Source organism: Hemitrygon akajei, chromosome 13 (genome assembly GCF_048418815.1).
Source record: "Hemitrygon akajei chromosome 13, sHemAka1.3, whole genome shotgun sequence".
Taxonomy (NCBI): domain Eukaryota; kingdom Metazoa; phylum Chordata; class Chondrichthyes; order Myliobatiformes; family Dasyatidae; genus Hemitrygon; species Hemitrygon akajei.
The window spans coordinates 59418731-59707088 of record NC_133136.1 but is presented as its reverse complement, the minus strand read 5'-3'; the positions used below and the strand labels follow the sequence as shown (position 1 = coordinate 59707088).

General features: G+C 40.5%; 1 protein-coding gene across 5 annotated transcripts; it reads right to left on the bottom strand.

Moving 5' to 3' along the window:
- Window positions 1–113544: 113544 nt before the first annotated feature.
- Window positions 113545–288145, bottom strand: gabra2a (gamma-aminobutyric acid type A receptor subunit alpha2a). 5 transcript variants are annotated; one of them, XM_073064724.1, is made up of 10 exons: window positions 288076–288145; window positions 286339–286428; window positions 218871–218986; window positions 193480–193547; window positions 171310–171530; window positions 167689–167771; window positions 156794–156937; window positions 152265–152417; window positions 118037–118239; window positions 113545–114935 (listed from the first exon to the last, which is right to left on the bottom strand). In XM_073064724.1, exons 2-10 carry the CDS (start codon window positions 286416–286418, stop codon window positions 114624–114626), a joined length of 1380 nt encoding a protein of 459 aa, XP_072920825.1. In that variant the 5' UTR covers window positions 286419–286428; window positions 288076–288145; the 3' UTR covers window positions 113545–114623. The 5 variants fall into 5 exon arrangements, with proteins under 5 accessions (XP_072920825.1, XP_072920822.1, XP_072920823.1 ...); XM_073064721.1 differs by lacking the exon at window positions 288076–288145 and adding an exon at window positions 287675–287723; XM_073064722.1 differs by lacking the exon at window positions 288076–288145 and adding an exon at window positions 287078–287306.
- Between the last annotated feature and the right edge of the window lie 213 nt (window positions 288146–288358).

Here is a 288358-nt window from a genome sequence, read left to right as displayed (position 1 = left end):
GACATAACAAATAACTCACTGGTTTTTAATGTTAAAAGTCCATTGTGTCGCTTTTTCCAAGCTCTGTGCATGAAGATTGCGAAGATCCCGGGTCTTCGGGCACACAGCGGATATCCTGAATTCCCCCGATCCGTGACACCGACCCTCGGTCCACCTGTCTCCAGCGCCCCGTGATCTTAGACTTCCAACTTTGAGCTGGACTCTCAGGCTGAATCCTTGGCATGCTGAACAACGGCCAGTTATGGAACCCCGAGAATGGGTCCCATTCCCACAAAGAACCGAAGTCAGCGTGTAACTCCAGGTCAGGGTCATCAAAAGAACCATGAAAGGGGATAGTAAAGATATTAGAGATGGAGATAGAGCTGTTCCCGAAGTTGCAAGCAAAGGAGTCGATGTTTAGCACCATCTTAACCTCGCCCCACCTCCAGACATATATATGTACATTGATAATAAATTTACTTTAACCTTATATGATGCTATATGCCTGCGACACCGCTGCAAGGAAGTTCTTCATTGCACCTGTGTATGGATGTACTCGTGCACATGATAATCAACTCAAATTTGACTTGATCAACAAGCATGTAGAGGGCAGTGTACCACAGAGATTAATCCAGGTTTTCCTAAATTGGCAACTGTGGATGAACTGGGAGATCACTCCCTACTAAAATCCAGTACTGTGGCATTCAAAGTGGACAACTCTGACCTTTATAGGAAGTCGATTTACAACCTAAGCAAAACTATCAGAGATGTTAGGAAACAATACTAGTCCAAAGCAGAGTGACAGATCAGCTGTCAGCTATGGAGAGGCTTACATGCTATAACGGTAACAAAACAAATTCAGGCAGCATACCCGTCATCAATGCATCCTTCCCCAGAGAACTGAATGCTTTCTATGCACACGTTGAAGAGAAGGAGATCAGAATGTCAGCACTCACTCTGGCTATCCCCACAGCCACCACTGCAGACATCAGATCAATCTTCCAGTGCATCAGGCCATGGGAAGCATCCGGCCAGGATGGAATCCCTAGCTATATCTTTAGACCTTTCATCTCCCCTCTCCCATTCAGAGAAAATATAAAAGTCTGAAAGCACATTCCATTAAGTTCAAAGACAATTTCCATCACACTGTTATAAGGCAATTGAATGGTTCCGCAGTATGAGAAGATACTCTTAACCACACAGTCTACCTCGCACCTAATTGTCTGCCTGCACTGCACTTTCTCTGTAACTGTAACACTTTATTCTGCATTGTCGTTGTTTCCCTTGTACTATATCAATGTATTGATGTGATGAAATTATCGTTATGGATGGTATCCAAAATATAGCGTTCACTGTGCCTTGGTACATGTGAAATAATAATAATAAGTCATCTAATCAAATACTGGATTTAGAAAGGGCTTTGAGGTATTTACTTCGAAAATGTAACTTTAAGGACTGGATGGGTGATTTAAATTTAGTACATTTTTGTACTGGATACTGCCATTTGAGAGATGATGCCTCTAGTAAAGGATGTTCCAGTGATGGATTTAGCTGTGTTGCCTGCCTTTGAAGTCGCAGCACAAATAAGCTTACAGTAACCTCTCCAGTGGGATGAACAGCACATTGCTGCTTGAGGGATTGGCAGGACAAGGATCCAGAGCAAGTTTCTCAGAGTAGAGTAGTGATGTCGGCAGGCAAAGATGTTAGAGAGCTTGAAAGTTACAGATGGACCCAACAGTTTTCCTCTATGCTTCCTGACGCTGAACAGTAATTAGCATCCAATGAGAGGGCACAGAGCTGAGAAACACTGAGACATGTAAGAAGAAGAAGACAAAATTGTTGCTGGTAGTGGCACAAGAAAGGCAGAAGAGTTATGTTAGTTCACAAGCAGCACAAACTATAGACAAGAGCAAAATGAAAAAAAAATCAATGTGATAACTGATTCTGATACCTGCTGTTCAAGAGTTACGGGCTTGGCACATGCAAGTGGAGGCCAGAGGAGAAGAGTGGTGAAGAGGTAGAGCATAAAAGCTACAATTTACACACCTGCTTAGATTGGGCAAATGGGCACATATGTGGATAGAACTCAATGAGATGTGAACTGCTCGGAAGCCATGAAAGGTGGCTGGCTTTGGAGCCAGGTGAAATAGCAATCATAAAGGAGTCATTTAGCATAGAAATAGGTCTTCTACTGCACTATGTCCACACTGGCCATCAAGTACCTATCTACACCCATGCCATTTGCAAGCACTTGGTCCTCAGCCTTATATGCTTGTACTTGTTTAGCAAATTTTTTAAATTTTTGAGAGCCCATGCACTTGTCACCCCCATCAGCTACTGCTTTTCAAATTTGATCTGCTCTCTGGGTGAAAAAAAATTTCTTCAGATCCCCTCTAAACCCACTACCCACTATGTCCTTTAGTTTTATATGCTTCTGCCACGGGGAAAAATGTTTCTTATCATCTACCTCACTTGTGCCCCTCATCATTTGTACACTTCAATCAGTCCCCTCTCAGCATTCTCCACTTCAAAGAAAACAAAAACCAGCCTTGCCAATCTCTCCCCATAATGACATGCTTCAATCCAGGCAACATTCTGGTGAATGTCCTCTGCACCCTCTCCAGTGCAGGCACATTGTTTCTTTAGTGTGGCAGCCAGGAGTTCTCCAGCTGTGGCTCTTCCATTCTATGCACCAACTAATGAATGCAAGTATCCTGCATGCCTTCTACCTGTGCTACCACCTTCAGGAATACTTAGACTTGTACACCAATGTTGCTCCACTCCTCAGTCCTCCCTAGGGTCCCACATTCATTGTAAAGTCATAGGTTTGTTAGTCCTTCCAAAATATATCACCTCACATCTAGGTTCCATCTGCTGTAGATCAGTTCATTAATATCATGAACTATAGAGGTGTAGTGGTTGGCACAACACTACTACAGCTCTCGGTGTTCCAGAGTTTGGAGTTCAGTTCCATAACCATCTGCAAGGAGTCTGTACGTTTCCTCATGACCACATGGGTTTCCTCTGAGTGCTCCCATTTCCTCCCAGAGTCCAAAGCCGTACCAGTTAGCAAGTTAATTAGTCATTGGAAATTGTCTTATGATGAGGCTAATGTTGAATGGGTGGGTTGCTGGAGAGTGCAGCTCTTTGTGCCGGAAGGGCCTGTTCTAAACCATATCACAAAATAAAATATAATTAATAAAGTGTAACCCCTGGGTTGCCTCAGGCATCGCTCAAACTCGTTCTAGTCTAGGGGGAGCAGCCTTCGGCCCCGCCAAACTGGGTAATCAGCTGGTGTGGATGCTGTGTGATGTCCCCGTCTCACCCAAAAACAGACAGTACACCTTATGCGATTAAATGAGTACAATTTATAAAGATTACTATAACTAAGCGATTACTAACGATACAGTATATATGAATAAGAGAAAAAAAAGAAAAGGCGCCAAACTTATCAAAGTCCAAACCACTTCGTGCACAACCGTTGGAGCTCAATTACTGAAGTCTTCTGGCATTCAATCCCCTCCGAACTCCTCGACCCGCCTCCTGGGACCACCCACGGTGGTCGACCAGACGCTCCACACTCCTCTGTCTCCGTCTCCTCTCCTCACCGAAAACCTTGGGCCGGGGACCCCCGCTCGGGGTCCGTTCTGTCGCCCAGCTTCCAGCATCCCGTCCTCTCTCTCTCACTCCATCGCGCCGACTCCCCAAAATCCCCTCCAACAATCAGTTTACAGTCCCAAACAAGCTTCCAGCACTTATCATAACAAAGACGCCAGCATTCCTACTTTTAACACAGGCACCAGCATTCCTACTTTTAACAAAACAAAGACGCCATTTTGATTACATACACAGTAACAAAGGAAAAGAAGAAACCCCCTTTACACTCTCCCCCCACCAAATAAAAGTCATGTCCTCATGACTATTAGATAACTCGTCACCTTTCCTGCCAACACACTGTAACCCAAACACCAGCAGTGACATCTCCGCCCCACACAGTAAACCTCACGCCCTGTTCCTTAGGCGCTATATAGGCCAACTATCTGGGCGTTCCCTAACCCTTCTGAGACCTCCGTACCCCCCTCACCTAAACCCTTAGACTAGGACATAGCTGGAGATACCTTGGGTCCACTACCAACTCCTCTTTCAACCTCTCACTCATGCCCCACAATGCACACAGCTAACCCTCCCCACTACACCTGACTCAGTGGAAGAAGGGCCAAAGGTCTCTTCCTCAATCGAGGGAAAGTCAGCAAAAGGCAGCATGTACCACACATCCAGCACATCAGCCTTTGAATCCGTATTCTTCCTCATTTCTGTGACCAGTAGCTGCTGTTTGATCTTCTCCAAATGGAAACACGTGGCCTGCACTGTTCCTGCAATCTCTTCAGCCTCCTGCAATTGAGATTATCATCTTCTCCGGCCGCTGGCTCAGCAGTTCTGACTCACGCATCCTGGCCATCTCAATCTGGAATGCAGTTATTCCAACAGCTTCTTCCACCCCGACCTGAAAAGCAGCAGTTAAAGATTGGTCAGCTTCCAGTTCAGTATTCACTGCACTTCTCTCCAGCTTTTTTCTCCTCATAACTTCTTCCAGATCAACCTTCAGGTTTTGCACTTCATTTGAACTGTCGATGGTCATCTTCAGGTTCCCTTCAAGCTACCGCTTCCCCCTTCCGAGATTTGTCCGCAATTTCTTCACCTCCGCAAACTCCCTTCTCCAGGCTCTCAGTTTGCTGTGGCCCTCAGTCAAACAACTTTCTTCGTTCTCTCCAACTTGACTTTCAAATGGTTCCAGATCACTCTCTCCGGTCTCTCAGTCTTCATTTCAAACTTGATTCCGTAGAGACAGACACTCACGAGCTGCGACCTTCGCCAGCCCTGGCACGAGTCCAGAAAACACTTTAACTCTGTAGTTCTCAGCCGCTCCTGCAACGCCCTCACTTCATATTCTCCTGAGGCAAATCCAAATACCAAGAGATCATCCACATACGTCAAAATTCCAAACGCCTCCACACCCCCATGGTCTTCCACATGCCCTGCAGGAAGGTTGCAAGGGCTCCGGAGATACCCTGTGGTATCTTTTCGGACCGGAAGACTCCTAGGGAACTTATAACCGCCGTCTTCTCCTTGTCGGCCTCACTCATCGGGATCTGGCAACATCCACTCCTCAGATCCAGCACCTTAAACCTCTTCGCACCACTCAGATAGGCCATCGCCTCTACGGCCCAATATAATCCACACACAAGCTGCTTACGTCTGCCACGGCTGTAGGGGCCAGTCGCCGCAACCTCTGCCTCACCGAGGTGTCTTCAGCAGTCAACTCCCCTCCCTGGTGGTATTTCGCAGTGTCCACTAAGAGGGTCTCACCCTCAGATACTCCTCCAGGCCATACCACCACCGGCTCTTGTTTGAATTCGGTATTGGCCCAATGCTGCTACACACGTCCGCACAAGCAGCTCGAAACTCTGGGTGCATCGATAATGCCTCCAAAGAGCGCTCACCCGCCTCCTCCGGGCAGGCCCCCAAGCGCACCAACAGGATATTGGTTCTCTCCATAACCGAAACGCTGCCCGTCTCAACAGTGTCCGGACACATCAGCATTAATGATTCACGAACCTCAGTCACCTCCACATTTGCCTCTAAGAACTCCATTTTCACTGACCAACAACCGTCGTCTTTATAATCACCGGCACTGGTACCCCAAATCTCCAGTGCCGTCAATGTCGTCAAGGGTAAAGGCTTCCAAAAACGGTTATAACACAAACTGTACAGCAACTTAACCGGTGCCCCGGTGCCGAGGATGGCTTTAACTTGACTTCCATCCATCCGTAACAACACCTGAGTGCGTGGTCCTTCTAAGCCTTCAGGAATAGGATCTGTTCCTTGCGGGAGTTCCTTGGTACATTGCTGGGAACGTGCTCCCCCAGAGACCCCAAGCCATTCCCCCACTGGGCCTCCTCTAAGTTTCCTGACACCTCTCGGATCAACGGAACAACTGATCCCCTTGACAGATCCCCCTGGCTCCGCAAGCAATTTATCTGCCCACCTAACCAAAAGGGATACCCTAAAAACTTCCCACCAATCTCCTGCCACGGATATGATAAGCCCCCCAGCTGCGGCATTTGACTTCCAGTCGAACCACACGCATTTTCCCACACTTTCCCAGAACTGGCAGCTGTCACTTCGAGATAATTGCGCCCGACAGTTCTAACAACGCTACCAGCCCGCCTACTCAAACTTTCAACCAATCCCTGTCGCTTTCCCTCAGCCAAGCGCTGCCACTCACCCAACAGCTGAGAGGTCTGCCCTGCCCACGTCTCCGCCCCTTTAGGGCTGGACATCATTCCAACAACTGGGCGGAGCCTACCACTGCTGAATCATTCCAACCAGACCTTCCTCGCTCTCTTAACAGCATGGACAGCCCATGGCCCCACCACCTTTTCGTCAGCGCTAGTCGGAACTCGAACAACGACCTCCGGGCTACCAACAGCAGCCACCCCACCCAACACACATGCAGAGATAACCAGCAATCGCACACCCACAAAGGCACACCAGCTCTTCGCCGCAGACATAATTTAAAGAGGGCGATCACACAGCTTCCACAGAAATCAATCCCGGACCAGCACCCCACAATGTAACCCCTGGGTCACCTCAGGCATCGCTCAAACTCGTTCTAGTCTAGGGGGAGCAGCCTTCGGCCCCGCCAAACTGGGTAATCAGCTGGTGTGGATGCTGTGTGATGTCCCCGCCTCGCCCAAAAAAACAGACAGTACACCTTATGCGATTAAATGAGTACAATTTATAAAGATTACTATAACTAAGCGATTACTAACGATACAGTATATATGAATAAGAGAAAAAAAAAGAAAAGGCGCCAAACTTATCAAAGTCCAAACCACTTCGTGCACAACCGTTGGAGCTCAATTACTGAAGCCTTCTGGCATTCGATCCCCTCCGAACTCCTCGACCCGCCTCCTGGGACCACCCACAGTGGTCGACCAGACGCTCCACACTCCTCTGTCTCCGTCTCCTCTCCTCACCGAAAACCTTGGGCCGGGGACCCCCGCTCGGGGTCCGTTCTGTCGCCCAGCTTCCAGCATCCCGTCCTCTCTCTCTCACTCCATCGCGCCGACTCCCCAAAATCCCCTCCAACAATCAGTTTACAGTCCCAAACAAGCTTCCAGCACTTATCATAACAAAGATGCCAGCATTCCTACTTTTAACAAAACAAAGACGCCATTTTGATTACATACACAGTAACAAAGGAAAAGAAGAAACCCCCTTTACAAAAGTAAATTAAGTTACCTTCCTAAATGTCTACAATATCACCAACCAAGGCTTGTGTGGATGAACTGGATCTTTGTATTAGGCCATTGGAAGGATCATAATGTTGAACAGAAAAGATGTAGTGGAGCCACTCGTTGATCAAGGAGGCTCTGCCCATGAGCACTGATCAGGTGAGTTTGAGAAACCACAAGCAGCGCCCATCTGCAGACCTTCTATACCAGGCTTACAGACCAAAGTTCCAACACAATAGTTATTGAAAACAATAAATTCAATGGCTAGAAAATATTACAGAAAGTAACTTAAATTTCTTACCAGCGTAATTGAATCACTCCCATTGCCAATTTGACACTGTTCATGTCGACTACATTCTTACCGTTATAGTGTACCAGCCCCTGCTGGCTTACTTTCACTTCTGACCACTGGGAAACGAAGGGACAAAAAAAATTCAGGATGAGAGTGCAGCTCTCTCCAAAATGAACACTTGTAATGGTCAACTTTGGGGAATGACACTCTGGCACCATCTCCAACAGATGTAGACAACAATCCAACTGGTGAAGAAGATGAAGATTTTAAAAAGAGTTAAGCAGTTAAACAAAAGAATTTCCTGAGAAGGATAAGATAGTGTTTATCCAAAGCATGAAGATGGCGCCCACTAAGGAAACTGAAGGAAGGTCATTTAATATAGAGCCGGCAGATATGATGAAAAAGGCAGAACACTGAATGAGATTTTGGTACCACCAGCAGCCCCACCCCCAGTGCGTAATAAGAATGAGTAACTTTCAGGGCCCAACAGGCACCACAATAGTATAGCAGTTAGGGCAACACTATTATAGCTCCAGGCAATGGAGTTCAGAGTTCAGCTCTAATGCTGTATGTAAGGAGTTTGTATATTCTCTCCACAACTGCGTGGTCTTTTCTCTAGATGCTTCATTTTCCTTCAACAGTCCAAAGACATTCCAGTTAGTAAGTTAATTGGTCATTGGAAATTGCCTAGTGATTAAGCTAGGGTTAAATAAGTAGCTTGGTGGGCTGTGTTAGGCCAGAAGACCCTGTTTCATGCTTTATCGCTAAATAAAATAAATAAATAAATTACAGAAGTATCCTTTGAGGGTCATGGATTCACAGTGGTGACCACCTGTCAGACTGCAAGGGCTGGATATTCTGTCGTTCAGGAGAGGTGAATAAAGCACCAGTTGATATATTTTGACTGCAGTCAGATACCAAGTGGAAAGGGTTGAATATGGAAACATTTGCAGAGGCCACCTTCAGGCTGAGAAGCAAATGGGCAAAAGTAAGTAACAAATTGGCCAAAGAATTAGACCAAAGTGAGGTATCCTAGAGGGAAAGGCATTCAGAAGGTGAAAGCATGAGCAACCAAGTGAAAGATACAACATGGGTTGTGGATTGGCACTCTTGTAACAAAGAGACCATTCGCACATAGAGAACAGTTCTGAGAAAGCACCTGTAGCTTGTTTGAAAGCATGAATGAGCCAGTTTACAGGAGTTTCAGGCCAACAACTGGGCTGTTGTAGGACTGTATAAACAAAGTGGGAAACAAAAGACTAAACAAGCTGGTGTAGAGAAGTAATGTTGATTGAGTCTGACACACACAATTGATCATTCTCAATAGCTTTGTATTTTGCTTTCTTTTCAAGCATTTAGCCAATTTCCTTTCAAAAGCGATTATTGCATCTGAGTTCCACCACCACTTTAGTCTTTGGGAATAAGGCAATTCTGTATAAATAAGTATTTACACATTTCATCACTGATTGTACATCAATCATAATTTTATAGTTTAATTTCTACACCCTAGTGTCTTATGAAAAAACCTTTCATCTACTGAACCATCTATGTTATTATAATTGAAAAGCCTTTAAGTTGTCAGAAAGTGCCTTACTCCCCATGACGTGCATCAGATACACTCAATAGTGGATTGTCTACTTGGTGTGAACTTGTGGTTGTGGATAGGAAACAGGAAACAGGGACAAGGAATAAATTAATTTTTTTGTGGTGTTTGGACAGAAACTGGAGGGATCAGTGTATGAGTGCCAGCTATTAAAGATCTGGATGAGAGAGACAAATATTCCAGATTTGTCAACAATGCTAGATTGTGTGGGATTATGAATTGTGAGGAGGATGAACGTACTGTAAATACTGACAGATGGATTATTAATATGGATAGATTCAAAGTACAAAAAATGTACTTTGGTAGGTAAAACAGGAAAGGTCAGTATACTATTAAGTTGTTATTGTGGAAATAATGAGGTACTGTGTGCACAAACTGACTTTTGCTGTGTAAACTGAAGCCTTGAAGGTGCAGGACAGTTGTAGCATGGCATGTAGGGGCTGAATCGAGGTGACAGGGCCTGGGCCCAAAAACGGATTTGGAGGTGATTCAAAGCAGTGGACTGAGGTGAGGCAAAGTTGAAGCAGTAGGGTCCAGGCTCAAGAGTGAGGAACAACTCAAGGTTTGACTGATTTAAGCACTGTTCTGAATTGCAAAGCTTGGACCAACTTGAGGCGACGGGTCCCAGGCCTGAGAGCATATCAAAGCGGCAGGGCCCGGGTCCAAAATTGAGGAACGTCATGCTGTTTGGCCAGTTTAAGCATTAGCCAGATTAAAATTGTCAGTTAGTCAGGGACAGAGGCAAGGGACTGCCCAGTGTTCGCTCACTGATCCTCAAGGTTTACTCATCTATGCACTGAACTGAGGCTGTGGCCTGCAGCTAATGAGGTCCGGATCGGCAGCAGTTATGACTGCCCTTGTGGCTGTAGACTTACTTTCATGAACTGCAGTTCTGAATGTTATTTGCTTACTTTTATTGTTTGCACGGTTTCTTTCATTTGTACATTGAGTATTTGATGATCTTTTTTTAATGGGTTCTATTGGGTTTCTGTAAGGGGACAAATCTCAAGGTTGGATATAGTATATATACTTTGATAATAAATGTTTGTTCTTGGACACCAGTCACTGAATGAAATCTATAGTTGCAGCAAACATTTACTAAGGTTTATGGAATGCTGGCTATGATTGCAAGAGGATTTGTGTACAGAAACATCTTGCTAAAGCTTTATAGAAGCTTGGTGAGCCCAAACCTGGAAAATACTGTGCAATCTTGGTCTCCAAACCCAAGACAGGATGCACCTGCCATTGAGGGATTACAATGAAATCTCACCAGAGAGATTCTTGGAATGGCATATGAGGCGAGATTATGTTGAGGCAAGACTAAATGAGTACTCATTAGACCTGAGAAGAACAAGAGGATTTGAATTGAAATTTACAGAAATCTCTTTTGAGTAGACAAACTGGATGTAGGATGGATGTTTTCTCTGGCCATTGTGTCTAGAATGAGCACCATAGGATTAATTACAGACAAAGAGATTTAGGACCATGAGGCCATCCATCTTGTAGAATTCATGACCACACAGAACTGTAGAAGCCAAGTTATTAAATATTTTTAAGAAGAAGGGGTATGGGGAGTATATAGTATTGAGATAAAAGATCAGCCATGATCATATTGAATAGCAAGTTACTAAAAATTTATAAGAAGAAGGGGTATGGGGAGTATATGGTATTGAAATAAAAGATCAGCTATGATCATGTTGAATGGCTGATCAGTCCCAAAGAACAAAATAGCCCGCTCTTGCTCCTATTTCCCATGCTTATATATATCCCCAAATTTTTTACACTGAAGATAATTCTATAGTTTCAGGACAATGAGTTCAGGTAAATAAATGATAGAATATGATAATTATTGTCAAAAGCTTCCCTCTTGTCTTGATTATACATATTTTATAAATGGTAAATCTAACTCTCTTGGAAGTATAGTGAAAAATGTATTTAAATAATAAAAACAATCTTCTCACAAAATGCTGGTGGAATGCAGCAGGCCAGGCAGCATCTATAGGAAGAAGCACTGCCACCGTTTCGGGCTGAGACCCTTCGTCAGTACTAACTGAAGGAAAAGATAGTAAGAGATTTGAAAGTAGGACAGGGAGGGGTAAATCCGAAATGATAGGTCTTCTCCTTCTGCCTGGCCTGTTGCGTTCCACCAGCATTTTGTGTGTGTTGCTTGAATTTCCAGCATCTGCAGATTTCCTCCTGTTTGCTTTTTAAAAACAATCTTCCAACTCTTTTATCTCTTTGTCTTACTCCAATCTGTGTTTCAGTTCATCATTTAAATACAATTCCTGTTTCTTGTTTTATATTTACTAGTTTGCAACCTGCAAGTCTCAATGAATATTTTACAGTTTGAAAGGTTGCAGAGCCTTGCTGTTTCTTGAACTGCTCATAATGGTCCCTGATTCCCTGCGGAGGATATTACATGGGAAAATAGCCACAGTCAGGAAAATCATCATGAAAAGGCATTGAAAGTTCATAGGCATTGTCAGTAGGGTGAATAATAATTGTCTTTACTGCAGCACACATTTAAAAATCAGGGCCAGTGTTTCTCACAATATTTCACCTTCATTTCTGAGGGTTTTCAATAATCGGCCTGACAAAAACAATGATTGACTCTATTTAGTGCTGATGAATATTTTTTTCTCTATAATAGTTACCCTTGCATGGATTCTATCGTGTTTAAATCCTTCTTTTTTTATTATCATTATATTAACGTCAACAAGAACTGCCTCTTCAAGGATGAATTAATTGTTTTGCATCTTATTATCAGTTAGTCAGAGCAATAAAATTATCCTTTCATTGAGACTTTTCTTAACAAGACATTCCATTAATATGGGACTAGCTGCTCATCTCTCTATAGTTCATAACATTTTACCTCATCTCTGCCTCAAGGAAAGTTGCAAGCTTAATTTCTGAGTGACACTTCCTGTCATGTGTGCAACACTTATATTACCTTAGTCCACATGAGGATAAACTCATGTTTATATACAAAAGAAACAAGTGGAAAGGGTCTAATGTGAGAATACGTTAAGCTGATTTTGTTCATTACCTAATATTTCTCCAGTCATTTAGAGCAACCCTTTCTTAATGTTGGCTTTGGAATTATACCTTGTACTCAATCAATTTTCAATTAATTACTTCCTCTTTTTTCTTCTCATTTTTCATATTCTAATGCCTAGAAGTTGGTAGGATTACCTAAAGGCACGTTGCTGTCTGTCCAAAGTTTTATCTGAATGCCAGCTAAAGATCGCAAGGCTCAAGTCTTGGTCAGCCGTTGAGCAGCACTTACACCCTGTGCACAAAGGAAGTCCAAGGCTGGGACTAACTCTGACAGCTCACGAAGGACACAGGCTCAGAGGTAGGTGGCTGGGCTTTTAGAATGGATCAACAAGAGGGAAGGTTGTACTTTCCTGGTAAGAGTGTAGCACACCCACAAGGGGTGCTGCCAAAAGAAAGTAGGATCCATCATCAACACCTTAAAATCCATTTGGGTAGCCTCTAACCTGACCAAGTTTTCCTTCCATACACTAATTCCACCCCAACCCCCATTTTCCCACTCTGACCTTTAACCTTTTATCTCTGGTCTATTACTTCCCCTGGGCCCCCTCCTTCCCTTTCTCCCATGGTCCACTCTCCCCTCCTATCAGATTCCTTCTTCTCCAGCCTTGATTTTTCCCACCCACCTGGCTTCACCTATCACCTTCCAGCTAGCCTCCTTCCCCTCCCCTCACCTTTTTTATTCTGGCGTCTTCCCTTTTTCTTCTCAGCTCTGAAGAAGAGTCTCAGCCTGAAACGTCAATTCTATATTAATTTCTATAGATGCTGCTTGACATGCTGATCTCCTCCAGCATTTTGTGCGTGTTGCTAACCATCTTCAAGGACCCCCACCATCCAGGCCATGCTCTCTTCTCGCTGCTGGCATTGGGAAGGAGGTACAAGAGCTGTAGGTCCCACAACATTGGGTTCAAGAACTGTTATTGTCCTTCAAACAACAGGCTCCTGAACCAGTGTGGAGAACTGAAGAAGTTGGAGCAAAGTTAAGATGGCGCTAAACGACAACTCCTTTGCTTGCATCTTCGGAAACAGCTCTATTTCTATCTTTAATATCTCTAGCTTCCCTTTCAGGGTTCTTTTGAAGACCCTGACCTGGAGTTACACACTGACTTCAGTTCTTTGCTGGAATGGGACCCATTCTCAGGTTTTCAGGACTGGCCATTGTTCGGCACGCCAAGTGTTCGGCCTGGGTTCGAAGTTGGAAGCCTAAGATCTCCGGTCTCTAGAGACTGGCGGATCAAGGGTTGGTGTCACGGCAAGAGACCTGTGTGTCATCGGGGGAGTCAGAATATCTGCTGTGGGCCCAAAGACCCAGGATCTTTGCAATCTTCAGGCACAGAGCTCAAAAAAGTGATGTAACAGACTTTGAACATCATAAACCAGGAAGCTGATTCCACAACCTATGGAATCACTCATGTTCTCAATACTATTTGTTATTTTTTTGTATTTGTACTGTTTGTCTTCTTTTGCACATTGGTTGTTTGTTATCTTTGAATACAGTTTTTTATTGATTCCATAGTATCTCTTCATATCTACAGTGAATGTCTACAAGAAAATGAACCTTACAGTCATATATGGTGACATATACATTGATAATAAATTTACATTGAACTTCAAAGTCAGAGAAATTATTAAAAAAAACAACAAATGGCAGATGTTGGAAATCTAAAATAAAAAGGTCAGGCAGCATCTGTTTTTATCAAGACCTACAAACAAGCTGGATGAACTCAGCAGGTCGGGTAGCATCCATTGAAATGGCTCATTTCAACGGATGCTGCCCAACCTGCTGAGTTCATCCAGCTTGTTTGTACGTCTTACTTTGACCACAGCATCTGCAGTGTACTTTGTGTTTACTATCTGTTTTTATCGCTGCTGATTTTTCTAAACCTGCTGGGTATCTTCAGCATTTTCTGTTTTAAATCTGAGTGGTGGATAGGTGTATACAGTCTCTGACGAATATAGTTAGACACTAACCTAGCAGGGCACCCTCAGTAGTAGGAGCTGGTGGGATGTAACTTGGTAGTTGCTGAGGTAGCCATGCTAGTTAGTGTTACTATATTCATCAGAGACTGTACGTATAGACTTGGCAGTGAGAGGCTTGCTTGTCACTAGTCAATGAATAGGACAACGACTCAGAGTGTGTAATTAATAACCAGTAAAGATGAGGTGTTGGCTAGGCTAGCACAGAGCAGGCTAGATGCGGTTTACAACTTGGTGGTGCATGATGTCAGTCCATAAATGGATGGTTAGGGTGTGACACCCAAAAGGAAAAGGCAGAGTACTAAGCTAAAAGGCACTCGGAAGTAGGCTTCACAGGTGCAGTGTGTCTGCTTCTGCATCAGAACCGCATATGCACATTGCCAAGTTATGGAAGTGGCTTCTAGACGTATGTTGCCTGCCATCAGGTGCTACCATATGCATCCAAGTCCTCCAGGAATTAATGCACCAGAAGAATCCCAAGTTAGATCTCGTCTGTGTGCAACTCACAGAGACTTGATCATCCATTGTGTTTCTTTTTTTTTATTGAGACAGGAAAGTTTGGAGTTACATGGTCCAGTTTCTAAGTCCAATCTCTTAATGGCAATCAACAATCGAGACCATTGAGACAAGCTGCTCCCCATCAACATTCCCTATTTTTTTACAGGGGCATAGACCATCTATTGCTATAAACAAGATATCATTACACAGCCTGAAAACTGTGTGGCAATTTCAATGTGTTTTGTAATATGCATAATATGAATATTTAAAATGAAAATCGAAAAATCACATACTTTTGATTTATTTATTAATTGAAGGATATAAGGGAATGCAGTAAAACAAAGAAAATTTTTCATGTTTCGTAAACATTTTCTCATCAGTCTTTATCACAAATTCATTGTCTATAAACACTGTCCAGATTAATTTTGCATCCAGATGAAATATGCATCTTAATCCTCTAAACATTGCACTTCTAGTCTGTTTCTGGATTTATATTTAATTGAATTCATAATACTGATTCCATGTGCACAATCAGCACTAGAAGCTTGAAATGTTCCAACAATGTCAACAAGAATTGACGGTTGTTCAAGTTCTTCATTTCCTAGCATGTGTAATGCTCTGGGTAAGATTTTTACTGCTGTGCTGTAGGTATTTCATTTTAGCAGTTCTGTAAGAGTGATCCGTTCTGCTTTCAGCCTGTTTGGGTTTGAGCTGAGATAAGCGGCTTCGTTGTTCAACTTTGGAATGTGGTATCAGCCCATCAGGATGGTGGAATTGGGAGAAGGTTTAGTGAGGGACGCTGGCGTGGGTCGAGATTTCTTTTTTGGGGCAGGATCTGGGAGAAGACAAGAGGGAAGATGGCTGTGAATGCCATCCCTGTTGCACAAGGTGCTTTGTGCTGATGAATGGCTTCAAGGAGGAAGGACCAATCCTCCCGTGGGAGACCCGTTTGTTCAAGATGGATTTTGAGCGACATTCAGAAGGTGGTGTGTGCTTTCACTCAGAACGAGGGTCCAACACATAAGTTACAGACAAGTTCAAGATGAACTCCAACTTATGTGCATATTTGAGTTTAATAATAATGGCCTCCTTTTGGTTTTTTTTCTTTCTTTCCTTTAATAACTCTTTGCTGAAGTTTACATTCTTAAATATATTTCTTTATAATTGTATGCAGTGGACAATTTGTTATTTCTTGTTGATGGGTGATTGTCAGGGGCAGCAGATGACACAGCATTCACACTAACTGGGATTTGGCTGGGCAAGATATCCTGATCTCATGGATCTGGGAGGACCAAAGTCGTATACACTCTAGATGTATGAAGCCTGAGAAAGGTGGGGGTTTCTCGCCAGGGAGTCTAGTGGCTGTTAGTGAGGGGCTATCAAGCTTAATTTCCAGAGACACCCAATAAAAAGGGGTTTCACATGCAGTTCAACATATCAGTGAATGTCTTATTGAACTACTCTTAACCTTCTCAGAAATGACAAATTTGATATCAGAGTGTTGCTGTGATATTTTTGAGACAATGCTTTTGTCATAGTTTTTAATAGTAGCAGTGTATTTTTGTTGACAATCATACAACATTCTCTTTCCAAATTCAAAATTGGCTGTGTTTGAAAAAGCAACAGGGTCAAAAGCTTGCCATTCTCTTAACTCGTCGTCAGGAAATCTATTATCCCAAGCGATTACATGCATGTTGTATGAATCAAATAACTGCTGTAGTATCAATGTCAGGACTCATAAATACAAACAGATCTTTCAGTTTGTCACTCTAATAAGTGGTATTGCCAAGACACTGTGACCGTAACTTGTTAATTTTTGCTTTTGTATACAGCAGTGCTTCAATTGTATTCAACACAAAATGCTGGTGGAACGCAGCAGGCCAGGCAGCATCTATAGGGAGAAGCACTGTCGACGTTACAGGCCGAGACCAGAAGGGTCCACCAGCATTTTATGTGTGTTGCTTGAATTTCCAGCATCTGCAGATTTCCTCATGTTTGTCAATTGTATTCAAACAGGTTTCCTGAAGGAATTTACAAAGAGTTTCCAGATCTTCTAAAACATCATTAAGGACAATTAATGCTACTCAATATTGTGGATTGGTCAAAATCTTCAGGCTGTAGCCAGAAGAAATTTCAGCTGCATGGCAACAATGGCTATGTGTGTGGGAGTATTTCAGTTACTATGCCGCCGTACAGTTTAAAGGGAGCAGTGTTTGTGATCACAGGTGTGAGGTACTCTCATCAAGTTTTCCATCTGATCCACCGGGAGCGGCTAACTCATTAACAACAGCCGTAGCATAATTTAGTTTAATAAAATTATACAAAGAAGCTTGAAAATGTTGACAATAAAATTGCTCATTCAGGGAGGATCTAATTGCAGTAATTAAACAAGGGAACTAGCACAAGCTGATGGAGAAAGAAGATTGCAAATGAATCTAATCTGCTCATGGCTGTGGTAGTTCAGGTATAAACATTAAAAGGAAAGTGCAGATCATCCAAAACTCATGTTTATGTCTACTTGAGGACAAAGGGCATAAATGTTATAATAAAGCTGAAAATAGAGCTTTCTAATAAATAGCAAGAACAAGTTTACAGATTTCCTATTGTACTTCCTATAACCTCAAAGATTACAGGAAGTACAGAAGGAAACAGAGAGTTAATACCATCAGTCAACATTTCACTGTGTTTCAAAACTCTGTGTAAAATAATAGCTAGGGTAAAGATTTGGGGCTGATTCAATATTATGATCAAACAAATCTTCATAAAGAGGCAAATAACATGGATAAAGTAATAAAGTGTATATTGCATGTTTTTGCAAAGAACTACTGGGAATTTTACAATAATTATGGTAAATTATGAACAATAGTGTTTTGAAAGGCTTTCAGCTCCTACCTGAATGGCATCTTGGATCTGTCTCTAATTTGCCTACTGGAGCAATAGATCCACAGCAGATTCCATCTCATTGGTTCTTCACTCGATCCTGGAACATCTACACTGGATCCTCTTTATTAATTACAGCTTCGCTCTTCAAATCTATTCAATAAGCTTCAAGACCTTGGCCTTAATACCTCCTTGTACAATTGGATCCTGGATTTCCTGACTTGTAGACCCCCATCAGTTCAAATTGGCAGCAACATCTCCTCGATGATCTCCATCAACACAGGGCTGTGTGCTTAGCCCTTCTCTACTCACTTTACAACTATGATTGTGTGGCCAGGCTCAGCTTCAGTGGTATGTTGAAATTTGCTGATGACACCACTGTTGTGGGCTGAATCAAAGGTTGTGATGAATTAGGACACAGGGGGGAGATTAAAAATTTGGCTCAGTGGTGTCATAACAACAACCTCTCACTCAAAGGCAGCAAGACTAAGGAACTGATTGTAGACTTCAGGAGATGGAAACCAGAGATCCATGTACCAGTCCTCACCTGAGGTGGAAAGAATTAGGAACCTGAAATTCCTGGATGTTATTATTTCAGAGGACCTGACCTGGACCTAGCACGTAAATGCATTAGCAACGAGACACCTCTACTTCCTTAGGAGTCTGCAGAGACTGGACATGACATCTAAAACTTTGACAAACTTCTCTAGGTGTGTAGTGGAGACTGTATTGAGTGGCTGCATCATAGCCTGGTATGGAAAAACCAATGCCCTTGAATGGAAAATCCTACAAAGGCAGTAGATTCAGTCCAGTATATCACAGCTAAAGGCCTCCCAACCACTGGGCACATCTACACGAAACATCTGTCATAGGAAAGCAGCATCCGTCATCAGAGATCCACACCACCCAGGTCATGCTCTCTTCTCGCTGGGAGAAGGTACAAGAGCCTCAGGATTCACACCATCAGGTTCAAGAACAATTACCGCCCCTCAACCATAACGGTCTTGAATAAAAGGGAATAGCCGCATTCATCGATTGAGATGTTCCCTCTACCAATGAACTCACTTAAAGGACTCTTTATCTCATTATCTCATGTTCTCATTATTTATTTATATGTACTTATATTTGTATTTGCATAGTTTGTTGTCTTCTGCACTCTGGTTGATCTTTCTATAGATCAGGCTGTGACCCTGCTCCGGGCTTTGGATCTATGGATTCACTTCTGCTCTGAATGCTGTTGCTTGTTTTTATTATTTGCAATGTTTGTGTTTTATTTTTTTTAATGGGTTCTTTCGGATTTCTTTTTCCATGGCTGTCTATAAGGAGATGAATCTCAAGGTTGTATAATTTATACATTCTTTGATAATAAATGTACAAACATTTGTACGTTGAAATTTGAACTTTGAGATTTGCTGAGTATGCCCACAAGAAAATAAATCTCAATGTTGTACATGTGTCACAACCACGGATTTGGCAGCACAGTAGATACAGCAATTGCGCTTGTGAATTTGTACAATCAGCTAATTATTATTATTTAACTGTGATAGTATTTAACTCCATACTTGTCATCATAGTGCTTGTCGAGACTTGGACAGAGCATAGCAACGCTTCGATGCTGTTTTGCATTCTCTGAAGACTAGCGGTATTTGTTTAATGTTTAGATGTTCTTTACAGCTGCAGTGTAGGCTTCATTTTCCTTTTCAGAGTTTTAGTTAACGTCCCTGTTTGGCCTAGCGTTTATTGTTTTATTTTCCCTTTAACACTGTTTGTATTAAAGTCTGTGAACTATCGACCTGCTTCAGTGTCTCTCACTCCACACTTGGGCCATCTCCGAAACTAGCAACAATATGGTGACATATATGTACTTCGATAATAAAATTTACTTTGAATTTTTAACAGGTGCATTTTGGGAAATGAAACCATGGTGGGACACACTCTGAACGACAGGATCCTGGGGAGTGTTGCTGTGCAATCAGATCTTGGGATAAAAGTACATTAGCAACACAGATAACTAGGGTGATGAAGAAGACATATGGCATGCTTGCCTTCACCAGGTGAGGTATGAGGCTGGAAGGTTAAGTTACAGCTGTACAAAATGTCAGCCTGGCTGCATTAATAATATTGAGTGCAGTTCTAGTTTCTAGAGCACAGAGAAGATGTGATCATGTTAGTGAGGATGCAGGAAATAGTCACAAGGGTGTTACCTGCATTGGTTATAAGCAGGTATTAGATAGATTGGGTCAATAAACAAGGTTGAGAACTGACATGATGAAGATATTTATAATTATGAGAGACAGAGATAGAATAGTCAACATTTGTTTCCCGTGGTAGGGGTGGCTATTACTGGTGACATAGGTTTAACGTGTGAGAGAGGAGGTTTGAAGGGGATCTGAAGGGTCAATTTTTTTAACATAAATTGTGGTGGATTTCTAGAATGAGCTTCCAGTGGAAGTGATGGAGACTGGAATAGTAACATCACATCAGATGCATCTGGACAGCTACTTGTAAGGCATAGAGCGACTGAGAGTTAATGCAGGCAGTTGGGGATGGTATGGATAGGCATGACTGTTTGCTTTGTAACTTAACATTAAACTAATTCAAAGGAAGACATCCGAGTCCGAAATGTGAGTCTAACTTCATGCTTCACTTTAAGCAAGGTGTGCACGAATCACGTGGTAATGTCATGACGTATACAATTCACTTAGCTTTTACATACAATGAATTATTTAAATGAACAAGAATGCTTAATCATCAACATATTTACAGTATTACTCAAGTGTTATTGAAATATTAAATAATCAACATTCCTCCCTGCTTAGCTATAAACTCCAACTCAATAGAGAATGCATCTCAACTATATACACACTGTATACATTATAATACAATTACTATATACAGACATGCATAGCATAGTAAATATTAAATTGTCCCATTCAGGCCTAGAGATTTAATCACTGTGGAAGATTCCTTACTGTTGTAAGAAATGTTGATAACATTTTTCCTGACAAAGGGAAAAGGGGATCATTCTGCTTGGCAGGAGAAACCTGTGGCTATGAAACAATCTCAGGTTCTGGGGAGATTGTAGGAGTTGACTCTGAAACTGCATGAAGTTGTTCTGACAGCTCTGGACACCTTTCTTTTCATTTTCTTACCTTCTAGTTTGTGCATCTTAATCTTGGGAATGTGCATTTTGTTCACTGGCATATTCTCTTATTAATCCGTCAATTGCTCCCTCTACGACCAGTTCTCTCCTCTTGGTTTCCACATCCACACAATCATCTGAAGAAACTGTTGTTTTCGTATCTCCATTGACTCCTTTCTTTTTGGCCTTTCCTTCGTCCAGCTGGGTTTTCATCTTTGCATCTACTTTTAAAAGCAGCTTTTTGTCTCCCGCTTGAAGTTCATGCAATAACGTTAATGCACGCAGAGTAGATTCTGCTTCTTTACACTCACAAAAGCAGAAAGCTTGCAACTTTCCTGAAGCTCCTTGAACTCTCTTCTAGCTTAAAACTAAGCCACATTTTGCAAGTAACTACCTGATCAACTAGACAGAAGCTTTCACAGATATGTTGCCTACAAAATCTGTTTTAAAAATGATTTCATCATTTCATGATTCCTCTGAGCAATGTGGTCCTTCCTTGGTCCAATATGCTTTCCAACCAGCAGCACCGAGGTTGGCAAAACTGCCTGTTTGCCCGCTGTTGGAGAATGGTTCATGGTGTACTGCATAGAGACAGATGTGGCATCATCCAGTACCTTTCCTAATTCACTTTCAGTTGACTCTATTGCAGAGAATGTGGCACACAAATGATGACTGGATCTCCAATGAAGTTGTAGATGTCTCAGCCAATCATGTCTCCACAATGCTGGCCCTCCTTTTTGTTAACCACATACAGGATCAAAGTGGCTTGTTGGTTGTTGTATTTCGCTGTCACAAAAGTCATTCCTACGGGAGATCTCTTTTCTCCGGTATAAATTCGTAGTTTGAAATCTGCAGGCTTCAGTTTAGGATCTTTGAAATCCATTCAAACTCTTTTTGTGGAATGATTGAAACAGCTGAGCCAGTGCCCAATTCCATTTTAAATAATTTGTCATTCACTTCTTGTGAAAGCCATATTGCTTGTCTATTGTTAGCTTTCACTTTGTAAATCTTAAGGCTAACTAGCCCTGTGTCACTCTTATCAGATTTTTCATCAATAGCATGCAGATTTTTGAAACTGCAACTTGACTTTTTAATCTCTTCTCTGTGTGATCCATTTATCTTTGTCTGCCCGACAAATTCTTTGTTTGCCTCCTACTTTATTGCATTTTCTACAAGTTTTGCCTTTGAATCTGCATTGATTTGCTGTACATGAGCCCCTGCCACATGGTAACGTAATTTACTTGGCCAGGCCAGTTACTGCTCAGACATTGTAATTTTGTTCACACTCACTTTCATTCCTGACTGCAACTCATTTGCACCTCTGTCTGGTGTTTCCTTTAATACAGCAATTTCAACTGCCCTTTTAAAAGTAAGTTGTGCTTCAGTTAAGAGCTGTTTTTGAATGCTTTCTTGTAAGACTCCACAAACTAAACAGCGACCAATCAGCAGAGAGGGAGTGCGTTAAAAAGAGCTACATTTTCAATTAGGTCTGCGATCAAGACTTGAAAGGCAGAGCTTCACGGCAGCTTCTCTAAGTCAATAGACAATAGGTGCAGAAGTAGACCATTCCGCCCTTCGAGCCTGCGCTGCCATTTTGAGATCATGGCTGATCATCTACTATCAATACCCGGTTCCTGCCTTGTCCCCATATCCCTTGATTCTGCTATCCATGAGATACCTATCTAGCTCCTTCTTGAAAGCATCCAGAGAATTGGCCTCCATTACCTTCCGAGGCAGTGCATTCCAGACCCCCACAACTCTCTGGGAGAAGGTTTTTCCTTAACTCTGTCCTAAATGACCTACCCCTTATTCTCAAACTATGCCCTCTGGTACTGGACTCTCCCAGCATCTGGAACATATTTCCTGCCTCTATCTTGTCCAATCCCTTAATAATCTTATATGTTTCAATCAGATCCCCTCTCAATCTCCTTAATTCCAGCACGTACAAGCCCAGTCTCTCTAACCTCTCTGCGTAAGACAGTCCGGACATCCCAGGAATTAACCTCGTGAATCTACGCTGCACTTCATCTACAGCCAGGATGTCCTTCCTTAACCCTGGAGAACAAAACTGTACACAGTACTCCAGGTGTGGTCTCACCAGGGCTCTGTACAAATGCAAGAGGATTTCCTTGCTCTTGTACTCAATTCCCTTTGTAATAAAGGCCAACATTCCATTAGCCTTCTTCACTGCCTGCTGCACTTGCTCATTCACCTTCAGTGACTGATGAACAAGGACTCCTAGATCTCTTTGTATTTCTCCCTTACCTAACTCTACACCATTCAGATAATAATCTGCCTTCCTGTTCTCACTCCCAAAATGGATAACCTCACATTTATTCACATTAAACGTCATCTGCCAAGTATCTGCCCACTCACCCAGCCTATCCAAGTCACCCTGAATTCTCCTAACATCCTCATCACATGTCACACTGCCACCCAGCTTAGTATCATCAGCAAATTTGCTGATGTTATTCTCAATGCCTTCATCTAAATCGTTGACATAAATTGTAAACAGCTGTGGTCCCAATACCGAGCCCTGTGGCACCTCACTAGTCACCACCTGCCATTCTGAGAAACACCCATTCACCGCTACCCTTTGCTTTCTATCTGCCAACCAGTTTTCTATCCATGTCAATGTCTTCCCCCCGATGCCCTGAGCTTTGATTTTACCCACCAGTATCCTATGTGGGACCTTATCAAATGCCTTCTGAAAATCGAAGTACACTACATCCACTGGATCTCCCCCGTCTAACTTCCTGGTTACATCCTCGAAAAACTCCAACAGATTAGTCAAGCATGATTTACCCTTGGTAAATCCATGCTGGCTCGGCCCAATCCTATCACTGCTATCTAAATATCCCACTATTTCATCCTTAATAATGGACTCTAGCATCTTCCCCACCACCGATGTCAGGCTGACAGGTCGATAGTTCTCTGTTTTCTCCCTCCCTCCTTTCTTAAAAAGTGGGATAACATTAACCATTCTCCAATCCTCAGGAACTAATCCTGAATCTAAGGAACATTGGAAAATGATTACCAATGCATCCGCAATTTCCAGGGCCACTTCCTTTAGTACCCTAGGATGCAGACCATCTGGACCTGGGGATTTGTCAGCCTTCAGTCCCATCAGTATACTCATCACCGTTTCCTTCCTAATGTCAATCTGTTTCATTTCCTCTGTTACACTATGTCCTTGGCCCATCCATACATCTGGGAGATTGCTTGTGTCTTCCTTAGTGAAAACAGATCTAATGTACTCATTAAATTCTTCTGCCATTTCTCTGTTTCCCATAACAATTTAACCCAATTCATTCTTCAAGGGCCCAACATTGTTCTTAACTATCTTCTTTCTCTTCACATACCTAAAAAAGCTTTTGCTATCTTCCTTTACATTCCTGGCTAGCTTGTGTTCGTACCTCATTTTTTCTCCCTGTATTGCCTTTTTAGTTAAGTTCTGTTGTTCCTTAAAAACTTCCCAATCATCTGTCCTCCCACTCACCTTAGCTCTGTCATACTTCCTTTTTTATAATGCTATGCAATCTCTGACTTCCTTTGTCAACCACTGTGGCCCCTTTCCCCCCTTTGAATCCTTCCTTCTCTGGGGGATGAACTGATTTTGCACCTTGTGCATTATTCCCAAGAATACCTGCCATTGCTGTTCGACTGTCTTTTCTGCTAGGCTATCCATCCAGTCAACTTTGGCCAGCTCCTCCCTCATGGCTCCATAGTTTCCCCTGTTCAACTGCAACACTGACACCTCTGAGCTGCCCTTATCCTTCTCAAATTGCAGATAAAAACTTATCATATTATGATCACTACTTCCTAATGGCTCCTTTACTGCAAGATCGCTTATCAAATCCTGTTCATTACATAACACTAAATCCAGAAAAGTCTTGTCCCTGGTCGGCTCTCGTACAAGCTGTTCCAAGAATGCATCCCATAGGCACTCTACAAACTCCCTATCCTGTGGTCCAGCACCAACCTGATTCTCCCAGTTCACCTGCATGTTGAAATCCCCCATAACTACTGTGACATTACCTTTGTCACATGCCAATGTTAACTCCCTATTCAACTTGCACCCAATATCCATGCTACTGTTTGGTGGCCTGTAGACAACACCCATTTGGGTCCTTTTGCCCTTACTATTCCTCAGTTCTATCCACACAGACTCTACTTCTCTGGACCCTATGTCCCCCCTTGCAAAGGACTGAATCTCATTCCTCACCAACAGGGCTACCCCACATTTCTGTCCCTACGATAGCACGTATACCCTTGTACATTAATTTCCCAGGTCTGATCTCCCTGCAGCCATGTCTCCGTTATCCCAACAACATCATAGTTACCCATTCACACCTGAGCTTCAAGCTCATCTGCCTTATTTCTGACATTTCATGCATTCAGATATAGAATTTTTAGCCCATTTCTCCTCTCTCTGTTTGAATCGCTGCCTATAGTGCTTAACCCAGCTCCCCGAACTCCCATCAGGCTATACGCCCCTAGAATTTTGTTGTCCTTCCTAAATTTACTTATTCTTTCAACACATTTAACTCCATGTTCTGTCAGACCATCCCTCTGTACATGTGTCCTCCTTATCACTTGTTTTGCCTCACCTTTCTCTACTACACACTTAATATTCCGGAACTGTGTAGTCCCCACCTGTCCTTTATTCTTCATCTCGCTATCCTCTCTCACATTCTGGATCCCTGCCCCCTGCAAATTTAGTTTAACCCCCCCCCCCCCTCCCCTGAGCAGCATTAGCAAACTTTCCTGCAAGAATGTTAGTACCGCTCCAGTTCAGGTGTAAACCGTCCCTTCGGAACAGATCCCACCTTCCCTGGAACAAAGCCCAATTATCTACAAACCTGAAGCCCTCCCTCCTGCACCATCCTCTCAGCCACATATTAAACTTTATAATCTTTCTGTTCCTTGCCTCACTCGCACGTGGAACAGGTAGCAATCCTGAGATTGCTACCCTGGAGGTCCTGCTCTTCAGCTTCACACCTATCTCCCTGAACTCCCTACGCAGGACCCCCTCACTCATCCTACCCATGTCATTGGTCCCTACATGGACCACAACATCTGGATTCTTGCCCTCCCTCTTGAGAATAACCTGCACCCGATCTGAGATGTCTCGGACCACGGCACCAGGGAAGCAACATACCATCCGAGACTCCCAATCTTCCCCACAAAATCTCCTATCCGCCCCCCTGACTATAGAATCCCCTATCAATACCGCTCTCTTCTCTTCCCTCCTCCCCTTCCTAGTTGAGGGTCCAACCTCAGTGCCAGAGACAGGACCACTGCAGCTTGTTCCTGGTAGGTCATCCCCACCAACAGTATCCAAAACGGTATACTTATTTTTGATGGGAACGGCCACAGGGGTGCTCTTCTCTCTCTGTCTGCTCCCCCTGCCTCTCTTGACTGTCACCCATTTGCCTACCTCCTGTCTTTTCGGTGTGACTACCTCCCGATAACTCTTATCTATCTCTGCCTCTGCCACCCGAATGATCCGTAGTTCATCCAGCTCCTGCTCCAATTCCCTAACTCGGTCTGATAGGAGCTGCAGCTAGATGCACCTTTTGCAGGTGTGGTCATCAGGGAAAACTGTGTTGACCCTGACCTCCCACATACTGCATACGGAGCACACCACTGCTCTAACTGTCTCTCCCATTACCTGATCCCAGATTAGTCAGAATAAATGAAAAGCAGGCTTCTTGCTGAAGTCCTCTTGCGCCGAAGCCCGCTGAGCCAAAGCCCAGCACTCTGCTCCTGCGCACTCCGCTGCCCGCTCCTGAAAGTGGGCCGCTTTTTAAAGCCCGCGCTCGCCGCTGACATCACCCGCACTTATGCAGCTTTACCTTCCTCCTCAGGTACTCTCCAGGTAGGTCCGAGAGTCTCGGCCTACCTACAACGGCTGATCCTCCGATCCTCCGATCTCCAGTCGTCTGTCGATCAGTTGTGCAGCAACCATTCACAAAGAGGGTTTCATTAGGAAGGGCAAATGAAAGTAACACAGGTGCAAGCAGCCAGTCTTTAGAGTAGCTTTGACTCATCAGGCGAGGGTAAGGTAAAGTATCTGGCAACTTTCTATTTTTGTTCTTATTTCTTCATTTCTGTCTGCTCGGGCATAGCAGTGTAGTGAGAATGGCTCCGGGGCAGTATTTTATACTCTGTGTGGGATGTGGGAAGTCTGAGAGACTTCCAGTCTCCTGAATAAACACATTCCTGAGGAAACCTATTAAGAAAATGTCACTGCAGCTTAATGTCCTTCAACTCATACGAGGAGGAGATAGAGAGAAGCTGCAGGGAGGTGGGGGGTCACCTTTACATTGCAGGAGACAGGTAACTGGGTGACTGTCAGGAGAAGGAGGGGAAATGCACACCCAGTGCGGAGTTCACCTGTGGCCATTCCCCTTACTAATAAATATATATCTTCAGATAGTGTAGAGGGGGGACAACCTACCAGGGCAGAGCCACAGTAATCGAGTCTCTGTCGCTGACTCTGGTGCTGTGGCTCAGAAGAGCAGAGAGATGAAGAGGACTGCAGTGTTGATAGGAGATTCCATAGTCAGAGGAACAGAGACGAGAATCTGTGGGTGTAATAGACACCCGGATGGTATGTTGCCTCCCTGGTGCTAGGTTCGGGAATGTCTCAGATTGGCTCCATGGCATTCTCAGGGGCTCGGTGAGGGCCCGAAGCCTTAGTACATATTGGCACCAAAGACATAAATAAACAAGGTGAGGAGGTCCTGAAGAGAGATTTTAGGGAGTTAGATAGAAAGCTGAAAAACAGGACCTCCAGTGTAGACAGCTTTGGATTGCTGCCTGTGCCACATACAATAGAGGGTAAGAATAGAATGATTTGGCAGGAGACAGTGTGACTGAGGAACTGATGCAGGAGGCAAGGGTGCAAATTTATGGATCATTGGGATCTCTTCTGGAGAAGGTATGACCTGTACAAATGGAACTGGTTGCACCTAAACCAGATGGGGTCCAATATCCTTGTGAGCAAGGGGATGGGAGATGGAGTGACAGGGCTGAGGATGAGGAAGTTGGTTTACAAAAAAAGGCAATCTGTAATGAGACTCCTAGCAAGGAGAGGCTGATGATGGGGCAAAATTGCAGTCAACAGGATGAGTTGCAATTAAAGGGCAGACAAAATCAAGAAGGGTGAAAATAGGACTGAAGGTGTTATATTTGAATGTGTGCTGCGTATGGAGTGAAATAGATGAAGATAGCACAGTTGAAGATTGGCATGTATGATATTGAAGGCACACTGAATCATGGGTGAATGAAGATTATCGCTAGGAGCTTAACGTCCAATGATACACAGTGTATTGAAAGGATAGGCAGGTAGGCAGAAGGGGGGTCATGACTCTTGGTAAAAAGTGAAATCACATCATTAGAATGAGGTCGGAAGGTGTTGAATCATTGTGGGTAGAGCTAAGGTACAGCAAGGGTAAAAAGTCACTGATGGGAGTTACTGTATATCCAGCCCCACAAACAGTAGTAAGGATGTGTCTACAAATTAAAATGAGAAATAGAAAATGCATGCCAAAAGGGCAGTGTTGCAATTGTCATGGGAGATTTTAATATGCAGGTAAGTTGGGAAATTCAGATTGGTGCTGGATCACAAGAGGAAGAATTTCTAGAATGCCTATGAGATGGCTTTTTAGAGCAGCCCGTGGTTGAACCCATGAGGGGACCAGTTATTCTGGATTGGGTGTTTTGCACTGAAACCGTATTGATTGAAGAGCTTAAGGTAAAAGAATCATTATGGGAAAGTGATCTTAATATGATCACATTCACCCTGAAATTTGAGAAAGATAAGCTAATGTCAGATGGATCAGTATTACATGGAGTAAAGGGAATTACAGAGGAATGAGAGAGCTTTGCCAAAATTGTTTGGGAAAGAACACTGACAGGGATGATGGCAAAGCAGGAATGGCTGGAATTTCTGGAAGCAATTCGGAAAGCACAGGATTTATAAATCATAATAAGGAAGAAGTATTTTAAAAGCAAGATGACATAACCGTGGCTAACAAGTGAAGTCAAAGCCAACATAAAAGCCAAAGAGAGGGCATATAGCAGAGCAAAAGTTGGTGGGAAGTTAGAGGATTGGGAATCCTTCCAAAACCAACAGAAGACAACTGAAACAGACATTAGGAAGGTAAAGATGGAATATGAAAGTAAGCTGGGCAAGAATATTAAAGATTATACCAAAAGTTTCTTCAGATACATAAAGTGTATGTGAGAGGTGAGAATGGATATATGACCTTTGGAAGACAATTCTGGAGAGTTAGTAATGGGGGCAAGGAAATGAAGGACAAACTGAATAAGTATTTTGCATCAGTCTTCACTGTGGATGACACTGGCAGTATGATGGATTTCCAGAGTGTCAGTGTTCAGAAGTGTGTGAAGTTGCCATTATTAGGGAGAAAGTTCTTGAGAAACTGAAAGGTCTGCAGGTAGATACCGGAAGTCACCAGGATCAGATGGTATACACCCCAAGGTTCCAAAAGAGATGGTTGAAGAGATTCTGGAAGCATTAGTTATGATCTTTCAATAATCAATAGATTCCAGAATGGTTCCAGAAGACTGGAAAATTGAAAATATCACTCCATTCTTCAAAAAGGGAGAAAGACAAGAAATTATAGACCAGTAGTCTGACCTCAGTCTTTGGGAAGATTTTGGAATCAGTTGTTAAGGATGTGGTTTCAGAGAATTTGGAGGCAAATGATAATAGGCCATGGTTTCCTCAAGGAAAATCTTGCCTGACAAATTTGTTGAAACTCTTTGAAGAAATAACAACCAGGATAGATAAACGAGATTCGGTTTATGTTGTGTACTTGAATTTTAAGTAGGCCTCTGACAAGGTGCCACACATGAAGCTGCTTAGCACGTTAAGGACCCAGGGTATTACCAGAAAGATTCTAGCATGGATAGAGCATTGGCTGATTGGCAGGAGGCCAAGAGTGGGAATAAAGGGACACTTTTCAGATTGGCTGCTGATGACTACTGGTGTTCCACAGGGGTTTATGTTGGCACCACTTATTTTACGTTGATTGTCAATGATTTGGATGATGAAGTTGATGGCTTTAAGGCCAAGTTTGTGGATGAATCAAAGATAGGTGCAGGGGCAGGTGGTGTTGAGGAAGCAGAAAGGCTGCAGAAAGACTTAGCCTGATTAGGAGAATGGACAAAGAATTGGCAGATGGAATACAGTGTCGGGAAGTGTATGGTCATGCACTTCGGTAGAAGAAATGAAAGGGCAGATTATTTCCTAAGTGGAAAAAAAATTCAAAAATCTGAGGCGCAAAGGGACTTGGGAGTACTTGTGCAAGATTCCCTAAAGGTTAATTTGCAGGTTCAGTCTGTTGCAAGAAAGGCAAATACGATGTTAGCATTCATTTCAAGAAGCCAAGAATATAACAGCAAAGATGTAATGTTGTGGCATTATAAAGCACTGGAGAGACATCACTTGGCATATTGTGAGCAGTTTTGAGGTCTTTATCTTAGAAAGGATGTGCTGAATCTGGAGAGGGTTTAAAGATTGCTCACAAAAATGATTCTAGGATTGAATGGCATGTCATATGAGGAGCTTTTCATGGCTCTGGGTTTGTATTCACTGGAATTTAGAAGAATGAGGGGTAACCTAATTGAAACCTATCAATCGGTGAAAGGGCTCAATAGAGTGGATGTGAAGAGGATGATTCTTATGGTGGGAGAGTCTAAGACCAGAGGATACTGCCTTAGAATAGAGGGACATCCTTTTAGAATGGAGATGAGGAGGAATTTCTTTAGCTGAGAGTGGTGAATCTGTGGAATTCATTGCCACAGGCGGCCGTGGAGCCCACGCCTTAACGAATACTTAAGGAAGAGGTTGATAGATTCTCGTTTGGTCAAGGCATGATGGGATATGGGGGAGAAGCCAGGAGACTAGGACAGAGAAGAATAATGGATCAGCCATGATGAAATGGCAGGGCAGACTCAATGGGCAAAATGGCCTAATTCGGTTCCTATATCTTATGGTCAAATGATCTCTGTGCATCATTAAGCCCATCATTGAACTGACAATGCTCAGACAATCTCTTCAACTCAGCCACGTAAGCTGAAATGGACTCCCCTTCCTTTTGATTCCGCTTATGAAACCTAAACAGTTTTGCAATCAACAATGGCTTCAATTCTAAATGCTCATTGTGGCTGGTTTGGTTGGACCATTCAACCCTCAAAGCAAACTGTATGTCTTTAAACCCAAAACATTCAGCAAAACTGGTACCCTATTGTGTCTTCCCTTCCAAACAACATGTGCTGTACTGCTTTCTCTTCAAACTCAACTGTCTCTGCTCATGCTGGGCTGCACTTTTTACTCACCATTCCTTGCTGCATTTTTAGTTTGAACATCTTGCTGCACTTCAACAGGTCAATAGCCATCCTGGGTACATTTAAAAATACCTCTTCACCATTCTAATGTTTTGTAACTTCAAAACATTAAACTATTTCAAAGGAAGAAACAGGAGACCGAAATGTGAGCCTAAGTTTGTGATTTTCTTTATGTGTATCGCTTGGTAGCATCGCGATGTATGCAATTGTCTTATTTTTACATATAACCTGGAACAAAGTAATAAATGAATAAGATTGCTTAATAAATAATATATTTATAATATTACTTAAACACTACTGAAACATTAAATACACAACAATGACAGTCGGCATGGACATGGTGAGTCCAAGCTCCCACTTCTATGCTAAAACTGTGTGCAAAGATTAGTAAATGAATCATCAATTGATGTTGGATACAAAATTAGAAATATCCACAGCATTGATTACCAATTTTAGTCATTGTTGGTATGTAAAACTGTTGTTTGGAGAGTTTACAAAAATTATACAAAAAGAGGAGAAGTAATTGGACATAATCTTTCAAAACAAAAGATACTCAGTTGGACAGGCAACATGCATAGAGATCGAAACAGAGTTAATGTTTCAGATCAATAATCTTTCATCAGGCGTGGACTATAGATAGTCTGGTCATGAATTGCTTCAATTCAGCCTTCCCACCTCACTGGACCCCTATCAATTTGCATATTGCCCAGAAAGGTCCACTGACGGTGCCATAACTTCCACTCTTTAACTTCTTTAACTTCTATTTCAGAATGCTGTTCATTGGCTTCACTTCTGCTTTCAATATAATCATCCCTCTGAGGCTGGTGGGAAAGCTGTCCTTGTTGAGTCTCAAACCCTCCCTCTGTAACTGTGTCTTGCATTTCCTGATGAAAAGACCACAGACAGTCCATATTGGCAGTGACATCTCTAGCTTCATCACGCTGAAGACTAGCACACTCCCGGGCTGCGTGCTCAGCCTGCTCCTATTCACAATTCTAGTGCACGACTGTACTGCCAAATCCACTTCAAACCACATCATTAACCCTTACATACAGTTCGGGTCAAATTTGACCCATCTTGACATTTGACAGCCGTAAAAATACCCTAAAGGCATTTTTTTTAGCTGAAATTTGATGAGTTTTCCTAAAGTGACCCAAAATGCACAAAAATGAAAATATTTAAAAATTTTATACTTCTGTACAGGCGCTACAAATTTTTCTACATTGAGGCTGTTCCGGGTCAAATTTGACCCATATCTATTCAAATAGATTTTAGATCTCTGAAACATTAATTAAAGATTAATCACCCATTTATTAATGTCAGATAGGCTATTTATACATTCTAAACAGATCTGCAGTTCAAAATTTGGTATAGACACTTGTTATGAGTGGATTCTTGGGCCGGGTCAAAATTACCCCGGGCCATACTGAGAAGGTATAAAATATGAACAGGTTGCCTGGGTTAAGTTTGCTGATGACACACCAGTGGTTGATCCCATCAAAAACATATGATGAATCCCACCCACACTCACATAGACTATTGGTCCCACTCCCATCAAGGAGGAGGCTACGTAGCATCCATGCCAGAACCACCAGACTCAAAAACAGTTACAGTACTTTTCCCAAGCAGTAAGACTGATCAACACCACCCATTTACCCCCAGCACCACAACATTCTGCACCACTACTTTATTGTTTCCTGTCAGAATCACCTTATGTACAGATACTCCTGTGCCTAGCATCACTTTATGTACAGTACACATAATCAAAATATGTATATAAGCTATTTTATGTATTTATTTTTTGTATTATTTTGTCTATTTGTTAGTGTATTTTATTTGCTGCATTAGATCTATTTCGTTCTCCTTTACGTTGTGTAGTGGAAATTACATTAAACAATCTTGAATCTTGAAACAGCATACTGTTCCTTGTGCTGCAAACGTAAAAGCCAGAATCTTAACGTGGACAAAACTAAAAAGATGATGTGGACTTCAGAAAGGTGCTGGCACACATTTCCCCACTGCACATCAATGGCATCTCCATGGAGAGTGTCAGGAGCACCAAATTTCTTGGCGTGGATAATTCTGACAATCTCACCTAGTCCCTCACACCATCACTTCAGCCAAGGGAACACAGCAGCACCTCCATTTCCTGAGGAGACTGAGGTAAGCAAGGCACCCCCTTCCCTTTGTCAACACGTTCTACCAGAGCATCATCACGAGTGCCCTGACCAGCTGCATCACCGAATACAATGGTAACTACAGCTCGGCACACAATTCTATCATCGCCTCAGAACCAACCAATAAGCTTCAAGACCTTGGTCTCAATACCTCCTTATGCAGTTGGATCCTTGGTTTTATCACTTGCAGACCCCTGTAAGTTCAGACTGGTAGCAACATCTCTTCCACAATCTCCGTCAGCACAGGTTCACCACAAGGCTGTGTGCTTAGACCCCTGCTCTGCTCACTTTATACTTATGACGCCAATAGCATATTCAAGTTTCCTGAATAAGCTTCAAGACTTTGTCTAGGTCTGTCTAGGCCCAATCAATGGTGGTGACGAATCAGCATATCGTAGGAAGATTGAAAATCTAACCGAGTGGTGTCACAACAACGTCAGCAAGACCAACAAGCTGACTTCAGGAGCAGGAACCCAGAGATCCATGAGCCAGTCCTCATTGGAGGATCAAAGGTAGAGAGAGTCAGCAACTTAAAATTCCTTGGTGGTATCATTTCCGACGACCTGTCCTGGACACAGCAAGGTAGTGCATTTATGAGGAAAGCACAGCAGCGCCAGTACTCCTTTAGGAGTTGGTGAAGATTTGGCATGACATTTAAAACTTTGACAAACTTCTATAGTTGTGTGGTGAAGAGTATATTAATTGGTTGCATCACAGCCTGGTATGGAAACACCATTGCCCTTGAATGGAAAATCCTACAAGTATTGGATACGGCCCAGTCCACACAGGTAAAGCCCTCCCCACCATTGAGCACATCTACATTGAGTGTTGTTGCAAGAAAGTTGCATTGAACATCAACGACCTACATCACCCAGGTCATGCTCTCTTCTCACTGCTGCCATCAGGAACAAGCTACAGGATCCTCAGGTCTCACACAACCAGGTTGAGGAACAGTTATTGCGTCTGTTATCCAGCTAACAGTTGTGGCAGCAGTTTCTTCTCACAAGACGTTAGACTTCTAACACCTTGCTGCCATCCAGCACACATATCCCCCTGCCCTCCCCCCTCCCCAGCTTACAGATGCACTCTCATCCTGGACTGGTCACTTCTCATCTTTTACTGCTGCTGTTTCACATATTTACACTACTGCTAGCTGCATTATAATAGTGGCAGGGACTTTATCCTGTCTTACATAGAGATGTACTTTGCACTTCTTGTCAACCTGTCAATCTTCAGGCTATGCCACTCAGGGACTTGAGCTAATATTATTTTGTGAGTATGTGTGCTGTATCGTAACTAAATGTGCAGTGTGTGACTATATATACTGTGTTTTGTACCTAGGCCCCAGAGACATAGAGAAGTATAGCACAGAAGAATGCCCTTCAGCCCATCTAGTCCATCTTGAAATCATTTAAACTGCCTACTCCCATCGACCTGCACCAGGAATATAGCTCTCCATACACCTGCCATTCATGTACCTATCCAAGCTTGTCCTAAATGTTGAAATCAAGCTCGCATGCACCAATTGTACTGGCAGCTCAATCTACACTCCCATGATCCTTGGAGTGATGAAGATTCCTCCCATGTTTCTCTTAAAATTCTTACCTTTCACTCTCAGCCCATGACCTCTGGTTGTAGTCCCACCCAACCTCAGTGGATAAAGCCTACTTGCATTTACCCTATCTATACGCCTCATAATTTTGTATACACCTATCAGATCTCCTCTCAATCTTCTACATTCCAAGGAATGAACATAGAACATAGATAATCTACAGCACATTATAGGTCCTTCAGCCCACAATGTTGCGTTGACCATGAAATCTGCTCTAGAAGATACATAGAAATCTCCTACCGCATAGCCCTCTATTTGTCTAAGCTCCATGTACCTATCTAAGAGTCTCTGAAAAGACCCTATTGTATTTGCCTCTACCACCTTCTCTGGCAGTGCATTCCACACACCCACCACTCTCTGTGTGAAAAACTGAACTCTGACATCCCCTTTATACCTACCAATCACCTTAAAACTATGCCCCCTCATGTTAGCCATTTCAGCCTTGGGAAAAAGCCTCTGACTATCCACATGATCAATGCCTCTTATCATCTATACACCTCTATCAGGTCACCTCTCATCCTGTGTCGCTCCAAGGAGAAAAGGCCAAGTTCACTCAACCCATTCTCATAAAGCATGATCTACAATCGGGGCAACATCTTTGTAAATCTCCTCTGCACTCTTTCTATAGCATGCACATTCCTTCCTGTAATGAGGTGCCCAGAACTGAACACAATACTCCAAATGGGATCTAACTAAGGTCTTATATATCTGTAACATTACCTCTCAGCTCTTGAACTCGATTCCATGATTGATGAAGGCCAACACACCATATGCCTTCTTAACAACACTATCAACCTGCGCAGTACCTTTGAGTGTCCCATGGACATGGACCCCAAGATCTCACTGATCCTTCACAATACCAAGAGTCTTGCCAGTAATATGACTTTCTGTCTTCCCATATACACTACATTCACTGCTCTACCTTCATCAATATCTTTTGTTACATCCTCAAAGAATTCAATCAGGTTTGTAAGGCATGTCCTGCCCTTGACAAAGCCATGCTGACTATCCCTAATCAGATTAGATAGATAGAGATAGATAGATAGATACTTTATTCATCCCCATGGGGAAATTCAACATTTTTTCCAATGTCCCATACACTTATTGTAGCAAAACTAATTACATACAATACTTAACTCAGTATAAATATGATATGCATCTAAAATCACCCTCTCAAAAAGCATTAATAAATAGCTTTTAAAAAGTTCTTAAATAGTTTACTAAAATACATTGAATGGTAACTTAAGCTCAGTCCTAACCCTGGCACTTTAACATATCTTACCCCTGGCAGTTGAATTGTAAAGCCGAATGGCATTGGGGAGTATTGATCTCTTCATCCTGTCTGAGGAGCATTGCATCGATAGCAACCTGTCACTGAAGCTGCTTCTCTGTCTCTGGATGGTGCTATGCAGAGGATGTTCAGGGTTTTCCATGATTGACCGTAGCCTACTCAGCGCCCTTTGCTCTGCTACCGATGTCATACTCTCCAGTTCTGTGCCCACGACAGAGCCCGCCTTCCTTACCAGCTTATTAAGACGTGAGGCATCCCTCTTCTTAATGCTGCCTCCCCAACACGCCACCACAAAGAAGAGGGCGCTCTCCACAACTGACCTATAGAACATCTCAGCATCTCACTACAAACATTGAATGACGCCAACCTTCTAAGGAAGTACAGTCGACTCTGTGCCTTCCTGCACAAGGCATCTGTGTTGGCAGTCCAGTCTAGCTTCTCGTCTAACTGCACTCCCAGATACTTGTAGGTCTTAACCTGCTCCACACATTCTCCATTAATGATCTCTTATGATTAATTCATAATTCATTATGATCCATTATGTCTCTCCAAATGCTCAAAATCCTGCCTCTCAAGATCTTCTCCAACAACTTGCCTACCACTGGTCTATAATTTCCTGGGTTATCTCTACTCCCTTTCTTGAACAAGCAAACAATGTTTGCAACCTTCCAGTCTTCCAGTTCTTCTCCTGTCCCTATTGATGATGCAAAGATCATCGCCAGAGGCTCAGCAATCTCCTCCCTCACTTTCCACAGTAGCCTGGGGTATATCTTTTCCAGTACTGGTGACTTTAGACCTTTCAAAAGCTCCATATAGACTCTATAGACTCAAGCATTTCAGTGCGCTTTAAGACATCCCACAACTGCCAATGTCTTTTCATTCATTAATTATCTCCACTACCTCCTCCCAATACCAGATCAAGTACAGCCGCTCCACTAGTTGACTTATCTACATATTGCATCAGGAAACCATCCTGAACACACCTAACAAACTCCATCCCATCTAAACCTCTTGCTCTAAGGAGATGCCAGTCAATATTAGGAAAGTTAAAATCACCCATCACAGCAACCCTATTATTATTGCACTGTTCCAGAATCTGCCTCTCTATCTGCTCCTCAATGTCTCTGTTACTATTGTGGGGTCTACAAAAAAACATCCAGTAGAATTATTGCCCCCTTCCTGTTTCTGATTTCCACCCACAATGACTCAGTAGCATATCCCTCCATGACTTCTTTCTGCAGCCATGATACTACCCCTGATTAGCAGTGCCACTCCCCAACCTCTTTTGCCTCCCTCCCTGTCCTTTTTGAAACATCTAAAACCTGGCCCATTCAGCAGCCATTCCTGACTCTGAGTCATTCAAGTCTCTGTAATGGCCACAACATCATAGTCCACGTATTGATCTACGCTCTAAGTTCATCCACCTTGCTCATGATACTCTTTGTATTAATGAATACTAACCTATTCAATCCTTCCATATGACTCGGGTCCTCCAGACCCATCAAATTCCTTGTAAATTTTTTTCAGGTACCCTTTCAACCTAATTTACCTCTTTCCTATAGGTAGGTGACCAAAAGGGGTATGGGGCCTATCAGCAGTGTCAACAGAGCTCTACGAAGAGGTGTTTTCACACAGGGCGGTTGCAATTATTTAATAAGAGAGCTTCGCAGATGTTTGTCCATTGTACGGGACCTATCAGTAGCATTGACAGAGCTCTATGAAGAGGTGTTTTTTGCAGGTTGGTGACAATTATTTAAAAAGAGATTTGCAGACATTTACACAAGGAAATCTGCAGATGCTGGAAATTCGAACAACAACACACACAAAATGCTAGTGGAACACAGCAGGCCAGGCAGCATCTATAGGGAGAAGCACTGTCGACGTTTCAGGCCGAGACCCTTCATCAGGACTAACTGAAAGGAAAGATAGTAAGAGATTTGAAAGTAGTGGGGGGAGGGGGAAATGCGAAATGATAGGAGAAGACCGGAGGGGGTGGGATGAAACTAAGAGCTGAAAAGGTGATTGGCAAAAGGGATACAGAGCTGGAGAAGGGAAAAGGATCATGGGACGGGAGGCCTCGGGAGAAAGAAAAGTGGGGGGGGGGAAGCACCAGAGGGAGATGGAGATGCCCCTCCTCCTCTTCTTATCCCATCCCTGACATATTTAGTTGTTTGCCTATGCTCCATCTCCCTCTGGTGCTTCCCCCCGCCTTTTCTTTCTCCCGAGGCCTCCCGTCCCATGATCCTTATTGATGCTGCCTGGCCTGCTGTGTTCCACCAGCATTTTGTGTTTGCAGACGTTTGTCCATTGTACGGGGCCTATCGGGGCTGAACTAAATAAAAGTACAGAAGGGATAAGCAGAGTGGCCATTGTCGCGAATAGGCTAGTGGCAAGAGTAGAAGCGACCAGTTTGGCTCAAAAGAGGCTTCTGCTTGGAATAGGCATCAGCTCTGTGTAATGTGTCTGTTAAGGTTTCCTTTTTGATTTCTTTATTCTCTCTTACTCACCATTTAAATGGCTGTAGTGTGTACTTTGTGCCAGCTGTTGGAGAACTGGGAGATCCAGAGTATCCCGGGGAAATACATCTGCATGAAGTGCATCCGGCTGCAGCTCCTTGAAGATTGTGTTAGGGATCTGGAGCAGCAACTGGATGATCTTCGGTTTGTACAGGAGACTGAGAAGATAATTGATCAAAGTTACAGGGAAGTAGTCACCCTGAAGTTGCAGCAAGCAGATAGCTGGGTGACTGTCAGGATAAACGGAAATAGGCAGTTAGAGCAGAGTACACCTGCGGCCATTCCCCTCAAAAATAAGTACATTGTTTTGTATACTTTTGTGGGGGATGACCTCCCGGGAGAATGCCACAGCGACAGGGTTACAGGCACTGAGCACGGGTCCGTGGTACAGAAGGGAAAGAGAGAGAAGAAAGGAGCATTAGTGATAGGGGACTGGATAGTGAGGGGAACAGACAGGAGATTCTGTGGACATGAACGGGACACCTGGATGTTATGTTGCCTCCCAGGATCAGGAACATCTCAGATTCCGTCCACAACATTTTGGAGAGGGAGGGAGAGCAGCCCGATGTCTTGGGACATATTGGTACCAATGACATAGGAAGAAAAGCAAAGAGGCCCTGAAAAGAGAATTTAGAGAGCTAGATAGAAAGCTGAGAAGCAAGACCTCCAGGGTAGTAATATCTGGATTGCTGCCTGTGCCATGTGCCAGTGAGGGTAGAAACAGGATGATGTGGCAGATAAATACATGGGTGAGAAGTGGGTGCAGGAGTCAGGGCTTCAGCTTCTTGGATCATTGGGAGATCTTCTGGGGGAAATATGACCTGTTCAAAAGAGACGGGTTGCACCTGAACCCGAGGGAGACCAATATTCTCGCAGGTAGGTTTGTTAGAGTTGTTGGGAGGATTTAGACTAATTTGGCAGGGAGGTGGGAACCGGAGTGAAGAGGCTCAGGATAGGATGGATGGTAAAAAAATAAAGGTAGTGTGCAGTCAGACTGTCAGGAAGGGCAGGCAGGTGATGGGACTTAGTTGTAGCCAACAGGCTGAATATCAAAACATTAGGAATTAGAATGAGAAAGGATAGCAAATATGGTGCTCAAAGTGTTGTATCTGAATGCATGGAGTATAAGAAATAAGATGGATGATCTTGATGCAATATTACAGATTGCCAGGTATGATGTTGTGGCCATCACTGAATCATGGCTGAAGGATGGTTGTAGTTGGGAGCTGAATGTCCAAGGTTACATGCTGTATCAGAGGGAGAGGAAGGTAGGCTGAGGGGGTGGTGTGGCTCTACTGGTAAAGAATGAAATCAAATCAGTAGAAAGATATGACATAGGATCGGAAGTTGTTCCATGGGGACTGAGTTAAGAAACTGCAAGGGTAAAAGGATATTGATGGCAGTTATATACAGGCCTCCCAACAGTGGCTGGGAGGTGGACCACAAGTTACAACAGGAAATAGAAAAGGCGAGTCAAAAGAGCAATGTTATGGCAGTCATGGGAGACTTTAACATGCAGGCTGATTGGGAAAATCAGGTTGGTAATGGATCTCAAGTTTGTTGAATGCCAAAGGGATGGGTTTTTAGATCAGTTTGTCATCAAACCTACTAGGGGATCAGTTGTACTGGATTCAGTGTTATGTAATCGACTGGAGGCAATTAGGGAACTTAAGGTAAAAGAACCCTTAGGAACCAGTGATCACAATATGATTGAGTGCAACTTGAAATTTGATAGGGAGAAAGTAAAGTCTGATATAGCAGTATTTCAGTGGAGTAAGGGAAATTACAGTGGTATGAGAGGGGAGTTGGCCAAAGTAAATTGGAAGGATCTGCTGGCAGGAATATCAGCAGAGCTGCAATGGCGTGCATTTCTGGGAAAAATGAGGAAGGTGCAGGACACATGTATTTCAAAAATGAAGAATTACTCAAATGGTAAAATAGTACAACCATGGCTGACAAGGGAAGTCAAAGCTATTGTAAATGCAAAAGAAAGGGCATACAACAATACAAAAATTAGTCGGAAGGTAAAGGACTGGGAAGTTTTTAAAAACCTACCGAGAACAACTAAAAAAATCATTAGAAGGGAAATGAAATATGAAAGCAAACTAGCAAATAGTATTAAAGTGGATAATAAAAGTTTTTTCAAGAATGCTAAAAATAAAAGAAAAATAAGAGTGGATATAGGACTGCTAAAAAATGAAGCAGGAGAAATAAAAATGCGGCACAAGGAGATGGCTGATGAACTAATTGGGTATTTTGCATCAGTCTTCCCTGTGGAAGACACTAGCAGTATGCCTGATGTTGTAGTGTGTGAAGGAAGAGAAGTGGGTGCAGTTACTGTTACAAGAGAGAAGGTGCTCAAAAAGCTGAAAGACCTCAAGGTACATAAGTCACCCGGACCAAATGAACTGCACCCTAGGGTTCTGAACGAGGTAGCGTTAGAGACAGTGGTGGCATTAGAAATGATCTTTCAAAAATCATTGGACTCTGGCATGGTGCCAGAGGATGGGAAAATTGCAAATGTCACTCCACTTTAAGAAAGGAGGAATGCAGTAGAAAGGAAATTATAGACGAGTTAGCCTGACCTCAGTGGTTGGAAAGATGTTAGAATCAGTTTTTAAAGATGAGATGATGGAGTACTTGGTGACACAAGACAAGATAGTACAAAGTCAGCATGGTTTCCTTCAGGGAAAATCCTGCCTGTTGGAATTCTTTGAGGAGATTACAAGTAGGATAGATAAGGCGGATGCAGTGGATATTGTATATTTGGACTTTCAGAAGGCCTAGACAAGGTGCCACACAAGAGGCTGCTTACCAAGTTAAGAGCCCATGATATTACAGGAAAGTTATTAACATGGTTAGAGCATTGGCTGATTGGTAGGAGGCAGTGAATGGGAATAAAAGGATCCTTTTCTGGTTATCTGACAGTGACTAGTGGCGTTCCACAGGGATCAGTGTTGGGACCACTTTTTTTATGTTGTATATACATGATCTAGATGATGAAATAGATGGCTTTGTTTCCAGGTTTGCAGATGATTCAAAGATTAGTGGAGGGGCAGGTAGTGTTTAGGAAACAGGTAGGATGCAGAAGGACTTAGATTAGGAGAATGGGCAAGAGAGTGGCAAATGAAATACAATGTTGGAATATGCATGGATATGCACTTTGATAGTAGAAATAAATGTGCAGACTATTTTCTAAATGGGGAGAAAATCCAAAAATCTGAGATGCAAAGGGACTTGGGAGTACTTGTGCAGAACACCCTAAAGTTTAACTTTCAGGTTAAGTCGGTGGTGAGGAAGGCAAATGCCATGTTAGCATTCTTTTCAAGAGGTCTAGAATACAAGAGCAAGGATGTGATGCTAAGGCTTTATAAGGCACTGGTGAGGCCTCACCTTGAGTATTGTGAACAGCTTTGGGCCCCTCATCTTAGAAAAGATGTGCTGGCATTGGAGAGGGTCCAGAGGAGGTTCACAAGGATGTTTCCAGGAACGAAAGGGTTATCATAAGAGGAATGTTTGATGGCTCTGGGTCTGTACTCACTGGAATTCAGAAGGATGAGGGGGGATTTCATTGAAACCTTTAGAATGTTGCAAGGCCTAGACAGAGTAGATGTGGAAAGGATATTTCCCATGGTGGGGGAGTCTAGGATGAGGGGGCACAGCCTCAGGATGGAGGGGTGCCCTTTCAAAACAGAGATGCAGAGAAATTTCTTTAGCCAAAGTGTCTTGAATTTGTGGAAATTGTTGCCACATGCAGCTGTGGAAGCCAGGTTGTTGGGTGTATTTAAGGCAGAGATTGTTAGGTTCTTGTTTGGACATGGCATCAAAGGTTATGGGGAGAAGGCTGGGAACTGGGATTGAGGAGTTAAAATAAAAAGGATTAGCCATGATTGAATGGCGGATCAGACTCGAAGGGCCAGATGGCCTAATTCTGCTCCTTTGTCTTATGGTCCATGGTATTTCGCAATGGTTCCTTAACCCCTTTCCCCTTCCTGACTGTTACCCAGTTTCCTGTGTCCTGCACCTTGGGTGTAGCTACCTCTCTGTATGATCTATTTATCAGAGGAACAATGTTTTTAGTTGTATACATGTGTATGTTTGAATGACAATGAACATGAGCTTGAACCTATTTTAAGAACATAGAATACTATCCCTGCAACCCAAACTGCTCTAGTGACATTTTAACCTGCTCTAAGATCAATCTGCCCCTTCCCTCCCACTAAGACCTCCATCTTTATATCATCCATGTGCGTAACTATGAGTCTCTTAAAACTCCCTAATGTATCTGCCTCTACCACCACCCTGGTAACATGCCCCATGCACTCACCACCCCGTCTAAAACAATCTACCTCTGACATCCCCCTAGATTTTCCTCCAATCACCAGAAAATTATGTCACCCCATTTTCATTTTCAACGGCTAATAGGAATGCTATTACTTTAATAACATTGTCAACATTTTGCTTGATCCAGTGTGCCAAGTAACAAATAATCTCTACCATATGGATTCAAGCAGTCAAGAAGCCAAATCAGCACCACTTTCTGGAGGCACAATTACAGCTGAGAATAAATGCAGTGCCTGCCAAAAATGTCGATATCTCATGAATGATGAAAGAAGACATTGGAAATGTTAATGGTGTTAGGCTGGATTCCCATCTGAAGATAAATTATTCCACTACATGAAAACAGGATAGTAATAAATTAAAAATAGTACTGAGGCACATTTACACAATACCCTGCATAGCACAGACTTGTTTAAGTTCCCTACCTGGATGGCAAGAGTGTTGACCAGATGAATGTTGAATGCTTCTTGTAATATGCAAGTTGGGGATACACAAAACCCAGACCACAGCTCTGAGATACAAATAAGTGGATGTACGCTGGCTGAGTTGTAGCATGTACAGTACCTCAGAATGAAGCAAGGAAAAGTTTGAAAAGTCTGCACATGTTCCCACCAGCTGATCTGGACAAGGCTGGGGCCACCATCTGAGCCAAAGGCTTTCTGCGGGGTGAGGCCTCCAATTATTTACAACCTTAATGAATGATTTGGATGAAGGGACGGAGTGCAATGAAGCCAAATTTGTCAATCTTACACAAGTAATAAGCAAGCAAGCCCTGAGAAAGACATGCACTCAGCGGCCACCTTTATTAGGTACACCTGTACACCTGCTCGCTAATGCAAATATCTAATTTGCCAATCGTGTGGCAGTAACTCAATGCATAAAAGCATGCAGATATGGTCTAGACATTCAGTTGTTATTCAGATGAAACATCAGAATGGGGAAGAAATGTGATCTGAGTGACTGTGACTGTGGAATGATTGTTGGTGTCAAAGTGAGTGGTTTGAGTATCTCAGTGATGGTTTACCTCCTTGGGTTTTCATGCACAACAGTGTCTAGAGTTTACAGAGAATGGTGAGGAAAGCAATAAAACGCCCAGTAAGTGGTAGTTCTATTGGTAAAATTGTTTTATTAATGAGAGAGGTCAGAGGAGAATGGCAGCAACTCAGATAACCATGCGTTACAACTCTAATGTATAGAAGAACATCTCTGAATGCAAAACACCTCAAACCTTGAAATAGATAGGCTACAGCAGGAGAAGACCACAGTTGCCTCTTTACTGGGTACGGGAGGTATCTAATAAAGAGGTTACAGGTGGTACAAGAGCCCACAGAAGGATTTTGTTGTATCAGGTGAGTGGTCAATAATTTGACAGATAGAGCATAATGTAGGAAAAAGTGCAGTTTTAACTGCTTTGGAAGAATAATTTAAAAAGAACAAATTATTATTAAAATACACTTATGCCCTCCCACCTACACCAACTCTTTAGCCATGTGTTAACCTCCATAATCTTCCTATTTCTGGCCTCATTAATACATGACACAGGTAGCAATCCTGAGGTCATAACCCTGGAGAACCTGCCTTTAACTTGGCACCAAACTCCTTGAACTCCCTATGCAAAACCTTGTCGCTCATCCTACCCATGTCGTTGGTACCTGCATAGACTACAATCTCTGGCTGTTCACCTTCCCATTTAAGAATGCTGAGAACACAATCTGAGATGTCCTGGACCCTGGCATCCAGGAAGCAACATACCATCTAGCAAATCTCATTCTCGCCCACAAAACCCATTTTTGGTTCCCCTAACTAATGCATCACTGAATGGACAACACGTTGAACCTTGAAATGGATAGGCTATATCTGGAAAAGACCACAAGCTGGTACCTAATAGAGAGGTTACTGACTGTAAAACAGTCCTCAGGAGGTTTTTGATGTGTCCGTTGAGGAGTCAATAACTTGACAGATGGCGCACAATGTTGGAAAATGTACAAGTTTATCTATTTTGGAAGAAGAATTTAAAAGGAACAAATTATTATTAAAAATCCACTAAAAATGCTGTATCATAGGGTCCCAGAGGTGAAAACAATAAAAAAACAAACAGGCTCAGCAACCAAATAGAAAGGTAGATGGAACATTGATCTCGATTGCAAGGAGCATGGAGATTAATATGAGGAAGCTTTTACTGCTTCTCTGCAGGGCACTGGGAAGACTATACCTAGAATACTGCATATTATTTGGTCTCCATATTTGCATGTGAAGCAGTGCAGAGGAGGTTCACCAGGTTGACTTTTAGTATGGCAGGATTCGCATATAAGGAAAGACTGAGCAGGGTAGATCTGAACATTCTGAAGTTTAGAAGAATTAGAGCTGATCATGTTGAAACATAATCCTGAGAGGTGGATTCACAGTATAAATTTTTTCCTTAGTGGAAATATCTGAAACTAGAAGGTCCTTCCATTGGACAAAAGATTATCATGTCTAAACACACACCATGAGGCTGAAGGACAATTTCTATCCCACTGTTATAAGAGTTTTTAATGATTAAGATAAATTCTTCTTCATCACGGCTCTTGCATCTTATTGACTACCTGCAATGCAGCTTCTCTCTTACACTATATTCTGCATTTGTTATCTCTTTTCCCTTTGTTACACTTGATGCACTGATCATTTATAATTATTTGTATGGACGGCATGCCAAGCAAAGCGTTTCACTGTATCTTGGTACATATGACAACAATAAACCAATTAACAAATTAGTTTCTGAAGAAGAAGTCACCCATTTAAGTTTGAACATAAAGGGGATTTTTTCTCTTCAGAATTTTCTACCTCACAGAGCTGTGGAGACAGAAACAATAAATATACGCAAAGTGGAGATTAACAGATGTTTATGAAACCCCCTTTTTTGCTGAGCTTCTCTAGAGAGGTGCTCATTAACCCCTCGCAAATAGTCGCCAGACTCAGCATTGAAAAACCACCTTTCTCAGACTTTGTATATTTAAGGTTGATATGACTTGGGTCCCGTCAAATCTGTGAGGCTGGGATGACTCGCCCACCTGAACCCCGATCTGTGTGAATACTGTGTAATTTCCTGCCCCCATGCACTCGCCCATCAGCAAAAATTAACAGTCCATGCACTGCCTACAATTACAAAGAAGGTATATTTATGAATGTTAACTTATGCAAACAGATAGTAAAGAAAAGAAAAACAAAAGGGCCCATCATAATTAAACAGTCAAATATGCACAAAACTTTATGCTCATCTTGAAGTTGTCTTTAACTCACGTGCTGGACCCTTGGTCTGAGTGAAAGCACACACCACCTTCTGAATGTCACTCAAAATCCATCTCAAACTAACAAGCTCTCCCACAGGAGCATTGGTCCTTCCTCCTTGAAGTCATTTTTCTTCACAAAGCACCTTGTGCTATAGGGATGGCATGCTCAATCATCTTCCTTTCTGACTTCTCCCAGCTCCCACCGTAAAGACCTTGACCCACACCAGTGTCCATCACAAAAACCTCTCCACCCAGCATTCTCTGGAAACTTCTCCTAATTCCACCATCCTGATTGGCTGACACTACATTCCTAAATTGAACAACAAAGCCCCTTATTTTAGCTCAAACCCAACAGGCCGAAAACAGAACAGACTTCTCTTACAGAACTGCTAAAATGTAATTACTACAGCATAACAGTGAAAATCTTAACCAGGGCATTACATTTAAATGATAGAAAAAGTCCAGGGGATGAGAAGCTTTCAGTTCACATAAAAGAGCTTTCACCTACAGCTTTAACTTTGTTTCTCTTTCTATGGATGCTGCCTGACCTGGTAAGTGTTTCCAGCATTTTCTGGTGTTATTTCAAATTTCAGGATCTACAGGCATTTTGTTTTATTTTCTGACATTAGGGATTTATGAGGATAGAATTTGCACACACATGAAGCATATGATGCATAGTAAGAGAGAAAAATACCACTCACCCATTGCACAACCTCTACAAAAAATGAGGATAATGGCCATAACCTATGGGACTAGTCAACTGCTGTCATCTACACGTTACAAATTGTTTATGGAATCTGATCAAGGGAGAAAACAGGGCAGAAGATGACCTTTGTTGCATCCGTCTACCTATCATTTGTCAGCTCCACCCTGATCCCTCTCCCTCACTCCTTTATACTATCTATCTCCCTCTGAACCTTCAGTCCACATGAAGGATCTCAATCCAAAATGTCTCCTGTCCATTTCCTTCTACAATTGTTGCCTACTTGCTGAACTGTTTCAGCAGTTCAATTCTTTTGTTCCAGGTTCCAACATCTTCAGTCCCCTGTACCTCCAGAAGTAGTACAAGTGTGCTGTTCCATCAGTAGGACATAAATACTGCAGGGTACTAAATTTATAATTGTCCCAAACCCCTCTCTTTTCAAGTCTCTTCTATTTGATTTCTAGCACAGCTACTTACTGTTTTGACTATGTATAATCATAGTATTTTCAAGTTAAAATTAATCCTTCTATATATACATTATGGATTGTTGGATCAACAGAGTAGAATGATTCAAAAGCCCAATTCACCACCAAGCATGGTTGCAAATAGCATTTTTTGGACATAGCTTCTCAGTTTCTAGTAAAGTTAGCGAACTGGTACAGTATTTTATCAGCCTCACTGAATGGTCCAACTAGACTGTATAAAATTGTGGTAGAATGTTATATTATTATGCATTTTGGTATTCACAGAATGAAAAGGCTATTCGCTGGGCTTGGGTTAATTCAGTTCAGAAGATGAATGCTGCTGCTTCTATGTGATTACCTTTTATGAGATACAAGGAACCTTGGGACAACTTACACAGTGTAGGGAGGAAATGAAGTAATGTAATCATGGGCCAATTTACAATGAACAATTAACCTACCTGGTACATCTTTGGACTGCGGGAGGAAACTGAAGGACCTGAGGAAACCCTCACATTCTACAGGGAGGATGTACAGAGACGCCTTACAGAGGATGCTGGGATTGAACTCTGAACTCCGATGGCCTGAGCATTATTAACGCTATGATAACCACTACACTACCATGGTGCCCAGTATGATAAACCTTTCTATAACTTTGTGCTTGAGCCTCCACACTTGCATCAAGCCTATCACATTACAACCTTTCATTTTGTATTTGATGGCTAATGGATATCGAGTGGAGGTGCTATAGATGTAACTTTCAGCAACTTTTCTCCTAGAGAAAGCATATCAAGTGAAGTTGTATTGGCTTTGGAAAATTCATTTTGGGCCATTAAATGCCAGCTCAAAACATGTTCAAAATACAAAATAAATTTATTATCAAAGTATAGATCTGTCAGCATATACTGCCTTGAGATTCATTTTCTTGCAGTATTCACAGTAGAACAGAGAAATATAATAAAATATTTTAACAATCTTTCAGATAATGTTGTGCCAAATCAAAGCAAAGGCTTACTGTGCAAATAATTAAATGTTTGAAGTCTCAAAATAAGATTTAACTTCATGAGTAGATACTAAAGTCTTGTATTTCGTAAATGAGGATGTACTGTGAAGGCAAGTCCCAAATGGGTGGATTCTGTCACATGGAAGATAAGGAAAGCAGGTGTATGGGAACACTGGAAAGCAATGTGACACAGCCAGTCATGCTCCAGTGATCCCTGCTCAATTCTCTCTTCCAGTGCTGTTTGGGTGGCGTTTGCATATTCCACGTGACTACATGGCTTTCCTTTGAGCCCTCAGTTTCTTCCCGTATCCCTTTAATGTGTGGATCAGCAGGTTAAAAGCAGCTGTAAATTGCCAAGAGTGTGTACGTGAGTGGTAGAACTTGTGGAGGGCTGGGGCACTGATGGGAATAGATAATACTGGGTTAGGATAGGATTGCAGTAAAAATAAATGCTTGATGGTCATTGAAAATTCATGAGTATCTGGGCTGGTTTCCTTGCCGTATCACTCAATGACTATTACAATTGGCCACTATCTGTAGCTTCCCTTCCAAGTTATAAATCATTAGGTTTAAATCTGGAACTCCCTGCTCAAGTACACTGTGGGAATACCACAGCAGAAGGACAGCAGCAATTCAAGAAAGCAGCTTAGTATCTCCTTTTTAAGGACAGTTGATAATTGGCAATAAATGCTGATGTGGCCAGTCACATCCCATTGATAACTTGCTATCTGAGTACTTCACACCTTGATATAGCAATTGATTTGCTCAAAACTGCAAGAAATTGCAGAGAGTTGAGGACTCAGCCCAGTCTATCATGAAAACTGGCCTCCGTCCAAAAAACTGTCTACACCTCCCACTGCTCTGGAAAGCAGCCGATATAACCAAATACACAGCCACCCTGCACATTCTCTCTTCTCTCCACTTGCATTGGGCAAAAGTACAAAAGGTTCAAAGCATGCATCATTAGAAATATCTTCTAAGCTTATATCTGCCATTATAAGACTATAATATTTACATATAGGATAAAGAAGAACTCTTGATCTCACAACCTACTTGCACCTTACTGACTGGCTGCATTGAACTCTCTCTGTAAACATAAGATAATATTTTGCATTCTGTTATTGTTTTACCTCAATACACTTGTGTCTTGAAATGATCTGTATGGGTAAAATGCAAAACTAAGTTTTTCACTGTAAATCACTACTTCCACCTGTCCATCTTTCTCATTACCTCTGAGAGAATAGACAATTACTTCATATAAGGCACCACTTTCAGGTGATTACTTGTACTATTCAATTAGAGTTGGATTTTTACACATTAGTAAATTCATTGACTAAAAAAAAATTTAAAAAAACACATTTGGCCGTAAAGAATGACATTTAGTGAAGAATGTGATATCATTGCATTCTTATTTTGGAATATGCTTCAAATTCAAAAATTTAGACTTAAGGTGCCCTAAAACTGAAAGGTAATTGATACCAGTGTAGGTCTGTAGTGCGACCTAAGACTGCATCATCCCAGAGTATCTTCTGAGGCCCACATTCACAAAGACATATTTCCAAAAGGCTCAGGAATCTGCACCTTTTCATCAAAGGGTGTTGTGCATTTTGACCCACTTTGTGCATTAAAATATTGCAAAGAAATGATAGCATCAATAGTTGTGATCTTTAACCTGCACTAGTTACTTCAGTTTCTTTCTAAACTGACGTAGTGCAAACTGCTCTGTTCTCAGGGTTTTCTGGTTTTCGTTTAACGAACACCACTGAAGACACATTCTATCAGCAAAACTTTGAAAAGGCAATAGTAACTTTCATTTTTGCTTTGTAAATATACGCACCAGAAAACATTGTCAAGCATAAATGAAGTATCAATGTAGGCCCAACAGCTCTAACAACATGAAGGCAGCAAAAGTAGTAAAACAGATGATTTACAATGTTGTGTTCCTTACTTCAATTATGGAAAATGCAAACAGCCGTTCTGTTTAAAAACTGGTTTATTCTTGCAGTTGTAGAATAGTGTCATAAAGTCATTGAGAAATACAGCACAGAAACTGGCCCTTCGGTCCATCCAGTCCTTGCCAAACCATTTAAACTGCCTACTCCCTGCATTGGGGGCATACTCCCTCCATACCACTACCATCCATGTACCTCTTCAACCTTCTTCTAAATGGTAAAGTTGAGCTTGCATGCACCACTTGTGCTGGCAGCTTGTTCCACTATCAGTGAAGAAGATCCTGCTCCTCATGTTCCCCTTAAAATTCTTGCCTTCCACACTTCACGCCCGACCAAAGCTTAATGGAAAAAGCCTACTTGCATTTACCCTATCTATACACCTTATAATATTGTACACCTCTATTAAATTGTGTTTCAATCGTCTATGTTCCAAAAAAAAAAGTTCTAACCTATTCAATCTTTCCTTATAACTCAGGTCCTCCAGACCCAGCAACATCCTTGTAGATTTTCTCTCTATTCTTTCAACCTTACTTGCATCTTTACTGTAGGTAGGTCACCAAAACTGTACACAATACTCCAAATTAGGCCTCACCGATGTCTTATACAATTTCAACAGAACATCGCATCTTCTGGACTCAAACACGAGGAGATCTGCAGATGCTGGAAATTCAAGCGACACACACAAAATGCTGGTGGAATGCAGCAGGCCAGGCAGCATTTATAGGAAGAAGTACAGTCAATGTTTCGGGTCGAGACCCTTCATCAGGACTAATGGAAAACAGAGATAGTAAGAGATTTGAAATTGGGAGGGGGAGGGGGAGACCCAAAATGAAGGATGATGCTAAGAACTGGGAAGTTGATTGGCAAAAGGGATACAAGGCTAGAGAAGGGGGAGTATCATAGGATGAAAGGCCTTGGAAGAAAGAAAGGGGGAGGGGAGCACCAGAGGAAGATGAAGAACAGGCAAGGAGTTATTGTGAGAGGGAAACAGAGAGAAAAAAAGGGAAAAAAAAGGAAAAAAGGAAAAAAATGTACATATATTTTAAAAGTAAGTAAATAAATAAATAGATAGATAGATAAATAGGGATGGGTTAAGAAGAGGAAGAGGGGCATTGATGGAAGTTAGAGAAATCTCCCCCTCCCACTTTCAAATCTCTTACTATCTCTTTTTTCCGTTAGTCCTGATGAAGGGTCTTGACCTGAAACATCGACTGTACTTCTTCCTATAGATGCTGCCTGGCCTGCTGCGTTCCACCAGCATTCTGTGCATGTTATCTTCTGTACTCAGTACTTTGATTCATGAAGGCCAATGTGCCAAAGGCTTTCTTTATGACCCTATCTAACTGTAATGCAACTTTCAAAGAATTATGCAGCTGTATTCCCAGATCCCTTTTGTTCTACCACACTCTTCAGTGCTCTGCTGTTCATTGCGTAAGACCTACCCTGGTTGGTCCTATCAAAGTGCAACAACTAGTACTTCTCTGCATTAAACTCCATCCGCGATTTTTTAAGATAGTCCAGATCCCACTGAAAGACAGGATAGCCTTCCTCTCTGTCAATTACACCTCCAATCTTGGTGCCACCTGCAAATTTGCTGACGCAGTTAACCACATTATCATCCAGGTCACTGATATAGATGACAAACAGCAACAGACCCAGCACCGATTCTTCTGGCACTCCATTAGTCACTGGCCTCCAGTCAGAGAGGCAACCATCTACCACCACACTCTGGCTTCTCCCACCCAGTCAATATCTAATCCAATCTACTACTTCATTTTGAATTCCAAGCTTCTGAACCTTTTTGACCAACCTCCCATGCAGAACCTTGTTAAATACCTTACTGAAATCTAGGTAGACAACATACAATGCTTTGGCTTCATCCACTTTTCTAGTAACTTCCTTGAAAAGCTCTACAGATTGGTTAGATATGACCTACCACACACAAAACCATGCTGACTATATTTAAACGGTCCATGTCTATTCAAATACATAAATATATGGACCTTCAGAATATCTTCCAGTAACTTTCCCACAGCTGACGTCAGGCTCACTGGCCTATAATTTCTCGGTTTATTTTTAGAGCCTTTCTTGAACAGCGGAACAGCGCTGGTTATCTTCCGATCCTCTGGTACCTCACCTGTCACTAAAGATGATTTAAATATCTCTGCTGGAGCCCCAGCAGTTTCTGCACTTGCTTCCTGCAGTGTCCGAGGAAACACCTTGTCAGGCCCTGGGTATTTATCCACCCTAATTTGCCCCAGAACCACCTCCTCTGTAATCTGTAAAGGGTCCATGAAGTTCATGCTGCTTTGCCTCACTTCTATAGACTGTGTCCATCCCCTGAGTAAATACAGCTGCAAAAATAATATTTTTAGATCTCCCCCATCTCTTTTGGCTCCACACATGGATTAGCATTCTGATCTTCCAGAGGACCTATTTTGTCCCTTGCAGTCCTTTTCTTTAAAGATACATTAGGATTCTCTTTTACCTTGACTGCTAAAGCAACCTCATGCCTTCTTTTAGCCCTCCTGATTTCCTTCTTAAGGGTTCTCTTGTATTTCTCATACTCCATAAGCACTTCATTTGTTCCCACCTGCCTAAACCCGCTATGTGCCTCCTTTTGTTTCTTAGCCAGGGCCTTAATATCTCTTGAATGCCAAGATTCCCTACACCTGTTATCTTTACCTATTATTCTGACAGACACATAAAAGCTTTGTACACTCAAAATTTCACTTGTGAAGGTCTCCCACTTACCAAATTCACCTTTGCCAGAAAACAGCCCGTCCCAGTCCACAGTTGCCAGATCATTTCTGATACAATCAAAATTGGCTTTTCTCCAATTAAGAATCTCAACCCATGAACCAGATCTATCTTCTTCCATACTTACTTTGAAATAATGGCACTGTGGTCATTGGATGCAAAGCATTACCCAATACAAACATCTGTCTCCTGTTCTGTCTCAGTCATTAATATCAGATCAAGTATTGCATATTCTGTCATTGCGACTTCTATGTACTGATTAAGGAAACCATACTGAACATATTTGACAAACTCTATCCAGTATGGGAGTCCCAGTCAATATGTGAATGTTGAAGTCATCTACTACAACAACTTTTATGTTTCTTCCAGCAGTCAGTAATCTCACAGCAAATTTGTTCCTCTAAATCCCTGGGACTGATAGGTGGTCTGTAATATTGCCCCATTAGTGTGGTCATACCTTTCTTATTTATCACTTCCTCCCATAATGCCTCACTAGACATGTTCTCTAGTCTGTCCGGACTGAGCACTGCCGTAACATTTTCCCTGACTAGTCAAGACACACCTCCCCCTTTAATCCCTCCTGCTCAGTCACATCCAAAACGACAGAACCCAAAAATACTGAGCTGCCAGTCCTACCCTTCTGCAACCGTCACACTAATGGCTGCATTCATGGCTACAAGGAGCGTCAACAGAGCTCTACGAAGAGATGTTTCTTACAGGTTGACAGCAGTTATTTAAAAAGGGAGCTTCAAGGGAGTTTGTCCATTGTATGTGGCCTACCGATGGCGTCAACAGAGCTCTACAAACTAAAAAAAAGTACAGAAGAGATAAGCGGAGTTGCCATTTCTGGGAGTAGGCCAGTAGCAAGAGTGGAAGCAACAGGCTTTGGCTCAAAAGAGGCTTCGGCTAGGAAGAGGCGTCAGCTCTGTGTAAAGCGTCTGTTAAAGCTTCCCTTTTATCTTTTTTTCTCTCTTACTGTGCCATTTAAATGGCTGTGGTATGTACTTTGTGCTGGATGTTGAGGTCTTGGGAGAAAAAGCAATGAAGTCCTGAAAAGAGAATTTAGACAGCTAGGTAGAAAGCTGAGAAGCAGGACTTCCAGGGTAGTAATCTCTGGATTGGTGTATGTGCCACATGCCAGTGGGAGTAGAAGCAGGAATGATTTGGCAGATAAATGCGGGACAGGGAAGCTGGTACAGGGGCAAATACAGTACTCAAAGTGTAGTTAAATGCGTGTAGTATAAGAAATAAGGTGGATCTTGTTGCAATATTACAGATTGCCACATATGGTGTTGTGGCCATCACTGAATCATTCTGAAGGATGGTTGTAGTTGGGAGCTGAATGTCCAAGGTTACACGTTATATTGGAGGGATAGGAAGGTAGGCTGAGGTGGTGGTGAGGCTCTACTGGTAAAGAATGGCATTAAATCAGTAGAGAGATGTGACGCAGGATGTTGAATCCTTGTGAGTTGAGTTTAGAAATTGTAAGGGTAAAAGGATGCTGATGGCAGTTATATACAGGCCTTCCAACAGGTTACAACAGTAAATACAAAAGGCGAATCAAAAGGGCGATGTTATGATAGTCATGGGAGATTTTAACATGCAGGTTGATGGGAAAATCAGGTTTGTAATGGATCTCAAGAGAGTGAGTTGTAGAATGCCAAAGAGATAGCTTTTTAGAGCAGTTTGAGCCTACTAGAGAATCAACTAGACTGGATTGGGTATTATGTAATGAACCAGAGACAATTAGGGAGCTTAAGTTAAAAGAACCCTGAGGAACCAGTGATCACAGTATGATTGAGTTCAACTTGAAATCTGATAGGGAGAAAGTAAAATTTGATGTAGCAGTATTTCAGTGGAGTAAGGGAAAGTACAGTGGTATGAGAGAGAAGTTGGTCAGAGTAAATTGGAAGGAGATGCTGGCAGGGTGTTAGCAGAGCAGCAATGGCATGCATTTCTGGGAAAAATGAGGAATGTGCAGGACATGTGTATTCCAAAAATGAAGATATACTCAAATGGTAAAATAGTATTACCTTAGCTGACAAGGGAAGTCAAAGCAATTGTAAAAGCAAAAGGAAGGGCATACAACAAAGTAAAAACTAGTGGGAAGATAGGGGATTGAGAAGATTTAAAAACCTACCGAGAGCAACTAAAAAAAATCTTTCTTTTCAAATCTTTTTATTGCATTATAATCAGTTAAATGAACGTATCAATGATAACAATATCAAGAGAACAGGATTACAATAATAGCTACAACACATACAAACATAAGTTCCAAATATCACATCCAGACATGTCTACCCGATCTCTTGATAACTGAAACAAGAAAAAGTTCAAAAGATTTGTTCAGAAAAAAAACAAAACTAAAACAAAAATCCCCTAAACTAAGCAGAAAACAAAACAAAAAAAAAAGAAAAAAAAACTAGGCTGGTATAATTTGTTAATTATAATTATTCTGTCCTTGACTCCGTTCCTCTTTCCATAAACAGTTAATAGGAAAAGGATTCAAAAAAAGAAAAAAAAATCAACTTAAGTCATATGTATGGAAATATTGAATAAAAGACTCCCAAGTTTTCATTGAACTTAATGGAGGAATTAACCGTGCCACTCCTAATTTTTTCTAGGTTTAAACAAGCTATAGTTTGAGAGAACCAAGTATATCCATAGAAGAATGGGAAAAGATTCTTAAATTAGTTAATACTTCTTCAATGTGTGCTGGACATACTTTAATACAATTCAAAGCGGTTCATAGAACATATATGTCAAAAGACAAACTAGCCCATTTTTATTCCCATATAAATCCTATGTGTGACGGATGTAACTCTGAGGTTGCTTCTTTCACCCATATGTTTTGGTCTTGTCCTCTTTTGAAAAAATATTGGAAAGACATCTTTGATATTGTTTCAGCAGTTTTACATATTGATTTACAACTCCATCCTATTACTGCAATTTTTGGATTACCAATGATTGAGTCTAGTTATTTATCATCTTCAGCCTGCTGTTTGATAGCATTTGTTATGCTGATGGCCAGAAGATCCTTTTTATTTAATTGGAAAGATCCTGATCCCCCTACTACACTTCAATGGTTCTCGCATCTAAAAAAATCATTAGAAGGAAAAAAATGAAATATGAAAGCAAGCTAGCAAATCATATCAAAGAGGATTGTAATTTTTTTTCAATTATGTTAAAAATAAAAAAGAAATGAGAATGGAAATGAATGACCGTTAGAAAATAAGGCAGGAGAAATAATAACAGGGATGATGAACTAAATGAGTATTTTGCATCAGTCTTCACTGTGGAAGACACTAGCAGTTTGCCTGATGTTGTAGTGTCTGAAGGAAGAGAAGTGGGTTCTGAAAGAGGTAGCGTTAGTGAGTGCGGTGACATTAGAAATGATCTTCCAAAATTTATTGGACTCTGGCATGGTGCCAGAGCACTGGAAAATTGCAAATGTTACTCCACTCTTTAAAAAAGGAGGAAGGCAGTAGAAAGGAAATTATAGACCAGTTAGCCTGACCTCAGTGGTTGGGAAGATGATAGAGTCAATCGTTAAGGATGAGTTGATGGAATACTTGGTGACACAGGACTTGGGATCACTTCTTTTTATGTCATATATAAATGATTTAGATGATGGAATAGATGACTTTGTTGCCAAGTTTGCAGATGATGTGAACATTGGTGGAGGGGTAGGTAGTGTTGAGAAAACAGGTAGGATGCAGAAGGACTAAGACAGAGTAGGAGAATGGGCAAGAAAGTGGCAAATGAAACTCAATGTTGGAAAATGCATGGTCATGCACTTTGGTAGTAAAAATAAATGTGTAGACTATTTTCTAAATGGGGGAAAATCCAGGAATCTGAGACGCAGAGGAACTTGGGAGTACTTGTGCAGAACATCCTGTAGATTAACTTGCAGGCTGAGTCAGTGATGAGGAAAGCAAATGCCATTTCAAGAGGACTAGAATACAAGAGCAAGGATGTGTCGCTGAGGCTTTATAAGGCCCTGGTGAGGCCTCACCTTGAGTATTGTGAACAGTTTTAGGCCCCTCAACTTAGAAAAGATAGAAACATAGAAAACCTGCAGCACAATACAGGCCCTTTGGCCCACAAAGCTGTGCTGAAAATGTCCTTACCTTAGAAATTACCTAGGGTTACCCATAGCCCTCCATTTTTCTAAGCTCCATGTACCTATCCAGGAGTCTCTTAAAAGACCCTATCGTATCTGCCTCCACCACCATCAGCCTATTCCATGCTCTCACCAATCTCTGAGTAAAAAACTTACCCCTGACATCTCCTCTGTACCTACTCCCCAGCACCTTAACCCTGTGCTCTCTTGTGTGAGCCATCTCAGCCCTGGAAAAAATCCTTTCTCTATCCACACAATCAATGCCGCTCATCATCTTGTACATATCTATCAGGTCACCTCTCATCCTCTGTTGCTCCAAGGAGAAAAGGCCGAGTTCACTGAACCTATTCTGATAAGGCATGCTCCCCAATCCAGGCAACATCCTTGTAAATCTCTTCTGCACCCTTTCTATGGTTTCCACATCCTTCCTAGAGTGAGGTGACCAGAACTGAGCACAGTACTCCAAGTGGAGTCTCACTAGGGTCCTATATAGCTGTAACATTACCTCTTGACTCAAACTTAGTCCTACAATTGATGAAGGCACCATATGCCTTCTTAATCACAGAGTCAACTGGCACAGCTGCTTTGAGTGTCGATGTGCTGGCATTGGAGAGGGTCCAGAGGAGGTTCACAAGGATGATTCCAGGAATGAAAGGGTTATCATACAAGGAATATTTGATGGCTCTGGGTCTGTATTCACTGGAATTCAGAAGGATGGGGGGGGGGGGTGGATCTCATTGAAACCTTTTGAATTTTGAAAGGCCTAGACAGAGTAGATGTGGAGAGGATGTTTCCCACGGTTAGAGGGTCTAGGACAAGAGGGCACAGCCTCAGGATAGAGGGGCACCCCTTCAAAACAGAGATGCAGAGAAATTTCTTTAGCTGAAGTGTGGTGAATTTGTGGAATTTGTTGCCACATGCATCTGTGAAGGCTAGGTCATTGCGTGTATCCAAAGCAGAGATTGATAGGTTCTTGACTGGACATGGCATCAAAGGTTATGGGGAGAAGGCTAGCAACTGTGGTTGAGGAGGAGATAAAAAAAAAGGATCAGCCATGATTGAATGGTGGAACAGACTCGATGGGACAGATGGCCTAATTCTGTTCCTATGTCTTATGGTCTTATGGTTTATTATCATAATTCCAGATGTTGATCCATGACCTGAGTTCATAGGCCTTTCCTACAACATCTCTTGCATTGAAATATACGCAGCTCAGGAATTAATTGCACCATGCTCAATCTTTTGATTTTTGACTGTCTGAGGTCTTAATAACTTCTATCTCCATAACTTCTTCACTAACTATTCTGGCACTCTGCTTCCCATCCTCCTGCAATTCTAATTTAAACTCCAACATGCAGCACTAGGAAACCTTCCTGCTAGGATACTAGACTCTTTCCAGTTCAGGTGCAAACCATCTCCCTTGTACAAGTCCCTCCTTCCCTGGAAGAAAGCCCAATGATCCAAAAATCTTATGCCCTCCCTCCTACACCAACTCCTTAGCCATGTGAAAACTTGCATAATCTAGCATAATCTTCTGTTTCTGACCTCACTAGCAAGAGGCACAGGTAGCAATTCTGAGATCACAACCCTGGAGATCCTGCCCTCTAACTAAGCACCTAACTCCCTGAATTCACTTGATCTTTGTCACTCTTCCTACCTATGTCATTTGTACCTACATGGACCACAACCTCAGGCTGCTCACCCTCACACATAAGAATGCTGAAGATTCAATCTGAGATGTACTGGACCCTGGCATGCGGGAGGCAACATACCATCTGGGAATCTTGTTCTCATCCACAGAACCTCCTTTCTGTTCCCCTAACTAACAGATCTCCTTTCACCACAACTCACCTCTTCTCACCCTTCCCTTCTGAGTTGCCAAGTCAGACTCAGTTGCTGAGGCCTGACCACTGTGACTTCCTTCTGCTAGGTCATCCTCAGATCCAACCCCAACAACAGTTGTTGAGGGGGTGATCACAGGGGTACTCTGCACAGGCTGTTTAACTCCTTTTTGCCTTCTTGACTGTCACTCAGTTTCCTATGTCCTGCATCTTTGGTGTAACTACCTCTCTATATGTTACAATATAATTGTAATATAATAATTATACATTTCAATTCTGCTGGGCCAAGTACACTGTGAAATGTGCCCAAAGGGATCAGTGAACTTAACTGCTTGTGACAGAAGATGAAGCAATATCTTGATGAGTGGACATTTTGGAAGGCATTTCAGGTTAATGCCAGGAGAGGGAAAAAGCGAAAACACAAGTAGCACACCCTTTTGCGGCACTGCCAAGGAAATAAAATCGTGTTGTTCTGACACACAGTCAATGCTAGTTGCTCTGAAACAACAAGATTAATATGGTGGTTCACTATTGATGGATTCCAATAAATACTTTAGAGGCCCTAATCTCCAATCTCTTGCACTGTACAAAAATAAAATAAGGCAGGAGAAGTAGTTGATGTGGTGTTAGAGAAGCTGTTTGGGATTAATGACCATCATTCTACTAGTCTCAAGATCGTCATGAGGAAAGACTTATTTGATGATACTAAATCAGTGATTTTCAAAAGTTGATTGGGAGAGCTGTTTACAGGATGTTTGGAATCAGAATCAGGTTTAGTATGGCTAGCATAGGATATGAAATTTGTTGTTTTGTGGCAGTGGTACATTGCAATACATAATAATAAAAGCAATAATTTACAATATGAGATATATACTGTACAAAAAAAGAAAATTCAATAAGTAGTGCTAAAGAGGGATAAAATTACTTAGGTAATGTCCTCTGATGACAGAGGTGAAGGAGCTGTTCCTGAAATGTTGAGTGTGGGTCTTCAGGTATCTATACCTCCTCTTTGATGGCAGCAATGAGAAAAAGACCTGTCCTGTGTGATAAGGTTCCTTAAAGATGGATGTCACCTTTTTGAGGCACTGCCTTTTAAAGGTCATGTGGATGTTGGGAAGCTAGTGCCTTTCATAGAGTTAGCTGAGTTTACAACTTTCTGCAGTTTTTTCCGATCCTGTGCAGTGGTCTCTCCATACCAGATGGTGATGCTACCCGTCAGAATGCTCTCCATGGTACACCTGTAGAAATTTATGAGTGCCTTTGATTTCATATCAATTCTCCTCAAAATCCTAATGAAGTATAGTCACTGTCATGCCTTCTTTGTAATAGCACCAATACAGGACACAAGATAGATCTACAGAGGTTGTAGACACCCAGGAAGATGAAACTGCTCACCCTTTCCACTTCTGATGCATTGATGAGGATTGGTTTGTGTCCCTATACTTCCACTTCCTGAAGTCCACAATTAATTCCTTGGTCTTACTGATGTTGAGTACAATGTTGTTGCGACACTACTCAACCAGCTGATCTATTCTGCTCCTGTACGCCTCCTTTTCACCATCTGAAATTCTGCCAACAATATTTGAGTCATCGGCAAACTTATAGATGGCCTTTGATCTGTGCCTAGCCGTACAATCCTGGGTGTTGATTGAGTAGAGCAGTGGGCTAAGTACACCTGTGTTGATTGTCGGCACAGGCGAGAAGTCATTTCTGATCCACACTGACTGGTCTTCCGGTGAGGAGGTTAAAGATTTAGTTGCAGAGGGAGGTATTTGAGGTTTTTGAGCTTGTTGAGTAGAACTGAGGGTTCAGTGTGTTGAATGCTGAGCTGTAATCAATAAACCACAGCCTGACAATAGGTATTCCTATTGTCCGGGTGATCCAAGTCTGAGTAGAGAGCCAGTGAGATAGTGTCCACAATAGACCTATTGTGGTGATAGGCAAATTGCAGCAGGTCTAAGGCCATGCTTAGGCAGGAGCTGATTCTAGCCATGAGCGAACTGTCAAAGCACCTCATCAGAATACGTGTGAGTGCTGCTGGGTGATCATCACTGAGGCGGCTCAGCACTCTTTTTATATCCATTTTGAAAGCTTTGGTAAGTGGAAAGCATATAAAATTCACACAAAAAGAGTTGTTAGAATGACAGGTAAAGCTGGCGAGATTAGGGAACCTTTGTTAACAAGGGATATTGAGGGTCTGATCAAGAAAAAGGAGAAGACGTACGTCAAGTACAGACTACCAGGACTAAACAAGTCCTTTGAAGATTATAAAGAATCTAGGAGTACACTTATGGTAGCTAGATGGGCAAAAAGGGGCTAGGCGATATTCCTCACTGAAAGAATAAAGGAAAATCCTATAAGATTCTACAAGTATATTGGGGTGGCTCTGTAGTATAGTGTTAACAAAACACTTTATACAGTCAGCTGTAAGATCATGTTCAATTCCCGCCGCTATGGTAAAGAGTTTGTATGTTCTCCCTGTGACTTAATGAGTTTCCTCCTGGGGCTCTCGTTCCAAAGCCGTATAGTTAATAATAGTGAGTTGTGGGTATGCTGTGTTGGCACCGGAGGCATGACAACACTTGAGGGTTGCCCAGCACGATCCTCATGTAAACAGCATATTTCACTGCAGGCTCTGATGTACCTGTGATGAATAAAGCTCATTTTTACTCCTTAACCTTTACGAGTGCAAAAGGATAACTAAGAAGAAGATAGATCTCCTTCAGGATCCACATGATAGTCTATATGTGGAGCCAGGAGAGATGGGAGAGGTCTTAAAAGATACTTTTCATCTGTATTTACCATGGAGAAAGTCATGAAAGCTGGTGAGTTCTGGGAAGAGAACAGTGATATCCTGGAGCATATCAATATTATGTGAGAGGAGATGTTGGAAGCCCTAGAACTCTTAAATCTAGATAAATCACCTGAGCCTGACTAATTCTATCCTAGAATAACATTGGTCAACATACTAACCAAATGTAAATCACAAGTTCCAGTGGTATGCAGTTTAGTAGCAGAATCACACTTGAAAGAAGCAGAAGAAGTAGTTTTGTGAAAGAACTCAGCAGCTCGGACAGCATCCGTGGAAACGAACAGTCAACGTTTCGGGCTGAGACCTGACGAAGGGTGCACGGATGCTGTCCAAGCTGCTGAGTTCCTCCAGCTTGTTGTACGTGTTGCTTTGACCACAGTATCTGCAGTGTACTTTGTGGTTACAAGTAGTTTTGTGAACTGTCTGTATGGCATCACCATTGTCTAACGTGCACAATGTGGTAAATGTTGACCAGATGGATGTCAGTAAGATCTTTGACAACGTCTTGCATGGTAGTCTGGCCAAGAAAGCTTAGAACACAAGCGATCCTTTGGGGGAAGGGTAGTCTAATAAGTAGGATATAGAATTGACTTGTTGGCAGGAGGCAAAGGGTAGCAGTGGAAGGCTGGTTTTCAGATTGGAAATCACAATGCAGGGTGCTGGATCCACTGTTGTTTGCTATATATATTAACAACTTGGATGAGAAAGCAGGTGGCATAATCCGTAAGTTTGCTGGTGACACAAAAATTGGTGGTATAATGGACAGTGAACAGTGTCCAACTCTTCTTACAAAGAAATATTGGTCAACTAGGCAAAGGAATGGTAAATAGAATTTAACTCACACGAGTGTGAGGTAATAGATTTTGGAACGTTACACCAAGGCAGAACAAACCCAGTGAACGGCAGGCTCCTGGGGAGAATTGTTCAATAGTGAGACCTTGGACTGCATAAAGTGATAACATTCTGTAGGTAAACTGAGTGGTGAAAGTGGTGTATGGCACGCTTGCCTAGAAAAAGCTGCACTAGAGGGTGGAGAAGACAGGAACAGTGATAACATTTAAAAGACATCTGGACAGGTATTTGAATGAGCAAGGCATAGAGGAATATGGAATTAATGTAGGCAAATGTGATTAGTATGGATAATCCTGATGTCGGCATAGATGCTGTGTCTATTTCTATTGGCGTCACTTCTATTCCATTCCTATGATTCTATATTTATAGTCTTGGTTGTTTGTTGCTTTAAGAGTATCATCTTGAATCTATGACTCAAGTAATTGTATTTCCTGTAAGGAGCGTATAGAGCAGCTATTACAGTGAAAAGCAATTTCTCAGCCAAATGTTCTTAACTGAGCAGAATCATTCTTTCGATTTAATTGAAAAATACTTGTTTTGCTTTTAAAGCACCTGAAATAGAATAGTTAATGGTGCAGGAGAAAAATGTGAAATGCCGGGAGATCATAAACACAAGAGATTCGGGAGGTACTGGAAATCCAGAACGACACACACAAAACGTTGGACCTGCTGAGTTCCTCCAGCATTTTGTGTGTGTCATCATGCTGGGAGATCAGTAGGTACCAGAATCAACTTGGCAAGTCACAGTAAATGTAACTGTCAATAATAATGACAAAGGCAACAGGTCCTAGCTCAGGTTCTGTGTTATGAGCACCAGCAACATCTTCCATTTTGGAAAAGACAATGCCTGTGACTGAGTCACATTTATAACTTGGCTATCAAAACCTCCTTAGCTTCTGCCTTCCTTCCTCACTTGTTACATTCATCACTCACTCTCAGGCAGTTTGAATAACCATGCCCAGCCCTTGAGAAGATATTACGGTGCTACTAAACAATTATTTCATCTACTTAGCATATCACTTTGTTGGAGGCTATTCTTATGCTGGCAGTAAGAATAGCAAAGGGGAAATAACCCATGATAGAACCAAAGGACACAGCCTCAGAATAGGATGTCCCTTTAGAACAGAGATAGGACATAGAACTGTATAGCACAATACCAGCCCTTTGGCCCATAATGTTGTGCTTACCCTTTAACTTTTGATAGGTATCCAATTAGTAAGGATGCAAAAATATCATGGGGAGAAGACAAGAGAATGGTATTAAGAAGGGAAATGTATCAGTCATGATTGAGAAAGATATGATGGGCAGATGGCCTAATTCTGCTCCTATATCTTATGATCCTATGGCTCCTTCTATTGATGTGCTCTGTATTTCTAGAGTTGAAAGTAGGAACATAGGGAATCAATATGCATGGCATCATGGCAGTTCAGCAGTTAGTGCAATTGCTTCACAGTGCCAGTTAAGTTTCAATTCCTGCCACTGTGTGTAAGGAGCTTGGATGTTCTTGCTGTGACTGTGTAGGTTTCCTCCTGGCGCTCCCACTTCCTCCTACATTCTAAAGATGTACTGTTAGGGTTAGTAAGTTGTGGGCAATCTTGTTGGTGACGGAAGCGTAGCGACACTTGTGGGCTTTCCCTACCACAATCCTCGTTGTTTTGATTGATTCAAACAAAGTGATTCACCGTGTGTTTTGATGTTCATGTGACAAATAAAGCCAATCATTAAATCTTTAATTCTCCAAAAGGCAGAATCGTCTATCTTAAGGAAACGTGAAAAGTGATTTATTCTGGCTGGAAGATACAAGGAATAAAACAAATGCGCAGTGTTGGCTTGGTTGTTCTCCCAGTTCCAGTGGTGCACAGCCAAAACTGATGAGGCTGGAGGATGTGAAGCACGACATAGAAGGGACATTAGAGTGCAAGCCCTGAGCGTTAGGGCAAATTCAGTGATGCATCTGTCAGCCTTTGCCTATGCACTCAACAAATCAGAATCTCTACATTTCAGCTTAGGGAAGCTACTGCATACAAAGTCAATACTCACAGCTCACATCAAAGGAGTACAAGGTCATGAATAACGTGTTCAGCGTGTTGAGCCTGCTTCACCATCGGTTTATATCTTAGATGGCCTATAATTCAGCTTCATTCCCCGACCTTTGATACAGTCTCATGATAGCCTTAATAAAAATCTGTCAGTCACAGTATACAGCTAAACAGTTGGGAAACATACTGCCAACCACGTGAGCTCTACAGCGATCATTTCCACTACTCAGCCTAAAGTTGCACCCAGAGGCATTGCCACGTAGGCACAAACTATGCAGCTAAAAAATAATCACCAGAGTTCTGACCTAAGTTAATGACATGTGTAATTAAAATACATATAAATTTCCTTTATCGTTTACAGGCATACATCCACCCACAAAGCTGTTAACACCCTCCTGCCTTACACAACAGTCTCCTTCAAGGGTGCTTGCTCTGAAGTTCTCCATATTGCAACACACTGTTTCAGATGAGTTATTATTTGCACCAAGACCTATTTTGTCTTGATTATTATTAATAATTTGTGTGGCTTAACAAATGCAGAGCTTTTCCAATTCAAACCTGATAAGGAAGCAGCAAGGGTGTGTTTTGTACTATCCATGGGAACTTTATTTCTCCTAATTTCAGTAGTTTTGACCCATTTTCATTTAAGTGTGTAAGAACACTATTGGACAGATAACCGGCATCAGAAAGCATATGGGATTTAATTGAAGCTTGTGACCAAATTCCAGGTTGATTCTGTTATATTCCCTGAAATCCAGAAGAATGAGAGGCAACCTTATCGAAGTGTTTAAAATTATGAGACCAGCTGGGGGGTGGGGGGGGGGGATGTCCTATCCCTAGGACAGGGGAGTCCAAAACAATGGGGGCATAGGATTCGGGTGAGAAGGGAAAGGTTTGAAAGAGACGTGAGTGGCAACTTTTTCACGCAGAGGGTGATGAGTATATGGAATGTGCTGCCAGAGGAAGTAGCTGAGGCAAGTATAGTAGTAACATTTAAGAAGCACTTTAATAGGTACCTGGATGAGTGAGAATTAGGGAGATATGGTCAGTGGCAGGAAATTGGAACTTGCTGGATGGGCACCATGGTCAGTGCAGACTGGTTGGGCCCCAGGGTTGGTATTATTGCTCTATGAATCAATGAAGAAGCTTCATTTCCCCGTCAGCATAAATCCAACTGCTCATATCAGGAAGTAGTCCAATGTTCTCCACTAATGCAGTGAGTTTAGAAAACTAGTACTCTGTTATCTTCTCTGGGACCTGGAATCGGGTTGAAGTGATAGATCAGAAGCTCTTTGAGCTTTTAGGTTTAGATGGGTGCCTGGAGAGCTTGGATGAAGCTGCAGGTATTGAAGAACACCTAACCTGACAATATTTTGCACTGAAACTAAGTAGAAAGAAAGCTACAATCCATTCATAGTATTCCCAATCATTACTTGGACAAACATGCAAAGATACCCCTTTTTTGTTTTGTAACAACTCTTCTTTTGCCTCTTCACTTTTTTTACAGATTGCTGTATCTTAAATCTCTGATTGTGACTGAAAATAACAGCCTGATGCCTGATCACTGTTTTTTCTCATAAGGCTTGAAAAAAACTGGTTAAATCCCAAAGCACTGAGAACTTGTACTCCCCAAGTGTTTTGCAAATGACCATAAAGTATAGGATTCTTGAGTTCCTTTTTCTTAAAACTTTCCAATTTTGTTAAAATAGCAAAGTAGCCTCTCCTGTCATCACGGACTCCTGCTGTCAGGGTATGAATCAATTATTTTATTTTTCAAGTGCTGATTTGTGGGCTTTGCACTGTCTGTGTAATTTGCTACAAATACTTAGCATCATAAATTTGGATGCATCAACACAATGAAAACTACTAAAGACAGCAGTAACATCTAGCAATCACATCAATTCTTCAAGAAACATCTCTGAGGCAATGAATATTGTGTTTAATATTTCAGTAATAGTTGAGTATTATTATAAATATTGTTTGATTAAGCATTCTCATTCATTTAAATAATTCACTACAGGTTATATGTGAATTGCATATGTCATGATGCTACCTCGTGATAAAGGCGTGCCTCACAAGAAGTAAAGAACAAAGACCTGCATCTCCTGGGCTTTGTCCGTTTATTGCAATTACAGTAGTTTTTATGTTTTGAGGTTACGAAACATAACACTGACCTCTGTTCCTTCACTCATTTAAGATGAATGAGAGTTTCTAGAGATCCAAACCCCCCCCCCCAAAAAAAGCCTGTGTTTGAATCATAGATAATTTTATGCATGTTTTTACCATTATTCTTTTATGCCATTTTATAGTTTTTGTTAATAAAATCATTAAAATTAACTTGAACTACTATCCATGGCTTAGACCAGCTATGTGTTCATTGTTAGTCAGCAGGAACTCAAGCAGAGTCTAAAGCAAAAATCAGATGCTTTGCTCTTTCAGAGTTTTAAATATACCCATACCTCACGGAGAGACAAGGCATTGAAATATGAGTTCACGCAGTTCATGTTCAGTCTACCTGGAACCTTAGCTGCTTTACAACTAAGCTTTCCCACCCTTGCCGACCTTTCAAGACTCTGCCATGGAAATCAACATCAGCCATGAGCATTTGCTGAGCCAAAGGTGACTGGTCCTGGGTTCCCACTCCCCGGAATTTAAATGTCTTGTAATTAGAAGCGTTTCAAAAATAGTTCAAATGGATGGAAACAAAATAAAAAGATTAACAAGTATGAAAAATTAACAAATCTTTTACTACTGAAATAACTTCAAACATCAGATGAAGTGCAGTAAAAGAGCTGCTTGTTTCCTGTCACAATCAGAGACTTGGCTGCGCTGCGGAATTGGCAATTGAGCTCATGAATGTGTACATGTCAGCTAATTATTATTTCATCATGGTGGCATTTAACTCCCTCTTTTCATTGTAGCACTTGAGCAAAGCACAGCAACGTTATGTTGCCTGCTTGCTTTCGGCCTTGCCTGAGAAAGTGGACTATCTGGTCGACCGATGCTGAAGCCTCGCATTATTTGATTTATATTTAGATATTCCTTTCAGCTGCCGTGGTGGCATCTAGTTTTCTGTTTAAGAGTTTTAGTTAACAGCCCTGTTTGACCTAGTATTTTTTCCCCCTTAAAATCCTGTTCACGTTGAAGTCTGAACTATCGACCTGCCTCAATGTCTCTCTCTGCACACATGAGCCATTACTGAGCGAACTGACAGCAAGTCTCAACCACACAAAGATGTACAGAGCAGCTGACCTTGGCCCTGAGACTCTTTGATCAGGTATGGGACAAGCTACAGGCAATTTAGTCTGTTCTGGGTGAAGTTTCTGAAGGAATGAGGCAGATAATCTTGCGCTGACAAGTCCAGTCTCATCTAGAACAACAGGCATCATTCTTCACAGCAACTGTTCGCCAGTTCACCACAAACAATCAGTCAGGTGTGTATGATTTCTGCTCTCAGAGCCACCATCCACATATTCACTGCAGACAGTTAGCATCCGCTTATCGCCATTAGCGTTCTTGCCAGTGCAAATCAGCAGCCTCGGGCCATGTCAGCCCCACTCCCAGCAAATCGCAGGTCCTCCTTTTCTGCTGTGCTGACAGTCTCTGCCACTACTGCTCACAATCCTGTGCTGAGTCCAGAACTGACTCCTGCTTTCAGACTATCACGGTCTCCTGTGTCTGTACAAGAACCGGGCAGACACACTGGTGATCCCAATGGCTGCAGAAACTTTACTGCCCAATGTGAGCTGACATTCCGAGCCCAGCCTGCTCATTTTGGTGATGATGTGTGAAAACCGGTGGATATGGTCAATCTCCGAGATGGACCTCCACTCAGCCTGTTCAACACCTTACGGGAGCAAGGACTCAACACAGCACAGTCATTCTGACATTTTGTTGCAGAGATAAGGAGGGTTTTCGGCTTTCCAGTACGGGGTCAGGAGGCTGACACCTGACTCCTGGACCTGTGCCAAGGTCGAGGAATGGTGAAGATTTACACAATCAAATTCTGCACGCTTGAAGTAGAGATGGGTTGGAATGAGAGATCTCTCATCATTGCCTTCTAGCATGGACTGAACAGAGGAGTCTGGTACAAAATTGCTGCCCATGACAAACAGGATCGTCTGGATGACTTGATTAATCTGGCTATTCAAGTTGATGACCAAGTAACTGGGTGATGCAGGGAAAGAATGTCTCAAGTTTCCTACACCCTGTCCGATCAGTGTCTTTCCTCGACCTCTCCCTCCTCACACAGCACCCAGTCCACGGAGGAGCCTATACCAGTGGGGGTCATGTGGCTGTCTCAGGAGAAATGAGAGCAGCGCAGGAGAATGGCTTCCCGCCTCTGTCGTGGTGATCCAGGACATTTCCAGGCGGCAGGTCCCAAGCATCCGGTAAAAGAGGATACGCGTCAGCAGGGTGGGGAATCTTGCCAGGTGGATTCTCTCTTCAGTCACCTTCCCCTAATTGTGTTATACTCATAGCTTCCTCGTCATGGAAGACTCAGACCCATGAACTTGAAGCACTTATCAACTCCAGAGCAGCATGGACGTATCTGTAGCTCAAAGACAGGGAGTTCCGACTCGGGAATTAAGAGAAAACATCGATGTCAAGGCCCTGGATGATCAGTCTCTGGGCACCGGCCAGGTCCACCTTTCCAGCCAACCCCTCAAACTTGTGCTCAAAGGCAACCATAGTGAAGAACTCTCCTTCCATCTGGTTGATTCGCCTGAACTGCCCCTGGTGCTTGATCTTCCCTAGTTATCTCAACATAACCCACGGATCGATTGTCTCTTAAAGCACTCCAAGAGTGGGGACCGGCATGCTGGTCTGCCTGTTTGAGTCCTGCTCAAGCTTCATTCCACGAATCCCCTCCTGTGGACCGGCCTGAGATTCTGGCTGAATATCCTGATTTTCTTGAGGCCTTCAGTAAAAGGAATGCCACCTCGCTGCCCCCACACTGGCCATATGACTGTGCCATAGACCTCCTACCTGGCACTAGTCCTCCCCAGCTCTGGTTCTTTCCCCTCTCTCATCCTGAGACAGTGGCCATGGAGGAATACATCGAGGGGGCAATGGCCATGGGTTTATCCATCCATCAACCTCACCGACAGGAGCAGGTTTCTTTTTTGTGAGCCAGAAAGATGGCAAGCTCTGTCCCTGCATCGATTAATGGCCCCGGAACAATATCACTGTGAAGAAACTCTGTCCTCTTTCCCTGCTGGTGTCTGCATTTGAACATCTCCAAGGAGCAACCATTTTTTTCCCTAAATTGGTCTGTGTAATGCTTACAAGCTTGTTTGTATGAGAGAATGGGATGAGTGGAAGACAGTTTTCAATAACCCTGACAGCCTGTAAGTGTACCTTGTGATGCCCTTTGGTCTCACCTATGTCCACACTGTTTTCCAGGTCTTAGTTAACAATGTGCTCAGGGACATGTTGAACTAGTCTGTTGTTGTGTATTTAGATGACATCCTTATCTATTCCTGCTCTTATCAGGAACATATCCAGCATATCCGCAGAGTTTTCAGACACCTCCTCCAAAATTACCTGTACGACAATCCCATAAGGACCAGGTGTTGATTATGGGCCATCCAGTGTTCAAATAGAACCTAGTAAAGCTCAGTCAGTTACAGAGTGACTCAGACCCAATAGATACGATATGGAGTTTGCGAACTTTTATCGCTGCTTCATCCAGAATTACGGCTCTATCACGGCTCCCATCAATGCACTCATCCAGAAATCCTCTGCTGGCTTCCATTGGATGGACCATGCCGACCCAGCATTTTTGGAGTTAAAACAGTGTTTTGCTCCTGCCCCATGCTGCAAAACACAGACCTATCATGGCCATTCGTAGTCGAGAAGGATGCATCCGATCTGTCCCTCCTCAGTGCTCTTCTGTCAATAGCCAGCTGCACCCTTGTCCCTTTCTTTCCCATTGCTTGACTCCGACCAAGAGTGATTACGATGTTGGGAACTGGGAACTTCTGGCTGTTAAGGAGGCCTTGGAGGAATGATGACACTGGCTGGAAGGGGAAGAGCATTCTTTCTTGGTTTGAACAAATCACAAGAATCTCTCTTACATTCAGGATGGGTTCTCGTCTTCACTTGGTTTAATTTCATCCACACATATCATCCCAGCACAAGAATATCAAGGTCAACGCCCTCTCCTGGCAGCTTGATGGATCTGAGGACAATATCGATGCAGAGCTCATCCTTCATTGCTCATGCATTGCTGCCCTGGTGATCTGGGCAATACAGGACCATCTAACATTTGGATCCAGGCCCGAGTGGGGGACATCCCAACTGACTGTTTGCCCTGCTATGTTGCACTCCAAAGTGTTGGAATGGAATCACTCTCCCGTCTAGCTGGTCATCCAGAAATTCAAAGGACCCAGGAGTTTATTAAAAGACATGGTAGCCATGACTTCGTATCTGCCTGTCACACCTACGCACAGAACAAGACATCACGCCGGTGCCCTGTGGGTCTGCTATGACTGCTGCCTGTGCCTCACTGTCCCTGGTCCCGTCTTGGTGGATTTCATCACTGGTCTGCCCTCATCGAATGCAAACACTACCATTTTAGTCATTGTGGACCAATTTACCGAGGCTGCCCACTTCACTGCTCTCCCTAAGCCCCTGTCAGCTCGAGAGACTGCCATACTCATTGTTCAACACATGTGCAGGCTCCACAGCTTCCTTCCAGACATAGCGTCTGATCGTGAACCACAGTTTACTTCCCGCTTTTGGAAAGCTTTCTGCTCACTTGTAGGAGCCACGGCCACCTCTAGTCTGGTCTCCACCCCCAATCCAATGACCAGACTGAGAGTGAATCAGGAGTTGGAGACAACCCTTCGCTGCCTTGTTTCTTTCAACCCCATGTCCTAGAGCTCCTAATTGGTTTGGGCAGAGACCAGCCACAATAACCTCCAGTCGTCCTCCACAGGTATAACCCCTTTGAATGCCAGAAGGGATTCCAGCCCCCACTCTTCCCTGACCAGGAGATTGATGTAGGAGTTCCTGTTGTTGAACAGCCGATCCAGCGCTACAGGCACACCTGGAGAAGAGCTAGCACTTCTCTGCTGCACCCAGAAACAACATGCCCGGCAGGCTGATCAGCTCCTACAAGTGAGACCTTTCAAGTCAGGAGAGGAGGTCTGGTTGGCATCAAGGGATCTTTCCCTGAAAGTTGAGCAGCGCCAATTGGCTCTGAACTACATGGGACCATTTGAAGTGGAAAAGGCTGTCAACAAGGTCTCGTGTAGATTGCATCTACTAGCGTCAATGAAGATCCACCCGGTGTTCCATATTTCCCAGCTCAAGCCGGTTACTATCAGTCCCCTGGCCCTAGTCACTCCACCACCCCTTCCTCCCTGGCCAATATTGTACAGGACCTCCAGGCATCTTGCTCGGTATGTGGTGTACGGCGCAGTACCTTGTAGATTTGGAAGTGTATGCTCCTGAAGAACATTCTTGGATTCAGGCAAAGGACATCTTGGGCAAGATGCTCATCTAGAACAGCCAGCAGGCACAGGTCTGTGGAGCCTCAGAAGCTGTGCCTTGGGAAGGGGGGGGGGGGGGGGGGCTCTGTCACAACCATGGACTCAGCAGCACAGCTGATTTGGCAATTGCACTCGTGAATATGCATGAGTCAGCTAATTATTACTTCATTATGGCTGTACTTAACTCCTTTCTTTTCATCGCAGTGCTTGTCAAGACTTGAGCAAAGCACAGCAATGTTACGGTACCTGCTTGCATTCCGCCTGAGAAAGTCAACTATCAAGTCAACTGACACTGAAGACTAGCAATATTCATTTTAGATCGATATTCCTTTCAGCTGCATTGTTGGCATCTAGTTTTTCTGTTTAAGAGCTTTAAAAAATGGCCCTGATTGGTCTAGCTTTTGTTTTTTCTTTTAAAATCCAATCCACGTTAAAGTCTGTGAACAGTCGACCTGCTTCAGTGTCTCTCTCTCTCTGCACTTGGGCCATATCTGAATGAACTGACAGGTATAGAGCACTACAGCACAGAAACAGGTCCTTAGGAGCCATTTTCCTCGTAATTAAGGTAGTCAACCTCATTCTAGTAAAAAGAGATACAGTGGATTGAACTCCTCATCTCCTAAAACCAGGCCAACTTTAGATCCAATCTGCCAAACTGTTCTGAATCATATGGGATCTTATTTTTTGGATTAATCTCTTATGTGGGACCTCACCAAGACTTGACCAAAATCTATGTGAACTACATCAAGCTATGTTGCCCTCAGCAATACATTAAATCAAATTGGACAGATGGGATTTTATCCTAATAATATGCTAATCAATCCTTGGTTCCCCAAGTGAAGATCAATCGTGTCTCTCAACATTCCTTCCAAAGTCTGTAATGGCATGTGAGAACAAATTTCTGGCCTATTATCTGGAAATAAATAAGACATCACACAAGGAAAATTCTGTCTAAGGTAGAAAGGCCATCCCCAAGTAATTTTTGATTTGTAACCAATGGTCAGGTATAACAGGATAGACTGTGCTTGCCTGAGGCTGGTGATTCTTACAGGCAAGATTGTAACTAAGAAAGGACATGACTCTTTGGGGACTGACATAAGAGGCAATCTGAGAGTGGAGAATAGAAAAAAATGTTAATTTTACTGAGTCACATTAACCATGGAAGGCTGATTGTAACATACGCATGCGACTTTCCAAAGACCTATACAAAGTAAACGTCTGTGTGTGGGAGAGGGCTATCGATCTGCTAAGTAATGGATTGACAGGTGTGTATTTGCTATGTTCTCGCTATCATTCTGCTGAACAATCAATTGACAGGGGCATGCATTCATTCTTGCCACATTCTTGATATGGTTAACAATTTTTTTCTTCTTGGGTAAGAATATCCCAAATGAAATCAACACTAATAAAACACTAAAAAATACTTCTGTAATGGACTTTTCAATCTCACTGGTCTGAAAACAGTTCTTATTGAATTATTATTGAGCAGGTTGCCCTAAACCTGTATTCCATGAAATTCTGCTGGAGCCAGCACTCCAACTGCACTGATTTGCCTTCACTGAGTTCTGTGACTTTCTGGGACCTCAGACCCAATCTCACACATGTTACTCCCAACGGAGGGTTTCAGCCTGAAATAGCGACTGTTTATTCCAAAAGCTGAAGATGCTCTTGTGTTTACAATGACACATCGATGTACCAACTTCTTGGCTCCTGAACTTCAAGATCATGGGACCTCTCCAACTCTGCAAGGATCATCTGCTTTTCTGTATTATCTGGATTGGGCATATAAATTACTCAGAGTACAAGTGTTCCTATGTTGCACTGCTGTCATGACAGATCCCACCTGGCAACTTACTGCCAGGAACACTTGGCTGTAACCACAGAGAGCCTCCTTAGAGAAAGGGCATAGCTAATTTGGACAATATCCTTCAGCAGCCTCTACAGGTCTCGGCGACAACACTCTCTCATTCTTGTCCCTTCATTGCATCATCTAATTATTCATTAGCCAACAGTCTCCTGTAACTGGAGGAGTCTTACTTACATTGTGATATGTTCCACTAACAACTAGGAACTACCTACAAGGCTATATACTGACTGTGAGAAGTGCAACTCTGCTTTAATGCAAAGAAAAGACTAGCACAGAGCAATTTCTGGGCCAACCTCTCTCTGATACCGAAAATTAACTTCTACAATCATTCAGTAACTCATCCCTAAAGATTTTACTTTATTGCTGCAGATTTAAAAAGTAATATTGTTTTGATATTTTTGTCTCTCTTCTTTCACTCTTAATTCCACCTTAATTTCCCATTCTGTTTTGCCTTCTGTACTTGATTTACCTTTGAATTAAATTTTCTCATGGCCCTTTTCTCAGATTGATTCTATATTGCTGGTTAACAATTCTTCAGTCTGAATGACAAAGAGGACACATAAGTATTTGTCCTGTTGACTAACATCCCAGAATCCCTGATGAGAGATGCCACGAAGACTTGTGTTTCATCTCTTTTCTGAAAATTTAATGTCAAGAAGAGTGATGCTGCTCTTTGTTTCTGGCTGCAAAATTTGCATTTTCAGAATCTTTTAATTAACTTTTATTCTTTTTGGCTTGCAGGGGATTTAGTTTGAAAATTCATTTGCAGAGTGGTTAAAAAAAGAAGAGAAACAACATTGCAGCTTAAGGAATCAACTGAACACTTGAAATTCACATCCTAAAATGACTGGACAGACCTCCTGGGGACCCCAATTACTTGTTACTGCAGATTTCAAGGCAGTAGGGCAATCCACAAAAAGTCAAAGGACAAGAGTCCTGTATTACATAACACGGTCAGAATTTAGATAGAGACATTCCATTAAAGACAGTAGTGAGCAAACAATATGATCAAGAAAAATTTAAGTGAAGGACACTTTTGGGTTTGTGGTATACAATAAGGTGGGAAATTTACAAAGGAGACCACAGTTATGTTTCTTACATGACAAACATATTGTCCATAACCCTGTCTTTAAAAGTAGTAAGAAATACGAAGCATCTCTCCTAACAATGGATCATATTCTCAGAGGCTTATAAAAATGATTTGTGGGATTAAATTTAGTGTGCAAGCTTCCAACATTGACTTTCATTCAATTTATTATTTGTAACTACTTGATTCAACTGAGTGTCATTCCAAGTCACGTACAAGGCTCTGTTGAACAGAGCTTACTCCCATTTGGATAAGCAGGGCAGCACTGCGAGCACCGTGTCGTGCCTTCAATACCATACAGCCCTCATTGCTGGGGAAAAGCTTTGTTCAAAGCAAATTGGCAATTCCATTGTATCCTGGATAATGGGCCACTGACTGGCAGACCACAGTTGGTGCAGCTTCAGAGCTGTGAGTCAGAAAAGCAGCAATGGGGCCCCACAGGGGACTGTATTGGTTCCCTTCCTGTTTACCCTGTGTACGTTGGACTTTAGATGCAAGTCGTCTGCAGAAATTCTCTGATGACTCAGCAATAGCTGGGTGTATAAAGGGAGGACAGGAGGATGAATATAGGGCCCTGGTGGAGGATTTTGTCAAATGGTGCATAGAACATAGAACATAGAATAGTACAGCTCATTACAGGCCCTTCGGCCCACAATGTTGTGCCGCCCCTCAAGCCCTGCCTCCCATATAACCCCCCACCTTAAATTCCTCCATATACCTGTCTAGTAGTTTCTTAAACTTCACTAGTGTATCTGCCTCCACCACTGCCTCAGGCAGTGCATTCCATGCACTAACCACTCTGTGAGTGAAAAACCTTCCTCTAATATCCCCCTTGAACTTCCCTCCCCTTACCTTAAAGCTATGTCCTCTTAAACTGAGCAGTGGTGCCCTGGGGAAGAGGTGCTGGCTGTCCACTCTGTCTATTCCTCTTAATATCTTGTACACCTCTATCATGTCTCCTCTCATCCTCCTTCTCTCCAAAGAGTAAAGACCTAGCTCCCTTAATCTCTGATCATAATCCATACTCTCTAAACCAGGCAGCATCCTGGTAAATCTCCTTTGTACCCTTTCCAATGCTTCCACATCCTTCCTATACTGAGGCGACCAGAACTGGACACAGTACTCCAAGTGTGGCCTAACCAGAATTTTATAGAGCTGCATCATTACCCCGTGACTCAAACTCTATCCCTCGACTTATGAAAGCTAACACTCCATAAGCTTTCTTAACTACCCTATCTACCTGTGAGGCAACTTTCAGGGATCTGTGGACATGTACCCCCAGATCCCTCTGCTCCTCCACACTACCAAGTATCCTGCCATTTACTTTGTACTCTGCCTTGGAGTTTGTCCTTCCAAAGTGTACCACCTCACACTTCTCCGGGTTGAACTCCCATCTGCGACTTCTCAGCCCACTTCTGCATCCTATCAATGTCTCTCTGCAATCTTCGACAATCCTCTACACTATCTACAACACCATCAACCTTTGTGTCGTCTGCAAACTTGCCAACCCACCGTTCTACCCCTACATCCAGGTCGTTAATAGAAATCACAAAAAGTAGAGGTCCAAGAACAGATCCTTGTGGGACACCACTAGTCACAACCCTCCAATCTGAATGTACTCCCTCCACCACGACCCTCTGCCTTCTGCAGGCAAGCCAATTCTGAATCCACCTGGCCAAACTTCCCTGGATCCCATGCCTTCTGACTTTCTGAATAAACCTACCGTGTGGAACCTTGTCAAATGTATTACTAAAATCCATGTAGACCACATCCACTGCACTACCCTCATCTATATGCCTGGTCACCTCCTCAAAGAACTCTATCAGGCTTGTTAGGCACGATCTACCCTTCACAAAGCCATGCTGACTGTCCCTGATCAGACCATGATTCTAAATGCCCATAGATCCTATCTCTAAGAATCTTTTCCAACAGCTTTTCCACCACAGACGTAAGGCTCACTGGTCTACAATTTCCTGGACTATCCCTACTACCTTTTTTGAACAAGAGGACAACATTCACCTCCCTCCAATCCTCCGGTATCATTCCTGTGGACAACGAGGAGATAAAGATCCTAGCCAGAGGCTCAGCAATCTCTTCCCTCGCCTCGTGGAGCAGCCTGGGGAATATCCCGTCAGGCCCCAGGGACTTATCCATTCTAATGTATTTTAACAACTCCAACACCTCCTCTCCCTTAATATCAACATGCTCCAGAACATCAACCTCACTCATATTGTCCTCACCGTCATCAAGTTCCCTCTCATTGGTGAATACCGAAGAGAAGTATTCATTGAGGACCTTGCTCACTTCCTCAGCCTCCAGGCGCATGTTCCCACCTTTATCTCTAATCGGTCCTACCTTCACTCCTGTCATCCTTTTGTTCTTCACATAATTGAAGAATGCCTTGGGGTTTTCCTTTACCCTACTCGCCAAGGCCTTCTCATGCCCCCTTCTTGCTCTCCTCAGCCCCTTCTTAAGCTCCTTTCTTGCTACCCTATATTCCTCAATAGACCCATCTGATCCTTGCTTCCTAAACCTCGTGTATGCTGCCTTCTTCCACCTGACTAGATTTTCCACTTCACTTGTCACCCAATGTTCCTTCACCCTACCATTCTTTATCTTCCTCACCGGGATAAATTTATCCCTAACATCCTGCAAGAGATCCTTAAACATTGAACACATGTCCATAGTACATTTCCCTGCAAAAACATCATCCCAATTCACACCTGCAAGTTCTAGCCTTATAGCCTCATAATCTGCCCTTCCCCAATTAAAAATTTTCCTGTCCTCTCTGATTCTATCCTTTTCCATGATAATGCTCAAGGTCAGGGAGCGGTGATCACTGTCCCCCAGATGCTCACCCACTGACAGATCTGTGACCTGACCCGGTTCGTTACTGAATACTAGATCTAGTATGGCATTCCCCCTAGTCGGCCTGTCAACAAACTGTGACAGGAATGCATCCTGGACACACTTAACAAACTCTGCCCCATCTAAACCCTTGGAACTAAACATGTGCCAATCAATATTAGGGAAGTTAAAGTCACCCATGATAACAACCCTGTTATTTTTGCACCTTTCCAAAATCTGCCTCCCAATCTGCTCCTCGGTATCTCTGCTACTACCAGGGAGCCTATAGAATACCCCCAGTAGAGTAACTGGTCACTTCCTGTTCCTGACTTCCACCCATACTGACTCAAAAGAGGACCTTGCTACATTACCCACCCTTTCTGCAGCTGTAATAGTATCCTTGACCAGTATCGCCACCCCTCCTCCCCTTTCTCCCCCCTCTGTATCCCTTTTAAAGCACTGAAATCCAGGAATATTGAGAATCCATTCCTGCCCTGGTGCCAGCCAAGTCTCCGTAATGGCCACTACATCATCATTCCATGTATGTATCCAAGCTCTCAGTTCATCACCTTTGTTCCTGATGCTCCCTGCATTGAAGTACACACACTTTAGCCCTTCTACCTTACTACCTTTACACCCTTTATTCTGCTTCTCTTTCCTCAAAGCCTCTCTATATGTTAGATCTGGCTTTACTCCATGAACTTCTTTCACTGCTCTATCGCTCCGGGTCCCATCCCCCTTGCAAATTAGTTTAAACCCTCCCGAACCATGCTAGCAAACCTACCAGCAAGGATATTGCTCCCCCTCGAGTTCAGGTGCAACCCATCCAATCTGTACAGGTCCCACCTTCCCCAGAAGAGATCCCAATGGTCCAAAAATCTAAAACCCTGCCCCCTGCACCAACTCCTCTTGCTAGCATTCAACTGCCGTCTCCTCCAATTCTTACCATCACTATCACGTAGTACTGGTAGCAATCCTGAGAACGCCACCCTTGAGGTCCTGTTCTTCAGCCTTCTGCCTAGTTCCCGAAACTCACACTTCAGGACCTCATCCCTCTTCCTGCCTATGTCATTGGTACCAACATGTATCACGACTTCTGGTCACTTTCCCTCTTGTACCAGGATGTCACGCACCCGGTCAGAGACAACCCGGACCCTGGCACCCGGGAGGCAACAAACCATGCGGGTGTCCTTCTCACGTCCACAAAATCTCCTGTCTGCTCTCCTGACTATAGAGTCTCCAATGACGACAGCTCTCCTTTTCTCTGTCCCATCCTTCTGCACCACAGGGTCAGACTCAGTGCCAGAGGCCCTGCCACCATGGCTCACGCCTAGTCGGTCATCCTCACCAACAGCATCCAGGACGGTAAACTTATTATTCAGGGGAATGGCTACAGGGGTGCTCTGCACTACCTGTCTACTCTCCTTCACTTTCCCCCCTCGGACTGTCACCCAACTACCTGCTTCCGGCAGCCTACGTGTGACTACCTCCCTGTAGCTCTCATCTAATGACTGCCTCATTCTCCCTTATGAGTCGAAGGTCATCCAGCTCCAGATTCCTCACACAGTCTTGCATATCGCCCAGACGCATGCACTTCTGGCAGATGTGACTCTGCAGGAGAGGGGAGTTCCCCCAAGACTGCCACATCTCACAGGAGAGGCACATCACTGTCTCAGGAGGCATTGTAAAGACTAACGGGGAACAAGCTCGTCCTCCGCCTCTTCTCGTCGAAGCGCCTCGAGTCAAAGCCTCAAATCTCCACTCCTTCACTGGCCCACTCACTCAATGGCCGCTTTCCACATTGCAAACTGAATCATCTGCAACTCAACATTAGTAAGACAAAGAAGATGGTGATGGACTTTAGGGAGACTAAGCCTGCATTGCTCCCTGTTACTACTGATGGTGAGGACATGGATGTGGTGAGGACCTGTAAGTACCTGGGGGTACACCTGCATGACAGATTAAGGGGAGCACCAACACAGAGGCTGTGCACAAGAAGGGCCAGAGTCATCTTTACTTCCTAAGGAGACTGAGGTCCTCTCCTCACATGTCCTACCAGTCTGTTGTCACTAGTGCAATCTTCTATGCGGTGGTGTGCTCGGGCCATGGCATCAACACGGTTGATGCCAACAGGCTCAATAAACTGATTGGAAAGACTGCCTCTGTTATAGGAGTCAAACTGGAAACACCGGATGCTGTGCTAGAACAAAAAACCCTAGGAAAATCTTGCCAATTCTGGACAATGTTTCTCACCCTCTGCATGCCACCTTGGCTGAACAGAGAATCACTGTCAGTAATAGACCAAGACAACTGTGCTGCTCCAAAGAGCATTATATGAGGTCATTTTTACCCTTGGCCATTTGGGGAAGTGATGACCATCTCCTGTTAAGCTGTTTGAGGTAACTATTTTTTATTCTTTCTTACTTCTCTTCGAAGATCTGTATATTACTTGTAACGCTACCGTGACACTGCAGTTTCCTTTGGGATCAATAAAGTATCTATCCATCTAAAATCTCTGCTGTACTTATTTTGTAGACAATCACACAAGATTAATGATAATGGGCATAAGAGGCATATTGTCAATGAGTGAAACAATGGAACAGATATTATACTAATCCTGTAAAATTCTTCCCAACCAATAATTTGGAACTGGTGCTCAAATTGGGAGAGCTCCATCACAAGCTCATCAAAGAACAGCAAGACAGTCATGCACAAAGTCACATAAATAAGATCCAAGACCCTTCCATGGCCTATTCCTCCTACAGACTTAATGCACCTGATTGGAAAATTATTTTTTGCTGAGTAGCTTCAGGCCTGGCGGATAAATACTTATGACGTCTTTTCCTAACTTATCAGATAATGCAATCTAAAAGAAAATATCTGCTAATGATTATCTGTCTTACTCTTATAAAAGATGCACTGGATTTCCTTCAGATTGAACACACTGGCAAACAATGTCAGAGAATTCTCTTTGTGTGGAGGAGCTGCAACATTCACCAGAAAGAATGTCTTGGTGATATTGCTACCAACCGAGCTGGTTACGTTCTCAGGAGCACTTTGTGAAATTTGACCAGTGGGTAGGAGTCACCATGTTCTGTGCTTGTTAAAGCAAAAGTTTAATTTTATAGCAAGGAAACTTTACACTATCATATGCCAACTGGGACAATTATCAAAATACTGAGTTGTATTAAACATACCCTGGGACCACTTCATGAAGATGTAAAACTATAACCAATTAAGTAAATAGGAAATTGAGCTAAGCTAGCAAATATTGCTAACATGTTCACACCCACTACTAACTACAGATGAATAGCAGTTAATTGACAGGAGGTCTGAGAGGCTATATGAGTGAAAAAGAATGTCAAAATATTTCCAGACACATTCAGTGAAGTGAGAAATAAGAAATTATTTGTTCTAGGTTATTTCACATCAGACTCAGGTTTCCACTAGACATTTCAAGGCATGTCCCTGATAGTCTCCAGTGCACCTGAATCTACAATCTCTATTGGATATGTAAGGTCAGTCTCCTGGAGTGAAGTAGCAAAAAGCATCGGGCTCCAATGGTGTCCCTGGCCGTCCTTAGAGCTTACGCAGGTCTGCTGGCAGAGGTATTTGCAGACTCTCCCTGCTTCAAACAGTGGTTCCCTCCTGCTATAAGAAGATCACTATTGGTTCTGGTGACGTCATCGTCGAGAATGGCAGCTTAAGTCACAAGCTCCTCCGGAAAAACGCGTATTAAGCCCCGTTATTCCATTAAATATAATATTTTTCGAAAAATGTTTGAACTGAAAAGAGGGACAAGAATGAGGAGAAGAAATGGAAATTTAAAAAGTGACACTGCGGAGCCTGCGTCCGAGAGGAGTGCAGCGAGTGGCTCTCCTACCCGACCTCGTGCTAGCGAGGCGGCCGCCGGGCTTCATTCAGGCGAAGTGGCGAATATTTTTGAAATCCTGAAAGAAATAATGGAGGTCCAGAAAGATATAAAGCAACAGCTCCGTGATATTAAGGCAGAGCTCGCCAGCGTTAATCAAAAAATAGTGGTGGCAGAGACTCAAATTGAGAAGGTGGAAGATCGCGTTCAAAACGTGGAACAGATACTGAGCAAGACAATAAAAATAATACGTCACTAAGAAGGTAAACTGCTTGATCTGGAGGGAAGATCATGGCAGAAAAATGTCAGAATCTACAACGTTCCTGAAGGAGCGGAGGGCCCGTCTATGACGGAGTTTGTCGAAAAGTTACTGCGGGACACGTTGGATCTTCCCTCGGTTATGAAGCTGGAAGTTGAGAGAGCCCACCGCGCATTCGTTCCGAAACCTACCCGGGATAGAAAGCCACCCTCAATAATAATTAAATTCCTGCGGTACAGCACCAAGGCACAGATTCTACAAAGGGCCTGGGGTAAGATGAGAGTGTTTTACGACGATAAATTAATATATTTCGACCAAGATTACCCCCCCCCCCCGCGGTCCTGTAGAAACGCAAAGAATACTCTGAAGTAAAGCGAGTACTAAAGCAAAACAAGATTAGATTTCAAACTCCGTACCCTGCTAAACTTTGAGTGTTTTATGACAACGGGACGCAGTTGTACCAGATGGTGGAAGAGGCGACTACAGACATGAAGGCCAGAGGGTTGTCCGTCAGCATGACCAAAACGAGGGAAAGCCTGGCTGAGGAATTATCCCACTCCACTTGGGAAATAGTGCGAGAATCGAGAAGGCAGGAGATGGGAGGAGGCCAAGAAAAATATATCAGGAAGAGACCGGGAGTTTCCCAAAGACAGTCCTCACCCCCTTCAGAAGAGCCATAAAGTTTGGCTAACTTTAAAAATGTTGAGAAGCTAAATGGAAGCAAAAGTACACAGTGATATACCTATCTCGAGAAATACTTATTATAATGTGGATTTTATATTACTTAGTTGTTATTCTTTATTCTCTCACTTACTCCTTTTTCCCCACCAAAATGAGAATATATATATGTAATGTATGTATGTGTATATATATATATATACATATATAGTGTGTGTGTGTGTGTGTGTATGTATGTATATATATATAGGAGGAGTACACAGAGAAATCCTTTCTGTGTAATGGATTTGTTCACTGACTTTTATGAATACTACAATGGGGGCTCTCAACTCACAAGTAGGAGGGGTTATCCCCCACAGCTAGACATTTCCTCTAGCTCAACGCAGGGTCATCTACTAGAGACCTCAGCCTTGGAATCACACGTTTGTTGCCATTTTTGTCGTTATTTGTGGTTCTTGGTTCTTATTTGTTCAGGGAGTAGATTGATTAAGTTTTATTCTAATTTCAATGGTACATTGACAGATAAATACAGATGGCTAAGGACAAGGTAAAATTCATTTCTTTTAATGTCAATGGGCTATTAAATCCAATCAAACGTAAGAGAATTTTATCCAATTTGGAACAATTTGATTCATACTGGGAAAAATGGTTTAACTACATAAATGCCTCATAGGCCTGATTTTATTCTCACAAATCAATGAATCTGTTGCAAAACAAAAGATCACTCCCTACTTGTACATAGTTCTTTCCTTTTGCTTGTTTTTTCTTTCCACTCTTTTCTATGCGTATATACCTCAGATAAATACTTTGTGGAGATTTGTGATATATGATTATATGATATATATGTACAATGTCTGAAATACATCTTATGGAAATGTTTGTTTGATGATGAACTTCAATAAAAAAAATAAATTATAAAAAAAAGATCACTATCACCCCATTATCCAAGAAAAACAAGATAGTGTGCCTTAATGTGATTCTGATATTTATCATCATGAAGTGCTTTGGAAGCATCAACAGCAGCCTTCCAAACAATCTTGACCCACTGCAATTAGCCTATCACTGAAACAAGTCTAAGGCAAATACCATCTCCCTGGCCCTACACTCATTTCTGGAGCATCTGGATAGTAAAGACACCCATGTCAGATGAGTTAGATAGAGCTCTTATAGATAGCGGGGTCAAGGGATATGGGGAGAGGGCAGGAACGGGGTACTGATTGTGTATGATCAGCCATGATCACAGTGAATGGCGGTTCTGGCTAGAAGGGCCAAATGGCCTACTACTGCACCTATTGTCTATTCTTTATTAGAATAGCTCTACCTTCAAAATAATTTCCAAGCAAACTCATCACCAAACTCCAGACCCTGGGGTTAATGTCACCATCTGGAAATGGAGCTCTGATATCCTGACCAACAGACCACATTCAGTAAGGACAGGTAGCAACAGCTCTGCCATGATTATTCTAAGCACAGGTGCTCTAACAAGGCTGTGTCCTCAGCCCCCTTCTCTGCTCGCTATACACTCATGACAGTATGGATAGCTTCTGCTTTGACTCCATCTACAGGTTTGCAGATGATACCACCATAGTGGGCCAAATCTCAAATAGTGATGAGTTGACGTACAGGAAGGACAGAGAGAGCTTAGTGACATGGCATCATAGCAACAGACTTTCCCTCAATGTAAGGCCAATAAAAGAGCTGATCATTGGCTTCAGAAAGGGGTAGAGGCTGTGCATATGCCCTGTCTACATAAATGGTGTAGATTTGAGAGGGTTGAGAATTTCATGTTCCGGAGAGACCATCCTGATCCAACCACACTGATGTCACAGTTAGGAAGGCTTATCATTGCCTCTACTTCCTAAAGAAATTTGCCAAGTTCCCATCAACCTTTACCAATTTTCATTGATGCACCATAAAAAGCATTCTATCTGGAAGCACAAGGGTCTGTTCTGGCCACTGCTCTGCACATGACCACAGGAAACTGCAGAGAGTTGTGGGCACAGCTCAGCACGTTGCAGAAACCAGCCTCCTCTCTACGGACTACTTATTGCTGAAACAGTAAACATCATCAAAAATCCCCCCCACCCCAGACATTCTTTCTTCTCCTCTCTCTCATCAGGCGGAAGATAAAAAAAAAGCCTGAAATTACATACCACGACATTCAAGGACAATTTCTAGTCGACTGTTATCAGAGTCTTGAATGGACTTCTTGTACGATAAGATGGACTCTTGACGTCAAAATCTACCTTGTTATGATCTTGCCCTTTATTGTTTACCTGCTCTGCACTTTCTCACTATTCTGCATTGTTATTGTTTTAGTTTGTTTACCTCCATGCACTATGTAATGATTTGATCCACATAACAGTATGAAAGAGAAGCTTTTCACTGCATCTTGGTACAAGTGACAATAATAAACCAATATCAATACCAATGACACGATGTCTCCATGAGCAGTGTGTGGAATTATGTGATACCCCACACGACGATCCTTTTATAGCAATGGGGGAAGTTGGATGGACTTATCGCTCACACCAACCCGGTCCTCACAATACAACTCCAGGATGGAATGGTGCCAGGTTACCTCCTGCATCCTCTTCCCAATCTCTGTGGACATGTGCAATTTCCACACACACACACACACACACACACACACACACACACACACACACACACACACACACACACACACACACACACACACACACACACACACACACACACACACACACACACACACACACACACACTCTCTCTCTCTCTCTCTCTCTCTCTGTATATTTACCACAGGTCATGTTGCAACCATTCATCCTGCAAATAAATCATCCTGCAGAATGGTTGCAACAGATCATGTTACAACCATTCATCCCACCCCCACACTACCTTCTGATGTGCCAGGACACAATCTTTTTCCTATACGCTCCAAAGGTGGTAGGATTTTTGTTCACTCCCAATCCTCTCTTTTTAGCAGCAACAGAGGACAATGGAACATTTGACACCTTCCCACACCAGTGCTGCCCATACTGAGCCTGGGCACAGAGTTCCAGGTTGTTGCGGGTTGACGTATGAGCTGATGTTTGCACTGAGGGTTTGCACTGGATCCTGGGTTTTCTCACTTGCAGACGGTTCGGATTGACAAAAGCATCTCCTCCACAGTCTCCATCACCACAGGGATGTGTGCTTAGTCCCCTGCTCTACTCACTTTACACCTCTGACTGTGTGGCTCCAGCACCGGATACAAGTTTGCTGATGGCACGACTGTTGTGGGCTGAACCAAAGGTGCTGATGAATTAGCATATAGAAGGGACTGAGTTGTGTAATAACAACAACCTCTCACTCAATGTCAACAAGATCGATCTCATCAATCTTTTAAGAGACACTTAGCAAATATATCTTAAATATCTAAACATAGACTAAACATCCCCTGGTTCCTATTTATTTAATCTTATCACAGCAGCTCAGAAATGCTCTCTTAAATTTGTCAAATAAACATGTAGGCAATAAGGGAAGTCTTTGCTTAGTGTCCTCTATCTCTCCTTTAATAATGGATTCCAGCGTTTTATTGACACTGATCTGCATGCGGAGTTTTCTTTCTCCCTCATACGTGCTTTCTGAACCATATAGGGAAGACATCAACTGGTTGCATGGCTGGCTACATCAACTTCTGTGTCGATACTCTAATACCATCAAGGACTGTTCGCTGCTTCCCTAACAAAAGCCATGGGTCATCAGTGATCTGAAGGCTCTTCTCTACCACAAAAAGAGTCTTTAGATCAGGAGACATGGAGGTATTGAAGCATGGGCAGAGGGAGCTAAAGAGGAAGATCAAGGTGGCCAAAGAGGAACACAGGAGCGAGCTGGAGAACAAACTTGGGCAGAGTGGCAAACGGGAGGTGTGAAGAACATCACTAGCTTCAATCAGCCTAGATGTAGAGCCTTGGAATGCCGCCACGAATGGGCTGATGAGTTAAGCCAATTTTTCTATAGGGTTGACAATTGCCCTGCCATTCAGACTCCTTTCAGCACACCAGCCTGGGTGCCAAGGCACCCGGTGCTCCCTCAGCACCAATGCCTCCCCTCCTCTCTCCTCCCCCCTCCAGTTCAATATGTGGATGAACAACACAGGCTACCACTGCCTACATCCCCTCCTTGCCCCGCACACTTATATCCACACTTCCATATACGAACTGTTATTGTCCCAATCTTCACCTCCCCCATCCCCCACCTTCCACCAACTCCCCAGTCATCATGGACTCAGCTTCACTACTGAGCAGGTGAGAAGGGCTTTGGGGAAATTCAGACATGGCAAAGCAGCAGGACCAGACGGTGTGAACCCCAAGGTGCTGAAGGAGTGTGCTGAGCACAGAGTGGAGTCTCCAGAGCGTTTTCAATCTGAATCTCAGCCTGGAAAGGGTCCCAACTGTGTGGAAAACATCATGCGTGATCCTAGTACCCAAGAAGGGCTGACTAAAAGTTTTGAATGACTACCGTCCAGTGGCCCTGACAACACACATCATGAAGACCCTAGAGAGGCTGATCCTGGCTCACTTCTGACCCCTGGTCAGATCAAACCTCAGTTTCCTGCAGTGTGCCTACCAGGAGCACATTGGAGTCAATGATGCTGTCATCTACCTACTGAGCAGAGCCTGCTCCCATCTGGATTAGCAGGGCAGCACTGTGAGGATTATGGTTTTTTGATTTCTCAAGTGCCTTCATTGCTGGGGGAAGAGCTCCATTCAATGTAGGTTGGCACTTCCACTGTATCCTGGGTAATGGAGCCCCTGACTGGCAGACCACAGTTTGTGCAGCTTCAGAGCTGTGTGTCAGACATGGCCATAAGCAGCACTGGGGCCCCACAGGGGACTATATTGGGTCCCTTCCTATTTACCCTGTATATTTTGGACTTTAGATGCAACACTAAGTCATGTCATCTGCAGAAATTCTCTGTTGATTCAGTAATAGCTGGGTGTATAAAGGGAGGATGGGAGGATGAATACAGGGCCCTGGTGGAGGACTTTGTCAAATGGTGCAAGCTGAATCATCTGCAGCTCAACATCAGTAAGACAAAGGAGATGGTGATGGACTTTAGGAAGACCGTCTACACTGCTCCCTGTTACTATTGACATTGAGGATGTGGATGTGGTGAGGACCTCCAAGTACCCGGGGGTGCATTGGACGACAGCCTTTAGAGGAGCACCAATACAGAGGCTGTGCTACAAGAAGGGCCAGACTTGCCTCTACTTCCTGAGGAGACCGAGGTCCTTTGGAATATGTAGGCCTCTCCTTCACATGTTCTACCAGTCTGTTGTCACCAGTATTATCTTTTATGTGGTGGTGTGCCGGAACAATGGCATCGACACGGGTAATGCCAACAGGCTCGATAAACTGATTAGAAAGGCTGGCTTTGTTATAGGGGTTAAACTGGACACACTGGAAGCTGTGGTAGAACAAAGGACCCTCTGGAAAATCCTGAAAATTCTGGACAATGTTTCTCACCCTCTGTGCACCAGCTTGGCTGAACAGAGGAGCACTTTTAGTAATAGACAAAGCCAATTGCGCTGTCCAAAGAGCGCTATACAAGGCCATTCTTACTCTCAGCCATTAGGCTCAAATGAGTCAACCTATAGCCGGGAATGTTATGAATCCCTCCTGTTAGACTGTTATCCCTCTGCTTAACTGTTTACCCCACCCTGTGCAATACTGGCATCAATTCTTATCTGGACGGCGTGAATGTGCACCCATTACTGTACAATATTATGGTCATTCTTGCACTACTATCTCATCAGGTTGAACTTGTAAATCTTGTACATCTTATTTTTAAGGTAACAACTTTTTTTACTCGTTCTTACTTCTCTTTTAATATTTGGATATCTGTGCACTTGTAACACTACTGTGACACTGGAATTTGCTTTGGAATAAATTAAGTATCTATCTATTGTATCTTTCTTAAAGTGGCAGCATTACCATTGCTGTTTTCTAATTCACTGGTAGTGTTATAAAATCTGGAGGATTTTGGTGTCTCTGCTGTCACCTAGAATTCCAGGGACCAGGCATTAGGTTGAGGATTTTGTTAACCATCAATCTTATTACCTATGTGCTGGTTTCCCTCAATTAATTAGTCTGAAATCCTCATTCTTATTTATATACTCAGTTCCCTACTATATTTAGAATGGTTTTGAACCCTTTACAATAAAGATGAATGTAAAATACTTATTTAAATTTCAATATATTTCTTACTGCATTTTTCTGACTCTGTCTCCACAGGGAACACACTTCATTACTCCTTTTATTGTTACATATTTGGAAAAGCTCTTCCGATTAGTTTCATATTTCTTGCTAAATTACTCATTTAATACTTCTGGTTTTTCATTCTTCAATGCTTTTTAAATCCTCCTACTGTTTAAGCCTAAGATCTGTTCCAATGATTTGTTGTTGTTTAGCTAAAACTCTTCTTTATGGAGCATATATTTCTAAATAAAATGAAACTTAATTAAAAATTTTCAGGTATTTCAAATATAAATCTGTATGGTTGTACATCCTGTCAGAAAATTGACTATAAACTTATGATCCATTTTCATCACTTTTACTGATGTAATCAGCTTTGTATATGTTGTGACTTCAGTTTCAGACTCGAGAATTTATCATTAAACTAAAGGAGGAATTCTATCATATAATGATCAGTCTTCCCCAAGCAGCAGAGCTGATACTGAATGTTTGCTTGTAATGAATGAGTCTGAGGCTTTAGAAAAAAGCAGAATATTGATCATTGTAAATGAATGATCGGTTGAGATAGATAACATTCGTTTTCTTCATTTCTCTTTTTCTAGCCAAACATTTTTCCAGAATTGGAAAGGGAACTACAAACTTAATATGAGATCATCTCTCATTACATTAAATCAGTTTTGAAATAGCCTGGTTTAACTTCATTGCATTTAATTGGTCCAAATGCATTCTATGAACTCATCTTCTTATCAACGTATCAATAAGAAAATTATTGGAATCATTTTGACAAGCTCTTATTTTCCTTGATAAATGTCCTGTTAAATGGTTACTGTTAAATGCCTCAAAGCAAAGGGGCATAAGGAATGGACTAATTGGCTGCTTGAACATCCTCTGCCAATGAATTTGATCACAATTAATCTGATGTCAGCCTCAGTTTTAACTTCCTAACTGATTTCCATTTCCATTTATTATCATTCTGCTAAACTCCACAAATGTATCGATTGTTCTTAAAGACTTAAAGACCATGAATGTTCTTAAAGACTTATAGTACCTATGTCTCTCCGGAGTAGAGAATTCCAAGGTCAGAACTGAGGGTAGGTTCTTCCTTGTTTCAGTCTTAAATGTCCAGTCCTTTAACTTGTGACTGAACTCTGTTAGTTAGGAACATTGTTTTATTTACGATCATAATTTTAAAATGTTCATTTTCAGATCATTAAAGAAAACATGAACTCTGCAATAGGTGAAATATTTTGTCACTTCACATTATATTTATTTTAACAGGTGTTCATCCTGTCAAGAGAATTGGTAATAAATGTTTGCTTGCAATAAATGAGTGAGAGTCCTGAGGAAAAAGCAGACTATGAATCAGAATAAAGGAATGATTGGTTGTGATGGATGATGTATTCATTTTATTGGTTTCCATCTCCTTTTCCAGCGAAATCTTTTATCAGAATTGGAAAGGACAGTTCAAGGTTTCATCCTGGGATTCCTGTTACAGACAATCATTGACTATCCCCCTCATTCAATGAATCCATACAATGAAAGTCTGTTATCTTACCATTTGGAAATGCTGATTATTGTCATCTTGCTCTCCATTCAAGTCTGCAGGACTCCCTTCCTGATCTCCCACACTCCATTTCAAGTTACCAGGACCACTGTTGCCACTCACCCTAGAATGCATTTGGACCATGTTAGTGCCCTGCTTTTAAATTCACTGGGGTCCCAGATTGTACGCTCGTTTTAGACTAACCAGGCCCCCATTGCCTACGCTCCCTCGAAGCTTACAGGATTCACTGGAAAACTTATTATAACATCAAAACTTGTGAATTAAAATTTGATTGGGTATTAGTAGAAATAATATCATTAATCTAAAAGAGAAAAAAATTGGTCAATCCAGCACCACTAAGGTTTCGAGTATAATCAGAATTTTACTGTTACGTCATGTTAATCGCCACTTGTAGGAGGCACTGAGAGCAGCAAACGCACAAACATACTGCCTGTGGATGACTCCATTCTCAGTCACCAAAATCAGCCGACAGCCTGACCACCAGGTGAACTACCTAATTCCTGCAGGACTTAGTTCCTGGACTAAGCTTGTGGTCGCTGGTCCAACATAAATCAATGCAAAGGGATAGTTTATCTGATGAACAAGGTACTTGCTATATCCCTGCAGCGTTAGTAGGATAGATGACAATGTAGCTTTTTGGAGTGTAGGAGCTACCTTGATCAACCATGAACCCATTGAATGTAAAGTCTGAATGGTGGAGGAGGTTATTGATTAGAAGATATGATTTGGTAAGTCTTCATTAATTGCTTTTGAATTTATTTGACTTATATTCCCTGCAGTGGATGACAAAGAACTCTCTGGAATTTTATTGAGATTATTTTATTAGTATTTGCATTGGTTTATTATTGTCACATGTATCAAGATAAATGAAAAGCTTGTCTCGCATACTGGTTATACAGCTCAAATCATTACACAGTGCATTGAGATAGAATAAGATAAACAGTAACAATGAAGACAAAAGTGTAAAATCTAGAGAAAGTGCAGTGCAGGTAAACAATAAGGTGCAATATCATAACAAGCTAAATTGTGAGGCCAAGAGTCCATCTTTTTGTACAGGAGGTCAGTTCATGATTCTGATAAAGTGAGATAGAAGCTGTCGTTTGAGCCTGGTGGTGTGTGCTTTTAAGCCTTTGAGTCTCCTGCCCAACGGGAGAGGGTTGAAAAAACGATATCTGGCATGGGCGGGGACGTTGATTATGCTGGCTGCTTTACTGAGGCAGTGGGAAGTGTAGACAGAGCTGTAGATGGGATTTTGGTTTCTGTGATGCGTTTCTAATGGTCACGTGCACAGCAGTTGCCACTGCAAGACGTTATGCATCCAGGTGGAATGCCTTCTATGGAGCATTGATAAAAATTGGTAAGAATTGATTGGTATATCTTACACATACTTGGCTGCAGTAATTTTTAATTTAACTCTAGATCCTATGCTAAAAAAATGGTATCATATGATACACTGTAACTTAGCGTTTTCTCCCTGAAGAGTCATTATCATTCTGAAACTAACCCTTCAAGGTATTAAAGTAGATTTTACTGTTTCCAGGATCTTGCTATCCAGAAATTTGTCTTTGTCCAGCAACTCTTCTCAAAAACAAAATGTTGACTATGAAGGGCTTTTGAATGTGCTGCAGGTGTAAGCTGTTCCATATAAATGTCAATTCTTTTTTAATGTGATCACCGCAGATCATATCCATTTAGCTTACCAATTCTTTTAAGTGGTTAAACACTACAGGCCTAACTCAGGCAAATGGAATTAATGTAGATAGGCTTATAGTTGGCGTTGCAAGGTGGGCTGACAGGGTTCATTTCTATGCTGTATGTTTCTAAGAGAATTTTAAGTTAGTACAACTTTGAAATAAATAGTTTACACCATATCAAGGTGTTTGGGGAGGAGTGCAATAAAAGCTTTGCGACTATGATCAAAATAGAACTGCCACTTGCATCACATATGTCTTCTCAATTCAATGTCACATCCTTCTAATTGCAGCCAAAAGCTGAATATTCTACTGCTGACCAAGAACAAATCTTCATAGATATGGGCATATTTTTCGCACATTCAAACATCTTCGAGTTATATTTTACGTTAAAGTTCCATGCCCAAGGCACTCCATCTACTTGCTTGAGAATGGCCCTCACTTTTCTTTCCTCCTTCATATGCATTTGTCATGTTGAACAAAGGCTGGATACTAACATTGGCTGTACCAGCCACGAGTGGAAATTGCTCATAATATTATTAAAAGTAGGGCTCAATGTTCTCTGCATATTTTGCAAAATTGAATATAATTGATATACATTAGCTCTTGATTTTAACTCCATAAAGCCCTCGCTGCCACTTTTACATTTTATATGCTTTTTACAAAATCCATTTTAAACTATTTAGCACAATTGAAGAGAGGAAAATAGATGAATCATTAGAATATTTCCTATCAGTGTAAATAGGGCAATTTCAGAACAACAGCTTTCTTTAAAAATATTTATTTTAAACACTATTCATTATTTTCATGTTTTACATCTTATTGGCAAGCCACAATCTTTCATTGTTTTTCTATTTATTTAAAACTATTTTTTAGGTTTTCTGCATAAGGACCACACAGTAACTTTAACTATTTTGGGTTTTGTTAGAATTAAATGCTCAAGCAAATATAGCTTTAAGCAAAATTATAATTTAATATCAAGCAAAGCATAAGTAACCTAGTAATAACTCCAATAAATGCATAATGTTCCTCATTAGCAAAAGTATTTAGGAAAATATTTTGCTATCTTTAATAAATCAACAAACTTAAAATACAATGAATTGCTGAAGCACATAGAATGAGTTCCAACTCTGCTCCATAACATTATTTTAAAATTTTGAAATTACATGACCTGGCAGATCTATTTCCTGAGCTTTACAGAAATTATGTTTTTTTTTCCTTCTTTATTATGCTAAAACAGTACATGCAGATACAAGTCAATCTTTCAAATGGCAGAAAGGCTTTGTGTGTTAAAATACGTGTCACTGGTAATGAGTAGAGTTTGCACATTTCAATATTCAGCTTTCTAAACAAAGACAAAATATGCTTGTCCTAAATTCCAGCTGTTGTGTGGAATTCACCAAACACAATATTCACCCAAGGGCATAACCTGCTTTGGCTGCATGCTGAGGAATGCATTCATTTACAATTTTGTTGTGCATTACTTTATGACAGGCATTAAGCAATTTAAAATAAAAACAATGATTTTGTCAAAACACATGCTACGAGAGGAAAATTAAGTCCCAAAATAATTTGAATATTTGCTTAAGGGATTTCCTCAAGGACAGTATGTTATTTTTCAGTTGAAATTGCTTTATTTCCATACAGCTCCAGAACAGAAACTACCATTTTAAATCTGCCATACAGCAGTTCAATATAACGTCATTTGATCTGTGCTTCAAAATATTTTTTAAAATTGTGTAATATTATCATCCTTTAATTCTATTAATTATGCAGCACAACCATTCAAATGTTTGGTGTCACAGCATTGTAGAAGAGTGGAGATGGAAGCAAGTACTGGTTATTGGTTAAAGGATGTCCCACTACTAAAAGATTCTCATGTATGAGAAAAGTTAAAGTTGAAATAACTTTACAAATTATCTTTTCTATCTGAAATTAAAATTTTTAGTTGGATTTCATTTCCACAATTGCTTCTCCAATCAGCTTGGAGATTTTATGGTTATAATCAACTATTGCCAGTAGATCAAAACTAAATTCTGCATATACAGAACAAATTGTTGAATAGTTCAGTATCTCTAACATTTTGTTTAGCTTTCAAATGATAGGTTATTTAATAATTCAGAATGGCTTAAAAGAGCCTGGAATACTAGCTTTTGCAAGCTTCATGATGAATGGTGTTGCGTTCAATAAACCAGTAAACAGTAACAAAATATATAAACTATGTTCTCCTGAAGCTGTAATGGTTAGCAAATAACTTACTGAAAGGAAACTGTTTAACTTGGGATTTATAAAAATGTCATACAGATAACAAAATTTTGGAAGCATCTCACATTGTTATTAGACAAAGATTTTTCAGATTCTGGTGTATTTTTAGTGCCTATTTGATGCACAAGGAGACATGAAAACAGTTACTGAATCAAAACCAACCAAAGGAATGCAAATGACCTGAGGGGCCAATGTATTAATGTGTGAGAGCTGGTTTCTTTATTCCAGTTGGTAAAATAAATAACAAGTTTTGTTGTCTGTGCCTAAAGGCTTAATTTGGAAGTGTTGACTTTTGGCCACCTTATCCAAAGAAAGTAATGGATTTATGTTAACATGGTATTAATTTTGATCCACTGACAAATTCTGAAGGTGAGGAGGCATTACATGGATTAATCGAACTCTACGGGATAGAAAATGGACCTTTGGCCAACCATGTTGGCATGGACTTGATGGGACAATTGATGGGAGGGTCTGTAGTCTAGTGTAGTTGTGTGTTTTTTCTATGTAGTTCGGTCTAGTTTTTGTAATGTGTCATTTAACACCATGGTCCTGAAAAACGTTGTCTCATTTTTACTATGTACTGTACCAGCAGTTATGGTTGAAATGACAATAAAAGTGATTTGACTTGACTTGAATTGGCCCACTTCCAAGAAGACCATCAAGCATCTCTCTACAATAATTCCATTTTATCTTCTCACTTTCTATCAATTCCCCACAAATTTGTACCATTCTAGGAACAATTTACTTTATCTGCTGAACAGTGGCAGTCAGGCTCTGATCAGAATGGACCTGAAATACAATGGCTGCAGACATATGCCCTGACAGTCTAGATAAGTTGTGAGGAGGGTCATCTACTAAGATGCTCTGCAGGTCTATGTGGTGTCAGATTCATTTGGGAAGGAAGGAAATGCAAATACATTTTTTAATACTTTTGAAATATCTTTATAAACCATTTTTGCATGCAGCCTGCATCAGTTTCCAAACTATTTGACAAGATGTGGTAACAGGCAATTACGATGCATTGCTAATGAGTAGCATTCCCTGTGGGAGAGGACACTTGGAAAATTAACCTACCTTAACATTATCATAACAGTATATTGTAAATGTAACTTGACTGTTGGTTAATCTTTCAGTTACCCAGCCAATGACTTAGTCCTTACATAACGAATCACTGAATAGTTAGGGCACACTGAGTTCCTTGTAAACACCCACATATAAATTTCTAAAGGCTTGTCCTAGTATGACTGGTGGTTACTACAGAAAACCTCATCCATTTATTTCCAAAGGAATATCAAAAAAAAATTACATGACAAGGTAGGAAGATTGTCCCATTTCTTTGATAGATTAAAAATGCTATCTTAAGTGTCAGAAACAAAAATAAAAAGGAACAGCTTCTGGGTTTGACATTTATTTTGCTGAAAGAGCTGGAAGATCTACAAAAGTTTTCCACCTACACAGATGATGTAATTGTGATGATGTCAACATGCCATCCCTTAATGGTAATGAAATAGCAAAATGGAAAAAAATATCGCTATCAAATCACTAAAATAAATAATGAGTCATTGTGTTGTACAGTATAGAAATGGGCTTTTCAGCCCACCATATCAATGCTGGCCATTTTGACCATCGACACTCATCTCATTTGCCCACATTAGGGCTGCAGGCGACAGTCTATAGTAGCAACCAGCTTTAAGCAGGCTTCAAGTATACTGGTGTGCACAAAAAATGTGGTAACCTGCCTCGATGTCTGTCATCCTGGAGTACCTACATCCACAGTGATGAAATGCTTTGTGAGGTTGGAGATGAAACATAACAACTCCTACCTGAGATACGAGTTGGGTCCGCTCTAATTTGCCTACCATCACAACAGGTCAGCAAAGGATGCCATTTCATTGGCTCTTCACTAAATCCTGGAACATCTGGACAGAGATGCTCTTCACTGACTACAGCTCTGCACTCAAAACTATCATCCCTTTAAAACGAATCAGTAACCTTCAAGATGTTGGCCCCAATACTTCCATGCACAAACGATCCTCGATTTCCTCACTTGCAGACCTGAGTCAGTTCAGGTTGGCAACAACGTCTCCACAATCACCATCAGCACAGATGCACCACAAGGCTCTGTGCTTAGAACCCTGCTTTATTTGCTTTATACTTATGACTGTGAGGCTGAGTACAGCGTGAGTACAACATATGGCTCACTTTCAAGGACTTTGCAGCTAATGTTCTCAATATTCATTGCTTATTCATTTATTACTATTTTTATCTTTTTGTACTATTTGTTGTCTTTTGAACATTGGCTGTTTGTCTGTCTTTGTTGTTTCCTGTCTTTCATTAATTCTATTGTGTTTCTTTGCATTTCTGTGAATGCCGGCAAGAAAATAAATCTCAGGGGAGTATGTGGTGACATATATGTACCTTGATAATAAATTTACTTTGAACTTTGTATCCATCTAATGTCTTGCATGTTTAATTGTCTGTTTAAATTCCTCTTCATCATCGTTTAAATGAGTATGACTTTCTTATGAGACTAAACTCCTAGTCATAGACCCTTCCGAGAATGATCAGATCACCTCTCATGTTTCTAAATTTCAATAATATCAGATCCATCTTGTTAAGATAGATATTCCTATCTTTCATTATAAGATAGACCTTCCACGCACAGGATCCTTTCTGAATTGCCTCCAATAACATTTATCGTCCTTTAAAGAATGAAGTCATAACTGTATTTAGTAATCTTGATGTAGCCTCACAAGTGTTTTGTATGGCTGAGGTAAGACTTTCTCTTTTGTTATATTCCAACTCTCTTGAAGGAAAAGCCAGCATTCCATTAATGTATACAATTACCTGTTATACCAGCATGCTCGCTCTCTGCGCTTTATATATGAGAACCCCACAATACCTTTATGCTGCAGATTTCTGAAGACCATGCCTAATTAGATTATTATCAGCTTTATCATTCTTCCCTTCAGAACGAAGTGGACACCTTGACATTTTTCAATACTATATGCAATTTAGTAACTTTTTACCTCATTCATTAATCAATCAGTATAACTCTGCAAACTGCATCCTCCCTACAGCCAGCCTTCCCATTATGTATCATTTAGAAAATTAGCTTCAGGGCATTTGCTTCACTCCTTTAAATCAATATATATTGTAAACATCCGGCGTCCCTGTACTGTTCACTGCCAACATAAAAATGATCCCCTCATCCCACTCACTGCATCCTGCAGGCTAGTCAGTCATCTGACATGCTAATATATTACCTACATTAAGTGTTCTTGTTCAGTAACCTTTTGCATAGCATTTTGACAAAAGCCCTTTAAAAATCCATATTTATTACATCTATGAGTTTCCCTATATCTAATCTGGCTGATATATTTGTCAAGAACTCCAATTAATTTTTGGATGCTCCCTTCCCTTCATAAACCAATGATGACTCTGGCTATGACTTTCCAAGTGTTCTGTTATTATTTCCAAATAAACAACTTTAACAGTTTTAACAGTCTATAGTTAGCTGCATTTACCTGCAATGCTTTTTGAATAAAGGTATCAGCAAAGTAAAGGTATCTTCAGTCCTTGGTTATCTTTCCAGAATGTAACAACATTTGGAAGATAACAACTATTGTGTCCACTATTTCTTTTTGAATCCAAGTGTTCAAGCCATCAGGTCTAGGAGATCACCTTTCACACCACTGACTTGCTTACACCAAATTCTCCAGTGAAACCTAGAATATCTATGTCTGTGCAATCAGAGTATCAGGCTAAACTAATGCTTATCTGTTTGCACAAAGTCCATATCTGTCCATTCCCTGATACAGTTGGTACTTAATTCCTCTTCAGCATTATTCAGTATTTATGGGAAGCTCATTGTTCTTTTCTTCTACTATAAAAACACATCTGGAATATGTTTAATTCCTCTGCTATTTCCTCATTCCTTATTATTATATCCCTAGCTTCATGTTCTTGTAAGGTAGCTTGCTTCCTTTTCATGGGCTCAAAAAAGCTCTTATTCTAAGTATTTTTTATATTTCTCATTTGGTTTAAAGTTATTTTCTCCCTCCTTGTTTTTTTGTTGGCCTTCTTTTGCAGGATTCTGATTTTATCACATTGTTTCCGCCTACCACTTGTGTCACTTCATCTCAATATCCTTCTTAATTTACTTGGTTAGCCATAAATGGTTCATTCTGCAACATCACGATTGCTCATTCCAACCTTCTAATAATCCTTCCTTTTCATTGGACAGTATTTTGACTAGCATTCATAAATCAGCCCTTTAGGTTTCTATTGCTCCTTTCTTAACAAGTAACCAATAACGTGCTACTTTCTTAACAAATAACCAATTTACAGTCCACTTTAACCAATTCTATCCTCATTCCTTTGCATTTCCCCTTAAGCTTGATACAGTTGTTTCAGACTCAAGTTTCCCCTTCTCAAGCTGCATCTTAAATCCTAACATGCTGTTATCTCTTGCTCCTAAGAGATCTTTTACTCAGTGGCCATTTATAGAACTTATTTCATTATTTATTACCAGATTTAAACTCATAGATTGGAATAGGTTTCTAGAGCAATACATCTGGTTCCATGACGTATTGCTCTAGGAAACTATTCCAAATACATTCTATTTTCTTGGCTATCAGTTCCAATTTGATTAACCCAATCAATATGAAGACTGAAGTTACCCATGGTTTATATATTATTCATTTTACCCACCTCCTGGTTCAGTCGTGACTGGCTTCATGGATGCGGACTCACTTCGGTGAACTTCAGTTCTGATGTTATTTGCTTACTTTTATTGTTTACATGATTTGTGTTTTTTCTGCACATTGGGTGCTTGATGGTCTTTTTTAAAATGGGTTTTATTGGGTTTCTTTGTTTTGCAACTGCTGTAAGGAGACGAATCTCAAGGTTGTATATAGTATGCATACTCCGATAATAAATGTACTTGGAACTTTGAACATCCATTATTTCTTGATTTATACTATTTTTGGGCATTATTTGGAGGACTAAATGCTATTCTCCAACTGTTTTCTTCCTTTTGACATTTTATCTGGAGACAAATCATCTCTCAGTCCTGTCAGCTCAAAGAAAAAGAATTCCAGTTACTCTAGCCTATTCTTGCAAATGAATTTCCCCATTCATGAAAAGATCTTCCCAAGTGTCTCCTGCACATTTTCAGGATTTTTATTTCCTTTCTCTAACATAGTACCCACAATTGGATGTATTACTCTGCCACCTGCCTTAGATTCAAATTTATTTATCGCATGTACGTCGAGACATAGATGCATTGAAATGCATCAATTATGTTAACAACTAATACAGCCAAGAATGTGCTGGGGACAAGTGCAGCCATACATTCCAACCTTGTTCTTCTTATGCCTGTTATTACCTCTTTACTGTATAGGATTGTTGTAATCTTTGTGTATCTTGTACACCTAAATCCAAATCATTGATCTCCACACAGAGTGGAATTTCCTGAACTGCTGACCTTCAAGAGAATGTTATTGGGCATCAACTGTTATGGGAAAGATAACTTAACAGTTGACTGTGAAGACAGTAGTAAATCAAAGCAACAAAACCAATGGCCAAAAAACAGATCAGGTTTTATAGTAGAGAAAATGATAAATGTCACCTTTATTTGAAGTAAAACTGGAATCCAAAGTTGATATTGGAAATTGTGGAACTGACACTAGGCTCAATGTTTTAGAGAAGCTAGCTAGATTCATAACTTTATTATACGGTTTCATTTTCTCATTTATTGAACACAATATATAAATTGTAATGTTCAATTACTCTTCCACTGCAACTTGTCCACTTTGTTTTACTTTCATCAAGCAATTACACACATCACTTCAGGAGTAAGGGATCCCGGTCTGGTTGAAAGGGACTATCGAGCATCACAAGGAAGGCAAAGTAATTGAGCCATCAAGGAAAGTGACACAGAATTAGAACAGGTCAAATAACAAAAGGCATGTCTGCAATGTTGATGCACCATCAATAACTCTCGGAGACGGGAGGCGAATGATAGGCTTTTATTAGCTGCAAGAGACCACGATTAGCAGCAAGAGACCATCACACAACATCCTGGAGACTGAGGGAGGATCAGTGCCTCCAATCGCCTTTATACAGGGGTCTGTGGGAGGAGCCACAGGAGCAGTCAGCAGAGGGGCGTGTCCAGACAGGTATATGTAGTTCACCACATTCACCCCCCCCCCCTTTGTTTTAAAAGAGAGTCCCCATGGGGTGAAGTTTCTTACAAGTATATTTACAGGTTAAGTCTATCAGGCGGTCGAATCTGTCGCTGCGATCTACGTAGCACCGGTGGTGATTGCACCGGAGACGGTGGTTGTGCTGGCTCCGGCCTGACTCGAGGTGTCAGCCCATTAGGCGTCAGTAATCCCTCATGCATGTGCGAGGCGCACGGTATGGGAGTGTCATGAGGAGTCTGTGTAGGGCTTGGTGTGCGCGGTGTCTCGTGGGTATACACCTCGGTGGATACGGGGTTCATAGTCACCGTGGAGTGTTCGGGGTAGGGGTCTGGTGCTCCTGCGGGCGCCAGGTCGCGGACGGAGACCATGTCCTCCCGCCCATCAGGTAAGACCACATAGGCATACTGGGGGTTTGCATGAAGTAGGTGAACCCTCTCGACCATCGGGGAGTATTTATTGCTCCTCGCATGTTTCCGGAGCAGCACTGGCCCTGGGGATGTCAGCCAAGCCGGTAGGGTGGTCCCAGTGGCAGACTTCCTGGGAAAAGAAAAGAGTCACTCATGAGGGGTGGCATTGGTGGACGTGCATAACGGAGCGGATGGAGTGGAGTGCCTCGGGGAGGACCTCCTTCCAGCGAGAGACTGGCAATCCCTTTGACCTAAGGGCTAAGAGTGTGGCCTTCCACACAGTGGCATTCTCCCTCTCCACCTGTCCATTTCCCCAGGGATTATAGCTCGTGGTCCTACTAGTAGCAATACCCCTAGCCAGCAGGTACTGGCGCAGCTCGTCACTCATAAAGGAGGACCCTCTATCACTGTGGATATAGCAGGGATATCCGAACAGAGTGAAGAGCTGGTGCAGGACTTTTATGACGGATGTGGCAGTGGTATCGAGGCAGGGGATGGCAAAGGGGAACCGCGAGTACTCACCGATTATGTTGAGAAAGTAGACATTGTGGTCAGTGGAGGGAAGGGGGCCCTTAAAGTTGACACTCAGCCGCTCAAAGGGGCGGGTGGCCTTGATAATTTGTGCCTTTTCGGGACGGTAGAAGTGCGGTTTGCACTCAGCGCAGACTTGGCAGTCCCTGGTCATCGTCCTGATGTCCTCAAAGGAGTACGGCAGGTTCTGGGCTTTCACGAAATGGTAAAATCGGGTGACCCCCGGGTGACAGAGATGTGCATGGAGGGCGTATAGCTGGTCGAGCTGTGTGCTGGCACACACTCCCCAGGATAGGGCATCAGGGGGCTCATTGAGCCTTCCAGGCCGGTACAGGATATCATAGTTGTAGGTGGAGAGTTCCATTCTCCACCGCAAAATTTTATCATTTTGATTTTGCCCCGCTGTTGGTTGCTAAACATGAACGCAACTGAGCGCTGGTTGGTCAGCAAGGTGGACCTTTTGCCGGTGAGATAGTGCCTCCAGTGCCCAATAGCTTCCACTATGGCCTGGGCTTCTTTCTCCACCACGGAGTGCCGAATTTCAGTGCCTTGAAGGGTATGAGAGAAGAATGCTACCGGCCTTCCTGCCTGATTGAGGGTAGCAGCCAGCACAAAATCGGAGGCGTCCCTCTCTACTTGGAAGGGAATGGTCTCATCCACCGCATGCATCGTTGCTTTGGCAATGTCCCCTTTAATGCGGCTGAAGGCCGTGCGGGCCTCGGCTGAGAGGGGAAATGCGGTGGACTTGACCAGGGGGCGGGCCTTGTCTGCGTAGTGAGGGACCCATTGGGTGTAATAGGAAAACCTGTCTGGACACGCCCCTCTGCTGACTGCTCCTGTGGCTCCTCCCACAGACCCCTGTATAAAGGCGGTTGGAGGCACTGCTCCTCCCTCAGTCTCCAGGATGTTGTGTGGTGGTCTCTTGCTGCTAATCGTGGTCTCTTGCAGCTAATACAATTGATGCACCATCAATAACTCTCGGAGACAGGAGGCGAACGATAGGCTTTTATTAGCTGCAAGAGACCACCACACAACATCCTGGAGACTGAAGGAGGAGCAGTGCCTCCAATCGCCTTTATACAGGGGTCTGTGGGAGGAGCCACAGGAGCAGTCAGCAGGGGGCGTGTCCAGACAGGTATATGTAGTTCACCACAAATGTGTAAAGGACATCAAAATAACAAGGACAATACTGAACACAGCATGGCAAAGAACATGGAGGAAAACAAATGTTTTTATAAAGGAAGTCTATGGGCCACTAAAACTGGGTTGGGTAAGAACATGGCAACTGAATATTGCACACAAGGAACAGCTCCTCATTTAATTTCACCCAGAATTTAACTAAGCAATAGGTGGATAATACATTGTTAAGGGCCAGCTCAGAGACATCTGAAGTTTCTTAAGGAAATACATGAACTAATTGCAGAGGCTCGTGCAAATCTTCTGGAAATCACGACATCCAGAAAGAAATGATTAATCAAGCAGAAAGGAAACAGGGTAGATGAAGAATGAAATAAATTTAGGGGTTATGACTTATAATAAATTGAAGCACTTCAGCAATGTTCTGCAGCACTGAGCAGTGAAACAGATACTGCGATAGATTCAGGGGACAGAATAGTGAGGTGTCATACATCAGCAGTGTGCCCACTTTTGTAATTCTCTGTGCAATCTGTTCATGACAGAACATAATATTATAGGTATTGCATAATTCCAGAAAAAAACAAGGGTGGAGAAAATGGTATTTACTGGATTACAAGACATGATGAAGCAGGCATTTTCTTAATGAAAATACATGGCTGTTAAGTGATAAAAACAAAATGATGGCAATAGTGGAAATCAGAAATAAAAACTGAAAATGCTAGGAATATTCAGAAGGTCTGGCAGCTACTGTAGAATTAGAAACAGGGCTAATGTAAATTAGTTGAAAATGGGGAAATAAAAAAAATTCTGATTGTCTACCCTATCTATGCCTCTCATAAGTTTGCAAATTTCTATCAGAACTCCCTTCAGCCTCTAACGCTCCAGAGAAAACAGCTCAAGTTTATCCAACTTTTTCTTACAGTTCATACTCTCTAATCTAGCCAGCATCCTGGTAAAGGATCTGTGCACAACCTATCATTTCTTTCCAAATCAAACTCGGTGTACTATCAAAGACAGTGTGGGAGGGCACTGTGATAGGGGGGATAACAGTGGAACACATTGAAGGCACAATGCTGTCTCAACAAACATTGGGGAGTGGAGTGGGAGGCGGGTGATGGAGTGATGGTGGCTGGTAACACTAAAAAGAAAGTGTGGCTATGAAAGGTGTATTACTGTCTCAAGTCTATGCGTATGAGCCAAGTCATCAGCGGACAAGCACTGGCTGTCAACTGTACGGGCTGTTGCCAGTAGGGTGTCGGCAGTGACCAACATATTCTCTAAAGGATTTGCAGGCAGTACACACAGTAGAGGTGCCATGGGTCCACACTAGATCTTTTAACTATCCACAAAATGGACACATAAGAAATGAGGGCTAAACACTATGGATGGATAAAACACTTCAAAGTTTAAAAAAAAGGTTTCCTTATGCTTGTTTTGATTTTTTTTATTTGCCAATTCCTTTCATTCCACATCCTGATTCCTACCACCACTGGGATCAGTTCCCACAAACCCCAATTCTCTGCCTACAGCATCTCAGTCCTGTTGCACTCCTATAAGACCAGTGTCCAGATGACCTCTCCTTTCTTCTGTTTAGTAACTATTAACATAGGAACATAAGAATAAATAATATAAAATAAACAATTAACAACAGGGAGCACCCAGATCAAATGCTTGCAGCCTCCAAAGTGATTGCATGATGATTCACCCAAAGCTTGACCTTCGATTGTGAAGGTGAATAGTCATTAAATTGAGCTTTGCAGTGACCAGACCTATTCTTGTGCCAGAATAAAGCATGCGTTTTAACAATCATGTCTTGATAATGCATGTATTGCCAAAAACCCTAACACAATAGAAAATCTATCATATCTATCTGGATCTCTCTATAAACAGATTGGGAGTTTATATTTAACCCACTTAACTCTAGTCTTTGTCATGCAGCTATGTGAAAAAATATTGTATGTGTCAAACCATGAATTGAGTAGTTCATTCTCTAGGTGCATAAAAATTAAGTAAACGAGAATGCAAGGGGATGGTATACTTATCATTGAAAGCCAGAAGAGATTCAAAAATAATTTTTCCTACAAGTATCTAGGGATGCACATGGATGACAGACTTGAGTGGAGCACCAACACAGGGGTTGAGTACAGGAAAGGCTGGAGTCGCCTCTACTTCCTGAGGGGACTGAGGTCCTTCGGAGTATGCAGGTCTCTCCTTCACGTTCTACCAGTCTGTTGTTGCCAGTACAGTCTTCCATGTGGTGGTGTGCTGGGGCAATGGCATCAACACAGGTGATGCCAACAGGCTTAATAAACTGATTAGAAAGGCTGGCTCTGTCACAGGAGTCAAACTGGACATACTGGGGTTGGTGGTAGAACAAAGGACCCTACAGAAAATCCTGCCAATGCTGGACAATCTTTCTCACCCTCTGCAGCTGCCTTGGCTGAAAAAAGGAGAACTTTTAGTAATAGACAAAGACAAATACGATGCTTTAAAGAGCACTATATGAGGTCATTTTTACCCTCAGCCATTAGGCTCTATAATGAGTCAACCGAGAGCTGGGGAAGTGATGAACCCCTCCTGTTAGACTGTTTGATGTAACTTATTTCTTACTTCTCTTCTAATATTTGTATATTTCTATATCTGTGCACCTGTAATGCTACTGAGACACTGCAATTTCCTTTGGAATCAATAAACTATCAATCTATCTATATATCTAACAATGCCTATATAGAAAAAAGCGAACTCATTCACTTTGACAGTTTCATCTGCAAAAAGACTTTTTTTTTGGATTTTCAGTTTGTTAACTACAAACTGTTGACCTTAATGGGCCCAAAAATATCCAGAGCAACACACACAAAACATTCGAGGAACTCAGCAGGTCAGGCAGCATCTACGGAAATGAATAAACAGTCGATGTTTCAAGCTGAGGCCTTCCTCGTTTAACTTTGTCTCATAGATGGTAGAAATATGATATAATCACAGAATGGATATAGTATAGAGAAGGGCAGAGGCATAAGGCCAGAGTTATACTGGATCCATATTAGAGAGATCTAACTAGTCATATTCCTCTGCCATTACCTCAAAACTTCTTTTAAATATTCTTTCAATTCCCTCTTCATAAGATCATAAGACATAGGAGCAGAATTAAGTGATTTGGCCATTGAGTCTGCTCCACTATTTCATCATAGCTGATCCATTTTCCCTCTCAGCCGGATCCCTGCCTTCTCCTTGTGTCCCTTCATGTCCTGAACAATCAAGAATCTATCAACCTCTGCCTTAAATATACATAAAAATGTGGCTTCCACAGCTGCCTGTGGCAAAGAATTCCAGAGTTTCATCTCTTTCTGGCTAAAGAAGTTCCTTCTCGTCTCTGTTCTAAAAGGATGCCCCTCTATTTTGAAGCTGTTTCCTCTGGCCTTCAACTCTCCCACCATAGGAAACATCTTCTCCACATCCAACCTATCAAGGCCTTTCACTATTCAATTGGTTTCAATGAAGTCACCCCTCATTCTTCTGAATTCCAGCGAGTACAAGTCCAGAGCCACCAAATGCTCTTCATATGACACGCCGTTCAAACCTGGAATCATTTTCATGAACCTCCTCTGAACCCTCTCCTGTTTCAGCACATCCTTGCTAAAATGAGAGACCCAAAACTGCTCACAATCCTCCAATTGTGGCCTCCCCAGTGCTTTATAAAGTCTCAACATTACATTCTTGCTTTTATATTCTAGTCCTCTTGAAATGAATGCTAACATTGCATTTACCTTCCTCACCACAATCTCAACCTGCAAATTAACCTTTAGGGAATCCTGCACTAGCACTCCCAAGTCCATTTGCATCTCAGTTTTATTTAAATTTTCTCTCTATTTAGAAAATAGTTAACCCTTTAATTTCTTCTACCGAAGTGCATGACCATACACTTCCCGACACTATATTCCATCTGTCATTTCTATGCCCATTCTCCTAATCTGTCTAAATCCATTGTAGCCCTTCTACTTCCTCAAAACTACCTGCCCCTCTACCTACATTCATAAGATCTACAAACTTTGCAACAAAGCCATCAATTCCATCATCCAAATCATTAACATAAAAGGAATCGGTCCCAACACAGACCCCTGTGGAACACCACTAGTCACTGGCAGCCAACCAGAAAAGGCTCCCTTTATTCCCATTTATTGCCTCCTGCCAGTCAGCCACTGTTTTATCCATGCTAGAATCTTCCCTGTAATAATATGGGCTTGTGGCTTGTTAAGCACTCTCATGTGTGACACTTTGTCAAAGGCCTTCTGAATATCCAAGTACACAACATCAACCAATTCTCCTTGATCTATCCTGTTTGTATTTCTTCAAAAAATTCCAACAGATTTATCAGGCAAGATTTCCCCTTAAGAAAACCATGCTGAATATGGCCTATTTTATCATGTGCCTCTAAATACCCCCAAACCACATTTTCCCAACCATTGGATTCAGACTAACTGGCCTGTAGTTTCCTTTCTTCTTCTGCCTTTCTCCCCTCTTGAAGAATAGACTGACTCTTGCAACATCACTATAGAATCTAATTTATTCAATATTTAATCATATTGCTCAAATGAGAACCTCTCCTTCAAAGAGGAATAATCTCAAAGGGAAAATTATGAAAGGACACCACATAATAAATGAGATATGCCAACTGTCCACTTTCTATTGCACATAGTTTTATTTCTGCATAATTAAAGCTCAATTTATTTCTAGTTGCATGCATTATAAATTATTATTAGAATAACATAATTTTCTCTATTTTTTCATAGGTCTGTGTCCAAAGTTTTAATTTTCTTCACTTAACCTAATACCATTGTAAAATGTAGAAGAATGGAAGAGTCAATCACTCCAACTAAATCTTCAATGGCTTAAATCCTCTTTCTAAAATCTAACACTCTGATTGGATTAGGGAAACGCTGGATTTAATTTAATGGCTTTGGAATTAAAACTTCTGAAATTCTCCTATTGATATACCTGCACCAAAAGAGCTCTGAATTTCAATGCTAGCTTGGTGTTCTGCATGCATAACCCAAAGCAGGCATCTTTAGAAATATGACTCTGGATCCTCTGCAACCAAATGTAAAATTCAGTCATAATGACTGTTCTACTGTTAATGCTCCACCTTGTTGTAACAAGACAAGAAAATCTGCAGATGCTGGGAATCCAAACAACACACAAAAATGCTGGAAGATCTCAGCAGGCCAGGTAGCATCTATGAAAAAGAATAAACAATCTATGTATCTGGCCGAGACCCTTCATCAGGACTGGAAAAAATGATCCGAAGTTCTGGCCTGCTGAGTTCCTCCAGCATTTTGTGTTTGTTGCTTGGATTTCCAGCATCTGCAGATTTACTTGTCCTAGAATATAATCTGACTGGTACATAGGTAATTTACACCAGTCTTTTAATATCCATAACAAATTTATTTCCTAATCACTTTTCTACTCCTAATCATTAACATTCTATTTCCCCTTGTTTTGATCTCTCTGCCAGTTGCATTAGTTCCATTCTGTCAATAATACCTGTACCGATCATAATTTTAAATAGATTTACTAGAATATAAGTAAGTGTCCTCTGTTCCAAGGAGAACATCCTCAGCTTCTCCAGTCTATCCACGTAACTCAAGACCCCAGCTCTGGAATCATTTTGCTAAATTTCTTCTGCAACCTCTCTAAAGAATCCAGATGTTTCCTAAAAATGCAAACACCGAGAAAAGGACACAATATTCCAGTTGTGGCCAAACCATTGTTTTATTGAGGCTCATTGTGATTTTCTTCTCCACGCACCTGTCAGTTGATTTATCTCTATGCTCTATTTTACACTCTGTTTGGTCAAATAAGGATGACCGACTTCTATTTCTTTATCCTTCTCTCTCATGGGAATGCATCTATACTGTTAATGAAACATTGTCAATTCATCATGTTAATTAACACACACCAAATGGTGACTCTTCCTCAATTGACTAGTTTAACTTTAGATGGGCCCTATATCCATTTATTACAATGCTCCTCCACTGATATCTTTCCTCTATGACTGTGGTGAACTACATATACCTGTCTGGACATGCCCCTCTGCTGACTGCTCCTGTGGCTCCTCCCACAGACCCCTGTATAAAGGCAATTGGAGGCACTGCTCCTCCCTCAGTCTCCAGGATGTTGTGTGGTGGGCTCTTGCTGCTGACGCTGCTTTCTTCCAGCTAATAAAAGCCTATCTCAACTCACGTCTCCGAGAGTTATTGATGGTGCATCAATGACCTTGGTTCATTCCCCAGAACTCAGTTCAGTAATGCTATCTTCCTTAATGGACCAGAAACAAACTAATCAAGAAAGTTTTTAATATAGTTCAGAAAGTGAGGCACTGAGGGTCTTAGCTGCAAATCATAGTCTGAGAGGTTATGAATATATTTTTAATGAAGAAAGAGGAAAACCACCTTCCCTAAATTCACTTCAGATTACAATGACCCATTCCTGTCTCTTGATCAAATATTCCCTGAGATAGTAAGTGATTATTATTTTAGTTTTCCAAGTTATTTTAAAGCAAGCTACGATAAAATTTTTGGTTCTTTTGGGAAAAGAACCAATTTTTTCAGATGTTTCCCACCACCATAACATAGACGTTAAAAATAAATGGTCAGTAAGAAAGGAGAAATAGATCAGTGAGAATGTGAAAGTAAGAGAAAGAGAGATGTAGAGTCATGGCATATCTATATATATGTCATGCTACATTTTAGAAATACCTCTTTTTTTAGCATGTTGTATTTGAAAATAACAATTGTTTGTACAGTATATGGAGATAAATTCATTAAATAATATTTTTCAACCCCTGAGAGGGAGGATAAAATAATTTTTATGCATTTTAAAATACTTGCTTTGTTACCTAGGGGCAAAATTCTGACAAACTTCTTTTGAAATTGTGTTACCAGAGTTCTACATCCATTACTCAGTTCCACATTGGAGGAATACAAAACCACTGCCTTGTGAGCATCAAATCTCAGGCTCAAAGCACAGTTTCAAACCAGACAGTAGCAATTGTTGCTCTAAACCTACAAATGGAAAGCTGTACTCAATTAATTAATTTCATGAACATCCGGAATGCATTGCTTTAAAAGATAGAAAAGCAATGCGATAAATTTATTGGCTTAATATCTGGCGCATACAATGTTGATGTCCTAGCTAATAATATCTATGGGCAGGACAAAATGGTGACTAGAAATCCTACCTTTAAGTGATAAGGAGGGACAGCCACATTTCTCCAGGGTTCATTAAACTCTGCTGCCAGCAGATCCCACTTTACCACTGATGCCTTAATTGAGTGTAAGTAGGTGTGTAATCCAAACTTGTCTGTCACCTATGCCGCTCTGTGCCCATTTCAGGTGGACTGCTAAATGTTAATTTGATTTGGCCATTTGAATCAGCTGGTATCCCACATAGATTGCAAATCCAAAACAACTTCCCAGCTTTTTCTTTGGAAATTAAAATCTCCAAAATGAGTAACATATTAATAACTCTCATTTTATTAATCCTGAAACACCTTATTTAATGTCTTATCTTGCAAATGTCTTTCAGCACGTAGACATATGAACATAACTGTAATAGAATTAAAATGAATAATATGTTCCTGTATTTTCCATGAAGATTATGCTAAATAAAAAAATTATTAAATAATCGCATAAAAGTAGAGAATAGATTTTCCATGGATGGTGGGGGGAAACTTAGTGAATTACAACCTCAGCATAAACCTTATGTATACTGTCGTTTATGTCATTTTTTTCAGCATTCCTGCCACTTCTCTACACAAGTGATCGATGAACAGGAAATAGCACCTTGGAAATTCTAACTGATTAATGTACACAAAAATCTCCTCCTTCATAATAGAAGTTCACCTACAACGTTGAGAATATTGTGGCTTCATTGAATTCTGGTCAGGATTAATAATGCAAGCATCATTTTCACAAGCAATAGGGTAAATGGATTTAAAATCATGCTGCGTACGTTTTTTTTCCTCTTCGCGCCATGTGGCATACTGGGCAGCCATTGCCATTTCTTTAGCACTTGTCTCCTTTTTTATGAGGCCGAGTTGATAGCTTGATAGCACAGAAGAAAAGCGTACAAAGAGCCAGCTGGATTTGAACCCGGGACCACTTGCCTCGATGTTCAGAGTGGATGCCAGTAAACCACGCTGGCTATATACTACTGTACATATCTATAAACACTTAATATTTACTTCTCACTGATATTTCAAATTATGTTAAAAAAGAAAAGTAATTTGAGACACATATACAGTCCATATTAGTGAGCCCAAAAAAAGACCAATTTATTTAAAGGTTTGCATTACTGGAGCAGAGATGGGTTATTAAATTTCTTTTGATCAGACCAATACCAGAAGTAATTACGTAGTAATGTTGTACTTTCCATTCATTATTGCTTAGTGAGCATGCAATCTATAACATCCTTAATTGGAGCAATGCAGCCAATCTGCATTCATTATTAGATAAGATAGCAGGCTGAGATATGTTCTTTGGCATTTATAGTTCATATAGGAAAATAACTGCCGTGCTTGTAAGAATGTTTCCAAAGCTGTGAACTAAGAAACTCAACTTCTCAAATAAGAACCTCTACTTCAAAATGGAATAATCCCAAAGGGAAAATTTATGAAAGGACACCACATAATAAATGAGATATGCCAACTGTCCACTTTATACGGCACATAGTTTTATTTCCGCATAATTAAAGCTCAATTTATTTCTAGTTGCATGCATTATAAATTATTATTAGAATAACATAATTTTCTCTATTTTTTCATAGGTCTTTGTCCAAAGTTTTAATTTTCTTCACTTAACATAACACCATTGTGGTCTAAAATCCTGAAGAATGAGAGAGCCACTTACTCCAACTACATCCTCAGCAGCTTCAATCCTCTTTCTAAATCTGATACTCTGATTGGATGAGGGGCAGGTAGAATTTAATTCAATACCTTTGGAATTAAAACTTCTGAAACTCTTTTAACACTTTCCCTGCACCAAAACGGCACTGAATTTCAATGTTAGTTGGGTGTTCTGGATGCATACCTAATACCGACTTCTTTTAAAATATGACTCTCGATCCTATTACCAGAGCCAAATGGAAAATTGAGCCATAATGGCTGTTCTACTGTTAATGCTCCACCTTGTTTTAACAAGCACTGAGTAGCTGTACCAGTAATCTGAGTCTAGGCACACAAAAAAGATGGGGGAAATTTGCAAATTTATTGCAAAGACCATTTGGAATCCTGTTGTACAAAGCAAATTAAATCTGGGATTGAGGATTCTCGCACTCCAAGCAGCCATATGGAGGAGATTGCGGGGATTTTAACAGAAATATTCAATCCTCCTCCATCCACTGAAGAGCTCCATATGACTGGAGGACAGCCAGTGGGTTCTCTACCTCTCTTCAGATCAGCAGGGAAAAGGCAGGTATTTACAAGCTGATAAGGAAACATAATGGAAAAAAATTTGATGGTCTTACTTTGCACTTGAACAATCTGGATTTGATCAAGAATAGTCAGCACCATTTTATTAATGGGAGATCCTGTCCACAAACGTTAGTGAACATTTTTTTGAAGAGTTGACTAAGAGTGTCAATGAAGGTAGTGCAGTGATGTAGTCTAAATTGATTTCAGTGTGCCCTTTGATAAGGTTCTACATGGGAGATTGGTTTAAATGGTAAGATAGAAGGTTGACAGCCGGCGGGAGGGGGGGTGGAGGCGCAGTGCGGTGCGGGGAAGAGGGGTTGTTTTTGTGATTGAAATCCGGGTAACTGAGGGGCTTGATTCTGAGACCCTTGGTCTTTTTGTTTGTCACTTATGTGTATAAACAATATGGATGTGATTGCAGACGGAGTAATTATTAAGTTTTCCATTGATATTGAAGATTATTAGTGGAGTGATGATGAGGACAATTGTCTTTGGCTAGCATAAAATGGGCAGAAAAATAGCAAATGGAAACTCATCCTGAATCTTGAACCAGGCAGTAATTACTAATTATTTATTAATGTCATGGCATCAAAGGCTTTGGGCTAATCCTGAGAAGTGGGATTAGTATGGATAGGTACTTTATGGCCAACACAGACACAGATGAGCTGAACGGCCTGTTTCTGTGCTGTATGTATCTATGCTTCTCTGTGATTTGATAACATCTACAGCTCCAGCCCTGTCATAACCAGCTACCAGTCCTGAGTAAAATTGGTCCATCAATCTTCCACCATCCTTAAAAGAATCTCTGTCAATGACAAAGCCATTCTGCAAAACCCATAACCTGCCAACAGGTTACTTCATTTAATCTACTTATTAATTAATTTTAAAAAACACACAGAGAAGTAAATGGCATTCACTGTTCATATTTACAATTTGGCAGGTTGTTAACTTTTAAGAATTGCAGTCATTCCAGTATTTTAAAATGACTCTAGGAGAAAATTATTTTGTTACTTAAATTGAAATCCTCTAATTTTTAAACTTTTTTCACAATCTTGACTTTACGGAAGAAAATCTATCAAACACAGCTTTGGGTTCATTTTTCTTTATTGTATCCCTCAAGGTTCTGCATTGTTAAAGTTGGTTCAGAAGATAAAATGGATTTCAGAGGTGTTAATGTGTTTACTGAGGCAATATTTTCTGTGCATTGTATGATGCCATTGTTGGGTTAGTCACAAAATCTGCTCTGTGACCTTGGTACCGGTATCATCATGCAAATCCCCAAATCACATGCGTCATATTCAACATTAAAACCAAAATGGTAGCACAAAACAAATGTGGAAGAAATACAATAAAGTAAACATTAAAGTTGTGTTATAAGATTTTTTTGAGAAACCTAGCTTTTGTGTATCTTTAAACATAAAGCATCTCTTGCACGATATAGAAACATTTTTTTTACAATTTAAAGTTTTGCACTGAAACCAATGTAAATTGTGTACTAGACACAGGAAATTAAAAATCACTAGATACTACTTTCAACCATCAACACTTTTTATATAACATGTGGTATTACATAAAAAAATCATAGGAGTGTAACCTAATTGTTTAATTCAACCAATAAGTGCTAACATATGAACTCCTTTGATTTTATGTATCTGCAATGCAAAACCTTGTAAACAGTTGTGTGGCTCAAAGCATTTGAAATTAAAACCCCAAGCTTTTTCCATCACATGTTATGGAAGCAGATTTCAAACCTGTACGTGGACAGTAACTTGGCTGAATGATGACAGACCCAAAGCAAAAGCCTCCAAGATTTGTTGTCCGCTGATCACAATGAAATAAAAATCCTGCAGGTTCTACAGCAAATGAATGCTCCACTTAGCCAGGTTACTGTCCTCTATTAAAACGATCTGTGTCCTTTGCCATAACTAATTCTTTCAGTGTCCAATAACTTGATCCATTTCTGCCTTCACTGACTTTGCATTTGAATTTTTTTTAAGTAATTGACACATGGGTTGTATGGATTTTGCAAGTCTTCTCTGAATGAAACATGACAAAGTAAAAGCTTATTGTTAAAAACATACCAAAGTACATAGATTAGCAATTACCGGTTGTATTTGGCATCATCATCTGTTAGAAATTCCACATGCCTTAAAATGCATCAATGATTATTTTGTGGCATCATTCTTTATCTCTTTAATAACAGGTTCTCTGTTTAAATATGTAGCCCAGTACACTAAATTGAAAGTCCCAAATAAAACTGGAAACATTATCCTGGACATTCTATCAATTTTGCTTACGCTGTTAAATGTTTTCTTGGCCTCTTGTGGTTTGGTCTCTGGTTTGGCCTCTTTTGGCTCTGCAGTTGCACTCTTTGCAATCGTTGGCAATACTGAGTCCTTAGTGATATTAGGTGCATAATTGGCAACCGCCACTGCATATGCATTATTTTTCTTCATTACAGAAGCCTTCTTTTTCTTCTGTGAAAATAAGTGAAACCATTCTTTAATTTCTACAATATTTCATGGAAAATAATCATACCATACAGCATAGAATTTGGTCAATCTTATCCAAGTCAGTGCTTTCAAAGAGCTAGCCCATTAGTAAACAGCAGAGTAGCATAGTGCATATGGTACTGAGAATCTTAAACTTCAGACATATTTAAATCCTATCAAAGCAACTGGGGCTTAAATTTTAATTAATTAAATGCACCTGAGTTTACTAAATAAGTATGAATATCAGTAATGGTGACCATAAACTTATACATTGCTACTTTAAGGCCCATTTGGTTCACTAAACTCCTTCAGGAAAATCTGACTGAAATGTGACTCTTGTCCTCCAGCATTATGTCCAAATCTTAATGGCTTTCCATAATGGACAATGAAACAACTTGGTGCATGGGCAATTAGTGATAGATAGTAAGTACTGAGCTTGCTGGTAAAAGGATAAAAAGAAAATCCAAAGCATCGTAAATGTTTGTCAGGCAAAAAGACTGGCCTTCCAGGATCCCTCTGCAATTTTTTATATGAAAATATCTAAATGTGAACTAAAATACATCAGTCACTTCATCAAAATGCATTCATAAATTTGGATTAAAATAAACAAATATTTTGAAGAACTATGTTCTAAATCTCCAAGGAAATATTTCTAAACTACCAATCTGGTCTCAAACTTTCGCACTGGTATTATGAAATGTTACTGATCTATCAAATTAGTATTTAACTGTACACCAACGTGCAAGATAGATGACTTCATCTAAAATGTTATTAAGCTATTTGTAGGTTAGTACAAATATTTGACAAAGTTTTTGTGATGCATATGACTATCAACTGTAATTTCCCTCATCAAGAGACCTTGTGTCTTCAGATAGACAATGAAATTTGCACTGTATAATTTGCCTTGCAAAGATCAGCAACTTGGCATTAATTGGGTCAGTAATACAGAGATTTAATTTCAAGGAAGTTGAGAACTGAGTGTGAAGCTAACTGCTACTACTCAAGGCAGAAATGCACCTCAATTTTTTATAAATATGTAAGCATGATTTAATTAAGCAATTTGCTTTAATCTCTGCCAAATTTAATTAACAGTGCAAAGTGTAATAAACACCAATTTTATGTTAACCGATCCACTCTCAAAAAGTAAAATGTGTTAGCTTCCTGTGAGATATTAGTGGAATTTGAAAGTGATATTACAAAACTATTTGTATTTTTTTAATCTCCTCACTTCACAGATCCCAAATCAAAAATTATATCAGCAAATTGACAGACCCTTTGGGAAACTTATCTTATTAAAGCGGTGAAGCAAAATATCTAATAAAATGGAGAAAAAATTCTGCTTAGGTTGTCAGCACTGAAGGATAGTATGCTACTAGGCTATGGTTTTACTCAAATCCAAACACTTAGTCTCAATTAGGTTAATATAACTAACATACAGAGGGTGTTACTAATGGAAAAATATTCTTATTTTAGTGTAGCACCGGCAACTGAAGATAAGTTTCTCCCACTCTGGTGATCTGACTTCGGTGTGAGTCAGCATTTATCTATAGTTTGAAATCTTAAAATGCTTTAAGCAATAAGAAAATTAAGAGTCTATATCTAGTCTTGTCTCAGAATTTGTAAGTATTAATTACATTCTATTTGGTCTCCCTTCTCTAAGATTATTTCATGAATATAGTTAATTCCTGAAAAGATGTACTTTAGACCTCATCAGAAGGTGCAAATATCTATTAAATTACTATTTTGTTATAGGGGATTTTGCATTCCAAGTTCCATTTTTAAGAAGTATCTCTTTTTGTTTCTAGTAGGAAAATCCAACTGCACAACTAATTGATAGGTGCTTTGACAATGGAGCAAGCATAATGATCCCTTACAAGATCAGATGACGCTGGTGTGGTTTCCCAAAGTAGCAGACTATTTCTGAGCATGCCGGCATACTGGTATGTAAAGTGACTGTTATGTATGGAAAAGTAATGAACTACGGCAAGTAAAAATAGGGTGCAATGCAAAATCTGGGGACCAGTCAATAACAGAGAGACGAATGTCTTGCTTTGCACTCAGACATTTTACAACAATGGGTAAAATTATTTCTGGACACTTTAGCTAAATGTATTTCTAAAGCTGCATTGTCAGTGGGTGTAATGTTACTGAGAGGAATGTTATGGAGAAACTGAATTTAAATTTTATTTTTGAAACAGCTCTGTAATTACATTGCTCTTCATGCATAATGATCCTTATCTTATCATACTTTGGGGGAGGGATAAGAAAAATCTTAGTGTGACTGTAGTTCAAATATGCCTCCTATAACTAGCTAATACTCCTTGTATCAGATTATGATCATCTCTAAGCAACAGTAAGAAAGTTAGACTAACAATACTTTATAATTGAACACATGGATTTGATGAGCCATTTATTTTCATCATTCAATGAAATTCCTAATTACAAATCATGTTATTTATATACATTTAGCATTTTAAAACAGATTAAAGAATATGATCAGAGCATAAAATTGCTGTGAGTGAATTACCACTCCTCGTGATTTATTTAATGGAACAGAAAATGGGCTGTCAATTTGCATTCATCCAATTAAATAGTAACATCAAAATTCAGAGGTGCTCAAACATCACTTATTCCCATTGCAATAGAGGGGAATAGATCATTCACCACTGGTTACCCTCTAGAACCTTAATTGTACTTGGGTTCATGCACCTATCATGATATAATAAATGCAAGTCAACACAAATTGCTATGGCCTCACAGGTGAGGCTGATCTGGTGTTTGCCTTGTTAACACCTTTGCAGCAGCATTCAATGGAAAATGATATAGAGCCCATATCCTGGCCCTTCTTTTCATTCCTACTATTACAATGCTGAAAGTTTTTACATTTCATTTCCCCATTGACTTGCATTAGCAAGTTTAGCATTGTAAATCTGGCACCCTTCTAACCTCTATTGCTCTGTAGTGTATTATGCACTGCATTTACCCATTAAGCCATGAAGGAGAGTATATTATGTAATATATATTACATATTATGTCATTACTTTCCATATTATGATTCCATTAAAGAAGATAAAGGAAATCCTTACCTTATCATTCACAACACTTTTGCCATCCCAAGCCCAGCCTCTCTTTGTAAAATAGTTCACTGTGGCAAATTCTATTAGTGCAGAAAACACAAATGCATAGCAGACTGCAATAAACCAGTCCATGGCGGTTGCATAAGCAACTTTAGGAAGAGAGTTTCGAGCACTGATACTCAGAGTTGTCATTGTAAGCACTGTTGTCACTCCTGGAATAAAACCAAATACCATTAGAGAAGATCCCATCATTTTATACCCATCTGCAGAATATAAAAATCCAAAAAAAGCTCTTTTATGCTTATTTTCTTGTCCTAGCATAAAACAAAGCAAAATTATTGTTAGCAACAAAGCATACACAATGGTTTTATTAAAGCTGCAGATGTGCTCTTTTACAAGGTATTATAACAAACCATACCTCATTATAATACACATTTGAATTAGCAATCTTCCATAGTCCATTAAATATGTGAAGTTTTTGATGACAAAAAGCTAGAGGTTGCTTCCTCTTGGTGCCTGAGGTACAATTCCTGCTATTTTAATAAATCTGAATTGCAATGACCTTTACAAGACTAAATGCTTTATTTAGTCCAAGTTAATACTAGTGCCACATAGCAAAACAAATGTTTTTTCTTCTCTTGCAAAGAGCACATTACATACATACATAAGAAAATCTACAGATGCTGGAAATCCAAATCAACACACAAAAAATGCTGGAGGAACCAGCAGCTCAGGGAACATGTGTGGAAAAGAGTAAATAGTTGATGTTTCAGGCTGAGACCCTTCTTCAGGACATTACGCACATGCTCTGATCTATCCCAAAGCACTTGAATGACTTCCCTTTTAATTAAAAATTGAATGGCTTCTTTTCTGACTGAATGGAAATCAAGATTCAAGATTGCTTAACGTAACTTCCAGTATACAAATGTAAAGGAGAATGAAATAATTGTTAATCTGGATCCGATGCATCCAAAACACAAAAAGATAAAGAACACCATAATAAAAATACGTAACAAATACAAAATATAGCTTACATACATAGATAGATTGTATGTCCATAAAGTGACACTAGGCACAGAAATGTCTGTACAGAAGATGACTGTGACAGGGATTGATAGGATATGACAGGTGGTGGGGGTGTGGAGCAGTGGGTTCATGGGGTGAAGGTGTGGATCTGCCTTACTGCTTGGGGAAAGTAACTGTTTCTAGAGTCCAGACAACACATATAATTAAAAGAATCCCTATAAGCAACATTTTGATCCAGTGCCTTTCTGAATAATGGACCTAATATTAACATGAAAGCCTCTGCTGAGCTTATGGTGGAAGCCAAGAAGTGTCTACATCTGTGAATGCAACAATAACCTGCTGACTTCCAGATTTTAAGGAAAGGCTGGAAATGTTTTTACCATTAATAGTCTCACTTTACGACAAACAAGAAACAGCCCTGGTAATCTGCAACCCTCTTAATCAAAAATACAAAGGGACAAAAGTTCTGTTGCACAGCTCAGTAAATAAAGTGTCAAGCAATTGAAAATACTGTGACATCTTGTGCACTTCTATGTGTCCTAACACCCAATGTGAAGTTCAAGCCTATAATTTTTGAAGATTCTCTGTTGGGATAGTACCTTTCTCTTAGCAATAGACTTTCCCAAATAATGTCAACACTGTACAACAGAAAAAATTCATCCTCAGTTTGATCTTGTCATCTCAGTTGTCAGAAAATTTAGTTTTCATATACTCACAGGGCAACTAGTTTTTACTAACCCCAATAATAATAGTTATTCAAGGTGTTACATTAAGAGAAGAACTTAAAACAATCTGCATCAATAAAAAGAAAAAAAATTCAGGCGAACTGAAGGAGTTTAAGATTGAGAACCCACTTGGGCCTGATTGCCTGTGTCTCAAAGTCTTAAAATATGTTGCTACAGAGATAGTGAATGCAGTAGGTATAATTACAAAGAAGGCATGCCATTGGCTATATTTCATTAGGAGTTAGAGATTGGTACAGTATGTTACCAAAGACGAGCAAATTTCTACAAAAGTACAAGGAAAAACATTTTGACTGGTTGCATCAAAGTCTGGCATGGAAGATCCAATGCACTGTATCGAGAAAGGCTGCAGAAGGTGAGAGACTCAACCAGCGCCATCAAGGGCACAAGCCACCCCCACGTTGAGAACATCTTCAATAGGCAGTGCCTCAAAAAGGCAACATCCATCATTAAGGACTCTCTATCTAGGACATGCTTTTTCTCTTTCCGACCATCAAGGAGGAAGTACAGGAACATGAAGACCCACATTCAATGTTATAGAAACAGCTTCTTCCCCTTGTCATCAGATTTCTGTACTGTTCATGAACCTATTAGACACCACCTCACTATTCCACTTTCATACTATCTATTTAATCATTTTTATTGTATTGTTACAAGGGTTAGTCCTAAATAATAATGATCAGTTAGGCAGAATGAGGATCTGTACTTACTGACAAGTAGCTTTATTGACTCAGGTTTACAAGCATGTGAATTTATACAACTGAATAATTGTGCACACACCTACTAGATTTCCTGCATGAACGATCAAAGAATGGAGAAGGTAATTTTCGGGAAAAACTCTACGCTGGCCAGGTATTTGTCATAGCCCGGATGTGATATCCACATGTCTGATGTGGGATGCTCCACAACCACAATATTTGGTCTCCAAAGAGTTGCCACTGCCTGAGCTCCGAAAATCCTCTATCTTTATATTTTTCCTCATCAGGTCAATCTATGTTTCAATTTTGTTGGCTAAGGTCATCTGGCTGACTTCTGTCAGATTCCTACTGGATGTAGCCCTGGGCTACAAGGCAGTATTGTTTTATGGCCTTCAACTTCAATTTAGGCTGATGAGATTACTTCTGCAAACCTGCCATTTAATACAATAAACAGCTTCTTATATAGAACATAGAATAGTACAGCACATTACAGGCCCTTCAGCCCACAATGTTGTGCCGACCCTCAAACCCTGCCTCCCATATAAATCCCCACCTTAAATTCCTCCATATACTTGTCTAGTAGTCTCTTAAACTTCGCTAGTGTATCTGCCTCCACCACTGATTCAGGCAGTGCATTCCACGCACCAACCACTCTCTGAGTGAAAAACCTTCCTCTAATATCCCCCTTGAACTTCCCTCCCCTTACCTTAAAGCTATGTCCTCTTGTACTGAGCAGTGGTGCCCTGGGGAAGAGGTGCTGGCTGTCCACTCTGTCTATTCCTCTTAATATCTTGCACACCTCTATCATGTCTCCTCTCATCCACCTTCTCTCCAAAGAGTAAAGCCCTAGCTCCCTTAATCTCTGATCATAATCCATTCTCTCTAAACCAGGCAGCATCCTGGTAAATCTCCTCTGTACACTTTCCAATGCTTCCACATCCTTCCTATACTGAGGTGACCAGAACTGGACACAGTACTCCCAGTGTGGCCTAACTAGAGTTTTATAGAGCTGCATCATTACATCGCGTCTCTTAAACTCTATCCCTCGACTTATGAAAGCCAACACCCCATAAGCTTTCTTAACTACCCTATCTACCTGTGAGGAAACTTTCATGGATCTGTGGACATGTACCCGCAGATCCCTCTGCTCCTCCACACTACCAAGTATCCTGCCATTTACTTTGTACTCTGCCTTGGAGTTTGTCCTTCCAAAGTGTACCACCTCACACTTCTCCGGGTTGAACTCCATCTGCCACTTCTCAGCCCACTTCTGCATCCTATCAATGTCTCTCTGCAATCTTCGACAATCCTCTACTCTATCTACAACACCACCAACCTTTGTGTTGTCTGCAAACTTGCCAACCCACCCTTCTACCCCCACATCCAGGTCGTTAATAAAAATCACAAAAAGTAGAGGTCCAAGAACAGATCCTTGTGGGACACCACCAGTCACAACCCTCCAATCCGAATGTACTCCCTCCACCACAACCCTCTGCCTTCTGACTTTCTGAATAAGCCTACCATCTGGAACCTTGTCAAATGCCTTACTAAAATCCATGCAGATCACATCCACTGCACTACCCTCATCTATATGCCTGGTCACCTCCTCAAAGAACTCTATCAGGCTTGTTAGGCACGATCTGCCCTTCACAAAGCCATGCTGACTGTCCCTGATCAGACCATGATTCTCTAAATGCCCATAGATCCTATCTCTAAGAATCTTTTCCAACAGCTTTCCCACCACAAATGTAAGGCTCACTGGTCTCTAATTACCTGGACTATCCCTACTACCTTTTTTGAACAAGGGGACCACATTCGCCTCCCTCCAATCCTCTGGTAACATTCCTGTCAACAACGAGGACATAAAGATCCTAGTCAGAGGTTCAGCAATCTCTTCCCTTGCCTCGTGGAGCAGCCTGGGGAATATTCCATCAGGCCCCGGGGACTTATCCGTCCTAATCTATTTTAACAACTCCAACACCTCCTCTCCCTTAATATCAACATGCTCCAGAACATTAACCTCACTCATATTGTCCTCACCGTCATCAAGTTCCCTCTCAGTGGTGAATACCGAAGAGAAGTATTCATTGAGGACCTTGCTCACTTCCACAGCCTCCAGGCAAATGTTCCCACTTCTATCTCTAATCAGTCCTACCTTCACTCCTGTCATCCTTTTGTTCTTCACATAATTGAAGAATGCCTTGGGGTTTTCCTTTACCCTACTCGCCAAGACCTTCTCATGCCCCCTTCTTGCTCTTCTCAGCCCCTTCTTAAGCTCATTTCATGCTACCCTATATTCCTCAATAGACCCATCTGATCCTTGCTTCCTAAACCTCATGTATGCTGCCTTCTTCCACCTGACTAGATTTTCCACTTCACTTGTCACCCATGGTTCCTTCACCCTACCATTCTTTATCTTCCTCACTGGGACAAATTTATCCCTAACATCCTGCAAGAGATCCTTAAACATTGAACACATGTCCATAGTACATTTCCCTGCAAAAACATCATCCTAATTCACACTTGCAAGTTCTAGCCTTATAGCCTCATAATTTGCCCTTCCCCAATTAAAAATGTTCCTGTCCTCTCTGATTCTATCCTTTTCTATGATAATGCTAAAGGTCAGGGAGCGGTGATCACTGTCCCCCAGATGCTCACCCACTGACAGATCTGTGACCTGACCCGGTTCGTTACCTAATACTAGATCTAGTATGGCATTCCCCCTAGTCGGCCTGTCAACATACTGTGACAGGAATCCGTCCTGGACACACTTAACAAACTCTGCCCCCTCTAAACCCTTGGAACTAATCAAGTGCCAATCAATATTAGGGAAGTTAAAGTCACCCATGATAACAACCCTGTTATTTTTGCATCTTTCTAAAATCTGCCTCCCAATCTGCTCCTCGGTATCTCTGCTGCTACCAGGGGGTCTATAGAATACCCCCAGTAGAGTAACTGGTCACTTCCTGTTCCTGACTTCCACCCATACTGACTCAAAAGAGGATCCTGCTACATTACCCACCCTTTCTGCAGCTGTAATAGTATCCTTGACCAGTAATGCCACCCCTCCTCCCCTTTCTCCCCCCTCTCTATCCCTTTTAAGGCACTGAAATCCAGGAATATTGAGAATCCATTCCTGCCCTGGTGCCAGCCAAGTCTCCGTAATGGCCACTACATCATAATTCCATGTATGTATCCAAGCTCTCAGTTCATTGCCTTTGTTCCTGATGCTTCTTGCATTGAAAAAAACACACTTTAGCCCTTCTACATTACTACCTTTATACCCTTTCTTCTGCTGCTCTTTCCTCAAAGCCTCTCTATATGTTAGATCTGGCTTTACTCCATGCACTTCTTTCAGTGCTCTATCGCTCCGGGTCCCATCCCCCTTGCAAATTAGTTTAAACCCTCCCGAACCATGCTAGCAAACCTACCAGCAAGGATATTGCTCCCCCTAGAGTTCAGGTGCAACCCATCCAATCTGTACAGGTCCCACCTTCCCCAGAAGAGATCCCAATGGTCCAAAAATCTAAAACCCTGCCCCCTGCACCAACTCCTCAGCCACGCATTCAACTGCCATCTCCTCCAATTCTTACCATCACTATCACGTAGTACTGGTAGCAATCCTGAGAACGCTACCCTTGAGGTCCTGTTCTTCAGCCTTCTGCCTAGTTCCCGAAACTCACACTTCAGGACCTCATCCCTCTTCCTGCCTACGTCGTTGGCAGAATATCTGAGAATAGTTTCAGGTTTAGCAGATATTTAGCAGAAACTCCTTATGTCCACGTTCAGCTGCTCAGAAGAAGAAAAAGTTCATCAATCAGTTCATAAAATGGCAACTGCAATGATGGTCTCACATTGCTGTTCACTGATTGTAGTTCTTTTTGGCCAACATCTCCCTCCTTTTGATCCAAAGATATTTATCTTAGGATCATTATCCTCCTCTCATCATGTTGACTTGAACCCCCAGCAGGTGTACTACATTTACATTATATTTATTTACTGGATTCACACATTTAATACTATCTCTTCTATTATATGAAGTTCAAAGTAAATTTATTATTAAAGTACATGTAGGTCACCATATACAACCCTGAGATTCAGTCTTGTGGGCATACTCAATAAATCCATAGAATAATAACCTTAACAGAATCAATGAAAGACCACATGGGCTTTTGACCAGTGTACAAAAGACAAAAAAGAAAGAATGATAATAAATAAATAAGCAATAAATATCAAGAACATGAGAGGAAGAGTCCTTGAAGATGAGTTCATAGGTTGTGGGAACATTTCAATGATGGGGCAAGTGAAGTCATCCCGTGGTTGAAGAACATGATGGTTGAGAGATAATAACTGGTGAAGTGAGTACGGAGACTCCTGCTCCTTCTTCCTGATAGCAGCAGCAAGAAAAGAGCATGTCCTTAGTGGTGGGGACTTTGAAGATGGATGCTGCTTTCCTGTGACAGCTTTTCTTGTAGATGTACAGAATGGTGGGGAAGGCTTTACCCGTGATGGACTGGGCCATATCTATTTCTTTTGTAGGATTTTCTGATCAAGGACATTGGTATTTCCATACCAGGCTGAGATGCAACCAGTCAATATACTCTCCACTACACACCTACAGAAGTATGTCAAAGTTTTAGATGTCATGCCAAAACTTCGCAACTCCTAAGGTAGTAGAGATGCTGTTGTGCTTTCTTCGTAATTGTGTTTACATCCTGGGCCCAGAACTGATCCTCTGAAATAATAACACTGAGGAATTTAAAGTTGCGGACCCTCTCAACCTTGGATCCTCCATAAACCCTGCTCATGGACCTCTAGTTTCCTTCTCCTGAAGTTAATAATCAGCTCCTTGGTTTTTCTGACATTTGTAAGAGGTTGTTATGGCACCACTGAGCCTGATTTTCAATCTCCCTCCTATATGCTGATTCATTACCACCTTGGATTCAGCCTACAATGCTGGTATTATCAGCAAAATTGCCACACAGTCATAGGTGTAAAACAGATAGAGCAGGAAGCTAAGCAGATAGACTTGTGGTGTACTTGTGCTAATAGAGATTGTGGAGGAGATGTTACCAATCCAACCTGACTGTGAGGAAATCAAGGATGCAATTGCTTAAGGAGGTATTGAGGGAAAGGTTATTGATTAGCTTGATAGTGTTGAATGCTGAGCTGTAGTCAATAAAAAGCATCCTGATGAATGCATCTTTGCTGTCCAGATGTTCCAGGGTTGAGCGAAGAGCCAATGAGATTGCATCTGCTGTGGACCTTTCGTTCCGGTTGGAAAACTGGAGCAGAATCAAGTCACTTATCAGGCAGGAGTTGATATATCTCATCACCAATCTCTCAAAACATGTCACCACTGTCAATATAAGTGCTACTGGATGATAGTCATTGAGACAAATCACCCCATTCTTCTTAGGCACCCTTATAATTGAAGACTGCTTGAAGAGGGTGGGTACCTCAGACTGCTGAAGCGAAAGGTTAAAGATGTCAGTGAACACTCCAGTCAGCTTATTAGCACAGGTCTTTAGTACTCAGCCAGGTATCCCATCTGGGCCGGATGCTTTTCGTGGGTTCACCCTCCTGAAGGCTGCTCACACATCGTCCTCACAGACTGAATTCATGGGATCATCAGGGGCTGTGGGTGTTCATGATGGCTCCCTCCAATTTTTGCATAATTTCAGCCTTCCACCTTCTAATTTGATATACATTAAGCAATACAATTATCAATGCACATAAAATTACTATTACAGCAGCATGCGATGCAATCTCACCCATGGATGTATCTGAACATTTGACCCCCAATTCCAAAACTTCCTCCAAAAATCTGAGTCACTCAATACTTCATTTGCCTTATCAGTGTGTGCTTAGTCCCTTGATGGATTACCTCCCTTGCTTCCTCCACAACTCGTGTCCAGTCTACAGTCAAGGGAGAAATTTGTGGCAACTTGGAAACAACATAGTCCCACAAATAATGATCCTTTTTACTACACTGGCTTGTGAGTTTCTCCTGTGTTACCATTTCTATTGCTGGCTGAAGCAAAGTTCATTCTCTAAAAGCCAGATCTAGAGTCACACTTCCAATGGCAACATTGTAACATTCCAAAGGACACTTCCATCCTTTCGTACAACTCGTGGCTGATGTTGCTATATGTTCGTCCCACCAATGCAAGTTGCAAGAAGAACTGATTATTCACAGGCAAAATATACAATGAACAATTTTCATAAGTACCGAAACCAGAATTCACAAGTTTCTGTTTTGTCATTTCTTCTGGGCAAGGCAAGTGGTCTCCCCCTTGATGGCTTCTTGATAAATCTATCCCTTTGCTAGTACCATTCATAATAATAGCATGTGTTGGTGGGTTACTTAAGGATATCCAAGTCTTCTCATGATATTTGCCCACATCATAAATCCTGTTCACTCTACTTCTCCCTATACAATGTCCTCCTGCGTACAGTTGATAATGATCACAGCGTCCTTTGGAAAAGACTTGGTTATAATTGCCCAAATAGATATATCGCAAGCAAATCACTGCCTCACTCATATTCACATGACAGTGATCCCACAGAATTGTGATCTGATTGCAGTGATTACTACCTGAAGGCTATTCAATAATTAGACCTAACAGCTGACTAATTATTATACCCATAGGGATACTTGAAAATGTCACCTTTAGAATTTTACATAAGAACTGTACATTTGTACCCTCTGGGATACTTAACATTTTGTTCATGCATGTCAGACCATCCACCTCGGCATAATACAAATTTGAATTTCTATTCCATCTTTGTTCGCCTTGCATTACCCAAATCCATTGAGAAGACTTGTTTTTGTTCATCTCCTAGTAACGACATCACTGTTGACACGTTTGCCCAGTGTAAAGGCTCTGGAGCACGGCTGACCATGGCCCCAGTCATAGTTTATTTCATTGCAAGAAAATATATATTTTTTCCTTCATCGTGGGTTAAATGATATCTTGTACTTAAAGGTTTATATTTTTCTTTCACACTTCCAGAGCACTTTCAGCTCCCTGATAACTCATACGTCATGACACCAGTGGGTCATTTGGTTTCATTCTTCTCTGGAACCACAAATTTCACATATGTAAGACCATTCAGTCTTTAGAAAACACTCATTTGTGCTCTTTGTATATTCCTGCTTCTTCTATCCAATATCATAATATACTGTTTCTTTTTACTTTTCCCTTCTTAAATCCATAACCATAACCCATTACTCCATCTGTCTTCCAGTTTTCCTGATCTGCAACTGCCTTGTCCATTTACAACACCTTGTTTCGCAGACTCAGTAGCTTTCTTATTCCCCCTCAGGATAATTTTGATGAGCTTTCACCTTTGTAACTCAGCGTTCCTTTACCCTTACGTATATCTCACAGTTGCTTCTCCTCTCACCATACTCTACTAGTGAGGAACCATCCTTTGTTTGTGTCTTTGTTCTTGGGTATTGCTTTATCTGATCTCCTTCCACCTCCCCACTTTTAGTTTTGATACAAATGGTCCCTTGGGATCATTTGCCATCATATCCTGACACCCATGTGGTTCTCCAGTACAATGAAGGTTATCTGCAAAGAAGGTAGAAATTTTAATACCCCTTTCAACTCCATCTCAACACTGCAGTGTCAGGGCTGACAAACCAAATCATTTTAATTTGATAAATATGTGCTTTAAGGTGGTGAGGAAATTAATCCTGAATTGATTTTTAGACCAGCCCAATGCTTAAATTGAACTTTCTTTTGTAATTTACATGACAAACACTATGATTGCATGAAAATTATTTTTTCAAAAAAATTCAAACTAAAAGTCAGTATGTCTAGTGTTGAGCAACATGTTTTATGTTCTGTAAAAAAAAAAGCATTCTTATTAGTAAAAACTTTTAGGGTTGCTCTCCAAATATTCCAATTTTCTAAAATGTTTATCTCAAAGTCCCATTTTAACTTTCCACTAATGAGCAATTTCACTGAATGCCAATTTTTTTCTGTAATGTGGCACCTCAAATCTGGAATAGAGGTGCACAGATTTCCATTACCTTAACCTGGATTCTACATGGCCAGTGTGAAATCCAGGTCTCTCTCTAAAACCAATTCCATGGAAACTCAAACCAAACAGTTAAGACAAAACAGAAATACCTATTTGGACTTTTTTTCCTTAAGAATCTTCACTAGTAAATCAAAAATGTGAACATACAGTTAATTTCCACCATCAAAACACACTCACATTTTTCAAACAACAAGGAATTTTTTAAAAAAACGGCTGAGTGGAGGTCCCCAACACATTCACACAACCTTTTAAAAAGGTACAAACTCTTATAAGCCAAGAGCCTCTGCAAATTCACTTCAGAGTAGTTCTGCCAGGCCTGGCTCCTGGCCCTGAGATATCAGTTAGTGGACCAGCAATAAAATCATGCTATGAAACTAAATCCAGTAAATCTAATTGTTGTGAGTAAGCACCAAAAATAGTAATTTGTTGGAAAACTAAGCTGGTTCACAAATGCCGTTTAGAAGATCAAATCTGTTGCCACTACCTGATGCACAAAGTCTGTTTCACTCTATGTTTAGTTATTTACTCTTAGTTACAGATGTGGTGTCCCAGTCAATCAGCTACTTGCAAGCGATCATAACAAGAAATGGAATAGTGGAGCACGACTGAGGGGACTTGATAATCTTCTGCCCTTATGTGACTTCAGGTTATAGAAGGAAACACTCTATAACTTGAATTCAGGTGATGAATTAAGAAACAGGACTGAGAAAAGCAAAGGGCATACAGTATATGATTCTTTGAGAAGGTAACCTGGTGGTTTCTAGTAGCAGTGGTTTGGCAATCATCAAGCTAGAAGGAAATTACCTGCTTCAATACAGTAGGCAGGTATAGATATTGATGTTTTAAATTATAAAGATGTTGGGCGCAACAGTAGCACAGCAGGTATCTTGATGCTACGACGCCCAGGGCATTCTGGAATTTGGAGTTCAATTCTGACAATTGAATTCTGTGAGGAGTCTGCACATCCTCCCCGTGGAATATATGTGTTTTCTCCGATTTCCTCTCACAGTCCAAAGATGTACCAACTCTCTTGGAGGTGGAGTTAAGATGGCACTAAATGGCGACTCCTTTGCTTGCATCTTTGGGAACAGCTCTATTTCCATCTTTAATATCTCTACTTTCCCCTTCCAGGGTTCTTTTGAAGACCTTGACCTAGAGTTACATGTAGATTTCGGTCCTTTGCATGAATGCGACCTGTTCTCAGGTTTTCAGGACTGGCGGCTGTTCGGCACACCAAGGGTTCGGCCTGAGAGGAGGCCTAGTGTCTGGAAGCCTAAGAACTCGGGGCTCCGGAGTCAGGCAGATTGAGGGTCGGTGTCACGGCAGGAGACACGTGTGTCATCGGGGAGGCCGGAAAATCTTTCACTGTGGGCCCGAAAACTCAAGGTCTTTGCAATCTTCAGGCACGCAGCCCGTAAAAAGTGATGTAACAGACTTTTTAACATCATAAGCCAGCGGAGGGTTGTAATGTCTACCACTGGCTGTGAAAATGGGGGACACCTCCCTCTCCCTTACTAGGAAGAGAGAGAACTTGTGGTTTGTCAAATGGCGGATGAAATGCAATAGTCTTTGGGGTAACTGCAAGGTCTGTGTCTTTGCTATCGCTTAGCTCGCGTTTGTGCTCGGTAGTGGGTGCGTTTCTTTTGCTGGGGGGGCGGAGAGAGTTATTGTTGCCTTGCTGCCGCTTACGCGTGGGAGGGAGGAGCTGAGGGGGACTTTGGGGTTCTCATGTTTAACTGTCGCTCATTCTTTGGGGTACCTCCCTGTTTTCGTGGATGTTTTGCGAAGAAAAAGCATTTCAGGATTATTATTGTATTCATTTCTCTGACATTAAATTGAACCTTTGAGGTCACCTAATTGGTCATTGTAAATTGTCCTGTGGTTAGATTAGGGTTAATCAGGGTTATTGGGGTTTTCATGGCTTGAAAGGATGGAAGAACCTACTCCCCACTGTACAAAAATAAACTACTCACAATATTTCAAATACGGTTTGACCAATGCCCTATAAAGCTTCAGTGATGCATCTTTGCATTTATATTCTAGTTCTTTTGAAATGAATGCTAACATTGCATTTGCCTTCCCTCCAACCAGCAAGTCAATGTTTCTGGAACCCTGCACTAGTGCTCCCAGGTCCCTTTGTACCTCTCATTTCTGAATAAATCTTACGACAGATAGCTAGAATAAATGATTAATGATCCCAAAGGATCTCTGTCATATGACAGAAATAGGCAAAAAATTCTCGGAGGGTTATGATCTTCGGAACTCTGTTCCGCAAAAGGCAATGGAAGCAGAATCTTTGAAAGAACTTGAGATATAGATGTACATTGTAGATTCTAGATAGGCAAGTGGGTGACAAGTAATCAGGGTCGATGGGAATTCAGAGCTGAAGTCACAATCAGATCAGTTGTCATCTCATTGAATAGAGGAGCAGATCTGAGGAATGGAATGGCCTATTCAAGCTCCTAATTATATCTTCGGTCTTGCCTCCATAGGTATGTGATGAACGTCTTTGTCTTCTACCAGCTGCTATCATCTCTACTGTTCAGCTGGTGGTCACATAGCTCCTGTCAGATTAGAAGATGTTAATAAGACCCTTCACAAATGAATTTTATTTACATTTAAATTGAATCTGTCTGGAATGTAATTTCACTGTACAATTAATAAATCAATGACACAAAAGTGAAAGTTCGCTGCAGGTCAGGCAAGTGTTTGAACTCGTGATTATTCATCTGAATATAACCTCATTTATTACAGCTAGTATCTCAGTTCCTCCTGACAAGGTTGTGAAAGGGTGCTGTCTGGTTAGCTCCTAACCCATGGTGCAACAATTAGTTCAGGGATATTAGGTCCAGCGACGCTTTCTTTATGTATAGGCTATTATTATAAACATTTAAGCTTCATGCTCAAAAATGAATGGAATTATAGATAAAATAGGATAAAAACAATATGCTGTTTACCCTGAACAATTAGAAGACAACGTGATTCAATTGTGATAGAACACCTTGCTCACAGAATAGGCTGCCCTTTATTCCCATAGCTCTCTCCACAAACTGGTGCAAATTTTTATTTTACAATCACTTATCCAATTCTCTTTTGTATGTAACTGCTGAATCTTTATCTATTATGCTCTGCACAAAGCATTTCAGAAAAGAATGTACTGCGTAAACAGGGCTCTGCAATTTCTTTATTGTTCTTTTGAAAATTCTGAAAATAGAGAGTTTCTCACTATGTAACCTTACATAAAACACATAATATTGAATACTGTACCACTACAGAATCTCACCTCACCTTCCCTGTACAAAAGAGCTCCTGATATTTTGGCAACAATTAGGTCAACAGACTTATATGGGGCATTAGGGGCCCCATCATGCTGATAGCTGGCTAGTTAGTGTGGAGGCACTAGCCGGTTGCAGTGGATGTTCCAAACTTCTGAGCTTGTGTACAGCAGTGCAGAAGGTGATGCATTTGACCTTCTGCTTAGCTGCTGATATTATCAATCGGACCAATGGATGTCTTATAAGGGATGAACTTGGAGACTGGATGAAATTCATACCTGGTCCCTTAACTTTAGGGCACCCACAGCTGGCAGATCTAGTCTAGCTGTGGCTAAATTAGCTGCTTAAAATTGTTTTGCTGCTCAAAACTTTATTTCTTTATTTTTCTGTATAGATTATCTCAGTGCTTAAAGAACACTAGAATATGAGCCAAAGCAAAGTGTAAGCATGTGAATAACATTCATAATTGTTATTTGAACATAATGATAATAACTTGGAGCAGCTGTTCATTTCAATTTGCCTTTACAAAATCTTTATGCTAAATCTCATCTTTTTCAACAAATACTCCATGAGTTCCATCTGAACACCCTTAGTAGCAGCCTGGAGAATGAAACAAGCAAAGCTTTTAAAGTGACAAAATGTTGCCCTAAGACTAAAGCATGAAATGTTTTAACCGTAAAGAGACTTACAATTGATGCTATTTGATGAGATCTTCAGAAATTCCACTGGCTCTGTGTACATTCAGAATCCAGAACATTTCGAATTGGTGATATTTCTAATATAATTCTAAGCAAAGTGGATCATGATAATTATTCCACAATACTGGCAAGTGTTAACAAATTTAAAAATATCATAAATGACCTCTGTTACAACAAACTTCATGGTATGAAGTACAGGATGCATTTGAAGATACCAAAGACTAGAGATGGTGGAATGTGCACCAATAACCAGTCTGCTAGAGAATCTTAGCAGGCTGAGCAGCATCTGTGGAGGAGGGGAAGGAATTGTTAACGTTTCAGTTTGAAATCCTGCATCACGACTGGTGCAGGGATTCAACCCAAAATGTAAACAATTCCTTTCCTTGCACAGATACTACTCAACTTGCTAAATTCTTCCAACAGATTGTTTGTGGCTCTGTTTTTTTTTTACTTCATTGCCTTGCCATGGATCTGGAATCCATGCGATTCTCTCTCCATGGAGTTTGGCCGATAACAATCCCAGTGGTAGAAACAAAGATATTACTGTCTTTGTAATTTAATAATGTCTAGAACATGTAAGATAATGTTCAATAAACTCTTTCACTATCTTATTTTCTGTTCACAAGGGTGTCTGGTATGGCATATTAAAGCACAATCTTATCATTGCTGCAGAAAATATGACTTAAGTAGGTTTCCCTTTACAAAACATCCATTAATGTTTACATTTGTAAATAATTTATATTTACAACATACTGTGGCACATCCACAGGACAGCCTGAAGAATTTTATTTTTGATAGATTATATTTGACGTGAAATCACCTGCCACAGGATTAAGTCCCTGCTAGTAACTCAAAATATGCTATACAACATCATTACTTTACACTTTAGCTCCAAAATCCATTCTACCGAAGTCAGGCCATGGTAACACTTCTAAATAGTTCATAGACAAATGATGAGTATCAAACATAATCTGTCAACAATAAAATGTTTAAGGGTGTCCTGTAGATGTAGATTTGTTCAGGGAACCTACTTACAGTTATATTTTCTGAAGTAATGTTGTGCTTTAATATGCTATACCAGACCCCCTTGTGAACTGAAAAGAAGATAGTGGAAGAGTTTGAATATCTAGACAACTGTTGTTTGGGAGAGAAAATAACAGGCATTTGCACTCTGCCATGTTCTAAGAACCACAAATTAAAGGCTATTTTCTTATAGAGATAATAAAAATAGAAAGTTCTGGAAACACACACCAGGTCAAGCTGCAGCTGGAGAGAAAAGCAAAGTTAATGTTTTAGGTTGGAGACACCTTGTCAGAACAGGTGATACAGGTTCAGAAATGAATCCTGACCATGAATAGGAGAATGAGGCCCTGACACTTTACCCAAAAGATAATCACCCTGACAAAGCAGGATTCCCTAATCAATGTACTGAAATATCATACCAGCTTGAATACACAACTTTGTAGCTAGGCTGATCCTTGCAAATGAACAAACTTTAGGTGATAGAAATGACTTCTATATCTGCTTTAGCAGAATCGTGAAAAAGGAGCATGAGAGTTTCTTTACAGCATGCATTGTTTGATTCCAGAATTGGTCAAATTGCAGGTTGCCAATTGTACAGACATGCCAAATGACTAGTTGCTGACATTACTCCCTACGGGAGAAATGACACTTACACCATATTTCATATTTTAACATGATATTTTAGGAGGTTATTTGATCCAAGGCTATGCTGGCTCTCAGGGCCTATCTACCACACCCATGCCCCTATTTCCTTGCCATCGGTTATTTCTCACTCATGCTCACTATTGCTTGTCATATCAACAATTTGGGTGAAAACATACTGTTCAGAACAGTTAGAAAGTTTGCAGATGACACAAAAATAGGTGTTATTGTAGTCAGTGGTGATGGATATAAAGAATTACAGTGGAATCTTGATCAGATGGGTAAATAGGCTGAGGAACAGCAAAAAATTTAATTCATTGTGAAGTGTTGCATTCTGGGAAGACAAGGAGGATAGGAATTTCACAGTGAACAGTGGAGCCCTGAGAAGTGTTGTAATACAAACAAACCTTAATATACAAACACATGGTTCTCTGAAAGTGGTGCCGCAGGTAGACAGGGTGGTGGCCTGCTGGCCTTCATCAATCAGGGTACTGAGTAAAGGAGTTAAGATGTAAAACTGAAGCTGTACAAGATTTTGCTGAGGCCACATTTGGAATATTATGTTCAGCTTTAGTGACACTGCTAAATGGAAGATACCATTAAACTGGAAAGCATACAGCAAAGGTTCTTAAGAATGTTGCCAGGACTTGTTGGACTGAGTTATGAAGAAAGGTTGATCGAGCTAGAACTATCAGTGGAGCATAGGAGAATGTGAGGTGATTTTAAAGAGATCTTTACAATTATGAACTGCATAGACAGGATGAATGCATGTGGTCATTATCCCCAGGGTTGGAGAATCAAGAACTAGAGTGCATAGGTTTTCACCCAGAGGTTTCATATATGGAACAAGCCACCAGAGGAAATGATTGAAGCAGGTATATTAATAATACACTTGGACAGGTATGTGAATAGTAAAACATTAGAGTGATACGGGACAAACATGGGCAAATGAGAGTAGCCTAGGTGAGCATCTTGGTCCACACGGACCAGTTGGGTCAAAGGGCCTCTTTTAATGCTGTAGAACTCTACATCTCTATGCCCATTTTCATGAGTCTCCCAGCAGTTACCTACACCATGGTCAATCTAACAACCATCCCATTAATCTAACAATCCACCATCACTGGGTTGTGGAAGAAATCAGCCCACACAGTGGAAGCTGATACAGACACAAGGAAAACATACAAATTTCATGCAGACAGCATCCAAAATCAAATACAGAGTTGGAGGTGTGGTGGGCTGGAGGTGTTGTTGGGACTCTGAGGCAGTGGTACCTGCAGTACCACTGTGTCACCCTCTATTTCAATTGCTAGTGGTGCCCTGAAAAATCTGTTATAAAGTTTCACCAATGTATGTATTGTATGAAAGAACATTAGGAAATGTAGTAGGCCTCCGTTAGTCTCGATAGACCATGGATTTGCACCTTGGAAAGTTTCCAGGGCGCAAGCCTGGGCAAGGTTTATTTTACTGGAAGACCGGCAGCTGCCCAAGCTGCAAGTCTCCCTTCTCCGTGCCACCAATGTTGTCCAAGGGAAGGGCATTAGATTAGGAAATAGAAGGGAATAGTTAAACATTAAATTACACCCCATGGTTTGTATCTGATATAATTTTGATGAACAGCTAGATATTTTTGTTAATTAACAGCTGTATTAAAAGCACAGAGTTAGTCATGAAGAAAATAAGTATTAACATGGGGAACTGAAGATTTTAATTCAAAATACATCCAAAAATCCTTTTCAAATTTAGTAATGGGACGATTCTTTTCATAACTTCATTGTGTAATATATTCAAGTGCTTTGATCAATATTTAAACATGTCACAAATATTACCTATATGTAATAACAAGATTAAATTAATTTTCATTTAGAGAATTTAAATTTGTAGTGATGAAATTAGCAATTGTATCAATAAAACATAGATTAAGGTGTTGAATAAACCAGCTGACTTATCATGTAAGCTCTGATGGTTCACATTGGTCATGTTTAATCTGTGTTATTTTTATGTAATTTATTCACCTGGTTTTAGATCATTGACTCATCAGACAAACATTTAATTTCTTAATCTCAGGCAATCAACTGAATAGAATTCTATAGTTGCAATTTTTATAATATCCATTATACAGTGAAAAATGTTATATGATTAACAATATTCCATTTCAAAAATTTAGTGCAGTACTAATCTTGTCCATAGGTGGCATTTCTGATTATTTCCATTAAAACTGCCACCAAGTAATGTCTAAAAACATGAGTGAGAAAAGTATTTAAATGGGTTGGTTATAGAGTGGGCCCTCGCCCTATCTGAGACCATTCTGTATTGTTTCCTGCCTCTCCTATCGCATCGTTTCTTTGCACTTTAAAACCTTGCTTCTCTTTACCTTTTCCCTATTCCTAATGAAAGATCATCAACCAGAAACATTTTTTGTTTTTCTCTTAGTAAATGCTATCGGAGTAAATATTTTCAAAATTGTCTACTTTTGTGTCAGACAGTACCTTTCAGTGAAGAATTATTCTAATTAAATTTAGCTATCTAGTTTTCTCTACAGAAAATGTTTTGCTTTAATGCCATTCTCAAAAGTATATGGAATTATAATTCAAGAAATCTGCCTCAAACTACTATGCTGACTCCCACAGCCTATCCAAGATCTAAACTAGATTCTGGCTCTGGCACATGCCACACAGTTTCCAGGATAATATGCCAGAAGGTCCAATAATTACGTTCCATCAGGTTTCTAAACTCGAGCTTTATCTAATTAAGAAAGATTTAGATTTATTATTCCAGCACCAAATTTAAACTGCTTCTGCACAGCGTTTATAAACGTTTCATTAAAAGGTGTAATGAAGCTTTGAATTAAACAAACAATATTTCATTGAAATGGAAACAGATAAATATAAATGGATAATGAGTAATTTAATAGTACCATGCATTATTTCATGACACTCATGGATAATAAAATGTCACCAGACTATAGATCACAGTAAGACTATGAGTTTGATATAGATAATTCCATTTTACTGCTGTGTTCACTTTAGGGATTATATTTCACCATTTTAAAACTATCATTTATTTACTTATTTTATTTATTTAGTGATATAGTACAGAACAGGCCCTTCCAGCCCACCGGGCCACCCAGCAACCTACTGATATTTAACTCTAGTCTAACCACCGGACAATTTACATTAACCAGTACATCTTTGAACTGTGGGAGGAAACTGGAGCATCTGGAGGAAACCCACACAGTCATGAGTTCAACCTACGAACTCCTTACAGACTGTGCCGGAATTGAACTCTGAACTCTGACGTCCCGACCTGTGGTAGCATCGTGCTAATCACTACGCTACCACTTCACCCCTGTCATACTTAATTATATCAAATTAATAAACATTGCACTGCCTTAGCTTTTTAGTTCTAGGAGAAGTAACTCAATAATGTATTCAACCTCAGATATTCATTGTTTGGTTAGAATACAAAGGAACTCTCATTCCCCACTATTTTGGGGATGGAGCAAACAAAATTAAAATAATCATTTGTCTCCACTTCAAATCCATCCTCTAATTAATCCCCATTTCTCCTTCTTGGTGAAGATTTAGAAGCTGCTGCAATATTTTTGGGGAGAACAGATAGTCCAAAAATCTGCCAGAAAAGATTTTGAATACACACTACTTATTGATTCTGCCTCTGTACCTCTCCAAAGCAGAAAATTCCAGATATTCACAGAGAAGGGTACCTGATATGCAGGAAGAAATTTCTATTTTGTTCTATCATTAGGACAAGATAGTCCTACCACATTATAACCTATCTCATGCAATGCACAATGCCAGAAAGGAAATCCACTACACAGATTTTGCAGCTTTATTTATTCGTTTTTTCAATGAATGGCATATGGAGTCCCTGAGTACAGGCAGAGACTGAAGACTGCAGCACCAGCAGTGAGGACCAAGAAGGTTTGGACAAGGGAAGCACAGGAGTGCCTATAAGACTGCTTTGAATCGGTGGACTGGACTGTATTCAGGGATTCATCTTTGAACCTGGATGAGTATGCTGCAGTTGTTACCGACTTCATTAAAACCTGTGTGAATGAGTTGTGTGCCTACAGAGACTTACTGTACATTCCCAAACCAAAAGCCGTGGATGAACCAGGAGGTACGTCATCTGCTCTAGGCTAGATCTGTGGCATTCAAGTCTGGCGACCCAGGCCTGTACCAGAGAATCGGGTATGATTTCAGGATGGCTATTTCAAGGGCAAACAGACAATTTCGAATGAGGTTAGAGGCGACATCAGATGCACTGCAGGGCAGGGCAGGGCTTGCAAGTTATTACTTCCTACAAAGCAAAACCCAAAAACATGAATGGCAGCAATGCTTCACTATCAGATGAACTCAACACTTTCTATACACGCTTTGAAAGGGAGAACATAACTACAGCTGTGAAGATCCCCGCTGCACCTGATGATCCTGTGATCTCTGTCTCAGAGGCCGATGTTAGGCTGTCTTTAAAGAGAGTGAACCCTCACAAGGCAGAAGGTCCCAATGGAAAACCTGGTGAGGCTCTGAAAACCTGTGCCAACCAACTAGCGGGAGTCTTCAAAGACATTTTCAACCTCTCACTTGCTTCAAAAAGGCAAGAATTATACCAGTGCCTAAGAAGAATAATGTGGGCTGCCTTAATGACTATCGCCCAGTAGCACTCACATCGACAGTGATAAAATGCTTTGAGAGGTTGGTCATGACTAGACTGAACTCCTGCCTCAGCAAAGACCCACTGCAATTTGCCTATCACCACAATAGTCAATGGCAGATGAAATCTCAATGGCTCTTCACATGATTTTAGACCACCTGGACAACACAAACACTTATGTCAGGATGCTGTTCATCGACTACACCTCAGCATTTAATACCATCACAATCCTAATTGAGAAGTTGCAGAGCCTGGGCCTCTGTACCTCACTCTGCAATTGGATCCTCAACTTCCTAACTGGAAGACCACAATCTGTGCAGATTGGTGATAACATATCCTCCTCACTGACGATCAACACTGGCACACCTCAGGGGTGTGTGCTTAGCCCACTGCTCTACTCTCTATATACACATGACTGTGTGGCTAGGCATAGCTCAAATACCATCTATAAATTTGCTGATGATACAACCATTGTTGATAGAATCTCAGGTGGTGACGAGAGGGTATACAGGCGTAAAATATACCAACTAGTGGAGTGGTGTTGCAGCAACAACCTGGCGCTCAACGTCAGTAAGATGAAAGAGCTGACTGCGGACTTTAGGAAGGGCAAGACAAAGGAACACACCAATCTTCATAGAGGGATCAGAAGTGGAGAGAGTGAGCAGTTTCAAGCTCCTGGGTGTCAAGTTCTCTGAAGATCTAACCTGGTCCCAATATATTGATGTAGTTATAAAGAAGGCAAGACAGCAGCTATACTTTATTAGGAATTTCAAGAGATGTTGCATGTCAAAAAATACACTCAAAAACGTCTGTAGTTGTACTGTGGAGAGCATTCTGACAGGCTGCATCACTGTCTGGTATGGAGGGGCTACTGCACAGGACCGAAAGAAGCTGCAGAAGGTTGTAAATCTAGTCAGCTCCATCTTGGATACTAGCCTACAAAGTACCCAGGACATCTTCAGGGAGCAGTGTCTCAGAAAGGCAGTGTCCATTATTAAGGACCTCCAGCACCCAGAGCATGCCCTTTTCTCACTGTTACCATCAGGTAGGAGGTACAGAAGCCTGAAGGCATCCACTCAGCAATTCAGGGACAGCTTTATCCCCTCTACCATTCGATTCCTAAATGACATTGAATTTTTGGGCACTACCTCACTTTTTTTTAATATACAATGTTTCTGTTTTTGCACGTTTATAAATCTATTCAATATACATATACCATAATTGATTTACTTGTTTATTTATTATTGTTATTTTATTTGTTATTATTTTGTTTCTCTCTCTGCTAGATTATGCATTGCATTGAACTGCTACTGCTAAGTTAATAAGTTTCACATCACATGCCAGTGATAATAAACCTGATTCTGATTCTGAATGTTCAAAAACAGAAGCTATCAAGGAAGCAAGAGAAAGAAAATTGTGGGCTGAGATGCTATTTTCAGTTATTAAGTCAAGTGGAAATGACCAAGCAGTGGATCCATTGTTCTATTTTTGTAAGTGGCCTGCACTCGGATTACAATAAAAATTGTTGACTAGTTCTGTTTGTTATGCTTTATTCCAATAACTTACAATATGAACAAATTATAAACATAACCTGCCCCTCTTGCTTAACTTAAAATAGCCGGCGAGAAAGGCTGCGTTTTAATTTCAATTGCCATCCTCCTGGATGTTATTCACTCAGCTGCCATTCAGTGTAAACAAATTCAAACATCAATAATTGCATGAAAAGAAAATATTAGAAAACAATATAAATCTCACAAGATCTACGAAAATGAAATCATTTAATTGGATCCATGCGCCCCTGGTTTACAGCAGTGAAATCTAAATATTTTCAAAGCCAATTGAATAAATGTGCTAATTTACAGTTATTCAGCATGGATAATGAAATACATCAATTTCATTGGATATCATAAGTGCCTAAAGAGATACTGCCCTCAACATTCAATCATGTTGCACGTGATTTTATACACTATGCAAATAGGGTGAAAAATCAATGGGTAAAGGCAATTGGGACATCACAGAGCCACAAGCTACACCTGATGTTACATGAAGTTACGGTGTAAGAGGGCAAAGTGTCAATACATTCGCTAAACCTTACTGAGACCTCCCCTGCAAAACCAATTCACTGCACGCAGTTAGACACCTGGGAAAGCAGGTCCACACAGCAATTGCACTAGCTAACTGGAAGTTCAAAAGAGAATTGCTTGGAGCTGAGCTCTATGTCAATCAATAAGACCTTTGGAGCAGGAGCAACGTGATAATTTTCTGAACAGTGCAATAAAGAGGGCCACTTATTCCTAACGCTGAAAATATTAGACTTCGTGATTGCCCCAGTGGCCCTTCAGTACAACCAGATGGAAGAGAAAGGCCAGTATTAAGTGTCTCCTTGCAGTGAAGGTCATAGGAGAGGAAGAGAAGAGCTCTGATCAGGGTGATCTCTTCTCTGGGAGAGTGTTGTTGGAATCATTCCTATTATTGTCCACTTGTGTTTCATTTTATGCTATAGAACATGGGACAGCTTCATTTGGATATCTCTGTTGGGGAATTGTTAACCCTCAAGGGTGATGTGATATACTACAGATTAAAACTATTTTTAAAATAGGTTTAATAGACTTCTGAGACACCAATGAACTGACAAACTGGAGATTGCAGAGAGAGTGGGAGACAGTTCCTTGTGGAGTGTGGCCTGTCGGGTCTTATCTTTGGGGCTGAAGATTGTTTGGGCTATTAGTAACTTAGCAAGGGCCAATAAAAAGAAGCAAGGCACAAACGGAGAGGCCGTTATTGGACATTGTTGGAGTGGCACAGGGTTAGAGTAGGAGGCTTTGGCTCAACAGGCTTCTGCAAGAACATAGGGGGGACTCTAAGTAAGTTTCTAGAAAGTTTTTTGTTTCCCTCTTTCTTTGTCTTTTTGTATGTATGTACATAGTGTGTTGAAAATGGATCCAGGTTCTTCCTGTGAGATGTGGGAAGCCTGGGAAACCTGATCTATTCCCCTCAATAATAAGAATACCACTTTGGATACTGTTGGGGGAAATGACTTACCAGGGAAAGCTGCACTGATTCTCCCCGATAACTACATCTGCACTAAGTATATCAACCTGCATCTCCTTAGAGACTGTACTAAGGAACTGGAGCTTCAGCTAGGTGACCTTCAGTTCATACGGGAGAATGAGGAGGTGATAAATAGGAGCTACAGGACATAGTCACCCCCAAGTTGCAGGAGACAGGTATCTAGGTGACTGTCAGGAGAGAGAAAGGGAATAGGCAACCAGTACAGATACCGCTGTGTCCATTCCCCTCAATAATAATACCACTTTGGATACTGTTGGGGGAAATGACTTACCAGGGAAAGCTGCACTGATCAGATCTCTGACACTGACATTTAGGGTAAGATCCCTGGATGCCAGCCAAACTTTCTCCCGAGTTGAGAAGCTCACCTGTTGGCAGAGCTGATCAGCCTGCCTGCCATGTTGTTTCCAAATGTGCAGCAGAGAAGGCCTGGCTCATCTCTACATCCACTTGTAGCACTGGACTAACTGTCCAGCAGCAGAAACTCCCATATCTCCAGTCTCCTGGTCAGGGAAGTGCAGTGGCTGGAATTCCTTCTGGCATTCTAAGTGGGGATATGCCAGTGGAGGATGACTGCAGATTATTATGGGCAATCTCTGCCCAAACCAATTGGGAACCCCAGAACATTTGGCTGGAAGAGGGAAGGCAGTGCAGGGTAGTCTACAACTCCTGATTCACTCTCTCTGCCTTCTTGTTAGATTGGGCATGGAAACCAGATGAGAGGCTGGCTGTGGTTCCCACAAGAACACAGAAAACCTTCCAGAAAAAGGATGGTAACTGTGGTTCTCGATCAGACACTACATCATGAGGGAAGCTGTGAAGTCAGAACACACGTTGAGCTATGAGGGTGGCAGTCTCACAAGCCAACAGGAGCTTAGGGAGAGCAATGAAGTGGACAGCCTTGGAGAGTCGATTCACAACAACCAGAATGACAGTGTTTCCATTAGACAGAGTCAGACCAATGATGAAATCCACTGAGAGGTATGACCCGGGTCAGTGAGGCACAGGCAGCGGATATAGCAGACCCACAGAGCACTGGCTTGACGTCTTGTACTGGGCACGTGGATCAGGCTGAAGACCAAGTCATGGACATCCTGGGACATCGATGGCCACCAAGATCGTCTCTTAATAAATTCCTGGCTCTATTAATTCTTGGATGGCCAACCAGGCAAGAGGAGTAACCGCATTCCAATAATTTAGGGCACACCATGGCAGGGGCAAAAAGCCTGTCATGACGGCGCCCCGACGACCCCACCAGGAGTTAAGGGCGCGCAACACACACACGCATACACGCACGCACGCATGCACACACTCTCTCTCTTTCTCTCTCTCTCTCTCTCACTCACTCACTTTGAACTGGTTGAAGAAGAGAGCCCAATGGTGATGGGCGTCTCTTAGAATACTGAATGTTGGAGAGGTTCTTGTGACCTGTCCAAACCAAAAACAGATGCTTTGCCTCCTTCAGCCAGTGTCACCATTCTTCCAGGGCCTCCAGGACACCCAGAACGTCTTGGATCTCGACATAATAGTTACACTCGGTCAAAAGAAAGGCTCAGGGGTGCAGCTGGCTATCAGCAGAAGAACACTGGGAGAGTATAGCTCCAATGGCAAAATCTGATGCATCTACATCAACGATGTAGGTCAGGGTAGGTATGGGTGTTGCAGCACAGAGGCAATTGTGTAGCATCACATTAGTTCCACTTTGGTTTGGTTCACTTTGATTGCCCAATGGAAGCCTGCAGAGGTTTCCTTGGTGAGTCCACCGTCAAGTGGAAGCTTTGCATGAAGCAACATTAGAAGAAGAAGAAAGCCCTTAACTCCGAGTGGAGTCATCGTGACACCGTGACACGTCACGGTGACATCGTGACACCGTCACGATGGTGCTTTTCTAGCAGGCTTTCTTATTTTTATGAGGCCGAGTTGCTAGCTCGACGCTCAACGGATGGAAAGCGTGCAAGGGAGCCGGCTGGATTCGAACTCGGGAGCCTTCGCTCCAAAGTCCGGCACTGATGCCACTACGCCACCAGCTAGCTATGAAGCAATATTAGAAGTTCACAAACCCTATGAAGTGCCGCATCTGCTTGATCATAGATGGTTTGGGACACTCCATGACTGCCTGAACTTTACACAGGTTCATTTGAATACTGGAAGGGATAGGTATATAGCCCAAAGTAGCACCTAGTCTTTATGGAAATTACACTTCTCTGGCTTGGTGTCTGAAAACTCTCTGAACATGCAGGATGAGTTCTTGGTGAGAACAGGAATAGATCAGAATTTCATCCAAATACAAAGAACAAAGTGATTCAACATGTCCCTGATCATATCGTTGACCAGGGCCTGAAAAACACTAGGAGTGTTGGCCAGACCAAAGGGCATTACAAGGTGCTCATAGTGGTCAGTGGAGGTGTTGAATGCTGTCTCCCACTCATCCTTTCTCTGATATGAAGAAGATTATAAGCATTACACAGATCTATCTTAGAAAATGTGATTGCTCTCTGGGTATTTTCGAACACAGAGGCAAACTGGGGAAGAGGGTAGTGGTTCTTCACTGTGATATTGTTTAGGGGCCAGTAATGAATGCAGGGCTGCAGCTTGCCATCCTTCTTGCTCATGAAAAAAGAAACTCACTTCTGCTTGAGAGGTTGGTAAATGGATAAACCCCAAGGCCAATGCCTCCTGGCTGCAGTCTTTCATGGTCATCATTTCTGGACGAGAGGGAAAAAAGCCAGCTCAGGGAGGACTAACACCAGGTAAGCAATCAATGACACAGTCACATGGCTGGTGTGGAGGCAGGGAGGTGGCCCTCTTTTTACAGAGACCTCAAGAAGATCAGTATATTCAGCTGGAATGCCAGAGAGTCCACTCTAGTAGGAGAATCACAGACCAGAGTTAATGTTAGACTCAGACAGGTGGACAGGCATGCCAGTCCCCAATCTTGGGAATGCTTTTAAAGGCAAATCAATCCGTGGGTGGTGTTGAGATAACCAGGAAAGGCCAAGCACCAGTGGCAGTTCAGGCAAATCAACCAGATAGGACAGTTGTTCACTATGGTTGCCTTCAAGCACAAGTTGGAAGGGTTTGGTTGAAAGGTGGATCTTGCTGGTGCCCTGAGGTGGACCATCCAGGGTATTGAGGTCAATATTTTCTCTCCATTTTTCAGTCAGGACTCCCCGTTTATATGCTAAGGAGATATCCATGGCCCACAGTCGATAAATGCCTGAAGTCCATTGGTCTGAGACGCCCACAACGTAGAAGCTGGGAGCATCACACAATTAGGGGAGGCCAATCACAAGGAGAACCGACTCATCAGAACACCCCTTCCTGATGATGGTTTCCTCTCTTACTGGGTGGCTGAGACATGAAGCCCGGAAGTGTCCTGGATCGCCACAATAGAGGCAGAAACCCATCCTCCTGTGCCGATCTCATTCCTCGAGTTAGGCACATGAAACCCACTTGCATAGGCTCCTCCTCTATGGACTGAGTACCGGTGATGACAGATGATGATCCAAAGAGTTGGAAGCTCAAGACATTATTTCCCTGCTCCACTCAGTGCCCTGTTGTCAACTCGAATGGCCAGATCAAGTCATCCAGGCTGTCCTGCTCATCACGAGCAATGATGTTAGCTCAATACGTGCTGGAAAGCCATGATGAGGAATCTCTTGTTACATCCCGTTTCCACTGCAAGTGTGAGGAACTTTACTGCATAGTCCCTCACTGTCCCTCTACATCGGCTCAGGACTAGGAGTCATGGACAGCTTCCTGATCCTGTACAGGAAGATCAAAAACTCTCCTTAATATGGCAACAAACAGCCAAAATAACGGGACTGCAGGGGAACCTTGCTCCCACAGAGAGTTGACCAGGCTAACTCGGGGTCCATCTAAGACAGAGGTTCTCAACCTGGGGTCCACAGACCTCTCAGTTAATGGTAGGGGTCCATTGCATAGAAAAGGTTGGAAACTCCTCATCAAAGAGATTTACCATGTACACCAGATTACGGGCATTATCGTCTGACTAGGCTGGGCTTGGAAAGTCAGCTCACACTGGGTAACGAAATCCCTGCAGTCATCAGGGTTACGAGAGTATCTGCCTGGTGGAGGAATACCCTGTTCTGGTATGTGCACGAGAGTTGGGGCATTAGTGGCCAAGTGGCAGTATAAAAGCAGGATCAAGGAGATATTGAGTGGGACTGACATAACCAAAGGCTGCTGAACTGCATTTGAGAGTGGTAATAGCTGCCAACTGATGCTGGCTGTCGGCTGTGAACTCCTGAACTGTGGCTGTGGGAGCAGAGATCACTGCCACCTGATTCGGATTGTCTGCGGTGAGCTGCTGAACTGTAGCCTTCCTTCCCAGACAAGGATAAGTAGTGGGCGTAAATATTGCTGTGCTTTTTGTCAAGATTCAACAAGACTAGAACCAAAAGGAGGGAGTTAAATGTCACTATAATGGAACACTAATTAGCTACAATGTGCATGCATTCACATGAGCGTGATTGTCTAGGACCAGAGGGCACAGCCTCAGAATAGAGGGATGTCCATTTAGAACAGAAATGAAGAAGTTCTATTGCCAGAGGTTGGTGAATCTGTGAAATTCATTGCTACAGACAGCTGTGGGGGTCAAGTAATTGGATATATTTCAAGTGGAAGCTGACGGGTTCTTGAATAGTCAGGGCATCAAAAGTTACAGGGAGAAGCCAGGAGAATGGATTTGACAGAGATAATTAGTCAGCCATGATGGAATGGTGAAGCAGACTCGATGGGCCAAATGGCCTAATTCTCCTCCTATGTCTCATGGTCTTTGATCTGAAGTGGGAGTACCTCCAAATTTCCAGTTTTGGTCTTAATATTGGTAGAATGTGTGGCAAGGTGCTTCCCCACTGCTGAGCGAGTAGATGTTCAATAAAATAATCGTGTATCTAAAATTTTGCTTCTGTTCATGATTTAACGTATACCAACAGAAAAATGCAAGCATCAGAAGGAGGAGGTATTCATTGCATGGCTGGTAAGCCAAACCACACACTATTTGCTGCCATTCAACACCTTTTTCAACAATATTGCCACTACATTTGGATGTAGCCCAAATGTGGAGAGACGGACACTGAAGCGGGTCGATAGTTCACAGATTTTAACGCAAACAGTACTTTAGGGGAAAAGAAAACAAATGCTAGGCCAAACAGGGCCATTAACTAAAACTCTCAAACAGAAAACTGGATGCCAACACCGTGGCTGAAAGGGAATATCTAAATATAAAATGAATATTGCTAGTCTACACTGTCAGTCGACTTCATAGTCCACTTTCTCAGGCAAGGCCAAATGCAAGCAGGCAGTGTAATATTGCTTTGCTCAAGTCTCGTCAAGTGCTACAATGAAAAAGGAATTAGCTGCCACAATAATGGAATAATAATTGGCTGCCGCATGCACATTCACGAGTGTAATTGCCAAATCTGCTGCACTGTGACAGGATCCCCCTCGATCTTGAGGCGCTAGAGACCTGTGCTTGCTGGAAGTCCTACATGAGCAACTTGTCCCAGATGTCCTTCTCTTGTATCCAAGAACATTCTTCAGGACCGTACCCTTTCCAATCCACAAGATACTGGACCATATCACATACCTAGCGAAATGCCACCAGGTGACGGACTGTATAGACAAGGGAGCCATCTACCAAGCGGGGAGGAGGAGGAATTGGGGCCGGGGAGAGGTAGTAACCACTTTGAGCTGGGAAACATGGAACACTGGGTGGATCTTCATTGATGCTGGTAGACGCAATCTACACGAGACCTTGTTGACAGCCTTTTCCACTTCAAATGGTCCCACATAGCGCGTTGCCAATTTGTGGCTCTCGACTTTCAGGGGAAGATTTCTTGATGCCAACCAGACCTTCTCTCCTGGCTTGACTGGCCTTAACTGTCAGTGGAGCGGATCAGCTTACCAGGCATGTTTCTGGGAGTGCAGCAGAGAAGCCCTGGTTCACCTCCAGGTGTGCTTATAGCGTTGGATCAGCTGTTCAACAGCAGGAACTCCTACATCAATCTCCTGGTCAGGGAAAAGCAGTGGCTGGAATTCTTTCTGACATTGAAAGGGGGACAACTGGAGGTTATTGTAGGCGATCTCTGCCCAAGCCAGTTGGGAGCTCTAGGATGTGAAGAGGCAAGACAGCGCAGGGTTGTCTCCAACTCTTGGTTCTCTCTCTCAGTCTGGTCATTGGATTGGGGGGAAGGGTAGAAACTAGACGAGAGGTTGGCCGTGGCTCCTACGAGAGAGCAGAAAGCCTTCCAAAAGCAAGAAGTAAACTGTGTTCCACGATCAGACACTATGTCTTGAGGGAAGCCACGGAGCCTGAAGACATGTTGAACCATGAATTTGGCAGTCACATGAGGCAATGGGAGCTTAGGGAGGTGGGAAGCCACCCAACAGTTAGACTCAGGCCCAGGTGGGGGACCTCCCAACCGATTGTTTACCCCTGCTGCAGTGCACTCCAAAGTGTTGGATTGGGGTCACTTTTCCCGTCGGACTGGACATCTGGGAATCCAACACACCCAGGAGCTTATAAAGAGACAAGTTAGGTAGCCTTCTATGTCCCAGGACGTTCATGATTTCGTATCTGCCTGTCCTACCTGCGTTCAGATCAAGGCGTCACGCCAGCATCCTGCGGGTCCATCTTGCATGTGGTCGAGACTTGCTGTCACTACTTTCAGATATGGTCCAAGTGCGGAAAGAGAGACACTGAAGTGGGTCAAAAGTTCACAACTGTAATGCAAACAGTTTTTTAAGGGAAAAAGGAAACAGTAAACACTAGGCCAAACAGGGCCATTAACTAAAGCTCTCAAATGGAAAACTAGATGGCAACACCACGGCTGAAAGGGAATATCTAAATATAAAACGATACTGCTAGTCTCCAGTCGACTCAATAGTCCACTTTCTCAACAAGGCCGAACGCAAGCAGGCAATGTAACGCTGCTGTGCTTTCCTCAAGTCTCGACAAGTGTTACATTGAAAAGAAGGGAGTAAAATACTGCCATATTGCAATAATAATTAGCATAAAATGTGCATATTCATGAGTGCAGTTGCCGAATCTGCTGCGCTGCTGAGTCCATGTCTGTGACAAATATTCACTTTCTTCAGATCAAAGAAGGAAAATTACATGGGATCCAGCAAACACCTTCTCCCTAGGCCCCTTTTCCAGTACTCTATTGGTGCAGCCTTCTACACTCATAAGGAATTCAAAATATTTATTCCTTATGCAGCCAACCTCTACCTTATTCTTCACAGTCCGTTTCTGACTTTATTTTAACTTCCTATCTCTCTATCTCCATCTCAAGTGTCATATTAGAGACAAACATCTATTACCAGCCCAGGGATTACTAAATTTACTTGCACTATACATCCTCTCACCTTGCTTCCTATAAGGACTCTATTCCATATACCCCATTCCATTATATTTGCCCTGATATGAAGCTTAATAAACAGAGTATCTATCATGCCTTCTGACAGGACTTCTTTCCACACCATTGCTTCCCCTGGATTGCTGACAAATGCATTTCATCTATTTCTCACACTTCTACTCTCACTTCTACTTACCATGGACTGAGCAGGAATAGAGTTCTCTTGATCTAAAACTTCCATTCACAAGCCTCCACATTCAACAGTTGACCATTTATAATTTCTTCCATCTTCCTTCTTCAGACATTTCAGCATTCTGGTGGGAATGTTCAACTTAGCCAGTTTCTCATCTCCACTAATCATGTCCTTCCACATAATAAGAACTCAGGAAATGTCCTCTACTCTAAAATCATCCTCCCCACCACACAGGGGTCCTTCTATTTGATCCAGTTGCACTACTTTCACTTAGTTAAAGAAAATTCTTGAAAAAATATACATTCTGTTGTCATTTTAGTCAATGATTTGAATAATTGTAGAATCACTTAATCAACAAAGTAACAATAAGAACCAATTCATTTTTATATATATTGTTAATTTAAATTCGATATTGAATATTTCCAATATCAGAATTTGTTTATTTTCAATTTTTGGATAACATGTTGTTTATAATATAAATGTCTTCATGCTGTCACTTCCTCAGTTTTGTGCACTGCGACATCTTCAGCAGGTGTTCAGAAAGATAGCGATAAGGAAAAGGAATTGTAGTTTAACCTGCACTATAACGTTGATAGAGCCAAAACACTTCATCATCTAGAACACACTTTCAATGCTAAGCAGGCCACCTATTCACTATTGCTGCTTAATTCACATACACAGACAGCCATTCTTTATTTCCCATAGACAAATAACATTACAAAATATCAATAAATATTGATGATTACCTACAACAAAAGCCCCAGGGGAGAACAAGAAGCTGTTTGTTTAAATTACTGTCCATATGTCTAAATACTTATTAACCAAGATCTTACTAAGTTCATTATGCTGATGTGTGATAAAATGGACTGTTTTAATTATTCCTGCAAATAGTCCCACAATTCCAAAACAATACCAGAACTTTTTTCCACTTTAATTAAAAAACAGTAATATATTGAAATATTTTTAACTTCAGGATTTGTTGACTTCTGACTTTTAGCTGAGCTATGTTAGGGAATATAACTTTAATTTAAAATTATATGGAATGAACACTAAACAACATCTTACATTTATATGCCTTTATTATAAAAATTATGTAAAGCCATGGAGAAAAACTTTACTGAATAAAATAAAATCCTGTAAATTGTGTACTCTGGTGTTTCCAGCCATTTTTCTGCATGCACTGGAGAATTATTAAATTGTGTCCCAACAGTTTGTGCAAGTAATTTTACTGTATCTGTATTGAAACATTGCAGAACGTTCTGAGCTGGTCAGCTGTCCTAGTGATGTACCAGCATTTAGTAAACCAAACACATCATAAAGAGGTAACACTTCCACCTTTCAGTCAGAACCTTGGGGTTTGAACATAACTTCACATGGTTGGGTACATGGCCTATGACATTTTCCCAAGGAACTGTGTCTGCTTAGTGTCCTGTCTAGCATTTATTCTTTGCAGGCTGAGCTCTCTTCTTTGCTAACTTTATACATCAAGGATTGAGGAGTGAAGGTCTTTATTAGTATTGGACTTTCCTCAAAAAGTTAAAGCATTTCTTTCTCCAACAATAACATCTCCATCACAAAACAGTCTCCATAATCACCACATTGCATTTCCTCAGGAATTCATATAAATTAGTAAGAACTATGAAGGAATCTTGGGCCTTCTTTCTTGAGAGTATTTTGGACAACAATTTCATACTTGCTAGTTCGATTACTGATACTTCCCCCTGTTGTTTAGGTAGGATCCCAAAAGACAAGACAAAGAAATTCAAATAGCTGGTGCAGCTTTTTTAAATACTGTTTTGTTGCCATTTTCAGAGTCACTGAAATCTATGTATATGAATAATAAACCTTTTATAAAGAAAATATTGCTTAGATTACAGTGACTTTATCAAATAAATCTAAAAGCCTTTTGTCGCCAATTCCAATCAGATAATGTGTTTTAAGCACAGGAGATTCTGTGGTTGCTGTAAATCCAGAACAACACACATAAAATGCTGGAGGAAATTAGCAGGTCAGGCAGCATCTATGAATAAACAGCTGACGATTCAGGCCAAGACCCTTCATCAGGACTCAATGCTTTCTGACAAAAGAAGAGTTCCATAATTTAAAGACTGACTCATTGTTAGATCACTATCAGACAGTAACACACGACTGCATGAAACCCAGTTTTGCATCAGTGAATGGTATAAGCACTGAAGAAAATAATGTGGCCCTTCGACTCCCTGACAGCTGAGTTGCAAAAACACTGCAGCTGGTCCAGCCTCCATGGATGACCTTGAGTTCTCACCATGATCTTTTTTCAATATTATTACACAATGTAGCTACATCCCAAACAAATTTATACAAAACATAGTCAGGTTAGCTAACTTTCCAGGTGCATAGTATTGCTTTCTTTATTGAAACAAAACTAGCTGGAAATTACTTGATGCTGTGGTGTGTATCAGCCTAATTTCTTCATGATGAACAAACCTTACCTCTCCTGTTGTCCACAAGTTAAATGTTGCATTTTAATGAACATTTTAAACATAGAAATGCAATACAGCACATAATCTGCATTAATCTCACACATATGTATAAAATAACTTCTCAAGTTCAATGCGTTCAGCCTATCAATGTCATTTAGTCAGATTTTAAACATAGTGGTCAGTAAAAAATATTTATCCCAATATAAATAAAGTAATATTTATTCTAATTAGCTCAGTGATATGACCAGAAGCATTTAACCGGTTAGAAAAAGGTTAGAAAGACTGTAAAACCTTATTTACCAAAGACAGTCCTTGCAGGCACTGACTCTCTGTTCAGCCAGAATGACACTTGAGAGAGTATGACAGTCATGATGCACGGCAGATAGGTTTGGATCACAAAGTACCCGATTTTTCTTTTCAGGTGGAAATATGTTGTCATGACTTTATATTCACCTGCAGTGAAAAGCAAATTACAACTCGGATTGCAATAAAAACATAAGACTAGTTTTGTTTGTTAGAATTTATACCAATCATTTACAATAGGAACAAAATATAAACATAACCTACACACCCCCTTTGGTTAACTTAAAATGGCCAGTCAGAAAGGCTGAGTTTCTTTATCAGTAGATATGATTCTAGTTTTTGTTCCCTGAGCTGACATTTAGAGTAAGCAGATCCAAACTTCAATACATGTATCAAAGCAAATATTAGAAAACAAGATCCAATTAAATGAACATAAAATCATTTAATTGGATCTATATGTTCTTGGTTTACAGCAGTGTAATTTAAATATTTTCAATGTCAACTGATTAATTCACTAATTTACAGATATTCAGCATGGGTAACAAGATAAATTGATTTCATCAGAGCCCTCTGTAGATCTTTCCCATCAATCTGACAGAATTGTCTACAGAGATACTCCCCTAGACATTCAATCACTTCACACAAGTTTTATAAACTATGCAAACAGGGTGTAAAATCAATTGGTAAACATAACTTGGACAGTGCCTCAGGCCACACTTGGCGTTTGTTTGTGATGTTGTGTGTACCTACATGAAATAAAGAGTGTCCAATGTCAATTCATTTGCTAAACCTGACACCTGTCCTGCAAAACTGACTCAGTATATGCAACTGGACAGGGTAACTCAGGGGAAAGCAGGTTCATATAGCAGTTGCAATAGCTAACTGGTGGTTTACTGCAGAATTGGTTGCAACTGAGTTCTGGGTCAGTAACAAGACCTTTTGAGCAAGAGAAACATAAGAATTTTCTGAACAGCGCAATAAAGAAGGCCACCTATTGTTAACCTTGAAAAATTGAGACACTGTCATTGCTCTATTGTCCCTTCAGTACAATTCGAAAGAACATAGAACACAGATGGAAGAGAGAAGATAGTGGTAAAGGTCTCCTTGAGGTGAAGGTCATATGAGAGGATAGGAAGTGCTCTGGTCAGGAGGAACTGCTCCTATAAAGTCCTCCTGGAGTCAGTCCCCTGATTCCATATGTTATCGAGAGACTATGGATCTCAAAGCCTGTCATTACGTAACACATCACCTTCTATAGATAGTGCCTGGACTCCACAATCTGTAGAGATGAATGTCATCATCACCTTGATCTTTTAGACCCCGACCATTCCAGAATATGATGGAATAGTTATCAAATTTCACATTAAATCATATCAGAGATGTTTTCTTCAAAATGGGCATGAAACTCAGAAGGAAATGGGTGTCCTGAAGATTCACAGAGTGATGACTGCACCTAGGAGTCTCTCGGGGCTCCATTTGCAAAACAAATGCTATCGTTTCCTGAATCTCCAAGTAGTGACATTGCCATACACACATGACCTCCTATATAGCAAGTTCAATATGTGACAGCCCATTGTGCTTTTAGATAATAATGAGCAAATAACTCTTAATTGTAAGTGCTATCTCTTCTATCCTTGGCTCCTCAAACTAGACTGGGCTCTTATTCATAAGGTAGAACATAATTATAACTGGACCCAAGGGTTCATGTAGAACGATGATGGGATACGTAAAATTGGACTCTGTTGTGTAGACATTGTAAGGACATGGACTTATCATTTCCACTGCAGCGAGAGGTAGAAAAGGGGAAGAAAGTGTGAAAGGGGTTTATTGAGATGGTGCATCCTGTAAGACTACATCTTAATGCCTTCAGATAGACTTGAGACATCATCTCACTAATTCAGTCAATGAAAGGAGTTAATTATTTTTAAATTCTTTATATACTAAAATATTCATGCAATTGATTTAAATATATAACAAAAACTTGGGCTTTGTGCTTAACAAAATTAAACATGAAATGCAAAACTATCATGTTCTCCCTCTTTTCTTCCTAGCTTCCTTCTATTGTCTGGTGACATCTTAATTTGCCTTATTATATAGTCCAATATCTGCAGAAATCCACATTTTTCAGTCAATCTCACACAATAACAATATCAGATTCCAGTACTTTCAAAGTAAGCACTGCTGCAAAAAGTCACATCAATAACAATGCAGTTGTAGAAAAGCATTTTTAAGTAGATTTTAGTTGCTTTCAATCAGATCAAATTGAGGGTAGACACCAAATGGATTCAGTCATTAATGTTAATTTAAACAAAGCTGCTGCATATATGCTTTTCATCAAATGAGCAAATAATTACTATCAGCATCACAATTCAATTTCATTTCCTGTAGATTTTTTGAGATTGAAATTCTAAAACCTCTCTATGCAGATCAGTTCCAGATGACATATCCTGTTATTCCAAAGCCACAAATAGTTACAAATGCCATAATAATACTAAATACCTACTCACAATTATGTACAAATTAAAAATCAGTGCCTTTCACTCAACTCATTACTGCTATTTACTAATTGTTATCACATAATCTTTTAAAAGGTAAGTGATTATACTCTGATATGTAAATAAACAGAACTGAAGAAGTGAATCAGCTGCAAGGCCCATTTAAGAGTCCTTTGACATTTATAAAGTAGCATCTGTCAATTTGGACATAAAGCAGAGGTTATAGTACATATACCTGCTAATTATAGTCCATGTAAAGAGCGTTTCTGTATATTTGGCAGTTGCAGAAACAGGAGCGATATAGATTCCACAAAACCAAATAAATGCTGCGAACTATTAGGCAACAATTAGTATGGTCCACTGCTATTCGCAGCTGACTTGGAAGAGTAATCCATCCCATCATTTATACCTCTCCTCCTCTCCTTAGCTTAATAAAACCAAGCTTTCTTAAGTCTTGAGTGGGAACGTGTAATGAGTGTTTGATGGTTCTGGACCTGTATTCATTGGAGTTTAGAAGAATTTAAGGGGAGAATTACAGGGGGATTTCATTGAGACATTAATTATTGAAATATTAGGATAGAGTGGACATAGAGAGGATGTTTACTCTAGTGGGAGAGTCTAGGACCAGAGGGTACAGCCTCAGAATAAAAGGATGTCCCTTTAGAACAGAGATGAGGACGGATTTATTTAAACAAACGGTGGTGAATCTATGGAATTCATTGGCACAGATGGCCGTGGAGGCCAAGTTATTGGGTGTATTTAAAGCAGAGGTTGATAGCTTCTTAATTTGCAAAGGCATCAAAGGTTACGGAGAGAAGATAAGAGAATAGGATAAAAGGGTTACTAAGTTAGCCATGATGGATTAGTGGAGCAGGCAAGAGGGGCTGGATGGCATAATTCTTTGTGTGTGTGTGTGTGTGTGTGTGTGTGTGTGTGTGTGTGTGTGTGTGTGTGTGTGTGTGTGTGTGTGTGTGTGTGTGTGTGTGTGTGTGTGTGTGTGTGTGTGTGTGTGTGTGTGTGTGTGTGTGTGTGTGTGTGTAATATATATTGAAGTTCTTCCTAATAATTATAAAATAGCTACACAAATTCTTCTTATGCTCTGCTAGATGAAAAAGAATATACAGCCTTGGCAATAACATTCTCCCTTGACACTAACCTGAAAAGTACTCCATTTTTGCCATGATCAATTTTTTTTTGCAATTCTTTTTGCAATTATCTTGTAAATAATCACACTCAGATAGTTGGACTACACAGAATCGAAGCAGTTTTAATACTTCACAGGCCAGGCAGCTTACTGCAAGAGGTCTTCTGTATTTTTGGGAAGCATTGGGGATAGGATTTCAAGCTGCCCAAGTAACATGGTAACTAGAAGCTATGTATAATCTATTGTAATGATGTAGATTAAATGATAATAATTGTTATTAACCTTGATTGTAAACGCTAAGTGGTAGATTCATTTGAGTAATAAATACGGGACATCAGGTGTTCAGAATTCTGTGGGAAGTAGATGAGGTGGGAGCAGGCTAACCTTGACTGCCTTACATGGCCAGACCTCTCAGTTGAAATGGTGGCTGCTTCATTATTAATAACTTCCCAAACATATGGCACAATAGACAAGGAATTCCACTGACTATTCATCCAGGAGCTCACGAGATGTCTGTTGAATTCCAGCATGGCATGACTTCTAAAGATACAAATGAACAAGGGATCAATGTCTCTTCAATGTGGTGTCACATTGAAGGGAGGGGTGGAAAATTTACGTGTACTCATCCATGAGAAATTAGAAACAGATCAAAAAGAGCTGGAATTTCAAAAGAAACATGCTCCACTATAAATTCCTACTATCACTGCTAAAGCAAGATTAATTAAAATTCTAAATAAACTGTGATCTCTGGTAATAAATGCATGGTTACTACAGATTCCTAACAACATTCAGGATTTCAGTAAGATCATTTTCATGACTTCTAGTGCACTCAAATAAAAGAGATTCTGTAACGGTCAGCATTATTTTCTACAATGCTAGTTACAAACCTGTACTGGACCGAATAAGCTCTTCTCCTACAGTCTGTCCTAGTAAATCATACTGGTTCAGGCGAGAACCATCTTCTGCAACAACCACAGATTTTCCTGGTCCATCAGTCCAGTTGTAATTCACCTCTGAGCGGGTATAGGCATCTGCAAACACAATGAAAGAAAGCTTTAACAGAGATTATTGTCTTTGGCTTAAATGCCACTCTACATCTCTGCTTCTCATCCTTGCAGACCTATGCATAAATACTGCCTACCACAGAAACGAAAGCAGAAATTTCTTTCAATAAAATTGCTCCGAATAAATACCTTATTTCCATTAAATGTGACTCAATACATTTATAAGTAAAAGCACCTATAGCTTAAGAAGCATTATTACTGTACTCAGATTCATAACAGGATACTGTAGACCAGTATTAACCTTCACTTTAATAACATTAATAGACAGCTGTGGTGGATTCATGAGAAAACTTAATGTTTGTTCTCTCCTGTCCTGATATCCTCAAGGATTCTCCAGATCTCCTATGGTCTGGCATGTTCAGGATTGTAGACCATTTCCACTAGGACACTGCTTGCATTTAAATGATTAGAAAACAAATTGGCTGATACTTGTTTTGCAATTTTGCAACAGTTACACAGATCACAGATTATACAGATCACTTAGAGATAAGTAAACCCTTTTCCCTCAATACTCTGATGGCAATATTAAGGCATGTGAGTGTATACTTATGGAAAATTAGGAAAAAGGTATGAAATATATACAGTACTATACAAAATTCTCAGATATAAACTCTCCAGTCCTGATACTCCCCAAGAATTCTCTGTTTCTTGCACTTAACGCACAAGAACAAATTGCCCAGAGTTTCAAATCTCTTGAAGTTACCATAGGAAAGTGGAAAATTCTGATTATAACTTTTGAAGTTTTACCTTTCACTTCTGCATGTTTAAATCAACTGTTCGCCAGAATTTTTTATTCATTGCCTTGTGTCACTTTGCCTCAGCAAAAAAACATCTGAGGTGGAGTGTAGCAAAGTGAAAGCAGAGTAAAACTTCCTTTGATATAGTTCAAATTAATTTCTTGGAACCATATCAAATTAGAGAAAAAATCTGCAGTTGGTAGAAATATTAAAACAAAACAGAAAGTGCGAGAAACACTCAGTAGGTCCAATTTCAAAATGACTGCAAACATTAAATCTGTTTCTCTAAGACAAACACCCAAACCAAGGTAATTTGCTCACATCAGCCATTTTACGGCCTTCAAATTTCTTTTGTATTCTGGGCAGGTATGTATTGTGAGCAGGACCCAGTGAAGATAAGAGAATTGGATCTGAAGTGGAGTTAAAAAAAAACAAAAGTTCATGTATAATAAGGACGTGCTAGTGATCATTCAGTTTCCTTTTTATAATTTATAAATCAGCTTGCTGGAAGCTTGAGAGATTGAGAAAATCCAAAATCTGTTTTATGTTGGTTACCTTATGGTTGTTACCCTCTGGGACATTTGAGCCAATCTTAAAACATATCGAGAATTAATATTAATGGGGAGAACACGCACATCTAGACGGACTCCTTGAGGAGAAATATCTGCCAGTATTGCCTGCATGCTAATAGACGTGAGTATCAGTCAGCCAAACTCCGAATTGGCAATAGACAATTAATCTTTTGAGAAAAGTATAGATGAAGGAATGCTGGAATTTTCAAAAAGATTGTAATACATATAGATGTACATTGGGACATTGGGCACATTCTATAAAGTAGAAAATAGATGGACTGTCAGAAACTTGCAGAGAAAATAATCCAATGGAATAATTTTCTAAAGTGGAAATATATTAAACAGCTATCTAGAGGAAAATGAGAAGTGATGACTATTTGTGATCCATTGAGCAAAAGATTGATTTATTCCCTTGTATACATCTGTTTGTAGTGCTTCTTATGCATACAAAACACGTCTCATAAATAATGTGTTATTTCTGTGAACTGTATTTTTATAATCAGATGGCTGCACACCACTTCTGGAAGCTGTAACATACAGAATATTTATGAGCTTCTCTGCGTGATGGATCAACAGTGACGACAGTCATGTTAAAACTGCAAGATTCTAATACTATTGCCGTCAAACATCTAAAAGCAACGGTTCTAAAAGAGATTTGCAGGAAAGATGAGTGAGGGGTGGTAAATTGACAAACTCTCAAAATGGTAGGGGAGCCTAAGTTATTTTACAATAGTAACAGTTTGCTGATTTTCCAATACAGATTTAAGGCGATATGCCCTGTAAATATAACCATTACGCTCAATCTTCATTTCTATTTCAGGCATCACAAAGATACTGACAAAAAGTGTGCTTTTATTCTGCCTTTGTTGTAATTCATAGGATAAGTCTAAAACAATAGACATTTAATTCACATAAGGTTATGTCTTTAAACATTTTCAGGTAGCCTTCTCATACAGTGGATCCAAAAATCATTGCACATGCAATGGAGTGGGAATTCTCTCTGCCACTGACCTCTACAAAAGAACAGATCAGTATGTCTAGGATCATGGTGAGTTCAGACATTTAAACTGCTGCGGGCTGGAATCTATACTGGTGCAGGCACTATTTTGGCATCTGCAAATATTTTGACACGAACAATGCCACCAACTACCTAACTCCCCAGTACCAGCTCTGAGTGCAAATCCTGCTGCTACATAGCAAATTCCTTCAGATTAACAATATCTAAGTACTCATTCCTAGGGCCTTTTGCAGACACGATCCCAATTAATTTGCATTGGTATGGCTCCCTCCATGGCTTCAAATCTTTTACAACCCTCAAGTGATGTTTATCTTAACGTTAAACATTAGTCAGATCCATAATGGTATCACATGATCTTTTATTTTCACCTGGGGAGGCAGAAAAAGCATCAGATTAACACTTGCTTAAACAGAGGCAGATCAAAGCTCTCTGTTTGCCCGAGAACACCAGTTAAAATTTTATGCATAATTCTCTGTTCCTCTCTCTGCTCCTGCCAATGTCACCGCAGAGCCTGAGTCGCTACTACTGGGTGGCCAATAATCTTTTTATGGCATCAGACTTTTTGCTACTAAAGGAAAATTAGCTATGTAGAATGACCTTGATACAAGACATCCATTTTACTGTACAGCTATGGCTGTGAGGACTTAGCTAGAAATCCCCAGGTCTTTTTGTAGGAGCAGCTATTTGCATCAGGCTCTTCAATGCATACTAACCAAAAGGAATATTACTGAAATTGATTTATTATTGCAACATGTACCAAGGTAGAGTGAAAAGCTTGTCTTGCATACTGTTCATAGAGATGAATTCATTACACAGTACATTGAAGGAGTACAAGGTAAAACAATAACAAAATACAGAATAAATGTAACAGCTACAGAGAAAGTGCAGTGCAGGTAGACAATAAGGTGCAAGGCCATAATGAGGTATATTGTGAAGATAAGGATCCATCTTATCATACAACGGAATCATTTAGTAGTCTTATAACAGTGAGGAAAAGCTGTCCTTGAGTGTGATGGTATACTCCACGCTTTCAGGCTTTTGTACTGAAATTGGAAATGGTTTATTAATGTCACATGTAGCAAGACATAGTGAAAAGCTATGGAGAAGGGTGTGGCTGAAGATCCTTAGAAAAGATAACTCAACTCCCTTTGAAATCTACCTGAGGTCTAAGGCCTACCCCAGAGATTCAGAACTGGATTGGACCTGCTTGAAGGACTAGATTGGGCCTGTGATCTAGGATCCAAGATCTGTCTGAGGCCTGAGAATGAAATGGGATCAAACTGAGCTTGGGAACTATACTAGGCCTGGGTTCTGGAACCAAGGCCTGGTCTGAACTGTGACCAACAAGCAAAGGATCATGAAACCATTGAGTAATACAGTTCAGAAACAGATCCTTTGGCACACAGCTGACGCCTTCTATGCTTCGGTGACTCAAGTGTTTTCTAAGTATTTCTTGAATATTATGAGTGTTTACCTTCTTGGTCAAAAATAATTCATCCTCAGATCTCCTCAAAACCTCTTATCCATTACTTTCAAACTTGCCACTAGTTTTAGACATAGCCTGATTGTCCGGGCTTAATTCTATTCCGTTTCAGATGAACAGCCTTGTCTAGACCAAGGGGAGCTACACTGATGGGCACAGGTCTGTCACAGTACAATACGGATACAGTCCTGGTACAAAATAGTCTGTCACTGTCAGGATGGGGTTTTGAACTATTGACAGAAGTTGTCAATGTACAACATGGGCATATTATTGACGGTGCAGCTTTTTACTGAATGGCACTGAGAAATGTACTTGTACATACAAACTTATCACATGTAAACATGAGGAAATCTGCAGATGCTGGAAATTCGAACAACACACACAAAATGCTGGTGGAGCACAGCAGGCTAGGCAGTATCAAAAGGGAGAAGCGCTGTCGACGTTTCGGGCCGAGACCCTTCGTCACATGTATTATTGAGATAGAGGTCTAACACTGCTTGAACAATACTGAGAGACTCAAGTCTGTCAATAAAACACTGGAATATTGTACTAGTGGACACAGATCTTGCACAATACAGCATTGACAGGTTGTATGGATGGGCAGAGACCTGTTAATATTTTACACAAATAATGGATGTACAACAGCTTTGGTGCTGTTTGCATGCTGTTACGTCCTATAAGGCGAAACTGAAGAGCATAAATGGCAATGACATTTCACTGACGATGAGCTCAAATCTTCTTGTGCAAGCCTTGAAAGGGAGAATAACACTACACCTGCGTAAATCCTTCCAGTATCTTTGTCTTGGAGGTTGACATCAGGACATTCTTCAGGGGGCTGAACTCTCACAAAGTGTCACACCCCAAAGGTGTACCTGGAATGGTCTTGAAATCCTGTCCCAACAAACTGGCTCAAGTGCTCAGTAACATCTTTAACCTCTCAATGTTGCTACAGAAATACAGCAATCGTACTGATGCCCAAAAAGCATAGGGTGAGCTACCTCAATAACTACAATTGGTATCACTCACACCTATCATAATGCAATGCTTCGAAAAGTTGTTTATAGCTCGAATTCATTCCTCACTGAACAAGGACCTGGATCTGCTGCAATTTGTCTACCAGCATACCTGATATACAGCAGACCCATTCTCGATGGCTCTCCACTTGGTCTAGGACCAAATGGACAACACTCGTACATATGTCAGGATACTGTTTATTGATGACAGCTCAGCATTCAATACCATCATCTCCTCAGTACTAATCAACAAACTTCTAAACCTGGGCCTCTGTAACTAGATTCTTGACTTCCTCATTAGGAGACCACGGTCAAAATCAATCAGTAATAACATTTCCTCCTCACTGACAATCAACATAGGCGTACCTCAAGAAACGTGCATAGTTACTGTTCTATTCTTTCTCCACACTCGTGGCTATATACCTAAGCACAGCTCAAACACTATTTATAAATTGCTAGGTGACACCAACGTTGGTAAAATCTCAGATGGCAACAGGGGTGAGATCTGTTGGTTGATTGATATTATAATAACCTCACACTCATCGTCAACAGGACCAAGGCACTGAGAAGTCAGGAGAATACCATCCAACTCTCATTAATAGACCAGTGATGAAAAGAGTGAGCAGCTTCGTTACTGAAAATCAACATCGCAGAGGATCTATCCTGGGCGCAACATATTGATGCAATCACAAAGTGGGCTCTACTTCACTGGTATATTACCAAAAACTCTTATAAATTTCTATAAATGTACAGTGGAGAGCATTCCAATTGGTTGCATCACAGCCTCGTACAGGATCACTAGAAGCTGCAGAGGGTTGTAAACTCAGTCAGATTCATAACACTCTCCACCATCGAGAATACCTTCAAGAGGTGGTGCTTCAAGAAGGCAGCATGCATCATTAAGGATCTCACCATCTGGGTAATTCATGGTAATTTTATGTTTTTGCATTGTACTGGTGTCGCAAACTTCAGATCATATAAAACAGTGATAATAAACCAGATTCTGATTCTGATGTGCATTCTGCTGGCGCTAGCTACAACTTCTAAGGAACTGATTGGCCCATTAGCTCCAACAGTCTATTAGATTCTTTTGTTAACCATCTCTGCCACAACCTCCCTCTTATTTTTTTCTCTCTCTTATTCAAGACAAGCATGTCTACTTTGTTATGCCCGCAGCCCCCTCCTTTGTGAGAATTGCAAGAGCACTATTGGGTTGGGTCGGGGACCCAGGAAATGAGAGAGAAACGTGCAAAATGCCTCGTTCCCCGGCGATGTAAAGTCACGAGACATATCCATTGTCTCTTGGAGACACATTTGTGGATTGCGATCCTATGCTACGTGACAGCCTTCAGGGCAAAGTGGGCTGGGTGACGGGGAGAGATTGCATCATCCTCCAACCTGATTGACATCTACAACCCTGCAAGTCAGGATAAAAGAGGGGCTGTAGGAACAGTCCCCTCAGATGCACCAGAAGAAACGCTAGCTGTCCCGTAATAGCGGGAAGCCATTTGAAGGAAGCCACATGCGTTCAGTTCCCTTGCCTGGGAGTTGGTGGCAGGTACCACGGAAAACGACTGTGAACTAACTACGGGGAACCAACTCCCCCGAATCAACGGATTGGCCTCATAACAGACTCGGGCAAGTTTAAAACCATCTCTCTAAAACCCAAAGAGCTGCCTCTTGAATGAGCCTCTTGAATGACATTGACTTTATTTTTCCATCGGACAATACAGTATCCCCTAGACAAATGATAGAGCTATTTCTTATTGATGATTATTATTATACCCGCGCTTTTAGATTGAGTATTGACGACGTATATTATCTGAATGTTTGTATTAATCTTATTTTTGTGCCCCTTTATAAATAAAGACTTTTAAAAATAGTACCATCATACTTCAACGGACCTCTCTATCTTTGCTGGTAAGTGACCCAGTAACAGGGTACGTAACAACTTGCTAAAGCTAACACCAAGAAACATGTGGTTATAAAGGAGGAAATGCATCCAGCTCCCTGATGCGAGGGAGTGGGTAAGATTGAACTACTCAAAACCTAGCTGTCACGCGTATTTTTGATGCTAACACGATAATTTACCTCTGAGTGTAATAGCCTACAGTTTGGGCGCTGCAATGCTTTCAACAAATGATCAAATTCAGGTTGATCTTGTGCTTCAAACTGTGGTTACAATTTCAGTCACATTAAATTTCCATTGCAACCTAAAGCCATCAACTGCTCCATGATTTTATACAAGCTTGACTGCAAAAGGCTAAATGCACAGATCTGTACAATTCAAAATCAAAAAAAGACAGATGCTGGGAATGTAAAATAGCAAGAGGAATGCTGAAAACACTGAGTAGCTTAAGCAGCATCAGTGGAAAGAGAAACGGATAACATTTTAAGTTGAAGATCCTTCATCAAATGAAAGGTAATCAATCTGAACTGGTGACTCTATTTTTCTCTCCACTGATGCTGCCTGACCTGGTGAGTATTCCCAGCAGATTCTGTTTTAATACATGAAGTGTAGATCTCAAATAATTCTGTTCTCCATAAAATTCATCACAAAGTTCTGCTAGACATTGAAGAAAAGGTTCATCAACTGTTAATAACATTGAGCTTACATAGTAAGTTCCAGTTTAAAGAGTAGAGAGACTTGTCACAAGCAATATAAAGCCATAGAATTTAGCAATGTGAAGCCCCTTCTTCTCATCTACTCAACCCCTATCCAAAATCAACTAGAATAAACACGTGATTGGCAGAGCAACGGGACAAATTAAGGACAGAGAATGTACCTAATAGGCACAGGGCCAATGACGTTGAAAAAATATGTTCTTTGTGCAAGTAAAGCATGAATAGAAGGTTCTACAAAATCCTCAATCAAAAACGGGTTGGAGGACAGAAAAGGTTACAACTTTGTTTCTGGAGTTTAGGTGAGGAACGCATCAAGCATGTGTGTTTGGAAGGTAATTAACCACTGTACATTGACCTAGTGAGTAGGCAGTGGTCGAATTGGTGGAGTCGGGTAGGGGGAGGGAGTAAGGCATGGATGGGCTGAGCTAAATGGCCTGCTTCTTTGCTGTATCTCTATAACTGAAAGAAAGAAAAAAGCTAGAGGAAACCATACATCTGGTCTTCTTCTGGCCCTTGCTCCTCATTCTCCAAGATTAACCTGATGGAAAAGCCACATAAGCTCTTAGGGCATCTTGAAAACCAATCTGCAAATTTAGAGAGAAAAAGAACTTGCTATTTTTGCATAAGTGTCTTTCTGGCATGCTTATAACAGCATGCCAGAAAGACTGTGGAAATACCTGCCATCAAGTAAATTTCCTGCCTTCCCAAATGCAGTAAAGTCAGATCCTAAAAACACATAATTGCTGATTATTGAATCAACCAACAGAAGTGAGGAGCCCTTTTTAACAAAAAAGTAGGAAAATCTTCCTTTTTCTGTGTCCTACACTGTCATCTTTTTAGATTTGGCAAGTGAAGATGAAACGTGGTTGAAACATTTGGAAGGGCTGTTACATTAGGCTTTTCTGAGGAACTTCCATATAGCTGACCTTTCATAGGCAGGGGCATATCAAAAACTTACTTAGCTGAATTTTAGGTCCTAAATATAGTTGTGATGCCAGCCTCATATTTAACCTACTTTACCCATTTCACCTTGCCTGGATGAGTTTAGGAAAGCTCAGGAAATCCAGGAGGTGAAGGGCAATTTGGAGTGAAGGAAGAGCTTTATTAACTGCTTGACAGTACACTATCAGGTGTTTTTCATACATCTCTGGGTTCCTGATTGGGACACCCACAAGAGGACACCACACCCACCATAGTAACAACCAACTTACTTGCAGCTAGAATGCTCCTTAACCATATGGAAGCCAAGCATTTCAATCAGTTGAATGTCAGGCCAGAAAGGTCTGGATTCACAAAGAGCAGAACACTGGGGAAAAATACAAAATTCCAAATCTCCCCAAAATTTCTGTAGCCTCTGAATATGTAATCCACCTCTATCAGTATTCAACCCAAGTGGTCAGACAACGCAAATGCAGACGAGGATAATGTGAGAGAGAAAGGGAGAGTTTTAAAGAGATAAACAAACAAACAGAAAATGTCAAAGTATCTCTGTGTGTAAGCAATGAGGGGGGGGGGGAGGTGGTTTACAAAGCCTCAAATGTATCAACTGTTTATTGCTACCATTTAGTTTATTGTTACAATTTTACTACTGTCATTTAGTGTCATGTCCTACTATGTAGACAACATGAAACATAGTGACATTTATTCTGTATCTTATGTTTTTGGTTAGCAATTGGTGCATTCTATTGCCCAAATTGCTGTAATGTGTTGGGGAGTGGAGGGGCGGGGGGTCGTTGATCATCTGTACAGCTGCAACTTAATTTATCAAATTTGCCACCCTATCCATTTGTGTTGCAATTTGCAGGGAACTACAGCCTTGCGCTCCAAAATGCCTTTATACCTTAATACTCCAAGTCCTGCCACTGACTGTATACTTTCCACTCACATTTGACTTCCCAAAACATGACACCTCATAATTGTCTGAATTAAACTGCATCTGCCATTTATCTGCCTAAATATTCCACATATAGTTCCTGCTATATTCTTTGACAATTTTCCTCACAATGCACAATTCCATTAATTTTGTGTTGTCTGCTACCTTCTTGTCAGACCACCTACATTTTTCATCCAAATCATTTAATAGTTTCTAAGGCGTAATTACATTTTAGGAATCAATTGAATAGGGGCTAGACTCTTTCTTTTAACAAAATAGCATTTAACTATTAATAGTTCAAATGAAAGGTTATCAATATTAATCACTATCTACAGATGCTGGCTAACTTGCTAGGTATTTCTATACTTCTCTTTTATTTAAGATTACAGCAATGCATGTCACAGAGTCAACACTTTTACCTTTCTCTGCATCCTCTTTTATTTCCATCTATTTTCACCTCCTTCAAACAGATCAACTTCACCATCTTTCTCAGCCAGCACTGACACTGCAATGTGGTATCCACTCCAATAAAGGCATTGGTTTTGCTCCCTTCACCTCTCTCCCTTCCATGGAAATTAAAACAATATTGATTTCTAACTTTTTCAAGTCCAGATGAAAGGTTATCAACCAGAGACAATTACTTCTGTCTCTGGTGCTGCCTCATCTGTTGAGTATTTGAATTAACTTCTGTCTTTTACTTCAGATTTATAGCATCTTGATTCAACTAGTATTTATGGCATCAAAGATCAAAATAACTTGCAAGTGGAGCACTGTAACTATACTGGACATTATCACCGACAACCATAGGGATCTAAAAGTGAGTCTTATACTAAGAATACAATATGACATGAACCCTGAATTTGTGAGATGTATGGAAATTCTGATTATATGTTTAAATTAGTACAAATGTAAAGTGCTGAGAATTACATTGTAATACTTGGAGTAGTCACATGCCACTTTGCAAACCATTATAACAAAAATATTAACTTAGTTCAAATTGATAAACATTCCTGTTGGTAATATCAAGCAATGTCTCTAGAAGTATAATACTCTGATTGGTAACTTTGAAGGATGCTGTCCACGGTCACTACACCAGAAACCAGATCGTGACTAGTGCAGTCGTGATGGAGAGTCGCCAGAGTGTCACCTTTGCTACAACTCCCTGCCTTCCACCTGGTGAGTACTGCTGTAGCCACCGAGGGAAGACTTGCTGCGCTTCTCCCAAGCCACTGTCAAGCACCATTGACTAACTGGCTTTGACATTCCCCCTTTTGTCTGCCAAGATTGCAGATGGCAATCTTATGGCAGATGGCATTCATGGAATGCAATAAATGTAACAGGTATATAGAAGTTTTTAAATCAAGAAAAGTAGATTGTTTACTAATCTCAATACTTACAGCTTCCAAATTTCAAGGGGCAAGCATGTGCATCCATTGGAAAATCCTCTAGATGCATTGGGCACTCTGCTTGGACAGTAAGCCTGTGAGAACATATAGTAATTGACCATTTAAGAAACAGCTACTGGTACAAATTATGTTTTGTCACCAGCATTTTTTCAGAATCACATTGCATCAATTATAAATCTTCAGGATTACACAAACTAAATCCACATTGTCAAAGGGAAGTAAGAAGTGATTTTCTGCACGTTATTTTATCATTTATAAGGGCATAGTTGAATATGGTCTTCAAATTGATCTATTTTATATCTAAAATTAACTTGTTTGAATTATAGAGAAGATCATTAACCTGTAAGTCACATCATCACCACTGAAATTTAAATGCACACATCTGCTACTTCAAATACCATTTAAATTCCTTTTTATTTATAATTTGATGCCTACATTCCAAAAAGGGTTTTGGTACTCAAAATGTGAAGAGCAAGAGGAGAAGATGTGAGAGAATAGGACCAATCTAGTGTGACAGTGGAAAAGTGTGTATGGAATCGGGGGAGATAGCTGAGGTACTTAATGAATACTTTACTTCAGAATTCACTACAAAAGGATCTTGGTGATTGTAGTGATGACTTGCAGCAGATTGAAAAGCTTGAGCATATAGACATTAAGAAAGAGGATGTGCTGGAGCGTTTGGAAAGCATCAAGTTGGATAAGTCTCCGAGACTGGACAAGATGTACCCCAGGCTACAGTGGGAAGCAAATGAGGAGATTGCTGAGCCTCTGGTAAATATCTTTGCATCATCAGTGCGAATGGTGGAGGTTCCAGAGGATTGGAGGGTTGCAGATGTTGTTCCCATATTCAAGAAAGGGAGTAGAGATAGCCCAGGAAACTATAGACCATGGAGTCTAACTTCAGTGGTTGATAAGTTAATGGAAAAGATTGTGAGAGGCAGGATTTATGAACATTTGGAGAGGCATAATATGATTAGGAATAGTCAGCATGGCTTTGTCAAAGTCAGGTCATGCCTTATGAGCCTGATCGAATTTGTTGAGGATGTGACTAAACACATTGATGAGGGTAGAGCCGTAGATGTGTATATGGATTTCAGCAAGGCATTTGACAAGGTACACCATGCAAGGCTTATTGAGAAAGTAAGGAGGCATGGGATCCAAGGAGACCTTCCTTTGTGGATCCAGAATTGGATTGCTACAGAAGGCAAAGAGTAGTTATAGATGGGTCATATTCTGCATGGAGGTCGGTGATCAGTGGTGTGTCTCAGGGATCTGTTCTAAGACCCCTTCTATTTGTGATTTTTTTAATAAATGACCTGATTGAGGAAGTGGAGGGATGGTTAGTAAATTTGTTCATGACTCAAAGGTTAGGGGTGTTGTGGATAGTGTGGAGGGCTGTCAGAGGTTACAGTGGGACATTGATAGGATGCAAAATTGTGCTCAGAAGTGGCAGATGGAGTTCAACCCAGATAACTGTGAGGTGGTTCACTTTGGTAGGTCAAATATGATGGCAGAATATAGCATTAATGGTAGACTCTTGGCAGTGTGGAGGATCAGAGGAATCTTGGAGTCTGAGCCCATAGGACACTCAAAACTGCTGCACATATTGACTCTGTGGTTAAGAAGGCATATGAGTTTAGGAGCCGAGGGGTAATGTTACAGCTATATAGGACCCTGGTCAGACCCCACTTGGAGAACTGTGCTCAGTTCTGGTCACCTCACTACAGGAAGGATGTGGAAACGAGAAAGGGTGCAGAGGAGATTTGCAAGGATGTTGCCTGGATTGGGGAGCATGCCTTATGAGAATAGGTTGAGTGAACTTGGCCTTTTCTCTTTGAAGCGACAGAGGATGAGAAGTGACCTGATAGAGGTGTATAAGATGATGAGAGGCATTGATCATGTGGATAGTCAGAGGCTTTTTCCCAGGGCTGAAATGGCTAACACAAGAGGACACAGGTTTAAGGTGCTTGAAAGTAGGTACAGAGAAGATGGAAGAGGTAAGTTTTTTTACACAGAGATGGTGAGTGTGTGGAATGCACTGCTGGCGACGGTGGTGGAGGCGGATACAATAGGGTCTTCTACTCCTTTTACTCCTGGATAGGTACATGGAGCTTAGAGAAATAGAGAGCATTGGGTAACCCTAGGTAATTTCTAAAGTAAGTACATGTTCGGCACAGCATTGCGCTGTAGTTTTTCTATGTTTCTATTTGGAAGGGGTGTTTAAAGTTTGAAGAGTCTCAGCGGAATAACTAAGAATGTTTCCCAGGACAGAAAGGCCAGTAAAGATTTAACGCAAATAATAAAAGTCTCAGAGACAACAAAATCAGCATTATGATGTTTGGTCAAGAATGCACTCAGACAGAAGGTGTGTTAGAAGCAGGTTTCATAATAAAATTTATAAGATATTTGCATAAACACTTGAAAATATAAAAAAGTTACAATGTGGTTAAAAAATCAGGAGTGGGACTAATCGGATAGGTTGTTTTAATGAGTTGAACATGATGGGACTTAAGCTTCTCTGTGTTATGCAAATCTATGATTTTATGATATTCATTTGATTCACAATTAACACCAACTGTACTGGCAAAAATGCCTTCTGAAGTCAGAGTTTGTGATAAAGTAACACACAGAAAAGAAACAAACAGAGATAAAAATTTTAATGCATCCAACTGTTGAAGTTGCAGAGTATGTTCTCTGGCACTGGACGTTGCAGTTCAAAGCTGACACTGTTCTGAAACTCCATTCTCACTACGTTGCAGATGAGTTCACAATCAATCAATTGCTGGCATCACTGAGACTGAAGTCAGTGCAGGGCTCACATCTCTGACTGGAATCAGAAATCAGATCAGATGGGGGAAATCGGTGGTCAAGGCAAATCAGGCAGATTTGTGATATTAGTAGTTGGGTCGTGAATGTCAACAAAGGGGAGGGACAGGGAGTTCTCATAATCATCTCGAATGCTCCTCCTAATCCCACATTTGAGTAAATTAACTTCTTTGTTGGTCCTAGTAAGAAATCCTAGGTCTGCTTTCTATTGACACACAGTCTCTGTTGTGGCATCAAACACATTTAAGTGCGAGCCAACTGTTTCAGTGAAGTTTTTTTTGATCTTATGCAATATGATAGAAGGTTGGTGACCTTCGGCTGGAAATGTGCTTCACTGTTGTAAGAGATCAATATTGCACTTGTTTGGAGCAATTTCACCATCACAGTTTAATAGGGTAAATTGAACAAAAGGGTACATATTAATGTCATTTTAGAACTGCAATATGAATCTTCCCTGCCTGGTTATTATTTAGGATATGATATGAATTTAATTTGGATACAAATGTTTGATTCATAAGACAATTGATCTGTTAATTACCATCCCTATAGCATCCTTTAGCATGACAAAAGTCTTAGCAAACAAATATTAACACATAATTATATTTTACCACCTTATTTAGCTCCACAGTGACTGTGAAGGGACGGCAAGATAGTATAAGCTTTTTGCTTATTTACATTTAGTTTTCAATGTTAACATTAATTTCATGGTAGGGACACAAGACAATGGCTACCAAACAGTTGAGTTGCAGAGCTAGTTACTGCTTTCTATAATATTGAATCTTTTACCTCATTGTATAAAGAAGGGTTCCATCATCTTGGATCCGGAGAAGCTTGTTTGGCATGGTCATATTATGTGCCACCGATTTCTTGCCATTATAAAAGAATGTGTCTGGTGTCCATATCTTACTGGCCATCAAATTGTTCAATCGAAGAATATTCATTGGACCCTGAAACTTAAGCCTTTCATCTTTCCATCTTTGTCGAAAGAACACATCAATTGTATATTCCTGTTAACAGCAATCAGTTTATATTCAAAAGAAAAGCAAAAAAAAAAGCAAATTGCATAGTCAGATATAGATCAAATCTATCACATTTCATCTGCTTTCCCACAGTATGGTTAGAGGCCAGTCTTCACGTAACATCAAAACAATTTTACATAGAAAACTGGTTTGTAACTCTTAGCTTGAGCCAAAGACCCAAAAATAGTGTTCCCGACTTTGTTTATAGAAATGTCTTAATTGTGAAACGAAAGAAAGGAATTTCCAATTTGTGATTCTTGGAATCCAGAAAATGCCCATTTCTGATTGTGAAGTGATGTTACTAATGTGAAAATTGCATTTGTGCTGACAACCAAACATTGTCAGATAAAACATTATCAGCAATCATTAACAATACCTCATGTTAAATTCACATAAGCAGGGGAAAACATAAATGAAAAGATCTCTCAGTTAAGCGTGTACAAATCTTGTACAATATATTTTTTACACTGAAATTCTATCTGTACTTTGAGAACTAGATTTTATGTTTATTAATAAGACCAGATATAAATTTGACAAAATTGGAAGTAGTTTTCAGGTATGCATCAAGTAGCCTATGACTCCCTGTTTTTCTCCTTGAAAATTTGTGCAGAGGTTCATATTAATCTCCTGCAATTTCAGCCATCTCTTAGGTGTGAAATTTACTTTAAGATCTTGCTGTTGTGGGAGGACATAATGAGGTAGCATTGCAAGAGTCTGCTTAAGGTGTAGAGCTTTAGTTCACAAGCATAAAATGAAGATACAGGGATGATAATATAAAATTGTACATGTGACCTGGATGTTCACCAAAATGAAGACTCAAAATTAACCAAAATTAAATGTGGTCAGCCAAAGTATCACCGCACACTTAAGCATTACAAACTATGCCATTGATTGTCTTTCTAGAACACTACTATAAAATCATTGAAAATGTTGCCTGGATGAAATCTTCAACCATATGAAGTCTAAAACTTGCAGTGCCTAGTATGGCTCAGCAGCCCTACAGCTACTGATAAAATGTTGGATTTGTCAAATCCCAGAGGCTGATTCTGTTGTACACAACATACACAATATTATTATGGAGCAACAGGCCCTCAAAAAACTTAACTGTGGTGCATTAAAATCCAGCTGTTTATATTCTTTACCAGATGACAGAAAATTGGTAAGGTAATAGGCTTAGATCATTCTACTTTATTTTAAAGTGCAAAAACCTTTTTGTTGTCATCAATGTTTTTCTTTTCTTGCATATAATTTACATTTGCATTGCACACGTAATAAATTTGGTTATTTAATGGCTTCAAATAAGTAAATACTGTTTACATTGAATAATTCAGTCTTGGTACTAAAGAAAAGTGCAATCAATAGTTATTTCTGGAATTGCTAATTAGAAAAGGGCAAATATATAATACTGCTTATCGAGGATGACAGAGGACAATCCCTATTAGATGTGTGATAATAAATATCACAGAGAATACAGTATGGTGAATCAATTTACATCTTTCTCCAATAGCCACAGCAGTTAACATAAAATACAGAATAGTTTAGAAAAAGTAATTAAATCATAAATAAATTACAATAATGAATATGCATACGTTTATGATGTTTCTCTGCTAACTTCAAAAGTGTGCTGTCATTCAGACACAAAGGGAAGGCTTTGTGCATTATAGCATTGAATTATTTCACAACAATGAGACAATGGAATTAATAAACATAAAAAACAAATTTGCTGTTTACTTGCATTCTGAACAAATATTACAAAAAGGAATGCAGGAACAAGGGAACTGTGCTGCACGAGTGAAGCTTTACAAATGCAGTAAAAATTGAAATTTAAAGCAGGAATAAAAGGTATGTCTTCCCAGTTACCATTAAACCTGCAATTGCAGGTAGGCTGACTGTTAAGAAATAATCCATTTTTTCAGACAGTAGTGAAAATGTCCTACTGTCTGAAAAAATAAACAAAGTGCTTATTCTCTGGGATATCTAATTTCTCCAAGCTGAGCAACAAATACTTAAACTACTTACTCAACTATGAATCAACATCTTATCCCTGTTACTATAAATTACCTTATACCTCTTGCCTAACTTGTCCTAACAGAACTCTACTGATAATTTACATACATTCACATATACTGATGCATTCACTTCGCCCCGTTTACCTAAAAAGTTAGGGAAACTGAGAAATTGTGGAAATACAAATATTTAACAGGGAAAATGGGAAATAAGAAAAGAGTGAAAGATCTTAATAAGCTAATACTTGGGCCTTCCAACTAACTATATTCAAGACTGGGCATATTTAACTCAAATTCATCACTGACAACATACTTAAAAGGGAATACAAATTATACCAGAAAAACTTAAAGCAGGCTATTGACTTACAAAGTGAATGCTTGAAATAGTGGCAAATGGAATTCAATATGAGGAATCCAATGTGAGGCTATCTACTTTAAAATATAAAAGAGGATAGATCAAATTATCTTAGAAAAAGTGGAAAATTAGGAACTGCCTATAACAGGGACACTAGGAATCCAAACAAATGAATAATTAAAATATTATTGCTGAGTAAAGAAAACAAACTGATGTATTTCATTTGAAGGAACTGAAATGCATAGGAAGTGGAGTCCCATTAATTAATCAAAGTTTCAGTTAGATGCCAGTATGTAATACTACCTCCACTTCCGGGCACTGGACTTCATGGCTGTTACATTGACCTCATTGCAGGAAAAGTGCAGATTCATCAGAATGATGTCCAAATTAAAAAGAATCATTTGTGAAGAAGGGCCACATTGATTGAGCTACATAGCATTCAAACATGCATTTAATGCTAAATTCCAAGTGCTCCAAACTCAGTGCAGGGCTCTTGTACATCCTGCTAATTGCCATGAACATGATTCCAACTGATATATCGCACATAATTGCCCTGCTTTTGTCAGAATACATGCCTTGTTCAGGATAAAAATCTAGCAGCTAAAGAGTATATATAATTATTTAGTCGCCTCAAGTTATGACACGATTATAATATTTTACACAGCAAGAAGATGTCTATTTATAATGAGCAATCTCGTTCAGAATTTGTTAATCATGTATTACAGATCTCACATATAGTACTCACTCCCATATAAAAAAGATTTGCTCTATCACGCCTTTCCATTATGCCTGGTCTACCTTGTCCATCTTTTTTACTTATGCTGCACAACCTTTTATTGGTTTGTTCAATCCCCTTCTGCTCTTTAATCTCAGTCTGCATCCCTGGCCAAGTCCCCTTCATTCTTTAATGATGGCTTCTCCCCCAAACCAGAAATATCAGACCTCCTACAGTACCATCATAGGGATGCCTTGCAAAGTGCTACTTTTTAACTAAACATCCACTTCTTGAAGGCAAGTCTGAAATCTGAATTCTTTATTCACTTCTCAATCATTGCCTTCATCCAATCGCAAGGAAAAAGCATAAAAAAGATAAAAAGGGTGAGGCAAAAAAGCCAACCAATAGCGTAGAAACAAAACAGGAACAGGAAGGAGAAGCAATGACTGACAAAATATGCAGCGACCAAGAGAAAACTGTTCAAATGAGTACCTATGCTATGAATACAATAAACCAATCTTTGTATCACTTATGTCCAATAAATATTCAAAAAAATGACTGAAACAGCACACAGTAACGTTGATTTCCTGATTAAATACTCTCAGCAAACATGAAGAACTCAGATACACAAGAAATCATGAGAAGCAGCAGGCCACCAGAACCCTCGAGCCTGCCCTTCTATTCAAAATGCTAATGGGTAGTCAATGCTGGCCTTGACACCAGAACCCATATTGCGAAATGATCAGGGAATTACATGCCAAGCTGCCCATCTTCTATCTATCATCTCATTAACTAGATAGAAAATTGTGTTGCACAGAGCTGTGGTTTTCTGATTATTGCTCCCTCTACACAGCGCTGTTTGCTGGGAGCATTTCAATATGAAAATCAGAAGAAATTCTTGCCAAAAATAAAGTAAAAAAATAATACCCTTGGGATCAAAAGCCACAGGAACAGATGAATCAGCTCAGAGATGGTGCTTGACCTGCTGAATATTTCCAGAAGTTTCTAATTTTACGTCAGATAATCAGCAGTGCAATATTCTACTTTTCCATTTATTTCCACTTATTCCTTGTCAAAGGCCTTTGATGAGGTTCCGCACGTAAGGTTAGCTAGGAAGGTTCAATCATTGGGTATTAATATTGAAGTAGTAAAATGGATTCAACAGTGGCTGGATGGGAGATGCCAGAGTGTAGTGGTGGATAACTGTTTGTCAGGTTGGAGGCCAGTGACTAGTGGTGTGCCTCAGGGATCTGTACTGGGTCCAATGTTGTTTGTCATATGCATTGATGATCTGAATGATGGGGTGGTAAATTGGATTAGTAAGTATGCAGATGATACTAAGGTAGGTGGCGTTGTGGATAATGAAGTAGGTTTTCAAAGCTTGCAGAGAGATTTAGGCCAGTTAAAAGAGTGGGCTAAAAGATGGCAGATGAAGTTTAATGCTGATAAGTGTGAGGTGCTACATTTTGGTAGGAATAATCCAAATAGGACATACATGGTAAATGGTAGGACATTGAAAAATGCAGTAGAACAGAGTGATCTAGGAATAATGGTGCATAGTTCCCTGAAGGTGGAATCTCATGTGGATAGGGTGGTGAAGAAAGCTTTTGGTATATTGGCCTTTATAAATCAGAGCATTGAGTATAGGAGTTGGGATGTAATGTTAAAATTGTACAAGGCATTAGTAAGTCCAAATTTGGAGTATTGTGTACAGTTCTGGTCACTGAATTATAGGAAAGATGTCAACAAAAAAGAGAGAGTACAGAGAAGATTTACTAGAATGTTACCTGGGTTTCAGCACCTAAGTTACAGGGAAAGGCTGAACAAGTTAGGTCTTTATTGTTTGGAGCGTAGAAGGTTGAGGGGGACTTGATAGAGGTATTTAAAATTACAAGGGGGATAGATAGAGTTGACGTGGATAGGCGTTTTCCATTGAGAGTAGGGGAGATTCAATCAAGAGTACATGAGTTGATACTTAGGGGGCAAAAGTTTAAGGGTAACATGAGGGGGAATTTCTTTACTCAGAGAGTGGTAGCTGTGTGGAACAAGCTTTCAGTACAAGTAGTAGAGGCAGGTTTGGTATTGTCATTTAAAGCAAAATTGAATAGGTATATGGACAGGAAAGGAGTGGAGGGTTACGGGCTGAGTGCGGGTCAGTGGGACTAGGTGAGAGTAAGCGTTCGGCATGGACTAGAAGGGCCGAGATGGCCTGTTTCCGTGCTGTAATTGTTATATGGTTATAATTTAATTGAGTGCTAAAGTATGAAATGTCCTCGCCCATTGTGAGGGGAACCTTCAAAATTCTCTGCCCAAGTGGGAGGTAGAGGCACTAACAGTGGATAGATTAATAGATCTTAGGATATGAAGGAATCAAAACATACAGGATCAGTGTGGGAAAGTGGTGTTTAAGTAACTTATGAGCCATGATCCTACTGAATGTGCAGCAGGTGAGAGGCTTCAATTGGCCTCATCCGCTTTCTATTCATATCTTCTTGAGAGTCATCTCTTATATCCCTAAATTCAAGTATATTGGGCAAGCTGTCCAGTGAGACTCAACAAATGAAGATGTAACCCAAGGTCTAGTTCCAGAAAAACATGCATTGCTTAATGAGTGGGAGTTAAAACAGGCCCAGGGAAACATCAACTTCATTATTAAAAAAGAACTCTGCTGTTAATTGAAATTTGTTATAATTTTACAGCATAGATCATGTATTGATATGAAACCATTTGCTGTATTAGTAAGACTATTATAGCTAATGGCACAGATTATTTTCATTCCATTTGCTTTGGGGAACAAATTCCGAGGTGCTTCCAATGAGGTAGTCCAATAAAAGTGGCTAAGTTTGCTTTTTTCAGGCATCAAAAATACAGCATTTTCTTTGATCTAGACTTGAAGTTTGGGTCTATTTCTTAATGGTGATGGGAGTGTTCCGTTTGTTACTCTGCAGAATACTGGAGTGCATACTCTTCTGAACACAAAAACGGTTTCTTGAACCGAACTGATACTCCTAAGCTCTTCTCCACCTTTAGTGGAAAGTGAAGAAAAATTCAGTTTAAATGTGAGATGATGAAAGAGTTTGGGACGAAAGGGGCAGGTGTCAGCCTAATGGAAGTGTTCTCCATCTGTTCCCATTTTGAGAGCACAAGGAATCACAGAGCTACTCATTGCTGGTGTAGAGTTAAGGAAACAAATGCCAGCTATCAATCTAAATATATCGGTGTGTGTCTGATGAGAATTTTTTTTCAAAGGTTCACAAGGAAAGTTAAAAGTATTGAAATAACTCGGTCAATGAAAATTAAAAAGAATCTGCAGACACTGGAAATCTGAAACAAAGACATAACATGCTGGAGACACTTAGTAGGACAGGAGTGACATGTGAAAAAGAGACAGGTTAACATTTCATGCATTTCAGTTCCAGTGAAGCATCTTCAACCAGGAATCTGTTTCTCTTTGCACAGATATGCTGCCTATCCTCCTGTTTCCAGCATTTTCTGCTTTTATTACATTATGATTCCTTTGTTAAAACTAATCCCAAAATCTCCTTACAAAAATGGTATAAACAAATCTGACCCAGTCTCAGCTGATACAAGACTACAATTTTTAAACAAGTAGCTGCCTGCAGCAAGGATCTTCTATTCTTCCCCCAAAAATCCGGAATTAGCATTTATTACCAGAAGCTTTTGCATAGACACAAGATGCTAGCTCTGTTTTAAGGCCTATACTCTACATTTTCATAAGGTGTAATGCTGACAAATGGAGATTAATAACCTACACTTAACAAAATTGGCACCAGCACTCTGATTTAAAACATCCTCAAAACAGGAGGAAATCGTTTTGACAGAAATCAGGCTGTCATTTCATAGAAATACCTCATCACTATTTGAAGGCAAAACAAAGTAGTCAAGCAAGCATTTTTAAATTCAGAAATTGGATTCTCGTTTTGCATTCAGTGACCGTCCCACTGAACATGGTGAAACACCAGGTGAAAAAGAAAATCTAAAATGAACCCGTGGTGACATGTTAAGGGTTCAAAGTTATTATAGTTACGATTTAAGAAGTCTCTCAAGAAATCCAATGGTATCAATGTAAATGTCTAATTTAATTGAGTAAATTAGAATGTTACAACAAAAGAAATACAGCAGTAGATAGTATTTGGCCCCAGTGCCTGATCATAGCTGTTCATTTACCTCTGTGCCACTTTCCTGCACAAACCTATATATCCCTAGATCCTCTAAATATCAAAAAAAATTGAACACTTATTGATTTATATCGAGGAATATATAAATAAATTCATAACATGTGCATCGATTTATGTGTGAGCTTAAGTTTGTTTGTAATATTAAAAAAAGATTACATCTAAAAAATTCTACTTGTTTGCAGAATTGTTAGTAAAGAGTAATGGCTGTGATCATACTGATATCCTCAGCATTCAGGTGCCTATTGACTCCCAATTCAGTGCACAAAACACGGGTGTATTCTTTTAACATTGGGCAAATTGGGCATCACAACAGCATGGTGATGCATCCTTCAGGAGAGTGAACCCACGCAAAGCATCTGGCTCAGATGAGGTACCTGGCTGAGTACTAAAGACCTGTGCTGATCAAATGGCAGAAGTGTTCACTGAGATCTTTAAACTCTCGCCTCGGCAATCTGAGGTACCCACCTGCCTCAAGAGGTTTCAGTTATACTGGTGTCTAAGAAGAATGTGGTAGTGTGCCTCAATGACTATTGTCTAGTAGCACTTACATCCACAGTGATGAAGTGTATTGACAGGTTTATGATAAAATATATCAATTCCTGTCTGAGAAGCAACTTAGAACCACTCCAATTTGCCTACAGGCACAAAGCGTCCACAACAGATGTCATTTCATTGGCTCTTCACGCAACTTGAAATATCTGGTCAGCAAAGATGCGTGATGCTTTATCAACTAAAGTTGGCATGCAATACAATCATCTCCTCAAAAGTAATCAATAGGTTTTAAGATAATACACACAGAATGCTGCAGGAGCTCAGCAGGCCAGGCAGCATCTATGGAATCAATTGACATTTCAGGCCAAGGTCCTCCATCAGGACTGGAAAAAAGAGATGAGAAGTCAGAATAAGAAGCTGAGGGGGGAGGGGAAGAAGAAATACAAGGAAGTAGGTGACAGATGGAACTGGGAGTGGGGGAGGTGTGAAGTAAAGGGCTGGGAAGTTGATTGCTGAAAGAGATAAAGGGCTAGATAAGGGGGAATCTGATAGGAGAGGACAGAAGACCATGAGAGAAAGGGAAAGGGGAGGAGCACCAGAGGGAGCTGATGGGCAAGTAAGGAGATAAGGTAAGAGAGGGAAATGAGAATGAGGAATGGTGGAGGAGGGAGAAAGGGCATTATGGGAGTTTGAGAAACCGATGTTCATGCCATCAGGTTGGAGGCTACCCAGAAGAAGTATAAGGTGTTGCTCCCCCAACCTGAATGTGGCTTCTTCATGACAGTAGAGACAGCCATGAAGTGACATGTCAAAATGGGAAATGGGAGGTCACTGGGAGATCCTGCTTTTTCTGGCGGTCGGAGCTTAGGTGCTTGGTGAACCAGTCACCCAATCTACATTGGATCTCACCAATATACTGTACATGAGGTCACACCGGGAGCACCAGACACAGTAGCTGAACCCAAGTGAAGTGTCGCCTCACCTGGAAGGATTGTTTGGGGCCCTGAATGGTAGTGAGGGAGGAGGTACAGGGCAGATGTGATACTTGTTCTGCTTACGAGGATAAGTACCAGGAGGGAGATCAGTGGGGAGGGGCAAATGGACAAGGGAGTTGCATAGGGAGCAATCCCTGCGGAAAGCAAAAAGTGGGGACAGGGGAAGGAAAAATGCGGTCGGTGGTGGGATCCCATTGGAGATGGCAGAAGTTAAGGAGAATTATGTTCTGGAAGCGGAAGCTGGTGGGGTGGTTGGTGAGGCCAAGAGGAACCCTATCCGTGGTGGAGTGTCGGGTGCATGGAGTGAAGGCAGACGTGAGTGTAATGTAAGTTATCTAGGTGAGGGCAGCATTGATGGTGGAGGAAGGAAAGCCCCTTATTTTGAAGGAAGCCATCCCATTAGTTTTGGAAGGAAAAACCGCATCCTGAGAACAGTTGTGACAGAGGAGGAGGAATTGAGAGAAGTGGATGGCGTGATTAAAAAATGCTAACAGGTCCGGATGAACACACGGTCAAAGAGTTGGAGGGCAGCAAAGATCACAGAGAGGGAGCAATTCAATTACTCTTTTCCACAAATGCTACCTGGCCTGCTGAGTTCCTCCAACATTTTATGTGTATTACTTTGATTTCCAGCATCTGCAGATTTTCTCTTGTTTGTAATACGTTTCAATATCATGGTCTCAATAGCTCCTTGTGCAATGGGATCCTCGATTTCCTCACTTGCAAACCTGTCAGTTTGGATTAGCAACAACATTTTCTACACAATCTCCATCAGCACAGGTGCTTCACAAGACTGTGTGCTTAGCCCCCTGCTCTACTTGCTTTACACTTTTCACTGAGTGGCTAAGCACAGCTCCAATGCCATAATTAAGTTTGCTGACAAAACCACTGCCGTAAGCTGAATCAAAGATGGTGATGAATCAGCGTGTAGGACAGAGATTGAAAATCTGGCTGAGTGGTTACCTTTTATTCAATGTCAGCAAGATCAAGGAATGATTATTGACTTCTAGAGGTGGAAACCAGAGGCCCACGAGCCAGTCCTTTTCAGAGAATCGGAGGTGGAGAAGAGTAACTTTAAATTCCTCGGTGTTATCATTTCACAGGATCTGTCCTGGGCCCAGCACATAAGTATCATTACAAGGGAAGCATGGCAGTGCCTCTACTTCCTTAGGAGTTTGCCAAGATTTGGCATGACATCTAAACCTTTGACGAACTACTATTGATGTGTGGTGGAGAGTATTTTGATTGACTGCTTCATGGCCTGTTATGGAAACACCAAGGCCCTTGAAAAGAAAATCCTACAAAAAGTAGTGGATACAACACAGTCCATACCCCACCACACAGGACATACTTCTGCCATCTCACTCCTCTCACTACTGCCATCAGGAAGAAGGCACAGGAGCCTCAGGGCTCATACCACCAGGCTCAGGAACAGTTATTACCCCTCAATCATCAGGCTCCTATAACACAAAGGATCACTCAACATCACTTGCCCCATCACTGAACTGTTCCCATTCGCTATCGACTCACTTTCAAAAACTCTTCATCTCATGTTTTCAATATATATTGCTTATTATTATTTACATTTTCTCAGCTCAAGCTGGGAAAATCTGAGGTACAGGCATAGCCAAGCATGCTCATTTATCAGTTGCTAGGAACTTTCGGACTATTCTAGTGGTGTTCTGAAGATTTACATAGATATTGCTGTCTAGCCCTACTTGTTTAATGTTATTATGTAGTGCCTTTGGGATGATATCAGCTGTCGATATTATTATTGGGACAATGTATTATTATGTCTGGACAGTTATGGATTGTCCTGTCTGTAACAACTGATCGGCCATAATATTCGTGGTATTCTGATTCTAAAACTGGATCAGGCTTGTATTTATAGTAAGATGCAATTTCATTGATGAGTTTGTACTTTAAAGCAAGATTCTGCTAAATGATGTTTGCCACTTGATTGAGCTTGTGTAAGTAATCAGGTTGTGCTAAACTTCTACAGTACAGGATCCTGTAATGTGTTGAAAGAGGTCTCCAACTCTGAGCCAGGTGTTTCACGCTTTCTTGTCAAACATCTATTCTGCTCAGCTCATGGGGATATCTTCCACGGAGATCATGCTCCTCCATTAGTTAACATTTTCTTCAACAGTGATAATTATTATTATTATGGAATTTCTATATTTATTCTCAGTTCAGGCTGGTAAAACCTGAGGTACAGGCATAGCCAAGCACACTCATTTCTCAATTGCTAGGAACTTTCAGACCATTTGAGTGGTATTTAGTATCGTGGTTTTCTAAAGATTAAATAAATATTGCTGCTTAGGCCTAATTTTTAATGCTATTGTGTAGTAACTTAGGGATGATATTAGTTGAAAATATTGCCTTTGGGGCAATGTATACCCTGTTCATGAACTGTAGTCTTTCAATTTCTTCTTTTAATTCAACATATTTCTGGTTTTACACTTACTGATTTGTGTATGTTATGTGTGTTTGGAATGGCTGTATCAATTAAGTAAGTTGTTTTTACTTGTTTATCTTGTATTATTATATCTGAATGGTTATTATGGATCATCCTATCTCTAATAACTGATCGGTCATAATATAATTTGGAAGACTCTGATTCTAAAACTGGATCAGGCTTGTATTTATAGTAAGGTCTGGTGTCTTTTCTGAGATTGTATTTTAAAATCAAGGTTTTGGTGAATGACGTTGGCCGCTTGATTGTATCTGTGTAAGTAATCACATCAAGTAAAACTACTGCAGGATCCTGTAATGTGTTGGATTGTTTCTGGTTTCTCTTGGCATTTTTTACATTTATCATCTTGAATTTGTTGGTCTTTTATTATGTATATTTGGTATTTTTTGTGTTAACCACCTGGTCCTGTATTACCACAAGTAGCCTTTCTGTTTCTGCAAGGAGATCTCCAATGCTGAGCCAGGTGTTTCACACTTCCTTGTTGACATCTAGTCTGTTCACATCTTGGGGATGTTTTCCATGGAGGGCCATACTCTTCCATTGCTTAACCTTTTCCCCAGTAATGATAATTGCTTCAATTTTCTGGGTTATGCTTAGTGTTTAGTGCTGTGTACTTCTTATCAGAACTGAATATGCTCACATGCAGCACTAATCTTGTTTTCAGTGATGAAATATATCCTTAGAAGATTTAACTGACTGTTGTCCAAATTTCTTATGTCTGTCATTCCTCTTCCCCCTTCTGTCTGAGGTAGTGTTAATCTAAGTGCATTCGAGTGTACAAAGCATTTTCTATAATGTCATTCAAGTTTCCTATTTTCCAGATCAGTTTCAGACCAGGATATTATCCAAAGGAAAATATTAATATTGGCATAGAGAAAGTATTATTTGATGTTGTTATATTTTTACTATTGAGCTCTGTTTGGCAGATTTTAAGCCTTGAAGTAAATTATGTCAAAATGTTTCCGTTTAATGCACTAAGATCTAATTCCTTTGCTTGTTGATATCCCAGATACTTATAGGTTTCATATTCATCCATTGTTGTATTGTATTCTGCTGCTCTGTTTTCTAATCTACTAGTTCTGTTGCACTTTTCTTTGTTTAATGTTCTACACTTATCTAGTCCAATGTTCATGTTTATATCTTTAGAAAATAGCTCTACTATTTGAACTAATTGCTTTAGCTTTACTGATGAAGAAGCGTATAATTTCAAACCGTCCATGTATAGAACGTGTGACAAAGTATAATTTGTTTAGTTGTTTCTGATTTGATACCCTATCTTTGTCCAATTCAGTAAATTAGAGAGCGAGTTTAAAGCTAGACAGAACCATATTGGGCTTAGAGAGTCACCCTGGAAATTGCCTCAGTTTATTTTCATAACTGAGGCTGTTCTTTTTTGGCTGTTAATAGATAGAGCTATTATAGTATGCCAGTGCTTTATCAGATGTTGTAGGGATTTCACCAGTATTAGGTGTAGTTTCTATTAACCATGAGAGAGGGACAGAAACAAATGCTTTTTGTAGTCAAAAAACATAAAAGATTTCTGCTTTTCTGCCGGGCTTGATTTAGAATTATGGAATCTATCTTCAGTTGTTCTTTACATCCTTTATACCTTTACACCATCCTTTCTGCTCTTCTGTAAGTATATTATGGTTATCTAAGTGAGTAGTGATTAGTTGCGAGATGCCTGATGTTGCAATATATATATATATAGTTCATAAACAAGTAAACAGGAAGATACTTTGATGGTTCTTTTGTGATTTCTCCTTTAGGTGACAGATATGTTTTACCTTCTGTCAAAAACGTGGGCACTCTTTCGGGATTTTTAAGAAAATTGTTTACATGTATCAATAGGCACTGATGAAGGCAAGTAAAATTTTATACCAATGATTATGAATACAGTATTATCACTGCCTGTACTTTCCCAGTTGTGGGTATTTTTTATAACCTCTTTTAGCATATCCATTGTAACTTCAGATATTTGCATGTCTTTAATTGTGTGAATGCATTACTTTTCCTTCTGAATCCAGCTTCTTGATTGTGCATCACCCTGTTTGAACAGATATTAGACAAACAGTTCAATATCTCTATGTTTGCTGGTAATTCTGTGCTAAGGTTGGTGACATTTTGGTGTGTTGAATTTAGTTTCAATGTCCTGTATAAACCATCTTCATTGTTCCTGAACTGATACGCCTGTTTTCTTCATCTGGCGCATGTATCTATTTAGTCTGGTTTTGAATGCACCAAGCTTTTTTATTATCATTATTATTATTATTATTTCTTTATCATTTCTTTTTGTATTTGTGCAGCTTATTGTCTTTTGAACCCTGGTTGTCCACCTTGTCAGTGTAGTCTATCAGTGAATCAATTGCAGTTATTGAATTTATTGAGTATGCCCACAAGAAAATGAATGTCAGGGTTATATGTAGTGATACTTATGTACTTTGATAATAAATTTACATTTGAACTTTAATTTGCTCAGTCAGCAAGCATGATACCCAACACCGATAAAATGCTGATCTGATGTCTTTATTCCCAGACCAGGCTTTGACCATCATACTAACTCCATGTACCAATCATATAGATGAGAAACCTGTGCATTTAGTTGCAAGATAAAAAGCCAATATGAATTGTAGGCGATTGACTGGGAGCTAAAGTGACTGGCGAGAGGCGCAGAAAGGAAGTGTCCTGGGATTATAGCCTGAATTACTCTCGACACTGCCAGCATGCTGGTGTCTGTTTTACTGGGCCTGCTGCATGCTAGGGAGAAAATGAGAGGCCCCACACAGCAGAGCAACCTATATCAAAACAGCACAGTAAAGGACAGACCTCTCCTCCCTCCTCATCCATGCCAACTCTCATGTCTATCTATGCTAATTCCATTTGTCTCCCTGTATGGAGTCCATGGGCCCCTGGGTTAATGGTAGGGGTCCATCGCATAAAAAATGCTGGGAACCCCTGATCTACACCTTTCCCATCCAGTATCTATCCATGTGGCTCTTAAGCTGCATCTGTCTCCTCTAGCAGTTCTTTCTAGATATTCATCACCCTCGTTGTAAACAGCTTACGTAGCTCTCCAATCTCCTTTAAATTTCTTCCCTCTCACATTAGACCTGTGCCCTCTAGCTCTCGACTTCCTTTAGGACAGCACAGGTGCATGAATGAGAAAAGAGACTCCCATTCTTCTCAATAATGCTCAACCAGCAGCCTGAAATTCCAGTACACATTGTACCGTGCTTCTAACAAAGCACTGAATTATTTTGAAATGTTTAGAAATTCACTAACATTTGATACAATCAATTTATTACTAAATCATGCCACTACTTCATTAGTTGTGCGTCATATTTGTTGAGTAATTTAAATTTTATGTAACCATAAGTTAAATTTTATAATGCATTAAGCACATTTCAGTTGCATACAATATTTTGGTTACAATAACACTTGACTAAAACTAAATTGCATTATTATTGAATGATGCTAGAATTAATTAGAATTGAGGACAGATGGAAATGTAGACCTAGAAAGCAAACAATAAATTTTCTTTCTTTTATCTATAAACGATAACATTTTTTCCCTATCACTGTTCCCATTACTCTTGTTCAGTGTTTGAACAGATCCATTTGACATCAATTATTTGATTAATGTTGTTGAATTAGTTTCCTGGTTATGAGATACACAGACAGTTTGTCCGTTGGTATTCTCCACATATCATATTTCTGTTTCATTGTCACGAAGGAAATGTTACCCTACAGGGTAACACTTGGAAAATCATAACTTGTCAAAGGGCAGTCAGTATTGATTCAGGAAAAGAATGTCTTATTCAATTATTTGCTGGCAGTTGCTTCAAAATATGGCTGAAATAGTGAACAAAGGAAATAATATTGATATTACATAATTGTAAAATTTACCTAGAACTATTGTAGATACTTTAGCTAATCATCATCCACATAACAGCTGGTTGCACTCAAAAATTCCTCAGCCTTCATTCTTACAAAATGAGCAGCTTCAAGGAGAATTGAGCTGGGAACTGAGAGTTCAGCAGCCCAGCCTGCATCAGGTGCATATGCTGCGCTTGATGAGATATACATGAGAAATTAATCTCATCCACAATGGGATAAACCACAACATGGCTGGACTGGCAGAGCCACATTGTGATTTCCAGAGAATGATCTGGTAGCAATCAGTTCAGAGCAATTAATGTACAAACTGCTAAAGGTATGGTGAGCCAGAACCAACAACTCAGAACCTTTATGAATTCACATCCCATTAAAGTATGAATGTTCTTAGGAATTATTGGCTGGAGCCCAGAAGCCAAAAAGGAACAAACACCATGAAAGAAAGAATGCACATTATGTGAGTAAGCCTGGAGAATCTATGTTTTACCACCTGAAAGCATAGAATTTTAGGACAGTCATCTGATAAAGAAGTAGGCGGAATAAGAAAAAAGGATTAGGCCTTTTAATCTGCTCTTCCATTTACTGAAATCACAGATGACCTTTCACCTCAGCACCATTCTCCTGTACTATCCTCATATCCTATGATTCCATTGATATGTAACTCTGCCTTGAACAAATCAGAAAATGACACTCCACAGCTCTCCAAGCTGGGAATTCTGAATCAGAATCAGGTGTATTATTATTGAAATACGCCATCAAATTTGTTGTTTTGTAGCAGCAAGACATCAAAATTACTATAAGTTACAAAAATCTAATCTGGACCTACAACACCTTCAAATTAGCACAGCAGTGTCTGTGGTGAACTACATATACCTGTCTGGACTGCTCCTGTGGCTCCTCCCACAGACCCCTGATGACTGCTCCTGTGGCTCCTCCCACAGACCCCTGTATAAAGGCGATTGAGGCCTGATGCCCTGCCTCATTCCCCAGGATGTAGTGTTGTTCATTCTTCCAGTCAATAAAAGCCGATACCTCGCTTCTTACATCTCAGAGTGAGTTATTGATGGTGCATCAGTGTCCACACTTCTTGAGGAGATAGAGGCTTGCAAGGCTCCACGCCCCCATTCTAACAACTGAGAGTGTCCTGTCTGGGACGGAAGCTGCAAGGAATCGGACTACAAGACCCTACAAAGGATAGTAAAAACTGCTCAGAAGATCACTGGGGTCTCCCTCTCCTCCCCCACCCCCATTGTTACATTTAACATGAGTGTTGTATATGAAGGGCCCCAGTATTTGTTGAGGATCCTCACCACCCATCCCACAATATTTTTGACCCACTACCATTGGGAAAGAGGTACAGGGGCGTCGGGACTAGGACTGCTAGACTGGCTTCTTCCCTCAGGCTAATGAATACCCTGCCATCATCGAGACCTCGATACTAGGACACAAAACTTCTTACAGTTTCCTGTTTACCCTTGCTGCACTTTGAATTATAATTTATTAATTTACTTGTGGTAATATTTTGTTTTATATGCTGTGTGTGATATATGTTTTGTGGGTGCACCGTAGTCCAGAGGAATGTTGTTTCATTTAATTGTACATATGTACAAATTAGATAACAATAAATTTGAACTGAACTTGAAATCAAATAGTGCAATGATGAGTAACACGGTAGTCGTTTTCATGGGTTCTTGAACCATTGAGAAATATGATGGCAGAGAGGAAGAAGCTGTTCCTAAAACATTGAGTAAGTGTCTTCAGGGTCTCAATCCTAATCTTTGGTTCTGAAATGCTCCCAATCTTTAACCCTCCTGCTACTTTAGAAGCTTCTTCTTAAGCTATTTATTTACTTCTATCAGCCATGGGTGGATTACAAACGGTATGTTGTTAAATTTACATGCTTTTGGCAAGTCCTGTCAACAGACTTCACATTTCTTCAGCTCTAACACCTTCTAACCATAATAGTTCATGCTTCTGTGACATAGCTCTGTTAGGCAGCACATAAGAGGACACGGACAGTAACGCATCAAGGAGAATGATGAAAGGTTTAACTTCGCAGTTTAAGCAAAAGATAGCTAAGAAGACAATGTGCCTACTAATTCTAGGGTGAGATAAAATAACATAGAAGGCGGCTGCCAGCAAACGTTTAATCTCTGTCATATGAAATGAAACCTGACAGCTGGAAATCCGATACTTGGAGGCTAGGAGCTCAAGTCAGAGTTTCAGGACCTAGCATTTAATGGTGGAAGGAAAGAAAGAGATGAAATGGGTGGGATCAGGACCAAGGAAAACAAAGAGTTACTACGTGGGCAGCAACTGGAAGAATGCTCTCATAGATATGGCTGCCTTGGAAGATCAGAAAGTAGGTTATGTTGGGAAAATCAGGAGACTATAATATTAGACCATAAGGCACAGGAGCAGAATTAGGCCATTTGGCCTATTGAGTCTCCCCCTCCATTTCATCATTACCGATCCATTTCCCTCCCAACTCCATTATCCTGCCTTTTCCCCATAACCTTACACGTCCTGACTCATAAAGAACCTATCAAACTTCACTTTAAATGCACCCAGTTACCTTGCCTCCACAGCCACCTGTAGCAATGAATTCCTCAGCCATCTTTGACAATGTATTCCTTAGACCCACCACCCTCTAGCTAAAGAAATTCCTCCTCATCTCACTTCTAAATGGGCATCCCCCTATTTTAAGGTTGTGCCCTCTGGTCCTATACTCCACCACCAAAGAGAACATCCTCTTCACATGCACTCTAACAAGGCCTTACAACATTTGATAGGTTTCATTGAGATCCCCCTCATTCTTCTAAATTCCAGAAAGCACTAGCCCAGAGGCTTCAATCATTGCTCATATGATAACCCTTTCATTCCCGGAATCATTCTCCTGAACCCTCGCCAATGTCAGTACATCCTTTCTTAAATTAGGGGCCCAATACTGCTCACAACACTGTACTCCAAATGAGGCCACACCAGTGCCTTAAAAACAAGGATGTAAAGTTGTGGCTGTATAGGTTCAAAGTTTGAAAAGAAATGTTATTATCGAAGTAGATATATGTCTCCAAATACAACCCTGAGATTCATTTTCTTGCAGGCATACTCAATAAATCTATAGAATAATATCCATAACAGAATCAATGGACTGCCTAACTAGGATATTCAACCAGAGTGCAGAAAGCAATAAACTATGCGAATACAAAAAGAGTGAGTGAGTGACTAAGTAAATAAGTAAATGCATAAACAAATAAACATACAAACAAGCAAGCAATAAATATCAAGAACGTGGAATGAAGAGTCCATAGGTTGTAAAACATTTCAATAATGGGGCAAGTGAAGAGAGGTGAATTACCCCCTCTGGTTCAAGAGCCTGATGGTTGAGGGGCAGTAACTGTTCCTGAACCTGGTGGTGTGAGTCCCAAGATACCTTCTTCTTGACAGCAGTAGTGAGAAGAGAACATGTCCTGGGTGGCTCGGTCCCTAATGATGGATGCTGCTTTCCTGCAACAGCATTTCATGGAGATTTGCTCAATGGTTGGGAGGGCCTTACCCTGATGAACTAGGCTGTATCCACTACTTTTTGTAGGATTTTCTGTTCAAGGGCATATCAGGCTTTGAATCAACCAGTCAATCTACTATCCATTTCACAGCTATAGAAGTTTGTCAAAGTTTTAGATGTCATGTCGAAGCTCTGCAAACTCTGCCATGATTTCTACATAATCGTACTTGCATGCTGGGCCCAGGACACCCCCCCAAAATAATAACACCTAGGAATTTAAATTTGCTAACCCTCTTCACCTCTGATTTTCTGTTGAGGACTGGCTCATGGACCTCTGGTTTCCTTCATCCTGAAGTCTATAATCAGCTCCTTGGTCTTGCTGACGTTGAGTAAGAAGTTGTTGTTCTGGCACTACTGAGCCAGATTTTATATTCTAGTCCTCTTGAAATGAATGCTAACATTGCATTCATCTTCCTCACCAACAACTCTAGCTGCAAATAACCTCAGATTTTTGAATTTTCTCCCCAGTTAGAAAATTGCCTATGCTTTTATTCCTTCTACCAAAGTGCATAACCATACAGTTCCCGACACTGTATTCCAACTACCACCTCTTTACCCATTCTCCGAATCTGTCAAAGACCTTCTGCGACCTCTGTTTCCTCAACACTATCTGCCCCTCCACCAATCTTTGTATCATCCACAAACCTGGCCACAAAGCCATTAATTTGATTTTACATACAATGTAAAATGAAGTGGTTGCAACACAGACCCCTGTGAAACACTACTAGTCACTGGCAGCCAATATGAAAAATGTCCTTTTATTTTCATTCTTTGCCCCCTGCCAATTAGTCAATGGTCTATCCATACTAGTATCTTTCATGTAATACCTTATTTAGCAGCCTCATGTGTGGCACCCTGTCAAAGACCTTCTTAAAATCCAAGCACATAACATCAGTAGATTCTTCTTTGTCTGCCCTGCTTATTTCTTCAACAAATTCCAACAGACAAAGTTTTCCCTTAAGGGAGCCATGCTGATTTTGGTCTATTTTGACATGTGCCTACAAGTACCCACTTAAGTACCTACAAAACCACTTCCGTAACAATCGCCTTCAACATCTTTCTAACCACTGAGGTTAGGCTAATTGGCCTATAATTTCCTTTCTTCTGACTCCCTCCCTTCTTGAAGAGTGAGGTGCATTTGCAATATTCTAGACTTCCAGAACCATGAATATACTGAGTATTGAAAGATCGTTACTAATGCCGCCACAATCTCTTCAGCTACCTCTTTTAGAACCCTGGGGTGTAGACCATCAGGTCCAGGTGACGTATCTACCCTCAAACATTTTCAATTTCCCAAGCACCATCTCCTTAATAATAGTAATGCACTTACTTCTGCCCCTGACACTCTTGAACTTTCAATATGCTATTAGTGTCTTCTACAGTGAAGACTGATGCAAAATACTCATTCAATTCATCCGCCATTTTCCTATTTCTTTGTCCCCATTACCCAGCAGTCCAATATTTACTCTTACCTTTCTTTTGCTCTTTATGTTTCTGAAAAAACTTTTGGTATCATTGGATAGCTTACCTTCATTGTTCATCTTTCTCCCCTTATGGTTTTTTTAGTTGCCTTCTGTTCGCTTTTTTAAAAATGCCCTATCCTATAACTTCCCACTAATGTCTAATATATTATATGCCCTCCCTTTTGCTTTTATATTGGCTTAACTTCCCTTGTCAGCCGCTGTTGCATCACCGTCTTTCAAATACTTCCTCTTCTTTGGATACATCTATCATGCGCCTTCCAAATTGCTCCCAGAAACTCCAGCCATTCCTGCTCTGCTGTCATCCCTGATAGTGTCCCCTATCAACTCTCTCCTATGCCTCTGCAATTCCCTTTACTCCAATGCATCTGATTTTAGCTTCTCTGTCTCAAATTGCAGGGTGAATTCAACCATATTATGATCACTACTTCCTCGGGGTTCCTTTACATTAAGCTCCATAACCATATCCACTTTATTACACAACACTCCAACCAGAATTGTTGATCCCCTAGTAGGCTCAATCACAAGCTCCTCCAAAAAGCCATCTCGCAGGCATTCCATAAATACTGTCCCTTGGGATCTAGCATTGTCTTGATTTTCCCGATCTATTTGCGTATTGAAACATTGCCTTTTTGACATGCTTTTTCAATCGCACTCTGTAATTTGTAGCCCACATCCTGGCTACTCTTTGGAGGTCGATAAATAATTCCCATCAGAGTCTTCTTACCCTTGCAGTTTCTTAACTCTACCTGCAAGGATTCTACATTTTCCAATCCTATGTCACCTCTTTCTAAAGATTTAATTTCTTTTTTCACCAGCAGAGCCATTCCTCATCTTTTGCCTACCTGCCTGTTCTTTCGATAAACATTGGATAATAAGCTCCCAACTACAATGGTCTTTCAGCCATGGCTCTGTGGTACCCACAAAGTCATACCTGCCAATCTCTAACTGCTGTAAGATCATGTACCTTACTAGGTACACTGCATGCATTCAAATATAACACCTTTAGTCTTGCATTTGTCACCCTTTTATACTGCAACCCAACCCACTGACTTCAATTTTACCCTATCATCTGACCATCACACTATACACTTCCTCTGCTTGTAAACCAACATTCCTATCCCTAGCCCTATCACTCTGGTTTCCATCCCCCCTGCCAAATTAGTTTAAACGCCCCCCCCCCCTCCAACAGTTGTAGAACCTGTCTGCAAGGATATTAGACCCTACGGGACCAGGTGTAGCCCATCCCTTTTGTACAGGCCATACCTTCCCCAGAAGAGATCCTAATGATCCATAAATCTGAACCCCAGCACCAGTTTCTCAGTCACACATTCATCTGCCAAATCTTCCTATTCTTGCCCGCACTGGCCTGTGGCACAGGCAGCAATCCAGAGATGGTTACCCTGGAGGTCCTGCTTTTCAGCTTTCTATCTAGCTCTCTAAATTCTCACTTTTCTCCTCCTCTCTTTTCTTTTCTCCTAATTGGGTAGTCAAATGTATTATAGAAGACAGCGCAAGGGAAAAGTATCTGGCCCAGTACCAGTTATGTGGCATTGGTGACGTCAGGTAAATCATCAAGTATTATAGAATCTTGTTTAAGATCTGGGGTCAACAGAAAGGATGGTGACTCATTGCCCCAGAAGTGCCTATTGAAAGTTATTCCTTGGATAATGTGGTCTCTATTTCTTTCATTGTTCTGGGTTACAGTCACTGAGTGCACAATTAACATGCCTAAGTTTTAAAAATGCATTCCTACTTACCATGTCGGTGTCTGAAACAGGTCCAAAGCTGGTTACGTAGATGTCTGTCTTCACTTCCGTTATTCTCTCTAATAATATAAAAGAAACACAATATTTTTCAACGACAAACAAATTCTGATCATTTTCCTCCTATCAAGCATAAAAAGTTTACAACTTGAAGTTCTGGTAAAAGCGATCTTTTCAGTGCTATTCCTATTATGCTTTGTTACATCCTTCCAGTTTCATGTTTTATTTTATATTGTTCAAGGCATAAATAATTCTGGGAAATTAGAAAGAATGCAAATGAAGGAACTGTTGATAATCTGAAGACATTAATAACAGACTGAGCATCTGCCCCACATTTCAGCCTGCATTCATTACAAAAGATTGAATAGTAATTCTCAGAAGTACATTGCTTTGAGACATCTGAGGCCACAACAGACGATTTAACAACACATTTCCAAAAGTACATAAATAACTACTCTTACTTGGAATACAGCATATTACTGCCACATGCAAGTGATGCACCGACATACAATCACACAAACATTCTCTTCTCAATTCCACATCTAACCTTTTTAAATAAAGAAAACATTGGCAAATCGATAACAATCTGTACACCAACTATCAGAATCAGGTTTCACGTCACTGACATATATCGTAAAATTTGTTGTTTTGCGGTAGCAGTACAGGCAAGACATAAAAGATGTAACAAGGTCTGTCGTTGAGTGGTCTCGGTGGAAGTCTATGCTGGAGTAATGGTGGGTCAATTCCTTAGCAACACAGACAAAATGCTGGAGGAGTTCAGCAGGTCACACAGCATCTATGGAAATAAATAAACAATCGATATTTGGGGCCGAGACCCTTCATCAGGACTGAGAAGGGGGAAAATGCCAGAATAAAAGGGTTGGGGGAGGGGAAGGAGGCTAGCTGGAAGGTGATAGGTGAAGCCAGGTGGGTGGGAAGGTATAGATAGATAGATAGATAGATAGATAGATAGATAGATAGATAGATAGATAGATAGATAGATAGATAGATAGATAGATAGATAGATAGATAGATAGATAGATAGATAGATAGATAGATAGATAGATAGATAGATAGATAGATAGATAAATAGATACTTTATTCATCCCCATGGGGAAATTCAACAGTTTTTCCAATGTCCCATACACTTGTTGTAGCAAAACTAATTACATACAATACTTAACTCAGTAAAAATATGATATGCATCTAAATCACTCTCTCAAAAAGCATTAATAATAGCTTTTCTGGAAAATTTCTGGAAAAGATTAAATCTGATAGGACAGGAGAGAGGAACTTAGAAGAAACGGAAGGGGGAGAAGACCCAGGAAGAAGTGATAGGCAGGAGAGAAGAGGTAAAGAGGCAATAGGTCAGAGTGGGGACTACAGGGAGGGTGAGGGTATATTTTTTAACCAGAAAGAGAAATCAATTTATTTCTGTTGCTTCCGGGCATGTATTAATTATAAGGGATCTACTCTTATGCATAATAATACAAAGTGTTGATTAAAACTTTCAACTTGTTATTGAAATTTTGTAACTTTTACATAAATCCTTGTATTTTTGCTATTTTACTGAAATGCATAATTATCTAAAGGAGTCATATTTTAATGAGTGAAGCACCAGACCTGACAGAATATGATTTCAAATTCTTAGAGTCCTAGATAAAGATTATTTGCCTACAAAGGATATGGGAAGGAAGAAATTAAATAAATGTCCCTCAGAAATTTTCCCGAGACAGTGAGCGGTCCTGCTGAAGGGTCTTGGCCCAAAACGTCAACTGTAGTCTTTTCCATAGATGCTGCCTGGCCTACTGATTTCCTCCAGCATTTTGTGTGTTGCTCACCTTATCTGCTATCTAGGGTTGCATCAGGTCAGCTTCAGGGATGTAGGGAAGAGAAGGATGAGCCAAGTCCTGCTTCACATCTGCAGACACAGCCTTCTCCTAGTCAGAATGTGCTTCTAGCTGTCTAATAACATCATCAGCAATGTCCTGGGAATTCCTGGCTGCACTATAATATCCTCCATTGGTTTATTAGAAAACTGTAACATTCCACATTAACCAAGAAAACAACATGAAGATGAGATCAACATCAACATGAAGAAAAGATTCTGGACTACTGTCCTACATCCAAGGCAGAGGACAGCATTCTGCCTCCAGAGGCACTGTTCATTTCGTATGCAGTTTGTTTTGTACAAACATCACTTGCTGCTTGTAAACTGTTTTTTTTTTACATCAACTGCTGCGTGGGCTAATTCAGATTTCAACTTGAAGCACACGTGGTAGAAAAACATCCATCTCCATCCACACTTTATTTGCCCTTGAAACAGCAGCATCTGAGAGTCATAAGCTTTCTTAATATTGGTAAACATTTAGTAGATGCAACATGCTGGAGGAACTCCAAAGTTCAGGCAGCATCCATGGAAATACACAGTCGACATTTCGTGCCGAGACCCTTCATTAGGATTGGAAAGTAATGGGGAAGACATCAGAATAAAAGGGTGGGGAGAGGAGAAGAAGGATAGCTAGAAGGTGATAGGTGGTCAGGTGGGTGGGAAAGAGAAAGAACTGAAGATGAAAGAATCTGATAGGAGAGGACAGTGGACCATAGGAGAAAGGGAAGGAGGTGGTGCACCAGGGGGAGGTGATAAACAAGTGAAAAGTGGCAAGAGATCAGAGCGGGGCAGAGAAAAAGAGGGCAGGAGAGACATTTTTTTTTACCGGAAGGAGAATCCAATATTCATACCATCAGGTTGGAGTCTACCCAGATGGAATGTGAGGTGTTGCTCCTCCACCTGAGGGTGGCCTCACCATGGCACAAGAGGTGGCTATGGACCGACACGTTTAAACAGGAATCAAAATTAAAATATCGGACCACTGGGAAGTTCCGCTTGACAAAGTGGTTCCGGAATTTACAATGAGTCTCATCAGTGTAGAGGATGTACCCAATATAGAGGAGGGAGATGTACTTTGCAGGAAGTATTCTATTTATTGAGCATTGCTATTAAGTCTACAGCATAGCTATAGAATGTTACATGTGCGTATTACCTTGTTTAATGCTAATTGTGAGAACAATTGACAATATTAGTACATTCAGTAGCATGACGATTCTGTATTTAATTTAATACGTGTTTTACTTTCTGCAGGTTCAGAAAATTTTCTCATAAAAACCCTGAAGAAAGCTCCTGGCTGGGGTGATTTCTGAGAGGGTGTTTAACTCCCTGCCTAGCTTTGTACACAACACATTGAGAGGATAGTAGAGACAGAATAGCAGAAGTGCTCACTCATTGGTCATGCCCAAGTTTTGATACATGGGATTCAGATGAGGGATAGTGTACAGAAAACCACCAAGGATTATGTAGAATGAAATACAGGCTGCATTAAAAATTCTTCAGGAAATTCTGCATACTATGTTAAGATGCCTAGTGAGTCACACAACCCTGTATCCAATATCCCAGCTGCAATTTAAAGAGTGAAAAGATATGCTTTGAGCATAGCAGCCCTGGCTCGTTTCGTCCAGACACTGGTGGACTGAATGAAGTTTCATGATCTGATGCTGAAGTTACAGTTTCCAACATAGCCACTGTATGACTGAGATGAGGTTGTGGTTCATGGAATCACCCTCAGATAGCTTTAAAACAATTTCTATGGATCCAACATTGTGCATTACAGGACCCTATAGTAAATTAACTACAAATAAAAACAATGGAAACACAGCACAATACTTTGAGTACAGCTCTTTCAGAATCAGTTTTAATATCATTTGCATATGTTGTGAAATCTGATAACTTCACGGTAGCAGTACAATGCAATACACAATATTAAAAAAACTGAATTACAGTAAGTATATCAGTTAGTTAAATAGTGCAAAAACAGAAATACAAACGTAGTGAGGTAGTGTTCATGGTTTCAATACTCATTCAGAAATTGGATGGCAGAGGGAAAGAAGTAGTTCCTAAATCACTCAGCGTATGTTTCACGAGAAGAGGGCATGTTCTGGATGGTGAGGGTCCTTAAGGATGGACGCCGCCTTTATGAGGCACCACTCGAGTGTCCTGGATACCACGGAGGCTAGTGCCCGTGATGAAGCTGACTAATTCTATAGCTTACTATGATCCTGAGCAGTAGCCCCCACCCCCCACCCATACCAGATGCTGATGCGGCCAGTCAGAATGCTCTCCATGGTTCATCTGTAGAAAATTTCAATTGTTTTAAGTGATATTCTAAATCTCCTCAAACTCCTAATGAAATATAACTGCTGTCTTGCCTTCTTTATAGCTGCATTGATACGACGGGACCTGGTTAGGTTTTCAGAGATATTAACACCCAGGAATTTGAAATTGCTCGCTCTCCCAGATGTTAGTATCTCTGAGGACCTTTCATTAGGACATGTTTCCTAACTCATTCCTCTCTTTACTTCCTCCTGCTCATCAGCTATTCACTGTGGCAAAACCCTCTAGAGGATTTTGCAGAGTACAGCTAACCACACAAATGTGAAGACCCAATCTGCAGAGCCCTACAGCATACCTCCCAACAGTTCACTATAAGCATCACTTTAGGAAATAGAACATTAGGGCTGGACTCCTCACATACAGCATGACAGCTTCCTTACACTGCCTACACACGCACTCTCGTACACCAGTCATGACCCTGTTATAAGATCACTCTTGCTTCCCAATAAGCAGCCTTTGGTTTTCCATGGAACTCGAATGCAACCGGAGCAATGAACTCAGAACTTAGGAATTGTAACTACAGCTAGGATATTGGACAGATCGATTTTGGGAAGTTAAAACAGGCCAGGATATAAATGTTAAATGTCAAGGACCAGGGGAGAGTTATTGAACAGCAACTCCTTGGGGTACAATCACACTAATAGCTTCCCAAAAGTGGCAACAAAGCGAAGACAGTCTTGAAGAATGCATGTTATCTGCTTGAATTCATCAGCCGAGGTAATGAATATTGAAGATGGAACATCATGTTAGTTGTACAAATCATTAGTTAGGCGCAGTTGGACTTTCATGTGCAGTTCTGGTGACTATACTGTAGGAACACTCAGATTACTCGGATACTCGAAAACCATAGGTCACCAACCTGAACCATTCTCTGCCTCCTGCCTGTCAGCCAATCTTCTGTACATTCTAGTATCTTTCCTACAAGTAGAGTAGGCTCTGGATTAGAAGCCTCGTGTGGCACCTTATCAAAGAACTTTGGAATTCATTGCCACAGACAACTGTGGAGGGCAGGCTATTGGTATACTTAAAGTGGCCATTGATAGGCTCTTGCTTAGTAAGGGTTTCAATGGTAATGGGAAAAAGGCAGGAGAATGGGGTTGAGAGGGATAATAAATCAACAGTAATTGAATGGCAGAGTGGACTCGATATGCCGAATAGCCTAATTCTGATTCTGGATTATGGCCTTATGAAGGACAATGAAGAAGTCGGGGACTGCTAGAAGAAGCACTTTGGGAACTCCTCTTTGGAGACTTTGTCCTTGATATGAGTGTACTGTGCCACCTCTAAAGCAACATTCAGTATGCCTGCTGAAGTTCTAAAACATGCTACAGAACAACTCCTGATATTTCATATAACTGTGAGGTGATGGGTTTTGGGAAGTGTAACATAGACCTTGAATGGAAGGTTCCTAGGAAGTACTGAGTGATAGAAGGACCTTGGTGTACAAGTCCAAGGGCCACTGAAAACAGTAGCACAGGTAGATAAGCATGGAAGAGGCATATGATTGCTGGAAATCATCAACCAGGCATAAAACATGAGCATGTATAGAACATTGCTTATACCACAATAAGAGTATTGTGTGCCGTTCTGTTTGCATAAAGAGAATGCTACTTGGGATGGAATCTTTCAGTTATGAACAGAAATTGAGAGGTGACCTAATAGAGGTATAAAAAATTATGAAGGGCATAAATAGAATGGCTAATGAGAAACTTGCTCCTATAATGGAAACTTGTTTACATGCGAAGAGCTACTATGAAGAATCTTTGCAAGGAATTTGGTCCCATTTTGCATCTCTTTATGATGATATGTAAGTCACAATTCTAACTGATACTAACCATGTAGTGCAGACTGTGGTCAGGTTGAAGCAATATAATTTGTTCCAACTCTCTTGATCTTTCTAGCTGCAGTATTGTATCTCACCTCCAGTATGCTTTACTTGGGTGGAATTAATATGCTGGATATATTTTGCAAATCCAAAAGAGAGCTCTTCAGCACTCAGAATCTGCAGAACTGAATTGGAAGCTCGAACCAAATGGTTTTCTGAAGCAGAGGGAAAGACAAACAAAACTAAGAATGTATCTAAGTTTTTGGGAAAGTGTGCATAAAAATAGCAGGAATTTTAGAAAATGTTGAGCTATTGCATGTGTTTTTTAAAGGTGTAGGTACTAAACTTTGGGAAGAAGCATTGATGGAAAAAGACAGAAGTTGGTCAGCTGCTCCATGTATCGCAATCTGACACAAAAACAAACTTGACAAGGGAATGATAAAACGGATAGAAGCTTTTGAACATGTGCCTAACCTTTGCTGAGATTATAAAAATCATTTCCATATATTCTTTATTACATAAATTTTTTATGCTCTCTGTGAAGAAATACATTTAAAAAGTTAGCAAAAACCCACAATAATTTAGAAACAACTTCTTCAACTCCACCATCAGATTTATGAATATTCAACGAACACTACCTGGGTTTTTGCACTATTTATTTATTTTGTACTTTATAGTAACTTTATGTGTTTGAAAACAACAAATTTTGCATCATCTAAGTGATAATAACATTGATTCTGATTCTCTTTAGGATTTCTGGCTATTTGTTGTTTCAGCTCTAAAATCTGAATTTGCATAGAATGTGTTTTAATAAAAATTTCCGTTAGGCTGCATTGCTCCTCGCTGATAGATAGCAAACACAAGAAAATCTACAGATGCTGGAAATCCAAGCACCACACACAAAATGCTGGAGGAACTCAGCAGGCCAGGCAGCATCTATAGAAAGGAGTAAACAGTCTACGTTTTGGGCCGAGACCCTTCATCAGGACTGGAAAGGAAAAGGGAAAAGTCAGAATAAGAAAGTGGGGGAGGGAGGAAGAAGCAGAAGGTGGCAGGTGATAGGTACAACCATGAGAATGGGAGGTAAAGAGCTGGGAAGTTACTTGATGAAAGAGATAAAGGGCTGAAGAAGGGTGAATCTGATATGAGAGGACAGAAAGCCTTGGAAGAAAGGGAAGGGAGAGGAGCACCAGAGGGAGGTGATGTGCAGGTAAGGAGATAAGGTGAGAAAGGTAAAAGGGGATGGTGAATGGTGAAGGAGAGGAGGCAGTGGCAATTACTGGAAGTTCAAGAAGTTAGAGGTTACCTAGATGGAATATAAGGTGTTGCTCCTCCAACCAGACTGTGATCTCATCACAGCAGTAGAGGTGGTCATGGACTGGCATGTCAGAATAGGAAGTAGAATTGAAAGAGATGGCCACTGGTAGATCCCTCTTTTTGTGGTGGACCGAGCGGAGGTGCTAGGTGAAATGGTCTGCCAATTTACGTCGGCTCTCACAGATACACAGGAAGCTACAGGAGCAATGGTTACAACAGATGACCGCAACAGACTCGCAGGAGAAGTGTCCCCTCATCTTGAAGGACTATTTGGGGTCCTGAATGGTAGTGAGGGAGGACATGTAGAGCAGGTGTGGCGCTTGTTCCACTTGCAAGGATAAGTGCCAGGAGGGAGATCAGTGGGGAGGGACGAATGGACAAGGGAGTCGCTTAGGGAGCGATCATTGCAGAAACAGAATGTGGAGAGGAGTGAAAGATCTGCTTGGTGGTGAGATCCCTCTGGAGATGGTGGAAGTTACGGAGAATTATGTCCTGGACGCGGAAGCTAGTGAGGTAGAAGGTGAGGACAAGACAAACCCTATCCCTGGTGTGGCTGTGGGAGATGTGTGCGAATTGAAAGAGATGCAGGTGAGAGCAGCATTGATGGTGGAAAAAGGAAAGCCTCCTTCTTTGAAGGAGGAATATACCTCAGGAAAATCTCATCCTAAGAGCGGATGCAGTGGAAATGGAGGAACTGAGAGAAGGGAATGGCATTTTTACAGGGGAGAAAATGGAAAGAGGTATAGTCTAGATAGATGTGAGAGTCAGTGGGTCTATAAAAGATATCAGTTCATAGACTGTCTCCAAAATTTGAAACAGAGATTGAAAAAGGTGCAGAAGGCGTCAGAAATGGACCAAGTAAATTTGAGAGTGGAAGTTGGAGGTAAAATGGATGAAGTTGATGAACTCAGCAGGAAACAGCACCAATGCATTCATTGATGTATAGGAACATATAGCATAGGAAGAGTTGGGGAGCGATGCCAGTGTAGGCTTGGAACATGGATTATTCCATGTAGCCAATGAAAGTCAAGCTTAGCTGGGACCTATGTGAATCCCCATGGCTACACCTTGAATTTGAAGGGGGTGGGAGGAGCCGAAGGAGAAATTATTGAGGGCAAGGACCAGTTCCATCTACCAGATTGTGCTTCTTCATTCTCACCCCCACTTTTTATTACACTGGCTCTCCTCTTCTTTTTCAGTCCACGTTTCAGTTCAAAACATTGACTGTTTACTTTTTTCCATCGATGCTGCCTGGCCTGCTGAGTTCCTCCAGCATTTTGTATGCGTTGCTACCTTTTTAGCTTAATTTTTCCATTTTAACAAATTATGTCTTCCATTTCACATTTTCTGAAGTTATTTCAGAAATAAAAGGGAAGTTAATACCTTGTGTGTATACTGGAGGAATGAAGTAATTAAAAAGAAAGTCTTTTTTTAAACCTAGGGACAAACAACGATGCAGTGCAGGCCTTATATAAAAGGTTTTCTGTGCACCCAGGCCTCATGGAAATCATATTAAAGCCCATACCCAAATAGTGAAGAAAATGAAAAATTCCTCTACAGCTCACCTCTCTCAGTCACCTGTTAATTATTAAGTATTTTCTGGAAGAAAATCACTTGCACTGCTTGGAATCTGAAATGTGCACCTGATGGAATTAGTCTAATTTTATTCTGAAAATGTGTAGCACATTTTCAGTCAACCTCACATCAACTAATAGCTTTCTCAAACTATGGACAAATTTAAGGTTATCTGTCAGGTAGTCCACTGAGGAGAATACAGAGCCTGACTGAAATTCTATTAGAATATATAGATTGAACATATCTTTGCTCAATCCAGTGGGTGACCTGAGCATACTGCCACTTTAATTCAAAATCCCACTCAGACCTTTCTCACTGTAGCTTCCTTACTACTGTAAGGAAACATGATGAACATCAGATCGTTCATAATGTGTTGGTGAGAATTAGCATGCTGAAATTGAAAAGTTCTCCACCCTTAAAGTGCTGGTTTCATAGAAAATCATAGAGTTACACAGCTTGTAAACATGCCTTTTGATCCAGTGCATCCATGTCAACCAGAATGCTAATCCCATTTGCCTGAGTTTGGCCCATATCCCTTCAAAGCTTTCTTATCCATGTACCTGTGCACATGTATCTTAAACACTGTTATTGTGCCTATACCAAATCCTCTGGTATCTCATTCCATGTATGAAAGAACTACTTACCCCTCAGATCCCTGTTAAATCTGTCCCCACTCAGCTTAAATCTATTCCTTCTAATTTTAGTTCTGTTCCCCCTCCCCTTGAAGTAAAACTGACTGTTTATTCTATCTATGCCCTTCATAAATTTTATAAATCTCTAGAAGGTTGCCCCTCTGCCACCTTCATTCCAGGGAAAACAGTCCTAATCTATCCAACCTCCTCTTGTTCGAAAAACTCTCAGTTCAAGCCATACTCCTGTGTATCTTTTCTGCAATCTGTGAGCCTTAATCCGAGTGTTCCTACAGTATAGTCACCAGAACTGCACATGAAAGTCCAACTGCGCCTAACTAATGATTTGTACAACATCAATTTGTTGTGGTAACATTTCTGTTGCTGCCACCACTTTGGAATGTAGCAGACGTAACTAAGGTAGTGGTTGCTCTGGCCTTCATCACAGCACTGATGATACAGATATCCCTGCATTCTCTCAGTCGACAGTGACGTAATCTAACAGGTGCATTGAGAGTTGGCACAAAGGTCTGGTCTTTGGTCATGATAGAAATGCCTATCGGATGGATGATCAATTTACCTTCACTGAATGTTAAATTTGTTTCAATATTTCAGTAATCCATCCAGAGCACAGTGGGAGTCTGCATATTATTAGCATTGTATCAAAATTCTGCCAACAGAATATGGGTTGTATAAAGTTTAAACAACACAATTATGCTTAGGAACAATGGTCAAGGCCATTTTCAAGGGAAGCCATTATGGAAAGATGTAAAAGCTTGAGATAGCAAAAGGATCAATGCAGCTGAAAAATGCTGGGAACGAGAAACTGGAAACTTGGACTAAAGCCACTGGGCCAGAGAATGCTGCAGAAGTGATTATTTTAATTAACTGAGGAAATTTTGATAAGGTGATGAGGGAAATATTAATTCCCATGGTTGGGGAATCAGTAATTAAAAACTATAAACAGAGTGTGAGGAGAACAACTGGAAGAAATTTTTCATGCCAAGAAATGTGTGAGTACGCTTTCTCATGAGTAGTTCAGCAAGGAATCTTAGATAAGGAGAATTAAATCTTATCTGAAAAAAGGCAAATGCAGATGGCTAGCTGGGAGGTAAACAAAGTGCAGCTGGATGAAATGATCCACCAAGATTCAATGATCCTAATTAAATATCAATCCTCAAATCATAACATTATAGGATTGGTTTTATATTTATATTACATTTGTTCACTGAGCTCTTTATGCTGTGTATTTTATATTCTGCATCGGAGCCAGAGATTTGTTCTCTTTTCACTAGTGCGCACTGAAGAATGACAATAAACAATCTTGAATCTTGTAACTTTCCCAGTTCTACTAATGATGGAATGAATATTCATTAGAAATGCCTTTGTTATCACTGAAATGACAGTTAAAATAATGTTGGCATGGATATCCATTTGCATTAGCAAGACTTTTATTTTTAAGAATGCACTGTGGATATTCTTCAGTGTGCATTTTTAATCATAACATTACAGTGAATCATATGCCATTTTTAACATTGAATTACATGGATAAACTCTTCTTGGGGCTCCAGCCTGGTACACATATTGATTATAACTGACGGTTCAATGAAAAACTCTGACATCTTTATCCCAGATGAAGATGGGAGAGTTTGCTATTGAAACATCGGTTATAATCAATACCTGTATCTGGCCAGAAGCCAGAGTTCATTTGTCATATTCACCAGGAAAGCACTGGATCCTTTTCTATTGAATTGAATGATTCTCGCATAATCCCAAAGCACATAGTGGTGATGTCAATCCTTGTTCATGTTGCTGTTTTGTTGGGATCTAGATAGATAGATAGATACTTTATTGATCCCAAAGGAAATTACAGTGACACAGTAGCATTGCAAGTGCATAAATATAAATATTAGACGAGAAGTAGAAAGAATAAAAAATAAGTTACCACGAACAGTCTACCAGGAGGGTTTCATCAATTTCCTGGCTGTAGGTTGACTTATTATAGAGTCTAATGGCCAGGGGTAACAATGACCTCATATAACACTCTTTGAACAGCACAGTTGTCTTAGGCTACGTCCACACTACGCCGGATAAATCTGTAACTGAAGCTTTTTCTCTTTGTTTTTACCCTCCATCCACACTAAAACGGCGTTTTTGTCCCCTGAAACCGGAGCTTTTCAGAAACACTTTCCAGAGTGGGTATTTTTGAAAGCGCTGCTTGGGCAGATCAGTGTGGACGGAGTAACCGGAGACTTTTGAAAATGCTGTCAGATGGCAGTGTTCTATTTCATTGTTTTCTTGAATGCAACCTAACAATTTCAGAACAGACGGCAACGAGACTGAAGCCAGAAGAGTTAGAAATGTACTCAATAAATACTTTGACCTGTAACTTACTGAATAAATAAGTATACTGTACTCACTTTGCCGTTTTCTGTCCTTGCTCGTATGAAGGTGGTTTACCTATTTATGCAAGTACTTCTCTGACAATAGATGTGTAACAGCCTAATGTAACATTGTATGGAAATACAAGATAACACTGTTGCAGACATGTTTTATACATTTAACAAGGCGCTTTATTAATGCAACAGAATTAATCAGTTTTTCAATGATCGTCGTCAGCTGGGTCATACAGTCCGTGAATTCCCTGTCGGTTGGCTCCATACGCTCCAGTATTTGTTTTTTTTTTAGTTTTAAGTTCTCCTGCGTGAGAGCCAACAGCTGTCCGTCGTTTTTTTTTTAAAGTTTTTCTAGTCTGTAACTACACAAACGCGCACTTCTACGGCGAGATTCGACACCAAACATGTTGCTTGTTTTTGGTAGATGTGTCCTGCGCATGCACAGCAGGAGGAGATTTGCCAAAATCTCCGTTTCAATGTGGATAGAGATATCTTAAAAAACGCATAATGTGGAAGCCTATTGTTTTTACGCGAAACCGGCGTTTTCAAAATTATCCGGTCTAGTGTGGATGTAGCCTTAGTCTGTTACTGACAGTGCTCCTTCCTTCAGCGAAGGGGGCATGCAGAGGATGAGAAACGTTGTCCAGAAATGCCAGGATTTTCTGTAGGGTCCTTTGTTCAGCTTTCAGTGTGTCTAGTTTGACTCCTATAAAAGAGCCAGCCTTTCTAATCAGTTTATTGAGCCTGCTGGCATCACCCATGTTGATGCCATTGCCTTAGCAAACCACCACCGCATAGAAAATTGTATTGGTGACAACAGACTGGTAGAACATGTGAAGGAGAGGCCTGCATACTCCAAAGGACCTCAGTCTCCTCAGGAAGTAGAAGCAACTCTAGCCCTTCTTGTACACAGCCTCTGTGTTGATGCTCCACCCAAGTCTGTCATCCAGGTGCACATCCATGTACTTGTAGGTCCTCACCACATCCACATCCTCACCATCAATAGTAACAAGGAGCAATGCAGGCCTGGTCTTCCTAATGTCCATCACCATCTTCTTTGTCTTACTGATGTTGAGCTGCAGATGATTCAGCTTCCACCATTTGATCCACCACTGCGCATGTGGGGTACTCGGAGCAAATAAGCTCAGAGATTTAGGAACAAACATCATAATTGTGTTATTTAAGGAATAGTTAATTTTATACAAGTTTGTTATGTTCAGCTGGGAAACACATTGTTTCTGCCTAAGCCACAAGTATCTTCTCTGCCTATTGGCTCAAGTGGGGTACCACAGAATTTCCTGCATGACCAAGAACAGGTGAGAACTCTATGGTTTCTATGCCACTGCTGGAACTGAGGTAGTAGGGAGAGAAGGCCCTTGGAATGATAGGCCGATCTCCAGGCAGCACACTACCTCTACATGTTTGAGAGCAAAGTAACGGGATGCTAACAATTTTACAAACACTAATCACTCTGACCTGCCATCTCATATAAATGCAAAGGCCTAGGTACTCACCTGCTAATGGACGACAAGTTCATTGCCAGTATAAGTATTTAGCCTCCAGAAAATTGTGCTAATTTTATATCTCGCAGCTCACAGCTGTAGCTGTAGTCCGATACCTCATCTAAAATGTGATAGAGGCTCTCTTCTCTGACCAAACTCCTTTCCACTTCTATTTACGGTAAAGTACAGTGGGGGGGGCAGAGGAGGTGGACACACAAATTTGTCTAGATCAGGGGTGTCAAACTCATTTTAGGTCACGGGCCGGATTGAGCAAAATGCAGCTTCATGCGGGCCGGATCAGTCAGACGTGTGCGAACTCAGCTTTCGTTGCCTCCGTTTTTTCAGCCTGCTCTCATGTGTCTCAGTCTCTGCTATAACTACAAAGTGTTTCACTTTACAAATTCCGTTTCTTATGAAGAAGACTGCCGAATAAACACTAAAAACCCTGAAAACCTGGTACCTGAATAAACTCAGCATTAGCCATATCATACGCCATAGGCGCTTCGATTACTGGAGCCAGCTTTAATAGTAATTAGATATTATCTCGCGGGCCAAAGATAATTCCACCACGGGCTGGATTTGGCCCGCGGGCCTTGAGTTTGACATATATGGTCTAGATGATGGGCTTCTGCAAGAATGCAAGAGCTGAATAGTTACACACAAGCAAATCCCAGCTCTTTCTTGAATGGGTAAATGCACAATAGAATGCAATCAGATCCAAAAGACCCTCATGATTAGTGCTATGCATTCCAATGCTCAAGTGTCTTTCAGTCTGAGGCAGCCCACGTGTGCCCACCATACTTGAGGCTCCACGAATAACCCTCAAAGGGTCTTGGGTTCCAAGGCAAGCCTCCTAAATTATGGTTCCTCAGTACAGGAGCTCCTGAAATTGAGGGTAAGAAAGACACAGGCTTACTAGTGAACTCATGACATGCTCATTATGGTATCATGCCACCTGGGTTGGGCAGTCACACAGCAAGGTTCTCCAGAGAGGGGCACTCATTTAACTGGCCTCAACTGTATCTACCATAACCTTGTCACTATATGAACAAAGCTCTTGCCCCCTGCACAGAAAAAGGAAGAAGAAATGATGAAGCAAATGGCAATTAAAATAGACCCTTCCTGGAAGTTCACTTAGGGCACATCATATTAGTTCAGTTAAGGACTTTAGCCCTTGAAATGTTGGGAAGTCCACACCCAGATGCAGTAAACCCTTACAAACAATTGAAGTTAAATGTCACCACTCTGTAGAACTACTTAAGTGTTTCCCAATGGCCATCTACAAAAGAATCTGACCATTAATTTTTGTTCAAGTTACATAGCATACCACCCTGATATTATATATTCCACATTAAGTTAGAGCAAGCTACTTTTCACTGACATGGGAATCCCTTCACTCTGAGCGCTGCAGTGAGCTAACAATGCAGATTACCATCTCTGAAGTCCTTTGGGAATATCATCTTGCTAGCAATATCTACTTCCTTCGGGGGGGGGGCACACAATTAAATGTATATCATTTTAGTTTTCTTTAATAGTCTGCTCTATTATGGAAAAACCTACACTCCTGATGACACTTTTCCCATTATTTCTCCTTTGTTGATCATTTCAGTTTCTGTTGGAGCACAAATCAACAAGTCAAACCATATTGTAGAACAAACAAAGCAAAATTATGAAACAATTATCCTCTCACGTATATGTCCATCCTTGTGCCCATCATACTACTGTCATTGCATTGCTCCCTCACTGGAAGGTAGTTACTCATTTCAAAGTTCAAAGTAAATTTATTATCAGTGCATCTATGTCACCATAAACAACTCTGACACTTACTTTCTTGCAGGTATACACAATAGATCCATAATAGAATACCATTCATAATAGAATTAATCAAAAACCGCACCAACCTGCGCATTCAGCCAGTGTGAAAAAGACAACTGTGCAAATACCAAAAAGGAAGGAATAATAATAATAATAAATAAATAAGAAATAACTATCCAGAAGATGAGATGATGAGTCCTTGAAAGTGAGTCCATAGGTTGTGGAAACATTTCAATGATGAAGTGACGTTGATTTTGGTTCAAGAGCCTGATGGTTCAGGAGTAATAACTATTCCTGAACTTGGTAGTGTGAGCTCTGAGACTCTGGTACCTTCTTCCTGATGGCAGCAGCAAGAAGAGAGCATGTCTTTGGTGGTGAGGGTCCCTAACGATGCTGCTATCCTGCAACAACACTCCATGAAGATGTGCTCAATGGTTGGGAGGCCTTTACCGTGATGAACAGGGTGTATCCATTGCTTTTTGTAGGATTTTCCATTCAAGTGCATTGATGTTTCCATACCAGGCTGTAATGCTACCAGTCAATATACTCTCCACCACAAATCCATAGAAGTGTGACAAAGTTTTAGATGTCATGCCAAATCTTTGCAGGTGCTCCTAAGGTTAACCACAAAATGGCATGGCTTTCAATGAAACTAAATTCGCCTGACTTATGAACAATAAGAACATTGCAAGAGTGGTATTGCTTAAAGTATGACTGCCAGCATCCCAAGAGGACAGATGTATATTCCAAAAAGGTCATCTTCAGCTGTAGTATTATAGCCCAAATGCTGGTGTGCCACCACACTCAAAACACCAATCAACAACGGAATTGAAAGCCATGATGGCTTCTGCTTGTAGCTCAATGTAAGGCATCATCACCCATCCATCACATCATCAAGGCTTGGTTCTACAATCACGAGTTGGTCAGCTCTTCCATTTTGGTAAGATTTAGATTCCTAGCAAAATCTATGTAACACTAGAGTAAGATTCCCTCATACTCCATTTGAATTTCATTTTGCAATTGCTCTCAGGCAGACACTACACATAGAACAGTGCAGCACAGGAACAGGCCCATCAGTCCAGAATGTTGTGCTGAACCAAATAAATTAGTGAACAAATGGGTAACTAAACTAATCGCTTGTGCTTACCCAGTGTCCGCATCCTCCCATTTTCCTCACATTCATGTGTCTATCTAAATATCTCTTAAAAGGCTCTCATGTTTCTGCCCCTAACACCACCCCAGGCAGCATATTCTAGATACTCTCCACTGTGTAAAAATTTGCCCTTCACGTCTCCTTTGAAATTACCTCCTTTCACCTTAAATGCATGCCATCTAGTATCAGACATTTCAACCCTAGGAACAAGATATTGTCTGTCTATTCAATCTATGCCTCTCATGATCATATAAATATCTATCAGATCTCCTGTCAGCCTCTGCCCTCTCAAAAGAAAACAAACCAGGTTTATCCCACCTTACATGCCCTCTAAACCAGACAGCATATGGTAAAGTTGTTCTGCATCCTCACCAAAACCTCGACATCTTTCATACAATGAGGCAAGCTGAACTGAATGCAATACTTTAGATATGGCCTAACTAGAGTTTTATAAAGATGCAACGTAACCTCCTGACTTTTGAATGCAATCCCTCGACTAATAAAGGTGAGCATGTTTAACCACCCTAAGAACCTGCACAGCTGGACCCCAAAGTCCCTCCACACATCAATACTGTTAAGGGACTTGCACATTCATTCTCATTCTCTTTTACATTTGATCTCTCAAGGTTCAATGCCACCAATTTTCATATCATCTGCAAAGTTACTAGCCCACACATCTACATTTTCATCCTGGTCATTTATATACATTACAAATAGTACAGGTCCCAGTACAGATCCCCAGGGAACACCACTAATCACAGACCACCAGCTAGAATTAGTCACTTCAACCATCACTCTCTGATTTTGATGGACAAGCCAGTTTTGGTCCAAGCAGCCAATTCACAACAGATTCCATACATCTTAATTTTCTGAATGAGCTTCTTGAGGGACCTTGTCAAAACTGTTACTAAATTGCAGACAACATCCACAACTCTACCTTCATCAATCATCCTCATCAAATAACTCAATCAAGTTAGTGAGACACGATCTGCCTGCATAGAGCCATGCTGGTTCTCCCTAATTAGTCCGTGGTTTTCCAAATGCTCAGAAATCCTATTGAGAATTCTCTCCAGTAACTTCCTGATCACCAATGTGAGACTCACTAGCTTGTAGTTTCCAGGTCCCACACTCTCTCTGTTGCTCCTGATATACATATAAAATGCCCTGGGATTCTCTTTAATCTTACTTGTCAAGGCCAATCTGGCCTTTCCTAATTCCCCTTTTGAGTTCTTTTCTGGCTTCCTCAAGGGATCTGTTTTGATTCCAGTTTCCCAAGTTTTACATATGTCTTCCTTTTTCTTCTTGACTACATTCATCATGATATCCAATGTTCTCTTATCTTTCCTTCTGACTGCAACACATCTGTCCTGCACTTTGTGTAGTTGGTCTTTAAACACCCTCCACATGTCGGATGTGACTTGCCCAAAAACAGACATTCCTAATTAACTCCTTGTTCTTGCCTAATGTTATCATAATTTGCCCAGCTCCAATTTAATACTCTTTGGTGAGGTCTGTGCTCATCCTTATCTATAGCTAACTTAAAACTTAAGGATTTGTGGTCAGTGTTCCCTAACTGCTCACCCACAGAAAGTTCAGTCACCTGGCCAGGTTCATTACCCAACACCAGGTCCAGTACAGCCTCTCCTCTTCTTAAACTATCTACATATTGATTTTTAAAAAAAACCTCCTGGATGTACTTAACAATTCTGCCCTATCCAAACCTCTTGCACTAATAAGGTCCTAGTTATATAGAAGTTGAAATTCCTTGATAACATGTTGTTTCACACCTTTCCTTAATCTGCCTGCATATCTGTTCCTCACCATTTTTTGAGTTCTACCTAGGATGCAGCACTGGGCATAATCCAGAGATTACTACCTTGGAGGTCCTGCTTGGCAGCCTCTTTTCTATTTATCTATATTGTCTGTGCAGCACTTCTTCCCCCTTTCTACTCATGTCATTAATGTGAACATGCACCATGACCTCACCTTCCCCCTTGAGAATATTCTGCAGCCGCTCTGAGACATCCTGGACTCTAGCACCTAGGAGGCACCACATCATCCTGGCACCACTTTCTCGGCCATCCAGTCTCCTGTCTGCCCCCCCCCCCCCCAACTATTGGGTCTCCTATCACTATCGCTCTCCTTGACTTTGGGCTTCCCTGCGGAGCCTCAGAGCTGGCTACTATGTCACTGCTTACCTTGCTGGCACAGTAGGTCATCACTCATCCCTCAAGTTCTATCTAAAAAGGTATATGAGGGGAATAGCCCCAGGGGAACCTTGCACTGACTGCTTTCTCCTCTTATTTTTCTGCTGGTCACCCATCTAATATCAGAAGTCTGCACTCTAGATGAGACTACTGCAGGAAAAGTTTCATCTAAAAGGTTTTCAGCCTTCTGGATAGTCCTGAGTACATTCAGCTCCAGTTCCTTGACCTTGTCAGTCTTTTCCTTTCAAACATTTCAAGGTACATCATATCAAACTTCATGGTTGATATACCATGATGTACCTTGAATCTTCAAAGTTGTTTTGACATACCATCTCTGGAGACTTCCAGGGCTGGCAGACATGGGAGTCAAATGCAAACAATGTTTAATTCAGTTTCCTTGTATAAGTTTGTTCTTCAATAACTAGAATGAAAAGGTTACAAAGGAATGGTAATAGTAAGAGGTCAAATGTAAGAGTGGGAATTTTAAGCTATCTGAATCATATATAATAGAAAAGACTAGGTGGGGGTGTTAGAGAGGATCAGTGGGGTATATGGTCCCAGTATCATGACCACCAGCCGACAGCTGTAGCAGAGGACCTCACAAATGCCAGCATATTTTCCTAATTCTACTTAGTATCTCGATATAATAGAGCTTCCCGGCAGTCTGCGGCTATGGTCAGATGCACAAAAGACCAGGAAATATGCAATGAGTACAATGTGCTCACCAAGGATAGTTGTTATATATGTGAAACCTGTAGAATTTTGTAATAGTAAATGTGTTTATCTTGTGTTAGGCAGGAGCATTGGTTGATACAGGTTGTTTTTGGGTGTGATGTATGGAAGAGAGTAATTATACTATTAAAATACAGAGGGATATTTCCAACACAACGTTCAGGAGCTTTAAGCTATTGCACTAGAGGCACTGCTCTAGGCATTTACCTACTTCCACTAGTGCTTCATCTCAGACCCAAAGGACTTACTGCTCACCCAACCCTCCCCCCCCCCCCCCCCCATGTGTACAAGACTTCTCATCCTATTTCAGACTCTTTCTGGAGGGTTTCAAGGGCAGCCTGTATTATAGGGTCTAGTGATTACATTTTCATTGCTTTAATGAGTGGTTCCTGGGTGCTTCCAAAATACTTAGCTTTGCTTAAGATGCTGTCAGACCTGCTGAGTATTTCCAAGATTTTCTGTATACTTCAGCTGTAGTTGCAAGCAGAAAAGTTCCCCTTTAAGAAAGATAGAGATGATTTTAATCAGTGCACATTAAATTCAACCAGTGCTCAGGACTGTTGTTGTGCACTAATTCAAAAAACATCATTGTTGCCAGTACATAGGCATGGATTTTCTGAATGCCATCAGTTGTCTTCAGGTCCTCGGATCTAAAGTTTGTTTGGTTAAGGACCATACTAGGGACTGCACCAGACTATTATAGAGCAACGTATAACTGGACTGTATGTGGAGCGCTGGGAACAGTGGATAACGAGTGTTGAACTTCAGTGCTCTCAAGTTACATCGGATACAATTTCAGCCATCAGCCACCTAGTCCAATTTTCACATATACTGTTCTGTGCCTCACTGATATCCAAGATGCAGGAAGTACACACAGATGAAGTTGGTTTTCCAAGAACCTGCAGCATTTGCTCAGAATTTAAAAAAAGTGGGGTAGTGAACATTTACAAATTCAACGTCACATATGAGAAGGTAAGAAAACCCTGAAGGCCATCATCATCATCCTCATTTTCACTCAGTTGATCCAAACAGCACCCCAAGCTAATAATAGCACATGGATCGAGAGCGTACTTTGAATTCCACACCTGCCATTACAACATAAAAGTAAAGGTCATGCGGGTTCATTTGACCTCCAGCAAGATGGTACCAGTGACCAAGACGACTAACAATGACATCCTGCAGACAGCTCATGAAACTACTACTTCTCCTTTATTACTTTTAAATATACTTCTACTACTAATCTGTATGTGACTGAAGCCTGTAATTTACATTTTGATCATGTCGTTTTGGGCTGACTGAGAGATCTTGTACTTCTGCTGTCTCAAAGGGAATTCAACATGGTTGAAATTGGAGTGTGTGGACTAATAGCAGAGTGTAAACCCACAGATATAAATAAATTTTTAAATGCATTGCAAATATTTTTATTCATCTCTGATTACAAACAAAGGCCATTATGGGCTGACAAGTCATCTACTACATGATGATTGGCTATACTTTGCAGGACATGTGCAAAAACCAGGATTGGAACTCAATTTGTCCTGCAGGGCTGCAAAGGTTAGTACTACTACAAAGACAGCCCAATAAGTGAATGTAGGGCATGAGAAACAGTGCATGATCCAATCCATTTAATACTCATCTTATTGTGGAATACTTCATATTTTTAAAATTGAAATATAGTGCAAAATAGGCTTTTCCGGCCACTCAGCAATAGCCCGATTTAATCCTAGCCTAATCAGAGGACAATATACAATGACCAATTAACCTACCACCTCATCTTTGCACTGTGGGAGGAAATGGGAGTGGTGGTGGGTAATGGACCTGGGTCACCAGTACTGTAAAGTATTGTGCTAACCACAAGACTACTGTGCTGCGCCACATCTTGAGGTTCAGTCAAAATCCAGACTGTGGACCTTTATCTAGTGAAACATACTCATTGATAGAGACACAATAACAGCAGACTACAACACTGTGAATCATTGATGAGCCATTTGTTTTGGCCCAATTTTTCAAATGTTTTGGCCTATGAACTAATACAGCCATTTTGACAAATTATATTCATGGCACTTCATGATTCCAAATGAGGGAATGTATATGCATATATTTAAATAACATTCATGATGCTTACCAGGCTGGGACAGTGGGTCTACCAGAGGAGGAGAGAATACGTTGACCAGGTTTATATTCACTGAAGTTCAGAAAAACCTGTATTAAGGCTAGGCAGACTGGATGTCAGAAGAACATTTAGCTAGGTTAGGATGTCTCTAACAAAGAGTTAAAGGTTTGGGTTGCAGACAGCAGACTTAAGAATGAACAAAAAAAAATTCATTCAGAGGTCATGGAAACTGTGGAATTCTCTAAACATCCGCTGTTGAAATTATCTCACTGAATATACATATATTTCGAGGTACAAAAGGCAACAGATGATATAGGAAGAGACTGGAACTGTGATATTGAGATGGAGGATCAGCCATATTCATATTAAAAGGCAGGGCCAACTCAAAGATCCAAATGGACCACACCTGGTCCTATTTTCTGTTTCTATGAAAGCTACATCCCTTGACTCAGTACCTTCAACAACTTCTGTCATTTACGTACAAAAGTTCTGCACAGATCACTACACCAATCTAGCAGATTCCAAAATCTGGAAGTTGCATCAGCTGAAGACAAACGGTCAAAAGCAACATAAAGCACAGTGGGGTCAGCAGGATCAGTCAGACTGTAGGAGAACAAAACACACAGACCTTCTGTCAACCTATATTGTTTTACCATAATGAAAATTAAACATAATGCATCATCATTCTTGCAAATAAGGTATACTATATTGAAGCCTGTAAAGATTTACTGATAATACAAATTCTGCTGTCATAAAACTGAAAGTTAAGTTTACAGTGCTGGTCTTAAAATAAACCACTTCAAAGCATCAGAAAATCTGGTCCAATGGGTATGGTTGCATTTGAATTTAAGGTGTAAATTGAGGTCCATTCAGAATGAATATAAACTAAGTGTTTGTTTGTTCTCTAATATAGTTTTAAAAGTCACATAAAACACCAATGGGCTAGGTGGGGAACAGTAAAAGCAACTTGGAAGTTCTGTAAATAAGTGAAGGAAATATTCACAGCAATATTTCAGTTCGTCTTTTCAGAAAGTCTCCTCGGGGAAAAGTGGCAAAACTTCACATCTCTAACACAGTAACATATTTTCCAGAGTATTTAGTCCATACAAAATGAATAATCATTAACTCATACTTTTATAGTTTCAAGTAGAAATGGTTTATAGTACACATGCACATTACAAATAATTATTTAATTCTATTATGGTCAGATCAACTCATAACTTAAAATGCATGTGAAAACATTTAACAATCTTTTTTTTTTTTAAATATGTAACTTTAAAAATGAGCACTACAATCACTAATATTTCCAACAATGTCCTCAACAACGCTCTCCGCTATTTGAATTACTACTTGTAGTCTCTGGGAGCCAAATAATTTTAAAGTTGTTTCTGACTTGCATAGATGTATAAACCAATCACCTTCACTTCACTAATAAAATGTCAATGAGGATAATGCAGATGCTTTCTGAAGTTTCAGAACCTGCAGGTGCCACTTAGCTAGAACAGTTTTAAATCTTTTTTTCTGAAATCCATTCTTTGCTTTAGGAGATGCAGGTCATATTTTCTCTCCCAAACTTTTCAATATAATTACAAATTTTCATTGGTGACTGAAGATAAAGAGAATTGATCATTAATCAGAGCATCTTCTTCAGCAATTCTTTTGATACCATTTGCTTTGACTTAGTTAGCAGCATGCAGCCTTTTTTAATTATCTGGGATAGCATAATGGGCCTGTCCATCTTTATTATAAGATAGCAGAGAAAAAAAGCTCCGACTCTTAGAATCCTTCGTAGTTTAACTAACTGCTGTCTTTTTGTTTCTCTTGTTCTTCTCCAACAGGTTCATAGAAGAACATAGTGATATATCCACACAGACAGACTCACCCTCTCCATCATTCCCTCAGTAATTTGGATACTATCCACAAAACGGCATCCCAATAACTCTTTCTTTGTGAAGTCACCACATTAGTTTCTGGGAAAATCCATGCTCCTCTACATTTGCTGTCAGAATGTTTGCACTCAAGCTACAAACAAAGTGTTTACTATCCACAACATTATTGATATCCTGGTTATGAGTGTAAGTCAGCTGAAAGCTCCCTTTCACCTCACTGAAGTTACTCTACTAGCTGTTTCATTTTTGCAATGACCCACCTCATCAAAATTACTATAGTGGTGTTATGGTCCATATTATCTTGGTTTCTAGTTTGATTCCTTGACTTGCACCTCCAGACACTTCACCTTTTGTTTTAAGAATTCTAACCTGTTCACCACAGAGTTCCACCAGTCTTCTTTTGCCCCAGCACTGGGGCACCACTTGTGCCATTACCAAACTTTTGCCGGATCTCCCTGGCTTTTGTTCTGGTCTACAATTTCTCCCTTTCTTGTCTAATCAAGAATTTCTGCTACTCCATCAACTCTATTACCAGTGACATGCCTACGATATAGCACCCAAATAGCTGGCATTGTAAAAAATTTACTCTCGTTTCTAAAATCCTCACCATCAGTATTTTCCTCAAATAATAAATCCATCCTCAGTTTCTCAGTCTTGGAAAAGAAATCACTCTTCATGAAACCTGACTTACTCTGCAAATTTCCAAATGAAGTGAGGAATGAGCCAATATTTGGCTGATTTAAACAATGGGCCAGATTAAAAAGGTCAGTATGTTGGGACCGGAGGCAATGCACGGGCCGGCATTCAGCTTGCTGCTCAGCGAGGAACTACTAATCTTTGCGCTGAACCGAGGCTGTGGCCTGCAACTAGCGGGTTCCTGGACCGGCTGCAGTAATGAACTAGTTTTGTGGCTGTGAACTCACTTTCATGAACTTCAGTTCAGTGTTATTTATTTACAATTTTATTGCTTGTACTATTTGTTCATTTTTTGTCACATTAGGTGTTTGATGGTCTTTTTTAATGGGTTCTATTTAGTTTCTTTTGTTTTGTGCGGTTCCTGTAAGAAGCCGAATCTCAAGCTTGTATATATTATACATTGATAATAAATGCACTTTGAACTTACTAGCCTTTCTCACCTATTCCACATCTTCATGCTTGACTCCCTCTCGTATGATTTCTATTCAACTTATGGGACATAGTATCACCGAAGTAGAAAGGATGGACAATTGCATAATTTCACTACTACTCGTATACTTTCTGCAGTTTTTGTCCTAGACAACCAATGCAATCTCCTGAAAAACCTCTTCTCTTGATTAATTGTCTTATTGTAGTGCCAGTGCCCCTATCTTTTTAATCTCAAACTTCCCTACAAATATTCTCTGCATGAATCCTTCCATTTTGGGGACTAGTCTGCACCACAACCCAGCTTGCATTCCCCACCACAAATCTTTCAAATTCTACCTTTTCATCTCTCCAACTCCACTCCTCTTCTAAGACCGTTAAAAGCAAACTATTTGACCAAGATTTTGTTCATCTTTTTAGTTGCCTTCGTATTCAGCACATCTGAAATACACTGTTTAAAAATGGCACATTGTTATTTCTGATGGGTTTTTTTCTCTTTCTTCATTGATGGTGTAATTTTATATGAATTGCTGCACTTCAGGTATCATGAATTTTGATGAGGTTTGTCAGCTTATAAAGTAAATCTGTACTTACCAATACTTGTTCTCACACCAGGCTAATGAAATCAAACTATGTGATTTCCAGGTAATCAAGTGATAAATCCACTATTCTGAACCATTGACTAATCTTTTGAGGATTGTGGATAAACTAATCCATAACAAATCAGGTACTCTATACTGATTAACTACTTCACCATAACAGCACATCAGTGATAACTAAGTCTTTAAACTTTTTTGGGAAGATAAAAATATTTTGCACAAAATAAACATAGTTTTCTAAATAGAACAAAACCATATTTCAAAATACTTTGCTTTTACGAACCTCCTAATCCTGGTCTTAGTCGGTTGTCGTAGCCATCCAGTAATCGGTCAAGAATTCTGGTAAAGACAGTGATTTTGTCCCTTGCTTCATCTTCTACTGAGCTAGGCTGCCCTGTTCTGAATTTAAAATTGTACATATTAAAATGCATAATATGACCAGTAATTCCTGCAATCAAACCATTTGCAGTTTAAGTATTCAAAACGATTCTGACAATTCTTCAGATCATTGTAATGAAATTGTGAAGATACGCTTGTGGAAATGTTTCTGAATTTTATACAAGCATTACCCAGACGACTCTTTTTCTCCCTGATGGTTTCTCTCAACCACACCAGTATTACAGTCAATTGGATCAATGCATATAAAGTTACTGTTTCACAACATTGCAATAATTGATTAAAGTAAGGGTGGCAAGTGGTGCAATCAATTTCAGAGGCATTAATCCAATATGCTGTCAGAAAACACTGAATATATTAGTAGCTATATTGTGATGTTAAGACCAAAAGCCACACTGAATTAAAATAATTGGAAACACAACAGTTTCAATGTGATTGCTCTAGAAATGAGGGATTCATTTTCAAACAACCATCTTAAATGATATGTAGAGGGAAATCCATGTACAAGTCCCATGAAAGAGTTTAAATATTGGAAGCAATTCAAGGCACTTTGGGATTTAAATTCCCTAGCTTGCTATTAGCATATGAAGTGGAAAATAATGTTCCAGCAATACTATTTGTACATAGAAACCCTATAAACAGTGCTTATTTTATGTAAAGCTTGAGTATAAAATTACTACAATGAAAAGCTACAGAAGTTTTAGCTAACTTCTCATAATCGCAATAAAACTATGAAACTTCATTTGCTCTCCAGGTGGTCTTTTTACGATAACTGAATTTATTAACAGGGAAAACAATATACTAAAATGTAAAACAAATCTAAACGACCTCTACATGAACAGAAAAATGGTTTTCCTTTATACTGTACAGAATTTATAATTACCACGGAACATCACAAAGTGATTTATACTCCAAGTACTGTACCTTCTAAGTATTATAGCAGCAATGGTTTTTGTACAAAGCCAAAGATTAGTTATTTTAAAATAAAGTGTTCTTGAGAAACAAACAGAAGGGAGATTATCAAAAGGATTCCCCCTTTATTTCTTAAAAGCAGTGCCATGGAGATTTTTTTTTACACCCTCCTGAAACAAAGGATGAAATTTTAAAATATGGTGGCACAATTTACTGTGCATTAGGTTGTGTTAAATACATAACAATTCTGGTTTTCACCAGTAAACCAAGTAAATTAATCAGGCAACTAACTCCAACTCAATCACTCAGGAAGATTTAACTATTGAACTTGGGGTGGAAATTAGAAACAGCAAAAGCTGAACTACAATGAACTTTACATTGCAATGTACAAATTGTAACAGGTAAAACATTGACTACATGAAGCAGATGCTGTTCATTCTGTATCTCAATAACCATCCACTAGCCTACTTCATCAAGACAATGACAATTTTCACGTTAGAAAGCAGGCAGCTATCCCCTTGGTACAAATGCCCTGCAAAATACTGTGCAATTGCTTTAGGTACGTTCAACAAAATGTAGATTCTCTCATCAAATTGGCTAGAAAGTTTATTCTCTGCTGTACTTTGAACATCACATCAACATGGGGTCTATACAACACATCAATAAGGAACACTGCACTGAAACACACTTGCCAATTCACGGGGATTCTTCGCTTACAACCACCACCTGCAGATCATTTTGCTAATCGCAGCAAAGTGGATAGAACTACAATAAAATATCCTTGTAAATTCCGGTAGAACACTCTAGAACCTATTAAAAGAAAAACATGACTTATTCAATAACTGTTCAAATTCTTGTCATAAAGTGTTTCTTTTTCAGAAGAAATGAAATTGGCTCACCATTAATCTAAAAAGACAGGGCAAGAGAAACCCCAGGGGTACAACTGCCCGAGCTGATTTGATTGAAAGACTGAGAATTGTCAGCTACTTGGAAGGTAGAAAATTGGGAGCGTTCCCTCTCATATGAGATCACAGAGATCTACTTCTTGTATTGAAAAACAGATAGTCCCGGAGTCTGGAAGAGCAGTGTGTTTAATAGTTGGCTCTCTAGGAGTTGACAAATATTATGTTTTACAATATGATGTAATTTTTGCTCATATAAATTAATGTATAATACACCCAATGGGGACTGCATTTTACCTTTGCAGCTTGACAAATGAGCACTAGAATATTTTCAACAAGCAGCAGCGAATTTAAAGAATTCCTATTCTGCATTATAAAGGAGTGTTTATTCTCATAGCGTAAATTATAAGGAAAGTTGAAAGGGATATGCATCAATAAATCAAAGGATGTAGAGAATGGTCTCTTTTCTTAAATTTTATACTGAAGGGAGATCAGCCACGATATTGAGTGGCTTTGTGTTTGAATGTCTCCAATTTATATTTCTCCACCTGAATCATGGTTCATTCTTTATCATTTTCTCCAGTATCTTCCCCACTACCGACATCAAGATAGTACCCCTATCATTACTATGACATAACTTATTGATTTAAAGTTTCTAACTAATGAAAGTATAAGTTGCGAGAAAAACGGGCCAGACCTTTGCAAAGCACAGAGAAATTGTGTTTCCCAGATTTCATCCTCCTGCCACAGTCATTACAGTAATTATACACACTAGACGATCCTTCTCAGACATCACTGATGACTTAGCGGTGTGTCATAGCTTCAACAAAAATTAACAAACACCTTACTGGAAGTGGTTAGTAGTGTCATTGCTGGCCTTGTGTAAATAAGCATTGGCTTAATGAGCACAGGATGAAGTGCCATAGACAAAGTTGCTCAAATTATTTGTCAGGAAATGCAGAGGAGTCTTCACCTAAATGTAGATCAGTGGACACGATTCAATGAGCAATCGCTGTAGTAATAAACTGCAAAATAACAAGCCATCGAGGGCCACAAAGCAACACAGATTGGATACTTAACACGGCTAGGCATTAAGGCAACTGAAAACTAGAAGCACTGGCTCAATGAATGAATGAACGAACAAGGATTGTGGATAAAAGGTGGGTTTAAATGGCCTGCAGGTGATGAGATAGAAATGAATGGCAGGTCATTCCTGTTAGCTAGGACAGACTGAGAGGAGCCTGCCTGTGCAAACCTGATAAGACCCTCTCCCCTCTCACCACTGCTGGCACCAGATGGCCCAGGACAATCTGGACAGATCCAGTGGAACTCCTTGATGATCAATGGATCCATGATGAAACAGGATCACCCAAGACCTCTCCTCCAGGCTCTTCCCTTCCCAGTGGAACAGATGCTGCACACCTTGGCAACAACAATGTAAATCCATCAACTGGTGAACAGTGTACACCGGGCCATCTTCCACCATCCTACGTTTTGGAAGTGCAAGTTCGGATGAGCTGAGTGTCCATGGACAACAGGCTTGGGGCAGGACATGTGGAAGCGGAGTGTGATTCTGAGGGGCAATGGCAGCTGGAGACAGTAAGTGACTGGATTGATGCCATGGGTAATGTTGAAGGGACTGATGAACCAGGGTGAGAGTCAATGCAGAAGGGCAGATCTTGAGTGGAAAGCCAGACATGGCTCCCCAGGCCTGGCAGCACTAGGTAATGTTGGCAGCCAAGATGATACTCTGTGCCCTCTTCCAAGCACTGCAGCAGTGGCAAACAAGGGCAATGGTGATAGGACCCCCACCGTGGGTTCCCTTCACAGGGTAGACTGGGCATCGGCAGCCATCAAGCATTTCAAAGAGTGACATACCTGTGGCAGAGGAGGTGTATAGATTGGGCGACAGCTCAGCCCAATGCAAATACATCCTCCATGAGGAAGAGTTATAGGTGGCGAAACATTGCAGGAATTTCTCCACTTGCTGATTGGCTCTTTCTGACTGCCTTTTGGTCTGCAGTTGAACACTACAGGTCAAACTCACTGAGGTGCGGAGGAGGAAGCAGAAGATGAATTGTGGGCCCCGGTCCAACACAATGTTCTGGGGAAATCATGGAGGTCATCTACATGTTGGAGAGCCAGATCCACTGTTTCCATGACTGACAGAAGTTTGGGGAGGGCAATGACGTGACCCGCCTTGGAAAACTGGTCAATGACCATCATGATCACTGTGGCACCACGGCCGTGAGGGACCGGTAGGGGCTTTAGGACCCCAGAAGGCCGCTCACTGGAAGAATTGAACTGGGCACATTGAGGGCAGGCAGCGATGAACTGACATACATCTGCGATCATGGTGGGTCACTGGAACAGCATCGCAGAAAATCTGTCATGCATTTGAATGTCTGAAAAGGGGTGATGGGGTGAGGAGTGTCTCTCAGAACACAGCTGCCAGCATGTACATGCAGTTGTCAGATTGTGTAGGCTGGAGCAGGCTTGTGCTGTAGGGCTGGGCAGATCAGGTTCTCAAGATTCCAGTCAATGGGGTGAGGTTCTGCAAAGAGAGTTTGATGGACCAAGGGTCCATCTCCATTTCAGCTAGGACAAACTGTTGTGACAGGGCATCCATTTTAATGTTCTTGGAGCCATATTGGTAGCAGATAGTGAAGCTGAATTGCTCAAGGAAGGCAGCACAAAGACGTGCGTACAATTGGTGGGTCGGCTGAATGGATACAAGGTTCTGATGGCCAATCTAGACCAGGAAAATCTCTGTGTTTTTCATCAGCCAATGTCTCCATTCCTCCAAGGCCCACTTAATGGCAAGTAGCTCCCTGTCTCCTATTCCATAAGGGTACTGTATACAGTTGAATAAGGGCGTGTCTTCCTGTCTGGTCCTCACTGGGAGAGGAGGGCCTGGGCACTCATAGCAGACGTGTCTACTGCTATTTGGAAAGGTCCAGATGGGTTCAGATGGTGGAGAATGGGAGCAGTGGTGAAGCATCTCTTGAGCTCGAAGAAAGCATGGTCTGTGGCAGCAGACCAGATTATCCAAGAGGTATGTAGGTGATTTGGTGAGGGTGGTGAGATGAGTGGTGATTTGGCTGTAATAATTCATTATGAAAAGGCAATAACAGATGGAGAAGTACAAGAAACACTGAAAAATGCTTTACACTTCAGAGCATCAGGGCTAAGCAGAGCTGTAATTCCATATTCAAGTTTGATGGTGCACCACTGTCATAGGCCGAATCAAAGATGGTGGCAAATCAGCATATAGGAGGGAGACTGACAGGCTGAGTGGTGCCACAACAACAAACTCTAACTCAATGTCAGCAAGACCAAAGAGCTGCTTGTTGACTTCAGGAGGAAGAATCCCAAGATCCATGAGTCAATCCTCATTAGGGAATCAGAGGTAGAGAGGGTCAGTAACTTTAAATTCCTGGGTGTTACCATTTCAGAAGACCTATCCTGAGCCCAGCATTCATGCATAAGAAGAAAGCATAGCAGTGCCTCTACTTCCTTGGGAGTTTGCCAAAATTTGGCATGACGTCTAGAACTTTGACTAAATTCTGTAGATGTATGGTGTAGAGTATTTTAACTGACTGTATCACAGCCTGGTATGGAACCGCCAATGCCCTCAGGAAAAAAATCCTACAAAAAATAGTGGATACAGCCCAGTCCATCAATGGTAAAGGCCTCCCCACTATTGAGCGCCTCTACAGACTGTTGTCACAGTAAAGCAGCACCCATCATTAGGGACTCCCACCACTCAAGTCAGGCTCTTTTCTCGCAGCTGCTGTCAAGAAGTTATTGGAGCCTCAGGACTCACACCACCAGGTACAGAAACCATTAACAACATCAAACATCAAGCACTTGAACCAGGGGGATAATTTCACTTGCCCTGTCACTGAACTGCTCCCACAACCTATGGACTCACTTTAAAGGACTCTTCATCTCAAGTTCTCGATATTTGTATGTTTACTTATTTTTGTATTTGCCGTTTATTGTCTTTTGCATCAAGGTTGGTGTGGTCTTTAATTTTGTTATAGTTATTGGATTCATTCACTATACCCACAAGAAAATGAATCTCAATATGGCGACTTTGATAATAAATTTACTTTGAACTTTTAAACTTTGAAAAAGCACTGTAGCTGTTTGAGGGAGCATGGTCAGGGCCATTCAACAATGGCACACTTACTCTGGATCCACGGTTATGGCTTGGGGTGAAAGGACGTGACTGGGGTGTGAAACCAGCATTTCTCTAACAGACAGTATTGTTGGTTTTCAAGGAGATGCTGAAGGACTGAATGGATGTGACAGACGTAGTCTTGAGCGTATCTTGGAGAAAATGAGGATATCATTGAGGTAGCCAAACATATACCTGTGTAGCAAGTCTCAGAGGAACTCTTGAATGAAGGGTTAGAAAATGGCTGTATTGGAGGAAATTCTGAAAGGCATCACCAAGAATGCGTAGTGGCCAGTGGGTGTTATTAATGGGGTCTTCCACTCATCTCCACAGCAGGTGCAGAACCGATTTTCCTAACTCTGTAGATCCAGCTTGTTGAATATCTGGGCCTCGCGGAGTATCTGAATGTACCCTCCATCAAGAGGTGAGGGTAGCAGTTGTTAATGGCGATTTTGTTAAGTCCACAGCAGTCAATGTAGGGACGAAAACAACCGTCTTTCTTTTTGACAAAGAATCCTGCAGCAGCTGGGAACTGGAAAGGACAATTGATGAGGTGATCATTCATGGCTTGGTTCTCAGGAGGCGAGAGGGAGAATAGACAGCAAGGGGTGGTGTCTGGGACGAGATTGATTGCACAAACATGTGGTCGATGAGACAGCAGTTTGCCGGCAAGGCAATGGTTAAGTTGTGGCATTCCTGCAGGGGTTTGGTAATGTTGAGTGTTTCCTCTGTCTTCATAGATTTATGGGATAAAGACAACTGACGTTGCTGACAGGTGGGTTGACAACTCGGCAATGATCTAGATGACCAGGCGAACTGAAGATTGTGAGTGGAGACCCAGGAGTAACCCAAGATAATAGGAGTGTTGGGTGAGTTGATAAGGAGGAATTGGATGGTCTGCGCACTCTGACCATCCCAGACCCCAACGTACATTGATCAATTGCCATGACACAGAAGGGGAGATAGGCTTGAGTGGGAGTCTACGCTGCACAAAGTCTGATTCAGAAAGTTGCCTGGTCCACTACAGCCTCATGTGCTGTACAGCTGTCAGAATGTGGAGGACAGAGAGAGTGAGTGGGGCTATGGTGCTGCAACAAGGAGCCAGGGGCAGCTGACCAGATAGAAGGCCCTCGTCTCTAATGTTTAGTGCTGTTTTCATGGACATAGTGACGTTTTGATATGTGGGTGATTGGCTGTAAACAAGCAAGTTGTTTTTCTACTGATGCTCACAGTCCCAGGAGGTGAGGGAGGGGGGAGTGATTAAGGGAGCTTTTCTGAATTGTATGGGTTCTGGAGCGTTGTTGATGAGGGTTCTATAGGCTGAAATAGTTCTGGGAACAGAACTCGGGTTCTGGCTGATGATCCCATGGGTAATTCCATGAGATGCTTGTCAACAGAGGACCAAAGGGATGAAGCTTTCAAGGTCAGAGGGCATCTTCTGGGTAGCTCATCTTTCAAGCAATCCGAGAGGCCGTGAGGGCAATGGGCCAGCAATGCTTCTGCATTCCAGCTCTTCTCCATTGCAATAGCCCTGAATTCCATGGTGAAATCAAGCACTGAGCATCAGCCTTGACACAGACGAAGTATCCGATCCACTGACTCCCCACCTCTTCCTAGACGGCTGAAAACCCAGCGCATCTCACTGGTGAATTTCTCACATTTATTGCGGATGGGAGCTTTATTGTCCAATTTAGCTGCAGCCCAGATCAGAGCTCACCCATTCGAGAGTGAGATTGACTAAGACAATCTTGACTCGGTCCGTAGAATACAGAGATTGCTTCAGCTCAAAGTGCAAGGCACACTAGGAAAGGAAGTTGTAGCATCAAGCTGGCAATCCGAAGCGTTCAGGCACCAGAATCCAAGACTCCAAGGGAAGAGGTTGACTGACGTGGGGTTACTGCAAGCTGGTTGATGATAACTGATGATCAAATGGTTTCCTGCTGCATCAGGATCAGTTAATTATGTCCGTTCATGACTTCCTTTAGGTGAGCAAACTCTGCTGGTTCAACCCTACTATCAAGAAATGCAGAGGAGGCTTGACCCGAACACAGAACAGTGGAGACCCTTTAGCAGTGAGCAATCACTTTAACAATAACCTGCAAAATAACAAGCAATAAGGGGCTCCAAAACAAGAGATAACAGATACTTAATACAAGGTAACTGAAGACTCAGAGCAACTGACTGAGGCTGGCTAGTTCGATGAGTGAAGAAGGATTGTGGGTGAAAGCTGGGTTTAAATAGGCTTCAGGTGATTAGTTGGAAACAAGTGGTAGGTGACTTCTGTTAGCTGGCTGGAGACTGGGAGGTGCCTACCTGTACAGGCCTGACATTACAGAGTAGCTAAAAAAAAAGACAACATATAGAAAATATGGTCCAATCACCAATTTCTGCTAGGTTAGACCCTTCTGTTGATTGTACATTTGCCTACCAGACAGGAATATTTCCTCACTTTGCCAAAAAAATCATTTAAACATATTTTGCTAACTATTAAGCAAGTGTGCTATTTTTAGTGTGCTATCTTTTAACTAAAGACCTTGTTTCTTGCAACTTCCCCTTCATTTTGATCAGCCGTTTTGCTTTATCGTTTACCTTGAGCTGCTAAATACTAATTATTTCCATTGTGACTAAAACCGGTAATGCTAGAAAGGCTCAGCAGGCCTGGATTGTACCTATGGTGGCAGTGATGGCGGAGAGAAAGAACATTTACATCTCAAACCACTTTGTCATTACTAGCAAAGGTTTTCAATCTGAAACACTAACTGGTTTTTTTTTCTTACAGATGCTGTCTGACCTGCTGAATGTTTCTAGAATTGCTTGTTTTAATTTCATGTTTCAAATATCTCTCTTTTCTCCTTTCTTCTATTCCCATTGTGAATATGGCACAGCATTCTATCCTACTGATCACTCAGAGCTAGGGTAGGTGGAGGGGGCAGATGGGGTCTTTGACTACAATAAAATGACACAGCTACCTCAGTCAATATATTAAAGACAAGGTTGGATAGATTTTTGCATAGTAGGGAAATTAAGGGTTATGGGGAAAAGGCACGTAGATGGAGATGAGTCCGTGCCCAGATCAGCCATGATCTTACTGACTGGCAGAGCAAGCTTGATGGGCAAGATGGTCTACTCCTGCTCCTATTTCTTATGATCTTATGGAAGTGGGAAGAGATGACTTTAAATAACTTGTGCTGCTCAAATTAACTACCGAGAAGAAATTCATCTTGTAAAGTGTTTCAGAACAAGAACTCATGCAAACATTGATGAACACCAATATTTTTACCAATACCCAATTCTTTTGAAATAGGAAGTCACTAACTATGAAATATTATTTTGCTGGTCTGCCAAATTTCTAAAATGCATCATCACCATCTTATGAGTGGTTAATTGATGTCTATTCCAAATTTAAATCTACAGGAAAATTGAGGTTTAACTGGAATTTCTTGAGGCATTTAAACCTCAAAACAAATCATTTTTAATGAGACGTTGATAAATTCATAACAGTTTAATTAACTGTCAATTAAGATGAGCCCACCACCAAGTATTCAGTGTATTATCAATGTGTGATTAGCAGCAAACTGTCAAGATTACATTTTGTAGGCATCTTTAATATATTTATATTATACTTAGAGATGTTTTAGAGATACCACATGATATTAGGCCATTCTGAGCCAATGAGACCACACTGCCTAATTACACTCATGTAACCAATTAACCTACTAACATTTTTGGAGTATGGGAGGAAACCGGAGCAGTCGGATGCAACCCACACAGTCACAGGGAAAATGTACAAACTCCTTACATACGGTGGTGATTTGAACCCAAACTGTTGGTGCTGTAACTGTGTTACAGTAATGCTGCGCTACTGTTCCACCCCAAAACAGATTGATTATCTTGTTCTTCAATTGTAAAACTACTGAAAGTCAAACAGTAGGAAAAAAAATAACAGCTAGGAAAGGTTCTAAATCAGTGGTGATGTAATAAAACAGTTGACGTGCCTTACCACATTACAGGAAATGTTCAAGAGCCACTACTAAACCATTCGCCATCTGACTCACCAAGTAAAATTTGACATGCTCCATTCCAACCACGATGTGGGCTGGGTTCCCATGCTCCGTTCCCACTCACTAAGATGCCATTTCCCTCACTGTCATTCAAATCTCCAAGTTTCTGACCCCCACCCTGCCTTTCAAATGCTAGGGTCCCATTTCTCATGTTTACAGTAAATTCACCCGATTCAGTGGGAAATTTTATATAAACCCATGCAATATCTAATTCAAAATGCTCCAGGGTATTAATACAAAGGACACTTAACTGTCTGAAAAAAGATTTGCTAATCCAGCATTCCCCAAGAATGCCAGATTATCAAAGTTTTACCATAATTATATTCAGTTTACTCCAAGTAGCATCATCAACACCTTCGACTATTCTGCCACCATGAATACATTCAGTTGAAGTTGAAGAATGTTGTAAGGAAAGTAATTTTCCTTCACAAACAAAATACCCATGGGTATATTTACATTATCTGTTTTCTCCATAGTTTATGGGATTTCAGCAAAGTGGGAACTTTTCAGTGTACTGATAAATGTAATACTCTTCTCCATCATAACAACTTTCCTATGAAAAATGATAGGATTAAATGGGCATACAAAAAGGAACACAAAGGGAGGTCATTAGATCAGTTATTTGTTAAGGGCATAATTCCATTAAATTATGAAAGTAAAGGATTTGGGTGCAAATTTTGGTCAAAGATTGAGTCAACTGGTGGTAGGCCAAATATGTGTTACTTACTGGAGTTAAGCTCTATCTAGAATCAAAGTTATAGCTAATTGCATAAGAGTCGAAGTTACAGTTAGTAAAAAGATTTCTGTTAAACTGCAAAAACAGTACACAGTGCTTTAGAAAAGTTACAGCTGTTATTATACAAGTCTGGTATTGTAGTTCTAACACCATTTGCAGTATTTGTTCATTAGTTTCAATAAACCTTTTAAAAGAGTTCCAAGTTTTGCTATTCCATGTCTTACTTCAACCCAAAAGAATTCCAGATGAAGCACAAGTAAAAGGTACCAGTAACATTTAGCCACATTAATGATATCATTGCCTCTTTAAAGTTTTCTACAACAAACAATGTCAGACAAAATATTATCATAATGAGGCCCATCTTCCTTTCCAAAATACTGTATAACACTGACAACAAAATGACAATTTATTACATTCCATTTTCAGGTTGCTGCTGCCCCATTTCCACTGTAGGAATGTTATACTTTGAAATCATTCACAGACAGAGAATTTAAGTTTCATAGCAAGCATCTAAAGCGGATAACGAAGTGTAGATAATTACAAATGTCCTTGCAAGAACTCTTGAGTTTTGACACCACTATTGTAAGGTATTGAATTTCTTTTGATCTGTAATAATTTTATAGCATAATTAAAGACTTTAAAAGCCTGTAAAATAGACCAGTATTTATGGTGATTCATTTATTAAACTTCTGCAGCAATTTTACAACATCAAATAGTAAAGTTCTAATATACTGCATGCTACCTAACTTCCATAGCACTTCAGAAACTATGGTTTTGTTCAGTAAAAATAAGTCAAACAAGTAAGAGATCAAACTGCAACCAACCTGGTATATGAACTTAATAACAAGAGAAATTCTGCAGATGTTGGAAATCGAAGTAATACACACAAACTGCTGAAGGATCTCAGCAGGCCAGGCAGCATCTATGGAAAGGAGTAAATAGTTGAGGTTTCAGGCCAGACCTCTCCATGAGTCCTGATGAAAACGTCAACTGTTCACTGTTTTCCATAGATGCTGTCTGCCCTGCTGAGCTCCTCCACCATTTTGTGTGTATTACTTTGACTTCCAGGCACCTCCAGATTCTATGTTTGTTAATAAAGTGTTTGACCTTCTTTGAAGGAGATTAGCACACTAAGGCCACAGATCAATCATAACAAACACATTTTCAGAAATAACAATTAAATCTGTGCAGGGACCTAATTTGATATAATCTTTTCCATTGTATGGTAAAAAATTTATGTGCCTTCCTAAGCTATGCTTGCTTATCTTCACACTAGCTATTGTACCAAGAAACAAATTTCCTCAATTCTTAGACCTGCTTTATAGCAACTACTCCAGAAAAAAAATCCATCAAGTATTGAAACTGCCAGGAAGGAAAATCTTAGATTGTTAGATGAGAATTACATTTAGTTGTTCTGATATGGAAAAGTGATCGGAAATAGAAAATGTTATGTAACAACTTAGAACAAGAAGATCCATTCATCAAGAGATCTGAATGGTCAGGAAGAGACAATCAAAAATGCACACTATCAGCCAACTAGAAGTGTTCATACCTGCCACAAGCAAAAATCAGAACTGCCCTTTAGGCTGCCTCCAACCCAAGAATTAGAAAAGCAGAGGGTGTGGATGAGGTTCCAAATGGGTACTTTGCATCAGTACTTAACCAAGGAGAAGGACATGGAGAATAGAGCATGTTGAAATAAAAAAATGGAGAAATGTTGGGTCCATTAACGAAAACTAAGGTGGATAAGACCTAAGTGTGAGATGGATGTATACCACGTTATTGAGGGGTAAGAGATGAGATTGCTGGGACCTTGACCAATATCTTCACATCTTCTCTAACCATATGCAAACTCCCAAAGGACAGGCAGGTAGCTAATGTTGTTGTATGAAGCAAAAAGGGAAATAGAGATAAATCATGGAACCTATAAATCTGTACTGTCTCACATCAGTGGTACAGATGTTATTGGAGAGAATTCTCAGGGTTAGGATTTATGAGCAATCAGAAAACCATGACTGAATTAGTGACAGCCAGGATGTAGAGCAAGTTATATCTTACTAACTTGATTGAGTTTACCATGGTGATAAAGATGACTGATGGAAGTAGAGTTCTGGATGTGGTCCATGTGGATTTTAGTTAGGTATTTGACAAGGTCCTTCATGAGAAGTTCATCCAAGATTAAAATGCATGAATCTAGTGTGAACTGGCCATTTTCAGAATTTCAGTTTAAAGGTACCGATATCTTTAACCTCTCACTTCAGCAGTCTGAGGTACCCATTTATGTCAAGCAGCCTTTGAATATACCAGTGCCTAAGAAGAACATGGTAATCTGCCTCAATGACTATCATCCAGGGTGATGACGTGCATTGAGAGGTTAGTAATGAAGCATATCAATGTCTGCCTGAGGAGCAACTTGGATCAGCTCCAATTTAACTACCGGCGCAACAGGTCCATGGCAGACACCATTTCATTAACTCTTCACTCAACCCTGGAACATCCAGACAGCAAAGATACATACATCTGGATGCTCTTTATTGATTACAGCTCAGCATTCAAAAATATCATCCTCTCAAACTAGTCAATAAGCTTCAAGACCTTGGCTGCAATACCTCCTTGTGCAATTGGATTCTCAATTTTCTCACTTGTGGACCCCAATCAATTTGAATTGGCAACATCTCCTCCACAGTCTTCTTCAACACAGGTGCACTACAAGACTGTGTGCTTAGCCTTCTGCTCTACTCACTTTACGACTGTGAGGCTAAGCACAGCTCCAATGCTACAGGTATATGCAAGGTTGAGGACAAAACAACTGTCGGCTGAATCAAAGGTGGTGTCAAATCAGAATTTAGAGGAACATTAAAAATCTGGTTGAGTGTAGCCACAACAACCTCTCACTCACTGTTAGCAATCCCAAGGAGATGATTATTGACTTTAGGAGAAGGAAACCGAAGGTCTACGAGCCAGTTTTCATTGGGGGAAAATCAGAGGAGGGCCAGCAACTTTTAGATGGGTATATGAATGTGAGGAAAATAGAAGGATATGAACATTGTGTATGCAGAAGAGATTAATTTAGCCATCTTATTATGATAAAAGCATTATTATAATATTCTGTGTTATTTTTCTATGTTCTAACTCAGTTAATGAAACCCTTGGTGGCAGACCATTCATTGTATGAAAAGTATCAAAAGTTATATCCATAACATATACAATGGTAAAGTGAAGGTATGGAACCAGCTGCCCACTTACACTAACAATAAGCAGTTTAGCAATGGCTTCACAAATAGTTATTTATAACTTAACTTACGAGGCCAGTAGCATATGAGGTCTTTTTGTGCAAAAACCAAAGAACAAATGCCAGAGTGGTAACAAATTGTCAAGCCCTTCCAACCTAATCTAAATTTGTAAAAACTGGCTACACTTACCAAAAATACCAATTGGGAGGATAACAGCACTTCATACATAAAAACAAGACACATCAAATAGAATGATTTCTATTGATGGGTAAGTCAGCAAAAGTAGCAGATAGGTAGCATCTGGTAGACAAATACAAGGCATTGAAACTAGGAATGTGAAACAGATATCAATAGAACATGAACACTTGCAGACGACAAAAGATACAAGAGAGTATAAGAGATAGAGTAGTTACAAGGCATCAACAAGAGACAACTAAAACTTCAGTTGTTACATTGAGTTTTTTTTTCCCAACTCATGCAAGTCTACAATATTCACAGAAAATGTACTTCCAAAGAATGTAGTCCATTCCAATCTTAGGACACTAACCATTTGGATTTTTATGACAGATCAAAAACTTCTCATTCATTTTTACTGTTATGAGACTTTTGTAAACTGCAGGATGAAGGTCATCCAGAAGTTGTGCTCCACAATGATACAAACAACAAAGGCAGAAGGGTGACAAAGTCCTGCAGAGTGATAGCTGGGAGTTAGGTGCTAAGTTAAAGACTAGGACCTCTGGGATTTTGCTGTCAGGATTGCTATCTGTGTCATATGCTTGTGAAGTTAGAAATAGGAAGATAATATGGTTTAACGTGGAGCCTAGGAGATAGTACAGGGGAAGGTGGAACGTCTACAAATGGGATGGATTGCACCCAATTTGGAGGGGGACTGATATTCTTGTGAGATCGCTGGTTCTGTTCCGGGAGGCTGGGGGATTTGCAGGGGGATGTTGAACCAGAGTACCAGGGCAGATAGTGAAGTGGGTGCGGGTAAAGTACGTTAAGCCTACACATAAAGACAGGAACCGAAAGGCTGAGCATGGTGGGACTGTTGTTCTAAGTTGTATTGATCTTAATGCAACGAGTATTGTAGGTAAGGTAGATGAGCTCACCACATGGATCAGCAAATGGAATTATGACATTATAACTATTAATGAGTCTTGGCTGCAGAAGGGGCAGGCCTGGCAGCTCAGTGCTCCAGAGTTCTGTTGTTTTAGACATGATACAGGGGAAGGTACTAAAGGGGGAGGAGTGGCATTACTAGTCAGGGAAAATGTCACAGCAGTGCTCAGACAAGACAGACTGGAGGGCTCATCTACTGAAGCTATAGGGGCAGATCTGAGGAATAAAAATGGGATGACCACTAAATAGTCAGCAGGATTTAGAGGAGCAAATTTGTAGAGATATTGTAGAAGGTTGTAAGAAAAATAAGATTGTAACTGGAAGCAATTTGAACTTTATACATATTGACAGAGATTTCCATACTGTAAAAGGACAACCTGGGATAGTGTTAGTCAAATGTGTTCAGTAAAGTTTTCTTAATTTATAGAGATCCCAAGTAGGGAGAGTGCAACATTGTATCTCCTATTAAGGAATGAGACAGTGCAGATGACAGAAGTGTGTCACTTTGGATCTAGTGATCATAATTTCAATAGTTTATGGGCTGAAAAAATGGCAGACCGGATTTAATATAGACAAGTGTGAGATGCTGCATTTTGGGAGGACCAGCCAGAGAAGGAGTTACAGTGAGCAGCAGGATACTAGGGAATGCAGCAGAAGAGAGAGATCTAGAATATAGATCCATAACATCTTGAAAGTGGTGTAACAGGTAGATAGCATCTTTCCATTTAGAAAGAGAAGTCATACATTAAGAGTGAAAAGTGAATTTTAAGGGGAACCTAAGGGGGATTTTCACTCAAGGTGGTGAAAGCGTGGAACAAGCTACCAGCAAAAGTGGTGGAATCAAGTTTGATTTCAACACTTAAGAGATGTTTGAATAAGTATGTGGATGGGAGGCATATGGAGAGTTACAGTATGGTCCAGGTGCAGGTCATTGGGACTGGGCAGATAAACAGTTCAGCATGGAGTAGATGGGCTGTAGAGTCTGTTTTGTTCTGTAGTACTCTTTGACTCTATTAAAATAAATATTCAAAACTGCCATTAAATTCACTCTCCTGTTCTCTGGATTACTGGAGTAGGTTTTTCAATTTCCAGTTGAGTAACATAGTATCAACACAATCTTTGCCATTCTACATATAGATCCAATTGTGTGTTGAATAATCCAGGAATAAAAGCTTGATTATAAGGCTGCTGCTTTGCTTACAGAGATCGTCTATGTCTTTAGCTCCACTACAATTATGCAGGGTGTAGATAAGACTGATTCAACTAAATTATCTTTATGAAGGACACAAGATCAAGAAAAAGCAGCTTTTCTTTCAAGTTATCAATGTTGAGACCTTAAACAGTCACGTAATATCATAAGCAAAAATCAAAAAATAAAACTGCACATGCTTGAAATCTAAAATAAAAACAGAAAGTTTTGGAAATACCCAGCGGGTTAGGCAACATCTTTGTAAATGACTTAATGTTTCAAAACGGACACTCTTCACCAGCATTTCTGTTTTGCAATGTCTCAGAATAGAAGGGCATCAGAATAGAAAGATGGCACACTATGAGTTAAAGTACAAAGCCAATATGAAGCAGCTTGATTTAATTCAGTAATGAATGGAAGTAGAAAAGACTTATGATGTAATATTGTTGAAGCTTAAAAGCATCAGGAAATTGCCAAGAAGCGTTGACTGAGGGAGTGTCAAGTGAAATCCAAAATACATTGTTGCCTTGGAACGAGGATAATTGAATGCTGGAAGTGAGAAAGTGTTCACCTAAAATAAGACAATCTATTCCTTCTATTCTGTTCAGGAGTTCACCAAATATGAAAGTAGTAATCAAATCTGGAGCAGCCATGATTCAACAGAATTTAGTGAAGATTGCATCTTGTGCCGATATGTACATCAGCAATACAATCTTTTCAAAGGTACTCTGAACAATCAGCAAGTCAAACTAATTTACAAGATAAATCCTGAACATACAAAATTGATCCAACATGGAGTTCACTGACCAGAGGTCTCATTTACCACTCTTAATTCATAAGGTTCTTAATATAGTTAATTCCAGAAACTTCAACTTCTAAAAAAGGCAATGAGCTGCGTTATGGCATTATGGTGCCCCATGACCAAAACTAGCAACCCCAGTACCAAATAATCTGAACCCTAGAGAATGTATTGTAACAGTCGCTGACAATACAACGTATTTGTCCCAAAAATTATTTAAAACCATTAAAACTGAAGAAAAAAAAGCCCACAAATATTAAAAATGTTAAAGTACAATAACTTTGAAAAAGAAATTTACTCCATTATCTCCTAGACTGTAAACACCATTGCAGTCTATAGGATATCCGATCCAACTGTCTATTCTCCAGCATTTCGCTGAGGAATCCATGCAATGCTCTCAGATGATTCTTCCAATAAGTTGTAGATTTCCATATATCACAGTGTGAGTGGAAAGTCCTGGATTTCCATCAGCTTGAACAGTGTTCACCAAATTCACACATCCACTAATCTTCCTGAGTATTGGTTCAAGGTACCATTGGTAGAAAGATTGGATGGTGGTTGTAGGGGAAAGGGTCTTAAAGTCCTTTCTTTACAGGCAGTTACCCTCATCCCATTTTAAAAAGCATATGGATAAGCTTTCAATCTCAATATGCAGTGACCTACAGGGATATAAACCAAGTGTTGGGAAGTGAGGTTACATTCCTGGAATAATTCTATAGAGCAAGGCAGCCTGCTTCTGCAGTCAATCACAAGAGAAGCTCTCCCCACCATTAAGCACATCTACAGGGATAGCTGCCACAAGAAAGCAGCATCCATCAAGGACCTCCACCATTGAGGCAATGCTCCTTTATCACTGTCACCATTGGGAAAGAGCTACAGGAGCCTTAGGTCCCACACTACCAGGTTCAGGAACAGCTATTAACATTCAACCATCAGGCCCCTGAACCAGCATTGATAACTTCACTCAGCTCAACTCTGAACTGATTCCACAGCTTGTGGACTTCCTTTCAAGGACTCTATAGTTCATGCTCTCAATATCATTTATTTACTTATTCATTATTTTTATTTTGGGGGGTTTTCTTTGTATTTGCACAAATTCTCTTCTATACACTGGCCGTCACTCTCTGTGTGTAGTTTTTCATTGATTCTATTTCATTTCTTTGTTCTACTGTGAATGAAAATTAGTCTCTGGGTAGTATATGTTGACATATACATACTGTATTTTTGTCAATAAATTTATTTTCAACTTTGCCATAGGTTTTACTTACTTTCTCAAAAATAGCAAGTCAGAATTTTCTTTGAAAGTACATATTTCTTCCTTAAGTATCTGTTACAATTGATGCACTGCATGTAACATACTTTCACAAAAATAAATAACTGAGATCTTCAGAATTTCCAACTTTAACATGCTGGTAGCAAAGTTCTGCATCTGAGCACCTGTGGTTTAGGCACTCTGGGTATTGGTTCAGTTCTAACAAGGCAGATGCAAGTGCATGCATATGTAGCATACTGAGAAAGGTCCTGGCATGCTTTACAATTGATTACATAAGGAACAAGTAAAAAGAGAAGAAATGTTCTCATTAGCACCTTACTCTTCTCTCATTCCAGCACTAGAGAAACTTGCAAATTTGGTCTCCATAGTTTGGACTGCTTGAGCATTAATATCATGACATAGACCTAGTAACAGTTTGCAATGCATGAATAGCATTGAACAATCACAGGGTGATACATGATATAGTTACTAGAGTTACTGCCTTACACCCCCAATAATCCAGGTTCAACCCTCATCTCCAATTCCATCTGGGTGGAGTTTGCATGTTCTCTGTGTAACTACACATTTCCGCTGCATGGTATAGCTTTTCCCTGTATTCCAAGGACATTCTAGTTTGATGAGTTAATTGGCCACTGTAAATTGTTACTCATGTAAGTGTGTGATACAATTTGTTGGAGGGGTGAGGAAGGCCTGGATAGAAATAGGTTACAGGGAAAATTTGTGGGGAATAAGATTAGTTTGTGAAATGAGTTGAACTTGATGGACCAATCAACCCCCTTCTATACCCTCTGGAAATAGTAAAACATATTCCAAACCCACCAGTCAGCTTTCTCTCTCTATGCGTGTGTTTTCTTCCTTTGCTGCTGGAAGTCAGTTTGCAACAAGCTGCTTTTCAATCTGTTTCCATTTCTGACGCATACATCTTTGAATCATGCTTCTGTGTTTTTATTTGGCAGCACTCTCAAGACTGTCATTAAGTCACTATGGCTTTTCAGGCACCTAATATTTAATGTTAAAATTTCAGAGGATAGCATGTAATTTAGATTGCGTTGCTCATTTACTTATATTAAATTATTTTATATTCACAGGACAAGGCAAACCTTTTGTACTTGTACAAGATTCTCGGCAGCATACTCACTGTCCTACATTTATTTTTTACTTTTCAATTAGAGATCTAATTTCCTTTCAAAATTTACCAAGAAACCTGCTTCCATTGCCAACAGAAGCAATGCAGCCCAGATCACAACAACTCATAGTTAATGAAACACTTCTGCTCCTTTCCTCTCAGTTCTTTGTCAAGCATCTTCAGCTCTGGCAAAGTGGAAATGGTATCTGCTCACAGATTCTATAAAAGCATTCAGAATTTTCAACACCTACATTAAATCACTCCTTAACCTTCTATGCCCCAGGAAAATTAATCCCAGATTCACTACTTCTTCCCCGTAACTTATGTCCATTATCCTAGGTACCGTTCCAGTAAATCCTCTCTGCACCTTCTCCAAGACATTCATAATCAGGTTATAATATGCTGTCCACAATGAAACATTAAACTCTAGCTAACACTTTAATCTATAAAGGTTTGGCATGACTTCTTTGCTTCTGTACTCTGTACAAAATCCTGTACATTTCTTTGCAATCTGTTTTATCAGCTTCATCATCTACCTTCAACTAACTGTAAATGTGAACCCCAGCTGTTCTTCCATTCTTACATCTTAATTGCAACAATATTAATTTTAATTCATTTAATACTGGTGACCTTGCACAGGATTACAGACCTAGCCTTAAAAAGAAAATGAAGAGATAATTTAAAATAAAGACAATCAGAAGAGTTGTAAACAAGGACAATAACATGGTTAGGCATAAGTAAATCTGTATTTCTATTACTGGCTACCACCAGATTTAAATCCAAGTGCCCAGCCTTGGCTCAGTGATCCTCCTCTCTAATCCATATCAGAAGCTTGCAGTTTCAATCCTCCCTCTGGAATGAAAGGATTATAATCTTGGTTGTTATTTGAATGCTGGGAAATAAAAAATAATTAGTTTAACATAGACAATAATGAAAGATAATGCCAAACATCTAAAAACAGACAATAAAGCAGCAGAAAAAGTAAGCTCAAAAAATATCATCTTTGATAAGCCTTTGAAGGAATAACAGGAAGAGATGATAGGGATAACAGCTTAAAAATAAAACCTTGATAATTCAAAATTACACAAATTGGAATCAGGCTGTTCAGCCCAACAAGCACTCATCCAAATTAATCCTACATTCCCAACAACATGTTTAAGATTCCACCACTCACTTGAACAATAGAGGTAATTTTCATTGGCTAATTGATCTACCTAGCCACAAATCCTTGAAGGGTGGGAATAAACGAGAGCATTAAGTGATAAACCAATTCATAGAATAATAACCATAATAGAATCAACAAAGGACCACGTTCAACCAGTATGCAGAAGAGAACCAACTATGCAAATACTAAAAGAAAGAAATAATAATTCTCATTAAGAAGTCAGGTGGAATTCATTCTGAAACATCAGCAAAGAGCAAGAATCTGCCAAAATGATCATCATTGTTTTGTCCTGGAGCTGTGTTTCTCATCAAAGCCTTCTTGCTCCGCTAGGTGAACAAAGTCCCATGAGATTAGTTCAAATATGAGGAATTGTCTCAGTGACACGGACAAAATATCTCTTTGAAACAACATGTCTAAAATCTGGATAACCAGTTAGTTGTTTATTTTTAAGCTTATGTGACGTGTGGCTGAGTATCCCATTTCTGTGCATGTGTACTTGCACTTGAGTTTTCAAGTTTCTACACTTTGACTGTGGCCGCGCTATCAGCAGGTATCAATAAGACGGATGAAAGTGACATCACAGGTAGACACCGAGTCATAAAGAGAGCTCTTGGCACATTGGTCCTCATAAATCAGGAGTTGGGATGTTATGTTGAAGATAATGGTGAGACCTGATTTGGAGTATTGTATGCAGCACTGGTCACCTACCTACAGGAAAGGTATCAATAAGTTGAAAATGTAGAGAAAATTTGTAAGGATGTTGCCAGGACATGTTCAGCATAGCATTGTGGGCCAAAGAGCCTGTATTGTGCTGTAGGTTTTCTATTTTTTCTAAATTAAGCATTATATCTCGAGAACATGAGATGAAGAGTCCTTGAAAGTGAGTTCATAGGCTGTGGAAACATGTTAATGATGCGCAAGTGAATTTGGGTGAAGTTATCCCAACAGGTTCAAGAGCCTGATGGTTGAGGCGTGATGACTGCTCCTGAACCTGGCAGTGCAAGTCCTGAGGCTGCTGTACCTTCACCCTGATGGCAGCAGGGCGAAGAGAGCATGCCCTGGATGGTGGGAGTCCCTGATGCTGGATACTGCTTCCCTATGAGTTTTTTGTTCATATGTGCTCAATGGTGGTGAAGGAATTACTAATGATGAACTGGGCCAAATCCACTACTTTTTGGAGGATTTTCCATTCAAGATTGTTTCCATACCAGGCACATCTATAGAAGTTTGTCAAAGGTTTAGATGTCATGCCAAATCTTTGCAAACTCCTAAGGAAGCAGAGACATCACCTTGACTTCTTCATAATTGCACTTAGATGCTGGGCCCAGGACACGTCCACCAAAAGAACAGCACCAAGGAATTTAAAGGTGCTGACCTTCTCCACCTCTGATTAGGACTGGCTCATAGACATTTGGTTTCCTCCTTCTGAAATAATCATCTCCTTAGTCTTGCTAACATTGAGTAAGAGATTGTTATGGCAGTATTCAGCCAGACTTTCAAGATCCCTCCTACATGCTGATTCATCACCACCTTTGATTTGGCCTAGGACTGTGGTGTGGTCAACACTGCATTGTAGCTGTGCTGAGCCACATGACCAGAAGTGTAAAGTGAGTAGAGTGAAGGGTGCAAAGGACTGAAGAGACAGTATCGTTGTGCACCTGTGCTGATGAAACTTGTGCAGATGCTATTGCTAATTGAAACTGATTGGGGTCTGCAAATGAGAAAATTAAGGGTTCAGCTGCATAAGGAGATATTGAAGCCAAGGTCTTGGAGCTTAGCGATTAGTTTTCAGGGGTTGACAGTATTGAATGCTGAGCTGTAGTCGATAACTAGCATCCTGATGTATGCATCTTTGCTGTGCAGATGTTCCATGATTGAGTGAAGAGCCAATGAGATGGTACCTGTTGGGGACCTGTTGCTCCATTTGGCAAATTGCAGCGGATCCAAGTTACTTCTCAGGCAGGAGTTAATCACCAATCTCTCAAAACACTTCATCACTCTGGATGTAAGTCACCCTATATTTACCACATTACAAACTTACATGGGGGTACGGATAAAAATAGCTTCTACGGATTGGAGACATGGGGAAGGGGGTGATGCAAACACAATCATTGTGTTTTTAATATATTAAACTGTACCCTATGTGAGGAGAAATTTGGGGAAGCACAGCAGCGTCACAGAGTGTAATAAAATGACACCACCAGTGACCAAGCTTAAATTCTGCCGTTTTATGTAAATAGTTTTTGTATTCTCCCCGTGACTGCATTGATTTCCTCTGGGTACTCTGGTTTCCTTCCATCCCAAAAATTCATATCAGCTCTCTCATTAGAATTTTTCAGCTGCTTTTGATAAGAATCTGGCACCTGAGGGCATGTATAAATTATGTTTGCCTAAAACTAAAATAAAAACAAGAACCCATCAGTAAACCTACGATTTAAGCTTGTAATTGGGGAATTAAATTTCAATTTAGATAAATGGAAGTTGATGAAAAAAATTAAAGCAATCAGTCCTTCGGAAAAAATATCACAAGGAGCAACAAAGGCATGCATGTATCAACACAAATCAATAAAAGTTGTATAACAGATTAATTAAAGTGAAAATCAATTATAATAGAACAGGATTAAAAATCAGAATAGAAACTTAACTGCTGTACATTTGAATTCAGGTTGTGTATAATTGAAGTTCAGTTTACACTTGCACATGGTGCATTGTCCTGGTCTCCATTCATCAGCTCCCAGTTTATCAGTGCTTTAATTTAAAATCCATATCCTTTTTTTATGAATTTCATGACCTCAACCCTTCCTCCTCTAGCCTTTTCCAACCCTACAGCACTCAGATCTCCATGCCCTTCAATTCTGGCAGCTTACACTTTCCCATTTACAGGTCGTCCCCAACTTATGAATGTACAATGTATATCCTGGATATAGCATCGAGCATATGGCACACCGGCAGGTTAGATTAGCTTCTGCAGGGTACAGACATGTGGGAACTCAGTTCAATTTCACATTTCCAACTTGCAAACTGTTCAAGTTATGAACAGCTCTCATGAATGTAACCCTGTCATGACCTGCAGAGGATCTATAAATTGCCCCATCACCAGTACGTACCCCTTCTGCTACTTTAATGGCAGACTCTGGAAATCCATACCTAGATCTGTTTCCTTCTTTAAAATGCTCTTCAAAACCTCTAACCATCTGGCACAAAATCTCCCAGCATAGCCCAGTGTAAAAGTCTAATGAGATTTTGTGACTTTCAGGTCATGACGGAATTGTCATACACATAGAATTAAATGAGCCAAATGCTAGAGTGCATAGCTACCTGCTTCCAGTGTAATGATAACACTGAATAATTGACATTATCTAGTACTAGGTCTCCCTTCAATTCTCCTTGCTCTAGTCTTCTACTGCTTTATATAACTGAAATCCGTCAATCCTAGTATGAAAAATATGGAAAATTATGTTGGAAGTCCTCCAGTTGCCTTAGTAAGGATAACTCTAAAGACATTTTGATCCAAACATTTGACTGTGGCATCAAGGAGCCCTGGATCAACTGAAGTCAATGGGCAGAAGAGTAAAAATCACTCCAATGGTGGGATCACAACTCCCATAAAGAAAGATCAATCTGGCTGTTCAGACATTCCTATCAGACCTAGTTTATCAATGCAATTCACCTACCTTCCTTCAGAAGTAGAAATGCTCACAGATGTTTCACAATGCTTTCACAAATTAAGTGGTCCATATCTACATGCAGCAAGAACAAGACAGCAATGAAGCATGGACTGTCATGTGACAAGCAAATTTCAGGCCACATAACCGTTATCTGTTATGTTTTGTAACTTCAAAATATTAAGTTAATTCAAAGGAAAACAAGAGAGCCAAAGATGTGAGTCATAGTTTATTCTTTAAACAAGGCATGTACACATCATGGGGCAGCATCATGATGTATGCAATTCACTTATTTTTACATATAACAAAAAATGCTTAATCAACATATTCACAATATTACTCAAATATTACTGAAATATTAAATACACAACACTCCTCCCAGCATAGCTATAAACCCAGATCAACAGAGAATGCACATCAACTCTATACATAGTATATTACATAATACAACTACTATATACAAACATCCATAGCGTAATAAATTTTTAAATGTCCCCTTCAGGCTTAAAGACTTAATCACTCGTGGAGGATTTCTTACTCGTGTGATCATGTCCTTCCTGACTGGGCGGGGTGGGGGGGGGGGGGGAGGTGTCACTCTGCTTGGCAGGTGGGCCTTGTGGCCATGAAAACAATTCCAGATTCCGAAGCCTCCTCTGTGGTGGTTGTAGTTGACCCGGAGACTGCAGGGAATAGCTCTGACAGCTCTGGACACCTTCATTCTCCTTCCTTTTTCTTCTTCTAGTTTGTGCATCTTAATATTGGGAAGGTGCATTTAGCTCACTGGAGTATTCTCTTATTAATCCTTCTATTGCTCCTTTTATAACACCATCTGATGAACTCTCTGTTTTCATATCTCCATTGACTCCTTTCTTTTTGGCCTTCAATTCATGAAGCTGGGCCTTGGTCTTTGTATCAAATTTTACAAGAAGCTTTTTGTCTTTAATTTGAAGTTCATGCAATAACGTTAATACACACAGGGTATACTCTGGTTCTTTATACTCACAGAAGCTGAATGCTTGCATCTTCCCTGAAGCTCTTTGAACTCTCCTCCAGCTTAAAATCAAGCCATATTTTGCAAGTAACTGCCTGATTAACGTATCAGAAGCTTTCTCAGATACGTTGCTGACAAAAGCTGTTGTAGTTGGACCACTGCTTTCGTCACTTTCTCTAGGCAGCATGGTCTTACCTTGGTCCAATGCACTTTCCAACAAGAAACAGAGGTTAGAACCAAAACCAGTTTGCCCTTTGGTGTGCAATAGTTCAGTTCATGGTGTACAGCATAGAGACAGTAGTGGCATCATCCAGTATCTTTCTTTATTCACATTCAGTTGACTATATCACATAGGATGCGGCATGCAAATAGTGACAGGATCCCCAATTGAGTTGTAACTGTCTCAGTCAATCACTCCTCTATAATGCTGGCCCTCCTGTTTTTACCACATACAAGCTCAATGTGGTTTGTTGGTTGATGTATCTCACTGTTACAAACATCAACCCCACAGGAGTTATCTTTTCTCCAGTATAAGTTCTTAGTTGGATGTTTACAGACTTCAGTTCTGTATCATTGAAATACCATTCAAACTCATTTTGTGGAATGATTGAAATAGCAGAACCAATATCCATTTCCATTTTAATTAATATGCCAAATACTTATTGTGTAAGCCATATTGCTTTGTCTATTGCTAGTCTACTTACAATTACACGGTCCTGTGTCATTCTCATCATATTCAGATTTTTCCATCAACAGCATGCAGATGTGCTCTTTTTGAAACTGCAACTTGACTTTTTTTTTTAAATTTTCTCCTCTCTGCAGTCCATTTATTTTTGTCTACTTGACACACTCTTTTATCTGTCCTACTTTGTTGCATTTTCCACAAGTTTCGCCTTTACATCTGCATATGTGAGCCCTGCCACAATGGTACTAGAATTTGTTTGTCCAGGCTGATTTCTGTTTAGACGTTGCAATTATGTTCACCCTCATTTTCATTCCTGACTGCAACAATGACTGCTGTTTCTATTGATACGGCAATTACAACTGCTCTTTAAAATGTATGTTGTGCTTCTGCTAGAAGTTGTTTTAAAATGTTTTCTTGTAAGATTCCACAAACTAAGCAATCTCTCAGTACATCATTAAGCCCATCATGAAAATGACTTGATCAGACAATCTCTTCAATTCCACTACGTACGCTGAAATGAACTTCCCTTCCTTTCGATTCCACTTATGAAATCTACAGCATTCTGCAATCAACAAATGCTTGGGTTATAGATGTTCCTGCATTACTTTTACAATATCAGCAAAGTTCATTTTGGCTGGTTTGAGTGGAGCAGTCACACTTCTAAGCAAACTGAATGCCTTTAAACCTAATGCACTCAGCAAAATTGGTATGTTTCTCATTGCCCATTTAATTTACTTCAAAATATTGTTCAATTAGCTCAGTATACACAAGCCAATTATCCATTGAGCAACTGAATATTTCAATCTTTCTGATGTAGCCAGCCATTTTTGCTTTTATGATTATTATCACCCAGTACCCACTGTTTATGAACTCATGAATTCTTCCATCTTCTGCCTTATTTTTTTAAAACTTAATAGTCCCTGCTTGTGCTGTGCTGCATTTTTTTTACTCCAACGTCTTGCTACATGGTCGGTAACCATCTCAGGTTCATTTTTAAAATACCTTAACTGCACTGTTATGTTTTGTAACTTCAAAACATTTAGCTAATTCAAGGGAAAACAAGAGATCTGAGAGATGCAAGTCATAGTTTGGTCTTTAAGCGAGGCGTACACCTATCACATGGTAGTGTCATGACATATGCAATTCACTTATTTTTACAGATAACCCCAAATAAATTATTCAAGGAAAAATGCTTAATCAACATATTTACAATATTACTCAAATACTACTGAAATATTAAATACACAGCACAATGTCCATCTCCAGCAAACTAATCTTGAGATTTAATGGCATTACCTGAATTCCCATGAGCCATCTGCTAATCAGAAGCTGAACATAAACACGATGATTACAAGAGCAGCTCAGAAGGTAGACCTCTTATGCAGTGTCATTCTATTCCTGATACCCCGAAGACTTCCACCATCTGGAAGTGAAAGTCAGGGGGATGGTGGAATACTCTCCATTTATCTGAATGAGTGAAGCTCTAAGAACATGCAAGAATATGAGCACCATCCAAGACAAAATTGCCCACTTGACTGGCATCCCATCAGCCACCCTAAACTTTCATTCCTCCACCATCAATGCATCCAGGTTTCGGTATATATTATCTCAGTCCAGGTTCCTTCAATGGCATCTCTCAAGCCCACAACCACCAAGGACAAGGGCCTCAGGTATGTGACAAAAGCATCATCTGCACATTCCCCTCCAAATCATTCACCATCCTCTACTGGAAAATATTGTCATTTCTTTGCCATCAGTTAGTCAAAACCCAGGAACTCCTTACTCAAGAGTACTGTCCTGCTCTGCTGGGTGAGAAGATGACAGTGATGCAGGTGGATGCTTCCCTGGTGTCATGGATTATTGATTACCTGACTGGCAGACCACAGTACGTGCACTTGCAACACTGTGTGTCAGAGTGGTCAGCAGCACTGGGGCTCCACAGGGAACTGTCCTGTCTCCCTTTCTCTTCACCATCCACACCTCAGACTTCAACTACAACACAGAGTCTTGCCATCTTCAGAAGTTTTCTGATGACTCTGCCATAGTTGGACGCATCAGCAAGGGAGATGAGGCTGAGTACAGGGCTACGGTGGGAAACTTTGTCACATGGTGCGAGCAGAATCACCTGCAGCTTAATGTGAAAAAGACTAAGGAGCTGGTGGTGGACCTGAGGAGGGCTAAGGCACCAGTGACCCGTTTCCATCTAAGGGGTCAGTGTGGACATGGTGGAAGATTACAAATACCTGGGGATACGAATTGACAATAAACTGAACTGGTCAAAGAACACTGAGGTTGTCTACAAGAAGGGTCAGAGCCGTCTCTACTTCCTGAGGAGACTGAGGTCCTTTAACATCTGCCGGACGATGCTGAGGATGTTCTACGAGTCTGTGGTGGCCAGTGTATCATGTTTGCTGTTGTGTGCTGGGGCAGCAGGCTGAGGGTAGCAGACACCAACAGAATCAACAAATTCATTCGTAAGGCCAGTGATGTTGTGGGGGTGGAACTGGACTCTCTGACGGTGGTGTCTGAAAAGAGGATGCTGTCCAAGTTGCATGCCATCTTGGACAATGTCTCCCATCCACTCCATAATGTACTGGTTAGGCACAGGAGTACATTCAGCCAGAGACTCATTCCACCGAGATGCAACACTGAGCATCATAGGAAGTCATTCTTGCCTGTGGCCATCAAACTTTACAACTCCTCCCTCAGAGTGTCAGACACCCTGAGCCAATAGGCTGGTCCTGGACTTATTTCCACTTGGCATGATTAACTTATTATTATTTAATTATTTATGGTTTTTATATTGCCATATTTCTACACTATTCTTGGTTGGTGCGACTGTAACAAAACCCAATTTCCCTCAGGATCAATAAAGTATGTCTGTCTGTGAGAAGTCCGCAGTTCAAGATAGATTACCACCACCATCTTTAGGATATTTTGGAATAAGCAGCTAATGCTAGCCATGATACTAATACCCAGAGCAAAAGAAAAAGGAGTTATAACATACAGCTAATTATGTAAGTTAACATGACTTCAATGATTACATATTAACCGCCTGTTTACAAAATATCCCACATGCAGAAACTGCCTGATCAACCAGTCAACTAACCTTTGAAATATACATGGGCATTTGTCCATTTTTTTTCTTGTTTTACCTCAAAATGCTGACCATTAAAACATGATTCCTCTCTGCACTGTTTCTTCCAAAGTGCACTAGTCTTTATCTGCAATAAGTTGCCTAGGCGATACTTCTGCCCACGGCAGCATCTATACTTTCCTGAAGTCTGCTTTATTAGATTATTTTGTTATATATACTAGAGATCGAAGAAATTCCTTCTTTGCATGAAGCTTACAGATTAAACTGTACACATGGCAATTATAAATACAGTATTAGTTTATTATTGTCACGTTGACTTAGAATCAGTGAAAAGCTTTTGTTTTTGTGCCACATAACATTACTGCAAGGTAGTAAAAAAGAGCATTCTGTAGAACATAGTGCTGTGGTTACAGAGAAAGTAGAGTGCAGGAAGACAAGTCCAAGGACCATGACTAAGTGGATGCTCTCATTAACCACAAGTGAAAATCCCAAAGACTGGAAGGTGGCTAACATTGTACCACTGTTTAAGAAGGGTAGCAAGGACAGGCCAGGGAACTCCAGGCCTTGTCAGCTTGAATTAGTACAGGAAATTCCGAGGAACAAGATCTACCAGCATTTGGATAGAAAGAGTCTGATCAGCACGGGTCAGCATGGCTTTGTCTATGAAAAGGTTTGTCTGGCTTGAAAAAAATCAAAATGGTAGATGAGGGTAGGGCAGTGCATGTTGTCTGTTTGGACTCTACCAAGACCATCAACTATTCTGCATGGAAGGCTGGTCTGGAAGTATAGGTCCTATGGAATCTAGGCAGAACTAGTTAGGTGGATTCAAAATTGACTCAAGAGATAGATAGCCAAGATTGATGGTTGAAGGTTGTTTCTCAGAATGGAACCCAGTGACAAACGGTGTGCCACAGGGGGCTGTGTTATTCATTATTTATATATTTGATTGCTAATGAATAATAAATTTGTTATTATTTATAGATTTACATGGGAATGCACAAGGCTGAACCGCAAGTTTCTGGATGACACTAAATTAAATCTTGTTGAAGAATGGTTATAGTGAAGATGATTAACATAGATTACAAGGGGATCTTGATCAGTTTGGGAATCAGACCGAGGAGTAGCAGACGAGTTTCAATATGGATAAGTGTGTTATGATGCATTTTGGAAGGGCAAACTCAATATAAGACAGACTATAAATGTAGGGCACTCGGAACTGTAATGGAACTGAGAAACTTGCAAGTACAGGTGCACAGACTATTTAAAATAGTGTCACAGGTAGACAGGGTTGTGAAAAAAGCAAATGCACCTGAATAGCCAAAAATGGTAGATTTAAGAATACAAAAACCTGTCAACTCCACCAAGATATCAGTGCAAATTGATTGATTCACAAGTCTAATAGCAGTGGGAAAGAAACTGTTTAGCATGGACAGCCAAGCTTTCAAGCTCCTGTAACTTCTCCCAGAATGGCCAAATTAGCAGGTATTCTTGACTACTAGACTTCCTGAAGCAACACTCTAGGAATATGAACTGAATGGGAGGAAGAGGCAAGTCTGTGAGGATTGGGTTCCGTTTACCACTCTTTGCCAGTTCAGTTGGTTAAGAGCAGAGTAGCTGCCATACCAAGCTAAGATGCAACCTGTTAGAATATTCTCTTTACCACATCTATAAACGTCCAGGGGCACAGAGATGTGAACAAGCCGAATCTTCCCAGCTGTCTAGTAAAGTGAATATGCTGATGTGCTTTCTTGATCACCACATTGGTGTGAAGGTACCAGGTGAGGTTGCTGGTGATATGGATACCAAGGAACTTGAAGCTGTCAACCAACTATACAGCAGCTCTGTTCATCCCTCCCCCTCCTTTAGATCAATAACCAACTCTCGTCAGCATGGATGAAATGGTATGACTAATTCTGACCAACCAAAGTCTGACAATCAGGAAGTCTAGAAGCCAGCTGTAGATGGGCACCTCCACGGCCTAGGTCTAGAAGTTTGCCAAATTTTGCACTATTGTGAACTGTGATATTGAATACCATTTACAAGTCCAGGTCATTTACACCCAATTAAAATAAAACACTGATCCTACTACCCAATAAAAATCACAATCTCTTTTTCAAGTTTGAGAATCACTTTTTCAACTTTATTCTCTGCCTCCCATCTTCCAACTAGTTTTGTTTCTGTATCATTACCACCTCTTCAATAATGGGTGCTTCTATTTTGTAATTAAATCTTTACTATAATTCTGTCTAGTTTCTTCAGAGACTATTCCAATAAGCACATCCTCAGAAGAAACTGTCAGAGTTATGAAAGCCCTTTTTACCGGACATCTCTGAAAATGGGGCTCATTAGCCCCTCGCTAACACCCACCAGACTCAGCACTGAGAAAATCACCTTAGTCAGATTTCGTATGTCTAGGGTAGGTATGACTTGAGTCACGTCAAATCCGCAAGGTTGGGATGTCTTGCCTACCCAAACCCCAGTTTGTGTGAATGCTGTGTGCTTTACTGCCCCATGCAATCGCCGTCAGCAAGAAATAACAGAGCATACACTGTGTACAATTATAAAGCAAGCATATTTAGGAATGTTAACTTAACCAAACAGTTATCAAAGAAAGAAAAAAAAAGACCCCATTATAATTAAGCAGTCAAATGTTCACACAAGTTGGAGTTCATCTTGAAGTTGTCTTTAACTCATGCACTGGACCCTCTGTCTGCATGATAGCACACACTACCTTCCAAATGTCACTCAAAATCCATCTCGAACAAACAAGCTCTCCCATGGGAGTACTGGCCCTTCCTCCTTGATGTCATTCATCTGCACAAAGCACCCTGTGCAATAGGGACGGCATCCTCACCCATCTTCCCTCCTGTCTTCTCCCAGCTCCCGCCAAAAAGACCTCGACCCACACCAGTGTCCATCACAAAACCTCTCTGCCTAGTGTTCTCTAGAAGCTTCTCCTAATTTCACCGTCCTGATTGGCTCACACCACATTTCAAAGTTCAGCAACAAAGCCCCTTATCTTAGCTCAAACAGGCTGAAAGCAGAACAGACTGTTAAAATGAAATTCCTACAACACAGCAGTAAAAATCTTATCCAGGGCATTACAGTTAGATGGAATCATTTAATCTTGATAATTTATTAATCATGGTGTTATATTAACAGTATAGGACTACTTCCCCATTTTTATTGCTGCTTTTTCAAAAGAACCTCTCCTGGTCATGTGCTCTTGGTGTAAAGAATGATGCTTTGTTGCTGTTGACTTTTTATGTAAAAATAAACAGACCATTAACTTCGCAATAGCAGTGGGTTAATATAAATTGACATTCTCCACCTAACAAAGCTCGAAAAGCATTCCATAAAAAAGTAATGACTTTCACCAGCACAATTAGCAATGAAGTTACAAGAGTCGACAGCAGGATCCACCAAGGTGGGAAGATAAAGTTTTTCATAATCTCAAAATACTTCTGTCATAAAATATACCCTTCTTCAGAGGAAAAAATTAATCAGAATTGACTTTCTCTGTATCTGCTCCCCATGTGGAGCTCCTTTCCCACATACCCAGAGGAATGTCCGGTGGAGTTTGTTGGAATGAATAGCCCTGAATGGGGAAAAAATATAATGAAGATGTGAAAAATAATTGACAAATGTCAAATTAAACATACAAATATCAGAATGAAAATATATGTAACAGCAAAAAAAAAGGTATTTCATTGTAAATGAGTTTATTTGTCAATGCACATCTTTGAGCCTTCATTCTAGGATCTTATGAAAATGGCGGGACCTAAACAAATCACAGAAACATCAAAAGTAGTAAACCCTGCTTGCATTTACATCATGCTCTTGTGAAACCCACTCATTCCAACAGCATAGGTTTCATGGCGCTGCAATATTCAAATGGAAAATGCTCACAGTACACTATTAAGAAAACCACTCATCACAAGTCCAGCAAGTCACTTGACTTAGCAATGTGCTTAGCAATAAAAAACATTTCCTGTTCACACATGTAGGAATTGTATTCCAGGCATCTGTTACTAGTTTGCCTCTAACACTTAATGATCTGAAGCCAATGCAAGTCAAGTTTGAAACTTACCTGACAGGGATCCCGGTCGAGGACTCTGTTTGGGAAGACAAGATTACCCAAAGATGATCCCAGGTAATGAGGTGCAAGTATTCCCAGAATATCCCATGTGCAGATTTGTACAGGAAATTACATCATTCCGTATGACCCACACATGGATATTGCATTGGGAGGCAAGAGTAATTCAAATTTGTCATAGGCATACAAAGGATATAAATGCCATGAAAATTAGCTTTTTACAGCAGGAGCAGAGTACAGTACAAAACATGTAGAATGCACGGTGATAATTACTGAAATTGTATAGAAGAGAATTTTACTCAATAAATACATGATCAATTTTCAATCAGATAATGATACACAAGTGTGCAATTTAATTTCTAGGCAAAGCTATTCCAATTTACAATACTGTGAACTGATTTTGCAATTGCATCTAAAGATTTCAGAGGTTCAGCACTTCAGTATCTGCTGTTCTTTACTTGAGGTAACTCCATTCATCTACATGAAAAACTGCAGATTTTGAAACATTAAACTTGAAAAATCTTAATTTCATGGTATACTTACTGCCTTCAAAATTATATAGTTTTACTGTACCACAATTATCAGCATTTTTGTGTCCAAAGAAAACTCCATCTTCAAAAAACTTTGTTCAGTCCGCCTACAAATTAATTTTTAAAGATTCAAAACTTTGCTGTAAAGTGCATCTCAGTCCTAAGCATATAACTCATTGGTTTTTTTGGGAGGTTACTGAAGCTCTGTATTCAGGAACAATTCATGTGTTTTTCCTTCAGCCTGCACAAATATCCAGGGAACACAAAAGGAATTGCTGCTAATAGTGGGTTTCCCAAAATGTACTCATACACCTCAATGCCCACCTCCTGCCAGTAAGACATTGTTCTCAATTTGAAGAGTTTCTGTGGACTCTCAACAAAAGCATGACCTTATAGATAATACTTTCCCCAGTGTTTCAAGGTTCCACTCCAAGATTCTGCAAGTGCTTTCCTTCCTCATCTTCCATGACAGCAAAACTCTTCAGTAACTGGACTAATGGGACTTGTCTAGAAATCACAGCTGTAAGGTTAAATGTTAGCTGCTGAAGTTACCTTATGATAAATCTATACAACAGGATGAGCTGATAAAGAAAGGCTGCTCCAAAAGCTCAGGGAATTCAACAAATTTGCATTATAAACATCATAATGCAAGAATAAGGCCCTTATGGCATTTCTTTTCCATAGCAGAGATCAAAATCTCAAAATAATCCAATATTGAGCTTTCCAATATTGCTATGCTACTCTATTTTAGTGTAACATAGAAACATAGAAAACCTACAGCACAATACAGGCCCTTCGGTCCAAAGTTGTGCCGAACATGTCCCGACTTTATAAATTACTAGGCTTACCCATAACCCTGTATTTTTCTAAGCTCCATGTACCTATCCAAAAGTCTCTTAAAAGACCCTATTGTATCCGCCTCCACCACCATTGCCAGCAGCCCATTCCACACACTCACCACTCTTGAGTAAAAAACTTAACCCTGACATCTCCTCTGTACCTACTCCCCAGCACCTTAAACCTGTGCCCTCTTATGGCAACCATTTCAGCCCTGGGGAAAAAGCCCCTGACTATCCACACGATCAATGCCTCTCATCATCTTATACACCTCTATCAGGTCACCCCTCCTCCTCCATCGCTGCAAGGAGAAAAGGTTGAGTTCAATCAACCTATTCTCATAAGGCATGCTCCCCAATCCAGGCAACATCCTTGTAAATCTCCTCTGCACCCCTTCTACGGCTTCCACATCCTTCCTGTAGTGAGGCGACCAGAACTGAGCACCAAGTGGGGTCTGACCAGGGTCCAGGTAAATTGTGAATCAGAGAGGAACTTTTCAACTTGTTTCAGGACCTGTTCAGTATTCTAAGCACTTTCTGCATTTGTTTTAGATTTCCATTATCTACAGTATTTTGTACAATTGTTAGATCCAACTACCAGCCTGACAGCAGCTGCTTCCTATCACTTACTCTTGTTCTGACATGGCCACACCAAACCCAAATCAGTCACCAAACCCAACTTCCATCCCTGTCCCTAATCCAAATTCCACTGGGAGCTGTGATGCAATTCCAGAATCTAATGAAAACAACTTCCAGGACACCCTCCTAGAATTTGTAACTGTAAACAAACATGTTTTCTACATAATTTTGGTACACTGATTTAACAGCCACTGCCTGATCCTTCAAAATGCAATAGGAAATTGAGGTATTTGCAGCTGTCTACTTTGCCATGTTTGATGCATAGATGCTCATGCAATAGGTTAATCAAATCAATTCAGTGCAAATTAAAAACTACAGTATCAACCTTTGCATGATATGCCTGGCTTTTAGAGGAACATTACTATTTTCTTCACAATAAAAGAGCTGACGCATTGCAAGATATTCAAAATAAGATTTTTATTTAACTGAGTAAGTAAGTATTCCAACTTTCAATTTCCCTTTGTGACTCCTGGATATGTGGACACTGCTTCAGGATTTGTGACACTTTCTGGTGATACACTGACTGAGTAGTTATGATGACTGTCTACTGACCAAAAAAAACACATGGGATTCAGAAGATCTCCTATCTGAAACTAGTTCAGCTTACCACAGTTCAAGTACTTTCCTGCATTATATTCAAAAGAATTTAATTCACTGCTTTTAAAAGGTGGAGCCTACAATTATGAAACTATGTATAGTGGTCTAAAATTGACAGTAAAATTGCCAGCAGTTGTGTCCGAAGATTCTCTTCATGGGTCCTGTATTTCCCCATAATGCTAATAGTCTATCTAAACAAAGGGGAAAGGGCTTCTATAAGAACCCTCTCAACATCTACCCACTAATATTGTCCAAGTAAGCTGAAGCAAAGTTAGAAAAAGCTATCTGAAAAATGCATACACAGAACATTGTGCAATACAGTGCAGAAACTGTGCCTTCAACCCATGATGTCTGTGCCAATCATGGTGCCAATTTAAAGTGCACATCCGCCAGCACACTGTCTGCTTGAATGCCTTTTGCATGTTGCTATCATATCTGCTTCCACCACCTCCCCGGCAGCGTGTTCCAGCACCTCCCACTCCCTGTATAAAAAAATTGGCAGATACATCTCCTTTAAACTTCCCCCTCTCCCCTTAAAGCTACTGTATGTCCTCTAATATTTGACATTTCCATACCGGGAGAAGATTATCTACCTTGTCATTTCCTTTCATAATGTTATCTACTAACAGACTGCCTCTCAGCCTCCGACTCACCCAAGAAAGCAATAGAAGTTTGTCCAACCCCTCCTTATAGCTATGCATTTACTTCAGCGCCTACAAATTCTGTAAAATGCCATCTATTACAGTTGACACTAGTGTGGTATTTTGTCAGCTTGAGCCTGGAGCAAGGCCATCTATTTCTCCATGCTGCACTGTAGCAAGCACAGAGAAACCATTCTGCCCAAACACATCTACGAGTAGTCACGTGCCTTGTCAGAAAGCAAGTCCTTTAAGATTCTGCAACTGAGCCATTAATGAGTAGCAGTCCATAATTAGTTCAGCTGCCATTTTATTGTTAGCCAACTCCAGTGTTACCCTTCACTACCCATCCACACGCATCCACTTGTCATTTGTCCTTAATACTTTGCAAGCTATTTGAAATTTCTGTGTTCTGGTTATTAATTGATACAAGTGTTGGAGATGATAGCTTGTGAACATTCTTCCGCCACGTTGTTGGTTTCTCCATGCTCTGTAAAAAGAGCAGATGAGCTATTATTAGTGACAAAACATACTGATCATCTGAGAATTATATTTTCATTGCACGAACTATGAAGTACTGCAGCACAATTCATGTACACTGATGCAACAAATGGAACATAACACAGAATAATGATTAATGCATACATACCAGTAGTCTATGTTCATCTCAAACCTTCTGCAGATGCTCCCTATAATTCTTATTTCTCCTGCTCATGTGCTAGCAGAGACTTTTCAAAATAAGATCCACCTGTAATTGGTCAATTGGCTTTCTATTCACAGCAATCTTTGCTCTAAGATGAGCAGTGCTAAATAATACCATTAGCTAATTTAACATTCAGCAATACATTTGTGTTTTATCTATCTTTAAGGCAACAATTATAATTTTGTCTTTCATAAATTCATTCTCTCCGTTTAGGAAAGACTGTAATGTCTCAGCTAGAAATTCATTTTTAATGCCTGGATAATTTATTCACTCAGTTCATTCAAACAAACAGATATTAAAGGCAGGAAAAGACAAATCATTCCCTCAAGCTTCCCCATAAAGTCACAGTGCACAAATATTATGATGAGAAAACTACCAAAAAACAGTCATGTATTCTCCAGAGCAAGGTTAAAAGGCAGTTTAAAACAGACTAATTAGAGGGAAAAATGCTGGAATGCTTTTGTTTTGAAAATTTTATTCCTACCCACTCAAGCAAGCAAAAACTTGTTAAACATAGGACATTGCCAATGCTCATATTGATGAGTATTTCACCTACAATTTCCTGGCGGTCATCTTTGTTCTAGTCCAGCTCGCTACAGAAAATTTGCAGAGTCAGCTGTAACACAAAATGGCACATTGTTTCAGAGCTTTCCTCTGATCTGGGGAAAGTACCAGTTAATTTCCATTGTAGTTCTCCTTCATGTGACTTACAAGTACGTCACCATCCAGCCCAAGTGAAATAATTGTATCTTTTTTTTTGATAGTTAAGTCCTTTAATCATGTATTTTATTAAACCTCCCTTGCATCACAACAAATGAAATATTGTAAGTAATTCATTCTTACAGCCTTCCTTTGCAAAGCTTCGATGTGCAGGACCAAACTATCTATAACGTTGTCAGCCAAGGTAAGATAAGAATAATGATTCTATTTTGAATAATAGTTAACATGCAATAAAAAATGGCTGCCTTGGTTTTAAGGAATTCTTTTTTGAAATCTGAATGAATTGCAAATTGGAACTCCTGAGGCCCTTGTCCTCCTGCATCAACTTTTAGCTCTGAGCAGTCCGCAAACATATTTTATATTGCTCAAAACAAAAAACATAAGATTTCATTTATCCATGATAACAGTTCACCATATTTCACTCACGGAAGCTAAACCTGCTCCAAGAAGTTAACTCACCACCAGTCCAAGAATCATCCACAATTTTCTTATTATACCCAGATGTTCCCCCAAACCATCTACAGCTAATAATTTATGAAAATATCTTCCCCTTCGCAGGTGACTAACCTCCATACAGATCCAGTCATAAAATGCAGATGATGAAAATATAACCAACTCTGAAACAACTGCAGCAAATTTGCACCAATTCAACAAGATGGTGTGAAATTCCCAGAGACTTGTCCAAGACTTTCTGAATATCCAAACCAGGCAATGACTGCTAGCATATCCTCACCCTAGTATTATTTTTTCCCAAAATAACCTATTAAGTTAGAATAAGAATAATTCTTACCAAAAAGTGGCATATGTTCCTTAGATTTTTATTTATTTTCTTCTATTACTTATTAGATTAACTTTATGAAATAAATCAAAACTGCTGGAAATACTCAGAAAGTTAGAATGTATCTGTGGTAAGAGATACAGTGGATTCCAGCTCATTGGGACACATCAGGTCCCATTTTAGCACAATCAGACAGCCACTCTAATTAACAGAAGTTTCATAGAAATAGTTAAAAGGTATATTTAAAAAATCCATCATTTAACTTGAGTAACAAATTATGTATTTAAATGAAATACAGAACTAATTAGAACACCATCATTACTACTACAGTACAATAAAAGTGTGTATTAGTCCCTAATAGTTACGGACAGAGGGATTCTGTGTATGCTGGAGCATTCTTTTGACCGTAAATGAACAAAATCAGCAGATACCTAGTGTAGATAATGGACTGCCTTCATAACATGCATCCTTCAAATCCCCATCTACATTGAAACGTTCAAGATTATTGTTGATATACCTTCAAATTCTTCATAGCTTCTAACCTGTTGTAGTAGTGAAATTGCTTCTTTTTCACTCCTGGACTTTTCTGGCATGTCCAAGCCTGAAATCTCAAATGCACAGCGTGCAAACAGTTCTGAATTGTCTCACTACTTATTTCTCACCAGGTGAAAATCACTGCATTTTGAACACAAGCACACAAAGCTGACGCTATTTAAAAACTGTTTGCTCATCATTTGAACAATTGTCTGCAATTTAACTTACCACTCATTTCTTCAGATATTTGCAAATTAAACATTTTATCAGCCCTTTGTTATCAAACTTCCCTGAAGCACCCAATACAAACATCGTTGATATGTTTCTCTGCATGAATCCATTGCGCAAAAGGTCTAATATCTACTATTTGTGACAAGCTAGCGGTTCTGAAGCGAGCCCCCCTTGACAAAATTAAAACTGCCTGGGAGCAAGATTTACATTTTTCACTATCAGACGATGTATGGGATTCAGTTTTCAAGTTAGTTAACTCAACCTCTTTATGTGCCTGCCACTACCAGTTACAGTTCAAGGTCATACACAGGGTCCATATTTCTAAAACTAAATTATCTCGCATTTACCCAGATGTTAATCCCTGCTGCAACAAATGCAAAAGGGGTGAGGCTTCCCTTATTCACATGTTCTGGACATGCCCTGGCTTGGAAAAATACTGGAAAGATGTTCTCCAAACTCTATTCCAAATACTTAATTACAATCTGGAACCTAACCCTTTGATTTCTCATTTCGGCACCTCCGGAGAGGGTGGCACGCACCTAAGTCCGACCAAACGTCGCATACTGTCTTTTGCCTCTCTTTTGGTCAGGCACGCAGACTTGCTCAGGTGGAGGGATGCTGCCCCACCCACCCACACTCAGTGGGTCAGGGACATCATGGATCTTGAGAAGATCCATTATCCAACTCTCAATTCGGACATAAAGTTCCAAAAGGTGTGGGGACCCTTTCCTGAATATTTTCAGAATTCCCAGCCAAACTAAAGGTTCATCCCTTCTTCCTTTCCCCTGAACATAACTCCCTGACAGTCAGCATTCTTCGGTAAAACTCTACAAACTCAGACGTGCAAACATACAACAGTTTACGTGTTAGGAAAATACACCTTCTCTATACCAATGCAGCTCTGAGGGGATAAAGGTTCTGTTTAACCCTTTTTGCTAATGTAATGATGGCTTGGAGATGGGAATTGGGAGGGGTAGGTCAGGGCAGGGAGGCAACCAAAGCATGATTGTACTATGGGTGCATCTCTTTCATAGACATGAATTGTTATGTACTGCACAAACCTCCTTTGTACTATGCTTTCTTGATTTAAAAAAAACTGTTTGCTGTAACTACAGTGTAGTGTCTTAACAGCCATGCACCTGACACTCATTAGAAACTGTTCAGCAACAGTCTTCTACCTTAATTAACAGTGTCGCAAATAAACGAAGGAAACCCCAACTACTTTCTCGATTTTAGGTTTTGTTCTTTAAGAGTTGTCCTAAATACTGTAGGTGTCTGCCTCGATTAACTGATGGCCCAATTAAACAGAATTCACTGTATATGGTTAATATTCCAATTCAAATACTGAGATCCCCCAACAATTTTTGTTTTTATTTTAGATATCCAGCATTGACAGTTTTTATTTATTTTCAGACTAGCTATTGGTTATGAATCAACTCTGTTTTTAGTTTTGCAGCATCAGCTGACATGATTTGCTTCTAATTCCTCAAAATGCAATATACATCAACTGATTCTTCAAGCTAAAATGGTTCACTGTGCAGTTTGCCATACCAGCAACTAGGACATTTTATGTTAGCCTTCACTCTACAGTTGAGTCAGTTAATTAAGCATATTATCTAGGTTGACACTTGCTTCATTCTTTTCAGCAACCTAACTGAATAATTTGTTGGCAACACACACAAAATGCTGGAGGAACACAGTAGGCCAGGCAACATCTTAGGAAAAAAATTACTGTTGACGCTTTGGGCCGAGATCCTTCAGCAGGCCTGGAGAAAAAAAATGCCTGCTGAGTTCCTCCAGCATTTTGTGTGTGTTGCTAAAATTTATTTAGTAGAATGCCTAGCCCCTATATCTCTTAAAATTCATTCAGTGGCTTTGGAGTAAACATCACATCACCTTGCAAGACTGAAGGGAAACAGTGTAACATTAAAAATTAAAGAAAGTATCTGGAAAAGAAAATGTTATTACAGATCCCGAACAGATCTAAAAGAATAAAGGGGAACAGTTCTAACCCATAAGCTGACATAAAATTTGGCAATTATGCTAGTAAAATGTAGGGTCTTGAAAAATGGTAATGAGGATAGAGAGAGAGAGAAAATATACCAGCAAATAGGCCAAATGACTATTTTGCATCCGTTTTAAAATACTAGGTGACCCAGGAAGCAAACAATGAATCAAGGACAGGGATTCTCCAAAAGAAATGCAAGCCGAACAGTAGTAATGAAGGAAACAAACAGAGCTTAAGGATGAGAAACTCCCAGAACAGTATGATTTCCATTCCAAGATTTCAAAAAGAGTAGGCAATGCCCCAATAGCTTCTGAAGTTACATCCACATGGAAACTATTTCTTTAGTTTGGAAAATAAAATACTTCCTGGAATTAAAAAAAAGAGTAGGGAAAGAGAGGAGCTTGTCATCCACTTTGGGGATGTTATAGAAACATTATCGAGAGAATAAACAAGCTTCAGTTGATTAAGGACCGCCAACATGGTATGCTGAATGATTTGAAGATGTAAATAAAGTAGGGAATGGAAAAATGTCTATAGTTGTTACTTAGACGATCAAGATGTCACAAACAGGTAAATAAAATAATTTAAAAAGCTTCTAAAATATTGGCCACTGTAAATGACATAAAGTTACTTTAAAATATGTACATGTGACCACCACACGCTATGAAGCGAGATATTGGTCAGGAGAGTAAATGCGTGAATTTACCAATTGGATACATAGGTTCCAGGGATATTATACAGTAGAGAGAATTTGCACAAATTGAGTTGTATTTACTATAATTTAGACAGAATTAGGATAATAAGGGATAAACATTAACATTGATGGAGGGAAACTATTTCTGTTAGAAAATATTTCTATGCACAAGATGATGTATTTTATTAGTTTTAAATTTCAAAATTATGGAGTTTTGTTAGTCAGGAATATAGGGCAAAACAATGTAAAACAACACAGATTAGCCAGCCATGATATCACGAAGAACAGCAAACTCAAGGAATAGATGTCCCACTCCTGGTGTCTCTCTAAAATTAAAGGACACAGTCTTAAATAAGCAGATGTCCCCGGGGGAGGGGAAGGGGGAGGGGTGTATATACACAATATTTTTAAGGGATTCAGAATTATTGCTGAGGCTATTAACTGAAACATACTTGACCTCCATGTTTTACAAATAGATGCATACAGTACAAAAACACAAATGCTATGGTAAACCTTTATAAATTTAAAATTCAAGATTGTTTAATGTTCAAAGTAAAATGTATTATCAGAGTACATAACGTCACTACATACAACTCAGATTTATTTTCATGCAGGCATATTCAGCAAATCTATAGAATAGTAACTATAAATAGGACCAATGAAAGAGCAAGAGCAGAGAAGACAACAAACTGTTGAACTGCATCTATAGATAAATAGCAATAAATAACAAGATAAAGAGTCTATAAAGTGAAATAATTGGTTGTGGGAACATCTCACTATCTCAATAGATTAGTGTAATTATCCTCTTTTATTCAAGAGCCTGATGATGGAGGGGTTGTAACTATTCTTGAACCTGATGGTGCGAGTTCTGAAGCACTTGTGCCTTCTGTGTGATGGCAGTAGCGAGAAATGAGCATAGCCTGGGTGGTGAGGATCTTCAATGATGGATGCTTCTTTTCTATGATAGTGTTTCATGTACAGTGCCTATAAAAAGTGTTCAGTCCCTTTAGAAGTGTTCATGTTTTATTGTTTTACAACATTGAATCACAGTGGATTTAATTTGGCTTTTCTTTACACTAATCAAGAGAAAAACACTCTTTCATGTCAAAGTGAAAACAGATCTCTACAAAGTGATTGAAAATAATTACAAATATAAAATACAAAATAATTGACTACATAAGTATTCAACCCCCTCAAGTCAGAATTTAGTATACACACCTTTGGCAGCAATTACAGCTTTAAGTCTGTATCAGCTTTGCATGTCTGGACACTGCAATCTACCCCCATTTTTCTTTACAAAACTGCTCAAGCTCTGTCAAAAGGCATAGGGATCATGAGTGAACAGCCCTTTTCAAGTCCAACCACAAATTCTCAATTGGATTGAGGTCTGGACTCTGACTTGGCCACTCCAGGACATTAACTTTGTTGTTTTTAAGGCATACCTGTGTCACTTTGGCTTTATGCTTAGGGTTATTGTCTTGCTGGAAAACAAATCTTCTCCCAAGTCGCAGTCCTCTTGTACACTGCATCAGGTTTTCCTCCAGGATTTCCCTGTATTTTGCTGCATTCATTTTACCCTCTACCTTCACAAGCCTTCCAGGACCTGCTGCAGTGAAGCATCCCCACAGCATGAAGCAGCCATCACCATGCTTCAAGTTAGGGATGGTGTGTTTTTGATGACGTGCAGTGTTTGGCTTATGCCAAACATAGTATTTAGTCTGATAGCCAAATAGCTCAATTTCAGTATCATCAGACCATAGAACCTTCTTCCAGCTGACTTCAGAGTCTCCCATATGCCTTCTGGCAAACTCTAGCCAAGATTTCAAGTGAGTTTTTGTTTCCCCAACAGTGGCTTTCTCTTTGCAGCTCTATGGGAGAGTGGCAACGGGTGAAGCACCCAGACAACAGTTGCTGTATACACAGTCTCTCCAATCTCAGCCACTGAAGCTTGCAACTCCTCCAGAATTGTCATATGTCTCTTGGTGGCCTCCCTCACTAGTCCCCTTCTTGCAAGGTCACTCAGTTTTTGAGGACAGCCTGCTCCCAGCAGAGTTACAGCTGTGACATAGTTCTTTCCATTTCTTGATGACTAACTTAACTGTACTCCAAGGGATATTCAGCAACTAGGAAATGCTCTTGTGTCCATCTCCTGACTTGTGCTTTTCAATTACTTTTTCGCGGACTTGCCTGGAGCGTGCTTTTGTCTTCACGGTGTAGTTTTTTTTCCAGGATAATGACTCACCAGCAGTTGGACCTTCCAGATGCAGGTGTATTTTTACTATAATCAATCATGTCACCTTTGCTGTACACAGGTATCCAAAAAAGATTTCCATTTAACTAATTACATGACTTAATATACCAATTGGCTGCACCTGTGATGATTTGGTGTGATATATTAAAGGAGGAGTGAATACTTATGCAATCAATTAGTGTTTTACATTTGTAATTAATTTAAAATCACTTTGTAGATATTATTTCACTTTGACACGAAACATTCTTTTTCTGTTTAACAATCAGAAAAGCCAAATTAAATGCAAGGTGTTTCAATATAACATGAAAACTTCTGAGGAGGAGGGCGGGGTGAATAGGTACTTTTATAGGCACTGTAGACGTGCTCAATGGTTGGGATGGTTTTACCCGTGACGTACTGGGCCAAATCCACTACCTCTTATTGGATTTTCCAAAGACATTGGCGCTCCCATACCAGGCCATAATGCAGCCAGTCAATACACTTCCACTACACATCTATAGAAGTTCGTCTCAAGGTTTCTGATGTCATGCCCAATCTCTGCAGCCTTTTAAGGAAGTAGAGGCATTGTCATGCTTGCTTTGCATTTCCAATACACAAATGTAAAGGGGAATGAAATAATTATTACCCCAGATCCCATGCAGCACAAAAAAATTCAGAATAAGATTTTTAAAAAAACACAAGAATTAAAAAGACAAAATAAACAAATGCATAAGACAGCTTATATACAGATTGATTGTATGTCCATAAAGTGATACTAGGCATGTCTGTACACGAGGTGACTGACAGGAAATGATAAAGTAGTGGTGGTGAGCAGATTAGTGAAAGGAGGTGTTGCTCAGCCTTACTGCTTGGGGAAAGTAACTGTTTTTGAGTCTGGTGGTCCTGGCGTGGATATTACTGGTTCTGACTGGAGTGAGCAAAACAGTCCATGAATAGGGTGGGTGGGATCCTTCATTTTGTTACTGGCCCTTTTCCAGCCCTATACTTCATCTGCTATGTTCTTGCCCAACCATTTAGTTGGTTGAAGTTTAAGCCCCAATTAAAATGTTACTACTAATTGTAGGCTGCATACTTAAGAAAATGAATTAGGGCTTTGGAAAGATGGTGTCAAAAATGAGGGACTTCAGCTTAGTACAGACACCAGAGAATAACTCCATAGAGCAGAGAAGATTAAGTACAGATTTAATGGAGATGTTTAGAATAGAGGGTCTTTGAAAGAGTAGGCAAAAAGACTTGATTTTTCTGAATAGTGAGTTAGTAATCAGGAGATATCAATTCAATACAACTGGCAGAAAAACCAAGGAGAAACAAAGCATGCTTAAAAAAAAGTTATCATCTGGAGTTAACTTTCTAATTAAGTGGTAGAGCAGATTCAATAGTTAGTTTCCAAATCAAATTGGATTCATGATTAAAAAATAATTATGAAGAGCTATTAAGGAAAGAGGAAGAACATAGGACTTATTGAGTAATTCTTTCAAAAAAATTGTTAAGGAATTATCAAATGAATGGCTGCTTTCTGAACCAGTTGATATGGTGAATTTAGATCTTCCGTAAGGGATTATTAAACAAAATTTCAGTGCAAAATGCCGGCATGAATTGAGAGTTGATTGACAGACTGTAGGAATAAACAGGTAATTTTGGTGTTAGAAGCTGGTGGAATAACCCAGTAGTTGATTTTAGAGCCCCAGCTTTTCACACCTGGCTTCACCCATCACCTTCCAGCTAGCCTTTTTTCCCTCCCCCCACCCCACCTTCTAATTCAGGCATCTTCCCCCTTCCTTCTCAGCCCTAAATAAGGGTCTCAACCCAAAATGTTGACATCCTATTCATTTCCAAGTGTTATATACATTTAAAGTCTGCATTGAATACAAAACTAGGTGAGTGTCGGCTGGTAAGTGGCAAAAGGCTTCAGTGGCATAAAAACAAATTAAATATAAAGGCAAATTTGGCAGATGATTACAAGTTAGAATAAATGATGAAAGGTCATCTACTTTGGTAAAGGAGAAATCAAGACGATGTACTTTTCACAAAATGATGAAAGATCAAAAGACATTGGTGTCCAGGGGAACTGGCTGTCCTTGTACACAAATCACTATAGTGTGCACACAATCAGGAAGGCAAACATTATATTGGACAGTGGCTTTCAGTTCCAATTATACTTGGCCTTGGATTCATTTAGAATATTGTGTACTGGTCTGGTCTCTCAGCTCAAGTAAGGATATACGTGCAACAGAGAATGTGCTGCAAAGCTTCTCCAGATTAATCCCGAGGATTGCAAGTTCATTGTCTGAGAAGATTACGCCATCTTGAGTTTAGAAACATAGAAAACCTACAGCACAATACAGGCCCTTCGGCTCACAATGCTGTGCCAAACATGTACTTATTTTAGAATTTACCTAGGGTATAGAAACAAGTTTAGTAAAATGAGGAGCAGTAAATTTATGTGGTGTAGTATGGCAGATTCAAGAATTATGTTTTTCACAGCCCAGACATCTAGATAAGATGCGAGACGTTCCGAACAGAGTTAAATAGATATTTCTTCATCCAAAGGGTGGTGAAGCTTTGGAAATTGCCACTTAATGACTCTGGCAGAGCCATTCAAAATGGTAATTAAAACTGTTTTGGATTTTGAGAGAATCAAAGGGTTGCTACTGAGGTCAAAAATTGTTCACAAAATTATCCAGGAACAAGGAGCTGAATGATCATTTTTTTCCTGCTTCTGATGTTGACTTCTATTGACTAAAATTCTATATCACAAAACTCCTATTCTTGGTAACACATAACAAAATGTTGGAGGAATTCAACAGGCCAGGCAGCATCTACGGAAGAAAGTACAGCTGATGTTTCGGGCCCTAAAGGTTTCGGCCTGAAACATCCACTATACTTTTTTCCCCATAGATGTTGCCTAGCCTGTTCTGTTCCTCATGTTATATATGAAGACAAATGCAAAGAGCCTATTGAAAAAGCTCTGCCAGTTCTTTACAAACTGAAAGTCACACACAAACCACTCTGTCCAGTAGAAAATCACTATTATTGACATCAAAGTCAGGCTGCAAAAAATTTTACAAAACTCTCAGTCTCAGAAAGTGTTACTATTAAGGAATAGGAATAGGAATAGGAGGACATATGGCCTTTCAAGCATGTTCCATTGGTCTATAAAATTGTGGGTTATCTGACCTTGGTGTCAGTTCCACTTTTATTCATGTTTTCTATAATCCTTGATTTCCATCTCCATCCTGAATTAATTCAATAAATTAACCTACTTAGTTTGCTATCCCTTTTATAACCAGCAAGACCTAGCAAGGCAGCAAGACCCTACTTAACAGTTTTCATTTTTCAGGATTGGATGAACACAGACATTGTCAGCATTTATTGATCATCATTAATTGCCAAAGGAGCTTACTAGGTCATACAAGCTGAGCCATGTTTAACAGTCCACCACATTGGGACTGGAGTCCCATGCAGTAAACTGGATAAAAAGGCATGATTAATGTCTCCAAAGATGAGGGTCATGCGGATTTTCTCAATAATCCAATTACTAGCACTCTAGATATGAACCAAGTTTCAGTTTCACAGATACAGTGGCAGTATTTGAATTTACATCTATAAATTGTTACTCCAGTCCTCTGATTACCACTCAATTAACTTGCTTTCTCATTTTCACAATTTTGAAGGGTCTTCAACCTGAAATGTTTTTGGCTCCACAGATGCCGTCAGACCTAATGTGAATTTCCAGCCTTTTTTTTTGTCAGAGCAAGCTTCACCATCAAAGCAGTGTCCATTATTAAAGACCTCCAGCACCCAGGGCATGCCCTTTTCTCACTGTTACTATCAGGTAGGAGATACAGAAGCCTGAAGGCACACACTCAGTGATTCAGGAACAACTTCTTCCCCTCTGCCATCCGATTCCTGAATGGACTTCGAAGCTTTGGACACTACCTCACTTTTTTTAATATACAGTATTTCTGTTTTTGCACATTTTTTAATAACCTATTCAATATACTTAATTGATTTACCTGTTTATTATGTTTTAGTTTATTTATTACCGGTACTATTTTTTTCTCTCTCTACTAGATTACGTATTGCATTGAACTGCTGCTACTAAGTTAACACATTTCACGCCACATGCTGGCGATAATAGACCTGATTCTGATTCTGAAGCTCAGATATTCATCTCAGTCAACAGTCAAACCTGGAAGAAGATTTTCAATGCTTCTGAAGCATTGAAAATTATATAAATTAATGAAAAAATTAACAAAAAGAATCTTACAAATTTTTAAAACTTTCAAAACATTCAACTCAATTTAATTTAGTAACTTCTCTGGAGACGAGATATATTACATAAATTCATCAGAAAATATAAATTCATCTGGCTGAGCCTGCATGAAGTACATAATTCTCCTTGAGTTTCCCCAGGTGCTCCAGATCATTTCTACATCCCAAATAACTTATGGTATGTTAGCTAGCTAATGTAAATCACTCCTAGTGTTGGTAGGTAGTGTGATACTCAGGGTAGAGTTGTTAGGTAAATGAAGTGGAATAGCTTATAGGGAAAGAAGTACAGTGAATAGGATTGATGGAATTCCTGTAAGAACTGCCAGACTTGAATCAGAATCAGGTTTAATATTACTGGCATAAATCATGAAATTTATTAACTCTGCAGCAGCAGTATAATGCAATACATGATAATATATAAAATAAAACTGAATTACAGTAAGCATATATTTGTATGTTAAATAGCTAAGATAAGTACAGATTTCCCCCACCATCCGAAGATAGAGAGTTCCTATGAAACAGTTCGTAAGCCAGAATGGCGTAAAGTGAAGAAGCAATTACCATTTATTTATATAGAAAAAATTTGTGAGGGTTCGCTGACCAAAAAGATAACCTACCAAATCATGCCAAATAGCACATAAAACCTAAAATAACAACATAGTGTAAAAGCAGAAATGATAGGATAAATACACAGCCTATATAAAGTAGAAATAATGTATGTACAGTGTAGTATCACTTACCAGAATCGGGAAGACAGCGAGCACACTGATGATGGTGTGTTAGGCTGAGTCAGAGGTTGGGATAGTGGGATACTGGGGTGTCATCTCATCATCATCTGTTTCCATCAGGGCAGGCAGCTCATCATCTTCTATGTCTGCCTGCCTCGATGTCAAAGGTCAAGGTTCATGTGTCAAGGTCAAGCTGTGGCTGATGTGGAAGGCTTAAAAAACGACAATATGCTTGACTGCTTAGCCTCGTGCATTTTTCTATCATACAGTTCTTTGTAAGCACTCAAACCATCCTGCAAATATGCCCTAAACCTACGTATCCTTTCAAAATTAAAGTTGTATTTTTCTTCAATCATTGCAACATTGTCAATCGCAGCGAAAATCTCACACAGTTGCTTCACGTTCAGTTCCCGGATGACTTCACTTTTGGTCCGTTTGCTACTGTGTTTGGTTTCAATTGTTATCGTATCCTCTTCCAATTGTATCAGCTCTTCATCTATCAGTTCTTGATCATGGGATGCCAAAACCTCTTCAACATCATCTTCGTCAACTTCCACAGGCCAAACTCACTTTGTCATTACTTCGTTCACTATGATCGAAACGCTTAATTGTGTCTAGTTTTACGCTAAATGGAACACCCTTACGAGCTCTTTTAGGCTTCTCCGATACCTTAGAACTCACCTTGCTGACGGATGCACAAATTAAATCGACATAAAGCACAGATGCTCACAGGCACGTGTTTAAGCAATGTCGGCTAGAATGCAGTTCCAGAGGAGGAGCTTGGCGCTGCCTTTTTTCTTAACAGTGAAAACACCTTCTGTTAGCGAAAACAGGTAACTAATGTAGGTTTTTCATAACAGCGAGGTGTCGTAAAGCGAACGTTCGAAAAACGGGGGACACCTGTAGCACAAAAACAGAATTTTTTTTAAAACTAGTGAGGTAGTGTTCATGGGTTCAATGTCCATTCGGAAATCTGATGGCAGAGGGGAAGAAGCTGTTCCTGAATCGCTCAGTGTGTGCCTTCAGGCTTCTATATTTCCTTCCTGATGGGAACAATGAGAAGAGGGCATGCCCTGGGTGGTGAGGATCCTTGATGATGGAAGCCACTTTTCTGAGGCACCACTCCTTGAAGATATCTTGGATGCTATAGAAGCTAGAACCCATGATGGAGCTGACTAATTTTATAATTCTCTGCAGCTTGTTTCAATCCTCAATCCTGTGCAGTAGCCACCCCCACCACCCCCCGCATTCATACCATACAGTGATGCAGATGGTCAGAATACTGTCCACGGTACATCAGCACAAGTTTGAGTGTGTTAGGTGACAAACCAAATCCCCACAAACTCCTAATGAAATATATCCACTGTCTTTTCTTCTTTATTGCTGCATCGATATATTGGGACCAGGTTAGATTCTCAGAGATATTAACACCCAGGAACTTGAAATTACTCACTCTCTCCACTTCTAATCCCTCTTTGAGGATTGGTTTGTGTTCCCTCATCTTATCCTTTCTGAAGTCCACAATCAGCTCTTTGGTCTTACTGATGTTGAGTGCGACACCAATCAACCAGCTGGTATATCTTGCCTTCTCGTCACCATTTGAGATAATGTCAACAATGGTTGTATCATCAGCAACTTTAAACTATGCCTAGGCGCAAGTCATGGGTTTAGAGAGAGTACAGCAGTGGACTAAGCACACATCTCTCAGGTGCGCCGATGTTGACTGTCAGCAAGGTGGAGAGGTTTTTACCAATCTGCACAGGTTGTGGTCTTCCGGTTAGGAAGTCAAGAATCCAGTTGCAGAGGAAGGTACAGAGGCCCAGGTTCTGTAGCTTTTCCATTAGGACTGATGGTGTTAAACGCCGAGCTCAAGTCAATGAACAGCATTCTGACATATTTATATTGTCCACGTGATCCAAGGCCACGGCAAGGATCATTTAGATCACATCTGCTGTAGACCTACAATGGCGATAGAAAAATTGCAGTGGGTCCAGGTCCTTGCTGAGACAAGAGTTGATTCTACCCATGATCAACATCTTAAAGCATTTCATCACCGTAGATGTGAGCTCTACTGGACGATAGTCATTAAGGCAGCTCATACTACTCTTCTTGGCCACTGGTATAATTGCTGCCCTTTTGACGCATGTGGAAACTTCCAACCATAGTAATGAGAGATTGAAAATATTTTTGAAAACCCTGCCCAGTTGGTTGGCACAGGTTTTCAGAGCATTACCAGGTACTCCATCACAGCCTGTCACCTTGCAAGGGTTCACCGTCCTGAAAGACAGACAGCCTGACGTCAGCCTCTGAGACAGAGATCACAGGGTCGCTGGGTGCTGCAGGGATCCTCACAACTGTAGTTTTATTCTCCCTTTCAAAGCGAGTATAAAAAGCTTTGAGCTCATCTGGTAGTGAAGTTTCACTGTCATTCCTTATGTTTGGTCTCGTTTTGTAGGAAGTAATGTCCTGCAAACCCTTCCTGAGCTGACATGCATCCGACCTCGCCTCCGGACTCCAGGCTTAGGAATTGTTTCTTAGCTTTCAAAATAGCCCTCCACAAGTCATATCTGTTTTTTTTGTACAGAACTGGGTCACTAGACTTAAATTCCCCAGATCTAGCCCTCAGCAGACTATGAACCTCCTGGTTTATCCAAGGCTTTTGGTTTGGGAATGTACAGCAAGTTTTCGTAGGTACATACTCATTCACACAGGTTTTAATGAAGTCAATGACAACTATGGCATACTCATCCAGACTCAAAGATAAATCCCTGAATACAGTCCAGTCCACCAATTCAAAGCAGTCCTGTAGGTTGTCCTGTGCTTTCCTTGTCCAAACATTCTTGGTCCTCACTACTGGTGCTGCAGTCTTCAGTCTCCACCTATACTCAGGTAGTAGAAGTACAGCCAGGTGACCAGACTTTCCAAAGTATGGGTGTGGAATAGCATGGTAAGCACTCGTGATCTTAGTGTAACAGTGGTGTAACTGGTACTGCAAGTGATTTGTTGATAATAAATTATTTAGAGACTTTTCAAGCTGGCCTGGTTAAAATGATGGGTAAGGCACCAAGATATGCTGTTTCATGCCTGTCGACTGCTTCGCTCAGTTCATCTAGAGCCTGTTTGACATTGGCCTGAGATAGATTATACACCATTACAAAAATGATCACTGATATCTCCCACGGCAGGTAAAATGAATGACTCTTAATTGCGAGGTAATCGAGGTCTGGTAAACAGAAGTGAGAAAGCACCGTTACATTTGATGAGCAAAATATTCTCCATCTAAGAAATCATAAATTGAATTCTGGTTTATTGTCATTTAGAAACCACAACTGCAATGCAGTTAAAAAATGAAACAACGTTCCTCCAGAATGATATCACAAAAGCAAACGACAAAACAGACTACACCAGAAAATCCACATAACGTTTGGCAATCCCCAAATCCAGAGTCCAGAGAGGCTGCTACGTATTAATATCTCACTACCATCTTAGCGCGTTCCCAAGAAAGGAGCTCCAAACCCACCAGACAAAACAAGACTACCCAGACACACCAAGTCAGGAGACCAACTCTACCACCCAACAAACCAAAAACTAAAGCTACAAGACCTACACAAAACCACAGTTACCACATATAGTTACAACAGTGCAAACAATACCATAATTGATTAAAAAAAAAGACCATGGGCACAGTAAAAATAGTCCAAAGATGTTAAAAGACTAAGTTCGAAAGAAACCACCACACAGTTTCCACAAGTCCTCAGGGTCCTGATAGACTCGTCATCCCACGCAGGCAACAGAAGGGAATACCCCCACTATGGACTTCCACGGCACCGCCAGACTCAGCCTCGCCAACGCAGCACACAGTGAAAGCGCCGCCGGACCCAGCCTCACAGACGCAGCACACAGTGAAAGCGCCAACCGCAGCGGGCTCCAAATCCGTCAAACCTCCGAGCCTCCGGCACAGCCTCTCTGAGCACCATCCTCTGCCGAGCACACTACAACGCCCCCGCCACCGGCAACGCGACCCCGAGGACTGGGGGCCTGTTCTTCCCAGCAGAGGCCCGGACCTCACAACAGCAGCAGCAACGAAGAAGGCCTTCCTGGAGATTTCCAGATGTTCCTCTGTGCTTCCATGTCTGTTTTTCATCAGATTAGGATTGTGCACGGCACCCCCGCTTAACAAGTAACAGTTGTCAACTTTGGAGAGGCTGCTGCAAACTGCGTCGCGCCGCCATCTTGGATACAAAGTATGGTAATACAAAATAAATAATTCTTATGCCTTATGGTTTCTCCTCTTCACTGAAACAAACAGACTTGCTCCTTCTGTAGAGAGAGCTACGGATGGTGGTCAACCCAAGAGTAAAGTCCAGAATGCACTTGGCCTCAGACTCAAAGTAAACAAGACTCAAACGAAATCCAAGGCGAAATCACAAACAGTGGTACTAGAAATGGAACTCTTAAGATTGAGCACCGAGTGCTCATCATAAGGCCTTTAAGTAGCAACTTTTCTATGAAGGAATGAGGCAGACAAAAATTAGCAGTTGAAGTCTTAAAGGGGCAGTGGAGCTAACCATACTCTATGGAATTTGAGCACTGAAACTTAGATACCTGCCATTATTTAGTCAGCACCCCCCACCACTGGTGGTACCCGAGAGCCCAGGGTAATCAGGATGGTTAAGGTAGGGTCCAGGATGTCCTGTGAAGGAATCCAGACTCTTTCTTCTGAGCCATATCCCTCCCAATCCACAAGGAAATGCCTTTACCTAAAACAATGCAGGTGTCCAAAAGTCACCAGACTGTGTAGGCGAGTTGTCCCTCAACAATTCTGAGGTGGTAGAAGTTTGGGAACCGGATCAGAGGGGCTGGCATTCAAGGGCTCGAGGTGGGATATATGGAACATGGGGTGAGTCTGCATGGTGCTCAGGAGTTGGAGATGGGCTGATGCACCACAGGATTTTGAACAGACTGAAATAACAAAAGGTCAATTTTCTGGATTCAACCTACATGAAGAGTTCTCTAGTTGAGAGCCAGCCGACTGAACGGAAAGAAGTGCTGATCCTGTGGTTGGCCTGGTCTTGCTGTTGCCCCAAGTTGGCCAACAATGTCTCTCTCACTTTAACCCATTTCTCGTTACATTTCTGGACCAGTTGGTCCACTGATGGAACCCTCACCTCCACTTCGTGTTCCAGGTACAGTGAAGGATGGAACCCAAATTGGCATTCGTAAGGGGACATCATGATAAATGAATGCTTAAGTGTATTGTGCACAAACTCTGCCCAGATCAGGTTGTCAAACCAGATGGTAGAGCTCCACAAGACTAGACATTTTTGTGGTTGTTCCATAACACAAGTGTTTGGATCCCTCCAATCAGTGCCTCCACTCCTTCAGTGCCAGTTTAACAAACAACAATTCCCGATTCCCAGTGCCAGTTTGCCTCTGCAGGTGAAAAACGTCTTGAATAGAAAGTGCAAAGATGGAACTTGTGGTGTCAGGCAGGTCGTTGGGACAAAACAGCCTGTAGTGCTATGTCAGACATGTCAATTTCCAACACAAAAGGCAAGTCTAGGTCTGGTGGAACTGGGATGGATGCGGATGTAAATCTTTATTATAGCTCTGCAAAAGCTACCTTGGCCTCCAGGGACTAGTGGAAGCGGCCAGTCCAATTCCACACAGCCTAGTTCTTATCAAAGTCACTTTGTAGATTGCCATAAGTCACAACAAACCCAAGGAAGGAGACTGTGGACACATGCAATCAACTCTTCTTGAGCTTGATGAATAGTTGATTCTCAAGAAGCAGCTGGGCATTTAGATGAATGGACTGGGAGAAGACGAGTATTTCGTAAGTAGGCTAAGACAACATCTCTCGGAGCACATCACTGAAATACCACTGGAGCATTTGCCAACCCGAAAGGCATAACCCGTTATACATAGTGGCCCATAGGTGTGTCAAAAGTTGGTTTCCATTCATCTCCCTCATAAATGTGGATAAGACTGGAGGCACTATGGAGGTCCAATTTGGAAAATACTGTAGCTCCCTGGAGAATCTCAAAGACCGTGTTATTGAGAGGGAGAGGTACCGGTTTTTAATAGAGATCATATTTAGTCCCATACAGTCTGTGCAGGGCCTTAGCCCACCATCTTTCTTGGCAACGAAGAAAAACCCAGCCACACCGGGAGATGTGGATGGCTGAATAAACCCAGACTCCTGAGATTCTTGGATGTAGTCCTCCATGGCTTTTCTCTCTAGGGCTGATAGAGAGCAGAGCAGTCCCCCAAGCAGAACAAGTACTCTGTAGCAGATCGATAGTGCAACAGAGGTCCCGGTGAGGTGGGAGGGTGGTGGCCTTTTACTTGCTGAAGACCTCCAAGCAAGAACATTGCAAGTCTGATTATTCTGGAGGTATTCTAGACAAATCAGATGAACTGAAGTCAGAGGTCGAGCATTTAACAGGTAATTCAGGAGGCACATCGGAGGTTGTCTCAAAGGTATTTCAGGAGGTAACTCAGAATGTGTCTTGGGCCCCTGTTGGAGGGATTTCATTTTGCACTGGTTTGACCCAGCCCAAATTGATGCCAGGTAGTCCAGCTGACTCTCAGATTGTGGGATGATCCAGAGTGAGAGGTATTTCTGGGGAGTGGGAGATTGATTTCACCTGCTGGCCAATCCTGAACATGAGCAGGGATGTTTGGTGGTTGATCTGCCCCAGCACCAAAGGCCTCCCAGCCCCAGGGCCTTGGCAACAAGCCACTGACTGAGACGTAAAAGGGGATTTTCAATCTTCTTGACTCCAGTGCAGTGGGGCCTCAAAGGCGCCTAGAGAACTTTCTTGGGCTCCCATGAAAGCGACGTGGGGCTCGTGGCTCTGGAAGGAGCCACACTGAGATTAAGGCTAGCAACCATCACAACTCTCCCTAGGATGGTTCTGGGAGCTTCCAGAAGTTTGTCCAGCTTCTCCACAGAAAATGAAGCACATCTCCCTCATTCTTCTCTCTCTTTCAGCTCAACAGCGCCTTGTCTGGCCTATTTACATATGCTCCTCAGAGGCTGGAATTGGCAGCAGTCACGGAGTTCTAGCCTGGGAAATAGGAGAGGTTGGAGGATAGTCGGGGGAGAGGCTCTTTGGAATAATCACTTTCATCTAGGTCTTCTCCCTTCCAGTGACCAGTCATCAAGTCAAATCACCAGGTCCATGGATCTAGTAGTGCTTCCATATTCCAACCATTCTCTGCAGCCAAGTCACAAAATTCAATGGGACAATGGGCCACAGATTGATTCCCCTGAATCACAAGTTTTAGAGCTTTATCACTGACCCGTGTCCTCCGGTGGGGTGATAGAGCACCCTCCTCAAAGTCTCTGAATAGAGGTCTGCACTGGCACAGATCGGTGAATCCTTCTCCTAGAGCGCAGTGGCCCAGGCAAGGGCTCTTCCTCTAAGAAGTGAAATGATATAGGCTACCTTACTGCATTCCCATAGGAACCTGGATGGTTGTAACTTGAAGGCCGAGACACATTGTACCAGGAAACCTCTGTATATTTCAGGTCACTGTCGTACCACTTGGGAGCCAACAGATACAGCAATGCCTCATGAGTATTGACAGAGTCTCCAACTAGAATATATCCAAAACTGGCAGCCACGCCGGCTGAACTCAGGTTCTGCCACCAGAGTCAGAGAGTTTCTGGAGTGATGAGGATCTCCTGCAGCATGTTCTCATATCAGGCTAGAATTGCTCCCTGGTAGGCCAATGCGGTTCACAGCCATTCACACTCAGTGGGGTTCACGATGGCTCAATCGTGCTGTAACAAGAGAGCTGTGGATGGTGGTATACCCAAGTGCAGAGTAAAGTCTGTAAATTAACTCAGACTCAAAATAAACAAGCCAACACAAACAAAATATAAAAGTGAAACCACAAACAGCAGTACTACAAATGGAACTCTTATGATTGAGCACTGAGTGCTCAGCACAAGACCTTTAAGTACGGACTTTCCATGAAGGAATGTGGCAGGCAATAACTGACAGTCTGAGTCTTAAAGGGACAGCAGCAGCTAACCATACTCTGGGGAACTAGAGTACTGAAACTTGGATGACTGCCACTGTTCAGTCGGGTCTATGACACCTCCATCCCTGGTGTAAGTGGATGTTGTTCCCATTCTTACAGATTGCCCAGTGAATGTGTAAGCAAAATGCAACTTGGCACATTCATGCTGGAGTTCCCAACTAGCTCCTGGCATTGAAGTAGCAATTATCAGCAGATTGGTGGGAAACTGTGGGTACTTCTCAACTGCAGCAAGGTTAGCATAACACTTTATCATGCTAGCTATAAGATTGGGGTTTAATTCCGTCACTGTTTGTAAGGAGTTTGTGACCACGTGGGTTTCCTTCAGGTGTTCCAAAAACATGCGAGTCTGGGTTAGTAAATCGGGTATGCCATTTAGGCCCCAGAAGTATGGTGACACTAGTGGGCTGCCCCCAACACACCTTGAACTGCGTTAGTCATTGATGCAAACAACAGATTTCATGGTATGTTTCAATGTGCTGTGCAAGTGACAATTAAAGTAATCTTTAACATCCAGCATCATTTATTTTAGTGTGCCTCTGACTTCGATTGCCTACATAAAAATATGCTGGAATACAGATCCATTGCAACCAAGGAGACAGGATGCTTTGATACCCATTCTCATCTACAATTTGGCCGGCCAAAATCAACAGACTGCTACTTCAAAAGATTTGAGAACCCCCAAGCATTGTGCTTATTACTTTTGACCTTCCGATCACCCAAGATACAACTGTTATTACTAAATGACCTCCAATTTTTATTTGCATCACAAAATTTTGAAGTCAAAATAAAATTCATAAAATCCAAGTGTGTTAATTTGCTGCATACATTAGTCAACAATAAACTACTGAACGTGCATTATTTATATTGATGAAAGAAGAACTCTTCAGGAAATTAGTTATACGCATCCAAGAGACTACTGACATTTACAATTCACTCCTCTCTGCTTGCTCATAACATTATCTGATCTGAATGTATGGTTGAGACCTTTTATACATAATGGAAGGCAATTACCAGTACTGACCTATACATAGTGTGGCATGCAAACAAAAATTTGTATTTATTGATATGCAAGAGATGCATTGAGTCAGGATGAATCAACAAGCCTAGATAGTTGGATCATGTACTGCCCATCACCTCCTAAGAATTAATCATTAATTCATTACAGAAATGATAGCTAAATACATCAAGCCTCTCCTTCTGCTGTTCTTAGCAGGCCAAGACGGTTTTTTTCCTATCCCAACCTGTCTGTGATTCAAGTTCGACTAAAAAACAGCAAATTAATATGGGTAAAAAGAGGCATATACATACAAAATCTTTACTAATTTGATAGTGAGTTATATAAGGCATTGCTACTTCCTGTAAGGAATCACTAATTATTGATAAAAATGTTTGAATGCAATCCATAACAATACTTCATGTATTATCTAAAAACTGATATTGGACTACTGACAGCAAATACATGGCTCTACATGCTGTAGAAATAACTGGCATAGAAAAGACAAATAAAAATAAATAATACTTATAAACTTTGAGCATGCTAACTGAGCAGAGTTAAAATGTTCAAAAAATGTTCAACTGCGCAAAGTTAAAATGTTCAAAACTGCTGTATCAAGACTCAACCTCTCCAATAAGCATTCTAATGTTCCAGTCACTATTCCTTCTAGAATTGCTCAAAACAGATCAGTAAACTCCATCAAAATATGCTGGAATCGCCCCATGTTTAAATCTAATTCATTAGAAATTAAAATTTCACTTGGAATAAGTAGCCTACAATAAATATTCCAAAAGACCAGAGGAAATCTTGGCCTCTAATTATAAACAGCAGCCCCTTAATTTATACACATTAAACCACTTCAACTGCTTTAAAGCTCCAGGTCATTCTAAAATGGTTCTGTTTTCTTCGAGTTTCCTTTTAGCTTCCTTAAACTTAATGTCGAAAATACCTCTTGTAGAGATGAAAAATCATTGGTCACTTGTTAACTGTGTAACATTTTTCGCAACACGAGTTTTTCAAAAGTTTAATACAATTTTGGTCTAATAATTTCTTTTAAAAGCACTCAGCAAAAAATATCCTTAAAACTGAAGATATTTGAGCAGTAATACCTTATTAATTTCTTAAAGATATCAACCATTTAAATAAATGCACGACGAAGGCTTAAACTTCTGTGCAGTTTAAAACAACTATCAATTTCACAGCTTGCTTTTTTAAGAAAACTATGATAATATGTATGTACTAACAGCCAAACAAACCAGCTATCTAATTTGACCAGCTATAACTTTCAATGAAATGTCAATGAAAGGTACTGCCAAATATTATCAGCTAAATTGTCATGGGATTAGAACAGAAGAATAAAAAAGTGAGGACAGATCATTCTGTTTTATGTATTACTTTCTGGATTTGTATGAATTGCACCATTATTTTCTGAAACAAATCTGGTTGATGTAAAAGGGACTAATTCAACTGAAAGGCTAACTGGAAAAAAGTGCCATTGCTCAAAACTGTATTTTGTAATGAGTCGATAAACTCATTGTGAATACGTTCGGAAGTATAAATTTGCTGTGCAAATATACCACTCCCCAAATGAAATATGCACTGGTATGGGCATCTTACACAATTTTTTTTTTTTTTTTTTTTTTAAAACAGATTTGTGAAGTAAATACTAACTAAAATAAATAAATGACAATTTAAAAATGCTATTTGAAGAATGGCAGCAACAATTTTGGAAAATAAAAGCATAAAAAACATACACAAAGGAAACAATGCCTTGGATTCTGCAGTTAGCTTTGAAGCAAGGATGCTGGCCAACAAGAGGAAAACGTGCACAATGGTCCAGTAACCCATGTGGAGTAGACTTCCACCTTCTATTACTAGCTGACAGCTTTCGGGTATCAAACAACAGTGAGCAGCCAGCTCAAAGAGTTCCCACAAGCATCAAAAAGTGAAAAGACATGTTTTAAAACATCTTACAAACCACAAAATAATGAGTAGAACATACAAGACTAAGGTAGAAGCTGAAATATCAAAAATGACCCTTTAAATGTATTTTTATTCTCCTAAAGCCGGAATACTTGAAACATTCACCAAGCAGAATGAAAAAACACAAAGATATTTTTTGCTATGATCCATCTTGACTTATTTCACAGCTCCCTGTTATCACAAAAGTCAGTCTTCATTCCACATTACATGGAGATGGCCAAGTCTATTAGATACCAAAATGCTAACAAGACTAAACCACAACTGCAATGTGGAAAACGCACATCTGAAATAGTCACATCTCTAGCCAACTGTTCCAATAGTTACTGCATAGGTATTTACCCAAAATTAAGATTTGCCTAATTATGGCCTATCACACAAAGGGCAGGACAAATTCAATCCAACCAATTCATGTCCAGTCTACTTTCAAACATCAGCAAGCTAATGGAAGGATTTAGGTGTGATCAAGCTGACTTAACCATTAAAAACTGACTCCATTAGGCTCCGTTTCATTAGTACCATATAGCTCCTGGCTTCATTATAACTGTGAAATAAAAAGACAAAAGAACTAGATTCCATAAGTGAAATGAGAGTGATTGCCCATGGCAATAAAGCAGCAATTAACTAAGTGCAACAAACACTAAGGAACCTTAGTAAAACCTTAGTCAATGAGAACAAGTCATACCACGTACAGGAAAATTGCTGCAGATTATGGAAATCAATCATCCCAATCCAATTGTTCCAGGCCCAATCATTTCTGCAATAACCTATTTATCATTAAAAGAGATGATGGTAATTGACAATCACACCTTGTTCAATTCCATTCTCAGCTACTCAGAAAATAAAGCAGCATATGAATGTTTCCAGAAAGATCTGGTCAACATGTTTGCACAAATCAGTAAGTGACAAGTAATATTTGCAACTTATAGGAACTGTTCAATTACCATCTTGGGTCAGACTCAATACCTACTCTTGATATTCAAGGGTACAACCATCAAGTTCTATATGATCCAAACAAAGCGACTGCTCAGAAACTTAACCAGCCACATGAATGTTATGGCTACAAGAACATCTAGAATATAGGCCACCTTGCACCAAATGGCTCCCCCGTTGTGGGCCTATTGTGATGGTAAGCAAATTGGATCCAAGTCGCTTCTCAGGCAGAAGTTGGTAAGTTTCATCACCCACCTCTCAAAGTACTTCGTCACAGTGCTACTGGACAATAGTCATTGAGGCAAAGCTATAAGTACAACCTGTTTGAAGCAGGTGGGTACCTCAGACTGCCGAAACGAGAGGCTAAAAATATTGGTGAACACTCCAGCCAGTTGATCAGTACAGGGCTTTAGTACTTGGCCAGGTACATCACCTGGGCTGGATGTTTTCTGTGGGCTCAACCTCCTGAAGGATACTCTCACATCAGCCTCAGAAGCTGAAATCACAGGCTGTGGTAGTTTGTGAAGGTTGTATGCATGCTTTAAGTATCTATATGCTACAGGAAATACAGATAGGGAAGAAAGTACCAGACACAGCACAATCTAGCAGTCACGGGTATTGCATGGTGTGTGATCAAAACATAGTTTTCAAAAAATAGACTGAAATTTTCAAAAGCAGTTGCTTCCTCCAACTTGCTTAAGTGTTGTAAGTGAAGTAAATCATAATTACAATTAAAATTTGTTTCCAATCAAACCTTAAAAATACTTCTGTAAAACAATTAAACCACAAAATAGTCAATGACTAACACAATTCCAAGTCAGATGCAGAAGTTATCGCTTAATGCTGGCTCCACTGGAGAATCAATTAATGCTCCTTCAGTTATACTTTAAATTTAGAGAGAAAAAAAGATATCCGCTTAGCCCAGAGAATCATTCATTTCAAACAATAGCTCATGAAGTAGGACATTCATTGAATTAACCTAGGTAACCATTAGGACCACAAGATATAACTGTGGGCAAAACAGTACCATTTCCCAAGGAATCCTGCCTCTCTTTAAATAATGATAACACAGTCTCGTGTGCTACACCACCTTCCTCAAATAGAACAATCCCTAAATACTTGATGCTACACACATCACCTATTGATCATGGCATCTTATGCATCACCAATTCTTCAAAGGTTCTGATAATTGGGGACATAACTGTATCCTGTCATAATTATTTTTGAGAACAGAATCATTCTCTAGCTTTTTGTGAATGTTGACTTTGCAGCCCTGGGCAATTTTCACATGTTTTAAAAAAAATAACTAAATGCAGGAAATGTTGAGCAGAGAAAATTGAATACAAAATAGACTGTAATATTACTTCATCCAGTTATACATGTGCTCTTTACAATTGCTATACAAAATATATGCAAGGTTAAATAACAGGTTCAATTTTTTGCACTGATTTTCAGGATTCATGTGCTCAATATGGATATCATTTACAGTCACATCCATTGAAAATACTGTATTTAGTGAGGAATTATGGGCAACCGTTAGCAAATTGTACAAAAGGAATCTAATCAAAAAGTTTAAAATATCCTACTCTATAAATGTGAAATTCAAGCATTTACTTTCAATAATTCACTGATGACGATCCTCTATTCATTACTGGACACTAGAGAGGGCTATCCTTCCTGGGAGACTGAGTAATTCAAATTCTGGCTTCATTTTATGACATTTGTAGCTTTTCCCCTTTTTAAGACTAGTTCGCTACACCTACTGAAACAGTCCAATTATATTTACTATATTTTGCAAGACTTATTTAGAAAAATAAAGGGCTATAGGTAACCCTAGGTAATTTCTAAGGTAAGGACATGTTCGGCACAGCTTTGTGGGCTGAAAGGCTTGTATTATGCTGTAGGTTTTCTATGTTTCTATGACTTAACTAAGCCCATGCCATAGTTCTAAGCACACTTTTAATAAAAATGATAACCTCCATGACCCTGAACAACTCAGAATCAGATTTATTATCACCGGCATGTGACATGAAATTTGTTAACTTACCAGAGAGAGAAAAAATAATAATAAAACATAATAATAAAGTAAATCAATTACATATATCGAATAGATTAAAAGCATGCAAAAACAGGAATACTGTATATTAAAAAAAGGTAGGTAGTGTCCAAAGATTCAATGTCCATTTAGGAATCGGATTGCAGAGGGGAAGAAGCTGTTCCTGAATCACTAAGTGTTTGCCTTCAGGCTTCTGTACCTCCTACCTGATTATAACAGTGAGAAAAGGGCATGCTCTGGGTGCTGGAGGTCCTCAATAATGGACACTGCCTTTCCGAGACACTGCTCCCTAAAGATGTCCTGGGTACTTTGCAGGCGTCCAAGATGGAGCTGACTAACTTACAACCTTCTGCAGCTTCTTTCGGTCCTGTGCAGTAGCCCCTCCATACCAGACAGTGATGCAGCCTGTCAGAATTTTCTCCACGGTACAACTATAGAAGTTTTTGAGTGTATTTATTAACATGCCAAATCTCTTCAAACTTCTAATAAAATATAGCCACTGCCTTGCCTGCTGTATAACTACTGTACACCGATATGTTGGGACCAAGTTAGATCCTCAGAGGTCTTGACACCCAGCAACTTTCACTGTATGCAAAATACACTTGGGATGCAATACCTTTCCTTCAATTTTAATGTTATATTTTCGGAGCAGGTGGAAGTACTTAATATAACATGTAGAAATAATGTTTTCTTTTCCTCTCACATGAATCTGCTACAAATGCAAAATGTGTTTCATAAGGATTATACTGCATGCTTACAACATCCACACTAAGTTGCATTTCATATACAAATGTTCCTAAAAATGACAGGCACTTGTTCATTTTAAAAGTAGAGTTCAAAATTATCTATTTGCATTCACTGACAACTTACTTAATCACTTTAATTAACAATACTTGATTTGACCTTCAATTCAGGTGGTTTGCAATGTATCAATTCATCTCAAGGGAATTATATCTTTCAAAGCCATATATAGAGGAAGGCACACACGAGGAAATCTGCAGATGCTGGAAATTCAAACAACAACACACACAAAATGCTGGTAGAACACAGAAGGCTAGGCAGTATCTATAGGGAAGGGTCTCGGCCCGAAACGTCGACATCGCTTCTCCCTATAGATGTTGCCTAGCCTGTTGTGTTTTACCAGCATTTTGTGTGTGTTGTTATAGAAGAAGGCACCAGATATCATACAAATTGACTTTCTGCTCAGTGACATTCTATGGTAAGCATATAATTTTGAGAAACTGCACCAATTATCAAGTGCCTTTATAATAAACAATATAAAGTTAAACTGTAAAATATAGACAGACTATTTGTTTAAAACTAATTTAAAAGAGATACTTGCAGGATTATGTTTGCACAGTTTTTGTTAACCCTACCACCTCACATTCTATGAATGCACACTACTGCAAATGCCAGTGTTACATTGACAGGTTAAAAATCTGGATAAGTTTAACAATGATGCTTTTGCAATATTTGTAAACCTTGTCATATTAATAATAATGACAATCTCCTTTCAAGCTGATTCATAAAAAGATTAAAGGAATAAAGAATGGAGACTGCTGCTTGTAAAAATATTAATGCATGTCAAGATACAAGCTTGCTTCACCTACAGTTTTGGTGCAAGGATGCCCCATGTCAGGCATAACAAAACAGCACTGTTCCATATGATAGCCATTTTAGTTCCTAGCATTAAGCATTTTGAATACTCTAACATTATTTTGCAAGTTCTATTCTAATACTTTGAATAACTTTTAAACTGATTATGCACTGATTACATTACATATGTTGCAAAATTTATAGTAAAACTTAAATGAGTCTGTTTAATATGAACTAAGACCAGAATTATTCTCCAAATGTTTTAACTGGGTTGTAATGAAGATTTTTTTTGCCTTTCAGCAGCAATGCAAATAACAAACTCAGAGAGAAATCATTTTACATACTTAACAAATCTATACAAGTGATAACTGATTTAACATCAAAAGCCCTGCCACCATGAAACATCTAACAATTCCAGTTCTGCAGTTCTGAAAATATATGCCTTCCAAGGCACTGACATATCTTTAAACTTCATACACCAAAACTGCATTGTTTCATAATCCACATTAGATGTTAAAATATAAAGTTACTGAAAAAACACATCTCCGATAATGATACACATACAAATTTCACTGAGATATATACAGCAACTTAGTCTGCAAGTCGAAAAATCAACCAGCTGAAAACTTTCTATGCGTAACTTTTGCACAAGTTTAGTTTATCAAATAGAATATGTAATAACATTGCATTTGTCATGACGTCCTAGTTTGGTAAACAATGTATTCTCTAATCCCTAACAGGGTAATCTTTTTTTTTAAAAAAAAACTACATTTAGCTAAATTTACAGGTACCTCAAATACCATACACTAGCAGATGTTAGGAATCTGATTTAGAATGAGGCAACAACACCAAGAGTAGATCTTTCTAAACTTGCAAGTCTAAAAATTAAAACAGGACAAATTAGGGATAATAAAATGTCAGTGTAGGTAAAGGAGATAGCAATTGGCCTACAAACCATAGCTGTGATATTCCAGCAGTATTATCTATTTTTCCAAAAAAAAAAGTCAAACTCAAAGGTATTTTACAAGAAAATATTAAAAGCTGCTTGAACCTTACAGCAAGATTGACTTTTTAACCCGAATTTCTAAAGGAATACAGGATGTACCAAAAGCACTTAAATTTTTCCTTTAGATATACAATCCCTAACAGGAATTCTTGACCCATTATTTAGTAAAACAGTAGTCATACTGTAGCTCCAAGAATACGATTATATTTAATACTATTTTAGCACAGGTTCAAATAAATTCATCAAGAAAACCTACAATGTTTTTATGAAGGAATAAAACTAGCTGAATGACTGACTACTGCCAAATGTAGGATCAATGTTTCTCAGCCTACGTAAAAACATCAACACTAGCTCAAGTACAAAATGTAATTCTAATAGGTTCTTGAAAATGTTTTAATAAAGCATCACAAAGCATCTTCTAGAAAAGGTTTTGACATGTGACCAATGAAATTATTTTTCCTTAACCATTCAATTTTTTAAACAAGCTATCATATAATTAAACTGTAAGTGCCTTGCTCACTCAAATGAAAGTGTTTTTCTGCTGAAGTTGTCTACTGACTCCACCTAGAGGTTTTAAATCTGTTGCAACTCTTTCTGAAAGTGAGTAAAGTGAAATATCACCTGATTTGTCTATAAAACTACAAATAATGAGTATTTAGTCATTAGCTTGATTAAGTTTACATTTTTCCACCAATGCCTTTATCCAACCCTTAAGGTTTATATCCCCAGCCATAATAAAATAAAAATTTTCCATACCACAGCAATAAGTATAGCTTTTTACCTTAAATCCAAAGTGTTCTCATACTGAAAACATAACCAACAGTCTGTTGTAATTCACAGAGTGAAATACATTCTAATTGTCTTCCTGGAAGCCAATATAATATTTTGATTATTTTTACTTTTTAATACCAGATATATTTGACATTAAATGGTGATTTTGCATAGAAGCACAACCCAAGTTCTCAATGTATATCTACAGATTTCAGCATCTTTCTTGATCAGCAATATACATCAATAGCTTTTATCTAAAGCATATAATGTGCAATGGAGAAATTCAGCTGCTTAGGTGACATTATGGCCTTATGCCCACAATCACATTAACATTTTCAATAAGCATATTGGAGATTGAAGAAGCAAACCGTTCCAGTGAATGCAAAGGCATTTAAACAAGGATTTATTTCAGATTTTCGTGGTGTAAAGAAACACTACACACCTACTGTTCATACTTCTGATAATTGCTTAAAACAAACTGAGCAGATTTTTCCTGCCTGACACAAATTTACAAAAAGGTTTTACAGAAAGCAGTGAGTGAAAACTGTTCAATATTCATCTACTCACCCTGCTAACCAAGAGACCACCAACACCAGACTAATAAGGGCAGAAGGCAGAAATTTGTTCATGGTCAGAATTCTCTTCATGACTGGTCCTCTAAAACAAAGTTAAAAGACAACACAGCTAAAGCATAAGGTAAATGTTAAGACTGCATAAACCTCTACAAGTGTCGGAATCGTGCTCCGTAGTTTTCCCTGACTTAAGAACCAAACAGTAATTGATGTGACAAAACCAATTATTAGCATTATTAAGTTGCATGGTCCAACGAAGTACAGGTGTGTGTTTGTTACGTCTCGCTGCATTCAGAATAATTAGGAACGTGCATTTTCAATCAGATGCTGCAAATCATATTTCCAGATGCGGACGGATATATCATCCCCCACCCACCCCAGTAGCTCACGCTGTTTTGGGTCACACATCCGATTCCAGAATCAAAGTGAAGAGGCCACTGATAGCGGCCACAGACTTTAGGACATTTTGCAAGCTTCACTTCACGACTGATGCCATCGGCAATACAATTCATTTGAAAACCATTAGACGGGGTCCAGATGCAAAAACAGAAATAAGAAGCTGGACTGTTGCAGTTGGGGTTGCAGCGAAGCCCGGGTTGCAAGGGGCGAGCATGCGGCGGGCGGGAGGCATTTCGTCGGAGCTGAGAGTTTGCTCCCCTTTCGGGATTGCTCGTGTGAGGAGCGGGCAGCAGGCTCCACGTCAAGAACGCGGTGGAGCGCTTGCATCTTCTTACCTGGGGGTGCCCGAGGGCTGGGGGGGGGAGGGGAGGGGGAGAGAGGGCGAGAGAGAAAGCGGGGCGGGGAAAGGGAGGAGGTTGTCTCCCGCTGAAGTGATCGGCACCCGGAATCCGCGCCAACCCAACAGCCAGCCCTGAGACGCCAAAGTTGCCTTTGCTCCGAGTGAGCCGCTGCTGCTGCCGGGCGACAGTGCTGTGCGAGCCCGTCCGCGCGCCCGCGCGCGTGCTCGCCCCGGCCCGGCTGCCGGGGACGCGCGTCTGCGCGCGCGAGGGGAGCGCGCCTCTCTGCCGACACAACCTCCGGAATATCCGAGTGACGGGTGGACACTCAGCTTGCAGGCTGCGTCAAATTGCCGATAGATCGGCGCTCTGAGGCCCGAGTGCGAGAAGGAATTACCCAACCTGGCGCAATGCAACATTACATACCCTTCTTCCTCATCCTCTCCAGGAATGTTACAAAATAAAACCCACTCCATGTCGAGCCAGTGGTAAAGCAAATACCCCCCCCCCATCCAAAATATATTCGTCCCCGGCTTATTTCAAATAAAATCATCTTAAACCGAAAGTAGAGTAACAAAATGCCCCAATCCCCACCTTTCTGCAAAACAAGCCATTTTAAATTCGAGCCCACTAGGAAAAAGAGTACCTCACCAGCCCCATGGCAAGTTATAATAACAGTCTATCCATTATAAAGGGAAATGTCCCCAGCCCATACAATCACCGGGTCTATTTGCAGATCACTCCCTCTACCCCTGCCGCTTTACGTAGAATTCCTCTCCTAGCCCTAAATGCCAATATAACGCCTGGTCCTACATTGCTCACTTCAACATCTGTACACCCCCATGCTGCCCAGCATCACACGTACACAAACAAACACACACACTTCCATCCTGCCAACTTCACTCCACATCTATACAGATCCAACCTCCCATCCTGCCCAGTGTGACACTTGTACACCACCTGCCTTCCTACCCGGCTCATCTTCACATACACACCTGTACACACCGGCTTTTTCACCCTGCCCATTTCCACATCCGCAGACCCTGCCTCCCCACGCTGCCCAGTTTCACGCCCACGCATCTCTCTTTCCAGTTTTGCCCAGTTTCTCAGTTCCACACCTGTACACACACAACCTTTTAACCCTGCCCAGCTCCACACTCATTCTCCCTACGTGGAAGGTGATAGCGACTTAATCCATTCAGTGCTGTTTGCGTCAGATAAGCACTAAAATTTCTTCATTTGTCTTTTAATTCTGCCTTGTCGTTCTGCAGCGGTTCG

What these genes read in the sequence shown, in the direction of transcription:
- gabra2a (XM_073064720.1), bottom strand. Translation starts at nt 286,751, where the DNA reads ATGTGTGACCCAAAACAGCGTGAGCTACTGGG. An exon ending in GTGGTCTCTTGGTTAGCAGG is followed by an intron (nt 218,987 to 286,338) that starts GTGAGTAGATGA and finishes TTTTAAATTCAG; the next exon opens with AACAGGGCAGCCTAGCTCAG. An exon ending in GCCTGCAAGGACTGTCTTTG is followed by an intron (nt 118,240 to 152,264) that starts GTAAATAAGGTT and finishes GTTTTATTCCAG; the next exon opens with GAGTGACAACAGTGCTTACA.